The sequence below is a fragment of the Haematobia irritans genome, chromosome 3, assembly GCF_050003625.1.
Source record: "Haematobia irritans isolate KBUSLIRL chromosome 3, ASM5000362v1, whole genome shotgun sequence".
Classification (NCBI taxonomy): domain Eukaryota; kingdom Metazoa; phylum Arthropoda; class Insecta; order Diptera; family Muscidae; genus Haematobia; species Haematobia irritans.
Genome location: NC_134399.1, coordinates 27,308,239 through 27,592,811, shown reverse-complemented (window position 1 = coordinate 27,592,811; position 284,573 = coordinate 27,308,239). Strand labels below are relative to the sequence as shown.

The following is a 284,573-nucleotide window of genomic DNA, read 5'->3' as shown; positions in this document are numbered from 1 at the left end:
GGTGTCCAATTATGAGAGGTTAATTTTAATGTGTTAATATAGAAAACGTCCCCAGACAATTGTCCACATTTGGGAGGTGTCCGGTTTTCAGAGTGTCCAAGTTTGAGAGGTTTCACTGTAATTGTTCCACCGATAGATGGTTGAGAGGAGCCAAAGTTGAGAGGGTTATGAGTTAAACACCAAAAAGCTTTTCAGCGGTGAGTTATCCCCTCTCAATAATGCTGATGACATGTCTTAGAGTTTCAAAGTTTCTCTAAGGGATTCCACCCTAATGTGTCACGCCATTCGGTCTCAGCTATAAAAAGGAGGACCGTTATCATTAAGCCAAACATAGACAGCACTCAATTATAAGTCAGAAGTTCACCACTTGGTATCACAATGGACTCAGTGAGTCTGAAATATCGATCTGCCACTCTTCCTTGCCTAACCATGGTTGGTCTAAAGAAATATATTATGACAAAATTTTCTATAGTAATAAAATGTTGTCAAACAGTTTCTATCGTAATAAAATGTTCTATAGTAATAAAATTTTGACAAAATTTTCTATAGAAATAAAATTTTGACAAACATTTTCTATAGAAATAAAATTTTGACAAACATTTTCTATAGAAATAAAATTTTGAAAAATTTTTCTATAGTTATAAAATGTTGACAAACATTTTCTACAGCAATAAAATTTTTAAACAAATTTTTATAGAAATAAAATTTTGACAAACATTTTCTATAGAAATAAAATTTTGAAAAATTTTTCTATAGAAATAAAATTTTGATGAAAATTTCTATGGAAATAAAATTTTGATAAAAATTTCTATGGAAATAAAATGTTGACAAATTTTTCTATATAAATAAAATTTTGACAAAATTTTCTACCGAAATAAAATTTTGATAAAATTTTCTATAGAAATAATTTTTTTTTTATAGAAATGCAATTTTGACAAAATTTTCTACAGAAATAAAATTTTGAGAAAATTTTCTATAGAAATAAAATTTTGAGAAATTTTCTATAGAAATAAACATTTTTTAATAGAATTAACATTTTGAGAAAATTTTCTATAGAAATAAAATTCTGACAAACATTTTCTATAGAAATAATATTTTGACAAAATTTTCTATAGAAATAAAATTTGGGGGACATTTTCTATAGAATTAAAATGTTGACATAATTTTCTATAGAAATAAAATGTTGGGAAACTTTTCTATAGAAATACAATTTTCACAACATTTTCCATAGCAAAAATATTTTGACAAAATTTTCTATAGAAATAAAATTTTTACAAAATTTTCTATTGCAATAAAATTTGGACAAAGTTTTCTTCAATTTTTATAGAAATAAAATTTTGACAAAATATTCTATAGAAATATGATTCGGATAAAATATCTGTAGAAATATAATTTGGACAAAAGATTCCATAGAAATAAAATTTTGACAAAATTTAATTTCTTTACTGAGTGCATACATGGTGGAACATGCCACGAGCCTATTTACGTTTGCCCAAGTTGGTATAATTCTACCAAAACATGTCGATTTTTACTGCTTGGTAGATTGGTAGAATTCTTGATGCTTTGTTAAATTTTGCAAAACATTTATTTTCAAATAAGAGGTACTCCAATTTTCTATAGAAATAAAATTTTGACCAAATTTTCTATAGAAAGAAAATTTTGAAAAAATTTTCTATAGAAATACCATTTTGAAAAAATTTTCTATAGAAATAAAATTTTGACAAAATTTTCTATAGAAATAAAATTTTGACAAAATTTTCTATAGAAACAAAATTTGAACAAAATGTTCTTCAATTTTTTTATAGAAATAAAATTTTGTCAAAATATTCTATAGAAAAATAATTTTCACAAAATTTTCTAAAGAAATAAAATTTTATTTCTGATTGATTATCGTTGACCTTTTTATTTTATTTTTAAGCAATACATATAATAAATGTAAATAGTAATAGTAGTTAAATAATTTATTGTTTGGTTTTGTTTGTTCGTGATTTTTGTAATTAAATTTGAAAATTTCTGTTTTTTCTTTCACTTCAGCCTTGAAAACGGTTTTGACGAAGTCTACCGAAATATTGGAAATAAAATTTACGTAAAAACATCAATCTTATGTTTTTTAATCGACCTATAGCCGAAACTATTATAAGTATTGCTTAGAAATAAAATTTTGACCAAATTTTCTATTGAAATAAAATTTGGACACAATTTTCTATTGAAATAAAATTTTGAGAAATTTTCTATAAAATAAAATTTTGACAAAATGTTCTATAGAAATGAAATTTTTACAAAATTTGCTATAGAAATAAAATTTTGACAAACTTTTCTATAGAAATAAAATTTGAACAAAATGTTCTTCAATTTTTTATAGAAATAAAATTTTGACAAAATATTCTATAGATATTTTTTTCAACAAAAAATTTTATAGAAATAAAATTTTGACAAATTTTTCTACAAAAATAAAATTTTGACAAAATATTCTATAAAAATATAATTTTCACAAAATTTCTTAAAGAAATAAAATTTTGACAAAATTTTCTATTGAAATAAACTTGGAAAAAATTTTCTATAGAAATAACATTTTGGCAAAATTTTCTATAGGACTATAATTTTGACAAAATTTTCTATAGAAAAAAATTTTGACAATATTTTCTATAGCAATAAAATTGTAACAAAAGTTTCTATAGAAATAAAATTGAACCAAAATTTTCTTCAATTTTTTATAGAAATAAAATTTTGAGAATTTTTTCTATAGAAATTATATTTTGACAAATTTTTCTATAGAAATAAAATTTGGGAAAAATAAAATTTTGATAACATTTTCTATATCAAAAATATTTTGACAAAATTTTCTATAGAAATAAATTTTGACGAAAATTTCTATAGAAATAATTTCTTTTCAATAGAAATAGAAATACAATTTTGAATAAATTTTCTACAGAAATAAAATTTTGACAATTTTTGCTATAGAAATAAAATTTTGACAAAATTTTCTTTAAAATACAAGTTTTACAAAATTGTCTATTGAAATAAAATTTGGACAAAATTTACTTTAATTTTTTATATAAATAAAATTTTGACAAAACTTTCTATAGAAATCTAATTTTGATAAAATTTGCTATAGAAATAAAATGCTGACAGGTATATTTTTACTGTTTGGTAGATTATTCTTGATGCTTTGGTAGATTTTGCAAAACATTCCTTGCTATGGAAGAGGTACTTCAATTTTCTATAGCAATAAAATTTTGAAAATTTTTTCTATAGAAATAAAATGCTGACAAAAATTTTTCTATAAAAATAAAATTTTGACAAAATTTTCTATTGAAATAAAATTAGAACAAATTGTTCTTCACTTTTTTATAGAAATAAAATTTTGACAAAATTTTCTATAAAAATATAATTTGGACCAAGGATTCTATAGAAATAAAATTTTGACAAAATTTGCTATAGAAATGAAATTTTGATAAAATGAATGAAAAAAGAGGAAGCACGCTCAAAATAAACCCAGCCAACTGAACTTAAATCGATGATTTGACAGTGGCATAGGAAAAGAGATATATTTGTTTCGAATTTATTTCGACATAAGCCGGCTATCATGTAAAACTTTTTTTCGGAAGGATCAAGTGTGGTTCATTGTTGGGTTTAATGAACTGCCTGAATTTATTCTGATAATTGGTCGATAGTTTTGCTGCAAATAGAGGATGCTTAGTCAATGCATGGTTTTAAGCTGAAATAAAAAAACAACAACACTAATTAAAGAACAAAACCAACGATAACAAATGAAACGAATGAAAATTTTCTTTAGAATTGAAATTTTGACAAAATTTTCTATAGAAATTACATTTTGACAAAATTCAATTTTTTTTAAAAATTTTAATCTTCGTTATTTCATGCGATCCAGTGTAAATTCTCCCTTTTGGTAGATATAGTCCCGTTGTTGGTGCAAGCTAATATCGTTAGTACAATTAAAATTCGACCAAAGAATATTTATACACACAAAAAGTTGGTGCTAATAGAAGGGATTATTCATTCATTCGCAGAAAAGTATTTTTAACTAGCCACAAAAGTTGATCAAAAACTTCAAAAAAAAAAAGTTTTTTCCAATTTGGTAGATTTATGTTGAAATTTTCTTAAAATTTTGGTAGATTATTTTTGGCACTAGTGACAACCCTATTTCTCGTGTTAATGGCCTTCTCCTGGCTCTAGATATGCCTAATAACGAATCACTTTTTATGCTGGCAATACCACAGGAGGAATCCATTGAATTTTGCGCCATCTACGGAGTGTAGCCAAACCAGTGTTTGACTACAATACCGTAGAGGGCGATAAAGTGCGGGTTGTTAAATTCGGTAAATGTATTTTTAGAGAGACGGAAAACAACAGAACGAAACTGTGAAGTAAAACTGCCTCAATAGGTGGCAGTCATGGATAAAGATAAATTAAATTTATCTAATGCCATGTAGTTTTTGTTGGCGTTTCTCTCAAATATCATATAGTTTGTGTCAGCGTAACTCAGTTCTATCCCTTGCTGGCTTTACGAAACTAAAGGAAAATATGATTTAGAACAGGGACAAAAAAATTCAGTTCATTGGTAACTCTTTCAGCACTTTCTAACATGCCAAAACGGTATTTTTTTTAATACTACAATAAAATCAAAAGCTATTTTATTTTTTTCTAAAAAACAAAAATTTTGACAAAACTTTTTATCGATAAACAATTTTGACAAAATTTTCTATAGAAATAAAATTTTGACAAAATTTTCTATAGAAATAAAATTTTGACACAATTTTCTATAGAAATAAAAATTTGAAAAAAAAAATTTCTATTGAAATAAAATTTTGACAAAATTTTCTATAGAAATAAAATTTTGATAAAATTTCCATAGAGATAAAATGTTGACAAAAATTTTCTATAGAAATAAAATTTTGACAAAATTTTCGATAGAAATAAAATTTTGATAAAATTTTCTATAGAGATAAAATTTTGACAAAATTTTCTATAGAAATACAATTTTGACAAAATATTCTGCAGATATAAAATTTTTACAAAATATTCTATAGAAATAAAATTTTGAAAAAATTTTCTATAGAAATATAATTTTAACAAAATTTACTAAAAAATAAAATTTTGACAAAATTTTCTAAAAAATAAAATTTTGACAAAATTTTCTATAGAAATAAAATTTTGATAAAATTGTGTATAGAAATAAAATTTAGACAAAATTTTCTATGGAAATAAAATTGTGATAAAATTTTCTAAAGAACTTTTAAAACACATTGCTGTAAAATTATTTTTTTTCATGTTGCAATATAACAGGTTGGTTGATAAGTCCCCGGTCTACCAAAGAAAAACACATTTTTTTTGTCAAAATTCATTTTTATTATTCAACAGAGTTCCCTTCAAGAGTGATACAACGATTATAACGACCTTCCAATTTTTTGATACCATTTTGGTAGTACTCCTTCGGTTTTGACTCAAAATAGGTCTCAGTTTCGGCGATCACCTCTTCATTGCAGCCAAATTTTTTCCCTGCGAGAATCCTTTTAAGGTCTGAGAACAAGAAAATGTCGATGGGGGCCAGATCTGGTGAATACGGTGGGTGGGGAAGCAATTCGAAACCCAATTCATGAATTTTTAACATCGTTCTCAATGACTTGTGGCACGGTGCGTTGTCTTGGTGGAACAACACTTTTTTCTTCTTCATATGGGGCCGTTTTGCCGCGATTTCGACCTTCAAACGCTCCAATAACGCCATATAATAGTCACTGTTGATAGTTTTTCCCTTTTCAAGATAATCGATAAAAATTATTCCATGCGAATCCCAAAAAACAGAGGCCATTACTTTGCCAGCGGACTTTTGAGTCTTTCCACGCTTCGGATACGGTTCACCGGTCGCTGTCCACTCAGCCAACTGTCGATTGTACTCAGGAGTGTAGTGATGGAGCCATGTTTCATCCATTGTCACATATCGACGGAAAAACTCGGGTGTATTACGAGTTAACAGCTGCAAAGACCGCTCAGAATCATCTACACGTTGTTGATTTTGGTCAAATGTGAGCTCGCGCGGCACCCAGTTTGCACAGAGCTTCCGCATATGCAAATATTGATGAATGATATGGCCAACACGTTCCTTTGATATCTATAAGGCCTCTTCTGCTTCTCGATCAACTTCATTTTACGGTCATTCAAAATCATTTTGTGGATTTTTTTAAATGTTTTCGTCCGTAACCACCTCTTTCGGGCGTCCACTGTTCAGAGTCCAGAGACTCATTATCAAGCTAAGTTTTTTGCTTCCACCGTATTTTTTCCCTTCAGAAAACAGTATTTTATCAAAACGCGAAATTCCCTTTTTCCATTTTTTTTCACAATAACAAAAGTTGCTTCACAAAAGACGCTATATCTCACAAACTAATTGACTTACAGACCTCAAATTTTGACACGAATCACAGTGTTGCCAGTATTTTTCGGGCTCTTATCCCCAAAATAGGACGATTTCATCCCCAAATCCCCAAGTCCCCAACTCAAAAAATTTGTCCCCACCCACGAAAAAATATCCCCGATTTGGGGAAAAATCCCCAATACTGGCAACACTGACGAATCATTTGAAGGTTGGTACTATATAAAAATAATATGCATTTAATACTAGCGACGCCATCCATGTGTCAGACCGGGGACTTATCAGCCAACCTGTTATGCCCTTCAACTACCCAAAATGCTCTATAAAAAATGTACAATTTGCTAAACCATCCATATTTAACTGCTTTGTTCGCATGAATGCGCTTTGCTTCATAAATATGTGGAATTCTATTTCAATTCCGAAAATCAATCCGTGATGTAAAATTTTTACATTCTCACAAAATTATTACATACACAGGCGGCCCCCCCCCCCCCCCCCCCCCCCATATAACTCTTTACACCATATGCAACGGCAGAAAGCTCCTTTAGGATCTATCACACATTCAGTCCTTTGTCGCATGTTATGGCTCTGCTAATAAAATCACTGGTGGACGAGGTGTGGGTGTTCGGTGGTTATATATACTCCAGGGAACAATTTAAATTTCATCACAATACAAAAATGAAATGAAAAAATGAATAATTTATTCTATTGAACCCCCCCAAGGAGTTGTCATAAATTCCAACAAGTCGAGCGTGAGAATACTTCGTCGGTGGTTTATGGTACAAACATTTGCTCCTTTATTTTGTGGATTGTCCATGGTTAGTATATTGCAGATGCATAGACATAAGGATATCACTGTGACAAGGTCAAAGGATGTGAAATTAAAATGATGATTTTTATTTTTATTTTTATTTATATTTTTTTTTTTTTTTGAAGCATGACGTCTTATCTATTGTGGAACACAATTCCCATGAGAATATATCAGAGATTTTAGATTCATTAAATCTAAATTTTTAAGAAACTGATATCTACGAGAATTGTGCTGTTGTGCAGCCTATGGTCTTCATTTGTCTTGGTAATGAGGTCATTTGTATGGCATATTGACTGGATTCTGATGTCAAAAAGCAAACAATGATACCACAATCAAGGTGTATTGGATAAATTTCAAATGTCGCCATAAGAGATTTTCTATTTTTGCAGAAAGCAGTTATGTGTACACTGAAAAAATATTAACTTTGTTATTCCATTTGTAACACATCGAAATATTGCTCTAAGACCCCATAAAATATATCTATTCTGGGTCGGGTTGAAATACTGAGTCGGTCTAGCCACGTCCGTCCGTCTGTTGAAATCACGCTATTCTCCAAACGAAATAGCTATCGACTTAAAACTTGGCACAAGTAGTTGTTATTGATGTGGTTTGGATGATATTGCAAATGGGCCATATCGGACCACTTTTACGTATAGTCCCCATATAAATCGATCCCCCGATTTGGCTTGCAGAGCCTCTAAGAGAAGCAAATTTCATCCGATCCGGCTGAAATTTGGTACATGGGGTTACTATATGGTCTCTAACAACCGTGCAAAAATCAGTCCATAATTATATATAGCCCCCATATAAACCGATCCCCAGATTGGGCCTGCGGAGTCTCAAAGGGAAATAAATTTCATCCGATTCGGCTGAAATTTGGTACATGGTTTAGTATATGGTCTCAAATAACCAATCAAAATTGGTTCACATCGGTCCATAATTATATATTGTCCCCATATAAACCGATCCCCAGATTCGGAGCCTCTTGGAGGAACAAAATTCATCCGATTCGGTTGAAATTTGGTACGAAGAGTTAGTGTATGGTCTCTAACAACCATGCAAAATTTTGATGTAGGTTGGATGATATTGCAAATGGGCCATATCGGACCACCTTTACGTATAGTCCCCATATAAACCGGTCCCAGATTTGGTTTGCGGATCCTCTTAGAGCAGCAAATTTCATCCGATTCAGTTGAAATTTTCTATTTTATGTAAGTATATACAATCATGAAAAAATTGGTTCATATCGGTCGATATGAATATATATAGCCCCCATATAAACCGATCCCCAGATTTGATCTCCGGATTCTCTTGGAGGAGCAAACTTCATCCGATCCGGTTAAAATTTTGTATATGGTCTCTAACAACCATGCAAAATTTTATCCATATCGGTCCATAATTATATATAGCCCCCATATAAATCGATTCCAAGATTTGACTTCCGTAGCCTCTTGGAGGAACAAAATTCATCCGATTCGGTTGAAATTTGGTACGAGGTGTTAGTATATGGTCTCTAACAACCATGCAAAAATTGGTTCACATCGGTCCATAATTATATGTAGCCCCCATATAAACCGATCCCCAGATTTGGCTTTCGGAGCCGCAAAGAGAACAAATTTCATCCGATCCGGCTGAAATTTGGTACTTGGTGTAAGTATATGGTCTCTAACAACTGTGCAAAAATTGGTCCACATCGGTCCATAACTATATATAGCCCCCCATATAAAGGGATTCCCCGATTTGGCTTGCGGAGTCTCTAAGAGAAGCAAATGCCATCCGACCAGGCTGAAATTTTGTACATGGTGTTAGTATATGGTCTCAAACACCCATGCACAAATTGGTCCACATCGGTCCATAATTATATATAGCCCACATATAAACCGATCCCCAGATTTGACCTCCGGATTCTCTTGGAAGACAAAAATTCATTTGATTCAGTTGAAATTTGGTGCGTGGTGTTAATATATGGCCTCAAACACCCATGCAAAAATTGGTAGAAATCGGTCCATAATTATATATAGCCCACATATAAACCGATCCCCAGATTTGACCTCCGGAGTGTCTTCCAAGAGACTCCGGAGGTCAAAATTCATTTGATTCAGTTGAAATTTGGTGCGTGGTGTTAATATATGGCCTCAAACACCCATGCAAAAATTGGTAGAAATCGGTCCATAATTATATATAGCCCCAATATACACCGATCCCCAGATTTGACCTCCTTGAACTCTTCCAAGGGGCTCCGGAAGAGCAAATTTCATCCGATTCGGTTGAAATTTGGTACATGATGTAAGTGTATGGTATACTAAAGACTGTCATCTACAATTATTTGGGTTGTAGGAACAGTTACCGATTGCAGGGTATCCCAGCCAGGGATCCGGAGCGGTCCATTTTTTTCGCTCCGCTCCGCTCCCACTCCGGAGAAAAGAAAAACGCTCCGCTCCTCTTCGAGAAAATTATAGTATATTATATAATTATATAATCTGAACCAATTTGCATAATATTTTGCGGGTTTAATTATTACCACAAAAGGTTACCTTGTGCAAAATTTGAGAAAGATCAGTTAAGAAATGAGGCCTCTACGGTCAAAAATAAGGTTATTAGGGGCGAATTTTTCACAATCGGGCGATACATACATGGGAGCTATATCTACATCTGAACCGATTTCGATGAAATTTTGCACATACCGTTAGTACTATAGTGGACTTTGAGTAAGATCGGTTAGTAAATAAGGGTTCTATGGCCAAATTTGATAAAATCGGGCTATACATATATATGAGAGTTATATCTAAATCTGAACCGATTTCGATGCTATTTCGCACATATAGTTAGTGCTATAGAAGATTATATTTAGCAAACTTTGAGTAAGATCGGTTGATAAATAAGGGTTTTATGGCCAAATTTAGAAAAATCGGGCGGTACATATATATGGGAGCTATAGCTAAATCTGGGAAAATCGGGCGATACATATATATGAGAGCTATATCTAAATTTGAATCGATTTGGATGAAATTTTGCAAACTTGAAGGGCGATGAAAAAGATTACCTTTTGCCAAATTTGGCGACGATCCGTTTGAAAAAAAGCACAGCGTGACCCCATTTGCCGAAATCAGGCGATACATATATATGGGGGCTATATCTAAATTTGATCCGATTTCTTCCAAATTCAATAGCGTTCGTCCTTGTGCCCAAAAAACTCCCTGTACCAAATTTCATCATAATCGGTTAATAATTGCAACCGGAATCCTGAACAAGAAATACATGGACAGACGGACGGACGGGCGAACGGACACCAAGCGCTAGATCGACTCAGGACGTGATTCTGAGTCGATCGGTATATATTTTATGGGGTTTACATCAATCAATATTTCTGGTAGGCACATTTTTTGGCCGATCAATCTTATTATACCCTAACCACTATGTGGTTTAGGGTATAATGACTTTAAAACAATGTGTTGAAACATTTTATAAATTTTGAAGATTTTTTCAGAAATATTAAATCAATTTTGGGATACACATTTTTATGTCGAATCACTTAGCTATAAGGACAAACAGACTTCATTGAAAAGTTTAGAGACTTTTAGACAAGGAAAAAACTTTATTTCAGAAAAATACGTCTTCTATTCTAAGCAAAATTAGTATTCGTATTTTAAGCATGTAAAATATTTGGCCTCCCGACAATATTCTTTGCGGTGCACCATCTACTATTTAATATGTGATAGAACCCAAATTTATGAAAATGGACCAAAATGGACCAAATTCTGTTTGGTCCGACCATCGGACCAAATTTAAAAATTAGAATACTTTTGGACCAATTTTGGTCCGATCGGACCAAAACGGCAACGCTGATTGGAATTGAAAGTCTATACACAGAGTAGAAGTAACTACTCTCCGAAAGAGGTTTTGTTATATTTGTAATGTGTGTGTGTATGTTTATGTTTGCAACATCCTCCATCGAAATCAGTCCTAATTTCGCTTTTTTACCCTTTATTGTAAAAATACATTTTCGAACAGCGTTTTTAAGAAATGTTCGTTCTCAAAAAAAGTAGATAACATGCAATAATACAAATCAAGTCATTAGTTTTCAATGTGAGAAAAAGTTAAAATAAATGTATATGCGCACATTTTTCATTGAAACTATCCATAATTTTAATTAAATTTTCGAGAACTAATATCAGAAATAAGAGAATGCTAGGATATAGTACAATAGTAACGCAAATATGAATGTCCTTACACTGACAAAAAAAAATGCCCGGTTCCAAAGATTTTGTCTTTCACTCAAAAAAAATTGAACTCACTATTTCACTAAAGCCAATTTTATTATTTGGAGAAAGTTTCATTTACTTAAACGTTAGTTAAATGAACTAAAAGACGGGAAAACTTATACACAAATTAAGCATAGAGATTTACTAAATTCGTATTTCTCATAAAATAGTTCATTATTTCTTCAAATTTGTAAATTTTACTACAAAAGCGTTCATCATGAACTTCGTATGTCACTAAAGACATTCTTGCAATTTTGAACTCCAATTTTTTTCTTCAAACTAAAAAATGTTCTTTAAAAAGTGAAAAAAATTATTTATGTCTAATAAATTTTCTTGTATGTGTCGAAAAATATTTACTTATTTTTATGACATCGGCGTGATGCCAACGTTTGTAATACTGTTTAGTTAAAATTTTCTACAAATACCGGAGCCACCGTGGTGCAATGGTTAGCATGCCCGCCTTGCATACACAAGGTCGTGGGTTCGATTCCTGCTTCGACCGAACACCAAAAAGTTTTTCAGCGGTGGATTATCCCACCTCAGTAATGCTGGTGACATTTCTGAGGGTTTCAAACCTTCTCTAAGTGGTTTCACTGCAATGTGGAACGCCGTTCGGACTCGGCTATAAAAAGGAGGTCCCTTGTCATTGAGCTTAACATGGAATCGGGCAGCACTCAGTGATAAGAGAGAAGTTCACCAATGTGGTATCACAATGGACTAAATAGTCTAAGTGAGCCTGATACATCGGGCTGCCACCTAACCTAACCTAACCTATACACACAAAAAAAAAAAATAACTGCAAATAAATACTAACAACTTTATTTGTATGTAAAATTCTGAATTTTCAACAAATTGTTTTGTTGCGAAAATAGTTGACTGCTATTGATATGAAAACAAAAATACAAGACTGGCGCACATCGCTGAGAATATGTACGAAAGCTAAAAGAAGTATGCGAAGAATACCGTTAGAAAAAAAATGAGTATGAGAACATGCACGAGTATGATAGCAAGCAAAGAGATCGCTCATCAGAGAATACAGAAAAGCATTTATAAATGCTGGGAAAAAAGAGGGATTAGAGTTATTACAATTCTAATTAACTACAATATATAGCACTGGGCAAAAAGTTGTCAAAATGCGTGCTAGACCCAGGACTACTCAAATTTAAAATCGCCATACAATTACAAAACTGAGTATATATTTTCGACACAAAAATGTTACGGAGGTCAAATCTGGGGATCAGTTTATGTGGGGGATATGGACCGATATGGACCAATTTTTGCATGGTTGTTAGAGACCATATGCTAACACCACGTACCAAATTTCAGACGAATCGGATGAAATTTTCTTCTCTTAGAGGATCCGCAAACCAAATCTGGGGATCGGTTTATATGGGGGCTGTATATAATCACGGACAGAGACCATATAGTTACACCATGTACCAAATTTCAGCCAGATCGGATGAAATATGCTACTCTTAGAGGCTCCGCAAGCCAAATCTGGGGGTACGTTTAAATGGCGGCTCTACGTAAAAGTGGACCATTTGCAATACCATCTGACCTACATCAATAACAACTACCCAGCAAAAAAGCGCCGCCAAAAAAGTAATGAAAATGTTCTTTTTGGATCCGGAGGTGGTGCAAAATTTACGAAGAAGCGATGAATTTAACATTGGCTTGTCATAGGATGGAATCCTCCATTTCAACAGCCGTTGCACTGAATTTGCATAACTTCTTTAGGTGTGATCCGAATTCAATGCTTTGGATGTAAATTAAAAAAGTCTGTGATATTTTGTCAAAAAATTATTTTTATAATTTTGAAAATTTTTAATCGATTCTAACGCTTGTGGGAAACGTTTGACCTCAAATATTTTCAAAAATTCACAATTTTTCAGATTGGATTTAGCATTTTTTTTTTGCCAAAATTAAATGATTTGTACCATTTTATGAATTCTTATTCTTAATCTATTTGAAACAAAAAAAAATAAAATTACCCATTAAAAGTATGAAAAACCAAGATATAAAAAAAGATGAATTAAAAGAACTTCCTGGGTAGTTAAAATAAAGAACATCGTTGGGAAGCATCTTCTGGAAGTGCTTTTAACGTTGTGCCTTTGGAAGAACTTCCAAATTTTTTTGTTGGGTACTTGTGCAAAGTTTTAAGTCGATAGCTTGTTTCGTTCGGAAGTTAGCGTAATTTCAACAGATGGACAGACGGACGGATATGCAGATCGACTTAGAATTTCACCACGACCCACAATATATATACTTTATGGGGTCTTAGAGCAATATTTCGATGTGTTACAAACGGAATAACAAAGTTAATATATCCCCCATTCAATGGTGGAGGGTATAATAAAAAACAAGTATATACGGCCGTAAGTTCGGCCAGGCCGAATCTTGTGTACCCTCCACCATCGATTGCGTAGAAACTTCTATGAAAGACTGTCATCTACAATCGAATTACTTGAGTTGTGGTAAGACTTACCGATGGCAAGGTATCTTAAAACTTCTTAACATCGTTTTCTAACTTGTGAGTTAGTCCATACGTGGTATATATTAGACAAAGAGGTATATGGACGATATGGACTTTTGCACGGTACGTAGAGAGCCAGAATTGAAATATGGGGGTCGCTTATATGGGGGCTATATATAATTGTGGACCGATGTGGACCAATTTTTGCATGGTTGTCAGAGGCCATATACTACCACCATGTTCCAAATTTCAGCCGGATCGAATGAAATTTGCTTCTCTTAGAGGCTCCGCAAGCCAAATCTGGGGGTTCGTTTATATGGGGGCTATACGTAAAAGACCGATATGGTCCATTTGCAATACCATTAATAACAACTACTTGTGCCAAGTTTCAAGTCGATAGCTTGTTTCGTTCGGAAGTTAGCGTAATTTCAACAGACGGACAGACGGACGGACTTGCTTAGATCGACTTAGAATTTCACCACGACCCAGAATATATATACTTTGTGGGGTCTTAGAGCAATATTTCGATGTGTTACAAACGGAATGCAAAAGTTAATATACTATGGTGGAGGGTATAATAAAAAACAAGTATATACGGCCGAAAGTTCGGCCAGGCCGAATCTTATGTACCCACCACCATGGATTGCGTAGAAACTTCTACGAAAGACTGTCATCCACAATCGAATTACTTGGGTTGTGGTATCTTAAAACTTCTTAACATCGTTTTCTAAATTGTGATTTAGTCCATACATTGTATATATTAGACAAAAAAGTTATGTATAGTTAAGTCTACAAATAATTACGAATCGATATGGACTTTTTGTACGTAGAGAGCCAGAATTGATATATGGGGGTCGCTTATATGGGGGCTATATACAATTATGAACTTGATATGGACCAATTTTTGTGTGATTGGGGATCGATTTATCTGAGGGCCATATATAACTATAGACCGATATGGACCTAGTTAGACATGATTGTTAACGACCATATACTAGCACAATGTACCAAATTTCAACTCACTCGGATGAAATTTGCTCCTCCAAGAGGTTCCAAAACCTAATCTCGGGATCGGTTTATATGGGGCTATGTACGATTATGGACTGATATGGACCACTTTTGGCATGGTTGTTAAATATCATATACTACCAACACGTACCAAATTTCAAGCAGATCGGATGAATTTTGCTTTTCCATAAGGCACCGGAGGTCAAATCTGGGGATCGGTTTATATGGAAGCTATATATAATTATGGACTGATAGGAACCAATTCCTGCATGGTTGTTGGATACCATATACTAACATCTCGTACCAAATTCCAACCGAATGGGAAGAATTTTGCTCTTCCAAGGGGCTCTGGAGGTCAAATCTGGGGATCGGTTTATATGGGACCTATATATAATTATGGACCGATATCGACCAATTTTTGCATGGGAGTTTGAGGCCATATATTAACACCACGTACCAAATTTCAACTGAATCAGATGAATTTTGGTCTTCCAAGAGGTTCCGGAGGTCAAATCTGGTGATCGGTTTATATGGGGGCTATATATAATTATGAACCGATGTGGACAAATTTTTGCATGGTTGTTAGAGACCATATACTAACATCACGTACCAAATTTCAGCCGGATCGGATGAAATTTGCTTCTCGCAGAGGCCTCGCAAGCCAAATCGGGGGATCGGTTTATATGGGGGCTATATATAATTATGAACCGATGTGGACCAATTTTTGCATGGTTGTTAGAGACCGTATACTAACACCATGTACCAAATTTCAGCCGGATCGGATGAAATTTGCTTCTCTTAGAAGCCTCGCAAGCCAAATCGGGGGATCGGTTTATATGGGGACTATATATAATTATGGACCGATGTCGACCAATTTTTGCATGGTTGTTAGAGACCATATACTAACACCATGTACCAAATTTCAGCCGGATCGGATGAAATTTGTTTCTCTTAGATGCCTCGCAAGCCAAATTTTGGGGTCCGTTTATATGGGGGCTATACGTAAAAGTGGACCGATATGGCCCATTTGCAATACCATCCGACCTACATCAATAACAACTACTTGTGCCAAATTTCAAGTCGATAGCTTGTTTCGTTCGGAAGTTAGCGTGATTTCAACAGACGGACGGACGGACGGACGGACGGACGGACGGACGGACGGACGGACGGACGGACATGCTCAGATCGACTCAGAATTTCACCACGACCCAGAATATATATACTTTATGGGGTCGTAGAGCAATATTTCGATGTGTTACAAACGGAATGACAAAGTTAATATACCCCCCATCCTATGGTGGTGGGTATAAAAAATATTTTTTTCACAAATTGCTCTTTTTATACCCTGCGCCACACTGTGGAACAGTCCAAAGACTCATCATGTCTTTGTCAATATTGCTTAGGACCGGCCTCTGAGTCCCTCCGTCTGTCTGTGTACACATTTTTGTAATCAAAGTCCAGGTCGCAGTTTTAGTCCAATCGACTTCAAATTTGGCACACGTTTCTGTTTTGTGACAGAATAAAGGGTGGTTAAAATTTCAAGGGCCGATGTTGATTTTGAATAAAACACAAACTATTTAGGAAATTATTGTAATTTTATTTTATTATGATATATTGGTATTACTCAATTATGTATGGAACACAATATCGGCCAAATGGGTGGCGCGACCTCGGTGGCACACCTTCATCCGATGGTCCAAATTTTCGATGACGCTGAGGCATAATGGAGGTTCTATGCCGTTAATGTGCCGAATTATCCCATCCTTTAGCTCTTAAATTGTTGCTGGCTTATCGACGTACACCTTTTCTTTCAAATAACCCCAAAGAAAACAGTCCAACGGTGTCAAATCACATGATCTTGGCGGCCAATTGACATCGCCATTACGTGAGATAACACGGCCATTGAATTTGTTGCGCAAAAGAGTCATTGTTTCGTTAGCTGTGTGGCAAGTGGCACCGTCCTGCTAAAACCACATATCGTCGACATCCATATCTTCGAATTCGGGCCATAAAAAGTTCGTTATCATCTCACGATAGCGAACACCATTCACAGTAAATGCCTGACCGGCCTCATTTTGGAAAAAACCGCACCAAACAGTCACTCTTTGTGGGTGCATTGGTTTTTCGACAATCACTCTTGGATTCTCATTCGCCCAAATGTGGCAATTCTGTTTATTGACGAATCCACTGAGGTGAAAATGTGCCTCATCACTGAAGATGATTTTCTTCGAAAATTGATCATCCACTGTTGCCATTTCTTGGAACCATTTAACACGTTGTTGGATTGTGTATCTCTCCATGGTTCAAATTTAGTAAGTCTGAAATAGAGAAATGTTTCCCATATCTTTTTTTACTAACACTGTGCACCACCCCAGGGTATTAGCCGATTAAAGCCAGTCAACTAATTTGTTTTTGTCCGTTGAGAAGCTATTCCAAACTGAACAGATTGTGAACAAAAACAAAATGATCGGCTTTAGAGAATTCATGTTTTTCAGAGTGTACGAATTGATACTTTAATACAAAGATTATTCATCTATCATCTCGTATCCTGTTCGTCGTTTATTGGCTCCTTTGTAGAAGTTTTGGGGCCAATCCTGCCTAATGAGTTAACTTAGCAATCAATCAGTAGTAAACAAAGTTGTGGAAGCACGAAATTGCTGAATCACTTAACATGCGGACTGTGACACTGCCCGTGTGACACTATTCCCAGTAATCTAATTTCATCCATTCATGAAAGAAAAAGAAACACCTGATAAAAATGATACTAACTCATGTCCTGTATACGATTCGCATCAGCTATGGTTTAAGGTGATTTTTTGTTTGTCTAAGCGAAAAAAGCTTTCAAAAGATTTCCATAGAAACTGGTTGTATTTGCTTCAGAACATACTTTATTATTAATCCATATACACAATTCACTAAAAACCAAATGCATAGAAATGTTTATCGAGAACATGTATGTAATATTCCAGAAATAAATAAAAAGGAGATAAAAAATAATTCTTTCTTCCAAAACAAAATTATAGACACAGCAACAGTGTTGCCAGTATTCAGTTGGCTTTTGTCCCCAAAATAGGATGCTTTCATACCAAAAAGTCCTCAATTTAAATTAAAGTTTTTCATATCAAGTGTTGCCAGTATTCATTTGGCTTGTTCCCAAAATAGGACGTTTTGGTTCCAAAAAAATTCCAATTTAAATGAAAATTCCTCCTTAAAATCCCAAATACATTTTTGACCAACAACTAGTGCTGCCAGTCTTCTTTTGGCTCTTGTCCCCAAAATGGGATGCTTTCGTCTCCAAAATACCCAACATTATTTTAAAAAAAATCCTAGTAAATTTTTGTCAAACAATCAGTGTTGCCAGTATTCATTTGGCTCTTGTTCCCAAAATAAGACGTTTTGGTTCTAAAAAATCTCCAATTTAAATAAAAATTCCTCATAAAAGTCCCCAATCATTTTTTGACAAACAACCAGTGCTGCCAGTCTTCTTTTGGCTCTTGTCCCCAAAATAGGATGATTTCGTCTCCAAAATACCCAAATTTATTTTAAAAAATTCCTAGTAAATTTTTGACAAACAACCAGTTTTGCCAGTATTCATTTGGCTCTTGTTTCCAAAATAGGACGTTTTGGTTCTAAAAAACCAGTGCTGCCAGTCTTCTTTTGGCTCTTGTCCCCAAAATTGGATGCTTTCGTCCTAAAAAAATTCCCAATTTATATTAAAATTTCCGATAAAAAATCCTAATAAATTTTTGACAAATTTTAAGTAAAATTCTCATAAAATTTCCTAATAAATTTTAGACAAACAACCAGTGTTACCAGTATACTTTTGGTTCTTGTCCCAAAATAGAATGCTTTTCTTCCAAGAAAAACCCCAATTTAAAATAAAATTTCTCTTAAAAATCGACAATAAATTTTAGACAAACAACAAGTGTTGCCAGTCTTCTTTTGGATTTGGCCAAACTCCATAATTTAAATTAAAATTTGAATTGTTATATCCTAGTAAATATTTGACAAATTTTAGGCAAACAAGCAGTGTTGCCAGTACTCTTTTGGCTCTTGTCCCCAAAATAGGACGCTTTCGTTCCAAAAAAATTACCAATTTAAATTAAAATTTCCGATAAAAACTCCTGATAAATTTTTGACAAATTTTTAGACAAATCCTTATAAAAATTCCTAATAAATTTTAGACAAACAACCAGTGCTGCAAGTCTTCTTTTGGCTCTTGTCCACAAAATATGATGCTTTCGTCTCCAAAATCCACAATTTAAATTAAAATTCGAATTGTTATATCCTAGTAAATTTTTGACAAATTTTAGACAAACAAGCAGTGTTGCCATTATTCTTTTGGCTCTTGTCCCCAAAGTAGCATGCTTTCGTTGCAAAAAATTACCAATTTAAATGAAAATTCCTCATAAAAATCCCCAAAAATTTTTTGACAAACAACCAGTGTTGCTATTATTCTTTTGGCTCTTGCCTCCAAAATAGGATGCTTTCGTCCCAAAAAATTCCCAATATAAATTAAAATTTCCGATAAAAACTCCCGATAAATTTTTGACAAATTTTAAGCGAAATCCTCATAAAAATTCTTAATAAATTTTAGACAAACAGGCAGTGTTGCCAGTACTCTTTTTGCTCTTGTCCCCAAAATAGCACGCTTTCGTTCCAAAAAAATTCCAATTTAAATGAAAATTCTTCATAAAAATCCCCAAAAAAACTTTTGACAAACAACCAGTGTTGCTAATATTATTTTGGCACTTGTCCCCAAAATAGCACGTTTCGTCAAAAAAAAAATCCAATTTAAATTAAAATTTCCGATAAAAATTCCCGATAAATTTTTGAAAAATTTTAACTAACTTCCGAACGAAACAAGCTATCGACTTGAAACTTGGCACAAGTAGTTGTTATTGATGTAGGTCGGATGGTATTGCAAATGGGCCATATCGGTCCACTTTTACGTATAGCCCCCATATAAACGGACCCCCAAATTTGGCTTGCGATTGCTCTAAGAGAAGCAAATTTCATCCGATCCGGCTGAAATTTAAGTTAAATTAAAATTTCCGATAAAAACTCCCGATAAATTTTTGTAAAATTTTGAGCGAAATCCTCATAAAAATTCCTAATAAATTTTAGACAAACAACCAGTGTTGCCAGTATTCTTTTGGTTCTTGTCCCTAAAATAGAATTCCAAGAAAAAAAACCCAATTTAAATAAAAATTTCTCATAAAAATCCACAATAAATTTTAGACAAACAACCAGTGTTGTCAGTCGTCTTTTGGCTTTTGTCCCCAAACAGGCTGCAAAATCCACAATTTAAATTAAAATTCGAATTGTTATATCCTAGTCAATATTTGACTAATTTTAGACAAACAAGCAGTGTTGCCATTATTCTTTTGGCTCTTGTCCCCAAAGTAGCATGCTTTCGTTGCAAAAAATTACCAATTTAAATGAAAATTCCTCATAAAAATCCCCAAAAATTTTTTGACAAACAACCAGTGTTGCTATTATTCTTTTGGCTCTTGCCTCCAAAATAGGATGCTTTCGTCCCAAAAAATTCCCAATATAAATTAAAATTTCCGATAAAAACTCCCGATAAATTTTTGTCAAATTTTGAGCGAAATCCTCATAAAAATTCCTAATAAATTTTAGACAAACAACCAGTGTTGCCAGTATTCTTTTGGTTCTTGTCCCTAAAACAGAATTCCAAGAAAAAAAAACCCAATTTAAATAAAAATTTCTCATAAAAATCCACAATAAATTTTAGACAAACAACCAGTGTTGTCAGTCGTCTTTTGGCTTTTGTCCCCAAATAGGCTGCAAAATCCACAATTTAAATTAAAATTCGAATTGTTATATCCTAGTCAATATTTGACAAATTTTAGACAAACAAGCGGTGTTGCCAGTACTCGTTTTGCTCTTGTCCCCAAAACAGGAAGCTTTCGTCAAAAAAAAAAAAAACAAATACCAATACCAATATAAATGAAATGATATGAATGAGATTTCTCGTAAAAATCGTTTAAAAAGCTTTTGACAAACAACCAGTGTTGCAAGTATTCTTTTAGCTCTTGTTCCCAAAATAGAATGCTTTCCTGCCTAAAATTCCTCATTAAAATCCCCAAAAAACTTTTGACAAGCAATCAGATTTGGCTCTTGTCCCCAAAATCCCCAATTTAAATTAAAATTCCTCATAAAAATACCCAATAAATGTTTGGCAAATTTTAAACAAACTACCAGTATTCCCAGAATTTTTTTTCGCTCTTGTCCACAAAATAGGACGCTTTCGTCCCCAAAAAATACCTTATTTAAATGAAAATTTCCCAAAAAAATCCCCAATAATTTTTTCACAAATTTTAGACAAACAACCAGTGCCTACGGGATCGTATCCCCTAAATACCCAATTGAAATTAAAATTCTTCATAAAAATCTTTAACAAATTTTAGACAAATAAGCAACGTTGCTAGTATTCTTTTGGCTCTTGTCCCCAAAATACCCAATTTAAATAAAAAATTCCCAATTAAAATAATTCTCAACAATATTGTTGGACACACGCAAGTTGATATAAATAAACTTAATTTAGGCAAACATGCCACTTTAGTTAACCCTTTTTCACAAACAACGGACCAAATCCAATTTTTTTGGAAACACAAATAATGTGATTTTACTACGTAAAGTATGGCAGGTACCCTCAAGAACTGCTCATTTCAAGGAGTGATTTCGACGGAAAAAAAACTATTTGTACTGAATTATTATTCACAAATTGAAATGCCAGGCGTCAAAAATCGCCTTTTCAATAAATTTCCAGTTTCTTTGTAAATTTCGAGAAATTGGCATTTCGCTTTTCATTACAATCCCTAGCCTCGGAGACCTATTTTACAGACCTCGAAAAAACGTATATTTCAGACTGCTATTTCTGTATAGCAGGGACAACATTTTTCAAAGACCACTTTGCAAACAAAGTACCCTCTTTTTTACTGAGCACTTCTCTTTTCTTAAGCATTCTTCGCATCACCTCCGTATCATTGAAAGCTTCGTAGTGTTTAATTTCAGTGATATTCTGTTTGCTTTCATATTATGTATCATAGCCTTCAGAAGACTCAGTTTCATAAAATCTTACTCTTAATTTCAAAACAAATGCACTCGTTCTCATTCGATTTGGATATTTGATTTTTTTGTTTTCCATTTTCTATAAACAAAAAAAAAATACAATTTATTCTTTCTTTGGACACAAACGAATTTCCCCTAGATGTATGTATAACAGATACATTAAAATGGTAAACAAAGACTCATTACTATTACCACAAATGATGATGGCGGGATATTAAAAGGAAGAAAAAATAGTCTGGCAACAAGAACGCCCTTGGCGTTTGTTAAATTGACTTCATTCATTTAGCGCAAAAACAGAATACAATCAAATTTTATGTAATTAAGTAATTTCTTTTGATGTGAACTGGCCTCTTCCTAAATGTTCTGTGGAAAGGACATTGAATGTCTAATTCTAGTCCTATAGCAAAATATGTAAGGAGTCTGTTTTAAAGGCTCTAATCTGCTGTATGTTAGGTTTTAGTGGCAGCCTGGTACATTAGTTCTCAGTGGTATAAAGTGATACCATAGAACTCAACAATTTTATAAACATGTTTTTACCACTTGTTAGCTTACGTTAGGTTAAAGTGGCAGCCCCATTTTTTGCAGGCTATCTTAGGTTATTAAGTCCATTGTGATACCACATAAACTAAAAGTACCTAATAGGTACAACCTATTACATATAAGTACTTCGTTTTTACCGATAAATGCAACCGATTATTGTTCCAAAAACATTAGCAAACTGCCTACGTTAGCACACACAAAAAAATATTTTTCTGATTCAATCACGAAATTAATTGATCCAATTAATTATACCCTAAACCACATAGTGGTCAGGGTATAATAAGTTTGATCGGCCAAAAAATGTGCCTACCAGAAATATTGATTTTAGACCCCATAAAATATATACCGATCGACTCAGAATCACCCCCTGAGTCGATCTAGCGCTCGGTGTCCGTCCGTCCGTCTGTCCATGCATTTGTTGTTCACAGGATTCCGGTCGCAATTATTAACCGATTTGGATGAAATTTGGTACAGGGTGTTTTTGGGGCACAAGGACGAACGCTATTGAATTTGGAAGAAATCGGATCAAATTTAGATATAGCTCCCATATATATGTATAGCCCGATTTCGACAAATGGAGTTACGTTGCACTTTTTTACAAACCGATCGTCATCAAATTTTGCACATAGTAAACTTTTACATCACCCTTTAAGTCAGCAAAATTTCATCCAAATCGGTTCAGATTTAGATATAGCTCCCATATATATGTATCGCCCGATTTTCCCAAATTTGGCCATAAAAACCTTATTTATTAAGCGATCTTACTCAAACTTGGCTTACTCTAATATTTTATGGTACTGACAATATGTGCCAAAAATAATTGAAATCGGTTCAGATTTAGATATAGCTCCTATATATATGTATCGCCCGATTTTGCCAAATTTGGCCGTAAAACCCTTATTTATCAACCGATCGCAACCAAGGTTGGCTAAGTGTAATCTTCTATAGCACTAACTGTATGTGCAAAATTTCATCGAAATCGGTTCAAATTTAGATATAGCTCCCATATATATGTATCGCCCGATTTTGAAAAATTTGCCACTAATAACCTTATTTTTGACCATAGGGGCCTCATTTATTAACTGATCGTACTCAAATTTTACACAAAGTGACCTTCTGTGGTATCAATCATACCTGCAAAATATTATGCAAATTGGTTCACATTTAGATATAGTTCCATATATATGCAGCGCTCGATTTTGTCATATTTGGCCATAATACTCTTATTTATTAACCTATGTTATTCAAATTTCAAATTTTGATGTACTAGCTGATCGTATTTAGACTTACATGTAGCTCTTACATAAATCTATTTGAATTTTTACCCACAACTAATTGACCGATTTCCTCTTTTTATACCCACCACCATAGAATGGTGATGGGGGTATAATAAGTTTGTCATTCCGTTTGTAACACATCGAAATATCGATTTCCGACTATATAAAGTATATATATTCTTGATCAGGGAGAAATTCTAAGACGATATAACGATGTCCGTCTGTCTGTCTGTTTGTTGTAATCACGCTACAGTCTTCAATAATGAAGCTGAAATTTAGCACAAACTCGTCTTTTGTCTGCAGGCAGGTCAAGTTCGAAGATGGGCTATATCGGTCCAGGTTTTTATATAGTCCCCATATAAACCGACCTCCCGATTTGGGGTCTTGGGCTTATAGAAATCGTAGTTTTTATCCAATTTGCCTGAAATTTGAAATCTAGAGGTATTTTATGACCATAAAGAGGTGTGCCAAAAATGGTGAGTATCGGTCCATGTTTTGGTATAGCCCCCATATAGACCGATCTCCCGATTTTACTTCTTGGGCTTATAGAAACCGCAGTTTTTATTCAATTTACTTGAAATTGGAAATCTAGAGGTTTGTCCCCAAAATAGGATGCTTTCATACCAAAAAGTCCTCAATTTAAATTAAAGTTTTTCATATCAAGTGTTGCCAGTATTCATTTGGCTTGTTCCCAAAATAGGACGTTTTGGTTCCAAAAAAATTCCAATTTAAATGAAAATTCCTCCTTAAAATCCCAAATACATTTTTGACCAACAACTAGTGCTGCCAGTCTTCTTTTGGCTCTTGTCCCCAAAATGGGATGCTTTCGTCTCCAAAATACCCAACATTATTTTAAAAAAAATCCTAGTAAATTTTTGTCAAACAATCAGTGTTGCCAGTATTCATTTGGCTCTTGTTCCCAAAATAAGACGTTTTGGTTCTAAAAAATCTCCAATTTAAATAAAAATTCCTCATAAAAGTCCCCAATCATTTTTTGACAAACAACCAGTGCTGCCAGTCTTCTTTTGGCTCTTGTCCCCAAAATAGGATGATTTCGTCTCCAAAATACCCAAATTTATTTTAAAAAATTCCTAGTAAATTTTTGACAAACAACCAGTTTTGCCAGTATTCATTTGGCTCTTGTTTCCAAAATAGGACGTTTTGGTTCTAAAAAACCAGTGCTGCCAGTCTTCTTTTGGCTCTTGTCCCCAAAATTGGATGCTTTCGTCCTAAAAAAATTCCCAATTTATATTAAAATTTCCGATAAAAAATCCTAATAAATTTTTGACAAATTTTAAGTAAAATTCTCATAAAATTTCCTAATAAATTTTAGACAAACAACCAGTGTTACCAGTATACTTTTGGTTCTTGTCCCAAAATAGAATGCTTTTCTTCCAAGAAAAACCCCAATTTAAAATAAAATTTCTCTTAAAAATCGACAATAAATTTTAGACAAACAACAAGTGTTGCCAGTCTTCTTTTGGATTTGGCCAAACTCCATAATTTAAATTAAAATTTGAATTGTTATATCCTAGTAAATATTTGACAAATTTTAGGCAAACAAGCAGTGTTGCCAGTACTCTTTTGGCTCTTGTCCCCAAAATAGGACGCTTTCGTTCCAAAAAAATTACCAATTTAAATTAAAATTTCCGATAAAAACTCCTGATAAATTTTTGACAAATTTTTAGACAAATCCTTATAAAAATTCCTAATAAATTTTAGACAAACAACCAGTGCTGCAAGTCTTCTTTTGGCTCTTGTCCACAAAATATGATGCTTTCGTCTCCAAAATCCACAATTTAAATTAAAATTCGAATTGTTATATCCTAGTAAATTTTTGACAAATTTTAGACAAACAAGCAGTGTTGCCATTATTCTTTTGGCTCTTGTCCCCAAAGTAGCATGCTTTCGTTGCAAAAAATTACCAATTTAAATGAAAATTCCTCATAAAAATCCCCAAAAATTTTTTGACAAACAACCAGTGTTGCTATTATTCTTTTGGCTCTTGCCTCCAAAATAGGATGCTTTCGTCCCAAAAAATTCCCAATATAAATTAAAATTTCCGATAAAAACTCCCGATAAATTTTTGACAAATTTTAAGCGAAATCCTCATAAAAATTCTTAATAAATTTTAGACAAACAGGCAGTGTTGCCAGTACTCTTTTTGCTCTTGTCCCCAAAATAGCACGCTTTCGTTCCAAAAAAATTCCAATTTAAATGAAAATTCTTCATAAAAATCCCCAAAAAAACTTTTGACAAACAACCAGTGTTGCTAATATTATTTTGGCACTTGTCCCCAAAATAGCACGTTTCGTCAAAAAAAAAATCCAATTTAAATTAAAATTTCCGATAAAAATTCCCGATAAATTTTTGAAAAATTTTAACTAACTTCCGAACGAAACAAGCTATCGACTTGAAACTTGGCACAAGTAGTTGTTATTGATGTAGGTCGGATGGTATTGCAAATGGGCCATATCGGTCCACTTTTACGTATAGCCCCCATATAAACGGACCCCCAAATTTGGCTTGCGATTGCTCTAAGAGAAGCAAATTTCATCCGATCCGGCTGAAATTTAAGTTAAATTAAAATTTCCGATAAAAACTCCCGATAAATTTTTGTAAAATTTTGAGCGAAATCCTCATAAAAATTCCTAATAAATTTTAGACAAACAACCAGTGTTGCCAGTATTCTTTTGGTTCTTGTCCCTAAAATAGAATTCCAAGAAAAAAAACCCAATTTAAATAAAAATTTCTCATAAAAATCCACAATAAATTTTAGACAAACAACCAGTGTTGTCAGTCGTCTTTTGGCTTTTGTCCCCAAACAGGCTGCAAAATCCACAATTTAAATTAAAATTCGAATTGTTATATCCTAGTCAATATTTGACTAATTTTAGACAAACAAGCAGTGTTGCCATTATTCTTTTGGCTCTTGTCCCCAAAGTAGCATGCTTTCGTTGCAAAAAATTACCAATTTAAATGAAAATTCCTCATAAAAATCCCCAAAAATTTTTTGACAAACAACCAGTGTTGCTATTATTCTTTTGGCTCTTGCCTCCAAAATAGGATGCTTTCGTCCCAAAAAATTCCCAATATAAATTAAAATTTCCGATAAAAACTCCCGATAAATTTTTGTCAAATTTTGAGCGAAATCCTCATAAAAATTCCTAATAAATTTTAGACAAACAACCAGTGTTGCCAGTATTCTTTTGGTTCTTGTCCCTAAAACAGAATTCCAAGAAAAAAAAACCCAATTTAAATAAAAATTTCTCATAAAAATCCACAATAAATTTTAGACAAACAACCAGTGTTGTCAGTCGTCTTTTGGCTTTTGTCCCCAAATAGGCTGCAAAATCCACAATTTAAATTAAAATTCGAATTGTTATATCCTAGTCAATATTTGACAAATTTTAGACAAACAAGCGGTGTTGCCAGTACTCGTTTTGCTCTTGTCCCCAAAACAGGAAGCTTTCGTCAAAAAAAAAAAAAACAAATACCAATACCAATATAAATGAAATGATATGAATGAGATTTCTCGTAAAAATCGTTTAAAAAGCTTTTGACAAACAACCAGTGTTGCAAGTATTCTTTTAGCTCTTGTTCCCAAAATAGAATGCTTTCCTGCCTAAAATTCCTCATTAAAATCCCCAAAAAACTTTTGACAAGCAATCAGATTTGGCTCTTGTCCCCAAAATCCCCAATTTAAATTAAAATTCCTCATAAAAATACCCAATAAATGTTTGGCAAATTTTAAACAAACTACCAGTATTCCCAGAATTTTTTTTCGCTCTTGTCCACAAAATAGGACGCTTTCGTCCCCAAAAAATACCTTATTTAAATGAAAATTTCCCAAAAAAATCCCCAATAATTTTTTCACAAATTTTAGACAAACAACCAGTGCCTACGGGATCGTATCCCCTAAATACCCAATTGAAATTAAAATTCTTCATAAAAATCTTTAACAAATTTTAGACAAATAAGCAACGTTGCTAGTATTCTTTTGGCTCTTGTCCCCAAAATACCCAATTTAAATAAAAAATTCCCAATTAAAATAATTCTCAACAATATTGTTGGACACACGCAAGTTGATATAAATAAACTTAATTTAGGCAAACATGCCACTTTAGTTAACCCTTTTTCACAAACAACGGACCAAATCCAATTTTTTTGGAAACACAAATAATGTGATTTTACTACGTAAAGTATGGCAGGTACCCTCAAGAACTGCTCATTTCAAGGAGTGATTTCGACGGAAAAAAAACTATTTGTACTGAATTATTATTCACAAATTGAAATGCCAGGCGTCAAAAATCGCCTTTTCAATAAATTTCCAGTTTCTTTGTAAATTTCGAGAAATTGGCATTTCGCTTTTCATTACAATCCCTAGCCTCGGAGACCTATTTTACAGACCTCGAAAAAACGTATATTTCAGACTGCTATTTCTGTATAGCAGGGACAACATTTTTCAAAGACCACTTTGCAAACAAAGTACCCTCTTTTTTACTGAGCACTTCTCTTTTCTTAAGCATTCTTCGCATCACCTCCGTATCATTGAAAGCTTCGTAGTGTTTAATTTCAGTGATATTCTGTTTGCTTTCATATTATGTATCATAGCCTTCAGAAGACTCAGTTTCATAAAATCTTACTCTTAATTTCAAAACAAATGCACTCGTTCTCATTCGATTTGGATATTTGATTTTTTTGTTTTCCATTTTCTATAAACAAAAAAAAAATACAATTTATTCTTTCTTTGGACACAAACGAATTTCCCCTAGATGTATGTATAACAGATACATTAAAATGGTAAACAAAGACTCATTACTATTACCACAAATGATGATGGCGGGATATTAAAAGGAAGAAAAAATAGTCTGGCAACAAGAACGCCCTTGGCGTTTGTTAAATTGACTTCATTCATTTAGCGCAAAAACAGAATACAATCAAATTTTATGTAATTAAGTAATTTCTTTTGATGTGAACTGGCCTCTTCCTAAATGTTCTGTGGAAAGGACATTGAATGTCTAATTCTAGTCCTATAGCAAAATATATAAGGAGTCTGTTTTAAAGGATCTAAATTAATCTGCTGTATATTAGGTTTTAGTGGCAGCCTGGTACATTAGTTCTCAGTGGTATAAAGTGATACCATAGAACTCAACAATCTTATAAACATGCTTTTACCACTTGTTAGCTTACGTTAGGTTAAAGTGGCAGCCCCATTTTTTGCAGGCTCTCTTAGGTTATTAAGTCCATTGTGATACCACATAAACTAAAAGTACCTAATAGGTACAACCTATTACATATAAGTACTTCGTTTTTACCGATAAATGCAACCGATTATTGTTCCAAAAACATTAGCAAACTGCCTACGTTAGCACACACAAAAAAATATTTTTCTGATTCAATCACGAAATTAATTGATCCAATTAATTATACCCTAAACCACATAGTGGTCAGGGTATAATAAGTTTGATCGGCCAAAAAATGTGCCTACCAGAAATATTGATTTTAGACCCCATAAAATATATACCGATCGACTCAGAATCACCCCCTGAGTCGATCTAGCGCTCGGTGTCCGTCCGTCCGTCTGTCCATGCATTTGTTGTTCACAGGATTCCGGTCGCAATTATTAACCGATTTGGATGAAATTTGGTACAGGGTGTTTTTGGGGCACAAGGACGAACGCTATTGAATTTGGAAGAAATCGGATCAAATTTAGATATAGCTCCCATATATATGTATAGCCCGATTTCGACAAATGGAGTTACGTTGCACTTTTTTACAAACCGATCGTCATCAAATTTTGCACATAGTAAACTTTTTCATCACCCTTTAAGTCTGCAAAATTTCATCCAAATCGGTTCAGATTTAGATATAGCTCCCATATATATGTATCGCCCGATTTTCCCAAATTTGGCCATAAAAACCTTATTTATTAAGCGATCTTACTCAAACTTGGCTTACTCTAATATTTTATGGTACTGACAATATGTGCCAAAAATAATTGAAATCGGTTCAGATTTAGATATAGCTCCTATATATATGTATCGCCCGATTTGGTCAAATTTGGCCGCAAACCCTTATTTATCAACCGATTGTACTCAAAGTTAGCTAAATGTAATCTTCTATAGCTCTAACCTTATGTGCGAAATTTCATCGAAATCGGTTCAGATTTAGATATAGCTCCCATATATATGTATCGCCCGATTTTGCCAAATTTGGCCGTAAAACCCTTATTTATCAACCGATCGCAACCAAGGTTGGCTAAATGTAATCTTCTATAGCACTAACTGTATGTGCAAAATTTCATCGAAATCGGTTCAAATTTAGATATAGCTCCCATATATATGTATCGCCCGATTTTGAAAAATTTGCCCCTAATAACCTTATTTTTGACCATAGGGGCCTCATTTATTAACTGATCGTACTCAAATTTTACACAAAGTGACCTTCTGTGGTATCAATCATACCTGCAAAATATTATGCAAATTGGTTCAGATTTAGATATAGGTCCCATATATATGCATCGCTCGATTTTGTCATATTTGGCCATAATACTCTTATTTATTAACCTATGTTATTCAAATTTCAAATTTTGATGTACTAGCTGATCGTATTTAGACTTACATGTAGCTCTTACATAAATCTATTTGAATTTTTACCCACAACTAATTGACCGATTTCCTCTTTTTTACCCACCACCATAGAATGGTGATGGGGGTATAATAAGTTTGTCATTCCGTTTGTAACACATCGAAATATCGATTTCCGACTATATAAAGTATATATATTCTTGATCAGGGAGAAATTCTAAGACGATATAACGATGTCCGTCTGTCTGTCTGTCTGTTGTAATCACGCTACAGTCTTCAATAATGAAGCAATCGTGCTGAAATTTTGCACAAACTCGTCTTTTGTCTGCAGGCAGGTCAAGTTCGAAGATGGGCTATATCGGTCCAGGTTTTTATATAGTCCCCATATAAACCGACCTCCCGATTTGGGGTCTTGGGCTTATAGAAATCGTAGTTTTTATCCAATTTGCCTGAAATTTGAAATCTAGAGGTATTTTATGACCATAAAGAGGTGTGCCAAAAATGGTGAGTATCGGTCCATGTTTTGGTATAGCCCCCATATAGACCGATCTCCCGATTTTACTTCTTGGGCTTATAGAAACCGCAGTTTTTATTCAATTTACTTGAAATTGGAAATCTAGAGGTATTGTAGGACCACAAATACGTGTGCCAAAAATTGTGAGTATCGGTCCATGTTTTGGTATAGCCCCCATATAAAACGACCTCCCGATTGAACTCCTTGGGTTTCTAGAAACCGTAGTTTTTTATCTGATTTGCCTGAATTTGTAAATATTCTGATATTTTAGGCTCACAAAAACGTGTATCGGATTAAGTTTTTATCGGTCCATTTGATAATGCCCCCATATAGACCGACTTCACCTCTTGACGGTGTAGAAGGCGCACTGTTCATGAAAATTGCTTGAAACTCAATGTAAAATTTCCAGATTTTACTTCCACAGATTTAAGATTTCAAATTAAGACGTTATTTTATAATTTTCTTGCACACTTACAAGAGATGTTAATGATTCCTCTAAAACTCAAACAAAAATGGTTCTTATAAATCCAGAATCTGATATAGTCCTCATAGGTGAAATCTTTAAATTTATCTTCGGGGAGTGTCCTCAAGTCCTCAAGCCCTCCTCAAATTTCAAAGGAAACCCTAATATTTGGTTCATGGTGGTGGGTATTTAAGATTCGGCCCGGCCGAACTTAGTGCTGTATATACTTGTTTAAATGGACTCAATATTAGTGGCATACTAACTCTTTTGGTGCAAAATAAACTATAGCTCCTAATATTAGACATTTCTGCTCAGATTGTGACAAGACACCCATAAACATGTACCCCACTTTATGTTCTCCAAAACCTATACCAATGATACCCCACAAATGCTTATGTTTACTAATTCAGTAGGGGTGGTTTAGGGTATGATATAGTCGACCCCGCCCGAATTTCTACTTTACTCACTTGTTTTTTAATTGAAATGTCTTCAATCACAGAAACGATAGTATCAATTAAAAAATTAATTGACAGTCAATTATGCCCCTAAAATTCGCTTACGACTTACACAAAATACAGGACACTTACACAAGATGTGTTAAAAATTATTACTTTTCCTACCCATCATGTCAGCTCATTCAGTTCGCGCCAATAGTTTTTGCAAACTCGCCTATCAGGGAGCCACCCTTTATAGCAGATATCAGGAGTGATATCTGACGTCTTGAGAATTCTAGCAATGGGGTTATATTTGTTTGGAGTTGTTCCGCTTGCAGGTAGCTTAAGGCATTTTTGTTCGAAATTTGATGTTTACGCACATTTTGGTCCAAACTCGCCCACAAATTTTCAATGACACTGAGATCCGGCGATTGGGGTGGTGGCGCCATCAGATGAAGACAGTTCCAAATCAACCATGGCTGCACAATACCTGATTTATGTTTGGGGTCGTTGTCTTGGTAAAATCGAAATTCATCTTTTACTCCTCATTTGTAGCAAGTTCGACTTTAAAATATCGACACACTTATACTTGTCCATAGTACTCTCAACAAATTCAAGGCTACCGACACCGTTCGCAGACATACATGACCAAACCATAACACTACCACCACCATGTTTAACCGTAGCCTTTAAGTTTTTATTTTCCAGTTCTATATTAGGCTTACACCAGACATATTCTAGATCCCCTGAAATATGTAAGCTACTTCCTAGCCTTGCTAACTCATCCGCTTTGCAGTTCCGCGGTAAGTTAATATTGTACTACTCAGCTATCTCGTTGAGAGATTTGCCGCCGCCTAAGGCCGTTTTGTGTTTGATGTCTATGCCCAATTCACATGCCTAAGGATGACGAAGCTGCAGCTTTATCGTTGCCTAGCAGGCCGGAATTGCTTGAGCGATGTAGTGGTTGGTTTAGGATAGGTGGCAGCCCGATGTATCAGGCTCACTTAGACTATTCAGTCCATTGTTATACCGCATTGGTGAATTTCTCTCTTATCACTGAGTGCTGCCCGATTCCATGTTAAGCTCAATGACAAGAGACCTCCTTTTTATAGCCGAGTCCGAACGGCGTTCCACATTGCAGTGAAACCACTTAGAGAAGTTTTGAAAACCTCAGAAATTTCACCAGCATTACTGAGGTAGGATAATCCACCGCTGAAAAACTTTTTGGTGTTCGGTCGAAGCAGGAATCCAACCCACGACCTTGTGTATGCAAGGCGGGCATGCTAAGCATTGCACCACGGTGGCTACCAGTGGTGGGTTTAGGTTAGGTTAGGTTAAAGTGGCAGCCCGAATAAGATTCAGGCTCACTTAGACTATTCAGTCCATTGTGATACCACATTAACCAAAAGTACCTATTACATATGGGCACTTCTAGTTTTAACCGCTGAACCTTCTCGATCATTTTCTTCTGTTGAACCAACCAGAGTGTTCCAAAAACATTAGCAGACTGCTTAAGTTAATGTTTTACAGGTCCGCCAGTAGTCTGAAGTTATATGCACCTAAAATTTGCTTACGCCTTATACAAAATGAAGGACACTCACACAAGAGGTGTTTAATGATTCCTTTTCTTCCGCGTCATGATAGCTCATACAATAGTCATTATACTTCGCGTCAATAATTTTTGCAAAATCGCCTATCAGGCAGCGACCCGTTATAGCAGATATCAGGAGTGATATCTGGTGTCTCGAGAACACTAGCATATCTAGTGGGCGGTTTAAGTTTAAATGGGGCCATACTTGCTTGGTGTCGTTACAAGCCTTGAAATTCTCCCATCGAACATTTGCCATCATGGTGGGTTTACTCTGTATAAGTGGACCACTACCTTGCCTTACACGTATTGGAAACTCGATTATTCAGGCTCACTTAGACTATTCAGTCCATTGTGATACCACATTGGTGAACTTCTCTTTTATCACTGAGTGCTGCCGATTCCATGTTAAGCTCAATTACCTTTTTATAGCTGAGTCCGAACGGCGTTCCACATTGCCGTGGAACGCCACCATCATTCCTGAGGTGGGATAATCCACCGCTTAAAAACTTTTTGGTGTTCGGTCGAAGCAAGAATCGAACCCTCCACCTTGTGTGTGCAAGGCGGGCATGCTAACCATTGCACCATGGTGGCTACCAGTGGTGGGTTTACTCTGTATAAATGGACCACTATGTTGCTTTACCGATGGACCTTTCTCTCTAGTACATAGGTCCTATGCTCGCAAGGTCGTCTGCGTTTGTTGGGTCATCTCAGCGATAACTCAGTTATTTGGACCCCATGACATGTGTCCCCATGATGTCTATGTCCAATTTACTTCACTAAAGATGAAGAAGCTGCATCGTTGCCGAGGGGTTGCTTTCAGTATAAATGGACCATTATCTTGGACATTTCACTGTAGTACATAGGTCCTATGCTCGTCCAGGTCGTCTGCGTATATCGAATTATCTCAGCGATAATTCACAATTATTTGGCCTCCACGACATGTGTCCTCACCATGTTTCGGCCATTTGATGTCTATGCTCAATTTACATCACTAAATATAATGAGAAGCTGCAGTTTTATCGTTGCCTAGCAGCACGGAATGCCTTGAGCGATGTAGTGGTGGGTTTGCTTTCCGTACAAATGGACCACTATCTTGTCTTACCTGATGGACCTTTCTCTCTAGAACAGAGGTCATATGGTCGCATAGGACGTCTGAGTATGTAGGGTCATCTCAGCGATAACTCAAAGTTATTTGGACTCAATGACATGTGTCCCCATGATGTCTATGTCCAATTTTATATTACTAAAGATGATGAAGCTGCAGCTGTATCGTTGCCTAGATCATCTCATCTATAACTCACAGTTATTTAGCCTGTGTCCTCACCATGTCTCGGTCCTTTGATCACTAAAAGCAAGAAATCCAAAGCAAGAAATCCTTTAAATTACTTTGGAGACAATTATATGATCTGGCGATTCTAATCTGAAATGACTTGTCCATATAACCTCTGGCAAGTTGCACAACAATCTGATCTTGCAAAAATTAAATGAGCCCACGAAAAATCGAGATGACTGAACTCTGAATACCTTGTGGAAATGTAAAAGAGATCTGAATTCAATAAACCTTATAAAAGAGTATCGCAGAAACTCCTGGATATGAGAAGAAATATGGTAAAATCGACGAACATACTTCTCCGGGAAAAATTATGTTAATTTTTTAGCTTTGTTTAATAACAAAATGGCGAAATTCTGAGTTGATCTAAGTTTTCCAAGAAATGATACCTAAGGGTGATACGGTCAAAATTTGGTCAAGGGAAAACGCGTGTAAATCGGTGAAATCGTTTATTTAGAAAATCAAATGAAATTTCTTTTTATACCCTCCACCATAGGATGGGGGTATATTAACTTTGTCATTCCGTTTGTAACACATCGAAATATTGCTCTAAGACCCCATAAAGTATATATATTCTGGGTCGTGGTGAAATTCTGAGTCGATCTAAGCATGTCCGTCCGTCCGTTCGTCTGTCCGTCCGTCCGTCCGTCTGTCCGTCTGTCCGTCCGTCTGTGGAAATCACGCTAACTTCCGAACGAAACAAGCTATCGACTTGAAACTTGGCACAAGTAGTTGTTATTGATGTAGGTCGGATGGTATTGAAAATGGGCCATATCGGACCACGTTTACGTATAGCCCCCATATAAACCGATCCCCAAATTTTGCTTGGGGAGCCTCCCGGAGCAGCAAAATTCATCCGATCCGGTTGAAATTTGGTACGTGGTCTTAGTATACGGTCTCTTACAACCATGCAAAAATTGGTCCATATCGGTCCATAATTATATATAGCCCCCATATAAACCGATCCCCAGATTTGACCTCCGGAGCCTCTTGGAGGGGCAAAATTCATCCGATCCGATTGAAATTTGGTACCTGATGTTAGTATATGGTCCCTAACAACCATGCAAAAATTGGTCCATATCGGTCCATAATTATATATAGCCCCCATATAAGCCGATCCCCAGATTTGACCTCCGGAGCCTCGTGGAAGAGCAAAATTCATCCGATCCGGTTGAAATTTGGTACCTGATGTTAGTATACGGCCCCCAACAACCATGCAAAAAATGGTCCATATCGGTCCATAATTATATATAGCTCCCATATAAACCGATCCCCAGATTTGACCTCCGGAGCCTCTTGGAGGGGCAAAATTCATCCGATCCGGTTGAAATTTGGTACCTGATGTTAGTTTGCGGCCTCTAATAACCATGCAAAAATTGGTCCATATCGGTCTATAATTATATATAGCCCCCATATAAACCGATCCCCAGATTTGACCTCCGCAGCCTCGTGGAAGAGCAAAATTCATCCGATCCAGTTGAAATTTGGTACATGGTGTTAGTATATGGTCTCTAACAACCATGCAAAAATTGGTCCATATCGGTCCATAATTATATATAGTTCCCATATAAACCGTCCCCAGATTTGACGTCCGGAACCTCTTGGAGGAGCAAAAGTCATCCGATACGGCTGAAATTTGGTACATTTTGTCAATATATGGCCTCTAACAGCCATGTAAAAATTGGTCAATATCGGTCTTTAGTTATATATAGCCGATGACTTATTACACAAAAATTGGTCCATATCGCCAAAAATAATCTACCAAAACTTTATTTCCATAGAAAATTTTGTCAAATTTTATTACTATAGAAAGTTTTGTCAAAATTTCATTTCTATAGAAAGTTTTGTCAAAAGTTTATTTCTATACAAATGTGTGTCAAAATTTTATTTCCATAGAAAATTTTGTCAAAATTTTATTTCTATAGAAAATTGTGTAATCTACCAAAACTTTATTTCCATAGAAAATTTTGTCAAATTTTATTACTATAGAAAGTTTTGTTAAAATTTCATTTCTATAGAAAGTTTTGTCAAAAGTTTATTTCTATACAAATGTTTGTCAAAATTTTATTTCTATAGAAAATTTTGTAAAAAATTTATTTCTGTAGAAAATTTTGTCAACATTTTATTTCTATACAAAATTTTGTCAAAATTTTATTTCTATACAAAATTTCGTCAACATTTTATTTCTATAGACATTTTTGTCAACATTTTACTTCCATAGAAAATTTTGTCAACATTTTATTTCTATAGAAAATTTTGTCAAGTTTTTATTTCTATATAAAATTTTGTCAAATTTTTATTTCTATAGAAAATTTTGTAAAAATTTTATTTCTATAGAAAATTTTGTCAAAGTTTCATTTCTATAGAAAATTTTGTCAAAATTTTATTTCTATAGTAAATTTTGTCAAACTAGATTATATACGTATTTAATCGGCCTTTTTTTGTTTAATATATACCCCGTATGGGCTAACTTACAATTTAGAAGACAGTGTTAAAAAGTTTTACGATACCTTGCCATCGGCAAGTGTTATCGCAACCCAAGTAATTCGATTGTGGATGACAGCCTTTAGTAGAAGTTCCTACGCAATCCATGGTGGAGGGTAAGTTCGGCCTGGCCGAACTTACGGCCGTATATTTTGTCTAATATATACCATGTATGGACTAAATCACAATTTAGAAAACGATGTTAAGAAGTTTTAAGATACCACAACCCAAGTAATTCGATTGTGGATGACAGTCTTTCGTAGAAGTTTCTACGCAATCCATGGTGGTGGGTACATAAGATTCGGCCTGGCCGAACTTGCGGCCGTATATACTTGTTCAAGTTCAATTAGTATAAAATTCAGGAAAAATATTCAGTTAGGCTTTCGCTTTTCCAAATCCGAATTGCCGGGCCTCACGCTTGACACCTGCCATCAGATTTTATACAGCCACCTTGTCCACCTTCTTCGCCGCAGAAAGCCAGTTTGCCTTGGACTGCTGCTCGTCCTTAGCAGTTTTTTGGTCTTCTTTAGGTTCCGCTTGACAATAGCCCAGTATTTCTCAATTGGGCGGAGCTCTGGCGTGTTGGGAGGGTTCTTGTCCTTGGGAACCACCTGCACGTTGTTGGCGGCGTACCACTCCATGGCCTTTTTACCGTAATGGCAAGATGCCAAATCCGGCCAAAACAGTACGGAACAACCGTGTTTCTTCAGGAAATGCTGCAGACGTTTATTCAAACACTCTTCCACGTAAATTTCTTGGTTGACAGTCCCGGAAGCTATGAAAATGCTGCTTTTCAAGCCATAGGTACAGATGGCTTGCCAAACCAGATGTTTCTTTGCGAACTTTGACAGTTTTATGTGCTTGAAAATATCTGCTATCTTTCCCCTTCCTTTTGCTGTCGACAAACGTTCCTCAAACACTTTAATTACATTTGTTACGGTTGATTTGGCAACTTTTAGCGATTTTGCCAGCGTTGCGTGCGAGTATCTCGGATTTTAGCGATGCGCGAGCAAAATTTTGATACGCTGCTCTTCTTGCTTGGACGGCATTTTGACAACTGAAGGGTGAATTCCAAAATCAAAATAGGAGCAACATTCTACACACACACACCTTCAAAATGAGGGGTGTTCAGGTTTTTTAAATGCAAAATTGAAAGAAATACGTCAAGTTTATATTGACCAAATTTTGACCGTATCACCCTTCTATTACGATGGTTGTCAATTTAATTAATTCCTCACAGCAGCTGAATACTGAATATGCTAAAAACATAATTACTAACAAACTATTTTTAAATTTCCTCTTGAGCTTTCAATTTAGTAAGACCATTTAATGTTTTCTCTCATTTCTGGTGCAACTCAATTGCCTCCTAAATTGTATAAGAAATAGGGGATGTTTACCTAAAACTTAGGTTCATACCTCCAATTCAAACCTCCAAAAATATGTTATAAAGGAAATATATTTTTTGCCCACTTAAGATTATTGATAAAACGTAGCTTATTTCAAATACTTTCCTTCTAAGAATTTATAAAATACGTGCTTCGTTTTTGGCTGCTGATAATCTTATATCTTAATACTGTTTGGTTAATGTCTAAACTTCATAGACTTACTTATTTCCTGTTCAATAAACCAATTTCACAGCTTTTGAAAACGCGGTATAATGCCAATAAATAGGATTATTTGAATGGATGTTTGACTTTTTTTATTTTGGGTGGGGAAAAGATTTTTCATATTTGATATTTATGTTTGTCTCCAGCTCCAGTTTTTTTTATATTGAATAGAACTTTTCTGTCACCATCAAATTGAATGTAATGACGAAACTTGTGAAAAGCCTCATTGTTTGGGGTAGAGAGGGAGCAAGAGTATCAATTTCAATTTTTTATGTATGGGAAATCAAAGTTATAATCTTCTTACCGGAAATTGTACTTGAACACAATATGTCACAAAGTATTTACCAAAGTAGCAATTTTGTCACATTTTTCCACATGGACTGATTTTATTTATTCAGTTATGTTTTCATTCTTTTAAATTGTAGCCCCATTGTAATTTATTTGCGATGGAAAAATTGATACTGCGATAATTTATGTGATCCATGACGTATTGATCAATTTTTTTATCTTATCGGCAAACCCTCGAGAAGGAGGTAGGAAAGTGTTAAGTAACGCAAAAATGCTTTGCTTATCCTAATGAAATTGGGATGTTTCGCTCTAAGCAAACGTTGCACATACGTAGATATTGAGTAATTAGGCGGCCAAAAGTCAAAATCTTAAATACGTAGTAGACACAAAATATTGACGTCTACGTCTATATTAAACACTTCCGCGAATTACCCCCACCCAACAACGTCACCGCTTCCGTGCAGTTAACGCAATTTGATCGTTGACTTGATACGTATTTCTATTTGGGTGCCCGAATTATATCAAATTTCGCAATACGCATGTATGTTTACTTTAAGTTGTGTAATGAAGTGAAAGTGATTCCCGTAGCTCAAGTAAGCTTCTATTAAATAAACTTTTATTTTTAACTTTCGTTATATTTAGTAGTTGAACATACCCTCTTTTTCACATAAAAAATTTAATTTTTTTAATTTCAAAAGCAATTTTGTTATGTATCAGGATTCGTCCTGATCATATTTTTGTTTATTGAATACGTTACACATTTAGCTTTTCTATAAAAAAAAAAAAAAAAAAAAAAACAAGAGCCGCAGAATCCCGCAGACAGCAGTTCAAAGTATTTTGTTAAAAAAAAAATTAAAAAAAAACATTTTTTTTGCTATGGAGATACCCAGTTCGTCGGGGGTGAAAATAGTTTATTGAATACGTTACACATGTAGCTTTTCTATAAAAAAAAAAAAAAAAAAAAAAACAAGAGCCGCAGAATCCCGCAGACAGCAGTTCAAAGTATTTTGTTAAAAAAAAAAATTTAAAAACCATTTTTTTTTGCTATGGAGATACCTAGTTCGTCGGGGGGTGAAAATAGTGAACCGTAAATGTCTGTTTGAGCAAATGCAACTTCAAAATTTACCAAGTATGGATGAGAAATTGGAGTTTTTAGAAAACCACTTGCTATTGTCGTGCGTAGACACTGTGGAAAGAGAAAGCATTAGAAAATGAAAGGAAAAAAGAAATCCAAAAAAGATTCCGCTTAGAACCTTAGCCGCTGTTGGTGGACATGCCTAAAGCCAATTTTGGTAATACCAATGATGGCAATACGAGTAGGAGATTTTTTGAAAACACAGAATTAGCGGCGGACATAACAGGCATTAACCACGAATGAATACATAGATTTAAAATCTTATTAGAGGCGATTTCAAGTGGACACAAAATAAATACAACAAAATTCAAAGAATATGCCTTCAACATCGCGCAAATGTATGTGGAATTATACGACTGGCATCCCATGACTCCAACAATGCATAAATTACTATTATATGGGGCGACCATCATAGATAATGCACTGTTGCCAATCGGCCAATTGTCGGAGGAGGCTGCAGAAGCACGAAATAAACATTTTCGGTCATACAAACAAAATTTTTCAAGAAAATTTTCAAGGGAAAAATGCACCCGTGATATTTATCAAAGATTGCTTGTTACTTCAGATCCACTCGTAAGTAGTGAAAGATCGTTGAAGAAAACTTCACAAAAGATTTTTTCCAGTGAAGTTATAGAACTATTAGAACCTGCCGAGCCCCACACACAATCAAGTATTGAGCACGAAGAAGTCGAGATAGAAACATCTTTCAATAAAAAATTTAATGCATTTTTATTTATTTATGATTTATGAGAATATGAAAATGTGTTTTTATTATAAAATATATATTTCTCTTATTTATTTTTTAAAATAAATAGATAGTTTTTTAAAATACAGTCTTTCGAAGCCATTAACGTCCAAAAATATTTTTGGCCGCTAAATATTTCAAATCGACCACTTTGCGTTGTCGGCTAATACGCCGTTCTTATTATAAGTTTATCCACACGATAATGCTTGTGACAAACTATTCGAGACTTATATTGACCAATCTCTGGGTCACACTATAAATTATATTCGAAGACATAATCGATGCGATCGCATTGATAACGCATTTATCGATTCTTTACGAATGCAGACATTTCGTCTAAAAAAATTTAGTATTACCGGAGCTTAAGCAAAAAAAAATCCTTAAAATAGGCACAAAAAATTCTTGTAGCTGGCTGACATCAAAGATCGATTGCCTCAGTTGGCAAAAGGCAGCTTTGTGATGACTTTCGTTAGCAAAGGTTAGGTTTGGGTACAAATCAATGCTTTGGAATCATAAGAACTAATAGAGGAAAGGTTTAGAATGCAATTGGTTGGCGTCTACTCACAGGACCTGAAAAAGTTACCCGGTCCAAGTCCTCGGCAACAGGGGGCTAAATGGTATCAAGCACAATGGGTCATCTCCTGATTCAAAGATGTGAAGATGAGAAGGAAAAATTATGAAACTCTAGTTTGAGTGTCCTGCTTAGTGTAAAGCATTACCCCGATAACCTAAATTTACCAACATATCAACATTCCTTCTCATATTATAACAAGTATATACGGTAAGTTCGGCTAGGCCGAAGCTTATGTACTCTCCACCATGGATTGCGTAGAAACTTCTTCTAAACACTTCTATCCACAATCGAATTACTTAAGATGCGGTAACACTTGCCGATGGCAAGGTATCTTAAAACCTCCTAACACCGTCTTCTAAATTGCATGTAAGTCCATACGTGGTATATATTAAATCAAACAAGTATATACGGCCGTAAGTTCGGCCAGGCCGAATCTTATGTACCCTCCACCATGGATTGCGTAGGAACTTCTACTAAAGGCTGTCATCCACAATCGAATTACTTGGGTTGCGATAACACTTGCCGATGGCAAGGTATCGTAAAACTTTTTAACACTGTCTTCTAAATTGTAAGTTAGCCCATACGGGGTATATATTAAACAAAAAAAGGCCGATTAAGTACGTATATAATCTAGTTTGACAAAATTTACTATAGAAATAAAATTTTGACAAAATTTTCTATAGAAATAAAAATTTGACAAAATTTTATATAGAAATAAAAACTTGACAAAATTTTCTATAGAAATAAAATGTTGACAAAATTTTCTATGGAAGTAAAATGTTGACAAAAATGTCTATAGAAATAAAATGTTGACAAAATTTTGTATAGAAATAAAATTTTGACAAAATTTTGTATAGAAATAAAATGTTGACAAAATTTTCTACAGAAATAAAATTTTGACAAACATTTTCTATAGAAATAAAATTTTGACAAACATTTCTATAGAAATAAACTTTTGACAAAACTTTCTATAGAAATGAAATTTTAACAAAACTTTCTATAGTAATAAAATTTGACAAAATTTTCTATGGAAATAAAGTTTTGGTAGATTATTTTTGGCGATATGGACCAATTTTTGTGTAATAAGTCATCGGCTATATATAACTAAAGACCGATATTGACCAATTTTTACATGGCTGTTAGAGGCCATATATTGACAAAATGTACCAAATTTCAACCGTATCGGATGACTTTTGCTCCTCCAAGAGGTTCCGGACGTCAAATCTGGGGACGGTTTATATGGGAACTATATATAATTATGGACCGATATGGACCAATTTTTGCATGGTTGTTAGAGACCATATACTAACACCATGTACCAAATTTCAACTGGATCGGATGAATTTTGCTCTTCCACGAGGCTCCGGAGGTCAAATCTGGGGATCGGTTTATATGGGGGCTATATATAATTATGGACCGATATGGACCAATTTTTGCATGGTTATTAAAAACCGTATACTAAGACCACGTACTAAATTTCAACCGGATCGTATGAATTTTGCTCCTCCGGTGGTCAAATCTGGGGCTCCGGTGGTCAAATCTGGGGATCGGTTTATATGGGAGCTATATATAATTATGGACCGATATGGACCATTTTTTGCATGGTTGTTGGAGGCCGTATACTAACATCAGGTACCAAATTTCAACCGGATCGGATGAATTTTGCACCCCCAAAAGTCTCCGGAGGTCAAATCTGGGGATCGGTTTATATGGGGGCTATATATAATTATGGACCGATATGGACCAATTTTTGCATGGTTGTTAGAGACCATATACTAACATCAGGTACCAAATTTCAATCGGATCGGATGAATTTTGCCCCTCCAAGAGGCTCCGGAGGTCAAATCTGGGGATCGGTTTATATGGGGGCTATATATAATTATGGACCGATATGGACCAATTTTTGCATGGTTATTAAAAACCGTATACTAAGACCACGTACTAAATTTCAACCGGATCGGATGAATTTTGCTCCTCCGGTGGTCAAATCTGGGGATCGGTTTATATGGGAGCTATATATAATTATGGACCGATATAGACCATTTTTTGCATGGTTGTTGGAGGCCGTATACTAACATCAGGTACCAAATTTCAATCGGATCGGATGAATTTTGCCCCTCCAAGAGGCTCCGGAGGTCAAATCTGGGGATCGGTTTATATGGGAGCTATATATAATTATGGACCGATATAGACCATTTTTTGCATGGTTGTTGGAGGCCGTATACTAACATCAGGTACCAAATTTCAATCGGATCGGATGAATTTTGCTGCTCCGGGAGGCTCCCCAAGCCAAATTTGGGGATCGGTTTATATGGGGGCTATACGTAAACGTGGTCCGATATGGCCCATTTTCAATACCATCCGACCTACATCAATAACAACTACTTGTGCCAAGTTTCAAGTCGATAGCTTGTTTCGTTCGGAAGTTAGCGTGATTTCCACAGACGAACGGACAGCCGGACGGACGGACAGACGGACGGACGGACAGACGGACGGACGGACGGACATGCTTAGATCGACTCAGAATTTCACCACGACCCAGAATATATATACTTTATCGGGTCTTAGAGCAATATTTCGATGTGTTACAAACGGAATGACAAAGTTAATATACCCCCATCCTATGGTGGAGGGTATAAAAATATCGATCAAATACGTATATAATTCAGTTTGACAAAATTTTTTATAGAAATAAAATTTTGACAAAATTTTTTATAGAAATAAAATTTTGACAAAATTTTTTATAGAAATAAAATTTTGACAAAATTTTCTATAGAAATAAAATTTTGACAAAAGTTTCTATAAAAATAAAATTTTCACAAAATTTTCTATAGAAATAAAAATTTTGACAAAATTTTCTATAGAAATAAAATATTCACAAAATGTTCTATAGAAAAAAAAAAAATTGACAAAATTTTCTATAGAAATAAAATTTTGATAAAATTTTCTATAGAAATAAAATTTTGACAAAATTTTCTATAGAAATAAAATTTTGACAAAATTTTCTATAGATATAAAATTTTAACAAAATTTTCTAACGAAATAACATTTTGACAAAATTTTCTATAGATATAAAATTTTAACAAAATTTTCTAACGAAATAACAGTTTGACAAAATTTTCTATAAAATAAAATTTTCACAGAATTTTCTATAAAAATAAAATTTTAACAAAATTTTCTATAGAAATAAAATTTTGACAAAATTTTCTATAGAAATAAAATTTTGACAAATTTTCTATAGAAATAAAATTTTGGTAGATTACTTTTGGCTCGAGTGGCAACAATGATTATGAACCGAATAAAATTTTAACAAATTTTCTATAAAAATAAAATTTTGACAAAATTTTCTTTAGAAATAAAATTTTGGTAGATTATTTTTTGCTCGAGTGGCAACAATGAATATGAACCGATATACTAACACCATGTTCCAAATTTCAACCGGATCGGATGAAATATGCTTCTCTTAGAGGCTCCGCAAGCCAAATACGTATATAATTCAGATTGACAAAATTTTTTATAGAAATAAAATTTTGACAAAATTTTTTATAGAAATAAAATTTTGACAAAAATTTTTATAGAAATAAAATTTTCACAAATTTTTCTATAGAACCAAAATCTTGACAAAATGTTCTATAGAAATATAATTTTAACAAAATTTTCTATAGAAATAAAATTTTAACAAAATTTTCTATAGAAATAAAATTTTAACAAAATTTTCTATAGAAATAAAATTTTGACAAAATTTTCTATAGAAATAAAATTTTGACAAATTTTCTATAGAAATAAAATGTTGGTAGATTATTTTTGGCTCGAGTGGCAACCATGATTATGAACCGAATAAAATTTTAACAAATTTTCTATAAAAATAAAATTTTGACAAAATTTTGTATAGAAATAAAATTTTGGTAGATTATTTTTTGCTCGAGTGGCAACCATGAGTATGAACCGATATGGACCAATTTTTGTGTGATTGGAGAACGGCTATATATAACTATAGACCGATATAGACCAGTTCTGGCACGGTTATTAGATACCATATACTAACACCATGTTCCAAATTTCAACCGGATCGGATGAAGTATGCTTCTCTTAGAGGCTCCGCAAGCCAAATCTGGGTATCGGTTTATATGGGGGCTATATATAATTGTGAACCGATGTGGACCAATTTTTGCATGGTTGTTAGAGACCATATACTAACACCACGTTCCACATTTGATTCGGATCGGATCAATTTTGCTCCTCCAAGAGGCTCCGGAGGTCAAATCTGGAGAACGATTTATATGTGGGCTATATATAATTATGGACCAATTCTGGCACGGTTGTTAAAGATCATATACTAACACCATATTCCAAATTACAACCGGATTTGATGAAATTTGCTTCTCTTAGAGACTCCGCAAGCCAAATCTTGGGATCTGTTTATATGGGGGCTATATATAATTATGGACCGATGTGGACCAATTTTTGAATGGTTGTTAGATACCATATACTAACACCATGTACCAAATTTCCATCGGATCGGATGAAATATGCTTCTGTTAGAGGCTCCGCAAGCCAAATCTGAGGGTCCCTTTATATGGGGACTATACGTAAAAGTGGACCGATATGGCCCATTTGCAATACCATCCGACCTACATCAATAACAACTACTTGTGCCAAGTTTCAAGTCGATAGGAAGTTAGCGTGATTTCAACAGACGAACGGACGGACGGATATGCTTAGATCGACTCAGAATTTCACCACGACCCAGAATATATATATGCTTTATGGGATCTTAGAGCAATATTTCGATGTGTTACAAACGGAATGACAAAGTTAATTTACCCCCCATCGTATGGTGGAGGGTATAAAAAGGAGCTAGATAATGATTAAATGAATTTCTGAATAATTAATCTTAGAACTTGAGATGGTTCTTCACATTATTCATTCTATTTGTTTCATATTCATCGTTTGGCACTTTGCAAATCATTAAAAAACACCCATATTTATTTAATTAAATTAAATGTTTATTAGGTTTGGTAAATATTTTACTCTGCTCTGCTCGAAATATTTCCATCAAGTGTTGTCATGAGTTTTATTAGACATCATTCCCATGCATTGATTAAATGTTTGGTTAAATGTAGAAATTTAAATGAAAGACATTTGGAATCGTAGCAACGCAAAACCAATCTAATATTCTGTCCCAATAGATCTATGTTGAAATGAGTTTTACATTTGACCTCATTCACATTTGCTATTTAATGAGGTCGTTTCGAAAAAGGAAAAAAAAAATGAAATGTTTTCGATGCCTGTGGCAACAGTTTAATTGACTTAACTTTTATTGCAATCATCGTCATTTCCACTTGGTTCATGGTTTATTTTGAATAAGACATTTGGATGAAGATGAAAGATCCTATTTGAGTTGTTTGCTTGGATGCCAATATGTTTGGGCTTCTTAAGAGCTAGTCGTTAAATGTCTATTATGGAATGCAAACGATTTTGTCATTAGATATAGATTTTTTACTGGATTAGGTGAAGGGCTAAATTGCAGTTTAGCTATAGTTCTCAGATAATTTTCGAAAACTTTATATTTAATAGAGCCTTAAGAGTAAATTACAACAACAACATTTTTATTCATGAAAATTAAGGGGCTAAAATGTGTCCCGATGTATCAGGCACACTTAGACTATTCAGTCCATTGTGATACCACATTGGTGAACTTCTCTCTTATCAATGAGTGCTGCCCGATTCCATGTTAAGCTCAATAAAAAGGGATCCTTTTTTATAGCCGAGTCCGAACGGAGCTTAACATAGAATCGGGCAGTACTCAGTGATATGAGAGAAGTTCACCACTGTGGTATCACAATGGACTGAATAGTCTAAGTGAGCCTGAAATATCGGGCTGCCACCTAACCTAGGATGCTGTGCCAATACTTATGTATGACAGTGTATATAATTATAATTATTCTGCATATACCTAGATCATGTACTAAATTTCGGATCGAATCCAAGTTCCTTTTGCTAAATACACTGGAAGTTAAATCTGGATATCGGTATATTTGGGGCTATATATAATGATTGACCGAAATAAATGAATTTTTGCAAGGCAGTTATTTTTTTCTACAAATATTTTTGTCAAAAAATTTGTCTGTTGGTTAAGCTACACTTGTAGTTTAGTCAATGCATGGTTTTAAGCTGAAATCAAAAAACAACAAAATTTTATTTCTATAGAAATTTATGTCAAAATTTTATTTCTATTGAAAATTTTGTCAATATTTTTATTTTTATAAAAAATTTTATCAGAATTTTATTTTATATAGACAGCTAGCGTAACCCGGCCCGCTTCGCTGCGCCTTCCGAAGCGTATTTGGAGGAACATTTTGCGTTAACTTAGTCAACTATATCCTTCGTGCTGAAAACAAATTCGAAAAGATTTGAATTCTTTTAAACAAATCGGACTACTTGAATACGGCGGGAATGCATATGTAAAACGGTTCGTCTTAAAAAATGTCGGGGAGAAGATGTACCCTTTCCTCCAAATTTTTTGAATAATGTTCTGTATTCAGTAAATAGTTGGACAATCTTCTATATTTCTTGTGAATTTTAAGAGTGGTTTGTCAAGGAAAGGTATCCTTCTCCTCAACATATCTGAAAATTAAGCACTATATTATAATAACATACAAAGAATTACTGTTTCCCATGTTTTTTGTTTGTTTTTTCATATTCCTCTTTATTTATTTTATTTATTAATTACAATTCTTTAATGAGATTTTATCACAGCAGATATTACAACAAATAATACTCTTATTGGACATATACATTATATTGGTTATAAACATATATACAAGATTTGAAGGCAAAAATAGGTAAAAACCTTCATATGAATTTAAGAAAAGCAAAATTTCAAATATTGTTGAAAAGTTATATGAATGCAGAAGATTATTTAGCTAAATAACCTAACACATACATAGATTTTCTATTTGATGATTGTGATATATACTAGAAGTAAGTTAGTTTGTTCGTTCCACACAGGACCTTATTAGGTCGTAGGGGGAAGTTTCCATTTTACATAAATAACCTGCGTTGAGCCTTTTTATGAACTCTCCAATTTCTTCGTAGCCAGTTTCATTGTGAAGCAACGAAGTAGGATACCTCCAGTGCTTTTTATTGATTATTTTTAAACATTTGTTCTGGATAATTTGCAGCTTCTTCAAGTAGGTTTTGGCAGCTTTAAACCAAACCGGGCAAGCATACGTTAAGATAGGTCTAATAATGCTTTTGAATAGCAGATTCTTGTTTCTGTGATCAAGAAGAGATTTTTTGCAAAGTAGTGGCCAAAGAGCCTGTTTCCCATTCAATAAATCGGAAAAAGCAAAAGTAGTAAAAAATTTTACCACATTAACATTTGCTAAAATGTTGGAAAATGATGTACCCTCTACGTTGCTACCAATTTCATGTAAATTTAAGTTCTTTACTAAAAAAGAAGTCTGGCAGAAGCCTGTGCAAAAATCATAAAATTGTGTACCGAGTTCCCATTTACGGACAACCCTCTACTTTCAATTTAAGAAAAAAAAAAAAGGGAACCCTCTCCCCACCTTCGCTCCACACCGACATGATATCGGACTATCACGTACCCTATATTCATTTCACAACTACTCAATGGTCCCTATAAATTCTATCGAAGTAAATCGTTTATTTCAATTTTCCCCTTCCCCAACCAGATATCGAAAAATCATATACTAATTTAAAAATTATTTATAAATTTAATCACCTCCTCCCACGTTTTACTGTAAATTTCAAGTAGATCGGAGATGTTTAAATTTTGCTCTATTGTTTTAAAGGGGCGTCACTTTCCCCGATACAATATCAACACCGTAGTGAATAGCACCCCTAACCTTCCCTGAAAATGCTTGAAACTTTCCTTCAAGCGTGGGGCAAGGAAGGTTGCCTCTTCGTTCATAACCTTCCCCCACTGCCTACTATGTAAATTTCAAGAAAACTTAATAATTGTTGTTTTTTTTGCAGTTTTAGAGGAGGACCTCCACCCCGACTAAATATCGAAAAGTGATGTAGCGTATCTTTTGTAAACGTCCCAGAAAATGTCAAGCAAATTATAAGCCTAAAGGGGCGGCCTCTCTTCCGTCCAAATATCACAAAATCAGGTATCAACTATTAATATCGTAACCTCTCCCCAGTCCTCTGTAAATTTCAAGTAACTCGGTAAAGTTTAATTGTTTCTCTGTATGTACTTAAGAGAAGCGGATGTCTCCCTATGCCCTTTTATTTTTATTAAAAACTCAGGAAATTTCATAACCCATTTTTTCCGTAAAATTTCAGTCGGGGGAGTTTAGTTTTGTTTGTACTTTCAAAAAGAAAATCGGGCAAAGGGGTGGTCCCCCCCCCGACCAAATATCGAAAAATAATGTAGCGGATTTTTGTCTAGGTACCAACCCAAACATTCAATGAAAATTTCAAGCCAATCGCATAATTTTGTTCCAAGTTTCAAAAAGTAGGGCATATTAATTCCATAACCTCACCACATATTCTCTGTAAATCTCAGATAATTTAGAGAATATATATATATATATATATATATATATATATATATATATATATATATATAGATTTTTAAAAATTTTATTTCCATTGAAAATTTTGTCAAACTTATATTTCTATAGAAAATTTTGTCACGAATTTATTTCTATAGAAAATTTTGTCAAAATTTTATTTCTATAGAAAATGTTGTCAAAATTGTATTTCTTTAGAAGATTTTATCAAAATTTTATTTCTATATACAATTTTGTCAAAATTTTATTTCTATAGAAAATTTTGTCAACATTTTATTTCCATAGAAAATGTTCTCAAGATTTTATTTCTATAGAAAATTTTGTTAAATTTTTATTTCTATAGAACACTTTGTCAACATTTATTTTCTACAGAAAATTTTGTCCGAATTTTATTTTTATAGAAAAAATTTTTAAATGTTATTTCTATAAAAGATTTGTGAAGTACCCCTTAGTTGGTGAGGAATATTTTGCTAAATCTTCTACCAACGGTGGTAACCGTTCCTCCACTTCCATGTTTTTTTTGTCATTATAATGGCCAAGAGTTTCTTATCATTGATTCCGGTTTGTAAATCATGACAATGACATAAATGGCCAATATGGTTTTAAATGTAAAACATAAATAAAAGTTTATCAGAAAATAAATTTACATATCATCATGCAAATGCAGATTCCAAGAAATTTTTAGTTTTGATATTTTCGGGATGATTTGGGGTTTCTTCTTTGTCATTTCGGTTCTTAATAATTGATGATGATAAGCGATGATGGAGCAGCAATTGATGGTTCAAATTTATTTACCATGAATATGAAGGAAATATCCTAAGTTTCACAAACAAAATGTAAACAAAGTTTTTGCCAGAAGTAAACAAGTAAGATAAGTTGCTTTGTTATTGCAGATACTAATAACGATTTTTGTTATCACTGGAATACATTGAAAATATATTGACTTAAATATTATAAAATATTAGGACACAAAATTTGCACAATACTCCTCCCCACACGCACAGAAAAACCATGTTTGGACATGGTTGCCGCATCCATTTAATGCTTATCTAGAGCATGTAATTGCCGCGAAAACCATGTATTTGGTCTTTGTAAAAATAGTTTTCGAGCGGAGAAAAAAATGTATGGTGGCAATAAGCATTTGAATGGTTCTCAAATACCACAAACATGTTCTATCATTAAAATGATAGAATTTGAGACCATTACATGGTCGGGAAAATCATGTACCTGACCATTCAATTTTTTTTACTTTTTTACAGGGAAAAAACTATTTTTATAGGTTAAGTATAAATATGTCTAGAAGCATTACATGGCCATAAAGACCATTTACATTTTTTTCGTGACCATTTAATTTTTTAACTTTTTTGCAGCGAAAAGAATTTTATAAAAACATTGAGCAGATACACACGATTTTCATTTTACGCGTCAGTCGTGTGTTGATTGTTTCTTGGAATGGACGGAGAATACGGATTTACTGTGTTTTGTGTTAATTTATTTATTCAGAAGTGGCACGTGGTTTTATGTGAACACAAAAAGGAAAGTGTAATTGAAAAAATGTACCTGTTTTTTGTTCTGCATTTTGCTATATGGTATCATTTATTTTTATTTGCAGTTACATGATGTCTGCGTTGGTACATTTGATGGTCACGAAGTAAATATGGAATGATTACTTATTGTTGAAATTGAACCAAAATAGAGTGTGTAAAAATATGTGGTGTTTGCTTGCACGACAGTATAAATACAAATAAACAATGAATTAGTTTATAAATAAATAAAAACAAACAAATAAATTTAATTTTGTGTTTTCTTTTCTCAAGTGGCGTCCTTTTTTCGACGATGAAAAAAGTATTTTCATAAAGATCAAAACATGTTAGGTTGTGACCATGTTCTTTTAACTAGGAGAAAAACATTTTTAATGAATACCATAACATTTTAAATAGTGACCATTGTCTTTTCATGGAAACAAATTTCTTTTTATCAATATAATAACATTTTAGATGAGGACAATTATATTTTTCTTAGAACCATGTTCACTGAGCCAACATGGTTGCAGTTTAAAATGTTACATGGTCTTCGCAAAAATAGCTCCTATCATATTATTTTGCTCTTCGAATATGATTGTGACAATCATGTTTCTTCTCTGCGTGCACCAATCATGCCAGAGTCCATATTTCGCCAAAAAAATTAAAAACGGAGGCACTAAATTTATATGAAGGGTCATGCTCTACACGCAGGGAAGGAATATGATCATATTCTAGAGCAACTTGTTATTTTTTGAATGGTGACTATGGGGCATTTTTGCCAGAAACATGGTGTTTTCTCACCAAACATAAAATGGTTGTCAGTACAAAGTGAGAAATTTACTTGGTTGCGACAAATATGTTACATATTCACCGTCCAAAAAATGAATTAACTAAAGTTGTTATAAAGTCGTGCACGGGGCAATGTTCCGATATAAACAAAATGTGTTTCGGGCACAATTTTTTAAACGCAATATATTTAAGTGCAAACATGTAATATTCCTAAACTATCACTAAATGTTTGGGACACATATGTTATTATAAATAATAACAAGCCGTAAGTTCGGCCAGGCCGAAGCTTATGTACCCTCCACCATGGATTGCGTAGAAACTTCTGCTGAAGACTGTCATCCACAATCGAATTACTTGGGTAAATACGTATATAATTAAGTTTGACAAAATATTCTATAGAAAAAAATTTTGACAACATTTCCTATAGAAGTAAAATTTGGACAAAATTTTCTATAGAAATACGATTTTAACAAAATTTTCTATAGAAATAAAATTTTGACAATTTTTTTTGACAAATTTTTTCAAAAGATTTAAAATTTTGACAACATTCTCTATAGAACTAAACATTTTCTATAGACCCGTGTAAAAATTGGAGGATCCAATCCTATCTAATAATATCAAATTGGGTCTAATTGGATCTGTTCAGATATTGGTTCAGACATAATTAGATATGCACAGATATGCTATATATGGTGCTAGATCTGGTTAGATATAATTGCAGATATCGTCATATATAGTATAATATCTAATTATATCTGGCATATCTAATAATATATGCTTGGATAGGACCATATATAGCACTATATCTAATAAGATATGGTAGATATAACATCATATCTGACTATATATGGGGTTAAATACGGTCCAAAATATAAAAAAAATCATGAACAAGTTAAAAAGATTTTTGAAATACACGTCTAAACCTCAATGCCATTATGTCAAATGTCAACGCCGTCAGGGGCATCACTTCTAAACAAATTTAACGCCAGACTAGCTGAGAAAATTAAGAAATTTAATATAATTGTTTTAAATGTGTTCCTTTGATAAAGGTTATATCGTTTCCTTTATTGCGGAGATTAAGGTAAGTAGATTGTATTTGTTATTTCCTTAGTATTGTTTTACTATTTTCTAGATTTGGAAAAAAAGGAAACCTCAGTGGTGTACTGGTTAACATGCCCGCCTTGCATTCAAAAGGTCACGGGTTCAATCCCAGTTCCGACCAACACCAAAAATTATTTCGGCGGTGGATTATCTCCTCGCAGTAATGTTGGTGACATTTCTGCTTCAAAAATTCTCTAAGTTGTTTCAGCGCAACGTGAAATGCCGATAGGAATCGATTATAGCAAGGAGGTCCCATGTTATTGAGCTAATTATTGAATCGAGCAGCAGTCAGTGATAAGTGAGATGTTGATCACTGTGATGTCATGATGGTCTGAATAGTATGTATGAGCCTATACCTAACCTAATCCCGAATACACTTTAAATGTGAGTATTAAAAGCAACATAAAATTATATGGCAATTTTTATTGCAACTTAAAGAAGAATGATCCAAAACAATACTAATACTTGCTTACATAGTTCAATATATTCCCATATTTGTTTATTCCTATATTTGTTTAATAATTGTTTTTTTACTTAATTTCATTGCAGATTGCTGTAATAACGCTGTAATACTTTAGTCGCGTGTCTAAGTCCAAAGCAGAAGAAACAAACGAAAAAACCCTTGGACAACACTCTAACTCAACTGTCAATACTCTTAAATAGCTTTGATGGATCAATTTAAATTAAACATATTTATTATGCACATACTTTTTGTCTGTATTATTAAATAAAACAATTGATCTCATTTTATATACAAATTATGGGCTTTTATGTGTTGAAAGATCTCGAAAGATACAATTGTATCAAATAATATACAATTATATCAAATTATATCTGATTAGATGTGTCTCATTTTTGAGATCTGATCAGATCCAATTTCATAGTATTTAGATCTGACCAGATATAACCATTTTTCGGATCTGCTCAGATCTGACCATATCTTGGCTCAGATCTAACCATATCAAATCAGATCCCCCAATTTTTACACGGGGAAATACAATTTGACAAAATTTTCTATTGGAATATAATTTTGACAAAATTTTCTGTAGAAATAAAATTTTGATAGATTATTTTTGACTGGATTATGAACCGATATGGTCCAATTTTTGTGTGATTGGGGATCGGCTATATATAACTATAGACCGATATGGACCAATTTTGGCATGGTTATTAGCGACCATATACTAAAACCACGTTGCAAATTTGAACCGGATCGGTTGAATTTTGCTCCTCCAAGAGGCTCCGGAGTTTAAATCTGGGGAAAGGTTTATTTGGGGGCTATATATAATTATGGACCGATATGGACCAATTTGTGCATGGTTGTTAGAGACCATATACTTATACCATGTACCAAATTTCAGTCGTATCGGATTAAATTTGCTTCTCTTTGAGGCTTCGCAAGCCAAATCTGGGGATCTGTTTATATGGGGGCTATATATAATTATGGACCGATGTGGACCAATTTTAGCAAGGATGTTAAGGACCATATACCAACAACATGTGCCAAATTTCAGCCGGATCGGATGAAAATTTCTTCTCTTAGAGGCTCCGCAAGCCAAATCTGGGGATCGGTTTATATGGGTGTTATATATAATTATGGACCGATGTGGACCAATTTTTGCATGGTTGTTAGAGACCATATACTAACACCATGTACCAAATTTCGGCCGGATCGGATGAAATTTGCTTCTCTTAGAGGCTCCGCAAGCCAAATTTGGGGGTCCGTTTATATGGGGGCTATACGTAAAAGTGGACCAATATGGCCCATTTGCAATACTATCCGACCTACATCAATAACAACTACTTGTGCCAACTTTCAAGTCGACGGCTTGTTTCGTTCGGAAGTTAGCGTGATTTCAACAGTCGGACGGACGGACGGACATGCTCAGATCGACTCAGAATTTCACCACGACCCAGAATATATATACTTTATGGGGTCTTAGAGCAATGTTTCGATGTGTTATAAACGGAATGACAAAGTTAATATACCCCCATCCTATGGTGGAGGGTATAAAAATTGGTGTTCGGTCGGAGCAGGGATTAAACCCACTACACTTTGCATGCAAGGCCGACATGCTAAACATTGCTCCATGTGGCAAACAAATGTATGTTTCTGTTAAATAATGTTTTGTTTTCATCGGCTCGTGGGCACCGCAGACTATGCTATATAAATATAACTTATAATGATAATTGTCTATTGATGACCATAACAGCTACGTAGCCCAGTGGATAGCGTGTTGGCTTACAAACTATGTGGCCCACGGTTCGATTCTCCGTCCAGGCGAATGGTAAATTTTTAAATATTGAAAAATTTCTTCAACATTATTTGTATTACAGAAGAAGGTGCCAAGAACTAAAAAATTTCGTGGAAGTGAAAATTATGTGAGGGAATGAGCACAATCTTCTTCCAAGCATATAATATTTTTGGGCTCAAGATGGTTCCAAGCGTATAATATGTTCTAATAAAACAATTATAATAATGTTTCGGCAGTACCCAATAATATATGTGCTTCCTGCAACATATGTTAGAGAAGGGATTTTTTTTTTGAGGGTGTATTTACCAAATATCGTGGAGCCACGGCAAGGGGGAAGTCCCATTCCCGTGTTACGAAGTTTAAAGAATATCGGCATACCTAAGTTAAATTCTTAAAACCTTCGGGCATGGGTTAAATCCACTTCCCGCACCTATAACGAAAAATGTGGAAGCGTGTGGAATGTTTGTCTAGAGACCATTCTCAGCCTACATTTCCTACATGGTATCGTAAATATCAATTAAGTTGTAAAAAAATTAGGACCTGCTATTTTCACAAAATTTTATTTCTATAAAAATTTTTTTTTTGTTTTGTTATTGTTGGTTTTGTTCTTTAAGCATTGTTGTTGTTATTTATTTCAGCTTAAAACCATACATTGACTAAACCACAATTGTAGCTTAACCAACAGAGGAAAAGAATGTTTTTCAAATTTATTTGGGCAAAGCCCTATAGACTGCAAGATGGTTGGATGGACGCACGTTTCGGAATTACCACATTCCTCATCAGCATCCTCTACTTGCAGCAAAACAATCAACCACTTATCAGAATAAATTCAGGCAGTTCATTAAACCCAACAATGAACCACACTTGAACCTTCCGAAAAAAGGTTTTGTATGATAGCCGGCTTATACCGAAATAAATTCGAAACAAACATATCTCGTTTCCTATGCCACTGTCAAATCATCGATTTGAATGCAGTTTGCTGGGTTTATTTTGATTTTATAAGCGAATAAATTAAAAACAAAATTAAAGACAAACAAACAAAATTTCGGTAACTGATGTCCCTGTATATTTTCAACAATAGTTTTTTTGCACAATTATTAAAGCCTATATTTTTGTGTTTTGCTTTAATATTTTTTTAGGGTAAATTTTTGCCCATAACAACAATGTGCTGAATATATAATAAATTCAATGGACGAGCCATCATCAAATATCAGTAAATAATGGCACCAGATAAAATTTGTGTTTGCATACGAGTCAGCATGTCAGCAACAGAGTGAATGTCCACTCCCCTTCTTTGTATCGGACAAGAAGTTTGTTTGCTTTTATCGCTGTCTCTTTGCGGATGTATTTAACATTTTTGGGGGGTATTGTTGTCCATCAATATTTGTATCGACATCATCACCATCGTTGTCATTGTCCTCATCATCAATACAACCATCACCTTATCATTTGCCAACGTTTGATGTGGCCATTTATCAAAATTATTCCAAACACACACATTTTGTATTCCAAGTTGTGAATAGCATGTATTTATAACTTTTGTTTGTCTATTCATGGCGAATGGTCCTTTGCTTAATAGATATTTAATTTCAAAAGTAAATAAAAAAAAATATTCTCAAACAATTAATTATAAATTAATTCCAAAAACTATATAAAATTAAAAATACTTCCTGTCAGTTACCCCTTGGTAAATAAATCAGCACTAACCTCGGCTAAGGTACCCCACACAGAGAAAAAATATCACCAAAATATTTCCAATTAAAAAGTTGATTGAAGTTGAAAAGTTTTTCAAATAATAGATTAATTGATACAATTAACTTTTTAATCAAGATAGAAACATTAAGTTAATAAAGTCAATGAGTGAAAATTAAAAAAAAAATTTTTTTGATACAATTATCTTTTTAATCAAACTCGGAAGACCAAGTCAATTAAAAAAGTGATTGGCAGGTTTTTTTTTAATTTTTAATTAACAATTTATTTCAAACAATTGGTAAATAAACTTAAACCACTAAGTCAATTCAGAAAGTAATTGTAACTAGTTACGTTTTTTGATTAGAAAATTAATTAAGGTTTGCAATCAACATAAATTAAAATTTTAATTGAATCAATTAAAAAAAATTATTAAAATTTGCTCATGAAATCAATTATTTTTTTAAACAAGTATTTTTTATGTCCAATTAAATATGTAATTGATACTATCAATTTCGCTATTGAAGTCATTTCAATTATAAATATTGCTGTAAGACCCGATATTGGTCTAAGACCCCATTAAGTTTATAAGTTATTCTGGGTCGTGGTGAAATTCTGAGTCGATCTAGCGATGTCCGTCTGTCTGCTGATATGAAACTAATTTCCGAACGTACCACCACTTTTACGTATAGCTTCCATATAAACCAACCCCCAGATTTGGGTTGCGCAACCTCTATGAGATGCAAATTTCATCCGATTCGGTTGAAATTTTGTACTTGGTATTTATATATGGCCTTAAACACCTATGCCAAAATTGGTAAATATTGGTCAATAATTATATATAGCCCCCATATAAACCGATCCCCAGATTTTGCTTGGAGAAAAAGAAAACTTCATCCGATTCGGTTGAAATTTGACGGTGGTTTTGGTTTTCTATAGAAATAAAATTAAAAAAAAAAAAAATTCTATAAAAATAAAATTTTGACAAAATTTTCTATAAAAATAAAATTTTGACAAAATTCTCTATAAAAATAAATATTTCACAAAATTTTCTATAAAATCAAAATTTTGACAAAATTTTCTATACAAATAAAATTTTGACAAAATTTTCTATAGTACTACAATTTTGAAAAAAAATCTCTATCGAAATAAAATTTCAACAAAAACTCTGGACAAAATTTTCTATAGAAATGAATTTTTAACAAAATTTTCTATAGAAATAAAATTTGGAAAACAATTTTTATAGAAATAAAATATTGACAAAATTGTCTATGTAAATAAAATGTTGACCCAATTTTTTATAGAAATAAAATTCTAACAATATTTTATTTAGAAATAAAATTCGAACAACAGTTTCTGTACACACAAAAAATTATCACCAAAATTTTTTCAATTAAACAGTTAATTGAATTTGGAAACGGATTCAATTAATATGTTAATTGATTCAATTAATTATTTAATCAAATCCGAATAAAAACCAATTAAAAAAATGATTGATATTTGTTACGTTTCCAATTAAAATATTAATTGATTCAATCAATTTGTTAATCAATTCGGAAATAATTTTCAATTACAAACGTGATTGAAATTTTTTCCGTTTCCAATTACACATGTGATTGATCCAATCACCTTTGTGATTGAAACTGAATAATTTTGAGCAATGGAAAGAGCGAAAAGAGAACAAGAGAATGGGTATTTATTCAACAATGTATGATGGAGAGATCAGTCTGTGGAAGTAACTCGTAACGAACGGTTGGGTTTTTGTTTTTCGCGTAAATTCAAAAACATGATTGGCGACATTCTGTCTGCTGCATTCAAAATGTGTGCATAAATATTTTGAACGCAACAACAAATCATAGCAAAGGGTTGAAATAAATAAAGTGTGCAACAACAAACGGACAGGTGGTAAAGGTTTGAAAAAGATATATGACAGAACGCATTTGAAATTACCTGTGTTTGTGTTTTGTGGTATTGTAAAAATGGAAAACAATCTACGTTTATTGAAGGTAAGAAATTGTGAAATGTGAATACCGTTTTCCATTGAAGCCTGTTTACATTAAACGGACTAAAATAATATATTTTTTATTCATTTCTTTTAGTAACCAATTTTATTTCGTGAAATTGACCAATCAATCCCATCAACTCCATCATTTTATCAAATATGTAAGAATATGTTTGCAACAAAAAAGTGGGTACCGTATTGATCTTTTTTCACTCCTAGTTTTCTTAAAACCAAGAGCGGTATGGGTTTGTTGGAAGATTCACCTTGAAGTTGCGAAGTGGCGTTGGCATTAAATTGTATTTTTGTTTTACCTGCCTTTTTCAGTTTGAACCCAAGTAGAGAGCAGTATATCTGATATATAAACTAATGAGCTGAATTATGTAATGGTAAAAAAGTTCTTTCTTTTGGATTTAAAAATATGAAAAATATCCGAAAATAATAAAAATATGTATTTCCCATTTTTTAGATTTAGATTTCTATTTTTAGAATTTGCAAAGTATCGTCAATATAATACCAAATATTACATTGCTTTCCCATTATTTTTGTCTATGATTGGTTCAAATTTTAATAGACGATTTCAATGTGCGGAAATTTTGGAAAGGAATTGTTACTAAAATTAAATTATCGAGCTCCTTAATACACCTTTTTATGCTAAAAGACTACAACTGCAAAAGAAGATTATAAATCTGCAACCTGGAACTAAGAATTGAACTTGATATTCTATGCAGGTAATGTTTAACAAAATTAACTTTTAATTTAACAAAATTAAATTCGAATTATTCTGTCTACTTTCAGAAAAACTAATTTAGCTTACAGGCTGCTGATTTATTGGAAATCTAGGCGCATCTACATATTAGAAGGACCATGCTAACATGGTTATTATTATAAGGAAGATAATGATTTATATAATTTATGTAATTGTATTTGTAAGTTATATTAGAACAAACCACAAATGACAAGAACCAAATTTATTTGTTTATTGCATAATTCAAAAAATAATAAAATATTAAATATGTTTTATAAGAAACACATATTTTCTTTTATTTCAAATAAAATTAAATACGATTTTGGGGTCGCAATATATAAATTTTTTGATTGAAATTTATAGCCAATTTCAATTAATTATTTAATTGAATGAATCAAATAGTTGATTGATTTTTGTCGCGAAATTAATTAAAATTTTAATTGATTCAATTAAAACTGTGATTGAATTTTATGTTAAAAATCAATCACGCTTTTAATTGATTCAATCACACAATTAATTGATTCCGTGACAAAAGTCAATTAAATTTTTAATTGAAAATCGTGTTGGTTTTCAATCAAAATGGGTGATTGATACTATCATTTTCGTGATTGAAGACATTTCAATTAAAAAAATGATTGAATCCGCGATTTTCGTGATTGAAATCAAAAAAAAAAATTTTGTGTGTAGACATAAACTTTTGGCAATATTTTCTATAAAAATAAAATTTCGACAAAATTTTCTATAGAAATAAAATTTTGACAAAATTTTCTACACGCTTACAAAAAACCGCTTCTGTAACATATACTCCCAAACATATTTTGCTTCAAGCATATACATTTTTGGCTATTGCCCAAACATTTATATGTTTGATCTCTTCCAATATATAATATGTTTGAAAGAATACTGGTCTAAACAATATATGTTTGGGTAGTCAATTTCCAAACATTTTGTATTTTTGCATCCAAATTCAATAATGTTGTCTTCCAAAAAACAATATGTATTATGTGTTTCTGTAGACATAAACTTTTGGCAATATTTTCTATAAAAATAAAATTTCGACAAAATTTTCTATAGAAATAAAATTTTGACAAAATTTTCTACACGCTCACAAAAAATCGCTTCTGTAACATATACTCCCAAACATATTTTGCTTCAAGCATATACATTTTTGGCTATTGCCCAAACATTTATATGTTTGATCTCTTCCAATATATAATATGTTTGAAAGAATACTGGTCTAAACAATATATGTTTGGGTAGTCAATTTCCAAACTTTTTGTATTTTTGCATCCAAATTCAATAATGTTGTCTTCCAAAAAACAATATGTATTATGTGAACATGTAATATGTTTGGAAGCATTCTGCACCCAAAAATATTATATGCTTAAAAAAATTCTCCCCAACAATATTGTGCTCAAAATTTTATTTATTTATTTATATATTTACAATCATAATGAATTATGAAAATAAACAGGTAATATAGGTGCTAACAACATAGGTTTTCGACCTGAATGCTCAAAATTTTGTTTCTGCCTAATTGTATATTCCCTCACATCTTTCTCACTTCCACGAGATTTTTTAGTTCTTAGTACCTTTTTCTGTAATACAAACATTGTAGAAGAAATTATTCAATTTTATGATTTTTTTATTTTAATTTTACGGGGATTCGAACAGCGGACCACACAGTTTGTAAGGATCAAAGAAGTAGCTGATCAATTGCCCAAGGAAAAATAAAATGTTAATTTTATAATAACAAGCAACAACCACCAACTTAATTCAATATCGCTCCCTGTTAAATAGCGCTCCAAGCTACTAAACACATATATGTTTATAGGCTATTTCTAAATTAATATATGTTTGCATTCAAGCATATTATATTTACAAACATTTTATGTCCCAAACATAATATGTTCTAACATATTAACATATATGTCCCAAACATGTTATACTAGTTTATGAACATTATATGCTTGCACTCAAAAATATTGTGTTTAAAAATTTGTGTTCCAAACATATAATGTTTATAGCCAAACATATGAAAAACAGTCTTTTTCAACCGTGTATAGAAATAAAATTTTGAGAACACTTTCTATAGAAATACAATTTTCTATAGAAATAAAATTTTGAACATTTCCTATAGAAATAAAATTTTGACAAAATTTTCTACAGAAATAAAATGTTGACAAAATTTTCTTTGGAAATAAACTTTTTACAAAATATTGTATAGAAATAAAATGTTGACAAAACTTTCTTTAGAAATAAAAAAATTGGCAAAATTTTATACAGAAATAAAGTTTTGACAGAATACAAACTTTTCTTTGGAAATAAACTTTCTACAGAATATTCTACAGAAAACAACATTTTCTGTAGAAATAAACTTTTGGCAATATTTTCTATAAAAATAAAATTTCGAAAAAATTTTCTATAGAAATAAAATTTTGACAAAATTTTCTATAGAAATAAAATTTTGAGAACACTTTCTATAGAAATACAATTTTCTGTAGAAATAAAATTTTGAACATTTCCTATAGAAATAAAATTTTGACAAAATTTTCTATAGAAAAAAATTTAAAAAATTTTCTACAGAAATAAAATGTTGACAAAATTTTCTTTGGAAATAAACTTTTTACAAAATATTGTATAGAAATAAAATGTTGACAAAACTTTCTTTAGAAATAAAAAAATTGGCAAAATTTTATACAGAAATAAAGTTTTGACAGAATACAAACTTTTCTTTGGAAATAAACTTTCTACAAAATATTCTGCAGAAAACAACATTTTCTGTAGAAATAAACTTTTGGCAATATTTTCTATAAAAATAAAATTTCGAAAAAAATTTCTATAGAAATAAAATTTTGACAAAATTTTCTATAGAAATAAAATTTTGAGAACACTTTCTATAGAAATACAATTTTCTGTAGAAATAAAATTTTGAACATTTCCTATAGAAATAAAATTTTGACAAAATTTTCTATAGAAAAAAATTTAAAAAATTTTCTACAGAAATAAAATGTTGACAAAATTTTCTTTGGAAATAAACTTTTTACAAAATATTGTATAGAAATAAAATGTTGACAAAACTTTCTTTAGAAATAAAAAAATTGGCAAAATTTTATACAGAAATAAAGTTTTGACAGAATAAAATCTTTTCTTTGGAAATAAACTTTCTACAAAATATTCAATAGAAATAACATTTTGACAAACCTTTCTCTTGAAATAAAAATTTGGCAACATTTTCTACAGAAATAAAGTTTTGACAGAACCTTCTATAAAATAAAATTTTGACAAAATCCCTCTTAAGAAATAAAATTTTGACAAAATTTTCCTATAGAAATAAAAATTTCTATAGAAATTAATTTTTAAAAAAAATTTTCAATAGAAATTAAATTTTGATAAAATTTTCTATAGAAAACAATTTGACAAAATTTCCAATACGAACAAAATTTTGACAAAAATATCTATAGAAATAAAATGTTAACAAAATTATCTATAGAAATCAAATGTTGACAACATTTTCTATAGAAATAAAATTTTGACAATATTTTCTATATATATAAAATTTTGAAAAAATTTTCTATAGAAATAAAATGTTGACAAAATTTTCTATAGAAATAAAATTTTCGATAGAAATTAATTTTTAACAAAACTATCTACAGAAATAAAATTTTGCCACACTTTTCTTTGGAAATAAACTTTCTACAAAATTTTCTACAGAAATAAAATTTTGCCAAACCTTTCTTTGGAAATATACTTTTTACAAAATATTCTATAGAAACAAAATTTTGGCAAAACTTTCTCTAGAAATAAAAATTTGGCAAAATTTTCTACGGAAATAAAGTTTTGACAGAATCTTCTATAAAAATAAAATTTTGACAAAATTCCTCTTTAGAAATAAAAATTTGACAAAATTTCGATATAGAAATAAAATTTTGACAAAATTGTTTATAGAAATTAAAACTGATAAAGTTTTGTTCAGAAATAAAATTCGAAAATTGTTTAGAAATTAATTTTGGTAAAATTTCCTATGGAAATTAAATGTTGACAAAATTATCTATAGAAATAACATTGTTCGCCGATTGCGATAAATATAGGAATAAAAAAAAAACAAAACAAATATATACGGCCGTAAGTTCAGCCAGGCTGAATCTTATGAACCCTCCAATCCAGCGGTGGATTATCCCACCTCAGTAATGCTGGTGACATTTCTGATGGTTTCAAAGCATCTCTAAGTGGTTTCACTGCAATATGGAACGCCGTTCGGACTCGGCTATAAAAAGGAGGTCCCTTGTCATTGAGCTTAACATGGAATCGGGCAGCACTCAGTGATAAGAGAGAAGTTCACCAATGTGGTATCACAATGGACTGAATAGTCTAAGTGAGCCTGATACATCGGGCTGCCAGCTAACCTAACCTAACCTATGTACCCTCCAAAAAAAAAAAAAGGCCGAGTAAGTACGTGTATAATTTAGTTGGACAAAATTTTTATAGAAATAAAATTTTGACAAAATTTTCTATAGAAATAAAATTTTAACAAAATTTTCTAGAGAAATAAAATTTTTACAAAATTTTCTATAGAAATAAAATTTTCACAAAATTTTCTATAAAAATGGTAAATTATTTTTGGCTCAAGTGGCAACCATGATTATGAACCGATATGTACCAATTTTTGTGGGATTGGAAATCGGCTATATATAACTATAGACCGATATGGACCAATTTTGGTATGGTTGTTAGCGGCCATAACTAACACCACATTCCAAATTTGAATCGGATCGGATGAATTTTTCTCCTCCAAGAGGCTCCGGAGGTCAAATCTGGAGAACGGTTTATATGGGGGCTATATATAATTATGGACCGATAAGGACCAATTCTGGCACGGTTGTTAGAGATTATATACTAACACCATGTTCCAAATTTCAACCGGATTGGATGAAATTTGCTTCTCTTAGAAACGCCGCAAGCCAAATCTGGTGATCGGTTATATATATGTAATTATATATAGCCGATAAATATATATAACCGATCATAGAGACCATTTATAGAGACCACATGCTAACACCACGTTCCAAATTTCAACCGGATCGGATGAATTTTTCTCCTCCAAGAGGCTCCGGAGGACAAATCTGGGAATCGGTTTATATGGGGGCTATATATAATTATGGAACGATGTGAATCAATTTTTGTATAGTTGTTAGATACCATATACTACCACCATGTTCCAAATTTCAGCCGGATCGGATGAAATTTGCTTCTCTTAGAGGCTCCGCAAGCCAAATCCGGGGATCGGTTTATATGGGGGCTATATATAATTATGGACCGATGTGGACCAAGTTTTGCATGGTTGTTAGAGACCATATACCAACACCATGTACCAAATTTCAGCCGGATCGGATGAAATTTGCTTCTCTTTGAAGCTCCGCAAGCCAAATCTGGTGATCGGTTTATATGGGGGCTATATATAATTATGGACCGATGTGGACCAATTTTTGCATGGTTGTTAGAGACCATATACCAACATTTCAGCCTGATCGGGTGAAATATGCTTCTGTTAGAGGCTCCGCAAGCCAAATCTGAGGGACCGTTTATATAGGGGCTCTACGTAAAAGTAGACCGATATGGCCCATTTGCAATACCATCCGACCTACATCAATAACAACTACTTGTGCCAAGTTGCAAGTCGATAGCTTGTTTCGTTCGGAAGTTACCGTGCTTTCATCAGACGGACGGACGGACGGACGGACGAACGGACATGCTTAGATCGACTTAGAATTTCACCACGACCCAGAATATATATACTTTATGGGGTCTTAGAGCAATATTTCGATGTGTTACAAACGGAATGACAAATTTAATATACCCCCATATATGGTGGTGGAGGGTATAATAAAAACACGAAAAATTTAATAGTTTCAATATATAACAAAAGCAGGAGGCTTTATTGAGGGATTTTAATATAAACAATGGTAAACAATATTATGTAAAATTTCCAAGGATATGAATATATTTTGCAACCGCACCAATTGGATTATCGATAATCAGCGACATGAGAGGTGCTCTCAACCAAGATGGCGGAAGGCGGGGCTTTTGACAAGATAAACTAATATTCGAATTATGACATTTCTCCTCTTGCAGAGATGTATCAAAAGGTAGTATATAAATTTTAACGATCTCTATTAAACCAAATTAATTAATTATTTTAACTTAAACAAAAATTTTAACAAAATTTTCTATAGAAATGAATTTTTAACAAAATTTTCTTTAGAAATAAAATTTTGACAAAATTTTCTATAGATTATTTTAATTTCTTAGGTTAGGTTATGTGGCAGTCCGATGTATCAGGCTCACTTAGACTATTCAGTCCATTGTGATACCACATTTTAATTTCTTAGGTCTCGCATTGGAAAAAAAATAATATATATTTTTTTTAATATGTTATTATTTTATCATAAACTTAAGCCAATTTAGTTATGGAAAAAATCCTTATTTTCTTTGCGTGTAGACAAACATTGTAAATAAATTTCCATTCTACTCCTTTGGCAATGAATACAACACCTGATGCTAATAGGTCGTTTATTTTAATTAAGTGCTCTTGTGTAAAATTGGTCAAATACATGGGGAGGATTGCGGCGTATGGACTCCAATATACACAAAATTAGCCTATACATAAATTGGTAAAATATTGCCAGGATAGAGAAATACGAGAAGTTAATAAATGGTCACAGGGGCCAAGTGCATTGATATGGGAAATAAAGGTAGCAAACTAAGAGCGACAATGAATTCTATAGAGGCGAAGTTAGCTCATGAACTCGTTTTAGATGCAAACGAGTTCGTAACCAACACTGAACAAAAAACTATTGACCTAATATGTACGTCAGGTTAGGATAGGCATAGGGAGATATGGCCAAAAGAAGTTTTTCATATAAAAATTTCAATTTCAAACCCTAAGGTTTGGGGGGATTTTTCAATTTTTTGAGGGTGGCCACGAATTAAAGTCCTTTTCGCTCTAGAACGCCTAGTTTAGGGGATATAGCAAAAAGAAGTTTTTTATATAAAAATTTAATTTTTTTTTTAGGATTTGGGTGGATTTTTCAATTTTTTGAGGGTGGTCACGAATTAAAGTCCTTTTCGCTCTAGGACGCATATTTAAGGAGATATGGCCAAAAGAAGTTTTTCATATAAAAATTTCAATTATTTTAGGATTTGGGTGGATTTTTAATTTTTTTGAGGGTGGTCACGAATTATTGTTCTTTTCGCTCTAGGACGCTTAGTTTAGGAGATATGGCCAATAGAAGTTTTTTTATATAAAAATTTCAATTTTTTATACCCTGCTCCACACTGTGGAACAGGGTATTATAAGTTAGTGCATATGTTTGCAACACCCAGAAGGAGACGAGATAGCCACATGGTGTCTTTGGCAAAAATGCTCAGGGTGGGTTCCTGAGTCGATATAGCCATGTCCGTCTGTCCGTCTGTCCGTCTGTCCGTGAACACATTTTTGTAATCAAAGTCTAGGTCGCAGTTTTAGTCCAATCGACTTCAAATTTGGCAAAAGTATGTGTTTTGGCTCAGAATAGATCCCTATTGACTTTGGAAGAAATCGGTTCAGATTTAGATATAGCTCCCATATATATATTTCGCCCGATATGGACTTATATGGCCCCAGAAGCCAGAGTTTTACCCTAATTTGCTTAAAATTTTGCACAAGAAAAACAATTAGTACTATAGTCAAGTGTGCCAAATTTTATTGAAATCGGTTCAGATTTAGATATAGCTCCCATATATATCTTTCGCCCGATATGGACTAATATGGTCCTAAAAGCTAAAGTTTTGACCCAATTTGGTTGAAATTTTGCACAGGGAGTAGATTTAGCATTCTAGCTATGTGTGCCAAATTTCATTGAAATCGGTTCAGATTTATATATAGCTCCCATATATAGCTTTCGCCCGATTTACACTCATATGACCACAGAGGCCAATTTTTTGTTCCGATTTAGTTGAAATTTTGCACAGGGAGTAGAATTAACATTGTAGCTATGTGTGCCAAATTTGGTTGAAATCGATTCAGATTTAGATATAGCTCCCATATATATCTTTCGCCCGATATGCACTTATATGGACCCAGAAGACAGAGTTTTATCCCGATTAGCTTGAAATTTTGCACAAGGAGCACAATTGGTAGTATAGTCATGTGTGCCAAATTTGATTGAAATCGGTTCAGATTTAGATATAGCTTCCATATATATTTTTCGCCCGATATGGACTTATATGGCCCAGAAGCCTGAGTTTTGGCCCAATTTGGTTGAAATTTTGCACAGGGAGTAGATTTAGCATTCTAGCTATGCGTGCCAAATTTGGTTGAAATCGGTTAAGATTTAGATATAGCTCCCATATATATGTTTTTCTGATTTCCCATATATATGTTTTTCTGAAATGGTCAAAATACCAACATTTTCCTTGTAAAATCGCCACTGCTTAGTCGAAAAGTTGTAAAACTCACTCTTATTTTCCTAAACTTGTAATACATATATATCGAGCGATAAATCATAAATAAACTTTTGCGAAGTTTCCTTAAAATTGCTTCAGATTTAAATGTTTCCCATATTTTTATACCCTGCTCCACACTGTGGAACAGGGTATTATAAGTTAGTGCATATGTTTGCAACACCCAGGATGAGACGAGATAGACACATGGTGTCTTTGGGAAAAATGCTCAGGGTGGGCTCTTGAGTCGATATAGCGATGTCCGTCTGTCCGTCTGTCCGTGAACACATTTTTGTAATCAAATTCTAGGTCGCAGTTTTAGTCCAATCGACTTAAAATTTGGCACAAGTATGTGTTTTGGCTCAGAATAGATCCCTATTGATTTTGGAAGAAATCGGTTCAGATTTAGATATAGTTCCCATATATATATATATTTCGCCCGATATGGACTTATATGGCCCCAGAAGCCAGAGTTTTAACCTAATTTGCTTAAAATTTTGCACAAGAAGAACAATTGGTACTATAGTCAAGTGTGTCAAATTTTATTCAAATCGGTTCAGATTTTGATATAGCTCCCATATATATCTATCGCCCGATATGGACTAATACGGTCCCAGAAGCCAGAGTTTTACCCCAATTTGGTTGACATTTTGCACAGGGAGTAGAATTAGCATTGTAGCTATGCGTGCCAAATTTGGTTGAAATCGGTTCAGATGTAGATATAGCTCCCATATATAGCTTTCGCCCGATGTACACTCATACAACCACAGAGGCCAATTTTTTGCTCCGATTTAGTTGAAATTTTGCACAGGGAGTAGAATTAGGATTGTAGCTATGCATGCCAAATTTGGTTGAAATCGGTTCAGATTTAGATATAACTCCAATATATAGCTTTCGGCCGATTTACACTCATATGGCTACAGAGGCCAATTGTTTGCTCCGATTTAGTTGAAATTTTGCACAGGGAATGGAATTAGCGTTGTAGCTATTCGTGCCAAATTTGGTTGAAATCGGTTCAGATTTAGATATAGCTCCCATATATATGTTTTTCTGATTTCGACAAAAATGGTCAAAATACCAACATTTTCCTTGCAAAATCGCCACTGCTTAGTCGAAAAGTTGTAAAAATGACTATAATTTTCCTAAACTTCTAATACATATATATCGAGCGTTATAGTTTTTCGAAGTTTCCTTAAAATTTCTTCAGATTTAAACGTTTCCCATATTTTTTTACTAACATTGTGTTCCACCCTAGTGCATTAGCCGACTTAAATTTTGAGTCTATAGATTTTGTTGAAGTCTATCAAATTCTTCCAGATCGAGTGATATTTAAATGTATGTATTTGGGACAAATCTTTATATATAGCCCCAACACATTTGACGGATGTGATATGGTATCGAAAATTTAGATCTACAAGTGGTGCAGGGTATAATACACACAAAAAAATTTCACGAAAAATTTTCCAATTAAAATTTTAATTGAGTTTTAAAAAATATTCAATTAAAAATTTGATTGATTCAACAAATTTTTTAATTGAAACAAAAATCAATCACAAGAATAATAGTATCAATTAATTTTTTAATTGGATCAATTAACTTTTTAATTGACCGTCAATTAATTTTTTAATTGATACTATCATTTCTGTGATTGAAGACATTTCAATTAAAAATTAATTGGATCAATTAATTTCGTGATTGAATCAGAAAAAAAATTTTTGTGTGTATAGTCGGCACCGCCCGACTTTAGACTTTCCTTACTTGTTTATTATGTATACAACATACAAACAACATAAATGGACTTAGGAGTAAGTATGAGCAATTTTTAATTCAGTTTACGTCGTTTCGATTAACGTCGTCAAATTCCGGAACCAATCACGACGTAAATCGAGGGATTACTGTACCAATTTTGTCACTCCGTTTATAACACATCGAAATGATGGTCTCGTACTACATAAGGAATATAAATTCCAGATCGTGGTGAAATTCTCAGTCGATCTAGCGATGTCCGTCAGTCCGTTCGTCTATAGAGACCACGCTAACTTCCTTTTTTTTGGTGACGGGGGTATAATAAGTTTGTCATTCCGTTTGCAACACATCGAAATATCGATTTCCGACTATATAAAGTATATATATTCTTGATCAGGGAGAAATTCTAAGACGATATAACGACGTCCGTCTGTCTGTCTGTTGTAATCACGCTACAGTCTTCAATAATGAAGCAATCGTGCTGAAATTTTGCAAACTCGTCTTTTGTCTGCAGGCAGGTCAAGTTCGAAGATGGGCTATATCGGTCCAGGTTTTGATATAGTCCCCATATAAACCGACCTCCCTATTTGGGGTCTTGGGCTTATAGAAATCGTAGTTTTTATCCAATTTGAAATTTGAAATCTAGATGTATTTTATGACCATAAAGAGGTGTGCCAAAAATTGTGAGTATAGGTCCATGTTTTGGTATAGCCCCCATATAGATCGATCTCCCGATTTTACTTCTTGGGCTTATAGAAACCGCAGATTTTATTCAATTTACCTGAAATTGGAAATCTAGAGGTATTGTAGGACCACAAATACGTGTGCCAAAAATTGTGAGTATCGGTACATGTTTTGGTATGGTCCCCATATAAAACGACCTCCCGATTTCGGGTCTTGGGCTTATAGAAACCGTAGTTTTTTAGGACGCTTAGTTTAGGAGATATAGCCAAAAGAAGTTTTTCATATAAAAAATTTCAATTTGTTTAGGATTTGACTTATGGAGCCTCTAGGAAGAACAAATTTCATCCGATTGTTGAAATTTGGCTCTCCAAATATACCGTGCGAAAAATTTTCTACAGAAATGAAATTTTGACAAAAAATTTTCTATATAAATAAAATTTTTCAAAAAGTTTTATAGAAATAAAGAAAAAAATGCAAAATTTTTCTATAGAAATAAAATTTTGGAAACATTTTCTATAGAAATGAAATTCTGCAAAAATTTTCTATAGATATGAAATTTTGCAAAACTTTCCTATAGAAATAAAATATTGACCAAATTTTCTGTAGAAATAAAATTTTGACAAAATTTTCTGTAGAAATAAAATTTTGACAAAATTTTCTATAGAAATAACATTTTGCAAAAATTTTTATTGAAATTAAATTTTGGAAAAAATTTCTATAGAAATGAAATTTTACAAAAATTTTTTACTATAGAAATAAAATTTTGGAAAAATTTGCTATAGACATGAAATTTTACAAAAATTTTTTATAGAAATAAAATTTTACAAAAATTTTTTATAGAAATAAAATTTTACAAAAATTTTTTATAGAAATAAAAATAAAATATTGACAAAATTGTCGATAGAAATGAAATTTTGACAAAATTATCTATAAAAATAAAATTTTGCAAACTATTTCTATAGAATTGATAATACATGATAATTTGCAAATATTTTTATACCCTGCGCCACACTGTGGAACAGGGTATTATAAGTTAGTGCATATGTTTGTAACATCCAGAAGGAGACGAGATAGACACATGATGTCTTTGGCAATAATGCTCAGGGTGGGTCCCTGAGTCGATATAACCATGTCCGTCTGTCCGTCCGTCCGTCTGTCTGTGAACACATTTTTGTGATCAAAGTCTAGGTCGCAATTTAGGTCCAATCGCCTTCAAATTTGGCACGTATTCCTAATTTGGGTCAGAATAGAACCCTATTGATTTTGGAAGAAATCGGTTCAGATTTAGATATAGCTCCCATATATATCTTTCGACCGATATGCACTAATATGGACCCAGCAGCCAGAGTTTTATACCGATTTGCTTGAAATGTTTTACAAACATAACATAACGTATAGTCAAGTATAGTGCAAAATTTGATTGAAATCGGTTTAGATTTAGATATAGCTCCCATATATATCTTTCGCCCGATATGGACTTATATGGCCCCAGAAGCCAGATTTTTGGCCGAATTTGGTTAAAATTTTGCACTAGGAGTACAATTAGTAGTATAGCCAAGTGTGCAAAATTTGATTGAAATCAATTCAGATTTAGATATAGCTCCCATATATATCTTTCGCCCGATATGCACTAATATGGTCCTAAAAGCCAGAGTTTTGGTCCAATTTTGTTGAAATTTTGCACAGGGAGTAGATTTAGCATTGTAGCTATGCGTACCAAATTTGGTTGAAATCGGTTCAGATTTAGACATAGCTCCCATATATATCTTTCGCCCGATATGCACTTATATGGACCCAGAAGCCAGAGTTTTATCCCGATTAGCTTGAAATTTTGCACAAGGAGTACAATTGGTAGTATAGTCATGTGTGCCAAATTTGATTGAAATCGGTTCAGATTTAGATATAGCTTATCACAATGGACTGAATAGTCTAAGTGAGCCTGAATCTTAATCGGGCTGCAACTTTAACCTAACCTAGATATAGCTTCCATATATATTTTTCGCCCGATATGGACTTATATGACCCCAGAAGCCAGAGTTTTGGCCCAATTTGGTTGAAATTTTGCATTAGGAGTACAATTAGTAATATAGTCTTGTGTGCCAAATTTGATTGAAATCGGTTCTGATTTAGATATAGCTCCCATATATATGTTTTTCTGATTTCGACAAAAATGGTCAAAATACCAACATTTTCTTTGTTAAATCGCCACTGCTTAGTCGAAAAGTTGTAAAAATTACTCTAATTTTCCTAAACTTCTAATACATAAATATCGAGCGATAAATCATAAATAAACTTTTGCGAAGTTTCCTTAAAATTGCTTCAGATTTAAATGTTTCCCATATTTTTTTACTAAAATTGTGTTCCACCCTAGTGCATTAGCCAACTTAAATTTTGAGTCTATAGATTTTGTAAAGGTTTATCAAATTCTGTCCAAATCGAGTGATATTTAAATGTATGTATTTGGGACAAACCTTTATATATAGCACCCAACACATTTGACGGATGTGATATGGTATCGAAAATTTAGATCCACAAAGTGGTGCAGGGTATAATATAGTCGGCCCCGCCCGACTTTAGACATTCCTTACTTGTTTATAGAAATGAAACTTGCAAAAATTTTTTATAGAAATAAAATTTTGACAAAATCTAATAAATAATATTAATAACAAGTATAGACGGCCGTAAGTTCGGCCAGGCCGAAGCTTATGTACCCTCCATCATGGATTGCGTAGAAACTTCATCTAAACACTGCCATCCACAATCGAATTACTTAAGTTGCGGTAACGCTTGCCGATGGCAAGGTATCTTAAAACCTCCTAACACCATCTTCTAAATTGTATGTAAGTCCATACGTGGTACATATTAATCAAAAAAGATCGATCCAATACGTATATAATTCAGTTTGACAAAGTAGATATAAAATTTTGACAACATTTTCTACAGAAATAAAATTTTAACAAAAGTTTCTATAGAAATAAACTTTTGACAAAATTTTCTATAGAAATAAAATCTTGGTAGATTATTTTTGGCTCGAGTGGCAACCATGATTATGAACCGAATAAAATTTGAACAAAATTTTCTATAGAAATAAAATTTTGACAAAATTTTCTATAGAAATAAAATTTTGACAAAATTTTCTATAGAAATAAAATTTTTACAAAATTTTCTATAGAAATAAAATTTTGGTAGATTATTTTTGGCTCTAGTGGCAACTATGATTATGAACCGATATGGACCAATTTTTGTGTGATTGGACCAATTTTGATATGGTTGTTAGCGACCATGCCTAATTTGAACCGGATCGGATAAATGTTGCTCCTCCAAGAGGCTCCGGAGGTCAAATCTGGAGAATGTTTTATATGGGGGCTATATATAATTATGGACCGATATGGACCAATTCTGGCATGGTTGTTAAAGATCATATACTAACACCATGTTCCAAATTACAACCGGATTGGATGAAATTTGCTTCTCTTGGAGATTTCGCAAGCCAAATCTGGGGATCGGTTTATATGGGGGCTATATATAATTATGGACCGATGTGGACCAATTTTTGCATGGTTGTTAGAGACCACATACCAAATTTCAGCCGGATCGGATGAAATTTGCTTCTCTTTGAGGCTCCGCAAGCCAAATCTGGGGATCGGATTAATGGGGCTATATATAATTATGGACCGATGTGGACCAATTTTTGCATGGTTGTTAGAGACCATATACGAACATCATGTACCAAATTTCAGCCGGATCGGATGAAATTTTCTTCTCTTAGAGGCTCCGCAAGCCAAATCTGGGGATCGGTTTATATGGGGGCTATATATAATTATGGACCGATGTGGACCAATTTTTGCATGGTTGTTAGAGACTATATACCAACACCATATACCAAATTTCAGCCGGATCGGATGAAATATGCTTCTGTTAGAGCCTCCACAAGTCATATCTGAGGGTCCCTTTATATGGGGGCTATACGTAAAAGTGGACCGATATGGCCCATTTTCAATACCATTCGACCTACATCGATAACAACTACTTGTGCCAAGTTTCAAGTCGATAGCTTGTTTCGTTCGGAAGCTAGCGTGATTTCAACAGACGCACGGACGGACGGACATGCTTAGATCGACTCAGAATTTCACCACGACCGAGAATATATATACTTTATGGGGTCTTAGAGCAATATTTCGATGTGTTACAAACGGAATGACAAAGTTAATATACCCCCATCCTATGATGGAGGGTATAAAAATAAGTCGGGTTTTCCTTCCTGACGCAATAACTCCAGAACGCATGAACCGATTTCCACGGTTTTGCATTCGTTTGAAAGGCCTCAAATTTGGGTATTTGGAACCTTCTCCATGCCCCACACTATGAAACTTGAAGGATACTTTACAGATTCTCTTGGAATTTGCAGGGAAAGTGACGTCCCTTTACAAAAAATAGAGCAAAATCTAACCTTCTCCAATTTACTTGAAATTGGGTACATGATTCTTCGATATCGGGTTGGGGAAGGGGAATAGTGAAGTTGGGTTGTTTGTCAAATGAATATAGAGTACGTGAATTTACGATATCTGGTCGGGGAGGAGCGAAGGGGGGTTCCCTTTTGCACGATTCTTTGAATATAGAAAATAGAGGATTGTCGATAATGGGAACTCGGTACATAATTTTATGATTTTTCCAAAGACTTCTGTCAGACTTTTTTAAGTAAAAAACTTAAATTTACATAAAGTTGACAGGCAGCGTAGAGTGTCCGATTTTTTTGTAATGTACGGGACACGTGTGTGGAAACCATGGAGTGATTAATTAGTACTTCAGTTGTTGTGCCAGACTTCCCCTGACCCTACTCTTTAAAAGAGTTCAAATCTTTTCGAATTTGTTTTCAGATCGAAGGATATGGCTGACTAAGTTATGGAAATTTTCTTGGTGAGACGCATCGAAGCGGGCCGGGTTACGCTAGTTTTCTGAAATGAAATGAAATTTTGCAAAAATTTTTTATAGAAATAAAGTTATAGAAATAAAATTTTGACAACATTTTCTATAGAAATAACATTTTGACAAACTTTTCTGTAGAAATAAAATTTTGACAAAATTTTCTATAGAAATAAAATTTTGACAAATTTTTCTATGGAAATAAAATTTTGACAAAATTTTTCTATGGAAATAAAATTTTGACAAAACTTTTCTATAGAAATAAAATTTTCTATAGAAATTAATTTTTGATAAAATGTTCTACATGCATTTTGCAAAATTTTCTATAGAAATAAAATTTTGACAAATTTTTCTATGAGATTAAATGTTTGACAAACTTTTCTATAGAAATAAAATTAATAAGATGGTGTATATCGATCCATGTTTCGGTATAGCGCCCATATAACCTGATCTCCAGATTTGATATTTTGGGCTTCGGGACACCGCAATGTTGATCAGGTATAGCTGAAATTGGAAAGTAAAAGTGTTTTAGGTCCACAAACCAATATGCCGAATAGGGTGTATATGGGTCCAGTTTTTTGATATAGCCCCTATATAAATCGACTCCCGATATGGGGTCTTGAGCATCCAGATATCAGAACTATTATCCGATTTTTAAAACGTGGAGGTATTTTTGGTCCATAAATAAGTTTGCTCAATGTGGTTTTGGTTTATCCCCCATATAGAGCGATCTCCTGATTTGATTTCGTACACCGCAATTTTTTCCCCATTTGCCTGAAATTGGAAATCTAGAGGTATTTTAGGACCACACATAAGTGTGCCGCAGATGATGTATATCGGTCTATGTTTCGTTATAGCCTCCATATAGCCCGATCTGCCGATTTTACTTTATGGTCTTCTATACACCGCTATTTTGGAGATTATTCTATACTTTCTAGAAGTTTAAACTAGAAGATGGGCCTAATCGATACATTCCACAACCATAAAATTCTATTTTCAATATTTCAAAATATCGATTTTAATTTTTGATTTGTGTACTCTTCACCACTATTGTGGTACAGGGTATTACAAGTTTGTGCATTTGTCTGAGACTCATCGTTTAGTAGGCCGATAGTCTTAGAATTAAATTTTCTGTCGATTTACCGATGTCCGCCTGTCTGTCTGTCTATTTATGTATTTTGGTGTGCAAAGTATAGCTCGTGGTTTGAGTCCGATCGTGTTCAAATTTGGCATATTGTCTTTCTTCGGGTCAAAGCTAATCCAATTTTAAACAAGTATATACGGCCGTAAGTTCGGCCAGGCCGAAGCTTATGTGCCCTCCATCATGGATTGCGTAGAAACTTCTTCTAAACACTGCCATCCAGAATCGAATTACTTAAGTTGCGGTAACGCTTGCCGATGGCAAGGTATCTTACATACTCCTAACACCATCTTCTAAATTGTATGTAAGTCCATACGTGGTATATATTAAATCAAAAAAGATCGATCCAATACGTATATAATTCAGTTTGACAAAGTAGACATACAATTTTGACAAAATTTTCTACAGAAATAAAATTTTAAAAAAATTTTCTATAGAAATAAAATTTTCACAAAATTTTCTATAGAAATAAAAATTTTGACAAAATTTTCTATAGAAAGAAAATTTTGACAAAAATTTCTACAGAAATAAAATTTTAACAAAATTTTCTATAGAAATAAACTTTTGACAAAATTTTCTATAGAAATAAAATCTTGGTAAATTATTTTTGGCTCGAGTGGCAACCATGATTATGAACCGAATGAAATTTGAACAAAATTTTCTATAGAAATAAAATTTTGACAATGATGAAAATTTTATTATGAACCGAATAAAATTTTAACAAAATTTTCTCTGGAAATAAAATTTTGACAAAATTTTCTATAGAAATAAAATTTTTACAACATTTTCTATAGAAATAAAATTTTGGTAGATTATTTTTGGCTCTAGTGGCAACCATGATTATGAACAGATATGGACCAATTTTTGTGTGATTGGACCAATTTTGGTATGGTTGTTAGCGACCATATACTAACACCACGTTCCTAATTTGAACCGGATCGGATGAATTTTGCTCCTCCAAGAGGCTCCGGAGGTCAAATCTGGAGAACGTTTGATATGGGGGCTATATATAATTATGGACCGATATGGACCAATTCTGGCACGATTATTAAAAATCATATACTAACATCATGTTCCAAATTACAACCGGATTGAATGAAATTTGCTTCTCTTTGAGGCTCCGCAACCCAAATCTGGGGATCGGTGCTATATATAATTATGGACCGATGTGGACCAATTTTTGCACGGTTGTTAGAAACCATATACCAATACCATGTACAAAATTTCAGCCGGATCGGATGCAATTTGCTTCTCTTTAAGGCTTCGCAAGCCAAATCTGGAGATCGGTTTATATGGGGTCTACATATAATGATGGACCGATGAGGACCAATTTTTGCACGGTTGTTAGAGACCATATACCAATACCATGTTCCAAATTTCATCCGGATCGGATGCAATTAGCTTCTCTTTGAGGCTTCGCAAGCCAAATCTGGAGATCGGTTTATATGGGGTCTATATATAATTATGAACCGATGTGGACCAATTTTTGCATGGTTGTTAGAGACCATATACCAACACCATGTACCAAATTTCAGCCGGATCGGATGAAATTTGCTTCTCTTTTAGGCTCCGCAAGCCAAATCTGGGGATCGGTTTATATGGGGGCTATATATAATTATGGACCGATGTGGACCAATTTTTGCATGGTTGTTAGAGACCATATACCAACACCATATACCGAATTTCAGCCGGATCGGATGAAATATGCTTCTGTTAGAGGCTCCACAAGCCAAATCTGAGGGTCCCTTTATATGGGGGCTATACGTAAAAGTGGACCGATGGGCCATTTTCAATACCATCCGACCTACAACGATAGCAACTACTTGTGCCAAGTTTCAAGTCGATAGCTTGTTTCGTTCGGAAGTTAGCGTGATTTCAACAGACGGACGGACGGACGGACATGCTTAGATCGACTCAGAATTTCACCACGACCCAGAATATATATACTTTATGGGGTCTTAGAGCAATATTTCGATGTGTTACAAACGGAATGACAAAGTTAATATACCCCCATCCTATGATGGAGGGTATAAAAATAATCGGTTTAGATTTAGATATAGCTGCCGTATGTATATTTATCACCGATTTGATCATAATAGACTTGTTTATAAAGCGATCTTTTTCATATTTAGTTCATATGAATGCTATTATAGTCCCGTAAAAATTGCAGACATTCAGTCAAATCGGTTGAAATTTAGATATAGCTCCCATATATATCTTTCTCCCATATATAAACAGAAAAAAAGTCTGTTGTTCGAATGCCTCAAAATTAATAGAAATAACTTATTTAGCTCAATCACGCACTGTATCCCGTGGTTTACATACTGAGCTAATAAACTTGTTAAAATAGAACAATTAGGTGGCACTATTTGCTGGAAATTGACATTTCTTTATTGACTATTGGTATTTACGAAAAAGTGCCGGTTTGCTGTGACTTCAAAAAATAATAAAAAATTGTTGTGCTTGTGTTTTGTGTGTAATCTTGATAAATTAGAGAGGTAAGTGTTTAAGCTTTATTGTAGAATGTTCTTTTTGAACAATTTTTATGTTTTTTTCTTTTTTTTTTTTTGGTGGCAAATAATGTTTGACACCACACCCAATTTGAGTTTCTCTTCAAATAATAAAAATAAATGAACATTAAAAAATACGTGTATTTTATTTTTTTGTTATCATCTCCAATACAAACAAGTAAGTAAAGTCTAAAGTCGGGCGGGGCCGACTATATTATACCCTGCACCACTTTGTAGATCTAAATTTTCGATACCATATCACATCCGTTAAATGTGTTGGGGGCTATATATAAAGGTTTGTCCCAAATACATACATTTAAATTACACTCGATCTGGACAGAATTTGACTTCTAAAAAATCTATAGACTCAAAATTTAAGTCGGCTAATGGACTAGGGTGGAACACAATGTTAGTAAAAAAATATGGGAAACATTTAAATCTGAAGCAATTTTAGGGAAACTTGGCAAAAGTTTATTTATGATTTATCGCTCGATATATATGTATTAGAAGTTTAAGAAAATTAGAATCATTTTTACAACTTTTCGACTAAGCAGTGGTGATTTTAGTTACAAGGAAAATGTTGGTATTTTGACCATTTTTGTCGAAATCAGAAAAACATGTATATATGGGAGCTATATCTAAATCTGAACCGATTTCAACCTAATTTGGCACGCATAACAACAATGCTAATTCTACTCCCTGTGCAAAATTTCAACTAAATCTGAGCAAAAAATTAGCCTCTGTGGTCATATGAGTGCACGCAAAGAAAAAAAACGTTTGGAAAACGTGTACCGAAAACGTTTTTCTTTTGTTAGAGTTTTTTGAATTGCTTCGAAAATTTTAAACTTTTATCACCAAAAAAATTCGTTTGTTACAAAATTTTTATTTTTTCAATAAAAAAAGTTATTTTTGAAACAACAACACAGTCCATTTCGTTTATATCAAACACTGTTCTTTTCTGACTTTAGGTCTTTAATAAGACACATTTTACAGTTTAAAATTTAATATACTACAATGTAATGTTGAACATTTTTTTTCGGAATCTTCCGAACCCACGACCCTTGGCATGTAAGTCGGACGTAGCAACCACTGCTCCACGGTGCCAAACTAAATGTTTGTTTCTGTTAAATAAACTTTGTTTATTCGGTTCGTGGGCGCCGCAAGCTATGCTATATAAATATAACTTATATGGATGATTATCTATTGATTTCCATAACAGGTGCATAGCTCAGTGGTTAGTGTGTTGGCTTACAAAGTGCATGGTCCGCGGTTCGATTCTCCGTCCAGGCGAAAGGTAAAAAAAAATTTAAAAAATTATAAAATCGTATAATTTATATTTTTTTTTTTGAGTTTGTCTCTATGAAATTGTTTTTACATCCTGGAAAAGAATAAACGTTTATCACAAAAAGTATATACTTTTCTTCCAAATACACTTCCTTACAGAGAAAAGCAAATGAGAAACGAACTTTGTTTGTCTAAAATTTCGTTTGGGAGGAAAGAATTATTTTTTTGCGTGTGTAAATCGGGCGAAAGCTATATATGGGAAATATATCTAAATCTGATCCGATTTCAACCAAATTTGGCACGCATAGCTACAATGCTAATTCTACTCCCTGTGCAAAATTTCAATTAAATCGGAGTAAAAGATTGGCCACTGTGGTCATATGAGTGTAAATCGGCCGAAAGCTATATATGGGAGCTATATCGAAATCTGAACCGATTTCAACCAAATTTGGCACGCATAGCTACAATGCTAATTCTACTCCCTACTCAACTTAAAAAAAATATATTCATATAATCTCATGTGTAGAAAATTTTATTTATGCATAGGTATGTATACAATATTTTTATAATATTAAATTGAGCCGACGGGCTTTTTGGGCAGCAAATAAATCAATTACTTCTTCAGTCGGCACATTTATTCGGCGATGAACCGACATTAATGCCAATCCGTTGAGTCTACTCTCGCTAGTCGAATTTCTAAGATACGTCTTTAATCTCTTCATTGTTGAAAATGAAAGTTCGGATGAGTACGTAGTAACTGCAGGGATGGAAAATGCAGTACTATAGTACTTTTTTCAATACTTTTTCACCCCGGTCAGTACCGTAGTACCTCCGCGAATTTAGTACCTTTTGTGTAGACATTTTTGAGTCGATATCAGATTTATGGTACAATAGCTTTGACAAAATATTTTAATTTTTTGAGAAAGTCTTTATCAACCTTATTTGCTAATAGTCTTTTACAAATATTGCAAAACAGACATGTTCATTTGGGAAGAAAATCTCAATTTTGTAAAAGATATAGTCAAAAACAGGATTTTATTGAACTTCAAGAATGTTTTAGTCGAAAAAAGAATGCGATTCTATATTATCGATTTTTTATTTCGGTAGAAAATGTTGTCAAAATTTTATTTCTATATAGAATTTTTGCAAAATTTTATTTTTATAGATAATTTTGTCAAAATTTTATTTCAATTGAAAATTTTGTAAAAATGTTATTTCTATAGGAAATTTTTGCAAAACTTTATTTCTATAGAAAAAATTTTGCAAACTTTTTTTCTATAGAATTTTTTTCCAAAATTTTATTTCCCTTCGTTTTGTTTTGTTATTGTTGGTTTTGTTCTTAAAGCATTGTTGTTGTTTTTTATTGCAGCTTAAAACCTTACATTGACTAAACTACAAGTGTAGCTTAACCAACAGAGGAAAAGAATGTTTGTCAAATTTATTTGGGCAAAGCCCAAAAAAGGTTTTTGTATGATAGCCGGCTATAGAAAATTTTTGCAAAATTTTATTTATATAGAAAATTTTTTCAAAATTTTATTTTCTTTAAAATTCAGTCTCTTGACAATAATCTTCCAGTGACATTTTTGTTGAAATTTAGTAAAAAGTACCTTTCCGCTCAAAAAATACCTTTATTGTACTTTCTTAAAAATTGTATTTTCCATCCCTGAGTTACTGGCAAAGTGACCAAAATTTTTAAAAGAATATGCACGTTTGGAAATATCTCTTTATTGCACTCTCCAAGTGCTTCCATCGCTGAATTAGGCAGGTTTTTTCGCAGGTTTTGCGCCATTTCATTTACACATGTGTGTTTGGCTGTTTCGTTGTGTTTGCTATGGCCAAACAAAGCGAGTCATGTTCACAAAAAGAACAACAAACACAAATAAAAGCAGAAAGACATTTTCCAAAAATGAAATTTGTGGTGCGAGAACAAAAACAATTTGTTTTTTTTTCGACCGTCGTTTGACGGGCCTTTCAACTAGTATTCTAGAGCCCCTGAGGACTGGGACGCTTACAAGAAGAATCTGAGAGGATACAAGCGAGAACTGAGAAAGGCTCAGCATAACTCTTGGAATGCTTACTGCAGCAGTATTGAGAATACGTCCGAGGCTTCCAGACTACGGAAGGTTCTAGCATCCACCAACTCCGCTCCAGGTTTCATTAAAACATGGGAGGGCAATTGGACAACGTCCAGTGAGGAGACGCTGGAGGTACTATTGGACACACATTTTCCTGGAAATCAGACGGTTGAACCATGTACTGGCGGTGCCACAGTTGCTCAGCGGTCGTTTCCTGTCGAGGAAATTGTATCGGAAACTAGAATAAGATGGGCGCTAAATAGCTTTGGACCATTCAAATCCCCTGGACCTGATGGAATTACTCCGGCGGAGTTACAAGCTGTAACTGACAAAATTATCCCCTGGTTGTCGGTGATATATAAAGGATGTATCAACTTATCATATATCCCAGGAAAGTGGAGGGAAACAAAAGTCGTTTTCATACCTAAAGCGGGAAAAGCCTCTCACTCGAGGGCGAAGGATTTCCGACCAATCAGCTTATCCTCATTCCTACTTAAGACTCTGGAGAGGATGATAGATATTTATCTTAGAACTAGCATCGATTCAAGTTTGTTCTCGAAACGACAGCATGCATACTCGAAGGGCAGGTCTACTGAGACCGCACTACATGAACTAGTCAGCTTTATTGAAAGCTCACTATCTGTCAAAGAATACACAATCGTGGCGTTTCTAGACATCGAAGGGGCGTTCAATAATGTCCATCCGAGCTCGATGTTAAATGGACTGACAACTCTGAATGTTGATCCATGTATACTCAGGCTGTTAGACGAACTGCTAATGAAGAGACGTATTTCAGCCACACTAGGACAAGCAAACATACAAAAGTATGTGAACAGAGGCACTCCTCAAGGAGGAGTTCTATCACCTCTTCTTTGGAATGTTGCTATAAACGACCTTCTGGTTTCCCTAGAAAAAGAAAGGATACAAGTGGTGGCATACGCAGATGATGTGGCGATAGCAGTCAGGGGAAAATTCCCATCAACAATTAGAGATATTATACAGAGAGCCCTCCGGATGACTGAGAAATGGGCGAAAGATAATGGTCTTGGGGTAAATCCTGCAAAGACAGAAATAGTCATGTACTGCAAAGATCGCAAAACTCCCACGGTTAGGCCCATTTCCTTAGGGGGTATTGAAAGGGCGAGGAAAGCAACGGTAGCTTTATACTCGTGCAAAAAGGCAATAGGGAAAAAGTGGGGACTAAAACCAAAAATTGTACATTGGCTATACACGGCAGTGGTTAGACCTATAATGCTATATGGTGTTGTAGTCTGGTGGCCGGCACTTCACCAGCCGACAAGTTTAGACAAAGTTCAGCGTATGGCGTGCTTGTGTATCTCAGGTGCATTCAGCAAGACAGGAACAAACTCCCTTAATGTCATACTGCATCTATTGCCTTTAGACATTTTGGCCAAACAGTCAGCTGCAACAACGGCTGTGCGGTTGCGCGAGCTATCGCTGTGGTCGGAAAAAAGTTACGGTCACAGTTCGGTCCTCAAAATAATGCCAGATGTGCCTAACGTAGTGGATTACACTTTGGCGAGCCCACTTTTCGACAAAAAGTTTGAGACTCTAATTCCCAACAGTGAGGCGTGGTGTACACGGACCCCGGGGAATAAAAGATATATAGATTTCTACACTGATGGCTCCAAATTGGATGGCCAAGTGGGTTTCGGAGTATATTCTAAAGATCTGGAACTTCGAATAGCGAAAAGATTACCTGATCACTGTAGTGTTTTTCAGGCTGAAATATTAGCAATAAGAGAGGTGGCGAATTGGCTGAGAAGTAATGTTCCAAAAAATGTGGGCATTAATATATACTCAGACAGTCAACCTGCAATAAAATCCTTGGACTCTGTGTTCCTCAACTCGAAAACGGCCATCGATTGCCGCAAATCTCTCAATGAGATGGCTGAGCAGTACAATATTCACCTAATATGGGTGCCTGGCCATAGGAACATACCGGGGAACTGCGAAGCGGATGAGTTGGCAAGGCTAGGGACTACCTTACATATTCCAGGGGAACTAGAATTTGTTGGTATGCCCCTAGCTACCTGCAAGCTCATGCTGCGTGAGAAGGCTGTCATGATGGCAAATGTTCGATGGGAGAATTGCAAGGGTTGTAACGACACCAAGCAAATATGGCCCCATTTCAACTTAAACCGCACACTAGATATGCTAATGTTCTCGAGACGTCAGATATCACTCCTGATATCTGCTATAACGGGTCGCTGCCTGATAGGAGATTTTGCAAAAACTATTGGCGCGAAGTATAATGACTATTGTATGAGCTGTCATGATGCGGAGGAAAAAGAATCAATTAAACACCTCTTGTGTGAGTGTCCTGCATTTTGTGTAAAGCGCAAGCAACTTTTAGGAGCATATAGCTTCAGATTACTGGCGGATCTGGAAAACGTTAACTTAAGCAGTCTGCTAATATTTTTGGAACAATCTGGTTGGTTCAACAAAGAAAAATAATCAAGGTTAGGTTAGGTTAGGTTAGGTTAAAGTGGCAGCCCGATTAAATTTCAGGCTCACTTAGACTATTCAGTCCATTGTGATACCACATTTAACTAAAAGTACCTATTACATATGGGCACTTCTAGTCTTAACCACTGAACCTTCTCTATTATTTACTTTTGTGGAACCAACCAGATTGCTCCAAAAACATTAACAAACTGCTTAAGTTAACGTTTTCCATGTCAGCCAGTAATCTAAAGCTATATGCTCCTAAAATTCGCTTACGCCTTACACAAAAAGCAGGACACTTACACAAGAGGTGTTTAATTGATTCCTTTTCCTCCACGTCATGACAGCTTATACAATAGTCATTATACTTCGCACCTATAGTTTTTGCAAATTCGCCTATCAGGCAGCGACCCGTTATAGCAGATATTAGGAGTGCTATCTGACGCCTTGAGAACACTAGCATATCTAGTGTGCGGTTTAAGTTTAAATGGGGCCATATTTGCTTGGTGTCGTTACAACCCTTGCAATTTTCCCATCGAATATTGGCCATCATAACAGCCTTCTCACGCAGTAAGAGCTTGCAGGTGGCCAGAGGCATACCAACAGATTCTAGTTCCCCTGGAATATGTAAGGTAGTTCCTAGCCTTGCTAACACATCTGCTTCACAGTTCCCCGGTATGTTCTATGACCAGGCACCCATATTAGGTGAATATTGTACTGCTCAGCCATCTCGTTGAGAGATTTGCGGCAGTCTATGGCCGTTTTTGAGTTAAGGAACACAGAGTCCAAGGATTTTATTGCAGGTTGACTGTCTGAGTATATATTAATGCCAATATTTGTTGGAACATTACTTCTCAGCCAATTCACCACCTCTCTTATTGCCAATATTTCAGCCTGAAAAACACTACAGTGATTAGGTAATCTTTTCGCTATTCGAATTTCCAGATCTTTAGAATATACTCCGAACCCCACTTGTCCATTCAATTTGGAGCCATCAGTATAGAAATCTATATATCTTTTATTCCCCGGGGTCTGTGTACACCACGCCTCACTGTTGGGAATTAGAGTTTCAAACTTTTTGTCGAAAAGTGGTTTTGCCAGGGTGTAATCCACTACGTTAGGCACATCTGGCATTACTTTGAGGACCGAACTATGACCGTACATTTTTTCCGACCATAGCGATAGCTCGCGCAACCGCACAGCCGTTGTTGCAGCTGACTGTTTGGCCAAAATGTCTAAAGGCAATAGATGTAGCATGACATTAAGGGAGTCTGTTCCTGTCTTACTAAATGCGCCTGAGATACATAAGCTCGCCATACGCTGAACTTTATCTAAACAAGTCGGTTTCTGAAGCGCCGGCCACCAGACTACAACACCATATAGCATTATAGGTCTAACCACTGCCGTGTATAGCCAATGCACAATTTTTGGTCTTAGTCCCCACTTTTTCCCTATTGCCTTTTTGCACGAGTACAAAGCTACCGTGGCTTTTCTCGCCCTCTCTTCAATATTAAGCCTAAAATTCAGCTTCCTGTCCAAAATAACGCCAAGGTATTTTGCACACTCACCAAAGGAAATTTCAGTACCCCCTAAGGAAATGGGCCTAACCGTGGGAGTTTTGCGATCTTTGCAGTACATGACTATTTCTGTCTTTGCAGGATGTACACCAAGACCATTATCTTTCGCCCATTTCTCAGTCATCCGGAGAACTCTCTGTATATTATCTCTGATTGTGGATGGGAATTTTCCCCTGACTGCTAGCGCCACATCATCTGCGTATGCCACTACTTTTATCCTTTCTTTTTCTAGAGAAAACAAAAGGTTGTTTATAGCAACATTCCAAAGAAGAGGTGATAGAACTCCTCCTTGGGGTGTGCCTCTGTTCACATACCTTTGTATGTTTGCTTGCCCTAGTGTGGCTGAAATACGTCTCTTCATTAGAAGTTCGTCTAACAGCCTAAGTATACCTGGATCAACATTCAGAGTTTTCAGTCCATTTAATATCGAGCTCGGATGGACATTATTGAACGCCCCTTCGATGTCTAGAAACGCCACGATTGTGTATTCTTTGACAGATAGTGAGCTTTCAATAAAGCTGACCAGTTCATGCAATGCGGTCTCAGTAGACCTGCCCTTCGAGTATGCATGCTGTCGTTTCGAGAGCAAACCTGAATCCACGCTAGTTCTAAGATACATGTCTATCATCCTCTCCAGGGTCTTAAGTAGGAATGAGGATAAGCTGATTGGTCGGAAATCCTTCGCACTCGAGTGAGAGGCTTTTCCTGCTTTAGGTATGAAGACGACTTTTGTTTCCCTCCACTTTTCTGGAATATATGCTAAGTTTACACATTGTTTATAGATCACCGTCAACCAGGGGATAATTCTTTCAGCCACTGCCTGTAACTCCGCCGGAGTAATTCCATCAGGTCCGGGGGATTTGAATGGTCCAAAGCTATTTAAAGCCCATTTTATTCTAGATTCCGACACAATTTCCTCGATAGGAAATGATCGCTGAGCCTCTGTTACACCGCCGGAACATGGTTCAACCGTCTGATTTCCAGGGAAGTGTGTGTCCAAAAGTACCTCCAACGTCTCCTCACTGGACGTTGTCCAATTTCCCTCCGATGTTTTAATGAAACCTGGAGCGGTGTTAGTGGACGCTAGTACCTTCCGTAGTCTGGAAGCCTCTGACGTATTCTCAATACTGCTACAGTAATCATCCCAAGAGTTTTGTTGAGACCTTCTCAGTTCTCGTTTATATTCTCTCAGATTCATCTTGTAAGTGTCCCAATCCTCCGGAGCTCTTGTGGACTTTGCTTTGTTAAAGAGCTTCCTGCAGGATTTCCTCATATTACTTAACTCCGTAGTCCACCATGGCGGCCGATTTTTTCCCCTTGGCTTTCCTCTAGGGCATGCAGCTTTCAGTGAAATGTTGAAGGCCTTAGTAATCCGCTCCACTGCGTGTTCGATATCTTGCACAGTGCTCATATTTGTATCCGGCACTTCCGGTATCATCAAATTGAACGATTCCCTATACCTATTCCAATCAGCTTTCCTAACATTTGGCGGAAATATGGTCTTTGAAGTACGAACAGCCAATCTGAAACTGATGTAGCGATGATCTGAGAAGCTTTGTTCCCTCAAAACTTGCCACTCAGATATCTTATCATTCAGTTCCGGAGAGGTCAACGTTACGTCCAAAACCTCTTGTCTGTTCCTGGTGACGAAGGTTGGTGCATCTCCCTTATTGCAAACTACCAGGTTAGTACGCAAAATAAACTCTATTAGCGACTCTCCCCTTGCATTAGTATCACTACTTCCCCAAATACTATGATGTGCATTTGCATCGCATCCCATAATGAGTTTTGTCTTTGTTTTTAGTGACTCATCAACTAAGGTCTTAACGGCACAGGGTGGCATATCCCTATCATGTCCCATGTAGACCGAAGATACCCAATATTTGCATGTGGATATCTCTAGACTGGCTACGACAGTGTCTGCATTGCTCAATGAAGGAAGCAGAAACAAGTTTAGTTCGTTTTTAGCAATTATACATGCTCGATTTATATCGTTACCGGTATTATGCAAAAGTTTGAAACCCGGAGTGCTTAATTCACAGATCTTGTTCTTATATATGTATGGTTCTTCAATAAGAACTATATCTATGTCTCCTTTCATCAGGAGAACTTTTAAGGCAGCACAAGCGGCCTTACAATGGTGAAGATTTATCTGGAGGAACCGTAGAACCATCCAAATTTTCAACCACCGTCACATCAGCCGCTTCAATTGAGTCATCAAGGGCTTCCTCTTCACAGATCTCGGTGACTCTCGCAACAATCCGCGGTTCAGCTTTGGTGAGGCTTGAGCCTGTAGAAACTTCCCGCATATGATTTTCGCCATAGTCTGCAGGTTTTATGTCTCCTTCGGCTTCGCTAGGAGACTTTTTCACTGCTGACTCTACCGGAGGCTTGTCCGTTTCGGTATCCTTTGGCTGATCGCTTTTGTATACCTTCATATGGATATCATGAAAGCCATAACTTACGCGTCCTTGGGTCTGGGCTAGATGTTGCAGCGACTCTATGTTTAATATAAACACCGCATGTCGTCTTGGTCCATCCACCTCATCCAAACGACCAACCTTCCAATCGGCGGTTGGAAGATCTGGGTTACATTCTTTTAGTCTCTCTAGTATTGACTCAGGATCAGGAGGGTTTGCCGGTATCCATGCATGTGCTCTAGGTTTAGCCGGTATGTCTTTTTTATCGACTAACTCCAAAGCGGCTCCTTCCCAAACTTCACCAATTAGCATCAATGCAGCTTTAAAGCAATCCATAGGCCTCTGGTCTGCAAAAGCTATTAACTTATATCGTCCTTGATACCATCCAGCATCTTGCCGTCGAGGACTTGGTCCGGGAAACTTTTTTCGCACCTCTGAGTAGACACCAGACATCGCGTTCTCAATTTCCCCCCATTTTTGCCTTGGAATCATACCGTCCAATGCTCCTTTATTAATAATAGCCATCACAAGGCTGTCTTTTGCAACTGAGGCAAACGATCTTTGATCCCGTTTAGAGGATGGTAGCTCATCCGGTGATCGTTCCCTTTTTCCAGCTTCAAGAATTCCTTGAGCCCATTTTAAGGAATCACTTTGCTTAGCCGACAACGTGCTTGGGTCGACTGATCCTAATTTCTTTAGGATAAACAAAGCATTTCTTCGTTCCTTGAATCTCTTTCGAGAGGGATTGCCTCCTTTTGATGTCGTCACCTTAGAAAAGGTTCGACTTGCCAAAATGTCACCGCCAGTCGACCCGTCTACAGGTCGACTAATTGGGCCTGACTCTTGGTCGCTGCCCAAATTTATAACTTCAGTCGTTACCCGTCCACTGGGCCCTGAAGTTAGCAACCCAGTGGATGACTTTGAATTTCGCTGCATGGTGGTTTAGTATTTCCACCACACGTGAAATTCGTAATAAGTACTTATTACGATGAAATCCTCCGCTATTAGAAAACACGTCCGTTCAGTTCAACGGTTGAATTTCAAGATCAAAATAATCAAGAAGGTTCAGCGGTTAAAACTAGAAGTGCCCATATGTAATAGGTACTTTTAGTTAATGTGGTATCACAATGGACTGAATAGTCTAAGTGAGCCTGAATCTTAATCGGGCTGCCACTTTAACCTAACCTAACCTAACTAGTATTCTATGATTTGTGCAAGTTTTATAGGTAAGCGTTTTTCAAAATAAAACCTCCAGCTTTTCTTCAACATCTTCGATAAGATTTTTCTATGCAGCTAAAAATATATACAGTATGTCAAGAAAGTCTTTTGACATTGCCAACTATTTCAAATTCTAGAAATAATTGAAATATTAAATATTTTATTAAATTTTTAATTCTGTGTACGTATGTATATGTACGTATGTATTTATTTATATAAAAATATTCATTCATTTCGGGGGGGGGGGGGGTTTGATCCCCCTCATCCCCCCCTGAATACGGCCTTGATGGGAGCTATATCTAAATCTGAACCGATTTCTTTCAAAATCAATAGGGATCTATTCTGAGCCAAAACACATACTTGTGCCAAATTTGAAGTCGATTGGACTAAAACTTCGACCTAGACTTTACAAAAATGTGTTCACGGACAGACGGACATCGCTATATCGACTCAGAAACCCACCCTGAGCATTTTTGCCAAAGACACCCTTTGTCTATCTCGTCTCCTTGTGGGTGTTGCAAACATATGCACTAACTTATAATACCCTGTTCCACAGTGTGGAGCAGGGTATAAAAAGCATACAAATCGGAGTTCATGAGTGATAGAGAGTTAATTAAAAAATTTTTAAGAAATTTTCCCAGCCCAAAGATTATTTCATCCGATCCGGCTGAAATGTTAGTATATGGTCTCCAACAACCATGCAAAAATTGGTCCACATCGGTCCATAATTATATATAGCCCCCATATAAACCGATCACCATATTTGACTTGCAGAGTTTCTAAGAGAAGCAAATTTCATCCAATCCGGTTGAAATTTGGAACATGGTGTTAGTATATGATTACACTTTACACTTTGGCGAGACCACTTTTCGACAATAGGTTTGAGACTCTAATTCCCGTGGTGTACACGGACCCCGGTGAATAAAAGATATATAGATTTCTACACTGACGGCTCCTAATTAGATGGCCAAGTGGGCTTCGGAGTATATTCTAAATATCTGGAACTTCGAATAGCGAAAAGATTACCTGATCACTGTAGTGTTTTCCAGGCTGAAATACTAGCAATAAGAGAGGAGGTGAATTGGCTGAGAAGTAATGCTCCAAGCAATATTGGCATAAATATATACTCAGACAGTCAACCTGCAATAAAATCCTTGGACCCTGTGTTCCTCAACTCGAAAACGGCCATCGACTGCCGCAAATCTCTCAATGAGATGGCTGAGCAGCACAACATTCACCTAATATGGGTGCCTGGCCATAGGAACATACCGGAGAACATTGAAGCAGATGAGCTAGCAAGGCTAGGAACTACCTTACATATTCCAGGGGAACTAGAATCGGTTGGTATGCCTCTGGCTACCTGCAAGCTCATGCTGCGTGAGAAGGCTGTCATGATGGCAAATGTTCGATGGGAGTATTGCAAGGGTTGTAACGACACCAAGCAAATATGGCCCCATTTAAACTTAAACCGCACACTAGATATGCTAGTGTTCTCGAGACGCCAGATATCACTCCTGATATCTGCTATAACGGGTCGCTGCCTGATAGGCGATTTTGCAAAAACTATTGGTGCGAAGTATAATGACTATTGTATGAGCTGTCATGATGCGGGGGAAAAGGAATCAATAAAACACCTCTTGTGTAAGTATCCTGCATTTTGTGTAAGGCGTAAGGAAATTTTAGGGGCATATAGCTTTAGATTACTGGCGGACCTGGAAAACGTTAACTTAAGCAGTCTGCTAATGTTTTTGAAACAATATGGTTGGTTCAACAGAAGAAAAAAAAAATCGAGAAGGTTCAGCGGTTAAAACTAGAAGTGCCCATATGCAATAGGTACTTTTAGTTAATGTGGTATCACAATGGACTGAATAGTCTAAGTGAGCCTAACCTAACCTAAACCCACCACTGGTAGCCACCGTGGTACAATGGTAAGCATGCCCGCCTTGCATACACATGGTCGTGGGTTCCATTCATGCTTCGACCGAACACCAAAGAGTTTTTCAGCGGTGGATTATCCCACCTCAGGTATGCTGGTGACATTCCTGAGAGTTTCAAAGTTTAACCTAACCTAGTATATGATCTCTAACAACCGTGCCAGAATTGGTCCATATCGGTCCATAATTATATATAGCCCCCATATAAACCGTTCCCCAGATTTTATCTCCGGAGCCTCTTGGAGGAGCAAAATTCATCCGATCCGGTTGAAATTTTGCAACGTGGTGTTAGTATATGGCAGCTAACAACCATGCCAAAACTGGTCCATATCGGTCTATAGTTATATATAGCCGATCCCCAATCAAACAAAAATTGGTCAATATCGGTTCATAATCATGGTTGCCACTCGCGCCAAAAATAATCTACCAAAATTTTACTTCTATAGAAAATTTTTTCAAAATTTTATTTCTATGGAAAATTTTGTCAAAATTTTATTCCTATAGAAAATTTTGTCAAACTTTATTTCTATAGAAAATTGTGGCAAAATTTTATTTCTATAGAAAATGTTGTCAAAATTTTAATTCTATAGAGAATATTGTCAAAATTGTAATTCTATTGACATTTTTGTCAAAATTTTATTTCTCTAGAATATTTTGTCAAAATTTTATTTCTATAGAAAATTTTGTCAAAATTTTAATTCTAATTATATATAGCCCTCATATAAATCGATCCCCAGATTTGACCTCCGGAACTTCCGGATCCAAAATTGTATTTTTGTAGAAAATTTTGTCAAAATTTTATTTTTATAGAAAATTTTGTCAAATTTTTATAGAAAATTTTGTCAAAATGTTATTTCTATAGAAAATTTTGTAAAAATTTTATTTCTATAGAAAATTTTGTCAAAATTTTATTTCTATCGAAAATTTTGTCAAAATTTTATTTCTATAGAAAATTTTTTCAAAATTTTATTTCTATAGAAAATTTCTTCAAAATTTTATTTCCAATTATATATAGCCCTCATATAAATCGATCCCCAGATTTGACCTCCGGAACCAAAATTTTATTTTTATAGAAAATTTTGTCAAAATTTTATTTCTATAGAAAATTTTTTCAAACTTTTATTTCTATGGAAAATTTTTCAAAATTTTATTTCTATAGAAAATTTTGTCAAAATTTTATTTCTAATTATATATAGCCCTCATATAAATCGATCCCCGGATTTGACTTCCGGAACCAAAATTTTATTTCTATAGAAAATTTTGTCAAAATTTTATGTCTATAGAAAATTTTATTTCTATAGAAAATTTTGTCAAAATTTTATTTCTATAGAAAATTTTGTCAAAATTTTATTTCTATAGAAAATTTTGTCAAAATTTTATTTCCAATTATATATAGCCCTCATATAAATCGATCCCCAGATTTGACCTCCGGAACCAAAATTTTATTTTTATAGAAAATTTTGTCAAAATTTTATTTCTATAGAAAATTTTTTCAAACTTTTATTTCTATGGAAAATTTTTCAAAATTTTATTTCTATAGAAAATTTTGTCAAAATTTTATTTCTAATTATATATAGCCCTCATATAAATCGATCCCCGGATTTGACCTCCGGAACCAAAATTTTATTTCTATAGAAAATTTTGTCAAAATTTTATGTCTATAGAAAATTTTATTTCTATAGAAAATTTTGTCAAAATTTTATATCTATAGAAAATTTTGTCAAAATTTTATTTCCAATTATATATAGCCCTCATATAAATCGATCCCCAGATTTGACCTCCGGAACCAAAATTTTATTTTTATAGAAAATTTTGTCAAAATTTTATTCCTATAGAAAAAGTTTTCAAACTTTTATTTCTATGGAAAATTTGTCAAAATTTTATTTCTATAGAAAATTTTGTCAAAATTTTATTTCTAATTATATATAGCCCTCATATAAATCGATCCCCAGATTTGACTTCCGGAACCAAAATTTTATTTCTATAGAAAATTTTGTCAAAATTTTATTTCTATAGAAAATTTTGTCAAACTGAATTATATACGTATTTAATCGGCCTTTTTGTTAGTTTAATATATACCCCGTATGGATTTAAGATACCTTGCCATTGGCAAGTGTTACCGCAACCCAAGTAATTCGATTGTGGATGACTGTCTTTACACCCAAAGAAATTTGTTGGTAGGGACAACAGAAAAGTCTGCTAAACAGCAGAAAGTCTGCTGAAAAAGGGACAGCAGTCACAGTTTGCTGAAATAGCAAACATTCCCTGCTATTTTTTAAGCTCGATTACACTAAATCATGTTTTATTTTGGCTAAAACAAATTAAAACAATATTTTATGAACATCTATAGTATTTGGCCAAAAATCTGAATATTTATGGAATTGAGACATAACAGCAAACAAAATGTTTGCTGATCGTATTTAGGAGCATGTAAGTATATTATTAGGAGCTTGTAAGTATATTACAGTGCAAAAATATACCAAAAACTACTTTTGGTTCTTAAATATGCTTTGTGGAAAAATGTATAACCTAAAAATTTTATAAATTGTTGTTCATTAGGCCCTGAAGTACAAAAGTGTAACAGCAGACATCGACTGCTGCTTTTAGCAGACTTTTTTCTATGAGTGTAGTAGAAGTTTCTACGCAATCCATAGTGGAGGGTACATAAGATTCGGCCTTGCCGAACTTACGGCCGTATATACTTGTTTTTAATTAAATTGTTAATTGGAACAATGGGAGCATGCCCGCCTTGCATATACAATGTCGTGGGTTTGATTCCTTCTTCGACCGAACACCAAAAATTGTTCAGCGGTGGATTATCCCACCTCAGTAATGCTGGTGACATTTCTGAGGGTTTCAAAGCTTCTCTAAGTGGTTTCACTGCAATGTGGAACGCCGTTCGGACTCAGCTATAAAAAGGAGGTCCCTTGTCATTGAGCCTAACATGGAATCGGGCAGCACTCAGTGATAAGAGAGAAGTTCACCTAACCTAACCTAATTGGAACAATTATTTTTTTTTAACAAAAACCACTCACTCATTTTCTTTGTGTTTGATTAAAAAACCATTTGCATCAATTATTTTTTTTGTTTGTTTTATTTTCAATCACTTTCTTAGTCGACTTTGTGTTAATTAATATTAAATTAATAAAAAATTTAAATGATTTTAATTGCAAAAATCAATTAATCAATCAGTTCTTTACTTGATTATGTAATTAAATTTTAATCCAATCAACATCGATTAATTTTTTTTAATTATATTGTTAATTGGAACAATTATTTTTGTAACAAAAAACCGCGAAAATTTCCCTCATTTTCTTAGCTGATTATTCTGATTAAAAAATCAATTGTATCAATTAATTTTTTGTATTAAAATTTAAAAAAAAAATCAATAATTTTTTATACCCACCACCATAGGATGGGGGGTATATTAACTTTGTCATTCCGTTTGTAACACATCGAAATATTGCTCTAAGACCCCATAAAGTATATATATTCTGGGTCGTGGTGAAATTCTGAGTCGATCTGAGCATGTCCGTCCGTCCGTCCGTCCGTCCGTCCGTCCGTCCGTCTGTTGAAATCACGCTAACTTCCGAACGAAACAAGCTATCGGCTTGAAACTTGGCACAAGTAGTTGTTATTGATGTAGGTCGGATGGTATTGCAAATGGGCCATATCGGTCCACTTTTACGTATAGCCCCCATATAAACGGACCCCAAAATTTGGCTTGCGAGGCCTCTAAGAGAAGCAAATTTCATCCGATCCGGCTGAAATTTGGTACATGGTGTTAGTATATGGTCTCTAACAACCGTGCAAAAATTGGTCCACATCGGTCCATAATTATATATAGCCCCCATATAAACCGATCCCCCGATTTGGCTTGCGAGGCCCCTAAGAGAAGCAAATTTCATCCGATCCGGCTAAAATTTGGTACATGGTATCAGTATATGGTCTCTAACAACCATGCAAAAATTGGTCCACATCGGTCCATAATTATATATAGTCCCCATATAAACCGATCCCCCGATTTGGCTTGCGAGGCCTCTAAGAGAAGCAAATTTCATCCGATCCGGCTGAAATTTGGTACATGGTGTAAGTATATGGTCTCTAACAACCATGCAAAAATTGGTCAACATCGGTTCATAATTATATATAGCCCCCATATAAACCGATCCCCCGATTTGGCTTGCGAGGCCTCTAAGAGAAGCAAATTTCATCCGATCCGGCTGAAATTTGGTACGTGATGTTAGTATATGGTCTCTAACAACCATGCAAAAATTGGTCCACATCGGTTCATAATTATATATAGCCCCCATATAAACCGATCCCCCGATTTGGCTTGCGAGGCCTCTAAGAGAAGCAAATTTCATCCGATCCGGCTGAAATTTGGTACATGGTGTAAGTATATGGTCTCTAACAACCGTGCAAAAATTGGTCCACATCGGTCCATAATTATATATAGCCCCCATGTAAACCGATCCCCCGATTTGGCTTGCGAGGCCTCTAAGAGAAGCAAATTTCATCCGATCCGGCTGAAATTTGGTACGTGATGTTAGTATATGGTCTCTAACAACCATGCAAAAATTGGTCCACATCGGTTCATAATTATATATAGCCCCCATATAAACCGATCACCAGATTTGACCTCCGGAACCTCTTGGAAGACCAAAATTCATCTGATTCAGTTGAAATTTGGTACGTGGTGTTTATATATGGCCTCAAACTCCCATGCAAAAATTGGTCGATATCGGTCCATAATTATATATAGGCCCCATATAAACCGATCCCCAGATTTGACCTCCAGAGCCCCTTGGAAGAGCAAAATTCTTCCCATTCGGTTGGAATTTGGTACGTGATGTTAGTATATGGTATCCAACAACCATGCAGGAATTGGTTCCTATCAGTCCATAATTATATATAGCTCCCATATAAACCGATCCCCAGATTTGACCTCCGGTGCCTTTTGGAGAAGCAAAATTCATCCGATCTGCTTGAAATTTGGTACGTGGTGGTAGTATATGATATTTAACAACCATGCCAAAAGTGGTCCATATTAGTCCATAATCGTAGATAGCCCCATATAAACCGATCCCGAGATTTGGTTTTGGAACCTCTTGGAGGAGCAAATTTCATCCGAGTGAGTTGAAATTTGGTACATTGTGCTAGTATATGGTCGTTAACAACCATGCTTAACTAGGTCCATATCGGTCTATAGTTATATATGGCCCTCAGATAAATCGATCCCCAATCACACAAAAATTGGTCCATATCAAGTTCATAATTGTATATAGCCCCCATATAAGCCACCCCCATATTTCAATTCTGGCTCTCTACGTACAAAAAGTCCATATCGATTCGTAATTATTTGTAGACTTAACTATACATAACTTTTTTGTCTAATATATACCATGTATGGACTAAATCACAATTTAGAAAACGATGTTAAGAAGTTTTAAGATACCACAACCCAAGTAATTCGATTGTGGATGATAGTCTTTCGTAGAAGTTTCTACGCAATCCATGGTGGTGGGTACATAAGATTCGGCCTGGCCGAACTTGCGGCCGTATATACTTGTTTTTAACTGACTTAGTCTTCTGAGTTTGATTAGAAAGTTAATTGTATCACTTAATTTTTTAGTTAAAAATTTTAAAATGTTCACTCATTGACCTAATTAAGTTAATGTTTCGAGTTTGATTACAATGTCAATTGCATCAATTAATTTTTTAAGCGAAAAAGATTTCAGCTTTAATTGATTTTTTAATAGGAAATATTTAGGTGATATTTTTTTCTGTGAACCTATTTCAATGATACCCCTCAAACGTTTCTCTATACTCACTTGTTTTAATTTAATTATGCCTTTCGTACTACTTACCGGAATGCAGGTTTTAAATTTCTTTATGAAAATTAAACTCCAAAAGTGGTATTTTCAATAATCTCATTTTATTTAATACATTAAATGTGGAAACCACCACTTTCAGTTACAATTGATATCTCATTAATTTTTTTTTTTTGTTTCGGGATACAACATACATACATGCATGCAACACATATACATTGATAAATATTTTACCACAGGTACTTGTGGTAGGTACGAATACTGTGCTCAATATATGTGAGCCTGATTTTGAATTACATTAAATTACAGTTCAACAGATTTTGTTTTTTTTTTTTTGTTTGTATCACAAGATATAGACTTCGAAACGAAGAAATTAAATTGAAACAAAATAAAATAAAAATTTAACAAAATTTAATTAACCTTTTGAGAAGTTAAGGAAATATAATACAATTTAAAAATTTGGTCCTGGAAGAACATGGGTGGAGTTTAGTTATGGCCTTTTTTTTGTAATATCAACTGAAGTCATTTGTTTTTGGCCTTAGGTTTGGTAATGTGTGTATTAAACTCGGCCCTATTTGGAGGGTCGGCAAAGGACGTTATTGGCTTGGTTCATGTGACACAATTTAAACCCCCAACTCACGACTTGGTGTTGTTGTGGCCACCTGGCCTGTACTGCTGGTGGGCGGTGGTGGTGATACCAAACTTGGCAGCAAACGATTCAATAAACTTCGCACCGCAAAGGTCACATCATGGTTGGCAAAACAGAATAGGAATGAAACCACAAATCCTTGCAGACTTACCAGGATAACCGACAGTAGTTGATAGAAACGTTCCAAAGGAGTCCCAGTATCCGGACGATAGGGCAAAAGAAAATGTTGCAATCCAAACAAAGGAACCTGGCCGAGGCAAAGACACAAAACTCATAAGCCATACAAAATAATATTTTCCTATTTATTTAAGCAAAACAAAACGAAATGAAACGCAAAAAAGGATATTTTCCCAATAAATGCTCACCAAAATAATTGTGGCCCGAACAGCTTTGCGTATGGCCAATGGGGCAGGTTGAGCCGATTGTGGATGCAATTTACGAACAATCACACGCAATACATTTACCAGGAAAACTACAAACAGCCCAAATAGAGGATATCATCCAATTGTTATCCAGTCCAATTGGCGAGGCAACCATACAAAAAAGGATAGCAAGTAGACATTCAATAAATAAAATTTTGTATTGTACCATAAATGTTAAGAATTTCATCGCAAGTGTTTGTTTGTGGGGGGTGGGGTTGGGTCAAACTTACAGAAACTGGAAATTAAAGATACGCATACTGGCAATGAGAAGATCCATAGCAAATAGCTGTCCTTCATCCAACAACTGAAAATACAAAAGAGGTGGTAAAAAATTCAATTATTTTAATATTTTCATTATGGGAACAATTATGACATCAAAATAAAGAGATGAATGTTTTAAGCCCATAGCCGCATAGAAACCAAGTGAGTTAAGTAGAAAATGAAGTAGTCTGTAGAAGTAAATATTTTGACAAAATTTTCTATTTAAATAAAATTTTGAGATATTTTTCAATAGAAAAAAAATTTGAAAAAAAATCTATAGGAATAAAATTTTAAAAAATTTTCTACAGGAATAAAAATATGACAAAATTTTCTATAGATGTAAATATTTTTACAAAATTTTCTACAGAAATAATATTTTAAGAAAATTTTCTGTCGAAATAAAACTTTACAAAATTTTCTTTGGAAGTAAAAATTTTTAACAAAATTTTCTATGGAAGAAAATTTTTAAGAGATGGAAGTAAAAATTTTAACAAAATATTCTATATAAGTAAAATTTCTATCGAAGTAAAAATTTTAACAAAATTTTCTATAGAAGACAAAAATTTGAGAACATTTTATATAAACGTAAAAAAATTTTAAGAAAAGTTCTATAGAAGTAAAGATTTTGACAAGAATTTCTATCACAGTAAAAATTTGGACAAAAATTTCTATAGAAATAAAATTTTGAGAAAATTTTCTATAGAGATAAAATTTTGACAAAAATTCTCAATAGCAATACAATTTTGACAAAAATTTTATAGATATAAAATTTTGACAAAATTTTCTATAAACGTAAATTTTTTTTTAAGAAATGTTCTATGGAAGTAAAAATTTTGATAAAAAATTCTATAGAAGTAAAAAATTTTGACAAAAAATTCTATAGAAGTAAAATTTCTATCGAAGTAAAAATTTTAACAAAATTTTCTATATTTAGAAAAAAAAAATGAGAAAATTTTCTATAAACGTAAAAATTTTTTAAGAAAAGTTTTATAGAAGTAAAAATTTTGACAAAAAATTCTATCACAGTAAACATTTTGACAACAATTTCTATAGAAATAAAATTTTGAGAAAATTTTCTATAGAGATAACATTTTGACAAAAATTTTCAATAGCAATAAAATGTTGACAAAATTTTTATAGATATAAAATTTTGACAAAACTTTCTATAGGAACAAAATTTCGAGATATTTTTCTATAGAAATAAAATTTTGAAAAAAATTTCTATAGACTTAAAATTTTGAAAAAAAAATTCTATAGGAATTAAATTTTTACAAAATTTTCTATAGATGTAAATATTTCTACAAAATTTTGACAAAATTTTCTACAGAAATAATATTTCGAGAAAAATTTCTGTAGAAATAAAACACAATTTTCTTTGGTAGTAAAAATTTTTAACAAAATTTTCTATGGAAGAAAATTTTGTAAGAGATGGAAGTAAAAATGTTGACAAAAAATTGTATTCAAGTAAAATTTTTATCGAAGTAAAAATTTTAACAGAATTTTCTATAGAAGAAAAAATTTTGAGGAAATTTTCTATAAACGTAAAATTTTTTTAAGAAATGTTCTATGGAAGTAAAAATTTTGACAAAAAATTCTATAGAAGTAAAAATTTTGACAAAAATGTCTATAGAAATAAAATTTTGAGAAAATTTTCTATAGAGATAAACTTTTGATAAAAATTTTCAATAGCAACAAAATTTTGACAAAATTTTTATAGAGATAAAATTTTGACAAAATTTTTATAGAGATAAAATGTTGACAAAATTTTCTATAGAAATATTTTGACAAAAATTTATGATAGAAATAAAATTTTGACAAAATTTTCTATAGAGATTAAATATAGACAAAATTTTCTATAGAAATAAAATTTTGACGAAATTTTCTGTAGAAATAAAACACTGACAAAATTTCCTTTGGAAATAAAGAATTTTGACAAAACTTTTTATAGAAGAAAAATTTTTGAGAAAATTTGTATAGAAGCAAAAATTTTGAAGAACTTTACTATAGAAGTAAAAATTTTGACAAAAATTTCTAAAGAAGTAAAAATTTTGAGAAAATTTTCTACAAACGTAGATATATTGAGAAATTTTTCTATAAAAAAATTAACAAAATTTTTTGTATATATAAAATTTTGACAAAAATTTTCGATAGAAATAAAATTTAGACAAAATTTTTCATAGAAATGAAATTTTGACAAAAATTTTCGATAGAAATTAAATTTTGGCAAAACTTTTTATAGAAATAAAATTTTGCAAAATTCTATATAGCAATAAAATTTTGACAAAATTTTTTATAGAAATATTTGATAAAAATAAAATTTTGCCAAATGTTATATAGCAATAAAATTTTAACAACATTTTCTATAGCAATAAAATTGTGACAAAATTTTCTATAGCAATAAAAAAATTTTCGATAGCAATAAAATTTTGACAAAATTTTTATAGAGATAAAATTTTGAGAAATTTGTCTATAGAAATGACATTTTGAAAAAATTTTCTATAGAAATAACATTTAGAGAAGTTTGTCTATAGAAATATAATTTGACAAAATTTACTACAGGGCTAAAAATTTTGACAAAATTTTCTAAAGAAATACAATTTTGACTAAATTTTCTATCGAAATAAAATTATGACTAAATTTTGTATCAAAATAAATTTTTGACTAAATTTTCTATCGAAATAAAGTTTTTACTAAATTTTCTATCGAAATAAATTTTTTTTGACAAAATTTTTCTATGGAAATAAAATTTTAATAACATTTTCTATATCAATAAAATTTTAACAAATTTTCTATGACAATAACATTTTTAGAAAATTTTCTATTGAAATAAAATTAAAAAAAAATTCTATAAAAATAAAATTTTGACAAAATTTTCTAAAGAAATACAATTTTGACTACATTTTCTATCGAAATAAAATGTTGACTAAATTTTCTATAGAAATAAAATTTTGATAAAATTTTGAAAAAATAAAACATTGACAAAATTTCCTTTGGAAATAAAGAATTTTGACAAAACTTTTTATAGAAGAAAAATTTTTAAGACAATTTGTATAGAAGCAAAAATTTTGAAGAAGTTTACTATAGAAGTAAAAATTTTGACAAAAATTTCTAAAGAAGTAAAAAAAAAATTTTTTTCTACAGGCGTAGATATATTGAGAAAATTTTCTATAAAAAATTAACAACATTTTTTATAGATATAAAATTTTGACAAAAATTTTCGATACAAATAAAATTTAGACAAAATTTTTTATAGAAATAAAATTTTGACAAAATTTTTTATAGCAACAACATTTTGACAAAATTTTCTATAGCAATAAAATTTTGACACAAATCCTCAATAGCAATGAAATTTTGACAAAATTTTATAGAGATACAATTTTTACAACATTTTCTATAGAAATAAAATTTTACTAAGTTTTCTGTCGAAATAAAATTTTAACAAAATTTTTCTTAGAAATAAAATTTTGATAAAATTTTCTATAGAAATAAAATGTTGATAAAATTTTCTATAGAAGTAAACAATTTTAATAACATTTTCTATATCAAAAAAATTTTAACAAATCTCCTATAGCAATAAAATTTTGAAACAATTTCTATAAAAATAAAATTTTGAAAAAATTTTCTATAAAAATAAAATTGTGAAAAAATTTTCTATTGAAAAAAAAAAATTGACAAAATTTTTTGTAGAAGTAAAAATCTTGGCAAAAATGACTATAGAAATAATATTTTGAGAAAATACTAGTGCCAGGTTTCAATGCGATAGCTTGTTGCATTCGGAAGTTTCCGTGACGGACATCGCCAAATTGACTAAGAATTTCATCATGACCTAAGAATTCATGCACCAGAATATCTATATACAAATGGAACAGAAAGTTAGGATACAGTCTCGCATCACTGATGCGCATCACTGATGCAAAATGGATTTTGAAATCAAATTTTGACAAAATTTTTTATAGACGTAAAAATTTTGGCAAAATTTTCTGTAGACGTAAAAATTTTAACAATTTTTTCTAGATTTTTTTTTTTTACAAAATTATTCATAGATATAAAAAAATATAGATTCAAAAAAGAAGTTTATATAGTAGTTAAAATTTAAAAAAAAAAATCCAAAGAAGTGAAAATTTTGACAGGATTTTCTATAGAAATGAAAATTTTTACAAAATTTTCTACAGGACTACAAATTTTGACAAAATTTTCTATTAAAGTAAAAATTTTCTAAACAAAATAAAATGTTGACAAAATTCTCTATAGCAATAAAATTTTGACAAAAATTCTCAATAGAAATAAAGTTTTGACAAAATTTTCTATAGAAATAAAATTTTGAGAACGTTTTCTGTAGAAATAAAATTTTGAGAAAATTGTGTATAGAAATAAAACTTTGAGAAAATTTTCTATAGAAATAAAATTTAGAGAAGTTTTTCTATAGAAATAAAATTTGACAAAATTTTCTACAGGGCTACAAATTTTGATAACATTTTCTACTAAAGTAAAAATTTTCTATTGAAGTAAAATTTTGACTAAATTTTCTATTGAAATAAAATTTTGACTAAATTTTCTATCGAAATAAAATTTTGACAAAATGTTTCTATAGAAATAAAATTTTTATAAAATTTTCTATGGAAGCAAAAATTTTAATAACATTTTCTATATCAATAAAATTTTAACAAATTTCCTATAGCAGTAAAATTTTGAGAAAATTTTCTGTAGAAATAAAATTTTGAAAAGATTTTTATAAAAAAAATTGACAAAATTTTCTGTAGAAGTAAAAATCTTGACAAAAATGACTATAGAAATAATATTTTGAGAAAATTTTCTATAGATACAAAATTTTGATAAAAAATTTCTAACAATAATGTTTTGACAAAATTTTCAATAGAGATAAATTTTGACAAAATAATCTATAGAAATAAAATTTTATATAGAAGTAAAATTTTTGAGAAAATTTACTATAGAAATAAATTTTTATGAAATTTTCTGTAAAAATAAAACCTTGACAAAATTTTCTTTGGATATAAAGAATTTTGACAAAACTTTTTAGAGAAAAAAATTTTTTTGAGAAAATGTTTTTTGTAAGTAAAAATTTTGAAACAAATTTCTATAGAAGTAAACATTTTTAGAAAATTTTCTGCAGACGTAAATATATTGAGAAAAGAATTAAAATTTTGACACAATTTTTTATTGAAATAAAATTTTGACAAAAATTTTCTATAGCAATAAAATTTTGACAAATTTTTTTATAGAAATAAAATTTTGTAAAATTTTATATAGCAATAAAATTTGGACAAAATTTTCAATAAAATTTTGACAACATTTTCTATAGCAATAAAATTTTGACAAAATTGTCTATAGACGTAAACATTTTGATAAAATTCTCTATAGAAATCAAATTTTGACAAATTTTTTATAGAAATAAAATGTTAACAAAAATTTCTATAGAGATAAAATTTTGATAAAATATTCTAAAGAAATAAAAGTTTGACACAATATAGAAATAGTAATTTAACAAAATTTGCTGTATAAATAAAACTTTGACAAAATTTTCTATAGAAATAAAATTTTGGCGAAATTTTCTAAATAAAAAAAATTGACAAAATGTTTATAGAAATAAATTTTTGACAAAATTTTCTATAGCAAAAAGATTTTGACAAAATTTTCTATAGAAATAAAATTTTTTAGAAAATTTTCTATGTAACTTAAATTATGACAAAATTTTCTATAGAAATAAAATTTTGACAAAAATTGCTTTAGAAGTTAAATTTGTTGAAAATTTTACTTCTATTGAAAATTCTATAGAAATAAAATTTTGAGAAAATTTTCCATACAAATAGAATTGTGACAAATTTTTCTATAAAACTAAAATTTTGAAAAAATATTGTAAAGAAGTAAAATGTGGCAAAATTTTCTATTGAAATAAAGTTTTGACAAAAAAATCGATAGAAATAAACTATTTGAAAATTTTCTATAGAAATAACATTTTAAGAAAATTTTCTATAGCAATAAAATTTTGTCAAAATGTTCTACATTTCAAAATAAATTTTTTTCCAATCAAATGAAACCTGTTGAATTTTAAATATTTTTTCAAAAATTTTGTGATCATTTCAAAAATCTAAAATTGGGACCAAATGGTGAATATATTTCGTACGGTTTAATTCGAATTGAAAATAGTTTCAAATATAAAAAAAAATGTTTTCATTCGAATTGGAAAAAATAACTCTTGAAATGGAAATAGTGATTTGAAGAAAGTCTCATTTGTTTCATAAAGGTTTCATAAAGGTGAAAATTCTCTATAAACTGTGTGCTTTAAACAAACTCTGCAGTACTCACTATAATTTCTATATTTTATTTTATTTTTTTATTTTATTTTTTTATTTTATTTTATTTTTTTTACTCTATACTTACTGTGTGTTATCCTCCGTGTTGAAATATCTAGCCACTGCATATGCCACCACAAATATCATAGGTGAGAGCCAGGAAAATATTTTAAACCAACGCATCACAACAGTGTCCTTGACAAATACCTTGGGTGGAAAAGATAGAGGATGCTGGCAAATTGAAAGTTTATTAAATATTTTTTGGGTGGGGAGGAAACAATGGGTAATAAGGCAAAATCCATGCGGTTATTTCAAACGGAAAATATTTTTCTCAAATGGGTTAGGGTTTTATCGACGTCAGACAATTATAAGCATTATTCAACTAAAATCTAAAATTTTGATTAAAACTGATGGGAATTGCAGTCTACTTACCACAACCAATACCAGATGCAAATGCATTCCTTCACAAAACATCCAGAAATAGTTGACCAACATGAAGTAATGGATAACCAAATGCAAGCAAATGCACCAATACTGTGATTATATTTTAGAAATGAGAATTGAAAAAAAAGTTAGTTAAACATCTCTATCAATACAAAATTACAATGAGACAAAAATGGTTAATAATTTATAATATTTATAGTTTATAATAATAATTTATAATAATAATTTCGTGGCTAGAAATAAGCAAACGGATTTGGATATTATATTGGCCTTGCAGCATCTGAATGAATAACTTAGGGAGCAACCGTGGTGTAATGGCATGGCCGCTTTAAACCCAGATTCGACCAAACCCATGTTAAATTAAATTTTTCCTTCTAGACATTTCGACCAGAACTGAGATACGCTCCAGGGCCAAGTCCAGTACCTATCCTGGGATAAATATATTTCCCGTAAGTAATGTACTGCAACCGACGTGAAATCCCAAAAGTTATACCAACTGTCGGAAATGTTTTTAAAATTCTCTTTACTTGATCTCTTTATCTATGTAGACTTACCGGATTATCTCGTATAGTATCTGGTTTTTCAACAATGAATTTGTACCACAATATCCAGGTAATGCATGTAAATGCCAGCGATGCAAATAAATGTACATGAATTCGAATTCTAGTACAACGTAAGGATCTGCAATAATAACAAAAATATAAAAATTCCAAATTTATATATATTTTTTAAATTCCCATTGAATTTTTCATTAGTTCTTACTTGAATCCCAAAAAAATGACGAGAGAAAGAATTAAAGCAACACATGATACTCCATAGCCTTTAACATACAATTCATTGACAAATGTACGAAACTGTTAAGCAAGAAGGGAAAAAATAAATATAAAAATTACACACAATTGTTTTTTTTTTTTCATTTTAAATTTAACCAAACAAAATTATTGGCACAGCGTCAGTTTTTTAATAAAACTTCAGGTGTTACAAAAAAACCAAAATATTTATTAATTTTTATACCCTCAACCATAGGATGGGGTATAGGTATTCCGGGTCGTGGTATGTTAAAATTCTGAGTCAATCTAGCGACGTCCGTCCGTCTGCTAAAATCACGCCAATTTACGAACGAAACAAGTTACCGACCTCAAACGTGGCACAAGTAGATTTATTGATGTAATTCGGATTGGATTGCAAATGAACCACTTTTAGGTGTCACCTTCATATAAACCGGTTCCCGAGATTTGATTTCTGGGGTTTCCTGGAGATGCAAATTTTAGCCAGATCGGTTGAAATTTGTTGTGAAAATCTTAAAAAGTGTAGTATAATATAGTTAAATTTTTTTACAGATTTCATTGGGAGTGCAAATATTTTTGTCCATGCCAAAAACAACTTTTTTTTACTATTTCTTTAATTCCTTTAAAAACGAGGAATAATTTTTGTTAAATTTTATGGTATCACCCAATAGTAAAGAGGCAGGTAACAATAACATAAGTACGTATTTAAATTGATACCTTATTTATCTTTGTATTTTGTTTTATTCAAAATTTGTGCCAAGAATTTTGTTCTGTACTGTATTTGTTTATAGCTCACCTCCAGATCTTCATAATCGATGCAGTTGGTGTAGTTGGACCATTCTTGTAGACTTTCTGGATGATGATACCAGGTGCCATTTTCTAAACAACTAGAAATATGAAAAAAAAAAATTTAAAATCAAATAAGATAAAATCATCAGCTGCCATTTAATTCTATTTATTGGATGATGTAATTGTTAACAGAAGTTTCTCTAAAAATAAAATTTTGACAAAATTTTCTCTAGAAATAAAATTTTTATAACATTTTGAAAAAAATTTCTATAGAAATTAAATTTTAATAAAATTGTGAAAAAAAAAATTCTATAGAAATTAAATTTAAATTTTTTTTTTGTATTAGTAGTACCAATACATGGTTTTAAGTTGAGATCAAAAACAACAAAAATGATTGAAGAGAAACCAACAATAACAAACAAAACGAATTTTGAAAAAATTTTCTATAGAAATAAAATTTTGGGGAAATTTTCTATAGAAATAAAATTTTTGCAAAAACTTTCTTTAGAAATAAAATTTCGACAAAATTTTCTATACAGATAAAATTCCGACAAAATATTGCTAAGAAATAAAATTTGGGCAACATTTTTCTACAGATATAAAATTTTACAAAGATTTACTATAGAAATAAAATGTTGACAAAATTTTCTATAGAAATAAAATTTTAACAAAATTGTCTATCGAAAAAAAAAATTGATAAAATTTGCTATAGAAATACAATTTTGTCAAAACATTCTACAGAAATAAAATTGTAAGAAAATTTTCTATAGAAATAAAATGTTGACAAAATTTTCTATAGAAATTAAATTTTGCACAAATTTTCCAAAAACATAAAATTTTGACAAACTTTTCTATAGAAATAAAATTTTAACCAAATACAAATAACATTTTGACGAAGTTTTCTATAGAAATAAAGGTTTGAAAAAAAATCCTACAAAAATAAAATTAAAAAAAATGTTTGTAATGAGAAAAACTGGCAAAATTTTCTATAGAAACAACATTTTGCTAAATTTTGCTATAGAAATAAATTTTAACAAAATTTTGAAAGAAATAAAATTTGGGCAAACTTTTTCTACAGAAATAAAATTTTACTAAAATATTCTTTAAAAATAAAATTTTGACAAAATTTTCTATCGAAATAAAATTTTAACAAAATTTATATAAATACAATTTTGACGAACTTTTCTATAGAAATAAAGGTTTGAAAAAAATTCCTATAGAAATAAAATTTGAAAAAAAAACTATAAATACAACATTTTCTACCGAAAAAAGTTTGCCAAAATTTTCTATAGATACAAAATTTTGAGAGAATTAGAACAAAATTTTTTATAGAAATAAAATTTTGACAAATTTTTTTACAGAAATAAAATTTTGACAAAATTATCTATAGAAATAACATTTTGACAAAATTTTCTATAGAAATAAAATTTTGACAAAAATTTTCTAAAGAAATAAAATATGAGATACATTTTTCTACAGAAATAAAATTTTACAAAACTTTTCTATAGCAATAATATACAAATAAAATTTGGACAAAATTTTTTATACAAAATGTTTTAGAGAAATAAAATTTTGACAACATTTTTTATAGAATCAAGATTTTGCAAACAAAAAATTTTAGAAATAAAATTTTACAAAAATTTCTATCGAATTAAAATTTTGACAAAAGTTTGTATGGAAATAAAATCTTGACAAAAATTTTCTGTAGAAATAAAATCTTGCAAACATTTTCTACAGAACTAAAATTTGGACAAATTTTTCTATAGAAATATAATCTTGATAAAAATGTATATAGAAAAAAAATTGTGACAAAATTTTATATAGAAATAACATTTTGACAAAATTTTCTATAGAAATAACATTTTGGGGAAATGTTCTTTAAAAATAAAATTTTGACAAAATTTTGTATATTAATAAAATTTTGAGAAAATTTTATATAGAAATAACATTTTTACAAAATTTTTATAGAAATAAAATTGTAACAAAATTATCTATAAAAATAAAATTTTGTCAAAATTTTCTATAATAAAAAAGTTGTGATAAAATTGTCGATAATAATAAAGTTTTGACAAAACTTTCTATAAAAAAAATTTTGGCAACATTTTTTATAGAAATAAACTATTGTAAACATTTTTTATAGAAATAAAATTTTGACAAAATTATCTATAGAAATAAAATTTTGACAAAATTTTCTCAAAATAAAATGCTGACAAAATTTTCTATATAAACAAAATTTGTACCAAATTTTATAGAAATAAAATTTTGACAAAATTTTCTATAAAATAAAATTTTGACAAAATTTTCTATAAAAAGAAAATTTTGACAAAATTTTCTATAGAAAGAAAATTTTGACAACATTTTCTATAAAATGGAAAAAGAAGAGGAGGCACGCTCAAAATAAACCCAGCCATGTGAATTCAAATCGATGATTTGACAGTGGCATAGGAAAAGAGATATGTTTGTTTCGAATTTATTTCGGCATAAGCCGGCTATCAATGTAAAACCTTTTTTCGGAGGGTTCAAGTGTGGTTTTTGTTGGGTTTAATAAACTGCCCGAATTTATTCTGATAATTGGTTGATAGTTTTGCTGCAAGTAGAGGATGCTGATGAGGAATGTGGTAATTCCGAAACGTGCGTCCATCCAACCATCTTGCAGTCTATAGGGCTTTGCCCAAATAAATTTGACAAACATTCTTTTCCTCTGTTGGTTAAGCTACACTTGTAGTTTAGTCAATGTATGGTTTTAAGCTGCAATAAAAAACAACAACAATGCTTAAAGAACAAAACCAACAGTAACAAAACAAAACAAATGGTAAAAGAAAATTTTGACAAAATTTTCTATAAAAATAAAATTTCTACAAAATTTTTATAGAAATAAAAATGTGACAAAATTTATTATAGAAATAAAATTTTGACATTTTCTGTAGAATTAAAATTTTACAAAAAATTCTATCGAATTAAAATTTTGACAAAAATTTATATAGAAAAAAAAATTATGAATTAATATTTTGACAAAATTTTTTTTTATAGAAATAAAAGTTTGACAAAATTTTCTATAGAAATAAAATTATGACAAAATTTTTTATAGAATCAAGATTTTGCAAAAATTTCTATAGAATTAAAATTTCAGAAATTTTGATTTTATTCGATCTTTCGTTTATTCAATAGAAAATAATTATTTGCTATTGAACTAAAATTTTACAAAAATTTCTATCAAATTAAAATTTTGACAAAAATGTGTATAGAAATACAATTTTGACAAAATTTTCTATAGAAAAAAATGGGAAAAGTTTCTATAGTAATAAAATTTTATGTAGAAATAAAATTGCGCAAATATTTTCTATAAAAGTAAAATTTGGACAAAATTTTTATTCCTAAAATTAGGAACAATGTATATGCTAGATCATTTTTGGTGAGAGTGGCTAGAAGTTGGAATGTTCTGCCTTATGCTTTCAGAATTTCCCATACTAATAATGTGTTCCGCTTGAAATTAGGTTAGGTAAGGTTAGGTTAGGTGGCAGCCCGATGTATCAGGCTCACTTAGACTATTCAGTCCATTGTGATACCACAGTGATGAACTTCTCTCTTATCACTGAGTGCTGCCCGATTCCATGTTAAGCTCAATGACAAGGGACCTCCTTTTTATAGCCGAGTCCGAACGGCGTTCCACATTGCAGTGAAACCACTTAGAGAAGCTTTGAAACCCTCAAAAATGTCACCAGCATTACTGAGGTGGGATAATCCACCGCTGAAAAACTTTTTGCTTGAAATTACTTCAAGCCTTTTCGGCTGAAATCTTGTTTAATCAAGTTTAGTATTATAAGGTTTTTTTTTTTTTTTTTTTTTTTTGTATACCCTCCACCATAGGATGGGGGTATATTAACTTTGTCATTCCGTTTGTAACACATCGAAATATTGCTGTCCGTCCGTCCGTCTGTTGAAATCACGCTAACTTCCGAACGAAACAAGCTATCGACTTGAAACTGGGCACAAGTAGTTGTTATTGATGTAGGTCGGATGGTATTGCAAATGGGCCATATTGGTCTACTTTTACGTATAGCCCCCATATAAACGGACCCCCAAATTTGGCTTGCGGGGCCTCTAAGAGAAGCAACTTTCATCCGATCCGCCTGAAATTTGGTACATGGTGTTAGTATATGGTCTCTAACAACCGTGCAAAAATTGGTTCTCATCGGTCCATAATTATATATAGCCCCCATATAAACCCATTCCCCGATTTGGCATGCGGAGCCTCTAAGAGAAGCAAATTTCATCCGATCCCACTGAAATTTGGTACATGGTGTTAGTATATGGTCTCTAACAACCATGCAAAAATTGGTCCACATCGGTCCATAATTATATATAGCCCCCATATAAACCGATCCCCCGATTTGGCTTGCAGAGCCTCTAAGAGAAACAAATTTCATCCGATCCGGCTGAAATTTGGTACACGGTGTAAGTATATGGTCTCTAACAACCATGCAAAATTGGTCCACATCGGTCCATAATTATATATAGCCCCCATAGGTTAGGTTAAGTTAAAGTGGCAGCCCGATTAAGATTCAGGCTCACTTAGACTATTCAGTCCATTGTGATACCACATTAACTAAAAGTACCTATTACATATGGGCACTTCTAGTTTTAACCGCTGAACCTTCTTGATTATTATACCCTCCACCATAGGATGGGGGTATATTAACTTTGTCATTCCGTTTGTAACACATCGAAATATTGCTCTAAGACCCCATAAAGTATATATATTCTGGGTCGTGGTGAAATTCTGAGTCGATCTAAGCATGTCCGTCCGTCCGTCTGTCCGTCTGTCCGTCCGTCCGTCTGTCCGTCTGTCCGGCTGTCCGTCCGTCTGTGGAAATCACGCTAACTTCCGAACGAAACAAGCTATCGACTTGAAACTTGGCACAAGTAGTTGTTATTGATGTAGGTCGGATGGTATTGAAAATGGGTCATATCGGACCACGTTTACGTATAGCCCCCATATAAACCGATCCCCAAATTTGGCTTGGGGAGCCTCCCGGAGCAGCAAAATTCATCCGATCCGGTTGAAATTTGGTACGTGGTCTTAGTATACGGTCTCTAACAACCATGCAAAAATTGGTCCATATCGGTCCATAATTATATATAGCCCCCATATAAACCGATCCCCAGATTTGACCTCCGGAGCCTCTGGGAGGGGCAAAATTCATCCGATCCGATTGAAATTTGGTACCTGATGTTAGTATATGGTCTCTAACAACCATGCAAAAATTGGTCCATATCGGTCCATAATTATATATAGCCCCCATATAAACCGATCCCCAGATTTGACCTCCGGAGACTTTTGGAGGGGCAAAATTCATCCGATCCGGTTGAAATTTGGTACCTGATGTTAGTATACGGCCTCTAACAACTATGCAAAAATTGGTCCATATCGGTCCATAATTATATATAGCTCCCATATAAACCGATCCCCAGATTTGACCACCGGAGCCTCTTGGAGGAGCAAAATTCATCCGATCCGGTTGAAATTTAGTACGTGGTCTTAGTATACGGTTTTTAACAACCATGCAAAAATTGGTCCATATCGGTCCATAATTATATATAGCCCCCATATAAACCGATCCCCAGATTTGAACGGAGCCTCTTGGAGGGGCAAAATTCATCCGATCCGGTTGAAATTTGGTACCTGATGTTAGTTTACGGCCTCTAATAACCATGCAAAAATTGGTCGATATCGGTCCATAATTATATATAGCCCCCATATAAACCGATCCCCAGATTTGACCTCCGGAGCCTCTTGGAAGAGCAAAATTCATCCGATCCAGTTGAAATTTGGTACATGGTGTTAGTATACAACCATGCAAAAATTGGTCCATATCGGTCCATAATTATATATAGTTCCCATATAAACCGTCCCCAGATTTGACGTCCGGAACCTCTTGGAGGAGCAAAAGTCATTCGATACGGTTGAAATTTGGTACATTTTGTCAATATATGGCCTCTAACAGCCATGTAAAAATTGGTCCATATCGGTCTTTAGTTATATATAGCCGATGACTTATTACACAAAAATTGGTCCATATCGCCAAAAATAATCTACCAAAACTTTATTTCCATAGAAAATTTTGTCAAATTTTATTACTATAGAAAGTCTTGTCAAAATTTCATTTCTATAGAAAGTTTTGTCAAAAGTTTATTTCTATACAAATGTTTGTCAAAATTTTATTTCCATAGAAAATTTTGTCAAAATTTTATTTCTATAGAAAATTTTGTAATCTACCAAAACTTTATTTCCATAGAAAATTTTGTCAAATTTTATTACTATAGAAAGTTTTGTTAAAATTTCATTTCTATAGAAAGTTTTGTCAAAAGTTTATTTCTATAGAAATGTTTGTCAAAATTTTATTTCCATAGAAAATTTTGTCAAAATTTTATTTCTATAGAAAATTTTGTAATCTACCAAAACTTTATTTCCATAGAAAATTTTGTCAAATTTTATTACTATAGAAAGTTTTGTTAAAATTTCATTTCTATAGAAAATTTTGTCAACATTTTATTTCTGTACAAAATTTTGTCAACATTTTATTTCTATAGAAATTTTTGTCAAAATTGTATTGCTATAGAAAATTTTGTCAACATTTTACTTCCATAGAAAATTTTGTCAACATTTTATTTCTATAGAAAATTTTGTCAAGTTTTTATTTCTATAGAAAATTTTGTCAAATTTTTATTTCTATAGAAAATTTTGTCAAAATTTTAATTCTATAGAAAATTTTGTCAAGGTTTCATTTCTATAGAAAATTTTGTCAAAATTTTATTTCTATAGAAAATTTTGTCAAACTAGATTATATACGTATTTAATCGGCCTTTTTTTTGTTTAATATATACCCCGTATGGGCTAACTTACAATTTAGAAGACAGTGTTAAAAAGTTTTACGATACCTTGCCATCGGCAAGTGTTATCGCAACCCAAGTAATTCGATTGTGGATGACAGCCTTTAGTAGAAGTTCCTACGCAATCCATGGTGGAGGGTACATAAGATTCGGCCTGGCCGAACTTACGGCCGTATATACTTGTTTTTCTTTGTTGAACCAACCAGATTGTTCTAAAAATATTAGCAGACTGCTTAAGTTAACGTTTTCCAGATCCGCCAGTAATCTGAAGCTATATGCTCCTAAAAGTTGCTTGCGCTTTACACAAAATGCAGGACACTCACACAAGAGGTGTTTAATTGATTCTTTTTCCTCCGCATCGTGACAGCTCATACAATAGTCATTATACTTCGCGCCAATAGTTTTTGCAAAATCTCCTATCAGGCAGCGACCCGTTATAGCAGATATCAGGAGTGATATCTGACGTCTCGAGAACATTAGCATATCTAGTGTGCGGTTTAAGTTGAAATGGGGCCATATTTGCTTGGTGTCGTTACAACCCTTGCAATTCTCCCATCGAACATTTGCCATCATAACAGCCTTCTCACGCAGCATGAGCTTGCAGGTAGCTAGGGGCATACCAACAAATTCTAGTTCCCCTGGAATATGTTTTTTTGTTTTTTTTTCCGACCACAGCGATATTTCGCGCAACCGCACAGCCGTTGTTGCAGCTGACTGTTTGGCCAAAATGTCTAAAGGCAATAGATGCAGCATGACATTAAGGGAATTTGTTCCTGTCTTGCTGAATGCGCCTGAAATACACAAACACGCCATACGCTGAACTTTATCTAAACCAGTCGGTTTCTGAAGTGCCGGCCACCAGACTACAACACCATATAGCATTATAGGTCTAACCACTGCCGTGTATAGCAATGCACAATTTTTGGTTTTAGTCCCCACTTTTTTCCTATTGCCTTTTTGCACGAGTACAAAGCTACAGTTGCCTTCCTCGCCCTTTCTTCAATATTAAGCTTAAAGTTCAGCTTCCTGTCCAAAATAACGCCAAGGTATTTTGCACAATCACCAAAGGGAATTTCAATACCCCCTAAGGAAATAGGCCTAACCGTGGGAGTTTTGCGATCTTTGCAGTACATGACTAATTCTGTCTTTGCAGGATTTACCCCAAGACCATTGTCTTCCGCCCATTGTTCAGTCATCCGGAGGGCCCTCTGAATAATATCTCTGATTGTGGATGGGATAAACCGTTCCCCAGATTGTGGATGGGATAAACCGTTCTTACAGGCTCCGCAAGCCAAGCTTGCGGAGCCTGTAAGAGAAACAATTTTCATCCGATCCGGCTGAAATTTGGTACATGGTGTTAGTATATGGTCTCTAACAAATATGCAAAAATTGGTCCATATCGGTCCATAATTATATATAGCCCCCATATAAACCGATCGCCAGATTTGACTTCCGGTGCCTTTTGGACAAACAAAATTCATCCGATCTGGTTGAAATTTGGTACGTGGTGGTAGTACATGATATTTAACAACCATGTGAGTTGAAATTTTTGGATGACAGTCTTTCGTAGAAGTTTCTACGCAATCCATGGTGGAGGGCCGTATATACTTTTTGTTTACTTCCTTTAGCTTTATTCTAGCTTTTTAAGATATATCCATTAACTCAGATATTGTTGTTTATTGTAATATAGATTTTTGGCCATGTTGGCTTCATATTACAAATATGTGTAATAAAATGAAATATAATGAAATGAAAATTTTCTATAGAAATAAAATTTTGAAAAGATTTGGTATAGACATGAAATTTGGTCAAATTTTACTATAGAAATAAAAATTTTCAAAATTAAAATAAAATAAAATATTTTGAAAAAATTTTATATAGAAATAACATTTTGACAATTTTTTTTTTTTTATAGAAATAAAATTTTGTAAAAATTCTTTCTTTCAAATGTTTTGGGTGATAGTTAACTTACCAGCTACCCTCTGTTATATTCAAATAATACCAAAGATTCATTTATAACCATGGACATGCCACTTAATCTTCATTGTATAGGTATTTTGCTTACTTAACACCTCTTTGCATTATGCTCTTCTTGGTTAAGCCCTTTAAACCACAAAGTAATCCCATTTTTAGAATCCCTGGTACTTACGTTTTGTGGGCTAAAAATTTACTATTAAATCCCTCCACAAAGTCTGGACAATATTGACTTAGCACTGTGCCAGCCGGTGTACGTGGCCAACAAAGGTAGCCATCAAAACGTAAAGGACAAAATAGCTCCGTAGTGTCTGCTGGTGAGACTGTAGACAAATATCCATCGCTGGTGGAGAAACCATTGCTCATTAAGGAATCGCCATCCGGCCCTGGGTACGGGGAAATTGCATTAGATGGTAAAGTGATGGCACTTATTGTGGCATACAATTCATTGTGCTCCTCTTCGGCAATGTTGACATTTTCCAGATTAATTGATCCTTGATTCAGAACAGCATCTTCCACATAGCGTGGTATGGCCGTAGGATATTCTGCAAAAAGAGACACAAGAAATTGAAACGACAAACTTGGGGAGGTATTCGCATTAATGAGAAATGATGAGATTTCAAATTTTCTAGACTTCTTGTAAATTTTCTCCATTTTATAATGGGTGACATAGTTTTCCCAGTTCCTTCTTACCTGTACTTGCTGATGATTGGTTTCGAAACCATGACTCGTTCTTATATTTCACCATACAATCGACAAAGAGATGTGTAAGAAATTCTTTGAGGTTTGCATCTCTCTTGTTTCGCTTCAGGTGATTTAATAAAATTTCCATGCTTTAACATTTAATTAAACTGTAATGAAAGAAAACAATAGAAGAAATTATTTCCTCATAAACAATTTAGTTGTTACGAAGACTAACATTTATGGGTATAAAGTAAAAAATACAAAAATAAAACTTCTGTAATTAATTTTCCAGAAGGAGTGAAGTTAGTTGATTATGACAAATATTGCAAGAACAAGGAACATCTACGTGAGTAACATAAATGCAATGTCATTGTCAAAAGCTACACTGAGAAAATTTTATGCAACGTAATAAAATTGAAAGGGCAGCCCGATTAAGTCTCAGGCTCACTTAGACTATTCAGTCCATTGTGATAATGGACGTACTAGTCAACTTTGACAAAATTTCTTATAGAAATGCAAATTTTTACAAAATTCCCTATAGAAATGAAATTTTGACAAAATTTCCTATAGAAATGCAATTTTGACGAAATTTCCTATAGAAATAAAATTTTGACAAAATTTCCTATAGAAATAAAATTTTGACAAAATTTCCTATAGAAATAAAATTTTGAAACAATTTCCTATAGAAACAAAATTTTGACAAAAGTTTCTATAGATACAACATACATTTTGAAAAAATTTCCTCTGGATATGCAATTTTGACAAACATTCCTATAGAAATTAAATTTGAATAAAATTTCCTATAGAAATAAAATTTTGACAAAATTTTTTATAGAAATGCAAATTTTGACAAAATTTCCTATAGAAATGAAATCATGACAAAATTTCCTAAAGAAATGAATTTTTTTACAAAATTTCCTATAGAAATAAAATGTTGACAAAATTTCCTCTGGAAATGCAATTTTGACAAAGTTTCCTATAGAAATTAAATTTAAAAACAAATTTCCTATAGAAATGAGATTTTGACGAAATTTCTTATAGAAATGCAAATTTTGACAAAATTTCCTATAGAAATGAAATGATGACAAAATTTCCTATAGAAATAAAATGTTGACAAAAGTTTCTATAGATATAAAGTTCGGGCAAAATGTTTAATAGAATTAAAATTTTGACAAAATTTTCAATAGAAATAAATGAGTTTTGACAAAATTTCCTCTGGAAATGCAATTTTGACAAAGTTTCCTATAGAAATTAAATTGAAAAAAAATTTCCTATAAAAATGAGATTTAGACAAAATTTCTTATAGAAATGCAAATTTTGACAAAATTTCCTATAGAAATTAAATTTTAACAAAATTTCCTATAGAAACGAAATTTTGATAAAATTTCTTATAGAAATGCAAATTTTGACAAAATTTCCTATAGAAATTAAATTTTAACAAAATTTCCTATAGAAATGAAATTTTGATAAAATTTCTTATAGAAATGCAAATTTTGACAAAATTTCCTATTGAAATGCAATTTTGACGAAATTTCCTATAGAAATAAAATTTTGACAAAATTTTCTAAAGAAATGAAATTTTGACACAATTTCCTATAGAAATAAAATGTTGACAAAATTTCCTATAGAAACAAAATTTTGACAAAAGTTTCTATAGATACAAAATTCGGGAAAAATGTTTAATAGAATTAAAATTTTGACAAAATTTCCTCTGGAAATGCAATTTTGACAAACCTTCCTATAGAAATTAAATTTGAATAAAATTTCCTATAGAAATAAAATTTTGACAAAATTTCTTATAGAAATGCAAATTTTGACAAAATTTCCTATAGAAATGAAATGATAACAAAATTTCCTAAAGAAATGATTTTTTTACAAAATTTCCTATAGAAAAAAAATGTTGACAAAAGTTTCTATAGACATAAAGTTCGGGCAAAATGTTTAATAGAATTAAAATTTTGACAAAATTTTCAATAGAAATAAATGAGTTTTGACAAAATTTCCTCTGGAAATGCAATTTTGACAAAGTTTCCTATAGAAATTAAATTGAAAAAAAAATGTCCTATAGAAATGAGATTTAGACAAAATTTCTTATAGAAATGCAAATTTTGACAAAATTTCCTATAGAAATTAAATTTTAACAAAATTTCCTATAGAAACGAAATTTTGACAAAATTTCTTATAGAAATGCAAATTTTGACAAAATTCCCTATATAAATGAAATTTTGGCAAAATTTCCCATAGAAATAAAATGTTGACAAAAGTTTCTATAGATATAAAATTCCGGCAGAATGTTTAATAGAATTAAAATTTTGACAAAATTTCCTCTGGAAATGCCATTTTGAAAAACTTTCCCATAGAAATGAAATTTTAACAAAATTTCCTATTGAAATGAAATTTTGCAAAATTTCCTATAGAAATGAAATTTAAAAAAAAATTCCTAAGGAAATGAAATTTTGGAAAAATTTTCTGTAGAAATAAATTGTTGAAAAAATTTCCTATAGAAATTAAATTTTGACAAAATTTTCTATAGATATGAAATTCCGGCAAAATTTTCTACAGAAATGAAATTTTGACAAAAATTTCTATTGAAATAAATTGTTGACAAAATTTCCTATAGAAATAAAATTTTAACAAAATTTCCTATGGAAATTAAATATTTAAAAAATTTCCCAAAAAAATTAAAATTTGACAAAATTTTCTATAGAAACGAAATTATAGTAAATAGCCCAGTAAAAACTGGGTAAACACTAATGATTCCTCCAACATTACCGGTAATCAATATGAGGAGCAGGACTTCGTGGAGTACACTGTTAGAAAAATATGTTTTTCATATATATAAACAAAATGTGTTTCGGGCACAATTTTTAAACACAATATATTTAAGTGCAAACATGTAATGTTCCCAAACTAACACTAAATGTTTGGAACACATATGTTAATATGTTAGAATATATTATGTTTGGGGCATGCATGTTTCATAAAAATTATATGTGTGAATGTAAACATATATAAATTTACAAATTTCGAGTAAACATATATATGTGATATTTTATTCAGAGAGCGACAGAGCGAGAGTATAGAGAAAGAAATAGAGATAGAAACCGGTAGGGTTGACGAAAGATATCAAATTAACACAGCGAGAGAATCAAAAGAGAGCAATTTCAGTGAAACCGCTTATATGTTGTTTCGGAACCTGTTTTATGATAAGGCCAAAAATCTTATATGCTTAAGTCTAAATATTATTTAATTTGAATATTGGAATGAGTATTCGGAAAAAAGAGAATAGAGATTCGGAACCAAGAGAATAGACATTCGAAAAAAAAAGAAACAGCATGAGTTTTCGTCTTGAGAGCAGCATTTTACGTATGTGTGGACATGTGTTTTGTTTATCATTTTGGCATTATGGGCACAATTTTTTTCTTGGTTCGTTTAAAGAAATCGGAACGTACGAGGAGTAAGACAAACTATTCAGGCAAAGGAAATTAAAACAAGTATATACGGCCGTAAGTTCGGACAGGCCGAAGCGTATGTACCCTCCATCATGGATTGCGTAGAAACTTCTTCTAAACACTGCCATCCACAATCGAATTACTTAAGTTGCGGTAACGCTTGCCGATGGCAAGGTATCTTAAAACCTTCTAACACCATCTTCTAAATTGTATGTAAGTCCATACGTGGTATATATTAAATCAAAAAAGATCGATCCAATACGTATATAATTCAGTTTGACAAAGTAGATATAAAATTTTGACAAAATTTTCTACAGAAATAAAATTTTAACAAAATTTTCTATAGAAATAAAATTTTCAATAGAAATAAAAATTTTGACAAAATTTTCTATAGAAAGAAAATTTTAACAAAAATTTCTACAGAAATAAAATTTTAACAAAATTTTCTATAGAAATAAACTTTTGACAAAATTTTCTATAGAAATAAAATCTTGGTAGATTATTTTTGGCTCGAGTGGCAACCATGATTATGAACCGAATAAAATTTGAACAAAATTTTCTATAGAAATAAAATTTTGACAAAATTTTCTATAGAAATAAAATTTTGGTAGATTATTTTTGGCTCTAGTGGCAACCATGATTATGAACCGATATGGACCAATTTTTGTGTGATTGGACCAATTTTGGTATGGTTGTTAGCGACCATATACTAACACCACGTTCCTAATTTGAACCGGATCGGATGAATTTTGCTCCTCCAAGAGGCTCCGGAGGTCAAATCTGGAGAACGTTTTATATGGAGGCCGATATGGACCAATTCTGGCACGGTTGTTAAAGATCATATACTAACACCATGTTCCAAATTACAACCGGATTGGATGAAATTGGCTTCTCTTGGAGACTTCGCAAGCCAAATCTGGCGATCGGTTTATACGGGGCTATATATAATTATGAACCGATGTGGACCAATTTTTGCATGGTTGTTAGAGACCATATACCAATATCATGTACCAAATTTCAGGCGGATCGGATGAAAATTGCTTCTCTTTTAGGCTCCGCAACCCAAATCTGGGGATCGGTTTATATGGGCGCTATATATAATTATGGACCGATGTGGACCAATTTTTGCACGGTTGTTAGAGACCATATACCAATACCATGTACCAAATTTCAGCCGGATCGGATGCAATTTGCTTTTCTTTGAGGCTCCGGAGGTCAAATCTGGAGATCGGTTTATATGGGGTCTATATATAATTATGGACCGATGTGGACCAATTTGTGCATGATTGTTAGAGACCATATACCAATATTATGTACCAAATTTCAGCCGGATCGGATGAAATTTGCTTCTCTTTGAGGCTCCGCAAGCCAAATCTGGGGATCGGTTTATATGGGGGCTATATATAATTATGGACCGATGTGGACCAATTTTTGCATGATTAGTAGAGACCATATACCAACACCATGTACCAAATTTCAGCCTGATTGGATGAAATTTTCTTCTCTTTGAGGCTCCGCAAGCCAAATCCGGGGATCGGTTTATATGGGGGCTATATATAATTATGGACCGATGTGAACCAGTTTTTACATGGTTGTTAGAGACCATATACCAACACCATATACCAAATTTCAGCCGGATCGGATGAAATTTGCTTCTCTTTTAGGCTCCGCAAGCCAAATCTGGAGATCGGATTATATCGGGGCTATATATAATTATGGACCGATGTGGACCAATTTTTGCATGGTTGTTAGAGACCATATACCAACACCATATACCAAATTTCAGCCGGATCGGATGAAATATGCTTCTGTTAGAGGCTCCACAAGCCAAATCTGAGGGTCCCTTTATATGGGGGCTATACGTAAAAGTGGACCGATATGGCCCATTGTCAATACCATCCGACCTACATCAATAGCAACTACTTGTGCCAAGTTTCAAGTCGATAGCTTGTTTCGTTCGGAAGTTAGCGTGGTTTCAACAGACGGACATGCTTAGATCGACTCAGAATTTCACCACGACCCAGAATATATATACTTTATGGGGTCTTAGAGCAATATTTCGATGTGTTACTAACGGAATGACAAAGTTAATATACCCCCATCCTATGATGGAGGGTATAAAAACGGCGGAAAGTATACAAAAATTACAAAGAGATCTTCATAAAAATAACGAAACGGCATTATACTCTTTTTAGAGTTGAGACACAGTAAAATGTATAAGAACAAAGTTTAGTTCCTCTTTATTAATAAGTAGTCCAAGAGGAGTTGACGGACACCTTCAAATATAAAAGCGGACATTAAGTTCGAGTTTTGCAGCTAAAACATTTGAAAAAGTTTATTTTCTTTAAAATGAATTATTAAAGAAAAGTAAAAGGCAAAACAGCGTCATTTTAGAGCGATAATGCCAACTTAATACCGGCCTTAAAGTTAAAAATTAAAGTAAGTACAAAACATGATAGGTTTCAAATGCATTCAAAATGGTGTTAAATGCTAGTAAAAAAACTGTTCACGCCTAAATAAATGTATGTGTATATTATAAAATTATTTATGTATGTTTATACTCGACTCCACTTTCTTCTTTTGTTAGAGTTTTTGAATTCCTTCCAAAATTTCAAACTTTTATACCAAAAACAGTTTTTTATTACAAAATTGTTATTTTTGCAATAAAAAAATAATATTTTATCCAAAAGCTCAGTCCATTTCGTTTATATCAAGCACTGTTTCTGACTGTAAATCTTTAATAACCCACATTTCGAAGTTTCATTATAAAAATTTAATATTGTAACATATGTTATAAATATAAATGTGTAAATTAAAAAACAAAAAACAATTGGTGTTTGGTCGGAGTAGGGATTGAACCCACGACCTTTTTCATGTACGGCAGACATGCTAACCACTGATCCATGTTGCCAACACATGAATGTTTCTGTTAAATAATGTTATGTTTGCATGGGCTCGTGGGCGCTGCAAACTATGCTATATATAACGATAATTATCTACTGGTGACTATAACAGCTACGTAGCTCAGTGGTAGTGTGTTGGCTTACAAACTGAATAGTCCTCGGTTCGATTCTCCGTCCAGGCGAAAGGTAAAATTTAAAAAATTATAAAATTGTTTGTTTATTTGTATTACAGAAAAAGGTGCCAAGAACTACAATCTTCTTTGGGGATCATTCTTCCAAACTTATAATATTTTTGGGCTCAAAATGCTTCTAAACATATAATATGTTCACATTAAACAAACATATTAATGTTTCGGCAGTATCCAATAATATATGTGCTTCCTGCAAAAATATGTTTGGAACATATGTTAGAGAGGCGATTTTTTTTTGAGGGTGTAATTACTGGAATAATGGACTATAAATACTAACTCGATATTTGAAACAGAAATTTAAACGATAAAACTTGAACTTGGTACACTGAAAAAAATATTGTTGTGAGGTCAAAGATTTCATGTCTTTAAAAGACGAATGCAAATTTTGCTTAGCATAGAAGACGAATTTCTCTAATATAAAGTTTTTTTTTTCCTTGTCCAAAAGTCGATAAGCTTTTCAATGAAGTCGTATTGAACTTATAATTAAGTGATTTGACTTAAAATTGGTATCATAACATGAAAGAAAAAATGTTTGGGCTAAGGTCAACTTGACTTTAATAATTCAGTAAAATTCTTTAAATTTAATGAAATTGTCTTTAAATATGTTGTCTTTTTGCATCTTGAATACAAAGCAAAAAATCGTTTAAATATAGGACATGTTTTTCAACACTTTATTTTAAAGACGTTTTTACTTTGAACAGCCCATAATTTGTACTGGAAGTCGAGTCTTAATTTGGAAAATAAAGTTGCCGTTAACTCGTTTTTAAATGACTTTGATAGCATATTAAGAAAAAAAGCTGAAAAAGCGAAAAATTAAAATTTGCTTCCTAGAAGCAAGTACACAAAATCCAAATTTAAAAGAGAATTGTGTCTTGCAAGTGTCCTTACTTGTATTCTCCGCTTCTTTGGCTCGGAATCAATACAAATTTTTTAAAGTAATGACAAAATCTTTGGAACCGGGCATGCTTTTTTTTCAGTGTAATAATTATCAACTTTATCAAGTGAACTACCCGAAGCATTCTGTTCTAAATACCAAGATGCGTGTATTGTATAACCGCACAAAAGTAATTAGAACTCCTTCCCAAAGTCCAGACTTGGATCCACGGTCGCCAAAAAAAAATCTACCAAATTTTGAAGAAAATTTTCCCAGCAAACTACTAAACAAAAACATCTGGTTTTGCAAAAAATATATTCCCATAGAAAATTTTGCCAAATTGCCTTTCTATAAAAAATTGTGTCCAAATTGTGGTTTTTTGGAAAAAATTTTCAATACTTTATTTCTATAGAAAATTTTTTCAAATTTCTATTTCCATAGAAAATTTTCTCAAAATTGTATTACTGTAGAATGTTTTTGCAAATTTTCCATAGAAAATTTTGCCAAAATCTTGTTTCTATAGAAAAATTTGCCAAAGTTTTATTTCTATAGAAAATTTTGATAAATTTTTATTTCTATAACAAAGTTTTTTTTTTTCTATAACAAATATTTACTAAGTTTTATTTCTATGGAAAATTTTGTCATAATTTTGGTTTTATCGAGAATTTTGTTAAAATTTAATTTTTTTTCTTTTATTTCTATGGAAAATTTTTGCAAAATTTTGTTTTTATCGAGAATTTTGTTAAAATTTTATTTCTTTACAAAATTTTTGCAAAATTTTATTTTTATCGAGAATTTTGTTAAAATTTTATTTCTATAGAAAATTTTTGCAAAGTTTTATTTCTATGGAAAATTGTTGTCAAAATTTTATTTGTATAGAAAACTTTGTCATAGTTTTATTTCTAAAGAAAATTTTGTCAAAATTTCATTTCTATGGAAAATTTTGTCAAAATTTTATATCTATGGAAAATTTTATCAAAATTGTATTCCTATGTAACATTTTTCTCAAAATTTTATTTCTATAACAAATTTTTACTAAGTTTTATTTCTATGGAAAATTTTGTTTTTATCGAGAATTTTGTTAAAATTTTATTTTTGCAAATTTTTATTTCTAAAGAAAATTTTGTCACAATTTCATTTCTATGGAAAATTTTGTCAAAATTTTATATCTATGGACAATTTTATCAAAATTTATTACTATACAAAATTTTGTCAAAATTTTATTTCTATGAAAAATTTTTCTCAAAATTGTATTTCTATAAAAATTTTGTCAAAATTTTGTTTTTATCGAGAATTTTGTTAAAATTTTATTTCTTTAGAAAATTTTTGCAAAATTTTATTGTTATCGAGAATTTTGTTAAAATTTTATTTCTAAAGAAAATATTTGCAAAATTTTATTTCTATAGAAATTTTTTGTCAAAATTTTATTTCTATAGACAATTTTGTCAATATTCTATTTCTATAAAAAATTTTGTCAAAATTCTATTTCCATTAGATATTATTAGATATATGTTAGTTATTTGTTATAAAATACTTGTTTATGAATGATGAATATGTTTGGTTGATTTTCTTTGTTAGGTTGTAAACAGCAATTTTTTATTTAAAAATTATCTAGTGGTGTTCAAATATATCAGAGAGCCTTTTTTGCATTATTAATCCTTTATGCTTTTATTCCATTCACCAAAAATGACTTTATTTTTAACTTCTATTTCTTTTTGACCACTGCAGTTTGTTTGTATTTCTATGCTTTTCATTATTTATCTGTGAATGCATTTAAAATGTCTATTTAAATTGTATTCCTTGACATTCTGTAACATTATTTAATTATATTAATTAAATATACTTATTTTCAATATTGGTTAGGCCAATCATTATCATTGATATTTATAATTTACACCACAATTGATATGGCCTATTTATATGTATGAAGGTCCGAGGCATCTTCGATATCTATTGACATTTCAATTAGGACCACTTACTCTTGGCTAATGCAATAAAGTCTCATAAAGGTAGTCGTCCTCTATGAAGTAACCATATTTTACAGTCTCTGTCATTTGTCAAACCTCAATACAAAGAATATGTTGTGGTTAATGCAAACTAATTGAATTTCCTGATCACCCACAATAACATCACAACAACCTAATATTGTCGTAGAAATGGTATAAAGAGTGTATAGAATTGTCCGCAATATTGGGTAGCCGAAAACGTATTTTGGTATTTTATGATCAAACTTGCAACTCATATTTTTATATTTATAGTGAACTTTATTAACTCTAGTAAATATTTCATTTTTGACACTCTTGCCATTTCAACAATATTTATGCGATTTTTATGAAATTTGGACTCAGTGGCTAATTTTTCGTGCTCTTTCATAATATGTACAAATATTTTTCTTCAAAATCTGCCACTATTTACAAATGTAAATATTGTGGTTTAAGATACTGTTAGTTGATTTGTTTTGAATTATCTATATATAAAATTCAATCTATGTTTGATTATTTGTTTGTTTGTTTGTTTGTATGAATCGAGTTGGCTACGAAACGGCTGAACCAATTTACTTGAAACTTTCAGAGATCATAGGGGACGTTCATGTGGTGAAAATAGGGTACCTCATTTTTTGACACCTGGTCGCGGAGGGGACCTCCCCTTTGTCGGACTTTTTGAAAATTGGACCAAAGTTGACCGATTTGCTTGAAATTTTCATTGAAGGTTGGGGTTGGCAACTAGACAAAGATCCGCTACTTTATATTTCGATATTTGGCGGTCGGGGAGGGGGACCTCCCCCTTGCCATACTTTTTGAAACTTGGAACAAAATTGTGCGATTTGCATGAAATTTTCATTGAATGTTGGGGTTGGCATCTAGACAAAAATCTGCTACATTATTTTTCGATATTTGGTCGGGGAGGGGGGTCACCCCTTTGCCCGACTTTTTTTTAAAGTACAGTGAAAACAAAACTAAACTCCCCCGACTGAAATTTTACGGAAAAATGGGTGAGGTTATGAAATTTATATCAGGTTCCTGATTTTTTAATAAAAATAAAAGGGCATAGGGAGACATCCGCTTCTCTTAAGTACATACGTTTCTCTGTAAACTTTACCGAGTTACTTGAAATTTACAGAGGACTGGGGAGAGATCGTAACCTCTGTCAACCGTAATAGTTGATACCTGATTTTGTGATTTTTGGACGGAAGAGAGGCCGCCCCTTTAGGCTTATAATTTGCTTGACATTTTCTGGTACGTTTACAAAAGATACGCTTTTCGACATTTGGTCGGGGAGGAGGTCCTCCTCTAAAACTGCAAAAAAATGGCTCTATTAACCATGTTCCTTAATCTATTTCTGTCCATAAAGCTCGTAAAATAATTGTATAATTAGATATAATGCATTTGGACGTCAATTGCCTGTTTCGGTATCAGGCTAACAGAAATATAAAAAAATTTAAGTTTTCTTGAAATTTACAAAGGAAGCGGGGGAAAAGGTTATAAATGAAGAGGCAACCTTCATTGCCCCACACTTGAAGGAAAGTTTCAAGAATTTTCAGGGAAGGTTAGGGGTGCTATTCACTACGGTGTTTGTCGATATTGTATCGGGGAAAGTGACGTCCCTTTAAAACAATAGAGTAAAAATTAAACATCTCCGATCTACTTGAAATTTACACGGAACGTGGGAGGAGGTGATGAAATTTATACATGATTTTTAAATTAATATATGATTTTTCGATATCTGGTTGGGGAAGGGGAAAATTGAAATAAACTTTGTCGATTTACTTCGATAGAATTTATAGGGACCATTGAGTAGTTGCGAAATTAATATAGGGTACGTGATAGTCCGATATCAGGTCAGAGTGGAGCGAAGGTGGGGAGAGAGTTCCCTTTTGTCGGTTTTTTCTCTTAAATTGAAAGTGGAGGGTTGTCCGTAAATGGGAACTCGGTATATAATTTTATGATTTTTGCACAGGCTTCTTTCTTCCAGACTTCTTATTAGTAAAGAGAGGGTTCCCTTTTGTCCGTTTTTTTTTTTTTCTTAAGTTGAAAGTAGAGGGTTGTCCGTAAATGGGAACTCGGTACATAATTTTATGATTTTTGCACAGGCTTCTGCCAGACTTCTTTTTAGTAAAGAACTTAAATTTACATGAAATTGGCAGCCAACGTAGAGGGTGCATTATTTTCCAACATTTTAGCAAATGTTAATGTGGTAAAATTTTTTACTACTTTTGCCTTTTCCGATTTATTGGATGGGAAACAGTAATTCTTTGTATGTTATTATAATATAACGCTTAATTTTCAGATATGTTGAGGAGAAGGAACCTTTCCTTGACAAACCACACTTAAAATTCACAAGAAATATAGAAGAAGGTACACCCTCTCCTGCCGTATTTGTACCTATAAAGTAAAAATCAAGTAGTCCGATTTGTTTAAAAGAATTCAAATCTTTTCGAATTTGTTTTCAGCACGAAGGATATAGTAGACTAAGTTAACGCAAAATGTTCCTCCAAATACGCTTCGGAAGGAGCAGCGAAGCGGGCCGGGTTACGTTAGTTTCATATAAAAATAATATAAATAAAAGAAGAAGAAATAACAACTTAAAATATATATATATTTTGGGCAACTGTAGCATTTGGTTTGCACCCAGGTGTGCTCCACACAGACTGGATTTTTACATTGCCCACATTTTTGCCTTGTAGGATGCTTCCTTTTTTTCTCACCATGGTAGCACATATAGCAAACGGTTTTTTACTTTTGAATATCCTCTATCACTTTCATCAGGCATAAAAGAAATAGGCAACGATTGTAAAGGTTCGCTGATAATGTGTCTACAATGCTCAATTTGTTTTTTGTAATTGGTTTAGAGCCGTTAAAACAAGATTCACGAAAAATTTTATGTTTTCGCTCCATTGAGGATTTTTATCCAATTTAAATCCGTTTTTACTAACCAAAAATTGCTACCTGTCTAATTCAGATAGTTCACCGTCGTTTTCCATATAATATTCCACCACTTCATGCTCATGTAAATCGGAGTAAAATTTGGCCTCTGTGGTCATATATGTATAAATCGGACTAAAGATATACGTGGGAGCTATATCTAAATCTGAACCGATTAAAACCAAATTTGGCATGCATAGTAAGAATGTTAAGTCTACACCCTGTGAAAAATTTCACGTACATTGGAGTAAAATGTAAGTCTGTGGCCATATCTGTATAAATCGGGCTAAAGATATATATGTGGGAGCTATATCTAAATCTGAACCGATTTCAACCAAATTTGGCATTCATAGTAAGAATATTAATTCTACACCCTGTGCAAAATTTCACGTAGATCGAAGCAAAACTTTGGCGTCTGTGGTAATATGGGTGTATATCGGGAGAATATGGGTGTGTATGGGAGCTATATCTAACTCTGAACCGATTTCAATAATGTCGAACAGATAATGTTCAAAAACAACAATTTTTTCTGTAGCGAATATCAGAATGCAAAACAAACATATAGAAAAGCGGTTATGAAGTTAAAAATACCAAAGAAAACAAAATATTTACATTTGTAAGTAGTGGCAGATAATGTAGAAAAATATTGGTGCCGAAGCTAGGGTTAAACCAAATATTTACCATTTTGATAAAGTGTCAAACACTTAGCCCTTTTACAGCCAAAATAAACCTAATGTTAAAAACTTTAATTTTTATACCCTCCACCATAGGATGGGGGTATATTAACTTTGTCATTCCGTTTGTAACACATCGAAATATTGCTCTAAGACCCCATAAAGTATATATATATTCTGGGTCGTGGTGAAATTCTGAGTCGATCTAAGCATGTCCGTCCGTCCGTCCGTCTGTCCGTCCGTCCGTCTGTCCGGCTGTCCGTCCGTCTGTGGAAATCACGCTAACTTCCGAACGAAACAAGCTATCGACTTGAAACTTGGCACAAGTAGTTGTTATTGATGTTGGTTAGATGGTATTGAAAATGGGCCATATCGGACCACGTTTACGTATAGCCCCCATATAAACCGATCCCCAAATTTGGCTTGGGGAGCCTCCCGGAGCAGCAAAATTCATCCGATCCGGTTGAAATTTGGTACGTGGTCTTAGTATACGGTCTCTAACAACCATGCAAAAATTGGTCCATATCGGTCCATAAATATATATAGCCCCCATATAAACCGATCCCCAGATTTGACCTCCGGAGACTTTTGGAGGGGCAAAATTCATCCGATCCGGTTGAAATTTGATACCTGATGTTAGTATACGGCCTCTAACAACCATGCAAAAATTGGTCCATATCTGTCCATAATTATATATAGCTCCCATATAAACCGATCCCCAGATTTGACCACCGGAGCCTCTTGGAGGAGCAAAATTCATCCGATCCGGTTGAAATTTAGTACGTGGTCTTAGTATACGGTTTTTAACAACCATGCAAAAATTGATCCATATCGGTCCATAATTATATATAGCCCCCATATAAACCGATCCCCAGATTTGACCTCCGGAGCCTCTTGGAGGGGCAAAATTCATCCGATCCGGTTGAAATTTGGTACCTGATGTTAGTTTACGGCCTCTAACAACCATGCAAAAATTGGTCCATATCGGTCCATAATTATATATAGTTCCCATATAAACCGTCCCCAGATTTGACGTCCGGAACCTCTTGGAGGAGCAAAAGTCATCCGATACGGTTGAAATTTGGTACATTTTTTCAATATATGGCCTCTAACAGCCATGTAAAAATTGGTCCATATCGGTCATTAGTTGTATATAGCCGATGACTTATTACACAAAAATTGGTCCATATCGCCAAAAACAATCTACCAAAACTTTATTTCCATAGAAAATTTTGTCAAATTTTATTACTATAGAAAGTTTTGTCAAAATTGCATTTCTAATGAAAGTTTTGTCAAAAGTTTATTTCTATACAAATGTTTGTCAAAATTTTATTTCCATAGAAAATTTTGTCAAAATTTTATTTCTATAGAAAATTTTGTAATCTACCAAAACTTTATTTCCATAGAAAATTTTGTCAAATTTTATTACTATAGAAAGTTTTGTTAAAATTTCATTTCTATAGAAAGTTTTATCAAAAGTTTATTTCTATAGAAATGTTTGTCAAAATTTTATTTCTATAGAAATTTTTGTAAAAAATTTATTTCTGTAGAAAATTTTGTCAACATTTTATTTCTATACAAAATTTTGTCAAAATTTCATTTCTATACAAAATTTTGTCAACATTTTATTTCTACAGAAATTTTTGTCAAAATTGTATTGCTATTGAAAATTTAGTCAACATTTTACTTCCATAGAAAATTTTGTCAACATTTTATTTCTATAGAAAATTTTGTCAAGTTTTTATTTCTATAGAAAATTTTGTCAAATTTTTATTTCTATAGAAAATTTTGTCAAAATTTTATTTCTATAGAAAATTTTGTCAAGGTTTCATTTCTATAGAAAATTTTGTCAAAATTTTATTTCTATAGAAAATTTTGTCAAACTAGATTATATACGTATTTAATCGGCCTTTTTTTGTTTAATATATACCCCGTATGGGCTAACTTACAATTTAGAAGACAGTGTTAAAAAGTTTTACGATACCTTGCCATCGGCAAGTGTTATCGCAACCCAAGTAATTCGATTGTGGATGACAGCCTTTAGTAGAAGTTCCTACGCAATCCATGGTGGAGGGTACATAAGATTCGGCCTGGCCGAACTTACGGCCGTATATACTTGTTCTTCTTCTATTTTGTACTTTGTTCTGAGAACTTGATTCTGGAATTGTGACCACAGGGCCTTACGAAAATAAGCGATATTTGGCCTATTGTTTCCATCAAAGTTTGTGCAAAAAAAAAAAAAAAAAAAAAAAAACAAGTAAGGAAAGTCTAAAGTCGGGCGGGGCCGACTATATTATACCCTGCACCACTTTGTAGATCTAAATTTTCGATACACACAAAGAAAATTTCATTAAAAGTCAGCCAACGAAAAATGTTCATTAATATAACGAAACATTTTCATTAATACAATGAAAATATTCCTTAATAGTACGAAACGTTACGTTGATTTGCAGAAAATTCGTTATAGTAACGAAAAATTTCGTTGTATTAACGAATTTGTTTCATTGGCTGACTTTTAACGACACATTTCGTTAATATAACGAAGCTTTTTCTATTAGTGTACCAAATCACATCCGTCAAATGTGTTGGGGGCTATATATAAAGGTTTGTCCCAAATACATACATTTAAATATCACTCGATCTGGACAGAATTTGATAGACTTCTACAAAATCTACACACAAAGAAAATTTAATTAAATTTGAGCCAACGAAAATTTTTCATTGATATAACGAAAAATTTTCATTTATACAATGAAATAAATCGTTAATAGTACGAAACGTTACGTTGATTAACATAAAATTCGTTATAATAACGATAAATTTTATTGTATTAACGAATTTATTTCATTGGCTCACTTTTAATGAAGCATTTCGTTAATATAACGAAACTTTTTCTATCAGTGTATAGACTAAAAATTTAAGTCGGCTAATGCACTAGGGTGGAACACAATGTTAGAAAAAAAAAATATGGGAAACGTTTAAATCTGAAGCAATTTTAAGGAAACTTCGCAAAAGTTTATTTATGATTTATCGCTCGATATATATGTATTAGAAGTTTAGGAAAATTAGAGTCATTTTTACAACCTTTCGACTAAGCAGTTGCGATTTTACAAGGAAAATGTTGGTATTTTGACCATTTTTGTCGAAATCAGAAAAACATATATATGGGAGCTATATCTAAATCTGAACCGATTTCAACCAAATTTGGCACGCGTAGCTACAATGCTAATTCTACTCCCTGTGCAAAATTTCAACTAAATCGGAGTTAACAATTGGCCTCTGTGGTCATATGAGTGTAAATCGGGCGAAAGCTATATATGGGCGATATATCTAAATCTGAACCGATTTCAACCAAATTTGGCATGCATAGCTACAATGCTAATTCTACTCCCTGTGCAAAATTTCAACCAAATTGGGCCAAAACTCTGGCTTTTAGGACTATATTAGTCCATATCGGTCGAAAGATATATATGGGAGCTATATCTAAATTTGAACCGATTTCAATCAAATTTTGCACACTTGACTATACTACTAATTGTACTCCTAGTGCAAAATTTCAACCAAATTAAGCCAAAAATCTGGCTTCTGGGGCCATATAAATCCATATCGGGCGAAAGATATACATGGGAGCTATATCTAAATCTGAACCGATTTCAATCAAATTTTGCACACTTGACTATACGACTAAGTGTTATGTTTGTACAAAATTTCAAGCAAATCGATATAAAACTCTGGCTGCTGGGCCCATATTATTGCATATCGGGCGAAAGATATATATGGGAGCTATATCTAAATGTGAACTGATTTCTTCCAAAATCAATAGGGTTCAATTCTGACCCAAATTAGGAACATGTGCCAAATTTGAAGGCGATGTGCCTTAAATTGCGACCTAGACTTTGATCACAAAAATGTGTTCACAGACAGACGGACGGACGGACGGACAGACGGAAATGGTTATATCGACTCAGGGACCCACTTTGAGCATTATTGCCAAAGACACCATGTGTCTATCTCGTCTCCTTCTGGGTGTTACAAACATATGCACTAACTTATAATACCCTCTTCCATAGTGTGGCGCAGGGTATAAAAATCGGGAAAATATCTGCTATATTTTTGACATTCAATCGTCTAACTGAACGAACTTGTGTGTTAATATCGGATCAATTTAATTATCGTCATAAGTACTTATTACGAATTTCAAGTGTGGTGGTACACTTAGCCACTATGCAGCGAAATTCAAAGTCATCCACTGGGTTGCTAACTTCAGGGCCCAGTGGACGGGTATGGAGTGAAGTTATAAATTTGGGCCCAATTAGTCGAACTATAGACGGGTCGACAGGTGAGGACTCTTTGGCAAGTCGAAACTTTTACTAAGGTAACGACATCAAAATGAGGTAATCCCTCGCGAAAGAGATTCAAGGAACGCAGAAAAGCTTTGTTTATTGGGATCAGTCGACCCAAGCGCGCTGTCGGGATCAAAGATCGTTTCCTCAGTTGCAAAGGACAGTCTTGTGATGACTATCATCATTAACTCTGGAAAGTCATCCTTATTCTTTGTACACTAACGTCATCATTCATCATTTTGACTACGGCTTATTTCAAGACGCTATAATTTGCATCGTGAGCAAATATGAGAACCAAAATTGGGTTTATTTACTTATTCAATTTGTTTTTAATTATTATAAGACAAAAATTTATAAAATCGTTGTATTGGTATAACTTAAATTTATCATTTCCCAATCGACCAAGAAGCATTTTAAATCGAAAATGAATTATGCGTCGTTATTTTGACGAAGGATGACTGTCCAGGATTAATAAAGGATCATTGGACGGTATGGTTCCAAAGCAAAAATGGGGTGAAATTGAGAAGGCGATGTGTGTGGTGTCTACTCAGAGTTGCTAAAAACGATTCCCGGACCAAGTCCTCAACGGCAAGATGCTGGATGGTATCAAGTGCGACTAAAGTTAATCACATTTAAGGACCAGCGCTCTATGGATTGCTTTAAAGCTAATTGGGAAGGAGCCGCTTTGGAGTTTGGGACGGAGCCGCTTTGGTGTTAGTCGAGAAAAAAGACATACCGGCTAAACCTAGAACCCATGCATGGATACCTGCAAATCCTCCTGATACTGAGTCAATATTAAACAGACTAAAGGAATCTAACCCAGATCTACCAACCTCCGATTGGAAGTTTGGAAGTTTATAGCAACCAATTCATGCAGTATAGATGCATGATCGGTAGTGGTGTTTTCCTTCACGCCAACAATGCTATACTCAAGATTATATATCACGTCTGAGCAAATTTCTATTAAAATGAGCAATTATATCAGCGCCATGTAGAAGCTGTTCTAAATCGGAACATCGCCCACAAAAATCAGCGCTGATTCGGTTGTTTTTTAAGCAGTTGGTATTGCCTCTCTCCCTTACAATCCTGCTGAAATAGTGCTTCATTATACCCTCCACCATAGGATATTAACTTTGTCATTCCGTTTGTAACACATCGAAATATTGCTCTAAGATCCCATAAAGTATAAATATTCTGGGTCGTGGTGAAATTCTGAGTCGATCTGAGCGTGTCCGTCCGTCCGTCCATCTGTTGAAATCACGCTAACTTCCTAACGAAACAAGCTATCCACTTGAAACTTGGCACAAGTAGTTGTTATTGATGTAGGTCGGATGGTATTGCAAATGGGATATATCGGTCCACTTTTACGTATAGCCCCCATATAAACGGACTCCCAAATTTGGCTTGCGATTGCTCTAAGAGAAGCAAGTTTCATCCGATCCGGCTGAAATTTGGTACATGGTGTTAGTATATGGTCTCTAACAACCATGCAAAAATTGCTCCATATCGGTCCACTTTTACGTATAGCCCCCATATAAACGGACTCCCAAATTTGGCTTGCGATTGCTCTAAGAGAAGCAAGTTTCACCCGATCCGGCTGACATTTGGTACATGGTGTTAGTATATGGTCTCTAACCACCATGCAAAAAGTGGTCCACATCGGTCCATAATTATATATAGCCCCCATATAAACCGATCCCCCGATTTGGCTTGCGGAGCCTCTAAGAGAAGCAAATTTCATCTGATCCGGCTGAAATTTGGTACATGGTGTTGGTGTATGTTCTCTAATGACCATGAAAAACTTGGTCCACATCGACCCATAATTATATAGCCCCCATATAAGCCGATCCCCTGATTTGAACTCCGGAGCCTCTTAGAGGAGCAAAATTCATCCGATCCGGTTGAAATTTGGTACGTAGTGTTAGTATATGGTCTGGGAGCCACCGTGGTGCAATGGTTAGCATGCCCGCCTTGCATACACAAGGTCGTGGGTTCGATTCCTGCTACGACCGAACACCAAAAAGTTTTTCAGCGGTGGATTATCCCACCTCAATAATGCTGGTGACATTTCTGAGGGTTTCGAAGCTTCTCTAAGTGGTTTCACTGCAATGTGGAACGCCGTTCGGACTCGGCTATAAAACGGAGGTCCCTTGTCATTGAGCTTAACATGGAATCGGGCAGCACTCAGTGATAAGAGAGAAGTTCACCAATGTGGTATCACAATGGACTGAATAGTCTAAGTTAGCCTGATACATCGGGCTGCCACCTAACCTAACCTAGTATATGGTCTCTAACAACTATGCAAGAATTGGTCCATATCGGTCCATAATTATATATAGGCCCCATATAAATCGATCCCCAGATTTGTCCTCCGGAGCCTCTTGGAGGATCAAAATTCATCCGATCCGGTTGAAATTTGGAACATGGTGTTAAATGTGGTCTCTAACAAACACGCAGGAATTGATCCATATCGGTCCATAATTATATATAGCCCCCATATAAACCGTTCCCCAGATTTGATCTCCGGAGCCTCTTGGAGGAGCAAAATTCATCCAATCCGGTTGAAATTTGCAACGCGGTGTTAGTATAAGGTCGCTAATAACCATGCCAAAATTGGTCCATATCGGTCTATAGTTATATATAGCCGATCCCCAATCACACAAAAATTGGTCCATATCGGTTCATAATCATGGTTGCCACTCGAGCCAAAAATAATCCACCAAAATTTTATTTCTATAGAAAATTTTGTCAAAATGTTATTTCTATAGAAAATTTTGTCAAAATTTTGTCAAAATTTTATTTCTATAGAAAATTTTGTCAAAATGTTATTTCTATAGAAAATTTTGTCAAAATTTTATTTCTATAGAAAATTTTGTCAAAATTTTATTTCTATAGAAAATATTATCAAAATTTTATTTCTATAGAAATTTTTTCCAAATTTTATTACTATAGAAAATTTTGTCAAAATTTTACTTCTATAGAAAATGTTGTCAAAATTGTATTTTGTCAAAATTTTATTTCTATAGAAACTTTAAACTTAATTATATACGTATTTAATCGGTCTTTTTAGTTTAATATATACCAGGTACTATGTGGTATGTATTACGGTGTTAGGAAGTTTTAAGATACCTTGCCATCGGCTTCAGTAGAAGTTTCTACGCAATCCATGGTGGAGGGTACATAAGCTTCGGCCTGGCCGAACTTACGGCCGTATATAAATACTTGTTTTTTGCTGGGCAATTGGACAACATGCAGTGAAGAGACGCTGGAGTACTATTGGACATACATCGTCCTGGAAATCAGACCAGTTGAACCATGTTCTGGCGGTGCCACCGAGGCTCAGCGGTCATTTTCTAGAATAAAATGTGCTTTATTAGCAGGCCGCATTTTTGGCTCGAATTCAATACCAATATTATAAACGTGATATAATATAACAAATTTTTAAAATATAATCTTTTTGTTTTATTTATTTTACAAAAAATATTTTCAATATTTCATTATCTAAGAATACTGCTCTTAACTCTTTGGACATTTTAAAGGCTCTTCGGAATGTTGGAGGCATTCCACAATCAGACCTTCAGTCAATATTTACTTGTTTTGTCTTCATATTATACGAACAATGGGCGTGTTCACGTTCCAAGCGTAATGACCCATATTATTACACGGTTTCATCTGCTGCTAATGGCTCAACATCTATCGGAACATTGATGGTACTACCAATGTTGGTATACAAATGTCTAACAAGTCCTTGGAGTAACATTCTTAGAAACGTGCTTTGTTCACTTTACATGTTGTTTGCAATGAAAATGTTGATGTCGTCATTGGGAAGAAAAGCTGAGAGGAATATTTGATGGAAATTGAAAACAAAAAAACGAACTATTGACAACTCATGCCATCTTGTGGGCCGAATTTAGAGGTGAGCAAGTGAATGAAATTTTACTGACGCAAGCTCATAAATGAAAGAGTCTAGACACTCTTGAAAATCCAGAATTTTATTGAGATTAAGAAACGAATTTATTTAAATTTTCTCTACAATTGGACCCAGAATTAATAGTCACGTAATCAAGTTACAACAACACATAACAAAATATTTTTTAATATTTTAATTGAATTTTTTTTTCAATCAGAAAAATGATGAGTGCTAATCACAAAATTAATTAGATATAAAACATATATACTTGATTAGAATCTTAATTGATAACTGACATCATTTTCAATTAATTTTATTTTTAATTGGTTCCATTAAAAATTTAATTGATTTTGGACGAATAACCCAATTAGTTTTTAAATTGAGACAATCAATTATTTATTGTGCTAATGTTTATTTATTTTTAATAATTTTTCCTTTACATGAAATAATTTTAAAAGATTTTATGCTTTTTTACCAGTTTTTTATTTTTAAATATTTTGTTTAGTTAAAAAGCTAATAGATATAATAAATATTTTATTTAAAAATTGTTAATCTTATTTTATTAAAAAAATTAAAAATTTCAGTCCTTATTTTATAATTTGATTAAAAGATTATATATTTCTCCATGGTACTAATATTTTCTATTTTTGCCTAAAAGTATGCAATGAAAATTTTTTTATAATTGAAAACCGCCTTAATCCCAGTATTACCTTCCAAGAAGAGCTTTTTTTAGTGTGGATCTAAACTAAACCTCGTTATTTTTTCTGTATAGAGATATAATTATACATTTTTGGAAAATCGACTGTTAACGACAAGGTCGAAAAGTCGACTTTGTATTAAAAGGGGTATATGAGAGTAACTGTAGACAATATCATTCATTGCAAAAATTATTTTAAATGGGATCCAGGGATCAAAGATTTGAAAAAGTTGGGAAGCCGATTTTTCCAAACTTTACGTAAATTGAAATCTCGAAAAGTCGAATTTTTGATTCTGATAACAATATCTACTTTCAGCGTGAATCATCACCACTTTTGTATCGCTTGCTCATATCTATTCGTAAGGCAATCAAAGGCATGTGTATAGCTTATGTGCTCATACTCTAAAAGTAACCCTTAAGGGAGCTCAAAGGAAATCTTCCTCTTACAGCGAAGTTTCAGTGAATAACTATTATCACATTGGAGAGGACGAGCAATGTTGTAAGCAATATAAAAATGTTTAAACAAGATACGGTCAAACCTTAATTGCAAAAATATGCTAACTCGTATGAGGGTGACAAAATTTTCTATAGCAATAAAATTTTGAAAAAATTTCTATAGCAATAATATATTAAAAAAATGTCTATAGAAATAAAATTTTAACAAAATTTTCAATAGAAATAAAATTTTGACAATTTTTTCTATAGAAACAAAATTTTGACAAAATGTTCTATTGAAATAAAACTTTGACAAAATTTTCTATAGAAATAAAATTTTGACAAAATTTTCTATAGAAATAAACTTTTGACAAAATTTTCTATAGAAATAAAATTTTGACAAATTTTTTTATAGAAATTTTGACAAAATTTTCTATAGAAATAGAATTTTGCCAAATTATTCTATAGAAATAAAGTTTTGACAAAATTTTCTATAAAAATAAAGCTTTGACAAAATTTTCTATAGAAATAAAATATTGACAAAATTTTCAATAGAAATAAAATTTTGTCAAAATATTATGTAGAAATAAAATTTTGAGAAAATTTTACATAGAAATAAAATTTTTACAAAATATTATTTATAAATAAAATGTTGACAACATTTTCTTAGCAACAAACTTTTAACAAAATTTTCTATAGAAAGAAAATTTTGACAAAATTTTCTATAGAAATAAAATTTTGAGAAAATGTTCTATAAAAATAAAATGTTGACATAATTTTCTATACAAATAAAATTTTGACAAAATTTTCTATAGAAACAAAATGTTGACAAAATTTTCTATAGAAATAAAATTTTGACAAAATTTTCTATAGAAAAAAAATTTTGACAACATTTTTTATAAAAAAAATTTGACAAAATATGCTATAGAAATAAAATTTTGACAAAATATTATGTAGAAATAAAATTTTGAGAAAATTTTAAATGGAAATAAAATGTCGACAAAATATTATTTATAAATAAAATGTTGACAACATTTTCTTAGCAACAAACTTTTAACAAAATTTTCTATAGAAATAAAATTTTGACAAAATTTTCTAAAGAGATAAAATTTTCAGAAAACTTTTTACAGAAATAAAATTTTGAGAAAATTTTCTATGGAAATAAAATTTTGAGAAAATTTTCTATAGAAATTAAATTTTGACATAATTTTCTATGGAAATAAAATTTTGAAAAAATTTTCTTCAGAAATAAAATGTTGACAAAAGTCTCTATAGAAATAAAAATTTGAAAAATTTTCCATAGATAAAATATCCTACAGAAATACACTTTTGACAAAGTTTTCTATAGAAATAAAATTTTGACACAATTTTCTATAGACATAAAATTTTGACAAAAATTCTTATACAATATAAAATTTGGCAAAATTTTCTATAGAAATAAGATTTTGACAAATTTGTCTACAGAAATAAAATTTTGACAAAATTTTCTATAAAAAAAAAATTTATACAAAATTTTCTATAGAAATAAAATTTTGACAAAATTTTCTATAAAAATAAAATTTTGACAAAATTTTCTATAAAAATAAAATTTTGACAAAATTTTCTATAAAAATAAAATTTTGAGAACATTTTCTATAGAAATAAAATTGACAAAATTTTCTATAAAAAAAAAACTTTGAAAAATTTTTCCATAGAAATAAAATTTTGCCAAAATTTTTTATGGAAATTAAATTTTGCCAAAATTTTTTATAGAAATAAAGTTTTGACAAAATTTTCAATAGAAATAAAATGTTGACAAACTTTACTATAGAAATAAAATTTTGACAAAATTTTCTATAGAAATGAAATTTTGACAAAATTTTCTAAAGAGATAAAATTTTGAGAAAACTTTCTATAGAAATAAAATTTTGAGAAAATTTTCTATAGAAATGAAATTTTAACATAATTTTCTATAGAAATGAAATTTTGACAAAATTTTCTATAGAAATAGAATTTTGACAAATTATTCTATAGAAATAAAGTTTTGACAAATTTTTCTATAAAAATAAAACTTTGACAAAATTTTCTATAGAAATAAAATATTGAAAAAATTTTCTATAGAAATAAAATTTTGACAAAATATTATGTAGAAATAAAATTTTGAGAAAATTTTACATAGAAATAAAATGTTGACAAATTTTTTTTTTATAAAAAAAATATGCTATAGAAATAAAATTATGACAAAATATTATGTAGAAATAAAATTTTAAGATAATTTTACATGGCAATAAAATTTCTACAAAATATTATTTATAAATAAAATGTTGACAACATTTTTTTAGCAACAAACTTTTAACAAAATTTTCTATAGAAATAAAATTTTGACAAAATTTTCTATAGAAATAAAATTTTGGCAAAATTTTCTATAGACATAAAATTTTGACAAAATTTTCTAAAGATATAAAATTTTGAGAAAACTTTCTATAGAAATAAAATTTTGAGAAAATTTTCTATAGAAATAAAATTGACAAAATTTTCTATAAAAAAAAAAAAAAAAAACTTTGAAAAAATTTTCTATAGAAATAAAATTTGAACAAAGGTGTCTATAGAAATAAAATTTTAGACAAAATTTTCTATAGAAATAAAATTTTGGACAAAATTTTCTATAGAAATAAAATTTTGACAAAATTTTCTATAGGAATAAAATTTAAAAAAAAAATTCTATACAAATAAAATTTTGTCAAAATTTTCTATACAAATAAAATTTTGACAACATTTTCTATACAAATAAAATTTTGACAAAATTTTCTATACAAATAAAATTTTGACAAAATTTTCTATAGAAATAAAATTTTGACAAAATTTTCTATAGAAATAAAATTTTGACAAAATCTTCTATAAAAATAAAATTTTGACAAAATGTTCTATAGAAATAAAATGTTGACAAAAATTTCTATACAAATAAAATTTGGACAACATTTTCTATACAAATAAAATTTTGACAAAATTTTCTATACAAATAAAATTTTGACAACATTTTCTATAAAAATAAAATTTTGACAAAATTTTCTATAGAAGTAAAATTTTGATAAAATTTTCTATAGAAATAAAATTTTGACAAAATTTTCTATAGAAATAAAATTTTGACAAAATTGTATATAGAAATAAAATTTTGACAAAGTTTTCTTTGCAACAAATAAAAATCGTGACAAAATTTTCTGTATAAATATATTTTTGACAAATTTTCTATAGAAATAAAATTTTCTAAAGAAACAAAATTTTGACAACATTTTCTATAGAAATAAAATTTTGACAAAATTTTCTATAGAAATAAACTTTTAACACAATTTTACATTGGTATATCCTTGTCAGAGTTTTGTTGAACTGTTTTTTGTTTATTTTTTCGACTTAGCTCATTTAAGGAATTAAGGCACCACCAGGTCCATAACAACAAAATCATTCCCTGCTTGTTAACTACCTGTTTGAATGTCTAACTACATTTGAGAGATTCACGTCCGTCCATCAATGTGTCAGAAAGTCTGCAAACATTTTCAACAGCATCAATAAAAGTAGTTTCAATCGAAAATTCTATGATGGAAGCTAATATTTTGTAATAGTTTCAAATGTTTTTGAGTTTCTTTAATTATCTTGGAAATTTGCATACTGCTGATTAATTCCTGGAAATGTAAGAGAAGTGGGATAACGATGAAAAATATTTCGTTTCATCAAACTATCAATCAAGCCCAGGGATGTAGACAATTACTAATCATGATGAAGTCTATGATTGATTAACGAGAGAGAGCATACGGCTCGTAGTGAAAAACAAAAACTTTGTCGCCAACATCGAATATTGGCAATAAGGTTCCATATTGACGAAAACCCAAACGCCAATTAATAAATTTTCTCATTTTTTTGCGGCTTATCTGGGGTTCTTTCGCAGAATAACATCACGTCGGCAAAGAAACAAAAAACCGCCACGAATCAGTTGGTGGTCGATCCTTGAAATGAAATAGAAAGTATCTCCTCCTCCTCAGCGTCATCATCTCAGTGTAATAGGAAACAGACATAACTTTTGGTGTTTTCTTTTTATTTTAATTAAAAAACGTGAGGAAACCCAACAACTCCTTTACGTTTGGGTTATTTCACATGAAACCCCAACCCGATGCTAATCAACGTTTTCATGTCTGCATAGTTAATGCTTCACTGCAAGGAGAAGAGTGTATGCGAAAGAATTTTTTAATAAAATTTTCTCTAGGATTAATAAACTGAATTTCAGCTTTTGGTTTGGTTTTGTTTCAAATTTTGCCTTGACCTTTGCCGAGTAACATTAATTTTTTTCAATGGTTTTTTGTTTTCCGTTTGTAACACATCATAATATTGGTCTCAGACAGATATAAAATTTTACAACATTTTCTATAGAAATATAATTTTGACTAAATTTTCCAAAAAAATAAAATTTTAACAAAATTTTCTATAGAAATAAAATTTTACCAATTTTTTATAGGAATAAAAATTGGAAAAAAATTTTATAGAAATAAAATTTTGACTAAATTTTCAAAAGTAATAAAATTTGACAAAATTTTCTATAGAAATAAAATTTAAAAAAAAATTTCTATAGGAATAAAGTTTTGACTAAATTTTCTAAAGAAATAAAATTTTAAAAAAATTTTCTATAGAAATAAAATTTTGCCAATTTTTTATAGGAATAAAATTTGGAAAAAAAAAATTATAGAAATAAAATTTTGACTAAATTTTCAAAAGAAAAAAAATGTTGACAAAATTTTCTATAGAAATAAAATTTTGACAAAATTTTCTATAGAAATAAAATTTTGACAAAATTTTTTATAGGAATAAAGTTTTGACTAAATTTTCTAACGAAATAAAATTTTAACAAAATTTTCTATACAAATAAAAATTTGTAATTTTTTTTTTGTCAAAATTTTATTTCTTTAGAAAATTTTGTCAAAATTTTATTATTATAGAAAAATTTTGTCAACATTTTACATTTTTGTGATAATTTTATGGAGGAGTCTATACATATTTATGAACCGATATGAATCAATTCGCACGGTAAATATAGAGCCAAATTGCAACCGGATTGTATGTAATAAAATAAAATTAAATAAAATTTTGTCAAAATTTTCTATAGAAATAAAGTTTTGACTAAATTTTCTAAAGAAATAAAATTTTAACAAAATTTTCTATAGAAATAAAATTTTGCCAATTTTTTTATAGGAATAAAATTTGGAAAAAAAAATTTATAGAAATAAAATTTTGACTAAATTTTCAAAAGAAATAAACTTTTGACTAAATTTTCAAAAGAAATAAAATGTTGACAAAATTTTCTATAGAAATAAAATTTTGACAAAATTTTCTAAAGAAATAAAATTTTAACAAGATTTTCTATAGAAATAAAAATTTGCGATTTTTTTTGTCAAAATTTTATTTCTGTAGAAAATTTTGTCAAAATTTTATTTCTGTAGAAAATTTTGTCAAAATTTTATTTCTGTAGAAAATTTTGTCAAAATTTTATTTCTATAGAAAAATTTTGTCAAAATTTTACATTTTTGTGATAATTTTATGGAGGAGTCTATAAATATTTATGAACCGATATGAATCAATTCGCACGGTAAATATAGAGCCAAATTGCAACCGGATTGCATGAAAATGTTGTCAATTTTGTTTTTATACAAAATTGCGTCCAAATCCCTACGGGAAATTGGTGCAAATTGGCACTGACAGACCTATGACAGAACGGGTACGTGTGTTCCAGTTAGTTGCAATTTTTAAATAGTCGTAATTTATTTATTTCCGTACTCGTTTGATATAAAAATCTTAGATCCTTTAAGGTTTTAATATCAAGCATTTTCACATTTAGTGAAAATACATTATCAGAATAACCTATTGTTCGACATATTTCAAAAGTTTTTTTTTTCATTTCGGGTTCGATTGGGATGCCCAAATTGAAATAGATTTTTAAGAGTTTGTCCGAGACTGGTTCTTGAGGACCTGTATATAGGGTGCTCCTGCGAAATTGTCCCAGGACGTGTCCTTTGGGATGAGTCCAAGATGCGTCCTAAAATGTAAATTTACCCCGTAAATGATAAACCCATGTTAAAGTGAACGGTCCCTTCCATACGCTTTGACCAGATCCATTTCCTGTAGGGATGTTATTTCTATAGAAAATTTGATCAAAATTGTATTTCAATAGAAAATTTTGTCAAAAATTTATTTCTATAGAAAATTTTTCAAAATTTGTATTTCCATAGAAAATTTTGTCAAAATTTTATTTTATTCGTTTTTTGTTTTTTATTGTTGGTATGTACTTCAATCATATTTGTTGTTTTGATATCAGATTTAAAACCTTTGTGTTGATTTCTATAGAAAATTTTGTCAAAATTTAATTTCTATAGAAAAATTTTGTCAAAATTTTATTGCTATAGAAAATTTTGTCAAAATTTTATTTCTATAGAAAATTTCGCCAACATTTTATTTCTATTGAAGTTTTGCAAAATTTTATTTCTATAAAAATTTTGTCAAAATTTTATTTCTATAGAAATTTTGTGAAAATTTTATTTCTATAGAAATTTTGTGAAATTTTTATTTCTATAGAAAGTTTTGTCACAATTTTTTGTTTCTATTGAAAATTTTGTCAAAATTTTATGTCTATATAAAATTTTTCCAAAATTTTATTTCTATAGAAAATTTTGTCAAAATTTTATTTCTATAGAAATTTTTTTCAAAATTTTATTTCTATAGAAAATTTTGTCAAAATTTTATTTCTATAGAAATTTTTGTCAAAATTTTATTTCTATAGAAAATTTTGTCAAAATTTTATTTCTATAGAAAATTTTGTCAAAACTTTATTTCTATAGAAAATTTTGTCAAAATTTTATTTCTATAGAAAATTTTGTCAAAATTTTATTGCTATAGAACATTTTGTCAAAATTTTATTTCTATAGAAAATGTTGTTAAAATTTTATTTCTATAGAAAATTTTGTCAAAATTTTATTGCTATAGAACATTTTGTCAAAATTTCATTTCTATAGAAAATTTTGTTAAAATTTTATTTCTATAGAAAATTTTATCAAAATTTTAGTGCTACAGAAAATTTTGTCAAATTTTATTGCTATAGAAAATTTTGTCAAAATTTTATTTCTATAGAAAATTTTGTCAAAATTTTATTTCTATAGAAATTTTGTGAAAATTTTATTTCTATAGAAAGCTTTGTCAAAATTTTATTTCTATAGAAAATTTTGTCAAAATTTTATTTCTATAGAAAATTTTGTCAAAATTTTTTGCTATAGAACATTTTGTCAAAAATTTTATTTCAATAGAAAATTTTGTCAAAATTTTATTTCTATAGAAAATTTTGTCAAAATTTTATTTTTATAGAAAATTATGTGAAAATTTTATTTCTATAGAAAATTTTGTCAAAATTTTATTTCTATAGAAAAGTTTGTCAACATTTTATTTCTATAGAAAATTTTTTCTAAATTTTATTGCTATAGAAAATTTTGTCAAAATTTTATTTCAATAGAAAATTTTGTCAAAATTTTATTTCTATAGAAAATTTTGTCAAAATTTTATTTCTATAGAAAATTTTGTCAAAATTTTATTTCTATGTTAGTTTTGTCAAAATTTTATTTCTATCGAAATTTTGTGAAAATTTTATTTCTATAGAAAGTTTTGTCAAAATTTTATTTCTATAGAAAATTTTGTCAAATCTTTATTCCTATAGAAAATTTTGTCAAATCTTTATTTCAATAGAAAATTGTGACAATATTCTCTATAGAAATAAAATGTTAACAAAATTCTCAATAGAAATTAAATTTTGACAAAATTTTCTATAGAAATAATTCTTTTTATACTCTCTACCATAGGATGGGACTATATTAACTTTGTCATTCCATTTGTAACACATCGAAATATTGCTCTAAGACCCCATAAAGTATATATATTCTGCGTCGTGGTGAAATTCGATCTAAGCATGTCGTCCTTCCGTCCGTCCGTCCGTTTGTTGAAATCACGCTAACTTCCGAATGAAACAATCTGTCCACTTTTACGTATAACCCCCATATAAACGGAGCCCCAGATTTAGCTTGCGGATCCTCTAAGAGAAGCAGTTTTCATCTGATTCGGCCGAAAGTTGGTACATGGTGTTAGTATATGGTCTCTAGCACTCATGTAAAAATTGGTCCATATCGGTCAATAATTATATATAGCCCCCATATAAACCGATCCTCCGATTTGGCTTTTTGAGCCTCAAAGAGAAGCAAATTTCATCCGATCCGCCTGAAATTTGGTACATGGTGTCAGTATATGGTCTCTGACAACTATTCAAAAATTGGTCGACATCGGTCCATAATTATATATAGCCCCCATATAAACCGATCCCCAGATTTGAACTCCGTGGCCTCTTGGAGGAGCAAAATTCATTCGATCCGGTTCAAATTTGCAACTTGGTGTTAGTATATGGCCGCTAATAACCATGCCAAAATTGGTCCATATCGTCTATAGTTATATATAGCCGATCCCCAATCACACAAAAATTGGTCCATATCGGTTCATAATCATGGTTGCCACTCGAGCCAAAAATAATCTAGCAAAATTTTGTCAAACTGAATTATATACGTATTTTTATACCCTTCACCACTACTGTGGTACAGGGTATAATAAGTTTGTGCATTTGTATGTAACGCCAAGAAGGAGTAATCATAGACCAACCTTTTAGTATACGGATCGGCTTAGAATTAAATTCTGAGTCGATTTAGCGATGTCCGTCTGTCTGTCTGTCCGTCTGTCTGTCCGTCTGTCTGTCCGTCTGTCTGTCTGTCTGTCTGTCTGTCTGTTGATGTATTTTTGTGTGCAAAGTACAGCTCGCAGTTTTAGTCCGATTATCCTAAAATTTGGTATAGGGTCCTGTTTCGGCTCAAAGACGATCCCTATTGATTTTGGAAAAAATCGGTTCAGATTTAGATATAGCTGCCATATATATTTTTCGCCGATCTGGTCATAATTGGCGTGTATATCAACCGATCTTCCTCAAATTCCGTACATCCGAATATTTTATGGGTCTCGAAAAACTTGCAAAATACCAGCCAAATCGGTTCAGATTTAGATATAGCTCTCATATATAGCTTTCGCCCGATTTACACTCATTTGCCCAAAGAGGCCAATTTTTAACTCCGATTTGGTTGAAATTTTGCACAGGGAGTAGAATTAGCATTGAAACTATGCGTGCCAAATTTGGTTGAAATCGGTTCAGATTTGGATATATCTCCCATATATAGCTTTCGCCCGATTTACACTCATATGACCACAGAGGCCAATTTTTTGCTCCGATTTAGTTGAAATTTTGCACAGGGAGTAGAATTAGCATTGTAGCTATGCGTGCCAAATTTGGTTGAAATCGGTTCAGATTTAGATATATCTCCCATATATAGCTTTCGCCCGATTTACACTCATATGACCACAGAGCCCAATTTTTAACTCCGATTTAGTTGAAATTTTGCACAGAGAGTATAATTAGCATTGTTGCTATGCGTGCTAAATTTGGTTGAAATCGGTTCAGATTTAGATATAGCTCCCATATATATGTTTTTCTGATTTCGACAAAAATGGTCAAAATACCAACAATTGCCTTGTAAAATCGCCACTGCTTAGTCGCAAAGTTGTAAAAATGACTCTAATTTTCCTAAACTTCTAATACATATATATCGAGCGATAAATCATAAATAAACTTTTGCAAAGTTTCCTTAAAATTGCTTCAGATTTAAATGTTTCCCATATTTATACCCTTCACCACTACTGTGGTACAGGGTATAATAAGTTTGTGCATTTGTATGTAACGCCAAGAAGGAGTAATCATAGACCAACCTTTTAGTATACGGATCGGCTTAGAATTAAATTCTGAGTCGATTTAGCGATGTCCGTCTGTCTGTCTGTCCGTCTGTCTGTCCGTCTGTCTGTCCGTCTGTCTGTCTGTCTGTCTGTCTGTCTGTTGATGTATTTTTGTGTGCAAAGTACAGCTCGCAGTTTTAGTCCGATTATCCTAAAATTTGGTATAGGGTCCTGTTTCGGCTCAAAGACGATCCCTATTGATTTTGGAAAAAATCGGTTCAGATTTAGATATAGCTGCCATATATATTTTTCGCCGATCTGGTCATAATTGGCGTGTATATCAACCGATCTTCCTCAAATTCCGTACATCCGAATATTTTATGGGTCTCGAAAAACTTGCAAAATACCAGCCAAATCGGTTCAGATTTAGATATAGCTCTCATATATAGCTTTCGCCCGATTTACACTCATTTGCCCAAAGAGGCCAATTTTTAACTCCGATTTGGTTGAAATTTTGCACAGGGAGTAGAATTAGCATTGAAACTATGCGTGCCAAATTTGGTTGAAATCGGTTCAGATTTGGATATATCTCCCATATATAGCTTTCGCCCGATTTACACTCATATGACCACAGAGGCCAATTTTTTGCTCCGATTTAGTTGAAATTTTGCACAGGGAGTAGAATTAGCATTGTAGCTATGCGTGCCAAATTTGGTTGAAATCGGTTCAGATTTAGATATATCTCCCATATATAGCTTTCGCCCGATTTACACTCATATGACCACAGAGCCCAATTTTTAACTCCGATTTAGTTGAAATTTTGCACAGAGAGTATAATTAGCATTGTTGCTATGCGTGCTAAATTTGGTTGAAATCGGTTCAGATTTAGATATAGCTCCCATATATATGTTTTTCTGATTTCGACAAATATGGTCAAAATACCAACAATTGCCTTGTAAAATCGCCACTGCTTAGTCGCAAAGTTGTAAAAATGACTCTAATTTTCCTAAACTTCTAATACATATATATCGAGCGATAAATCATAAATAAACTTTTGCAAAGTTTCCTTAAAATTGCTTCAGATTTAAATGTTTCCCATATTTATACCCTTCACCACTACTGTGGTACAGGGTATAATAAGTTTGTGCATTTGTATGTAACGCCAAGAAGGAGTAATCATAGACCAACCTTTTAGTATACGGATCGGCTTAGAATTAAATTCTGAGTCGATTTAGCGATGTCCGTCTGTCTGTCTGTCCGTCTGTCTGTCCGTCTGTCTGTCCGTCTGTCTGTCTGTCTGTCTGTTGATGTATTTTTGTGTGCAAAGTACAGCTCGCAGTTTTAGTCCGATTATCCTAAAATTTGGTATAGGGTCCTGTTTCGGCTCAAAGACGATCCCTATTGATTTTGGAAAAATCGGTTCAGATTTAGATATAGCTGCCATATATATTTTTCGCCGATCTGGTCATAATTGGCGTGTATATCAACCGATCTTCCTCAAATTCCGTACATCCGAATATTTTATGGGTCTCGAAAAACTTGCAAAATACCAGCCAAATCGGTTCAGATTTAGATATAGCTCTCATATATAGCTTTCGCCCGATTTACACTCATTTGCCCAAAGAGGCCAATTTTTAACTCCGATTTGGTTGAAATTTTGCACAGGGAGTAGAATTAGCATTGAAACTATGCGTGCCAAATTTGGTTGAAATCGGTTCAGATTTGGATATATCTCCCATATATAGCTTTCGCCCGATTTACACTCATATGACCACAGAGGCCAATTTTTTGCTCCGATTTAGTTGAAATTTTGCACAGGGAGTAGAATTAGCATTGTAGCTATGCGTGCCAAATTTGGTTGAAATCGGTTCAGATTTAGATATATCTCCCATATATAGCTTTCGTCCGATTTACACTCATATGACCACAGAGCCCAATTTTTAACTCCGATTTAGTTGAAATTTTGCACAGAGAGTATAATTAGCATTGTTGCTATGCGTGCTAAATTTGGTTGAAATCGGTTCAGATTTAGATATAGCTCCCATATATATGTTTTTCTGATTTCGACAAAAATGGTCAAAATACCAACAATTGCCTTGTAAAATCGCCACTGCTTAGTCGCAAAGTTGTAAAAATGACTCTAATTTTCCTAAACTTCTAATACATATATATCGAGCGATAAATCATAAATAAACTTTTGCAAAGTTTCCTTAAAATTGCTTCAGATTTAAATGTTTCCCATATTTATACCCTTCACCACTACTGTGGTACAGGGTATAATAAGTTTGTGCATTTGTATGTAACGCCAAGAAGGAGTAATCATAGACCAACCTTTTAGTATACGGATCGGCTTAGAATTAAATTCTGAGTCGATTTAGCGATGTCCGTCTGTCTGTCTGTCCGTCTGTCTGTCCGTCTGTCTGTCCGTCTGTCTGTCTGTCTGTCTGTCTGTCTGTCTGTTGATGTATTTTTGTGTGCAAAGTACAGCTCGCAGTTTTAGTCCGATTATCCTAAAATTTGGTATAGGGTCCTGTTTCGGCTCAAAGACGATCCCTATTGATTTTGGAAAAAATCGGTTCAGATTTAGATATAGCTGCCATATATATTTTTCGCCGATCTGGTCATAATTGGCGTGTATATCAACCGATCTTCCTCAAATTCCGTACATCCGAATATTTTATGGGTCTCGAAAAACTTGCAAAATACCAGCCAAATCGGTTCAGATTTAGATATAGCTCTCATATATAGCTTTCGCCCGATTTACACTCATTTGCCCAAAGAGGCCAATTTTTAACTCCGATTTGGTTGAAATTTTGCACAGGGAGTAGAATTAGCATTGAAACTATGCGTGCCAAATTTGGTTGAAATCGGTTCAGATTTGGATATATCTCCCATATATAGCTTTCGCCCGATTTACACTCATATGACCACAGAGGCCAATTTTTTGCTCCGATTTAGTTGAAATTTTGCACAGGGAGTAGAATTAGCATTGTAGCTATGCGTGCCAAATTTGGTTGAAATCGGTTCAGATTTAGATATATCTCCCATATATAGCTTTCGCCCGATTTACACTCATATGACCACAGAGCCCAATTTTTAACTCCGATTTAGTTGAAATTTTGCACAGAGAGTATAATTAGCATTGTTGCTATGCGTGCTAAATTTGGTTGAAATCGGTTCAGATTTAGATATAGCTCCCATATATATGTTTTTCTGATTTCGACAAAAATGGTCAAAATACCAACAATTGCCTTGTAAAATCGCCACTGCTTAGTCGCAAAGTTGTAAAAATGACTCTAATTTTCCTAAACTTCTAATACATATATATCGAGCGATAAATCATAAATAAACTTTTGCAAAGTTTCCTTAAAATTGCTTCAGATTTAAATGTTTCCCATATTTATACCCTTATAATCATAGACCAACCTTTTAGTATACGGATCGGCTTAGAATTAAATTCTGAGTCGATTTAGCGATGTCCGTCTGTCTGTCTGTCCGTCTGTCTGTCCGTCTGTCTGTCCGTCTGTCTGTCTGTCTGTCTGTCTGTCTGTTGATGTATTTTTGTGTGCAAAGTACAGCTCGCAGTTTTAGTCCGATTATCCTAAAATTTGGTATAGGGTCCTGTTTCGGCTCAAAGACGATCCCTATTGATTTTGGAAAAAATCGGTTCAGATTTAGATATAGCTGCCATATATATTTTTCGCCGATCTGGTCATAATTGGCGTGTATATCAACCGATCTTCCTCAAATTCCGTACATCCGAATATTTTATGGGTCTCGAAAAACTTGCAAAATACCAGCCAAATCGGTTCAGATTTAGATATAGCTCTCATATATAGCTTTCGCCCGATTTACACTCATTTGCCCAAAGAGGCCAATTTTTAACTCCGATTTGGTTGAAATTTTGCACAGGGAGTAGAATTAGCATTGAAACTATGCGTGCCAAATTTGGTTGAAATCGGTTCAGATTTGGATATATCTCCCATATATAGCTTTCGCCCGATTTACACTCATATGACCACAGAGGCCAATTTTTTGCTCCGATTTAGTTGAAATTTTGCACAGGGAGTAGAATTAGCATTGTAGCTATGCGTGCCAAATTTGGTTGAAATCGGTTCAGATTTAGATATATCTCCCATATATAGCTTTCGCCCGATTTACACTCATATGACCACAGAGCCCAATTTTTAACTCCGATTTAGTTGAAATTTTGCACAGAGAGTATAATTAGCATTGTTGCTATGCGTGCTAAATTTGGTTGAAATCGGTTCAGATTTAGATATAGCTCCCATATATATGTTTTTCTGATTTCGACAAATATGGTCAAAATACCAACAATTGCCTTGTAAAATCGCCACTGCTTAGTCGCAAAGTTGTAAAAATGACTCTAATTTTCCTAAACTTCTAATACATATATATCGAGCGATAAATCATAAATAAACTTTTGCAAAGTTTCCTTAAAATTGCTTCAGATTTAAATGTTTCCCATATTTATACCCTTCACCACTACTGTGGTACAGGGTATAATAAGTTTGTGCATTTGTATGTAACGCCAAGAAGGAGTAATCATAGACCAACCTTTTAGTATACGGATCGGCTTAGAATTAAATTCTGAGTCGATTTAGCGATGTCCGTCTGTCTGTCTGTCCGTCTGTCTGTCCGTCTGTCTGTCCGTCTGTCTGTCTGTCTGTCTGTCTGTTGATGTATTTTTGTGTGCAAAGTACAGCTCGCAGTTTTAGTCCGATTATCCTAAAATTTGGTATAGGGTCCTGTTTCGGCTCAAAGACGATCCCTATTGATTTTGGAAAAATCAGTTCAGATTTAGATATAGCTGCCATATATATTTTTCGCCGATCTGGTCATAATTGGCGTGTATATCAACCGATCTTCCTCAAATTCCGTACATCCGAATATTTTATGGGTCTCGAAAAACTTGCAAAATACCAGCCAAATCGGTTCAGATTTAGATATAGCTCTCATATATAGCTTTCGCCCGATTTACACTCATTTGCCCAAAGAGGCCAATTTTTAACTCCGATTTGGTTGAAATTTTGCACAGGGAGTAGAATTAGCATTGAAACTATGCGTGCCAAATTTGGTTGAAATCGGTTCAGATTTGGATATATCTCCCATATATAGCTTTCGCCCGATTTACACTCATATGACCACAGAGGCCAATTTTTTGCTCCGATTTAGTTGAAATTTTGCACAGGGAGTAGAATTAGCATTGTAGCTATGCGTGCCAAATTTGGTTGAAATCGGTTCAGATTTAGATATATCTCCCATATATAGCTTTCGTCCGATTTACACTCATATGACCACAGAGCCCAATTTTTAACTCCGATTTAGTTGAAATTTTGCACAGAGAGTATAATTAGCATTGTTGCTATGCGTGCTAAATTTGGTTGAAATCGGTTCAGATTTAGATATAGCTCCCATATATATGTTTTTCTGATTTCGACAAAAATGGTCAAAATACCAACATTTGCCTTGTAAAATCGCCACTGCTTAGTCGCAAAGTTGTAAAAATGACTCTAATTTTCCTAAACTTCTAATACATATATATCGAGCGATAAATCATAAATAAACTTTTGCAAAGTTTCCTTAAAATTGCTTCAGATTTAAATGTTTCCCATATTTATACCCTTCACCACTACTGTGGTACAGGGTATAATAAGTTTGTGCATTTGTATGTAACGCCAAGAAGGAGTAATCATAGACCAACCTTTTAGTATACGGATCGGCTTAGAATTAAATTCTGAGTCGATTTAGCGATGTCCGTCTGTCTGTCTGTCCGTCTGTCTGTCCGTCTGTCTGTCCGTCTGTCTGTCTGTCTGTCTGTCTGTCTGTCTGTTGATGTATTTTTGTGTGCAAAGTACAGCTCGCAGTTTTAGTCCGATTATCCTAAAATTTGGTATAGGGTCCTGTTTCGGCTCAAAGACGATCCCTATTGATTTTGGAAAAAATCGGTTCAGATTTAGATATAGCTGCCATATATATTTTTCGCCGATCTGGTCATAATTGGCGTGTATATCAACCGATCTTCCTCAAATTCCGTACATCCGAATATTTTATGGGTCTCGAAAAACTTGCAAAATACCAGCCAAATCGGTTCAGATTTAGATATAGCTCTCATATATAGCTTTCGCCCGATTTACACTCATTTGCCCAAAGAGGCCAATTTTTAACTCCGATTTGGTTGAAATTTTGCACAGGGAGTAGAATTAGCATTGAAACTATGCGTGCCAAATTTGGTTGAAATCGGTTCAGATTTGGATATATCTCCCATATATAGCTTTCGCCCGATTTACACTCATATGACCACAGAGGCCAATTTTTTGCTCCGATTTAGTTGAAATTTTGCACAGGGAGTAGAATTAGCATTGTAGCTATGCGTGCCAAATTTGGTTGAAATCGGTTCAGATTTAGATATATCTCCCATATATAGCTTTCGCCCGATTTACACTCATATGACCACAGAGCCCAATTTTTAACTCCGATTTAGTTGAAATTTTGCACAGAGAGTATAATTAGCATTGTTGCTATGCGTGCTAAATTTGGTTGAAATCGGTTCAGATTTAGATATAGCTCCCATATATATGTTTTTCTGATTTCGACAAAAATGGTCAAAATACCAACAATTGCCTTGTAAAATCGCCACTGCTTAGTCGCAAAGTTGTAAAAATGACTCTAATTTTCCTAAACTTCTAATACATATATATCGAGCGATAAATCATAAATAAACTTTTGCAAAGTTTCCTTAAAATTGCTTCAGATTTAAATGTTTCCCATATTTTTTTACTAACATTGTGTTCCACCCTAGTGCATTAGCCGACTTAAATTTTGTGTCTATAGATTTTGTAGAAGTCTATCAAATTCTTCCAGATCGAGTGATATTTAAATGTATGTATTTGGGACAAACCTTTATATATAGCCCCAAACACATTTGACGGATGTGATATGGTATCGAAAATTTAGATCTACAAAGTGGTGCAGGGTATAATATAGTCGGCCCCGCCCGACTTTAGACTTTCCTTACTGGTTTTTTACTAACATTGTGTTCCACCCTAGTGCATTAGCCGACTTAAATTTTGTGTCTATAGATTTTGTAGAAGTCTATCAAATTCTTCCAGATCGAGTGATATTTAAATGTATGTATTTGGGACAAACCTTTATATATAGCCCCAAACACATTTGACGGATGTGATATGGTATCGAAAATTTAGATCTACAAAGTGGTGCAGGGTATAATATAGTCGGCCCCGCCCGACTTTAGACTTTCCTTACTGGTTTAATTTAATATATACCACGTTTTTATACCCACCACCATAGAATGGTGATGGGGGTATAATAAGTTTGTCATTCCGTTTGTAACACATCGAAATATCGATTTCCGACTATATAAAGTATATATATTCTTGATCAGGGAGAAATTCTAAGACGATATAACGATGTCCGTCTGTCTGTCTGTCTGTTGTAATCACGCTACAGTCTTCAATAATGAAGCAATCGTGCTGAAATTTTGCACAATCTCGTGTTTTGTCTGCAGGCAGGTCAAGTTCGAAGATGGACTATATCGGTCCAGGTTTTTATATAGTCCCCATATAAACCGACCTCCCGATTTGGGGTCTTGGGCTTATAGAAATCGTAGTTTTTATCCAATTTGCCTGAAATTTGAAATCTAAAGGTATTTTATGACCATAAAGAGGTGTGCCAAAAATGGTGAGTATCGGTCCATGTTTTGGTATAGCCCCCATATAGACCGATCTCCCGATTTTACTTCTTGGGATTATAGAAACAGCAGTTTTTATTCAATTTACTTGAAATTGGAAATCTAGAGGTATAGTAGGACCACAAATACGTGTGCTAAAAATTGTGAGTATTGGTCCATGTTTTGGTATGGTCCCCATATAAAACGACCTCCCGATTTGGGGTCTTGGGCTTATAGAAATCGTAGTTTTTATCCAATTTGCCTGAAATTTGAAATCTAGAGGTATTTTATGACCATAAAGAGGTGTGCCAAAAATGGTTAGTATCGGTGCATGTTTTGGTATAGCCCCCATATAGACCGATCTCCCGATTTTATTTCTTGGGCTTATAGAAACCGCAGTTTTTATTCAATTTACTTGAAATTGGAAATCTAGAGGTATTGTAGGACCACAAATACGTGTGCCAAAAATTGTGAGTATCGGTCCATGTTTTGGTATGGTCCCCATATAAAACGACCTCCCGATTTGGGGTCTTGGGCTTATAGAAATCGTAGTTTTTATCCAATTTGCCTGAAATTTGAAATCTAGAGGTATTTTATGACCATAAAGAGGTGTGCCAAAAATGGTTAGTATCGGTGCATGTTTTGGTATAGCCCCCATATAGACCGATCTCCCGATTTTATTTCTTGGGCTTATAGAAACCGCAGTTTTTATTCAATTTACTTGAAATTGGAAATCTAGAGGTATTGTAGGACCACAAATACGTGTGCCAAAAATTGTGAGTATCGGTCCAGGTTTTGGTATGGTCCCCATATAAAACGACCTCCCGATTTGGGGTCTTGGGCTTATAGAAATCGTAGTTTTTATCCAATTTGCCTGAAATTTGAAATCTAGAGGTATTTTATGACCATAAAGAGGTGTGCCAAAAATTGTGAGTATCGGTGTATATTTTGGTATAGCCCCCATATAGACCTATCTCCCGATTTTACTTCTTTGGCTTATAGGAACCGCAGTTTTTATTCAATTTACCTGAAATTGGAAATCTAGAGGTATTGTAGGACCACAAATACGTGTGCCAAAAATTGTGAGTATCGGTCCATGTTTTGGTATAGCCCCCATATAAAACGACCTCCCGATTTTGGGTCTTGGGCTTATAGAAACCGTAGTTTCTATCCAATTTGTCTGAAATTGGATATCTAGAGGTATTTTAGGACCATAAGAGGTGTGCCGAAAATGGTGAGTATCGGTCCATATTTTGGTATAGCCCCCATATAGACCGATTTCCCGATTTTACTTCTTGGGCTTCTAGAATCCGAAGTTTTTAACCTATTTGCCTGAAATTGGAAATCTAGAGGTATTTTCGGGTCATAAAGAGGTGTGCTGAAAACGGTGAGTATCGGTCCATATTTTAGTATAGCCCCCATAAGAACTATCTCCCGATTTAACTCCTTGGGTTTCTAGAAACCGTGGTTTTTATCTGATTTGCCTGAATTTTTGAAATATTCTGATATTTTAGGCTCACAAAAACGCGTATCGGATTAAGTTTTTATCGGTCCATTTGATAATGCCTCCATATAGACCGACTTCACTTCTTGACGGTGTAGAAGGCGCACTGATCATGAAAATTGCTTGAAACTCAATGTAAAATTTCCAGATTTTACTTCCACAGATTTAAGATTTCAAATCAAAACGTTATTTTATAATTTTCTTGCACACTTACAAGAGATGTTAATGATTCCTCTAAAACTCAAACAAAAATGGTTCTTATAAATCCAGAATCTGATATAGTCCTCATAGGTGAAATCTTCAAATTTATCTTCGGGAAGTGTCCTCAAGTCCTCAAGCCCTCCTGAAATTTCAAAGGAAACCCTAATATTTGGTTCATGGTGGTGGGTATTTAAGATTCGGCCCGGCCGAACTTAGTGCTGTATATACTTGTTTAATTTAATATATACCACGTAAGATTCGGCCCGGCCGAACTTAGTGCTGTATATACTTGTTTAATTTAATATATACCACGTATGGACTTACTTATAATTTAGTAGACGGTATTAGGAAGTTTTAAGATATCTTGCCATCGGCAAGTGTTACCGCAACCCAAGTAATTCGATTGTGGATGGCAGTGTTTAGAATAAGTTTCTACGCAGTCCATGGTGGAGGGTACATAAGCTTCGGCTTGGCCGAACTTACTTTTTTTCAAAAATTTATTTCTATAGAAAATTTTGTCAAAATTTTATTTCTGTAGAAAATTTTTGCACAATTTTATTTCTATAGAAAATTTTTGCAAAATTTTATTTCAATAGAAGAAATAAAATTTTGACAAAATTTTCTATAGAACTAAAATTTTGACGAAATTTTCTATAGAAATTAAATTTGGTAATATTTTCTATATCTATAAAAATGTGACAAAATTTTCTATAGAAACAAAGTTCATATCAGTTCATAATTATTTTTCGACTTTTCCCCTACAGGTATTTTATTCTGGCTGTTTTAATCTAACAAAGACCCCATAAGAAATAAAGTTTTAACAAAATTTTCTATAGAAATAAGATTTTGAAAAAATTTTCTATAGAAAGAAAAGTTTGACAAAACTTTATACAGAAATCTAATTTTAACAAAATTTTCTATAGAAATAAAATGTTGACATTTTGGAAACATTTTCTGTAGAAATTAAATTTTGATACAATTTCCTATAGAAGTGAAATTTTGACAAAATTTTCTATAGAATATAAATTTAAAAAAAAATTTTCTATAGAAATAAAATTTTGACGAAAAACAATATCTTGGAAAAACTAATTCTTCAAATTTCTATTAACTCGATATCTTTAAAAAATTTAAGTGTTTTTAAAGTTGTAAACAAAAGAAAAATTTTTTTCATACTAACCAGAGAAATTTGATCAAAAATTTCAAAATATTTTTTTTTTTTAATTTGGTACATTTTTGGTAACATTTTCTTCAAATTTTGTGTATATTATTTTTCGCAACACCGTCAATTCTTCTTAGACTTGAGAACATTTTAATGGGTCGTGGAATATCATTGGAAAATAGTAAAATAGTAAATATGTCCAAAATTTCGGCCATGCCGAATCTTGTGTACCCTCCACCAAGACTTCCATCCACAATCGAGTTACTTGGGTTGTGGTAACAGTAACCGTTGCAAAGGTACATTTGTCCTTTAAATTGTATGTCAGTATATAACATAGAGGACTTTGTTAGATTAAAACAGCCAGAATAAAATACCTTTATGGATATGTCGAAAAATAATTATGAACTGATATGGACTTTATTTCTATAGAAAATGTTGTCAAAATTTTAGTTCTATAGAATATTATAGCAAAATTTGATTTCTATGGAAAATTTTGTCATAATTAGTTCATATCAGTTCATAATTATTTATTTATGGGAAAATGTTTCTATATAAATAAAATTTCTATAAAAAACAAATTTTTGAAAATTTTCTATAGAAATGGAATTTGGGCAAAATTTTCTATAGAAAAAGAATTTTGACAAAATTTTCTATAGAAATAAAATGTTGGCAAAATTTTCTATAGAAATAGAATTTGGGCTAAATTTTCTATAGAAATAAAATTTTGACAAAATTGTCTATAGAAATAAAATGTTGGCAAAATTTTCTATAGAAATAGAATTTGGGCTAAATTTTCTATAGAAATAAAATTTTGACAAAATTGTCTATAGAAATAAATTCTTGGCAAAATTTTCTATAGAAATAAAATGTTGGCAAAATTTTCTATAGAAATAAAATTTTTACAAAATTTTCTATAGAAAAAAGGTTTTGACAAAAATAAAATTTGACAAAATTTTCTGTAGAAATTCTATAGAAATAAAATTTTGCAAAAATTTCTATAGAAATAAAATATTGACAAATTTTTCTATAAAAATAAAATTTTGAGATATAACTTTAGGTAATATTGGTGACTTTTCCAAATGTTTAGGTAGTTTTTCCCATAATAAAATGAAAGTCCCTTTCCATTCATTGTTTCCATAAAATTGTTTACTTTTTCTGTGATCCTTGGGAAGGGTACATAACTAAGAGCCTGGCCACTCTCTCTGCCTTATAAATATAACTTTTTATATTGTAACTTTATTATTATCATTGTTTTTCTGTATTGCTCCTGGTAGTGGCTCTATAATTCAAACTTTACCAATACTCTACTAAGTATTTACAAAAAGTTTCTCGTTCCTAATGTCCATATTGATATCTGGCATTTTATGAAATCATGTTATTAGCTCCCCAAAAAAAAAACATACAAAAAGTTTCGCCAACATAAATTCATAATAAAAAAGATTTGTCATGCTCCAAAGCCAACAATTATTAATGGGAATTATTTCATATTAGTTAAACAAGAAGCCACATATTATTTGTTGTAGTAACATCATTAATATTGTAAATCTCCTTGTTTTTTTGGCTCGAGTAAAACCAAATGAACGGTAAATTTTATTAACTTAGCCAATGAGTTGTGTTGGCGGATTACAAATTAAAAATTAATTGATGTTAATTACTTACTCGATGGAGTTTCTCTTAATTAATTATTTTTATATTAAATATTCATATGTCAATAAACCATATGCCATTTGTTAAAATATGTTAGCTCACTCCTTACCTAGAATGGAAAACAAAGAGGAAAGCCTTCCCTCGGATACGGAATGATTTCTATTAAGTTCATTTTAACACTCAATTAAGCATTTTTGTCATCGAGAAAATTTAATTTATAGTGGAAACGTTCAATGCGACCAAAATGTAGGCAGGGCAGCCACTTATGTATACCTCCATCATGGATTATTCAACCCATAAAAATGTTTTTCAAACTCATTACTGAGTAAACCGTCCCCGAATCCACTTGAATATTTTTCAGTGTAAAAATTGTAGAAATGCCTCAAATTTATCTATACCTCTTTTGCGAAATTGCAAAAAATTTAACTATTTTCCACTTTGAATATTTTCCAAACACAGAAAAAAATATTACCAACATTTTTCCACTTACAGTTATAATTGATTTCTAAAAAAATAATCAATTAAGAATTTAATTGGTTCAACGAAATGTTTAATTGAAAGACCCAAAATAAATCATTAATTGTAACGAATAATTGTTTGATTAGAACAAATTGTTAATTGGCTTTGGCGATTGATACTATCATTACTGTGATTGAATATATTTCAATAAAAACAAGTATATACGGCCGTAAGTTCGGCCAGGCTGAAGCTTATGTACCCTCCATCATGGATTGCGGAGAAACTTCTACTGAAGAATGTCATCCACAATCGAATTACTTGGGTTGCGGTAACACTTGCCGATGGTAAGGTATCTTAAAACTTCCTAACACCGTAATATATACCACATAGTCCATACGTGGTATATATTAAACTAAAAAAGGCCGACTAAATACGTATATAATTAAGTTTAAAGTTTCTATAGAAATAAAATTTTGACAACATTTTCTATGGAAGTAAAATTTGGAAAAAATTTTCTATAGAAATAAAATTTGGAAAAATTTTTCTATAGAAATAAATTTTTGACAAAATTTTCTGTAAAAATAAAATTTTGACAAAATTTTCTATAGAAATAACATTTTGACAATGTTTTGTATAAAAATAAAATTTTGGTGGATTATTTTTGGCTCGAGTAGCAACCATGATTATGAACCGATATCGAGCAATTTTTGTGTGATTGGGGATCGGCTATATATAACTATAGACCGATATGGACCAATTATGGCATGGTTATAAGCGGCCTTATACTAACACCACATTGCAAATTTCAACCGGATCGGATGAATTTTGCTCCTCCAAGAGGCTCCGGAGATCAAATCTGGGGAAGGTTTATATGGGGGCTATATATAATTATAGACCGATGTGTACCAATTTTTGCATGATTGTTAGAGACAATATACTAACACCATGTACCAAATTTCAGCCGGATCGGATGAAATTCGCTTCTTCTTTTAGAGGCTTCGCAACCCAAATCTGGGGATCGGTTTATATGGGGGCTATATATAATTATGGACCGATGTGGACCAATTTTTGCATGGTTATAGGATACCATACACTAACACCTTGTACCAAATTTCAACAGGATCGGATGAAATTTGCTTCTCATAGAGGATCCGCAAACCGATATAGACCGATCCTATGGTGAGGGTATAAAAAGAACGAAAAGTGGTATTCAAAAGTTATATTCTAAAAAGTGGTGAAGGCTATAAAATAGTTGGTCCCGCCCGACTTTAGACTTCGCTTATTTGTTTTATCTTGTATGAATCACCTACATCTCTGGATATTAAGTCTTTAATTATTGGTAATTACGTTGACAGAAAGAGATTCGTTGTTTTAACGAAATATGTCTTTAAAGTGAAGCCAATAGTTCATTTGACGAAATTTTTCATTATTATAACGAATTTTCTTATAATCAATATTTCGTACTACTAACGAATATTTGCAGTGTCATTATGAAAATATTTCGTTGTATCAATGAAAAACAAGTATAAACGGCCGTAAGTTCGGCCAGGCCGAATCTTATGTACCCTCCACCATGGATTGCGTAGAAACTTCTACGAAAGACTGTCATCGACAATCGAATTACTTGGGTTGTTTTCTAAATTGTGAGTTAGTCCACACGTGGTATATATTAGACACAAAAGGTATATATAGGTAAGTCTACAAATAATTACGAATCGATACGGACTTTTGTACGGTACGTAGAGAGCCAGAATTGAAATATGGGGGTCGCTTATATGGGGGCTATATACAATTATGAACTTGATATGGACCAATTTTTGTGTGATTGGGGATCGATTTATCTGAGGGCTATATATAACTATAGACCGATATGGACCTATTTAGGCATGGTTGTTAACGGCCATATACTAGCACAATGTACCAAATTTCAACTGACTCGGAGGAAATTTACTCCTCCAAGAGGCTCCAAAACCAAATCTCGGGATCGGTTTATATGGGGGCTATATATGATTATGGACTGATATGGACCACTTTTGGCATGGTTGTTAAATATCATATACTACCACCACGTACCAAATTTCTACCGAATCGGATGATTTTTGCACTTCCACGAGGGTCCGCAAGCCATATCTGGGGATCGGTTTATATGGGGGCTATATATAAATATGGACCGATGTGGGCCAATTTTTGCACGGTTGTTAGAGGCAATATACTAACACCATGTACCAAATTTCAGCCGGATCGGATGAAATTCGCTTCTTCTTTTAGAGGCTTCGCAACCCAAATCTGGGGATTTGTTTTTATGGGGGCTATATATAATTATAGACCGATGTGTACCAATTTCTGCATGGTTATAGGATACCATACACTAACACCTTGTACCAAATTTCAGCAGGATCGGATGGAATTTGCTTCCCATAGAGGATCCGCAAACCGATATAGACCGATATGGCCCATTTGTAATACCATCCGACCTACATCAATAACAACTACTTGTGCCAAGTTTCAAGTCGATAGCTTGTTTCGTTCGGAAGTTATCGTGATTTCAACAGACGGACGGACGGGCATGCTTAGATCGACTCAGAATTTCACCACGACCCAGAATATATATACTTTATGGGGTCTTAGAGCAATATTTCGATGTGTTACAAACGGAATGACAAAGTTAATATACCCCCCATCCTATGGTGGATGGTATAAAAAGAATGAAAAGTGGTATTCAAAAATTCTATTCTAAAAAGAGGTGAAAGCTATAAAATAGTTGGTCCCGCCCGACTACAGACTTCCCTTATTTGTTTTATCTTGTATGAATCACCTACAACTCTGGATGTTAAGGCTTTTAAAACTTATTCTCCAGAATTATTGGTAATTACGATCCAAACAAGCTTGAGAAATGTTCATTCTTATGCGTTTTTGATCGACTGTTAACAAATGCGGCACCCATCTTGCAGAAAGCTTTTTCATCTGTAGTTCTTCATGCAAAATTAAATGGACTCGATCATTTGAGATGCCCATGATATTAGCAGTTTCACGCAATTTTATTCGTCGATCATTTAATACCATATCATGCACTTTGGCTACAATATCTGTTGTTGTTGCTGTTTTCGGACGTCCACTACGTGGTTCATCTTCAATGCTTGTATGACCACGTTTAAATTCAGCAACCCAATTTTTTACTGTTGCATATGAAGGAGAACTTTCACCTTACACATTCACCATATCGTTATGATTTTCTTGTCCCGATAAACGTTTTTTATGTAAATATTTAATGACAGCACGCATTTCTAGTTTTTCCATTGTAAAAAAATTGCGGATGCGTCTTTTTTGAACACCTGTTTCTATATGAAGGAGTTGCCAGATAGAAACAGAATTTAACATGTGTTCATAACAGAGATGGAAGTTTCCAAAACACTTAACTTTTCTCTGCACGCAAAAAAATAATTCTTTCCTCCCAAACGAAATTTTAGACAAACAAAGTTCGTTTCTCATTTGCTTTTTGTTGAAAGGAAGTGTATTTGGAAGAAAAGTATATTTTTTGTGATAAACGTTTATTCTTTTCCAGGATGTAAAAACAATTTCATAAAGACTAACTCAAATTTTTTTTCTGGCTAATTGCATTTTCCCTCACATCTTTCTCACTTCCACGAAGTTTTTTAGTTCTTAGCACCTTTTTCTGTAACACAAACAATGTAGAAGAAATTATACGATTTTATAAATTTTAAATTTTTTTTTACCTTTCGCCTGGACGGAGAATCGAACCGCGGACCATGCAATTTGTAAGCCAACACACTATCCACTGAGCCATGTAGCCGTTATTGTCATCAATAGACAATTACCCATATAACTAAGTTATATTTATATCATAGCTTGCGGCGCCCACGAGCCGATTAAACAAAGTTTATTTAAGAGAAAAATACATTTAGTTGGGCACCGTGGAGCAGTGGTTGCTACGTCTGACTTGCATGCCAAGGGTCGTGGGTTCGATCCCTGCTTCGACCAAAGTTTTTTTTTTTTTTTTTACATATATTCCAGATATGATCGGAAGATTCCGAAAAAATTTTCAACATTACATTCTACTATATTAAATTTTTACATTCTACTATATTAAATTATGTAAGACCTAAATTTAGAAAAGAACAGTGTTTGATATAAACGAAATGGACTGTGTTGTTGGTTCAAAAATAAGTTTTTTTATTGAAAAAATAAAAATTTTGTAACAAACGAATTTTTTTGGTGATAAAAGTGTATACTTTTCGAAGCAATTCAAAAAACTCTAACAAAAGAAAAACGTTTTCGGTACACGTTTTCCAAACGTTTTTTTTTCTTTGCGTGTGTTTATACCAGGGCTGTGGAGTCGGAGTCGGAGTCGGAGTCTGAAGATTTGGTTGGAGTCGGAGTCGTAAAAATTTTGCTCGACTCCGACTCCGGCTAAACCAAATTTTTTAAAACACTTCACATTTTTGTAACTAAAAAAGTTTTTACGCAAATTAGTTTCCAATGCGTTATGCATTCGATCAATGTACACCATGATTGGAAATGAAAATCAACTTCCAATTACGGCTATCATTTTATGTTTCCTAGAATGTTAGACTAGCAAATGGGCTGGATCGATCCATTTGAATCCCCATATCAATTTATTTGAAATAATTCGAACAATAATTCGAATTTATTGTTTTTAATTTTATTTTAAGGCTATATACCTACACACATATGACAGAAAAAATTGTCAAAACTGTTATTTATAGAAAATTTTGTCACTATTGTATTTGTATGGAATGTTTTGTCAAAATTTAATTTCTATAAAAAATTATTCGAAATATTATTACTATAGAAATATTTTTTTCTATAGAAAACTATGTCAACATTTATTTCTATAGAAAATAAAAAATAAAACAAGTATATACAGCAATAAGTTCGTCCGGGCCGAATCATAAATATCCACCACCATGAATCAAATATACTAATTTCCTTAGAAAATTTCATGGGGGTTTGATGACAGATCAGTTTAACCAGTTCGCATCCCGAAAATAAATGCAAAGATTTTACCTATCAGATTCCGGATTTATAAGAACTATTTTTGTTTGAGTTTTAAAGGAATCATAAACATATCCTGTAAATGTGCAAGAAAATTAAGAAAAAATACCTTGATTTGAAATCTAAAATCTATAGTACACCAACTGTTTTATGATTACGAGAAGTAATATCTGGCAAATTTAGATTTATGGTAAATGCACCTTCTGTACCCTCAATATCTGAAATCGGTCTATATGGAGGCCTTACCAGCGTTGCAACAACGAATTTTTATTTTGGACCAAATTTTTCCAAAATTCGTACCAGGGGACCAGTTTTCTTATTTAAATTAATATAATTTAAAAGTTACAATTTTTCTAAAATTTTTCTTCGAAAGAAAATTTTTTCAAAATTTTATTTCTATAGAAAATTTGGTCCAAATTTTATTTCAATAGATTTCATTTTAGCCAAAATTTCAATTTAGCCAAAATTTAATTTCTATAGAAAATGTAGCCAAAGTTTAATTCTATTGAAAATTTAGCCAAAATTTAATTTCTGTAAAAAATTTAGCCAAAATTTTATTTCTATTACATATTTAGCAGAAATCTGTTTCTATAGAAAGTTATCGCAAAATTTTATTTTTTCTTAAAATTTGTACAAAATTTTTGCATAATATTGTATCTCAAAATTTTTTAAGTAGCTTATTTCTATACAAAATTTTGTTAAAATTTTATTTCTATGAAATATTTGTAAAAATTTTATTTCTATGAAAATTTTGTTAAAATTTTATTTCTATAGAAATTTTTTCCAAATGTTATTTCTGCAGAAAAATTCCATTTGGTCTGACCATCGGACCAACTTCAATAATTTTTTGGGTCTATTTTGGTCCAATCGGACTAATGGGGCTACGCCAAAAACATGGAAGGATACGTACAGTATTCAGCACATCTATTGTAGGGCCGGTTTATAAGGGGACTATATCAAAAACTGGACCGATACACAATATATTCGGCACACCTCTTAATGGTCCTAGAATACCTCCAGATTTTCAATTTCAGGCAAATTGGATAAAAACTACGGATTGTAGAAGTCCAAGAAGTAAACTCGTAACATCGGTCTAAAAGGGGGCTATATCAAAACTTCGTCCGATAATGACCATCTTCGGCACGCCTTGTAATGGTCCTATAATACCTCTAGATTTCCAATTTCAGACAAATTGGATAAAAACTACGGATTCTAGAAGCTCAAGAAATAAAATCGGGAGTTCTGTCTATATGGGAGCTATATTAAAACATGGTCCGATAATCACCATTTTCAGCACTTCTCCTTATAGCCCTAGAATACGTCTAGGTTTCCAATTTCTGGCAAATTGGATAAAAACTACGGTTTTTATAAGCCCAAGACCCCAAATCGGGCGATCGGTTGATATGGGATCGGTTGATATTTTTATGTAGAAAATTTTTTTCTATAGAAAATTTAGCCAAAATTTTGCTTCTATAGAAAATTGTGCAAAATTTTATTTACACAAAAAATTTTCCAAAATTTCTATTAATAATTTTTTCAAATTTTTTTCTATAGAAAATTGTGCCAAAATTTTGTTACTATAGATTTTTTATACAAAATTTATACAACATTTTACGTCGATAGAAAATTTAGTCAACATTTTATTTTTATAGAAAATTTAGTCTAAATTTCTTTCTATAGAAAATTTTGCAGCATTTTATTTCTTTAGAAAATTTTACAAAATTTTATTTACTACACAAAAAATTTTCCAAAAATTTCTATTGATATTTTTTTTCAAAATTTTATTTCTATAGAAAATTTTGTCAAAATTTGTTTACTATAGTTTTTTTTATAGAAAATTTGGTAAAAATTTATTTATATAGAAAAATTTCTCAAACATTTATTTATATAGAGAATTTAGTTCAAATTTTGTTTCTATAGAAAATTTTGCAAACTTTTATTTACTACACAAAAATTTTTCCAAAATTTCTATTTATATTTTTTTCAAAATTTTATTTCTATAAAACAATTTGTCAAAATTTAATTTATATAGCAAAATATCTCAAATTTTTTTCTTACTGATACTCACTGCTAAGTCGAAAACTGGTAAAAGTGACTCAAATTTTGCTATATAAAAAATTATGAATGTTTCCCAAATATTGCACGAGATTTTGTAGAAGTCTGATTTCAGATTTTATCAAAATGTAGATCTAAATACAAAGTTGTGCAGAGTATGTTACAATCGGCCCGCCCGACTTTAGACTTTCTTACGTTAGATTTAAATTTTAGGTACAGAGATTTTCTAGAAGTATATACAATTTTGTCTAAATCGATTCAGATTCAAATTCATGCATATGGGAATATAACCCTTTATAATAATTTTCGTCCACAAATACATATACTGTCGGTATCTTCTCATATTATGATGGGTATTTATATCATTATTTTATTTATTAAATTTGAAATAAAGAGTTTAATTGGTATAAATGCGAAATTAAGACCTTTCTTGACACAAAAATAAATACGATACTTTATATCGATCCATATATATATCCCATATATACCCCCTCAATAGAACTACAAATTAGTGGTACTAAAATGAGATTTAGTTATATTACCCGGAGTCGACTCCGGAGTCGGAGTCGGAGTCGGAGTCGAGCTGATGAAAAATGCTGGAGTCGGAGTCGGAGTCGAGCAAAATTGGCTCGACTCCACAGCCCTGGTTTATACCGCGCTTTTTGTGATAGGCTAAGAAGTTTCCGAACTGTCCTAGTATGAAAATGTTTCGTTGTATCAATGAAAAAAATCTTTGGCTCAGTTTTAACGAAATTTCTTTTGCGTGTATTTCATTTGAATCTCCAGGTTTTGCTTACTATGACATTACAAAGGACTTAATTGTCTCATAATTTCGGCGTAACACTTAATCACCTTCTTTAATAAAAACTAACACCCAAAATAAAATCTGTTATATTTCACACCAATTATTATGTAGCACTCTGTGTAAACAAAAAATGATTGAAAATAAATATTATCCATATGTGGGATATGATGTCACAAACATTACATATTTTTCCATACCTTTTTAAGCAAATATTGTCCGATTTGTAGTGATTAGAACAGGACAACATGGGACAAATTTGACCCACAGAGAAAAGGGCAGGCGGCACTTCATTGTTTTTGCAACACACACACACTGAGAACCATAAGTGGAACGACAATTGTATTAACAAAATGACCATCTAATCAATTACAATCATAGTAATGGAGAATTGGCGACGTGCCTTAGAAATTATGTGAAAATGTCAAAAGGGATACAACAAAAAGGACCCCACAATAGCGCCCCAGTCCAGTCTGTAGAGTAAAATTTATGACAAAGGAAGGACTTTTAGTAGCTTTAGGGTTTATTATCTACAGATGTTGTAGACTTATAGTGTATGATAACAGTTGGTAGATGTTAGGGATTAAAAGCATGATAGGTGGCAAAACATACGAGTAGTAAGGAAGGAGGATGAAGTCACAAAATATCTAGCTTAAGATGTCTTTCAATGATGCTGTAGGCTTTTAATTGATTAAATAGGAAAATAAATTGATTTTGAAATAAAGAAGAGAAACTACAAAAAAATAATAATTGAACTTATTTAAGTAAATAAAGTTAAAATATTTTTTGTAATTTAGTTAGTTGCCAAATTCGATTGAAATGCCAAGACCGATTCCAATGATCTTTTCTTTGATAGAAGAAAGCTAATGGAAATCGGTTTTGGCATAGAACTTGTATAAACAAGTAAAGAAAGTCTAAAGTCGGGCGGGGCCAACTATATTATACCCTGGACAGAATTTGATAGACATCTACAAAATCTATAGACTCAAAATTTAAGTCGGCTAATGCACTAGGGTGGAACACAATGTTAGTAAAATAATATGGGAAAATATTTAAATCTGAAGCAATTTTAAGGAAACTTCGCATAAGTTTATTTATGATTTATCGCTCGATGTATATGTATTAGAAGCCTAGGAAAATTAGAGTCAGTTTTACAACTTTTCGACTAAGCAGTGGCGATTTTACAAGGAAAATTTTGGTATTTTGACCATTTTTGTCGAAATCAGAAAAACATATATATGGGAGCTATATCTACATCTGAACCGATTTCAACCAAATTTGGCACGCATAGCAACAATGCTAATTCTACTCCCTGTGCAAAATTTCAACTAAATCGGAGTTAACAATTGGCCTCTGTGGTCATATGAGTGTATATCGGACGAAAGCTATATATGGGAGATATATCTAAATCTGAACCGATTTCAACCAAATTTACCACTCATAGCAACAATGCTAATTTTACTCCCTGTGCAACTAAATCGGAGTTTAAAATTGGCCTCTGTGGCCATATGAATGTAAATCGGACGAAAGCTATCTATGGGAGCTATATCTACATTTGAACCGATTTCAACCAAATTTGGCACGCATAGCTACAATGCTAATTTTACTCCCTGTGCAAATTTTCAACCAAATTGGGACAAAACTCTGGATTTTAGAACCATATTAGTCCATATCGGGCGAAAGATATATATGGGAGCTATATCTAAATCTGAACCGATTTCAATCAAATTTTGCACACTTGACTAAATTGATAATTGTACTCCTAGTGCAAAATTTCAACCAAATTGGGCCAAAACTCTGGCTTTTAGGACCATATTAGTCCATATCGGGCGAAAGATATATATGGGAGCTATATCTAAATCTGAACCGATTTCAATCAAATTTTGCACACTTGACTATACTACTAATTGTACTCCTAGTGCAAAATTTCAAACAAATTGGGCGAAAACTCTGGCTTCTAGGACCATATTAGTCCATATCGGACGAAAGATATATGTGGGAGCTATATCTAACTCTGAATCGATTTCAACCAAATTTGGCACGCATAGCAACAATGCAAAATCTACTCCCTGTGCAAAATTTCAACCAAATTGGGCCAAAACTCTGGCTTTTAAGACCATATTAGTCCATATCGGGCGAAAGATATATATGGGAGCTATATCTAAATCTGAACCGATTTCAATCAAATTTTGCACACTTGACTATACTACTAATTGTACTCCTAGTGCAAATTTCAACCAAATTGGACCAAAACTCTGGCTTTTAGGACCATATTAGTCCATATCGGGCGAAAGATATATATGGAAGCTATATCTCAATCTGAACCGATTTCAATCAAATTTTGCACACTTGACTATACGACTAAGTGTTATGTTTGTACAAAATTTCAAGCAAATCGGTATAAAACTCTGGCTTTTAGGACCATATTAGTCCATATCGGGCGAAAGATATATATGGGAGCTATATCTAAATCTGAACCGATTTCTTCCAAAATCAATAGGGTTCTATTCTGACGCAAATTAGGAACATGTGCCAAATTTGAATGCGATTGGATTTAAATTGCGACCTAGACTTTGATCACAAAAATGTGTTCACAGACAGACGGACGGACGGACGCTCAGACGGACACGGTTATATCGACTCAGGGACCCACCCTGAGCATAATTGCCAAAGACATCATGTGTCTATCTCGTCTCCTTCTGGGTGTTAGAAACATATGCACTAACTTATAATACCCTGTTCCACAGTGTGGCGCAGGGTATAAAAATATACCTTTTTAAAATTTGGTAAATATATTTATAAGGAAAAATTATTTAAAATTTAATAAAATTTGCTTTTAGGATATCAACAACACAATCTACGAGTATTTTATCAACTGTTCTCTTCAGGATCTCATATTACCGCGCAAAAATGAACATCGGCTCATAATTATTTCTAGACTTCCCTGTATATACCGGTACTTAATCTGCCTTTTAATACCATAGGATGGTGGGTATATTAACTTTGTCATTTATTTATTTATTTATTCAGGCTATGGAATAAATAATAAATAAATAAAATGGAACTTTGTCATTCCGTTTGTAACACATCGAAGTAGTGGTCTAAGACCCCAAGTATACCGGTATGAAGTGAGCGTGAAGATACAAATGACTCAATAGGGAACATTTGTAGTGAACGAGCCCTTAGGTTAGGTTAGATATAGTGGCTGCCTGATATTTCAGGCTCACTTAGACTATTCAGTCCATTGTGATACCACAGTGGTGAACTTCCCTCTTATCACTGAGTGTTGCGCGATTCTATGTTAAGCTCAATGACAAGGGACCTCCCTTTTAAAACCGAGTCCGAACGGCGTTCCACATTGCCGTGAAACCACTTAGAGACGCTTTAAAACACTCAGAAATGTCACCAGCATTACTGAGGTGGGATAATCCACCGCTGAAAAACTTTTTGGCTAGTATGACAAAATTTTGGAAAATCGGACGAAGCATATACATAACAGGTTGTCTGATAAGTCCCCGGTCTGACACATAGATAGCGTCGCTAGTATTAAATGCATATTATTTTTATATAGTACCAACCTTCAAATGATTCGTGTCAAAGTTTGACGTCTGTAAATCAATAAGTTTGTGAGATAGAGCGTCTTTTGTGAAGCAACTTTTGTTATTGTGACCAAAATTGAAAAAAAGGAATTTCGTGTTTTGATAAAATACTGTTTTCTGAAGGGAAAAATACGGTGGAAGCAAAAACTTGGCTTGATACTGAATTTCCGGACTCTGCTCCAGGGAAATCTACAATAATTGATTGGTATGCAAAATCCAAGCGTGGTGAAATGAGCACGGAGGACGGTGAACGCAGTGGACGACCGAAAGAGGTGGTTACCGACGAAAACATCAAAAAAAATCCACAAAATGATTTTCAATGACCGCAAAATGAAGTTGATCGAGCAGATATCAAAGGAACGTGTTGGTCATATCATTCATCAATATTTGGATATGCGGAAGCTCTGTGCAAAATGGGTGCCGCGCGAGCTCACATTTGATCAAAAACAACAATGTGTTGATGATTCTGAGCGGTGATTGCAGCTGTTAACTCGTAATACACCCGAGTTTTTCCGTCGGTATATGACAATGGATGAAACGTGGCTCCATCACTACACTCCTGAGTCCAATCGACAGTCGGCGAAATCGCGGCAAAACTGCCCCATATGAATAAGAAACAAGTATAAACGGACGTAAGTTTGGCCAGGCCCTCCACCATGGATTGCGTAGAAACTTCTACGAAAGACTGTCAACCACAATCGAATTACTTGGGTTGTGGTATCTTAAATCGTTTTCTAAATTGTGAGTTAGTCCATACATTAGACAAAAAAAGTATATGTAGGTAAGTCTACAAATAATTACGAATCGATATGGTCTTTTGCACGGTACGTAGGGAGCCAGAATTGGACCAATTTTTGTGTGATTGGGGATCGATTTATCTGAGGGCTATATATAACTATAGACCGATATGGACCTAGTTAGGCATGGTTGTTAGCGGCCATATACTAGCACAATGTACCAAATTTCAACTGACTCGGATGAAAATTACTCCTCCAAGAGGCTCCAAAACCAAATCTCGGGATCGGTTTATATGGGGCTATATATGATTATGGAATGATATGGACCACTTTTGGCATGGTTGTTAAATAACATATACTACCACCACGTACAAAATTTCAACCAGATCGGATGAATTTTGATTCTCCAAGAGGCACCGGAAGTCAAATCTGGGGATCGGTTTATATGGGTGCTATTTATAATTATGGACTGATATGAACCAATTCCTGCATGGTTGTTGGATACCATATACTAACATCACGTACCAAATTTCAACCGAATCGGATGAATTTTGCTCTTCCAAGGGGCTCCGGAGGTCAAATCTGGGGATCGGTTTATATGGGGGCTATATATAATTATGGACCGATTTCGACCAATTTTTGCAAGGGAGTTTGAGGCCAAACATTAACACCACGTACCAAATTTCCACTGAATCAGATGAATTTTGGTCTTCCAAGAGGCTCCGGAGGTCAAATCTGGTGATCGGTTTATATGGGGGCTATATATAAGTATGGACCGATGTGGACCAATTTTTTGGCATGGTTGTTAGAGACCATATACTAACACCATGTACCAAATTTCAGCCGGATCGGATGAAATTTGCTTCTCCTAGAGGCCTCGCACGCCAAATCGGGGGATCGATTTATATGGGGGCTATATATAATTATGGACCGATGTGAACCAATTTTTGCATGGTTGTTAGAGACCATATACTAACACCATGTACCAAATTTCAGCCGGATCGGATGAAATTTGCTTCTCTCAGAGGGCTCGCAAGCCAAATTTGGGGGTCCGTTTATATGGGGGCTATACGTAAAAATGGACCGATATGGCCCATTTACAATACCATCCGACCTACATCAATAACAACTACTTGTGCCAAGTTTCAAGTCGATAGCTTGTTTCGTTCGGAAGTTAGCGTGATTTCAACAGACGGATGGACGGACGGACGGACATGCTCAGATCGACTCAGAATTTCACCACGACCCAGAATATATATACTTTATGGGGTCTTAGAGCAATATTTCGATGTGTTACAAACGGAATGACAAAGTTAATATACCCCCCATCCTATGGTGGAGGGTATAAAATGTGTTGTTCCACCAAGACAACGAACCGTGCCACAAGTCATTGAGAACGATGGCAAAAATTCGTGAATTTGGCTCCGAATTGCTTCCCCACCCACCGCATTGTCCAGATCTGGCCCCCAGCGACTTTTTCTTCTTCTCAGACCTCAAAAAGATGCTCGCAGGGAAAAAATTTGGCTGCAATGAAGAGGTGATCGCCGAAACTGAGGCCTATTTTGAGGCAAAACCGAAGGAGTACTACCAAAATGGTATTAAAAAATTGGAAGGTCGTTATAATCGTTGTATCGCTCTTGAAGGGAACTATGTTGAATAATAAAAACGAATTTTGACAAAAAAAAATGTGTTGTTCTTTTTTAGACCGGGGACTTATCAGCCAACTTGTTAAACCGATCCCCAGATTTGGCTAGCGGAGCCTCTAAGAGAAGCATATTTCATCCTATCCGTTTGAAATTTGGAACTTGGTGTTAGTATATTGTCTCTAACAACCGTGTCGGAATTGGTCCATATCGGTGCATAATTATATATAGCCGCCATATAAACCATTCTCCAGATTTGACCTCCGGAGCCTCTTGAAGGAGCAAAATTCATCCGATCCGGTTCAATTCGATTGTGGATGGCAGTGTTTAGAAGAAGTTTCTACAAAATCCATGGTGGAGGGTACATAAGCTTCGGCGTGGCCGAACTTACGGCCGTATATACTTGTTTTGTTTAATATATACCCCGTATGGACTAACTTACAATTGAGAAGACGGTGCTAAGAAGTTCTAAGATACCTTGTCATCGGCAAGTGTTACCGCAACCCAGATAATTCGATTGGGGATGACAGTCTTTAGTACAAGTTTCTATTGAATCCATGGTGGAGGGTAAAGGGTGATACGGTCAAAATTTGGTCAATGTAAACTTGACGTATTTCTTTCAATTTTGCATTTAAAAAACCTGAACACCCCTTATTTTGAAGGTGTGTGTGTGTAGAATGTTGCTCCTATTTTGATTTTGGAATTCACTCTTCAGTTGTCAAAATGCCGTCCAAGCAAGAAGAGCAGCGTATCAAAATTTTGTTCTCGCATCCCGAAAATCCGAGCTACTCGCACGCAAAGCTGGCAAAATCGCTAAAAGTTGCCAAATCAACCGTTACAAGAGTAATTAAAGTGTTTGGGGAACGTTTGTCGACAGCCAGGAAGTCTGGATTGGGGGGAAATCGAAAACCCGAAGCCGCTGAGACGACAAAGAGAGTTGCCGGTAGTTTCAAGCGAAACCCTAACCTCTCCCTCCGAGATGCCGCAAATAAGCTGGGTGTATCGTCTACAACCATGCATCGAGCCAAAAAACGAGTCGGACTATCGACTTACAAGAAGGTAGTGACTCCAAATCGCGATGATAAACAAAGTACGACGGCCAAAGCGCGATCCCGGAGGCTGTACACGACGATGGTGACGAAGTTTGACTGCGTGGTAATGGACGACGAAACCTACGTCAAAGCCGACTACAAGCAGCTTCCGGGACAGGAGTTTTATACGGCAAAAGGAAGGGGAAAGGTAGCAGATATTTTCAAGCACATAAAACTGTCAAAGTTCGCAAAGAAATATCTGGTTTGGCAAGCCATCTGTACCTCTGGCTTGAAAAGCAGCATTTTCATAGCTTCCGGGACTGTCAACCAAGAAATTTACGTGAAAGAGTGTTTGAATAAACGTCTGCTGCATTTCCTGAAGAAACACAGTTGTTCCGTACTGTTTTGGCCGGATTTGGCATCTTGCCTTTACGGTAAAAAGGCCATGGAATGGTACGCCGCCAACAACGTGCAGGTGGTTCCCAAGGACAAGAACCCTCCCAACACGCCAGAGCTACGCCCAATTGAGAAATACCGGGCTATTGTCAAGCGGAACCTAAAGAAGATCAAAAAAACTGCTAAGGACGAGCAGCAGTTCAAGGCAAACTGGCTTTCTGCGGCGAAGAAGGTGGACAAGGTAGCTGTACAAAATCTGATGGCAGGTGTCAAGCGTGAGGCCCGGCAATTCGGATTTGGAAAAGCTAAAGCCTAACTGAATATTTTTTCTGAATTTTATACTAATTGAACTTGAAAAAGAAATTTAATTTGATTTTTTAAATAAACGATTTCACCGATTTACACGCGTTTTCCCTTGACCAAATTTTGACCGTATCACCCTTTACATAAGATTCGGCCTGGCCGAACTTACGGCCGTATATACTTGAACTTACGCCCATACACATATACATGTTTTTGTATAATTTTCCTACAGCTCTTAAAAAAATCACCCTTTATAAATATCAACATTTATTTATAAAGATCTTTTAAAATAAAATCTCATAACATAATTATTGCTGTATAGCAATTGTGTACTTTTTAGCATACGATTTTCACAATCCTCCTTTTTATCTCCCACTCCATCTGCAGTTAGTTATTCAATTCCCATGTAGTTCCTTTATTTCCATTAAAAGCAAATCTTAACTAAATCAACCAGAGAGTATTGAAGGTTTGAATTTGCATAGAGTATAACTATGAATGGAGAAATCCTTATGGAATTTCCTGCATTTGCCAATTGCCCTAAAGAAATTATACTAAAAGAGTGATTAGAGAGAGAGAGAGAAGGGGAAAATTTCAATGTATGCATCACTCTTAATTAAGAGGATAACTATGAATGCAGTTTCTTAAAAGCTTATTAATCGTCATAATTGTATAAAGGACCATAATGCAGTATACAGTATTGGTTTGAAAGCTTTGCACTATAAAATTTATATGCATCTCCTTATTGCAATTGGTCATGGCCATGGGTTTGGAGTTAAACGATGTAATTTATCTAGGAAGATTTTGGGATTAAAATGAAACCATATAATTATACTTTTATATAGACAAATTAACTGGGTTTGATTTAGTAGTTTGATGAGATTATTATTTAGAGATTTTGAAACCTTCGGAAAAGTTTTAAGATACACAGCAAAAAAAAAAGCTCCAATGAAATATTTCATAAATTCTATCTACACAGAAATGTGTTTATACACTTCACCACTACTGTGGTACTGCGTATAGTAAGTTTGTGTATTTGGAGACCCATCGTTTAGTATACCGATCTTCTTAGATTTATATATTCTGAGACATCTTAGGGATATTCGTCTGCCTGTCTGTGTGTTCATGTATTTTTCTGTGCAAAGTACTGCTCGCAGGATAAGTCCGCTCGCCCTCAAATTTGGCATAGGGTCTTCATTAAAACATCGGAGGATAATTGGACAACGTCCAGTGAGGAGACGCTGGAGGTACTATTGGACACATATTTTCTTGGAAATCAGACTATTGAACCATATTCTGGCGATGCCACAGAGGCTCAGCGGTCATTGACAAAATTTTCTATAGAAATAAAATTTTGAGAACATTTTCTATAGAAATAAAATTTTGAGAAAATTTTTTATAAAAATAAAATTTTGACAAAGCTCTATAGAACTTCTATAGAAATAAAATTTTGACAAAATTTTCTAAAGAAATAAAATTTTGACAAAATTTTCTACAGAAATAAAATTTTGACAAAATTTTATACAGAAATAAAATTTTGACAAAATTTTCTACAGAAATGATTTTTTTTCATTCGTCTTGTTTCGTTATTGTTGGTTTTTTCTTTAATCATTGTTGTTGTTTTTTTGATTTCAGCTTAAAACCATGCATTGACTAAACTACAAGTGTAGCTTAACCAACAGAGGAAAATAATGTTTGTCAAATTTATTTGGGCAAAGCCCTATAGACTGCAAGATGGTTGGATGGACGCACGTTTCGGAATTACCACATTCCTCATCAGCATCCACTACTTGCTGCAAAACTATCAACCATGCCAACATCTTGCAGTCTGTAGGGCTTTGTCCAAATAAATTTGACAAACATTCTGAAGTCAAAAAGAACAACAATGATTAAAGAACAAAACCAACAATAACAAAACAAAACGAATAGAAATAAATTTTTGACAAAATTTTATATAGAAATATCATTTTTATTTCTAAAATAAACAAGTATATACGGCCGAAAGTTCGGCCAGGCCGAATCTTATGTACCCACCACCATGGATTGCGTAGAAACTTCTACGAAAGACTGTCATCCACAATCGAATTACTTGGGTTGTGGTATCTTAAAACTTCTTAACATCGTTTTCTAAATTGTGATTTAGTCCATACATTGTATATATTAGACAAAAAAGTTATGTATAGTTAAGTCTACAAATAATTACGAATCGATATGGACTTTTTGTACGTAGAGAGCCAGAATTGATATATGGGGGTCGCTTATATGGGGGCTATATACAATTATGAACTTGATATGGACCAATTTTTGTGTGATTGGGGATCGATTTATCTGAGGGCCATATATAACTATAGACCGATATGGACCTAGTTAGACATGATTGTTAACGACCATATACTAGCACAATGTACCAAATTTCAACTCACTCGGATGAAATTTGCTCCTCCAAGAGGTTCCAAAACCTAATCTCGGGATCGGTTTATATGGGGCTATGTACGATTATGGACTGATATGGACCACTTTTGGCATGGTTGTTAAATATCATATACTACCAACACGTACCAAATTTCAAGCAGATCGGATGAATTTTGCTTTTCCATAAGGCACCGGAGGTCAAATCTGGGGATCGGTTTATATGGAAGCTATATATAATTATGGACTGATAGGAACCAATTCCTGCATGGTTGTTGGATACCATATACTAACATCTCGTACCAAATTCCAACCGAATGGGAAGAATTTTGCTCTTCCAAGGGGCTCTGGAGGTCAAATCTGGGGATCGGTTTATATGGGACCTATATATAATTATGGACCGATATCGACCAATTTTTGCATGGGAGTTTGAGGCCATATATTAACACCACGTACCAAATTTCAACTGAATCAGATGAATTTTGGTCTTCCAAGAGGTTCCGGAGGTCAAATCTGGTGATCGGTTTATATGGGGGCTATATATAATTATGAACCGATGTGGACAAATTTTTGCATGGTTGTTAGAGACCATATACTAACATCACGTACCAAATTTCAGCCGGATCGGATGAAATTTGCTTCTCGCAGAGGCCTCGCAAGCCAAATCGGGGGATCGGTTTATATGGGGGCTATATATAATTATGAACCGATGTGGACCAATTTTTGCATGGTTGTTAGAGACCGTATACTAACACCATGTACCAAATTTCAGCCGGATCGGATGAAATTTGCTTCTCTTAGAAGCCTCGCAAGCCAAATCGGGGGATCGGTTTATATGGGGACTATATATAATTATGGACCGATGTCGACCAATTTTTGCATGGTTGTTAGAGACCATATACTAACACCATGTACCAAATTTCAGCCGGATCGGATGAAATTTGTTTCTCTTAGATGCCTCGCAAGCCAAATTTTGGGGTCCGTTTATATGGGGGCTATACGTAAAAGTGGACCGATATGGCCCATTTGCAATACCATCCGACCTACATCAATAACAACTACTTGTGCCAAATTTCAAGTCGATAGCTTGTTTCGTTCGGAAGTTAGCGTGATTTCAACAGACGGACGGACGGACGGACGGACGGACGGACGGACGGACGGACGGACGGACATGCTCAGATCGACTCAGAATTTCACCACGACCCAGAATATATATACTTTATGGGGTCGTAGAGCAATATTTCGATGTGTTACAAACGGAATGACAAAGTTAATATACCCCCCATCCTATGGTGGTGGGTATAAAAACATTATATATATGGTTTTAATCGACCTATAGCCGAAACTATGAAAAATAATTCTTAAAAATTAATAAAAAGGTCAAAGATAATCAATCAGAGAAATAAAATGTTGATAAAATTTTATATAGAAATAAAATTTGACAAAATTTTATATAAAAATAAAATGTTGACAAAATTTTCGGCAGAAACACAATTTTTACATAATTTTCTATAGAAATAAAATTTTGAGAGAATTTTCGTTAGAAATAAAACTTTGACAAAATTTTCTATTAAAATAAAATTTCCAAAAAAAATAAAAAAAATACATTTTCGAGAAAATTTTTTATAGAAATAAAATTTTGACAAAATTTTCTATAGAAATAAATTTTTGAGACAATTTTCTATAAAAATAAAATGTTGACAAAACTCTATAGAATTTTACATTTTATTTTTATAGAAATAAAATTTTGATAAAATTTTCTATAACAAGTATATACGGCCGTAAGTTCGGCCAGGCCGAAGCTTATGTACCCTCCACCATGGATTGCGTAGAAACTTCTACTGAAGACTGTCATCCACAATCGAATTACTTGGGTTGCGGTAACACTTGACTATGGCAAGGTATCTTAAAACTTCCTAACACCGTAATATATACCACATAGTCCATACGTGGTATATATTAAACTAAACAAGTATATACAGCAGTAAGTTCGGCCGGGCCGAATCTTAAATACCCACCACCATGAACCAAATATTAGGGGTTCCTTTGAAATTTCAGGAGGGCTTGAGGACTTGAGGACACTTCCCGAAGATAAATTTAAAGATTTCACCTATGAGGACTATATCAGATTCTGGATTTATAAGAACCATTTTTGTTTGAGTTTTAGAGAAATCATTAACATCTCTTGTAAGTGTGCAAGAAAATTATAAAATAACGTCTTGATTTGAAATCTTAAATCTGTAGAAGTAAAATCTGGAAATTTTACATTGAGTTTCAAGCAATTTTCATGATAAGTGCGCTTTCTACACCCTCAAGAAGTGAAGTCGGTCTATTGGAGGCATTACCAAATGGACCGATAAAAACTTAATCCGATACACGTTTTTGAGAGCCTAAGATACCAGAATATGTACAATTTAAGGCAAATCAGATAAAAACTACGGTTTCTAGAAACTTAAGGAGTTAAATCGGGAGATCGTTCTTATGGGGGCTATACTAAAATATGGACCGATACTCACCGTTTTCGGCATACCTCTTTATGACCCGAAAATACCTCTAGATTTCCAATTTCAGGCAAATAGGATAAAAACTTCGGATTCTAGAAGCCCAAGAAGTAAAATCGGGAAATCGGTCTATACCAAAATATGGACCGATACTCACCATTTTCGGCACACCTCTTTATGATCCTAAAATACCTCTAGATTTCCAATTTCAGGCAAATTGGATAAAAACTACGATTTCTGTAAGCCCAAGACCCCAAATCGGGAGGTCGGTTTCTACGGGGACTATATCAAAACCTGGACCGATATAGCCCATCTTCGAACTTCACCTGCCTGCAGACAAAAGACGAGTTTGTGCAAAATTTCAGCACGATTGCTTCATTATTGAAGACTGTAGCGTGATTAAAACAGACAGACAGACAGACGGACAGACGGACATCGTTATATCGTCTTAGAATTTCTCCCTGATCAAGAATATATATACTTTATATAGTCGGAAATCGATATTTCGATGTGTTACAAACGGAATGACAAACTTATTATACCCCCGTCACCATTCTATGGTGGTGGGTATAAAAAGGCCGATTAAATACGTATATAATTAAGTTTAAAGTTTCTATAGAAATAAAATTTTGGCATTTTCTATAGAAGTAAAATTTGGAAAAAAAATCTATAGAAATACTCTTTGGATAAAATTTTCTATAGAAATAAAATTCTGACAAAATTTTCTATAAAAATAAAATTTTGACAAAATGTTCTATAGAAATAAAATTTAGACAAAATTTTCTATAGAAATAAAGTTTTGACACAATTTTCTATAGAAATAAAATTTTCTATAGAAATAATATTTTTCCAATGTTTTCTATAAAAATAAAATTTTGGTAGATTATTTTTGGCTCGAGTGGCAACCATGATTATGAACCGATAAGGACCAATTTTGGCATGGTTATTAGCGGCCTTATACTAACATCAAGTTGCAAATTTCAACCGGATCGGATGAAGTTTGCTCCTCTTAGTGGCTCCGGAGGTCAAATCTGGGGATCGGCTTATATGGGGCTATATATAATTACGAACCGATATGGACCAATTCTAGCATGGTTGTTAAAGACCATATACTAACACCACGTTGCAAATTTCAGCCGGATCGGATGAATTTTGCTCCTCTTAGTGGCTCCGGAGGTCAAATCTGAGGATCGGCTTATATGGGGGCTATATATAATTATGGACCGATATGGACCAATTTTTGCATGGTCATTAGAGAACATCAACATCATGTACCAAATTTCAGCCGGATCGGATGAAATTTGCTTCTCTTAGAGGCTCCGCAAGCCAAATCGGGGATCGGTTTATATGGGGGCTATATATAATTATGGACCGATGTGGACCAGTTTTTGCATGGTTGTTAGAGACCATATCTTAACACCATGTACCAAATTTCAGCCGGATCGGATGAAATTTGCTTCTCTTAGAGGCGTCGCAAGCAAAATTTAGGGGTCCGTTTATATGGGGGCTATATATAAAAGTGGACCGATATGGACAAATTGTTGCATGGTTGTTAGAGACCATATACTAACACCATGTTCCAAATTTCAGCCGGATCGGATGCAATTTGCTTCTCTTAGAGGCGTCGCAAGCAAAATTTAGGGGTCCGTTTATATGGGGGCTATACGTAAAAGTGGACCGATATGGCTCATTTGCAATACCATCCGACCTACATCAATAACAACTACTTGTGCCAAGTTTCAAGTTGATAGCTTGTTTCGTTCGGAAGTTAGCGTGATTTCATCAGACGGACGGACGGACATGTTCAGATCGACTCAGAATTTCACCACGACCCAGAATATATATATACTTTATGGGGTCTTAGAGCAATATTTCGATGTGTTACAAACGGAATGACAAAGTTAATATACCCCCATCCTATGGTGGGGGGTATAACAACAACAATGATTAAATAACAAAACTAACAATAACAAAACAAAACGAATAGAAATATAATTTTGACAATATTTTCTATAGAAATAAAATTTCGACAAAATTTTCTGTAGAAATAAAATTTTCACAAAAATAAATTTTTGAGAAAATTTTCTATAAAAATAAAATTTTGAGAAAATTTTCTATAGAAATAAAATTTTGAGAAAATTTTCTATAGAAATAAAATTTTGACAAAATTTTCTACAAAAATAAAATTTTGACAAATTTTCTGTAGAAATAAAATTTTGACAAAATTTTCTACAGAAATAAAATTTTTAAGAATTATTTTTCATAGTTTCGGCTATGGGTCAATTAAAAAACATAGATATGATATTTTTCTTTTATTTTTATTTCCACTATTTCGGTTGACTTCGTCAAAACCGTTTTCAAGGATTTGTTCTGGGGTGCACAGTTTCACACTCTCTTTTAGACTGTAAAAGAGAAAAATAATTCTTAAAAATTAATAAAAAAGTCCAAGATAATCAACCAGAGAAATAAAATTTTGATAAAATTTTATATAGAAATAAAATTTTGACAAAATTTTCGGCAGAAACAAAATTTTTACATAATTTTCTATAGAAATAAAATTTTGAAAGAATTTTCGTTAGAAATAAAAGTTTGACAAAATTGTCTATTAAAATAAAATTTACAAAAAAATACATTTTCGAAAAAATTTTCTATAGAAATAAAATTTTGACAAAATTTTCCATAGAAATAAATTTTTGAGACAATTTTCTATAAAAAATAAAATGTTGACAAAACTCTATAGAATTTTACATTTTATTTTTATAGAAATAAAATTTTGACAAAATTTTCTATAAAAATAAATTTTTGACAAAATTTTCTATAGAAATAAATTTTGAGAAAATTTTCTATAGAAATAAAATTTTGAAAAATTTTTTATAGAAATAAAATTTTGACGAAGCTCTATAGAACTTTACATTTTATTTGTATAGAAATAAAATTTTGACTAAATTTTCTATAGAAATAAAATTTTGACTAAATTTTCTATAGAAATAAAATTTTGACAAAATTTTCTATAGAAATAAATTTTGACAAAATTTGCTATTGAAATAAAATTTTGACAAAATTTTCTATAGAAATAAAATTGAGAAAATGTTTTATAGAAATAAAATTTTGACGAAGCTCTATAGAACTTTACATTTTATTTGTATAGAAATAAAATTTTGACTAAATTTTCTATAGAAATAAAATTTTGACAAAATTTTCTATAGAAATAAAATTTTGACAAAATTTTCTATAGAAATAAATTTTGACAAAATTTGCTATTGAAATAAAATTTAGACAAAATTTTCTATAGAAATAAAATTTTTGACAAAATTTTCTATAGAAATAAAATTTTGACAAAATTTTTTATAGAAATAAAATTTTGACAAAGTTTTCAGAAAGACAATTTTTAAATCGAATAACTTAATTATAAGGAAAAAGAAATTTTATTACGAATTTATGGACTTTTGGACAGAGAAGTAAACTGTATAAAAGTAAACTGACATAAAATCTATGATCCACGACAATAGTTTTTCAGTTTAGTGGGTATAACAAATAATTTTTTTTCGCAGTATAAATAAATTAATCATCAGTTTAGCTATAACCCTATTTTCTGTTTAGGCAGAACGTTTATTACAAGCGTAGAAATCAAACTGTCATTTTAAAAATTTACTGCCACCAAAGTGTTACAATAACTTAAATTTATATTTGTTAAGTGAATCAAATAAGCCCAACAACATAATTTTGTATGATTGTATTCCCAAGCATGATATGGGGTAGCAAAATCTTAATCAAAGCTTCTCATATTTCTTGGAATTAAGCTTACAGATACTTTGTGTTCTAGGATGTCAAAGGAACTGAGCCTGTAATAGCTACTGCCAATGCTTTGAAGGCTTTTACAAAGTTTGCCCAATATTTTCTATTTTTGGTATTGTAAGAGGATTGGTTGGTTGTATTGGGGTGGCACTTGTAATAACTAAATGTTCCATTATTGTCTCTTCCTCTCTCTGTCTCGTTTTTGGTATACGACTGTAGTAAAAGAATTTCCACTTCATTGGAATAGGATATTTAATAATTACAATTTGTCTCTTGTAGTCTATTTGTAGCATTTTGAAAGTAGATTTCTCGACCTACATTTAACCACAATATACCTTGAAAAGGATAATTTTAATTTTGGTAACTTACGTAGATATATTTATAACCGCGCAAAAAAATTAGAAGTTATTCTAAAGGCACAAATTTAAATATATTACAAAATTGTTTAAATCACATTTAAAACACAGAATTCGGATCACACTTTAAGAAGTTATGCAAATTCACTACAACAACTATTGAAATGGTAGACATCTGTCCTATGACAAACCCATGTTAAATTTCGTCGCTTCTGCGCCAATTCTGCACCACTTACGGATAAAAATAGAACATTTTCACTATTTCCCAGCAAAAAATACTTCAGCAGAAAGAGTTTAGTTGCGCTTTTTAGTATATAATAAAGTAGGCTGTGCATCCACACTGCATAAATCGGTGGCACTAACGTAAACGAGTAATCAAACTAGTTTATAATCATTCGTTTACGTTATAGCAACCAATTCATGCTGTATAGATGCATGATCGGTAGTGCTGTTTTCCTTCACGCCAACAATGCTATACTCAAGATTATATATCACTTCTGAACAATATTTCTATTAAAATGAGCAATTATAATATCAGCGCTATGTAGAAGCTGCTCTAAATTGGGACATCGCCCACCAGTTGGTACTGCATCTCTCCCTTACAATCCTGCTGAAATAGTGCTCCATTTGTTGCTGGGTTTATTGGCTATGCTTTTTTGCTGGGAACATAAATATTATTTGCGTAATATTGCCGCTACAACCCTAAATATAATTAGAAATGATTGACATAGACTGTATTCAGATTGAAGACAGAAATAATTTACCATATATATATAGATAAGTATATACGGTCGTGCCGAATTTTAAATAAGCACCACCATGGACCAATCCATTCTTCCGACCATTGCATCAAAATTTTATTTCTATAGATATTTTTGTCAAAATTTTATTTCTATAGATATTTTGTCAAAATTTTATTTATTTAGAATTTTTTTTAAATATTTGTTCCCATAGAAAATTTTGTCAAAATTGTTTTTCTGTAAAAAATTTTGTCAAAATTTTATTTGTATAGAAAATATTGTCAACATTTTATTTCCATTAAAAATTTTGGAAAAATTTAATTTCTTTAGAAAATGATGTCAAAATTTTATTTTTATAGTAAATTTTGTCAAAAGTTTTGTTTTCTATAGAAAATTGTGTCAAAATATTACTTTTATAGATATTTTTGTCAAAATTTTATTTCTATAAAAAATTTTTTCAAAATTTTATTTCTGTAGATATAGTTTTGTCAAAATTTTATTAGTATATAAATTTTTTTCAAAATTATCTATAGAAAATTTTATTTCCACAGAAAATTTTGTCAAAATTTTATTTTCTATAAAAATAAAATTTTCTCAAAAATTTATTGCTATAGAAAATTTTCTCAAAATTTTATTTCTATAGAAAATTTTGTTAAAGATTTATTTTTGTAGAACATTTTGTCAAAAATGTATTTTTTTGAAAATTTTGTGGAAATTTTATTTCTATAGAAAATTTTTGTCAAAATTTTAGTTCTATAGAAAAATATGTAAAAATTGTATTTCTGCCGAAAATTTTGTCAACATTTTATTTTTATATAAAATTTTGTCGAAATTTTATTTCTATATAAAATTTTGTCAAAATTTTATTTCTACAGAAGATTTTGTCAAAATTTTATTCCTATAGAAAATTTTGTCAAAATTTTATTTCTATAGAAAAATTTCTCAACATTTTATTCCTATAGAAAATTTTGTAAACAAATTTATTTCTATAGAAAATGTTAGCAAAATTTTATATCCATAGAAAATGTTGTGAAAATATTAGTTCTATAGATATTTTTATCAAAATTTTATTTCCATAGAAAATTTCGTCAAATTTTTATTTTTATGGAAAATTTTGTCAAAATTTTATTTCCATTACAAATTTTGGAAAAATTTCGTTTCTTTAGAAAATGATGTCAAAATATTATTTAATAGTACATTTTGTCAAAATTTTATTTCTGTAGAAAATCTTGTCAAAATTTTATTTCTATAGAAAATTTTGTCAAAATTTTAATTCTGTTGAAAATGTTCTCAAAATTCTATTTCTATAGAACATTTCTATAGAGATTTGTGTCAAAATTTTATTTCTAAAGAAAATCGTGTCAATATTTTGTTTCTAAAATTATGTCAAAATTTTATTTCTGTAGCAAAAATTTTGTCAAAGTTTTATTTTTAAAGAAAATTTTGTCAACATTTTATTTCTAAATAAAATTTTGTCAAAATTTTATTTCTGTAGAAAATTTTACCATAAGTTTTTTTTCTATAGAAAATTTTGTCCAAATTTTTTTTCCATTAAAAATTTTGTAAAAATTTTATTTTTATAAAAAATTTTGTCAAATTTTATTTCTGTAGAAAATCTTGTAAAAATTTTATTTCTATACAAAATTTTGTCAAAATTTTAATTCTGTAGAAAATTTTGTCAAAATTCTATAGAAAATTTCTATAAAGATTTGTGTCAAAATTTTGTTTCTAACGAAAATCGTATCAATATTTTATTACTAAAGAAAATTGTGTCAAAATTTGATTTCTATAGAAAATTGTGTCAACATTTTATTTTTGTAGAAAATTTTATCAAAGTTTTATTTTTAAAGAAAATTTTGTCACCATTTTATTTGTAAATAAAATTTTTTTGTAGAAAATTTTGTCATAAGTTTTTTTTCTATAGAAAATTTTGTCCAAATTTTATTTCCATTAAAAATTTTGTAAAAATTTTATTTTTATAAAAAATTTTGTCAAAATTTTATTTCTGTAGAAAATCTTGTCAAAATTTTATTTGTATACAAAATTTTGTTAAAATTTTAATTCTGTAGGAAATCTTGTCAAAATTCTATAGAACATTTCTATAGAGATTTGTGTCAAAAATTTGTTTCTAAAGAAAATCGTGTCAATATTTTATTACTAAAGAATATTGTGTCAAAATTTGATTTCTATAGAAAATTGTGTCAACATTTTATTTTTGTAGAAAATTTGGTCACAGTTTTATTTTTAAAGAAAATTTTGACAACATTTTATTTCTAAATAAAATTTTGCCAAAATTTTATTTCTGTAGAAAGAAAGTTTTTTTCTATAGAAAATTTTATTTCCATTAAAAATTTTGTAAAAATTTTATTTTTATAAAAAATGTTGTCAAAATTTTATTCCTGTAGAAAATCTTGTCAAAATTTTATTTCTATAGAAAATTTTATCAAAATGTTCATTTTTTTTTTTTGTCAAAATTTCAGTTCTATAGAAACTTTTATCAAAATCTAATTTTTATAGAAAATTTTGCCAAACTCTTCTTTCTATAGAAAATTTTGTCAAATTTTTAATTTGTAGAAAATTTTGTCAAAATTGTATTTCTATAGAAAAATTTCGACAGAAAATTTTATTAACATTTTATTTCCATTACAAATTTTTTTAAAACATATTTTTCATAGAAAATTTTGTCAAAATTTTATTTTTGTATAAAATTTTGTCAATTTGTTTTCTATAGAATATTTTGTCAAAATTTTATTTCTATGGAAAATTTTGCCAAAAATTTTTTTCTATAGAAGAATTTTTCGAAGAATACCCGTGGGCTATTTGGTATATCTTGTTTTCCGTTATTAACGAAATATCTACCTCTTTATTATGAAATAAACATTCGACCATTTATCACAAAAAATTGAACGTCTTTTAATGGAAAGCCTTTAAAAAATATTCTAAATTAAAACTAACCAAACATTAAAAACTTTGTTTTAATTAAAATCTGTTTAAAACTAACGAACTTGTCTTTAATATTGTGTATATTATGAAAAAATCTATGTCATACACCAACGATACGATAACCACACACCCAGAGAAGGAATATGATCACCTCAAACATGTTTTAGGAGCAAAATGTTATTTTTGGGTGGTGACCATGTAACATGGTATTCGCAACCATGTTATTTCTTTGGAAATCATGTATCTGATTTCGGCAAGCAGGTTATATTTGACGAGAAAATAACATTTTAGTGACAAACATATTACATGGTCACCATACAAAAATAACGTTTTGCTCTTGAAACATGTTTGAGGTGATCATATTCCTTCTCTGCGTGCAGTATTATATTTTATACTGAATGACTTAAGCTTTGGCCTACCCACTGTGTGAGTATCATTTAGACAAGTTAAATATGTGAATGCTCTCTGTAGCAAATACAAAGATTTCTAACGTATTTGACTCAAACCACAAATACTAAAAATAAAAGACTATCAACGTCACCAATGAAATCCAGTAATGTCTAGAGCACAAGAATACCTCATGTCATTCGACCAGAAATCTTCAAACCTAAATATGACCAGCATACATGGGTTGGGAAGATGATAGTGAATTGTGTTTTTTTCATATGAATAAAACAAATGGAAACATATTCTGTCATTTATTTACTTTATGTGTCTCTCATTTTTGTTGCAGATTACAAATGTCCATATGTCTTACGGAGAAAATTATGAAAGGAATTTGCCCTAACAACATTTGAATGTGGGAATGTGGTCAACAACAAAATGATAATCCATTTGTAGACAATGTTGGTAATATCATTTATGTCGTCACAGTAAATGGTTACACAGGATACTGTATTACACGAAATCCGCGCAAAAGCTCACCGATCCACAATAGAATTTTAATAAAATTTTCTTTAGAAATAAAATTTTGACAAAATTTTCTATAGGAATAAAATTTTGACAAAATGTTCTATAGAAATAAAATGTTGACAAAATTTTCTAAAGAAGTAAAATTTTGAAAAAAAAATCTATAGAAATACAATTGTGACAGAATTTTCTTAAAAATCAAATTTTGACAAAATTTTCCAACGAAATAAAATTTTGACAAAATTTTTCCATAGAAATCAAATCTTTAATATTTTTTTAGAATTAAAATTTTGACAAAATTTTTTAAAAATAAAATGTTGACAAAATTTTCTTAGAAATAAAATTTTAACAAAATTTTCTGTAGAAATAAAATTTTGACAAAATTCTCCATAGAAATAACATTTTGACGAAATTTTCTATAGTACTAAAATTTTGACAAATTTTTCTATAGAAATAAAATTTTGACAAAAATTTCTATGGAAATAAAAGTATGACAACGTTTTCTATAGAAATAAAATTTTGACGAAATTTTTTGTAGAAATAAAATTTTTTATTTCTATAGAAATAAAATTTTGACAAAATTTTCTGTAGAAATAAAATTTTGACGAAATTTTCAATAGAAATAAAATTTTGACAAAATTTGCTATGGAGGAAGCGATTCAAAATCGAAATCGCGAAAAAGTGGGAACAATAAATAAAATATTTAAAAACAAGACCTCGAGCTTGAAGAAACATTAATTTATGAAATGAAATTTTTATAAAATTTTCTATGGTAATAAAATTTTTATAAAATTTTCTATGTTAATAAAATTTTGAGAAAATTTTCTCTAAAAATACAATTTGGCAAAATTTTCTACAGAAATGAAATTTTGACAAAATTTTCTATAGAATTAAATTTTTCACAAAATTCTCTATAGAAATGAAATTTTGACAAAATTTTCTATTGAAATGACATTTTTATAAAATTTTCTATGGTAATAACATTTTTATAAAATTTTCTCAAAAAATACAATTTTGACAAAATTTTCCAATAAAATGAAATTTTGACAAAATTTCCTATAGAAATAAAATTTTGACAAAATTTTCTATAGAAATAAAATTTTGACAAATTTTTCTATAGAAATAAAATTTTGACAACATTTTTTATGGAATTAAAAATTTGACAAAATTTTTTATAGAAATAAAATTTTGACAAAATTTTCTATTGAAATGAAATTTTTATAAAATTTTCTATAGAAATAAAATTTTGACAAAATTTTCTATAGAAATAAAATTTTGACAAAATTTTCTATAGAAATAAAGTTTTGATACAATTTCCTATAGAAATAAAATTTTGACAAAATTTTCTACAGAAATGAAATTTTGACAAAATTTTCTACAGAATTAAATTTTTGACAAAATTTTCTATAGAATTAATATTTTGACAAAATTTTCTATAGCCATAAATAAAATAAATATAGAAACAAAATTTTGACAAAATTGTTCATAGAAATAACATTTTGACAAAATTTTCTATTGAAATGAAATTTTTATAAAATTTTCTATGGTAATCAAATTTTAAGAAAATTTTCTATAGAAATACAATTTTAAGAAAATTTTCTATAGAAATACAATTTTGAGAAAATTTTCTATAGAAATAAAATTTAGACAAAATTTTCTATAGAATTAATTTTGACAAAATTTTCTATAGAATTACATTTTTGACAAAATTTTCTATAAAATTAAATTTTTGACAAAATTTTCTATAGAATTAAATTTTTGACAAAATTTTCTATAGAAATGAAATTTTAGCAACATTTTCTATAAAGTAAAATTTTGACAAAATTTTCTATAGAAATAATATTTTGACAAAATATTCTATAGAAATAATATTTTGACAAAATTTTCTACGGAAATGAAATTTTGACAAAATTTTCTATAGAATTAAATTTTTCACAAAATTTTCTATAGAATTTAATTTTTGACAAAATTTTCTAAGAATTAAATTTTTGACAAAATTTTCTATAGAAATAAAATTTTAACAAAATTTTCTATAGAAGTATAATTTTGACGAAATTTTCTATAGAAAAATTATTTGGAAAAAATTTTCTATAGATTAAAAGTTTTGTTAAAATTTTCTATAAGTTAAAAATTTTGATAAATTTTTCTATAGAAATACAATTTTTCCAAAATTTCCAATAGAAATAATATTTTGACAAAATTTTCTACAGAAAGGATTTTTTAGTTGTTTTTGTTTTTTTTTTTTTTGTTCTATAGAAAAGTTTGTCTAAATTATAGAAATAAAAATTTATTTCTTAAGAAAATTTTATTTTTGTAGAAAAAAGATTTGAAAGAAGTTCACAAAGCTTTTGCACTTCAATATTTAAAAATAGAAATTTTGTGAAAATTTTATTTCTATAGAAAATTTTGTCAAAAGTTTATTGCTATAGAAAATTTTGTCAAAATTTTACTTCTATAGAAGATTTTGTCAAAATTTTATTTCGTTTTGTTTGCTATTGTTGGTTTCTCTTCAATGATTTTTGTTGTTTTTGATCTCAGCTTAAAATCATGCATTGACTAAACTACAAGTGTAGCTTAACCAACAGATACACTTGAACCTTCCGATAGTTTTGCTGCAAGTAGAGGATGCTGATGAGGAATGTGGTAATTCCGAAACAGCGGTACATCCAACCATCTTGCAGTCTATAGGGCTTTGCCTAAATAAATTTGACAAGCATACTTTTCCTCTGTTGGTTAAGCTACACTTGTAGTTTGGTCAATGCATGATTTTAAGCTGAGATCAAAAACAACAAAAATGATTGTAGAGAATCCAACAATAACAAACAAAACGAAATAAAATTTTGACAAAATCTTCTATAGAAGTAAAATTTTGTCAAAATTTTACTTCCATAAAAATAAATAAAAAATTGAAATAAAATTTTATTTCTGTTATCTTCACAAAATTTTCTATAGAAATAACATTTTGACAAACTTTTCTATAGAAATAAATTTTGACAAAATTTTCTATAGAAATAAAATTTTGACCAAATTTTCTATAGAAATAATATTTGGATAAAATTTTCTACAGAAATAAAATTGAAAAAATTTTCTATAGAAATAAAATTTTGAAAAAAATTGTTATAGAAGTAAAATGATGACAACATTTTCTTTAGAAATAAAATTTTGCCAAAATTTTCTATAGAAATAAAATTTTCACAGAATTTATATTTTTAAATATTGAAGTGCAAAAGCTTTCTAACTTGAATTGAATTTTCTTTTATATTTATTCCTTTGGTTATAACTTTGGACCTGTTTCAAAATTCAATATCAATTTCATCAAGCAGTTGTTGTTTCCATTTTCCCGTAAATATATTTTTGCTTTATCCTTTCACAGAATATTGAGAGCGTTCATAAATTTGACCAAATGTCATTTAAATGTCCAGCAGTTAAGTTATGTTCGCTGTATTTTGTCGTTTGCTGGTTGTGCTGGAATAACCATTAACATGAGGAACAGGACGAGGGCAAACGAGAATTTTGGGATAAAATATCCTGGGCAATGGTTATGGCTTTTATGGTAGTGACTTGACTTTTGCTTTAACTTAATCGTTTATTTCCTTCGAATGAATTGCCGAAAAATATTTCTACGAAAATATAAAGAAATATTGCAAAATTAATTTTGAATTTTTTATTGGCTTTTAAAATTTTAATATTCATCTACATAGACTTGCAAGGTTTTATTTAATAACTTTTTCCTAACAATGACTTGCTAAACAAATTTACAACGAAATGTTTTCTCTAAAAACTTAGCATAGTTTTAGGAGACCATATATAAGGAAGAGTTAAGGTCGAGTATAGTTGAATATGTGATAACGATAGCAAATAATAATAATGGACTGATATGGACCAAGTTTTGCATGTCTTTTAGAGGGCATATACTAACACGTAATAAATCTAAATGGGATCGAATGAAATTTGCTTTTCGAAGTTAGCGTGATTTCAACAAATGGACGGACGAACGGAATTCTCTAAATCGGCTCAGAAGTTCACCATGACCCAGAATAGGTATACATTAAGGGGCTGATCGGGTACTCGCCAAAAAGGTCAGCTAAAAATCGGCTCAGAAGTTCACCATGACCCAGACTTAAGGTGCTGATCGGGTACTCGCCAAAGAGGTCAGCTAAAAATTGTACACCATAGATTCGTCACTAGAACACAAGCGCTGCCGAATACGAGCTGCCGCTCGTTTTCATTGACCGTGAAGTCATAATAAATATCGAGAATGTTCTAAAGACAGTATTGATGTCCTGGAAAGACAAAAATTTCGACCTCAGATCATAGACATTCCAACAGGACTCAGCTCCATAGCACTCAGCATGCGCCAACCAAGAATGATTTAAAAAAGAGGTTCCTCGCTTTATTTCTACCGAACAATGGTCACCAAAATCCCAATCCGTTGGATTTTTGCCCCTTGAGGCTTTTGGAGACTAAGGTTGGAACTAAAAGATAACAAAATCGACCAAAATCAAGACGGCGCTTAGTCAGGAATGTGCCAAAATGTGATGGATTTTTTTGTGTAATAAAATTAAAAAAGTGAAAAAATATAGAGCATTACTTGTTGCATTACATATCAGCCATCCTGTAAAAAATTTTGCATTACCAAATAATCTTGTAGGTAATCTAGGACAAAATTTGTAAATAATTACCACATCGGGGGATAATCGGGGGTTCATATGGGGGATATATATAAATATGGACCGATGTGGCCCAATTTTTGCATGGTTGTTAGAGATCATATGCTGACACCATGAACCAAATTTCAGCCGGATCGGATGAAATTTGCTTCTCTTAGAGGCTATATATAATTATGGAAAGATGTGGACCAATTTTTGCATGGTTGTTAGAGACTATATACTTACACCATGTACCAAATTGCAGCCTGATCGATGAAATTTGCTTCTCTTAGAGGATTCGCAACCCAAATTTGGGGGTCCGTTTATATGGGGGCTATACGTGAAAGTGGACCGATATGACTCATTTGCAATACCATCCGACCTACATCAATAACAACTACTTGTGCCAAGTTTCAAGTTGATAGCTTGTTTCGTTCGGAAGTTAGCGTGATTTCAACAGACGGACGAACGGACCAATTTTTGTGTGATTGCGGATCGGTTTATCTGAGGGCTATATATAACTATAGACCGATATAGACCTAGTTAGGCATGGTTGTTAACGGCCATATACTAGCACAATGTACCAAATTTCAACTGACTCGGATGAAATTTGTTCCTCCAAGTGGCTCCAAAACCAAATCTCGGGATCGGTTTATATTGGGGCTATATATGATTATGGACTGATATGGACCACTTTTGACATTGTTGTTAAATATCATATGCTACCACCACGTTCCAAATTTCAACCAGATCGGATGAATTTTTCTTCTCCGAAAGGCACCGGGGGTCAAATCTGGGGATCGGTTTATATGGAGGCTATATATAATTATGGACTGATATGAACCAATTCCTGCATGGTTGTTGTATACCATATACTAACATCACGTATTTCAACCGAATCGGATGAATATTGCTCTTCCAAGGGGCTCCGAAGGTCAAATCTGGGGATCGGTTTATATGGGGGCTATATATAATTATGGACCGATTTCGATCAATTTTTGCATTGGAGTTTGAGTCCATATATTAACACCACGTACCAAATTTCAACTGAATCAGATAAATTTTGGTCTTCCAAGAGGTTCCGGAGGTCAAATCTGATGATCGGTTTATATGGGGGCTATATATAATTATGGACCGATGTGGACCAATTTTTGCATGGTAATTAAAGACCATATACATAAGCGTAGGAAGTCCTCTGGGGAGGGGCCTTAGACCCCCCCAGAAAAATTTTAGCCCCCCCCCCAGAATTTGAAACTTTATTTATGATTTTCCATTTTTCAATAAATGTCAATAGTTTTTTTTAATTTTTATAAAAATTAAACAAGTATATACAATCGCACAAAAACTTTCCGCTTAAGACTTTCATGAACAATCGAATTACTTGGGTTGTGGTAGCAGTTGCCGATGGCAATGTCTGAAGTCTGATATTTATGAAATAAATCTGTGGTTGAACTTATGATTGATTTAGTTTAGTCAATTTAATTAAAAAATAGTAATTGACTATTCTTTCATAAATCTTAATAATGCTGCGAAAAAGCGTTGCCAAAAAGGTAGTGAAAATGTTCTTTTTGGGTCCAGAAGTGGTGCAAAATTGGCGGAGAAGCAATGAATGTAATATGAGCTTGTCATAGGACAAATGTCCACCGTTTCAACAGCCGTTGCAATGAATTTGCATCACTTATTAAGGTGAGATCCGAATTCAGTGTTTTGAATGTGAATTAAAAAATTTTGTAATATTTTCCCAAATAAATAATTTTTATATTGTTTTTATGATTTTTAATGCATTCTGACGCTTGTTTGAAACGTTTTCCTCGAATAAATTCCAAAATTATCGATTTTTCTATAATGGATTTAGCAGTTTTGTGGCAAAATTTGAATAATTTGTACCAATTTATTTATTCTTACTCTTTTTTTTTAACTATTTGAAAAAAAAGAAAACAAAAAATTACACATTAAAATATGAAAAAAATGAAGTAAAAAACTTCCTGTGTCGTTGAAATAATTGAGGACATTTTTGGAAGTACTTTTAAAGTTGTGCCTTTAGAACAACTCACAATTTTTTTTTCTGGGAAAAGTGTGGAACTACTTTTAGTTGCTTTTTTATAAATTAATTGTCGAATTATTTTGATGTCTAATTTTTTATTCAATTTTATGAAATACAACATTAATTGAACCTATAAGTTCAGTCTATAAATTTTTAGCTATAGCCCCCCTAGGAAAACTGTCTATCTACGCTAATGACCATATACTAACAACATGTACCAAATTTCAGCCGGCTCGAATGAAATTTGCTTCTCTTAGAGGCTCCGCAAGCCAAATCGGGGCATCGATTTATATGGGGGCTATATATAATTATGGACCGATGTGGACCAATTTTTGCATGGTTGTTAGAGACCATATACTAACACGATGTACAAAATTTCAGCCGGATCGGATAAAATTTGCTTTTCTTAGAGGATCGGCAAGCCAAATTTGGGGGTCCGTTTATATGGGAGCTATACGTAAAAGTGGACCGATATGGCCCATTTGCAATACCATTCGACCTACATCAATAACAACTACTTGTGCCAAGTTTCAAGTCGATAGCTTGTTTCGTTCGGAAATTAGCGTGATTTCAACAGACGCACGGACGGACGGACATGCTCAAATCGACTCAGAATTTCACCACGACCCAGAATAGATATATTTTATGGGGACTTAGAGCAATATTTCGATGTGTTACAAACGGAATGACAAAGTTAATATACCCCCATCCTATGGTGGAGGGTATAAAAATATGTGTGTCGAAAATGGGGTGTATCGGTCCATGTTTCGTTGTAGCCCCCATATAGACCGATCTCCCAAATTTACTTCATGGACTTATAGAATCCGTAGTTTTTATCCAATCTAGAGGTATTTAAGTACCATAAAGAGGTTTGTCGAAAATGCTCCGTATCGGTGCAAGTTTTGGTATAGCCCCCTTATAGACTGATCGCCCGATTTTAGATTTCTTAGTTTTTACCGAATTTGTCTGAAATTGGAATTCTAGAGGTATTTGAGGAACATTAAGAGGTGTGTCGAAAATTTTGAGTATTGGTCCATGTTTTGGTATAGCCCCCAATAAACCTACCTCCCGGATTTATTTCTTAGACTGCTAGAATCTGTAGTGTTTATCCACTTTGCCTGAAAATGTAAATATACTGGCATTTTAGACCCTCAAAAATTTGTATCGCATTTGTTTCTACCGGTCCATTATGTAAGACATTGATCCAACGACCGATTTCATTGCTTGAGAATATAGCAGAAGCACTGATCATAAAAATTGCTTGAAACTAAAAGAACAATTTCCAGATTTTACTCCTCGTTATCATTTAAATAATGGCGGTAAAAACCTACTGGTTTAAGATTTCAAATCAAGACTTTTTTCATCGCTTACACGATATGTTTATGATTTCTCTAAAAATTCAAACAAAATTGGTTCTTATATATCCAGAATCTGATATAGTTTTCAGAGGTAGAATCTTTAAATTTATCTTCGGGAAGTATACTAGTTGAATTGATCTGCTTGGGAAAATATCTGTCATCAAACCCCCTTAAATCCTACATATATAATCAAGATACCCGCACCGACGAAGAGTTTTCAAAGGAAACTATTTGATATTTGTTTCATGGTGGTGGGTATTTAAGATTCGGCTCGGCCGAACTTACTACTGTATATACTTGTTAGTTATATTATCTCTTTATTTTTATACCCTCCACCATAGGATGGGGGTATATTAACTTTGTCATTCCGTTTGTAACACATCGAAATATTGCTCTAAGACCCCATAAAGTATATATATTCTGGGTCGTGGTGAAATTCTGAGTCGATCTGAGCATGTCTGTCCGTCCGTCCGTCTGATGAAATCACGCTAACTTCCGAACGAAACAAGCTATCGACTTAAAATTTGGCACAAGTAGTTGTTATTTATGTAGGTCGGATGGTATTGCAAATGGGCCATATCGGTCCACTTTTACGTATAGCCCCCATATGAACGGACCCCCAAATTTGGCTTGCGATTGCTCTAAAAGAAGCAAATTTCATCCGATCCGGCTGAAATTTGGTACATGGTGTAAGTATATGGTCTCTAACAACCATGCAGAAATTGGTCCATATCCGTCCATAATTACATATAGCCCCCATATAAACCGATCCCCCGATTTGGCTTGCGGAGCCTCTAAAAGAACCCAATTTCATCCGATCCGGCTGAAATTTGGTACATGGTGTTAGTATACGGTCTCTAACAACCATGCAAAAATTGGTCCATATCGGTCCATAATTATAAATATATAGCTCTCATATAAACCGATCCCCATATTTGGCTTGCGGAGCCTCTAAGGAAAGCAAATTTCATCCGATTCTGCTGAAATTTGGTACACGGTGTAAGTATATGGTCTCTAACAACCACGCAAAAACTGGTCCATATCGGTCCACTTTTACGTATAGTCCCCATACAAACGGACCCCCAATTTTGGCTTGCGATTGCTCTAAGAGAAGCAAATTTCATCCGATCCGCCTGAAATTTGGTACATGATGTTAGTATATGGTCTCTAACAACCATGCAGAAATTGGTCCATATCCGTCCATAATTACATATAGCCCCCATATAAACCGATCCCCCGATTTGGCTTGCGGAGCCTCTAAAAGAACCCAATTTCATCCGATTCTGCTGAAATTTGGTACATGGTGTTAGTATATGGTCTCTAACAACCATGCAAAAATTGGTCCATATCGGTCCATAATTATAGATAGCCCTCATATAAACCGATCCCCATATTTGGCTTGCGGAGCCTCTAAGGGAAGCAAATTTCATCTGATCCGGCTGAAATTTGGTACATGGTGTTGGTATATGTTCTCTAATGACCATGCAAAAATTGGTCCACATAGGCCCATAATTATATATAGCCCCCATATAAACCGATCCCCAGATTTGACCTCCGGAGCCTCTTAGAGGAGCAAAAGTCATCCGATCCGATTGAAATGTGGTACATAGTGTTGGTATATGTTCTCTAATGACCATGCAAAAATTGGTCCACATAGGCCCATAATTATATATAGCCCCCATATAAACCGATCCCCAGATTTGACCTCCGGAGCCTCTTAGAGGAGCAAAATTCATCCGATCCGGTTGAAATTTGGTACGTGTTGTTAGTATATGGTCTCTAAGAACCATGCTAAAATTGGTCCATATCGGTCCATAATTATATATAGCCCCCATATAAATCGATCCCCAGATTTGTCCTCCGGAGCCTCTTGGAGGAGCAAAATTCATCCGATCCGGTTGAAATTTGGAACATGGTGTTAGAATGTGATCTCTAAGAAACACGCAAGAATTGGTCCATATCGGTCCATAATTATATATAGCCCCCATATAAACCGTTCCCCAGATTTGATCTCCGGAGCCTCTAGGAGGAGCAAAATTCATCCGATCCGGTTGAAATTTGCAACGTAGTGTTAGTATAAGGCCGCAAATAACCATGCCAAAATTGGTCCGTATCGGTCTATAGTTATATATAGCCGATCCCCAATCACACAAAAATTGGTCCATATCGGTTCATAATCATGGTTGCCACTCGAGCCAAAAATAATCTACCAAAATTTTATTTTTATAGAAAACATTGTCAAAATGTCATTTCTATAGAAAATTTTTTCAAAATTTTATTTCTATAGAAAATTTTGTCAAAATTTTATTTCTATAGAAAATTTTTTCCAAATTTTATTTCTATAGAATTTTTTTTCTCCAAATTTTACTTCTATAGAAAATGTTGTCAACATTTTATTTTGTCAAATTTTATTTCTATAGAAACTTTAATCTTAATTATATACGTATTTAATCGGCCTTTTTAGTTTAATATATACCACGTATGGATATTACGCTGTTAGGAAGTTTTAAGATACCTTGCCATTGGCAAGTTTTACCGCAACCCAAGTAATTCGATTGTGGATGACAGTCTTCAGTAGAAGTTTCTACGCAATCCATGGTGGAGGGTACATAAGCTTCGGCCTGGCCGAACTTACGGCCGTATATACTTGTTAAAACTATTGATCGAAAAATTGTATATTATAAATATACGCTACTTTAATTATAAGTTTTTCACTTATTCTTCGGATAAACGTAAACTTAAATGAATTCATTGAAAAAAGCAAATATTCTTTTTTTAGTACAATACCAAGTTTTTGTTTGTTTCAATTTTATTCAGCAATTTTCGTATTAAATTTGAGAATTAATTATATTTGCAAATAGATAAATCCAATACATTCAAATCAATCTAATAACAATATACAAAAAAAAACTATTGATGAAATTTCACATATCTATTTCTATAGAAACACCATGGGTGGTCAAATGCAAATGTAAACAACAGAGATAATAAGTGAAATGGGTATTCTGCCATTCATTTATTTCTTAAAATCAATACAAATAGGAGATTTTTCCTCCGGTTGATTAATATTGGAAAATTGGAAAAATGGCAAAGATCATGATTGCCAACGATTAATTAGACACTGTAAATGATTCTCATTAAAAACTGATAAAAAACACCCCTTAGATATTTTAATTTTACTAGCTATTGTTTATATTATTGGCCTTGGATTTTGAGAGATTAATTCAGAAAACTTTTAATAGCCAGCTATGAGCAAAAGGTGTTAGTGGATGTAATATGTCAGTAATATAGTATATTTTATAGTTATGTATTGCATGTACAGAAAAAAAATATTTTTCAATCATGAAATAAATTCATCCTTTTAATTTTTAATGTAAATTATTTTTATACCCACCACCATAGGATGGGGGGTATATTAACTTTGTCATTCCGTTTGTAACACATCGAAATATTGCTCTAAGACCCTATAAAGTATATATATTCTGGGTCGTGGTGAAATTCTGAGTCGATCTGAGCATGTCCGTCCGTCCGTCCGTCTGTTGAAATCACGCTAACTTCCGAACGAAACAAGCTATCGACTTGAAACTTGGCACAAGTAGTTGTTATTGATGTAGGTCGGATGGTATTGCAAATGGGCCATATCGGTCCACTTTTACGTATAGCCCCCATATAAACGGACCCCAAAATTTGGCTTGCGAGGCCTCTAAGAGAAGGAAATTTCATGCGATCCGGCTGAAATTTGGTACATGGTGTTAGTATATGGTCTCTAACAACCATGCAAAAATTGGTCCACATCGGTCCATAATTATATATAGCCCCCATATAAACCGATCCCCCGATTTGGCTTGCGAGGCCTCTAAGAGAAGCAAATTTCATCCGATCTGGCTGAAATTTGGTACATGGTGTTAGTATATGGTCTCTAACAACCATGCAAAAATTGGTCCTCATCGGTTCATAATTATATATAGCCCCCATATAAACCGATCACCACATTTGACCTCCGGAACCTCTTGGAAGACCAAAATTCATCTGATTCAGTTGAAATTTGGTACGTGGTGTTAATATATGGCCTCAAACTCCCATGCAAAAATTGGTCGATATCGGTCCATAATTATATATAGGCCCCATATAAACCGATCCCCAGATTTGACCTCCAGAGCCCCTTGGAAGAGCAAAATTCTTCCCATTCGGTTGGAATTTGGTACGTGATGTTAGTATATGGTATCCAACAACCATGCAGGAATTGGATCCTATCAGTCCATTATTATATATAGCTCCCATATAAACCGATCCCCAGATTTGACCTCCGGTGCCTTTTGGAGAAGCAAAATTCATCCGATCTGCTTGAAATTTGGTACATTGTGCTAGTATATGGTCGTTAACAACCATGCCTAACTAGGTCCATATCGGTCTATAGTTATATATGACCCTCAGATAAATCGATCCCCAATCACACAAAAATTGGTCCATATCAAGTTCATAATTGTATATAGCCCCCATATAAGCGACCCCCATATTTCAATTCCGGCTCTCTACGTACAAAAAGTCCATATCGATTCGTAATTATTTATAGACAACTATACATAACTTTTTTGTCTAATATATACCATGTATGGACTAAATCACAATTTAGAAAACGATGTTAAGAAGTTTTAAGATACCACATCCCAAGTAATTCGATTGTGGATGACAGTCTTTCGTAGAAGTTTCTACGCAATCCATGGTGGTGGGTACATAAGATTCGGCCTGGCCGAACTTGCGGCCGTATATACTTGTTATTTTTGTAATAAAAAAAATTTTATTGGATAGTTTTTTGCAACTCAAATAAAATTTTAATTTGGAAAATAATGATTTGAATTGAATTTGTTTTTTTCTATTCATAGTCTTTACAACTAAGATTCTTAGTTTAAAGAGTTTAAGGGTATTTCCTTTTTCTGCAAAAATATAAAAAAAAAAAATATTTTATAAATTTTATAAATAAACAAGTAAGGAAGGTCTAAAGTCGGGCGGGGCCGACTATATTATACCCTGCACCACTTTGTAGATCTAAATTTTTGATACCATATCACATCCGTCAAATGTGTTGGCGGCTATATATAAAGGTTTGTCCCAAATACATACATTTAAATATCACTCGATCTGGACATAATTTGATAGACTTCTATAAAATCTAAAGACTCAAAATTAAAGTCGGCTAATACACTAGGGTGGAACACAATGTCAGTAAAAAAGAATATAGGAAACATTTAAATCTGAAGCAATTTTAAGGAAACTTCGCAAAAGTTTATTTATGATTTATCGCTCGATATATATGTATTAGAAGTTTAGGAAAATTAGAGTCATTTTTATAACTTTTCGACTAAGCAGTGGCGATTTAACAAGGAAAATGTTGGTATTTTGACCATTTTTGTCGAAATCAGAAAAACATATATATGGGAGCTATATCTAAATCTGAACCCATTTCAATCAAATTTGGCACACATGACTATACTACCAACTGTACTCCTTGTGCAAAATTTCAAGCTAATCGGTATAAAACTCTGGCTTCTGGGTCCATATAAGTGCATATCGGGCGAAAGATATATATGGGAGCTATATCTAAATCTGAATCGATTTCAACCAAATTTAGCACGCATAGCTACAATGCTAAATCTTCTCCCTGTGCAAAATTTCAACCAAATTGGGCCAAAACTCTGGCTTATTGGTTCATATTAGTCCATACCGGGCGAAAGATATATATGGGAGCTATATCTAAATCTGAACCGATTTCAATCAAATTTTGCACACTTGACTATACTACTAATTGTACTCCTAGTGCAAAATTTCAAGCAAATTCGGCCAAAACTCTGGCTGCTGGGTCCATATTAGTGCATATCGGGCGAAAGATATATATGGGAGCTATATCTAAATCTGAACCGATTTCTTCCAAAATCAATAGGGTTCTATTCTGACCCAAATTAGGAACATGTGCCAAATTTGAAGGCGATTGGACTCCAATTGCGACCTAGACTTTGATCACAAAAATGTGTTCACAGACAGACGGACGGACGGACAGACGGACATGGTTATATCGACTCAGGGAGCCACCCTGAGCATTATTGCTAGCTAAAAATTTATAGGCTGAACTTATAGGTTCAATTATTGTTTATTTCATAAAAAAGAATAAAAAAATAGACATCAAAATAATATATAATAAAGCAACTAAAAGTAGTTCCACACTTTTCCCAGCAAAAAAATTGGGACTTGTTTTAAAGGCACAACTTTAAAAGCAGTTCCAAAAAAATAAAAAACGAATAAATAAAAATTATTTATTTGGGAAAATATCACACAATTTTTTAATTCACATTCAAAACTCTGAATTCGGATCACAAAGTAAGAAGTGATGCAAATTTATTGCAACGGCTGTTGAAACGGTGGACATTCGTTCTATGACGAGTTCCTATTACATTCATCGCTGCTCCGCCAATTTTGCACCACTTCCGGACCCAAAAAGAACATTTTCACTTCTTTTTTGGCGACGCTTTTTTGCAGCGTTAATTTATTTAGATATTAATTTATGAAAGAATTTAATTAATACCAATTACTATTTTTTAATTAAGATGACTAAACCAGACTAAACAATATAATAAAGGAGCTTTACAGCCTGTTTCTGTATGTCGAATGAGCTCTGTCGATCGACTAAAATGGAAACAAACAGCTGAATTTATAACCAAAAACAGTTGTTTCTATGCATTTCAGTCGATCGATTGAACTCGTTCGACATACAGAAACAGGCTGTTAGTTATTCAACTAAACCATAAGTTCAATCACAGCTCTATTTCATAAATATCAGACATCAAACATTGCCATCGGCAACTGCTACCACAACCCAAGTAATTCGATTGTGCATGAAAATCTTTAGCGGAACTTTGCGCTTGTTTAATTTTTATAAAAATGTAAAATCGTAAATAGGTTTTCAAATTCTGGGGGGGCTACATTTTTTCTGGGGGGGTCTAAGCCCCCTCCCCAGAGGCCTTCCTACGCTTATGGGGCCTACTATATCATACCCTAAACCACGATTACAGAATTAGTAATCATTAGCATTTGTGGGGTAACATATAGGTCTGGGAGATAAACCGCAGTTGCATATTTAAGAAAATTAAGGGGTACATATCTATGGGTGCTTTGTGTCAATCTGACTATAGCCAAAGATAATTGAGTATAACAAGATTAAGCATTGTGCTCTTATAAAGAGAAAACAAATGTAAAGGTGTAGAGGTCTATGAGAAAAAAATTGTTTTATTTGTCAATTTTTTCCAAAGCAGCTCTGCCCAGGAATAAATTTAAAACTGCAATATTCACATAAAACCATTTTGAATATTCGCTATAAAATACAAATACGTTTTATTTTAATTTTCTACAATATTTTTGGTATTACTTTTGTGGGTTTTTATTCAGAAATTTATGAAAAACACAAATGTTATGATATTTTCCGACGCAAACGGCAGTACATTTGAGAGACACGTCGACGCAAACTTCATGATATTTTGTTGGCAGAGTCCTCTGGTGCTTCAGTTTTGATATGACAAGACTGCATCTTCTTCTCAATTATCTTTGCTATAGCTCATAGTCAATGTTGCCAGGTAAAATGTTCGGTTTACCTTACAAGGACAAAAAAAGTTCCCTACTTTCCTATACATTTCCAAACAATTTTCCCTACTATATTTTTCGTTAAATTTAAAAAATTTTACAAAACAAAAATGGTTCCAAGTACTTTATTATCTTAAAACATGAATATGCAACGTACATAACTTAGAAAATAAATTTGTATTACCACCACGGTTGCCACAGTTGGTACAATTCTACCAAAATTAGTAATCTTTTTTGATAAATCTTTATAAAAATAAAATTTTGGAAAAAGTTTCTATAAACAAATTTTTGTGAGAAATTTTTCTATAGCAATAAAATATTGATAATTAATTCTATAGAAATAAAATTTTGAGAAAAAATTCCACAGAAATAAAATTTTAGAAAATTTTTTATAGAAATAATATTTTGAAAAAATGTCTATAGAAATACAATTTTGACAAAATGTTCTATAGAAATAAAATGTTGACAAAATTTTCTACAGGAATAAAGTTTACCTCACATTGTTAAAGATCAAGCCTTGCCGGCTTCTAATTTCGTCCTCTAAAGCCACTAAAATGTAAAAATTATTACAAATTGTGTTGAGTGAAAATGTCCCTACATCAAGGCCCTACGTACCTACAAGACGCTAAATATTAGAAAACAACTACCTATAGGGAATTTCCCCTACTTCTTGCAACACTGGCTGTAGTTGATATTGCACCTACGGGGTTAGTATGCCACTAATATTGAGCCCATTATTAAAAAAGAGAAAATCGTTAAATTAGTGTGGGTAATAAATCCAAATTTGTAAAAAGCGAGCAATATTCTTATGTAAGAGCTACAAGTACGTATAAATACGATCGGCTAGTATATCAAAAATTTAAATTTGAGTAACATTGGTTAATAAATAAGAGTATTATGGCCAAATTTGGGAAAATCGAGCGATGCATATAAAGGGTGATTTGTTAAGAGCTTGATAACTTTTTTTTTAAAAAAAACGCATAAAATTTGCAAAATCTCATCGGTTCTTTATTTGAAACGTTAGATTGGTCCATGACATTTACTTTTTGAAGATAATTTCATTTAAATGTTGACCGCGGCTGCGTCTTAGGTGGTCCATTCGGAAAGTCCAATTTTGGGCAACTTTTTCGAGCATTTCGGCCGGAATAGCCCGAATTTCTTCGGAAATGTTGTCTTCCAAAGCTGGAATAGTTGCTGGCTTATTTCTGTAGACTTTAGACTTGACGTAGCCCCACAAAAAATAGTCTAAAGGCGTCAAATCGCATGATCTTGGTGGCCAACTTACCGGTCCATTTCTTGAGATGAATTGTTCTCCGAAGTTTTCCCTCAAAATGGCCATAGAATCGCGAGCTGTGTGGCATGTAGCGCCATCTTGTTGAAACCACATGTCAACCAAGTTCAGTTCTTCCATTTTTGGCAACAAAAAGTTTGTTAGCATCGAACGATAGCGATCGCCATTCACCGTAACGTTGCGTCCAACAGCATCTTTGAAAAAATACGGTCCAATGATTCCACCAGCGTACAAACCACACCAAACAGTGCATTTTTCGGGATGCATGGGCAGTTCTTGAACGGCTTCTGGTTGCTCTTCACTCCAAATGCGGCAATTTTGCTTATTTACGTAGCCATTCAACCAGAAATGAGCCTCATCGCTGAACAAAATTTGTCGATAAAAAAGCGGATTTTCTGCCACTGATTTTGGTAATAAAATTCAATGATTTGCAAGCGTTGCTCGTTAGTAAGTCTATTCATGATGAAATGTCAAAGCATACTGAGCATCTTTCTCTTTGACACCATGTCTGAAATCCCACGTGATCTGTCAAATACTAATGCATGAAAATCCTAACCTCAAAAGAATCACCCTTTATATGGAAGCTATATCTAAATCTGAACCAATTTGCATAATATTTTGCGGGTTTGATTAATACCACAAAAGGTTACCTTATGCAAGATTTGAGTTAGATCAGTTAAGAAATGAGGCCTGTATGGTCAAACATAAAGTTATTAGGGGCGAATTTTTCAAAATCGGGTGATACATATATGGGAGCTATATCTACATCTGAACCGATTTCGATGAAATTTTGCACATATAGTTAGTACTATAGAGGACTGGATCTAGCCAAATTTTAGTAAGATCGGTTAATAAATAAGGGTTCTATGGCCAACTTTGGGAAATCGGGCTATACATATATATGGGAGCTATAGCTAAATCTGAACTGATTTCGATGAAATTTTTCAGACTTGAAGGGCGATGGAAAAGATTACCTTTTGCCAAATTTGATGACGATCCGTTTGAAAAAAAAGCGCAACGTGACCCCATTTGTCGAAATCGGGCGATACATATATATGGGAGCTATATCTAAATTTGATCCGATTTCTTCCAAATTCAATAGCGTTCGTCCTTGTGTCCAAAAAAACTGCCTGTACCAAATTTCATCAAAATCGGTTAATAATTGCGACCGGAATCCTGTGAACAACAAATACATGGACAGACGGACGGACGGACGGACACCAAGCGCTAGATCGACTCAGGAGGTGATTCTGAGTCGATCGGTATATATTTTATGGGGTCTAAAATCAATATTTCTGGTAGACACATTTTTTGGCCGATCAAACTTATTATACCCTGACCACTATGTGGTTTAGGGTATAAATATGCGATGAAAAAATACTTTGAAAAATATTTGTTAATTTGTTTTTCTTGTAGTTTGCACGCTTCCCAAATGTATTCGACTTTGCAGATTTAACACGGCAATATTGCAATATGTTGGATTTCAAGAAAGACGAAAAAACATAAATTTTTCTTATATCGTATTTTTCCTTCAGGCTATTTATTTAGAAGACAATTTTTCATTTAAGCATACATGTGATGTGAGAATATTCTCTCAAGTGGTTTTGTAAAGAAATCCAAAACAAAATACAATTAAAATTTATAGATTTTATAACAAATGTTTGCAAATAATAATAGAAAACTTCATGCTAATATAAAATAAACAATAATTAATGTAAATTTAATAAATTGAATTTAAAACAAGTAAGGAAAGTCTAAAGTCGGGCGAGGCCGACTATATTATACCCTGCACCACTTTGTAGATCTAAATTTTCGATACCATATCACATCCGTCAAATGTGTTGGGGGCTATATAATATAAAGGTTTGTCCCAAATACATACATTTAAATATCACTCGATCTGGAAGAATTTGATTGACTTCTACAAAATCTATAGACTCAAAATTTAAGTCGGCTAATGCACTAGGGTGGAACACAATGTTAGTAAAAAACAAGTATATTCGGCCGTAAGTTCGGCCAGGCCGAAGCTTATGTACCCTCCATCATGGATTGCGTAGAAACTTCTTCTAAACACTGCCATCCAGAATCGAATTACTTAAGTTGCGGTAACGCTTGCCGATGGCAAGGTATCTTACAACCTCCTAACACCATCTTCTAAATTGTATGTAAGTCCATACGTGGTATATATCAAATCAAAAAAGATCGATCCAATACGTATATAATTCAGTTTGACAAAGTAGACATAAAATTTTGACAAAATTTTCTACAGAAATAAAATTTTCACAAAATTTTCTATAGAAATAAAAATTTTGACAAAATTTTCTATAGAAAGAAAATTTTGACAAAAATTTCTACAGAAATAAAATTTTAACAAAATTTTCTATAGAAATAAACTTTTGACAAAATTTTCTATAGAAATAAAATCTTGGTAGATTTTTTTTTGGCTCGAGTGGCAACCATGATTATGAACCGAATAAAATTTGAACAAAATCTTCTATAGAAATACAATTTTGACAAAATTTTCTATAGAAATAAAATTTTGACAATGATGAAAATTTTATTATGAACCGAATAAAATTTTAACAAAATTTTCTCTAGAAATAAAATTTTGACAAAATTTTCTATAGAAATAAAATTTTGGTAGATTATTTTTGGCTCTAGTGGCAACCATGATTATGAACCGATATGGACCAATTTTTGTGTGATTGGACCAATTTTGGTATGGTTGTTAGCGACCATATACTAACACCACGTTCCTAATTTGAACCGGATCGGATGAATTTTGCTCCTCCAAGAGGCTCCGGAGGTCAAATCTGGAGAACGTTTTATATGGGGGCTATATATAATTATGGACCGATATGGACCAATTCTGCCACGGTTGTTAAAGATCATATACTAACACCATGTTCCAAATTACAACCGGATTGGATGAAATTTGCTTCTCTTGGAGACTTCGCAAGCCAAATCTGGGGATCGGTTTATATGGGGGCTATATATAATTATGAACCGATGTGGACCAATTTTTGCATGGTTGTTAGAGACCATATACCAATATCATGTACCAAATTTCAACCGGATCGGATGAAATTTGCTTCTCTTTGAGGCTCCGCAAGCCAAAATCTGGGGATCGGTTTATATGGGGGCTATATATAATTAAGGACCGATATGGACCAATTTTTGCATGGTTGTTAGAGACCATATACCAACATCATGTACAAAATTTCAGCCGGATCGGATGAAATTTTCTTCTCTTTGAGGCTCCGCAAGCCAAATCTGGGGATCGGTTTATATGGGGGCTATATATAATTATGGACCGATATGAACCAATTTTTGCACGGTTGTTAGAGACCATATACCAACACCATGTACCAAATTTCAACCGGATCGGATGAAATTTGCTTCTCTTTTTGGCTCCGCAAGCAAAATCTGGGGATCGGTTTATATGGGGGCTATATATAATTATGGACCGATGTGGACCAATTTTTGCATGGTTGTTAGAGACTATATACTAACATCATATACCAAATTTCAGCCGGATCGGATGAAATATGCTTCTGTTATAGGCTCCACAAGCCAAATCTGAGGGTCCCTTTATATGGGGGCTATACGTAAATGTGGACCGATATGGCCCATTTTCAATACCGTCCGACCTACATCGATAACAACTACTTGTGCCAAGTTTCAAGTCGATAGCTTGTTTCGTTCGGAAGTTAGCGTGATTTCAACAGTCGGACGGACGGACGGACGGCCGGACGGACATGCTTAGATCGACTCAGAATTTCACCACGACCCAGAATATATATACTTTATGGGGTCTTAGAGCAATATTTCGATGTGTTACAAACGGAATGACAAAGTTAATATACCCCCATCCTATGATGGAGGGTAAAAAATATATGGCAAACATTTCAATCTGAAGCAATTTTAAGGAAACTTCGCAAAAGTTTATTTATAATTTATCGCTCGATATATTTGTATTAGAAGTTTAGGCAAATTAAAGTCATTTTTACAACTTTTCGACTAAGCAGTGGCGATTTTAGAAGGAAAATGTAGGTATTTTGGCCATTTTTGTCGAAAGCAGAAAAACATATATATTGGCACGCATAGCTACAATGCTAATTCTACTCCCTGTGCAAAATTTCAATTAAATCGGAGTTAAAAATTGGCCACTGTGGTCATATGAGTGTAAATCAGAAAAACATATATATGGGAGATATATCTACATCTGAACCGATTTCAACCAAATTTGGCAGGCATAACTACAATGCTAATTCTACTCCCTGTGCAAAATTTCAACTAAAGCGGAGTTAAAAATTGGTCTCTGTGGTCATATGAATGTAAATCGGGCGAAAGCTATATATGGAAGCTATATCTAAATCTGGACCGATTTCAACCAAATTTGGCAGGCATAGCTACAATGCTAATTCTACTCCCTGTGCAAAATTTCAACTAAATCGGAGTCAAAAATTTGCCTCTGTGGTCATATGAGTGTAAATCGGGCGAAAGCTATATATGGGAGATATATCTAAATCTGAACCGATTTCAACCACACTTAGCACGCATAGCTACAATGCTAATTCTACTCCCTGTGCAAAGTTTCAACCAACTCGGAGCAAAATATTGGCCTCTGTGGCCATATGAGTGAAAATCGGGCGAAAGCTATGTATGGGAGATATATCTAACTCTGAACCGATTTCAACCAAATTTGGCACGCATAGCTACAATGCTAATTCTACTCCCTGTGCAAAATTTCAACCAAATTGGTGTAAAACTCTGCCTTCTAGGACCGTATTAGTCCATATCGGGCGAAAGATATATATGGGAACTATATCTAAATCTGAACCGATTTCAACCAAATTTGGCACGCATAGCTACAATGCTAATTCTACTCCCTGTGCAAAATTTCAATTAAATCGGGGTAAAAGATTGGCCACTGTGGTCATATGAGTGTAAATCGGGCGAACGATATATATGGGAGCTATATCTAACTCTGAACCGATTTCAATAAAGTTTGGCACACTGGACTACGCTACTAATTGTACTCCTAGTGCAAAATTTCAACCATATTGGGGTTAAACTCTGGTTTCTGGGACCGTATTAGTCCATATCGGGCGAAAGATATATATGGGAGCTATATTTCAATCTGAACCGATTTCAATAAAATTTGGCACACTTGACTATAGTACTAATTGTTCTTCTTGTGCAAAATTTTAAGCAAATTAGGGGAAAACTCTGGCTTCTGGGGCCATATAAGTCCATATCGGGCGAAATATATATATGGGAGCTATATCTAAATCTGAACCGATTTCTTCTAAAATCAATAGGGATCTATTCTGTGCCAAAACACATACTTGTGCCAAATTCGAAGTCGATTGGACTACAACTGCGACCTAGACTTTCATTAATAAAATGTGTTCCCGGACAGACGGACATGGCTATATCAACTCAGGGGCCCACCCTGAGCATTTTTGCAAAGACACCATGTGTCTATCTCGTCTCCTTCTGGGTGTTGCAAACATATGCACTAACTTATAATACCCTGTTCCACAGTGTGGCGCAGGGTATAAAAATATTAGAGTAAGCCAACTTTGAGTAAGATCGGTTGATAAATAAGGGTTTTATGACCAAATTCGGGAAAATCTGTATCGCCCGATTTTCCCGAATTTTGTCGTAAAACCCTTATTTATCAACCGATCTTAATCAAAGTTGGCTTACTCCAATATTTTTATACCCTGCGCCACACTGTGGAACAGGGTATTATAAGTTAGTGGGAACTATATCTAAATCTGAACCGATTTCGATGAAATTTTGCACATTTAAAGGGGGGTAAATTAGAATATTTTTTGCCAAATTTGACGACTATCGGTTAGTAAACAAGCGCAATATGGCCCCAATTGTCGAAATCGGGGTATACATATATGTTATATGACAGCTATATCTTAGTTTGATCGGATTTCTCCCAAATTCAATAGCGTTCGTCCTTGCCTCAAAAAAACACCATGTACCAAATTTCAATAAAATCGGTTAATAAATGTGACCGGACCGGACGGACGTACGGACCGACACCAATGACTAGATCGACTCAGGAGGTGGTTCCAAGTCGATAGGTATATATTTTATGGGGTCTAAAATCAATATTTCTTGTTGGCACATTCTTTGGGCGAATCAAAGTTATTATACCCTGACCACTATGTGGTTTAGGGTTTAAAAAGTGGAAGTAATTAATTGAATTAATTTTTATTCGGATATTTATATAAATCACTCAGTGATCAGGGTATAATAACTTTTATATATATCAGTCGACCCCGTTCGACTTTTTTTTTGCTCACTTTTTAAATTTATAAACGATACTAATTTCGAATAAAATCCATGTACTTTAATCATAAGACTTTAATCTTCTTGTACAGGGTACAGCTTCAATAAATTAAAAAATAAATAAAAATAATTAAATATTCGATATATTCTATCATTTTCGTGATCAATCAATAAATTCAATTAATAAATTACTGGGTCACTAAATTACGTTGTTGTATCAGTAAAAAAAGATTTCTGTGTAAATATTTGAAAGTTTGATTTTTTTCTTTTTTTGATTTTATTAAATTAAAAATATTGCTCACCTCGATTTCAGTATCATTAATCAATATCATATGCCCCAGATTTACTGCAGAGTTCTCCTTAAAAATTATTTCATCATGTTTATTCGCAAACACTAAGCATTATTTAGATTGCTTTTGAAACTCTTTTCTTAGCACATTTCCTTTTATCCATTAAAATTAATTTGAAACGTAAAACATGTGACACTTTTATAGTTTTATGATATGCTTAGTGGTTAAATAAATTTCATATATACTCGTATTTATATCTTATGGCATTCTTTTCTTATTCACAACCTGTTGGCTGCTGGTACACACATTCAAGGGTAATCAAGCATTTCCGGTATTCTACACACGCACACACAAGCACTATTTTTATGTTAAGGGGAAATCCTTTTGTTAATTATACGCACAAGTGAATTCACTGTAGAAATTTTTCCAAATATTATTTGAAATGGTCTCTCGTATCGCGTTTTCAAAAATTGTTATTTACGTTTCAGTGTAATAATTAAATTTTTATCCGTGTCCAACAACCGCCGTATTGACCTTATGCTTGACGAATGATTTCGCGGGAAAATTTTAGCATCAATTTCCTATGAGAAAATATGTATATAAACATGTCGGTTGCAAACAACTTGTTTATAAAGGACTGAGGTTAAAAGGAAACATGTTGCCAGTCGATAAAGTTGTATCAAGTACAATAACAACAAAAATTTATCAAAAACACGGTTGCCACAATTGGTAGAATTCTACCAAAAAGGTAGATTTTTTATTGTTTGGTAGAATTCTTGATGTTTTCCCAAAATTTTCCAACTATTCCTCTTCCACTAAGAGGTACTTTACAAGTTTTTGTAAAATTTTTCTATAGAACTAAAATTTTGAGAAAATTTTCTACAGAAATAAAATTTTGAGAAAATATTTTATAGAAATTAAATTTTGACAAAATGTTCTATAGAAATAAAATGTTGAAAAAATTTTCTATAGAAATAAAATTTTGAAAAAATTTTCTATAGAAATAAAATTTTGACAAAATTTTCTATACAAAAAAAAATTTGAGAAAATTTTCTATAGAAATAAAATTTTGAAAAAAAATCTATAGAAATAAAATTTAAAAAAAAATCTATAGAAATAAAATTTTGAAAAACAATGTAGAAATAAAATGTTGACAAAATTTTCTATAGAAATAAACATTTTGACAACATTTTCTATAGAAATAAAATTTTCAAGAGAAATAAAATTTTGAAAAAAATTTCTATAGAAATAATTTTTTTGAAAAAAAATGTATAGAAATAAAATTTTGCAAAATTTTCTATAGAAATAAAATTTTCAAGAGAAATAAAATTTTGAAAAAAAATTTCTATAGAAATAAAATTTTGACAAAAAATTTATAGAAATAAAGGGTGATACGGTCAAAATTTGTTCAAGGGAAAACGCGTGTAAATCGGTGAAATCGTTTATTTAAAAAATCAAATTAAATTTCTTTTTCAAGTTCAATTAGTATAAAATTCAGGAAAAATATTCAGTTAGGCTTTCGCTTTTCCAAATCCGAATTGCCGGGCCTCACGCTTGACACCTGCCATCAGATTTTGTACAGCCACCTTGTCCACCTTCTTCGCCGCAGAAAGCCAGTTTGACTTGAACTGCTGCTCGTCCTTAGCAGTTTTTTTGGTCTTCTTTAGGTTCCGCTTGACAATAGCCCAGTATTTCTCAATTGGGCGGAGCTCTGGCGTGTTGGGAGGGTTCTTGGGAGGGGAACCACCTGCACGTTGTTGGCGGCGTACCATTCCATGGCCTTTTTACCGTAATGGCAAGATGCCAAATCCGGCCAAAACAGTACGGAACAACCGTGTTTCTTCAGGAGAGGCAGCAGACGTTTATTCAAACACTCTTTCACGTAAATTTCTTGGTTGACAGTCCCGGAAGCTATGAAAATGCTGCTTTTCAAGCCACAGGTACGATGGCTTGCCAAACCAGATATTTCTTTGCGAACTTTGACAGTTTTATGTGCTTGAAAATATCTGCTACCTTTCCCCTTCCTTTTGCCGTATAAAACTCCTGTCCCGGAAGCTGCTTGTAGTCGGCTTTGACGTAGGTTTCGTCGTCCATTACCACGCAGTCAAACTTCGTCAGCATCGTCGTGTACAGCCTCCGGGATCGCGCATTGGCCGTCGTATTTTGTTTATCATCGCGATTTGGAGTCACTACCTTCTTGTAAGTCGATAGTCCGGCTCGTTTTTGGCTCAATGCATGGTTGTAGACGATACACCCAGCTTATTTGTGGCATCTCGGAGAGAGAGGTTAGGGTTTCGCTTGAAACTATCGGCAACTCTCTTTGTCGTCTCAGCGGCTTCCGGTTTTCGATTTCCCCCCGATCCAGACTTCCTGGCTGTCGACAAACGTTCCCCAAACACTTTAATTACATTTGTAACGGTTGATTTGGCAACTTTTAGCGATTTTGCCAGTTTTGCGTGCGAGTAGCTCGGATTTTCGCGATGCGCGAGCAAAATTTTGATACGCTGCTCTTCTTTCGTGGACGGCATTTTGACAACTGAAGAGTGAATTCCAAAATCAAAATAGGAGCAACATTCTACACACACACACCTTTAAAATGAGGGGTGTTCAGGTTTTTTAAATGCAAAATTCAAAGAAATACGTCAAGTTTATATTGACCAAATTTTGACCGTACCACCCTTTAAAATATTGACAAAATTTTCTACAGAAATAAAATTTTGACAAACTTTCTATAGCAATAAAATAATATTGTATAATTAGCAATAAAATTTTGACAAACTTTTCAAAAGAAATACAATTTTGACAACATTTTCTATAGAAATAAAATTTGACAAAATATTCTATAGAAATAAAATTTTGACAAAAAAAAATTCTGTAGAAGGAAAATTTCAAAAATTTTTCTACAGAAATAAAATTTTGACAACATTTTCTAAAGAAATACAATTTTGGCAAAATTTTCTTTAGAAATAAAATTTTGACAAAATTTTCTATACAAATAAAATTTTGAGAAAATTTTCTATAGAAATAAAATTTTGAAAAAAAATCTATAGAAATAAAATTTTGAAAAAAAAATGTAGAAATAAAATTTTGACAAAATTTTCTATAGAAATAAAAATTTTGACAACATTTTCAATAGAAATAAAATTTTCAAGAGAAATAAAATATTGAAAAAAATTTCTATAGAAATAATTTTTTTGAAAAAAATTTATAGAAATAAAATTTTGGCAAAATTTTCTATAAAAATAAAATTTTCAAGAGAAATAAAATTTTGAAAAAATTTCTATAGAAATAAAATTTTGAAAAAAAAACCAGTAAGGAAAATCTAAAGTCGGGCGGGGCCGACTATATTATACCCTGCACCACTTTGTAGATCTAAATTTTCGATACCATATCACATCCGCCAAATGTGTTTGGGGCTATATATAAAGGTTTGTCCCAAATACATACAATTAAATATCACTTGACCTGGACAGAATTTGATAGACTTCTACAAAATCTATAGACTCAAAATTTAAGTCGGCTAATGCACTAGATTGGAACACAATGTTAGTAAAAAAATATGGGAAACATTTAAATCTGAAGCAATTTTAAGGAAACTTTGCAAAAGTTTATTTATGATTTATCGCTCGATATATATGTATTAGAAGTTTTGGAAAATTAGAGTCATTTTTACAACTTTGCGACTAAGCAGTGGCGATTTTACAAGGAAATTGTTGGTATTTTGACCATTTATGTCGAAATCAGAAAAACATATATATGGGAGCTATATCTAAATCTGAACCGATTTCAACCAAATTTGGCACGCATAGCAACAATGCTAATTCTACTCTCTGTGCAAAATTTCAACTAAATCGGAGTTAAAAATTGGCCTCTGTGGTCATATGAGTGTAAATCGGGCGAAAGCTATATATGGGAGATATATCTAAATCTGAACCGATTTCAACCAAATTTGGCACGCATAGCTACAATGCTAATTCTACTCCCTGTGCAAAATTTCAACTAAATCGGAGCAAAAAATTGGCCTCTGTGGTCATATGAGTGTAAATCGGGCGAAAGCTATATATGGAACATATATCCAAATCTGAACCGATTTCAACCAAATTTGGCACGCATAGTTTCAATGCTAATTCTACTCTCTGTGCAAAATTTCAACTAAATCGGAGTTAAAAATTGGCCTCTGTGGTCATATGAGTGTAAATCGGGCGAAAGCTATATATGGGAGATATATCCAAATCTGAACCGATTTCAACCAAATTTGGCACGCATAGTTACAATGCTAATTCTACTCCCTGTGCAAAATTTCAACCAAATCGGAGTTAAAAATTGGCCTCTTTGGGCAAATGAGTGTAAATCGGGCGAAAGCTATATATGAGAGCTATATCTAAATCTGAACCGATTTGGCTGGTATTTTGCAAGTTTTTCGAGACCCATAAAATATTCGGATGTACGGAATTTGAGGAAGATCGGTTGATATACACGCCAATTATGACCAGATCGGCGAAAAATATATATGGCAGCTATATCTAAATCTGAACCGATTTTTTCCAAAATCAATAGGGATCGTCTTTGAGCCGAAACAGGACCCTATACCAAATTTTAGGACAATCGGACTAAAACTGCGAGCTGTACTTTGCACACAAAAATACATCAACAGACAGACAGACGGACAGACAGACGGACAGACAGACTGACATCGCTAAATCGACTCAGAATTTAATTCTAAGCCGATCCGTATACTAAAAGGTTGGTCTATGATTACTCCTTCTTGGCGTTACATACAAATGCACAAACTTATTATACCCTGTACCACAGTAGTGGTGAAGGGTATAATTATAGAAATAAAATATTGACAAAATTTTCTATAGAAATAAAATTTTCAAGAGAAATAAAATTTTGAAAAAAAATTTTGACAAAAAATTTATAGAAATCAAATATTAACAAAATTTTCTACAGAAATAAAATTTTGACAAACTTTCTATAGCAATAAAATAATATTGTATAATTAGCAATAAAATTTTGACAAACTTTTCAATAGAAATACAATTTTCTATAGAAATAAAATTTGACAAAATATTCTATAGAAATAAAATTTTGACAAAAAAAAACATTCTGTAGAAGAAAAATTTTAAAAATTTTTCTACAGAAATAAAATTTTGACAACATTTTCTAAAGAAATACAATTTTGGCAAAATTTTCTATAGAAATAAAATTTTGACAAAATTTTCTATACAAATACAATTTTGAGAAAATTTTCTATAGAACCAAAATTTTCAAGAGAAATAAAATTTTGAAAAAAAATTCTATAGAAATAAAATTTTGAAAAAAAATTCTATAGAAATAAAATTTTGAAAAAAATTTCTATAGAAATAAAATTTTGAAAAAAAAAATCTATAGAAATAAAATTTTGAAAAAAAATCTATAGAAATAAAATTTTGAAAAAAAATTGTAGAAATAAAATTTTGACAAAATTTTCTATAGAAATAAAAATTTTGACAACATTTTCAATAGAAATAAAATTTTCAAGAGAAATAAAATTTTGAAAAAAATTTCTATAGAAATAATTTTTTTTTAAAAAAATTATAGAAATAAAATTTTGGCAAAATTTTCTATAGAAATAAAATTTTGAAAAAATTTCTATAGAAATAAAATTTTGAAAAAAAAAAATTATAGAAATAAAATATTGACAAAATTTTCTATAGAAATAAAATTATGACAAAATTTTCTAAAGAAATATTATTTGGCAAAATTTTCTATAGAAATAAAATTTTGACAACATTTTCTACAGAAATAAAATTTTGACAAAATTTTCTAAAGAAATACTATTTGGCAAAATTTTCTATAGAAATAAAATTTTGACAAAATTTTCAAGAGAAATAAAATATTGACAAAATTTTCTATAGAAATAAAATTTTGACAAAATTTTCTATAGAAATAACATTTTGACAAAATTTTCTATAGAAATAACATTTTGACAAAATTTTCTATAGATATAAACTTTTGACAAAGTTTTCTACAGAAAATTTTGACAAACTTTTCTATAGAAATAAAATGTTGACAAACTTTTCTATAGAAATAAAATTTTGACAACATTTTCTATAGAAATAAAATTTGACAAAATATTCTATGGAAACGAAATTTTGACAAAAAATTTCTATAGAAGAAAAATTTTAAAAATTTTTCTACAGAAATAAAATATTCACAAAATTTTCTAAAGAAATACAATTTTGACAAAATTTTCTATAGAAATAAAATTTTGACAAAATTTTCAAGAGAAATAAAATTTTGACATAATTTTCAATAGAAATAAAAATTTTGACAAAATTTTCTATTAAAATAAAATTTTGACAAAATATTCTACAGAAATAAATTTTGTTAAAAAATTTCTATAGAAATAAAATTTTGACATAATTTTCTATAAAAATAAAATATTGACGACATTTTCCATAGAAATAAAATTTTGACAAAATTTTCTGTAGAAATAAAATTTTGACAAAATTTTCTATAGAAATAAAATTTTGACAACGTTTTCTATAGAAATAAAATTTTGACAACGTTATGTATAGAAATTACAAATAAAATTTTGAGAACATTTTCAAGGGAAATCAAATTTTGACAAAATTTTCTATAGAAATAAAATTTTGACAACGTTTTCTATAGAAATAAAATTTTGACAACGTTATGTATAGAAATTACAAATAAAATTTTGAGAACATTTTCAAGGGAAATCAAATTTTGACAAAATTTTCTATAGAAACAAAATTTTGACAAAATTTTCTATAGAAACAAAATCTTGACATAATTTTCTATACAAATAAAATTTGACAAAATATTCTATAAAAATAAAATGTTGACAAAAAATTTCTATAGAAAAAAAAATTTGATAAAATTTTCTATAGAAATAAAATTTTGACAACATTTTCTACAGAAATAAAATTTTGACAATACAAATAGAAATAAGAATTTGGAATGGAATTAAATATTTATCAAAATTTTCTATAGAAGTAAAATTTTGGAAAAATTTTAACTTTTAATTGATATTTATTTAATTTAGAAAATTGGTCCGCTGGTACGAGTTTTCGTCCAATTTTTGAAAAAAAATTGTTCCGCTTTTACGAATTTTCGTCCAATTTTGGAAAAATGTTGGTCCAAAAGAAAACTTCATTGTGGCAACGCTGTCCATAGCAAAGACAATAAGAGTGCAGAAGATGGGAAATTGTTCATACATCCCTGTAATTTTTATACCCTCCACCATAGGATGGGGGGTATATTAACTTTGTCATTCCGTTTGTAACACATCGAAATATTGCTCTAAGACCCCATAAAGTATATATATTCTGGGTCGTGGTGAAATTCTGAGTCGATCTGAGCATGTCCGTCCGTCTGTTGAAATCACGCTAACTTCCGAACGAAACAAGCTATCGACTTGAAACTTGGCACAAGTAGTTGTTATTGATGTAGGTCAGATGGTATTGCAAATGGGCCATATCGGTCCACTTTTACGTATAGCCCATATAAACTGACCCCCAAATTTAGTTGCAGACCCTCTAAGAGAAGCAAATTTCATCCGATCCGGCTGAAATTTGGTACATGGTGTTAGTATATGGTCCTTAATAAACATGCAGAAATTGGTCCACATCGGTCAATAATTATATTATAGCCCCCATATAAACCTAGGGGGATCGGTGGCTCACGGAGCCTCTAAGAGAAGCAAATTTCATCCGATCCGGCTGAAATTTGGTACATGGTGTTAGTATATAGTCTCTAATGAACATGCAAAAATTTGTCCACATCGGTCGATAATTATATATAGCCCCCATATAAACCGATCACCAGATTTGGCTTGCGGAGCCTCTAGGAGAAGAAAATTTCATCCGATCCGGCTGAAATTTGGTACATGGTGTTAGCATATGGCTTCCAACTACTATGCAAAAATTGGTCCACAGCGGTGCATAATTATATACAGCCCCCATATAAACCCATCACCAGATTTGACCTCCGGAGCCTCTTGGAAGACCAAAATTCATCTGATTCAGTTGATTGTTAATATATGGCCTCAAACACCCGTGCAAAAATTGGTCGAAATCGGTCCATAATTATATATAGCCCCCATATAAACCGATCCCCAGATTTGACCTCCGGTGCCACTTGGAAGAGCAAAATTCATCCGATTCGGTTGAAATTTGGTACGGGATATTAGTATATGGTATCCAACATACATGCAGGAATTGATTCGTGTCAGTCTATAATTATATAGGCCCCATATAAACCGATCCCCAGAGTTGACCTCCGGTGCCTTTTGGAGAAGCAAAATTCATCCGATCTGGTTGAAATTTGGTACGTGGAGGTAGTATATGATATTTAACAACCATGCGATATATAGCCCCCATCGATCCCGAGATTTGTTTTTGGAGCCTCTTGGAGGAGCAAATTTCATCCGAGTCAGTTGAAATTTGGTACATCGTGCTAGTATATGGCCGTTAACAACCATGCCTAACTAGGTCCATATCGGTCTATAGTTATATATAGCCCTCATATAAATCGATCCCCAATCACACAAAAATTGGTCCATATCAAGTTCATAATTGTATATAGTCCCCGTATAAGCGATCCCCATATTTCAATTCTGGCTCTCTACGTACCGAGCAAAAGTCCATATCGATTCATAATTATTTGTAGACTTACCTATACATAATGATATACATATGATATTTAACAACCATGCCAAAAGTGGTCCATATCAGTCCATAATCATATATAGCCACCATATAAACCGATCCCGAGATTTGGTTTTGCAGCCTCTGGGAGGAGCAAATTACATCCGAGTCAGTTGAAATTTGGTACATTGTGCTAGTATATGGCCGTTAATAACCATGCGTAACTAGGTCCATATCGGTACATAGTTATATATAGCCCTCACATAAATCAATCCCCAATCACACAAAAATTGGTCCATTTAAAGTTCATAATTGTATATAGCCCCCATATAAACCCCATATGGCTCTTTCGTAGAAGTTTCTACGCAATCCATGGAGGAGGGTACATAGGATTCGGCCTGGCCGAACTTACGGCCATATATACTTGTTTTAGTTTAATATATACCACGTATGGACTACCTTGCAATTTAGAAAACGGTGTTATGAAGTTTCAAGATACCTTGCCATCGGCAAGTGTTTCCGTAATTCGATTTTGGGTGACAGTCTTCAGTACAAGTTTCTACGCAATCCATGGTGGTGGGTACATAAGCTTCGGCCTGGCCGAACTTTGCTGTATATACTTGTTTCTAAATAAATTCTTAAATATTTGAAAACACTCCATTTTTAATTTTAACATAATTTTTTTTAACACCAGCAATATTTGAACATCCATTTCTTAAATTTATTTCTAGAGGATTTTTTTTTTTTTGAACCAGCACTATTTAAATTGATATTGTTGGTTGGCTATTCACTATACAATGCACAATCTTATTCCTTGACCATAGATTTCAACTTTAAAAGAATTTTATGAAAATTTATTTCATTATTTATGTTCATCCCCACAACCACTAAGTTTTCTTTAAATCGTTGTAAAAGCTTTTTGTTCGCACATTTTTCCGTATCCATTAAAATGAATTGCAAAGCATAAAACGTGTGACACTTTTATAGCTGTTTGATATCCTTAGTGGTTAAATAAATTTTCTTGCATATTCATTCGTTTGATATTGATGTACAACCTGTTGGTTACTGCATTCACACAAACAAGCACACACACGCTTTTAAACTTAATCAGGCATTTCCGGTACACAAACATACAACACCCACATAATTGGTATCAAGGGATAGATTATGATTTAGGATACGCACAAGTGCCGTTTTTATCTATTTGGGGTTTTTTTTATATCATTTACGTAGAAACCATTTGCAGTGCTTTATTTTTAAATTTTTAATTGTATTCGTTTTAACGTTTTTAAAAGCGTAACTTCCGTTTAACAAATGTTGGTGTCTTGTTTTTCCGTGACCAACTTCCGCTGTAATGGCCAATTTCTTGACGAATGATTTCACACAGAAATGTTTTGCTTAATGCCATAATCTTCGCAATAGCATCATATATACAGCAACATGTTAATTGATGACAATATTTTGTTAAGAAAAGTTGCTATTAGCAACATGTATATAAACATTGTCGTACATCAGCTGTTTCTAAATTGAGCGCCATGACAGTCAATAAGGCCGTGACTTTAATAAAATCAAAAACGATATGGCAGAAACAAGGATACTGAGGAGATCGAACCATTTACCGGGTTAGTTTAATACTCGAACCAAACGCGTATACAAGTATTGACATAACATTAAAATGCAAATAAAAAGAAATTAAGTGCACGAAATAAATTTCCATAAAGGGGAAAATGTAATTTTTTTGTTGTTGCCTAAAATTTAACATTGTTTCATTAAGAAAATTAAGTTTTTCATTTAAAAAAATAAAAACGAAAAACAAATAAAAAATTACAAACATGTATGGAACTAACATGGTAACATAAATGCAACATTTAGTATGACGCAAGCCACATTTCCTATCTTCCCCAAGTTTATTGTCTTGGACGCTGTCTGCTGCTAGACCCAAATTTTCGTCCGTATATCAGTTTGTTGTTCCCAAGAGATCTTTATCTTAATATTGTGTTATCCTGGTCGATTCACTAGGTTAGGTTAGATTAAGTTATGGAGGATGACACGAATCCGAACTAGCGGTTTTGTGTCCACTTAGACTATAGTTGGTCCACTGCGGTTCCTCAAACTTCCTTCCATTTTCCTCTTCGTGTCTGTCTCGCTCCGGCCGGAATGAGTCCATTCTATGATAATGTGTCCTTAGGATGCGCCTAGGTCCTCCACCCCGATGCCTTGATGAAGGCGAGAATACTCCTCAGGCTGCATTTTCGCAAGTCGGTCATAGTCTGAAAGAAATAAGAGCCCAGTATCTTGTTTCTTTAGAAAGATAGTGCTGGTAAACGCTACTGTATTTTCGTCCGTATATTAGTTTGTTGTTCCCAAGAGATCTTTAACACAATATTGTGTTATCCTGGTCGATCCACTAGGTTAGGTTAGATTAGGTTATGGAGGATGACACGAATCCGAACCAGCGGATAGAACATAGCTGGTCCACTGCGGTTCATCAAACTTCTTTCCATTTTCCTCTTCGTGTCTGTCTCGCTCCGGCCGGAATGAGTCCATTCTATGATAATGTGTCCTTAGGATGCGCCTAGGTCCTCCACCCCGATGCCTTGATGAAGGCGAGAATACTCCTCAGGCTGCATTTTCGCAAGTCGGTCATAGTCTGAAAGAAATATGAGCCCAGTATCTTGAAATGAATCTTCCGTAGCCTCGGGGTCCAGACACCAAGTACAAATATCATAATTCGCTAGACTGATCCTTACCATTTGTTTTCTCAGAGCGTTGTGTCCTGTTATTATCGACCTCACATCCTCTCTTTGCAATGACATCAGTTTTTCAGAGTTCCTAATATTATTCTCGTCCCATATCAGTTTCGTTTGTTCACAGTCTATAGAAGAAGCCCATCGTCTCTTCCATAAATCTTCATATTTGCTATTGATCCTGTAAATAAACAAAGAAAGCGGACAAAAAACGTCCGAAATTACGTTATCCGTGCCACCTTCGCCTTCCTTAACCAGTACATTTGCCTCTTCATTCCCATTTATGCCACAATGTCCAGGTACCCAGCACAGAGTTACATTATGCTGTTCAGTAAGAACCGCAAGCTCTCTACGACGGCGGCTTACTACCTTCGACCTTATGTTCGTATTGCCCAGGGCCTTTATAGCTGCCTGACTATCGATGAAAATGCTGATATCGCTTCTAAATAATGGCTTCATCGATAGAAGTTCAGCAGCTTTTGCAATAGCAAATATCTCAGCCTGAAAAATGCTGCATTTATTGTCCAACTTAAAGGACTCCTTAAGTTCCAACTCCTTGCAGCAAATTCCGCTGCCTGTACCCTCGGCCATTTTCGTACCGCAAGTACAGATGTTGAGATTTCCAAAGTGTATCCTATTTTCGTCCCAGTCCTCTATGCTCGGGATAATTGAGTGCAGGTTACTCTCATACATATGCCGTGTAGCCATATAGTCAGTTCTCGTCCGGTATAGACTATCAAGACAGTGTGTCTACAGCCCGTGCTCTCCAATGAGCCCAGGCCCCTCAATCTGATCAGTATGACCTCCACGGTCCTCCTAATATGCAGGTCCAGGGGACATATCCCCATCAATACCTCCAGTGCGGCGGTGGCCGTTGTCCTCATCGCTCCGGTCATGTACTTTCGATCCACTAACGTTCAACCGTTTGGCTGTTTGTTATACCCTATAGGTCATAGATCCACAATTGATTATCCAGATAGACTCACAAGTACACAGAAAAAAATATCACCAAAATATTTCCAATTAAAAAGTTAATTGAAGTTGAAATTTTTTTCAATTAATAAATTAATTGGTACAATTAACTTTTTAATCAAGATAGAAACATTAAGTTAATTTAGTCAATGATTGAAAATTTAAAAATTTTTAATTAAAAATTTAATTGATACAATTAACTTTTATTCAAATTCGGAAGACTAAGTCAGTTAAAAAAGTGATGAACATTTTTTTAAATTTTTAATTAAATTTGTTTTTTTTCAAACAATCAATTGTTAATCCAAATAAAAATTCTGAGCCAATTCAGAATGTAATTGAAAATAGTTACCTTTTTTAATTACAAAATTAATTGAGTTTTGCAATCAACATCAATTAAATTTTTAATTGAATCAATTAAAAAATTAATTGAAATTTGGTAATGAAATCAATTAATTTTTTAATCAAGAATTTTTTCTATGCCCAATTAAAACTGTGATTGATACTATCATTTTCGTGATTGAAGACATTTCAATTAAAAAATTAATTGAATCAATTAATTTCGTGATTGAATCAGAAAAAAATTTTTTTGTGTGTACTCTCTGAATCAAATTAGCCCTGGCTGTCCGCCCGTCGGTTTGTTGTTTTCCTTGGCCCAATACTTTAACCCAACTTAGTTCTGTCTGTCCGTTGGTTTGTTATTCCGAAGAGACTTTTGACCCAATATCGTGTATCCTAATCGATACAGTAGCGCTTATCGGAGTCAAATTAGTACTGCATTTTCAGTCTTCGAGCTGTCTGCCCATCTGTTTTTTTTTGTTTGTTGACCCTATACATTTTAGTTCTGTCTGTCTATCCGTGGTCTGTTTTAAGTGGTTTTTGACCCAATATCGTGTATCCTAATCAATACGGTAACGCCTACCGGAATCAATTTAGCCCAGTCTTTTAGTCCGTCCGTCTCATCGTGGTTCCATAGAGGTGCTACACGCACCATAATGTCCGCTTATCTGTTCGTTATTCCCGATTGCTCATATACCTACCATTCTATTTGCTGATCGACTCAGTAGCTTTCCCTGAATCAAATTAATTACGACTGTCCGTCCGTCCATCTGTTTGCGGTACCCTAGAGACCCACCACCCTGGTACTAACCCAACCATATCGCCCGTTAATCCGTTTGTTATTCCCTACCGGTCATAGACCCATCACTCTGGCTGTCTGTCTGGGAATGTGACCCAATATTTAGTGTCCTTTTCAAAAACGTAAGAAATGACGTTATCCGTGCCACCTTCGCCTTCCTTAACCAGTACATCTGCCTCTTCATTCCCATTTATGCCATAATGTCCAGGTACCCAGCACAGAGTTACATTATGCTGTTCAGTGAGAACCGTAAACTCTATACGATAGCGGCTGACTACCTTCGACCTTATGTTCGTATTACCCAGGGCCTTTATAGCTGCCTGACTATTGATGAAAATGCTGATATCGCATCTAAATAATGGCCTCATCGATAGAAATTCCGCAGACTTTGCAATAGCAAATATCTCAGCCTGAAAAATGTTGCATTTATCGTCCAATTTTAAGGACTCCTTAAGTTCCAACTCCTTGCAGTAAATTCCGCTGCCTGTACCCTCGGCCATTTTCGAGCCGTCAGTATAGATGTTGAGATTTCCAAAGTGTATCCTATTTTCGTCCCAGTTCTCTATGCTCGGGATAATTGACTATTGATGAAAATGCTGATATCGCTTCTAAATAATGGCCTCATCGATAGAAATTCCGCAGCTTTTGCAATAGCAAATATCTCAGGCTGAAAAATGCTGCATTTATCGTCCAACTTAAAGGACTCCTTAAGTTCCAACTCCTTGCAGTAAATTCCGCTGCCTGTACTCTCGGCCATTTTCGAGCCGTAAGTACAGATGTTGAGATTTCCAAAGTGTATCCTATTTTCGTCCCAGTCCTCTATGCTCGGGATAATTGAGTGCAGGTTACTCTCATACACGCAAAAAAATAATTCTTTCCTCCCAAACGAAATTTTAGACAAACAAAGTTCGTTTCTCATTTGCTTTTCGCTGTAAGGAAGTGTATTTGGAAGAAAAGTATATACTTTTTGTGATAAACGTTTATTCTTTTCCAGGATGTAAAAACAATTTCATAAAGACTAGCTCAAAAAAAAACATTATTTTCTTGCTAATTGCATTGTCCCTCACATCTTTCTCACATCCACGAGGATTTTTAGTTCTTAACACCTTTTCCTGTAATACCAACACTGTAGAAGAAATTATACGATTTTATACATTTTTAAAATTTTTTTTACCTTTCGCCTGGACGGAGAATCGAACCGCGGACCATGCACATTGTAAGCCAACACACTAACCACTGAGCTATGTACCTGTTATGGTCATCAATAGATAAATATCCATATAAGTTATATTTATATAGCATAGCTTGCGGCGCCCACGAACCGAATAAACAAAGTTTATTTAACAGAAACAAACATTTAGTTTGGCACCGTGGAGCAGTGGTAGCTACGTCCGACTCTCATGCCAAGGGTCGTGGGTTCGATCCCTGCTTCGGCCAAAGTTTTTTTTTTGCTTTTGTTTTTTTTTACATATATTCCAGATATATTCGGAAGATTCCGAAAAAATGTTCAACATTACATCGTACTATATTAAATTTTGAACTGTAAAATGTGTCTTATTAAAGACCTAAAGTCAGAAAAGAACAGTGTTTGATATAAACGAAATGACCTGTGTTGTTATTTCAAAAATAACTTTTTTTATAGAAAAAATAAAAATTTTGTAACAAACGAATTTTTTTGGTGATAAAAGTTTAAAATTTTCGAAGCAATTCAAAAAACTCTAACAAAAGAAAAACGTTTTCGGTACACGTTTTCCAAACGTTTTTTTTCTTTGCGTGTACATATGCCGAGTAGCCATATAGTCAGTTCTCGTCCGGTATAGACTATCAAGACAGTGTGTCTACAGCCCGTGCTCACCAATGAGTCCAGGCCCCTCAGTCTGATCAGTATGACCTCCGCGGTCCTCCTAATATGCAGGTCCAGGGGACATATTCCTATCAATACCTCCAGTGCGGCGGTGGCCATTGTCCTCATCGCTCCGGTCAGGTACTTTCGATTCACTAACGTTCGACCGTTTGTCTGTTATACTCTATAGGTCATAGATCCACAATGGGATATCCATATAGACTCACAAGTGCTCCCTGAATCAAATTAGCCCTGGTGGTCCGTCCGTCTGTTTGTTGTTTTCCTTGACCCAATACTTTAACCCAATTTAGTTCTGTATGTCTGTTGGTTTATTATTCCGAAGAGACTTTTGACCCAATATCGTGTATGCTAATCGATACAGTAGCGCTTACCGGAGTCAAATTAGTTCGGAATTTTCAGTCGTCGATCTGTCTGTGATTCCCTAGAGCCTCATCCGGAGTAAAATTAGCGCTGGCGTCCGTCTGCCCATCTGTTTGTTGTTTCCACGACGTCTTTGACCCTATACTTTTATCCATTTTAGTTCTGTCTGTCTATCCGTGGTCTGTTTTAACTGGTTTTTGACCCAATATCGTGTATCCTAATCAATACGGTAACGCCTACCGGAATCAATTTAGCTTTGTATTTTATTCCGTCCGTCTTTTCGAGGTTCCATAGAGGTGCTACACGCACCATAATGTCCGTTTATCTGTTTGTTATTCCCGATTGTTCATAGACCCACAATTCTATTTGCTGATCGACTCAGTAGCTATCCATGAATCAAATTAATTACGACTGTCCTTCCGTCCATCTGTTTGCGGTACTATAGAGACCCACCACCCTAGTACTAAACCAATCATAACGCCCGTTATTCCGTTCCCTACCGGTCATAGACCCATCACTCTAGCTGTCTGTCTGGGTATGTGACCCAATATTTAGTGTCCTTTTCAAATCAATAACAGCTAGGGGGAGTTGTTTTTTAGCCCTATCTTTCCGCTCATCCATCTGTTTGTAGTATCCCAGAGCACCAGCATACACACAAAAAAATAATACATTTATTTTATGAATAGTGTTCACAAAAATTTTCCAAACACGGGATTCATAAATTATATGAAAACAATTCATAAAATAAAAAATACAGGTTTTCATTGACTATGAATGTGTACATAATATGAATGGAATTTTTAATATTATAAATGAAGTATAAGTATTTTACTAATTGAAAAATATGTAATTTTACATAATATATACTAAAAACGTCATGAATTATATGTATTTTTTTTACATTTTTCCCCTGATTCTTAATGCCTGCATAATTGGTCAAAATGTATGAGCCCATTTATTAAAACCAGCATTAAAGTTCAGCCAGCAAAGAACATAATTTTATAATATTTTATATTCTTGATAAACATGAGCACCAACGCTTCCAGTTAATATTGTTTTTCGTCAATTTTTGTGACAGCAATAAAAGATCTTCGAATCGCGAAGACGACTCAAACTGTACTGAAAAAACTCATACACATCAAATACACGTGTTACCTTCAAAACGTTATGTTTCGTTTTTTTTTGTCTCGTATTATATGCTTGTATTGTATACATATGAGAGTAACTCTATGTTATGTTGTGGCTTCTCTCACGCTAAGAGAAAACCAGTATTTTTTTGATATATTAAGTAAAATTTCATTAATTTTATGAAACCGTCTCTATGTATTATTAAAAAATTCATAATTTCATAACAAGTATTTATAAAAACAATACCTTATGTAAGTGTACACATTTTTTATGCAACAGTCCATAAATTTATAAAAATGTACAAATTTATGTACAAATTCATATTTTATTTTTTTGTGTGTAACGTCCGTTTTTCTCCGAAAAGTCTTAGGTTAGGCAGCCCGATTTATTAGGCAGCCCGATTTATCAGGCTCACTTAGACTATTCAGTCCATTGTGATACCACATTGGTGAACTTCTCTCTTATTACTGAGTGCTACCCGATTCCATGTTCAGCTCAATGACAAGGGACCTACTTTTTATAGCCGAGTCCAAACGGCGTTCCACATTGCAGTGAAACCACTTACAGAAGCTTTGAAACCCTCAGAAATGTTACCAGCATTAATGATGTGGGATAATCCACCGCTGAAAAACTTTTTGGTGTTCGGTCGAAGCAGGAGTAGAACCCACGACCTTGTGTATGCAAGGTGGGCATGCTAACCATTGCACCACGGTGGCTCACTGTCATAGACTCACCCTTCTATTTCATTCCGTCCGTTCATCGATTTCTGGTACCCTAGAGGTATTAGACGCACCATAATGTCCGTTTATCTGTTTGTTATTGCCGATTGGTCATAGGCCCACAATTCTATATCTTGATCGACTCAGTGGCACCCAATGAATCAAATTAGCAAATTTAGCTATACGTCCGTCTGTCCATCTGTTTTCCACGAGGTCCTTGACCAAATACTTTAACCCAATTTACTTCCGTCTGTCCGTCCGTTGGTTGTTCCCAAGAGGCTTTCGACACAATGTCGTGTATCCCAATCAATACAGTGGCGCCTATCGGAATCAATTCATCCCTGTCTTTCCATCCGTCCACATTTACGTGGTTCCTTAGCGGTGCCCACCATAATGCCCGTTTATCTGTTTGTTATGCGCCGTCCAGACTATAAGTTTATCCGGACGACAGTGTTCGTGTCGCACATATCCCAAATATTGGCTACACTATAAGTTATGCTCGAAGACATAATCGATATTGCTACTTGTTTATGGGATCGATAAGACATTTATCGATATTTTATTTACGTCCGACAATTCTTAGCGTTCGGCCACACTGTAAGATTCTTTACAACCACAGACATTCAGACAATGGAATAAGTTGAAAAAAAAAATTAAAAATATTCAAATCTGTTGGAATGGAACTTATGGTAATGTTCAATATTTTGAGCTTTATTTTCCTCTATGATTTTGTACATCAATGTTCATTGATTGCAATTCTATTAACAAAAAATTTGAGAACAAAAAAAAAAAATACGAAGGAATAATTCCGTTGAAATTGAGCTACATAAATCCAAAAATCTGTTAGAAATCCAATTACACTTTATTGAGGAACTCTCATCAAAATAAAAACGCATCCGTAGTGTCTCCATTCCATTTCCCATCTAATATCCTTTTTTCATTAGGACATAATCATATTGGAAGTCGTCTCGAGGGACAACGCATACATGTGAGCGATATTCTGCTTTTTTTTCTAGGGAAAAATGGTAAAAACGTGACTTTGATGTAGGAAATTTGATTGGCTTTTGACAAAGCAATGTAACCAACGCTAATTGAAGTTCAATATTTGGGGTAGTTTGAAATATCCCCTTATCATTGGTTTCATTGGAAAATGCCATAAAGCAAAAACGGAAATAGATCTGAGTCTATATTTGCAGAATATCTTTCGAATGGAGAATTAGGTTTATAGTATGTGAAATATTCTACTAACTATTAGCAAAAGTTAAATTAAAAATTCCCACATCATTTGGGTATGATGGTTACACTGCAAAAAAATATATTCTATGTACAAATATTTCTTATATTGTGAACAATACGTTTATGAAAGACTGAGACTTTGACTATGAGATGTGATGTGATAAAAAAAAAAACAAATAAACGAATAAATTCAAATTTACGTAGCTTTTAAACCGATCCTCAGGAGGACCAAATTTCATCCAATCCGAAAATTTTATCAAAATTTTATTTTAGTAGAAAAATTTGTCAAAATATTATTTCTGTAGAAAGTTTAGTCAAAATTTTATTTTTATAGAAAATTTTGTCAACATTTTATTTTTATAGAAAATTTTGTCAAAATTTTATTTGTATAGACAATTTTGGGATAATATTTTTTTTTTTGATAATATATTCTATTCCTATAGAAAATATTATCAACATTTTATGTCTACAGCAAAAATTTGTCAGAATATTATTTCTACAGAAAATTTTTATAAAATTTTATTTCATTAGTCCATGACTCAAGCCAAACAAATAATCCCAAAATTGTAAAATTCCAAAGGTCAACTAACAAAACTAAAAAAAAAATTATTTCTATAGAAAATTTTAACAAGCTTTTATTTCTATTAAATATTTTGTCAAAATTTTATTTTTATAGAAAATTTTGTCAAAATTTTATTTCCATAGAAATTATTGCCAAATTTTTTTTTATATAGACAATTTTGTCAAAATTTTTTTATTCTATAGAATTTTTTTTAACATTTTACATCTATAGATAATTTTGTCAAAAATTTATTTCTACAGATAATTTTATCGAAATTTTATTTCTAAAGAACATTTTTGCAAAATTTTATTACTATAGACAATGTTGTCCAAATTTTATTTCTATAGAACATTTTGTTGAAATTTTATTTCTATAGAAAATTTTGTCAAAATTTTATTCCTAAGAACATTTTTGCAAAATTTTATTTCTATAGAAAACTTTGTCCAAATTTTATTTCGTTATTGTTGTTTTTGATCTCAGCTTAAAGCCATGCATTGACTAAACTACAAGTGTAGCTTAACCAACAGAGGAAAAGTATGCTTGTCAAATTTATTTGGGCAAAGCCCTATAGACTGCAAGATGGTTGGATGTACAGCTGTTTCGGAATTACCACATTCCTCATCAGCATCCTCTACTTGCAGCAAAACTATCAACCAATTATCAGAATAAATTCGGGTAATTCACTCAACCCAAAGTGAACTACACTTGAACCTCCCGAAAAAGGGTTTGATAGTCGGCTACTGCCTAAAAAAATTTTCCACTATCAAACCCTTTTTCGGGAGGTTCAAGTGTAGTTCACTTTGGGTTGAGTGAATTACCCGAATTTATTCTGATAATTGGTTGATAGTTTTGCTGCAAGTAGAGGATGCTGATGAGGAATGTGGTAATTCCGAAACAGCTGTACATCCAACCATCTTGCAGTCTATAGGGCTTTGCCCAAATAAATTTGACAAGCATACTTTTCCTCTGTTGGTTAAGCTACACTTGTAGTTTAGTCAATGCATGGCTTTAAGCTGAGATCAAAAAAAAAAACAACAATAACGATTGAAGAGAAGCCAACAATAACAAACAAAACGAAATGAAATTTTGACAAAACTTTCTATAGTAATAAAATTTGACAAAATTTTCTATGGAAATAAAGTTTTGGTAGATTATTTTTGGCGATATGGACCAATTTTTGTGTAATAAGTCATCGGCTATATATAACTAAAGACCGATATTGACCAATTTTTACATGGCTGTTAGAGGCCATATATTGACAAAATGTACCAAATTTCAACCGTATCGGATGACTTTTGCTCCTCCAAGAGGTTCCGGACGTCAAATCTGGGGACGGTTTATATTGGAACTATATATAATTATGGACCGATATGGACCAATTTTTGCATGGTTGTTAGAGACCATATATTAACACCATGTACCAAATTTCAACTGGATCGGATGAATTTTGCTCTTCCACGAGGCTCCGGAGGTCAAATCTGGGGATCGGTTTATATGGGGGCTATATATAATTATAGACCGATATGGACCAATTTTTGCATGGTTATTAGAGGCCGTAAACTAACATCAGGTACCAAATTTCAACCGGATCGGATGAATTTTGCCCCTCCAAGAGGCTCCGGAGGTCAAATCTGGGGATCGGTTTATATGGGGGCTATATATAATTATGGACCGATATGGACCAATTTTTGCATGGTTATTAAAAACCGTATACTAAGACCACGTACTAAATTTCAACCGGATCGGATGAATTTTGCTCCTCCAAGAGGCTCCGGTGGTCAAATCTGGGGATCGGTTTATATGGGGGCTATATATAATTATGGACCGATATGGACCAATTTTTGCATGGTTGTTAGAGACCATATACTAACATCAGGTACCAAATTTCAATCGGATCGGATGAATTTTGCCCCTCCAAGAGGTTCCGGAGGTCAAATCTGGGGATCGGTTTATATGGGGGCTATATATAATTATGGACCGATATGGACCAATTTTTGCATGGTTGTAAGAGACCGTATACTAAGACCACGTACCAAATTTCAACCGGATCGGATGAATTTTGCTGCTCCGGGAGGCTCCCCAAGCCAAATTTGGGGATCGGTTTATATGGGGGTTATACGTAAACGTGGTCCGATATGGCCCATTTTCAATACCATCCGACCTACATCAATAACAACTACTTGTGCCAAGTTTCAAGTCGATAGCTTGTTTCGTGCGGAAGTTAGCGTGATTTCCACAGACGGACGGACAGCCGGACAGACGGACGGACGGACAGACGGACAGACGGACGGACATGCTTAGATCGACTCAGAATTTCACCACGACCCAGAATATATATACTTTATGGGGTCTTAGAGCAATATTTCGATGTGTTACAAACGTAATGACAAAGTTAATATACCCCCATCCTATGGTGGAGGGTATAAAAAAATTAACGTACCTTTTATTTGGAGATGAATATTTCCCAAAATTTTCCAAAACATTTAGAATTCTACCAACCTTTGATATGCAATCGCGGTCAATATTTGAATGAAATAATCTTCAAACATTATACGGATCGTACTATCGATTCATTTCAGGAATTTTTATGAATTTCATGTGTTTTTTCTTTTATTTTCCCATAGCTTTATAGTCGGTCCTGCATTTCTGCTTTATATATTTATTATTAATTTCTTTTAAAGCCGATTGGCTTTCAATGGATTTTACAACCGGTCAACTTTTTCTACTTCGCCTACCTACAAAAAATTACATCTCCCGACTTCAACTACATACCATTACATTTTTCTGATTGTATATTGAAAACTCATTTTAAATGCGATTGAAATTGTTTATTTATTTATGATTTTGTTGATTTTAGTTTTGCATATTTTCCATGATTATTATAGAGCATTGCTAAATATGTTTTTTTCAGCCAATTGAACAGATGCCAGTGAAAAAAAAAATTATAAATATTACTCAATTGCAATTTAATTGACAATAGTTAATTTTACAATGTCATATACAAATGAACCATAATTTCATATTATCATTTCTGGATATCGTATTTCATATATAATTCATTATTTCATTATAATTGTGTTCATAGGCCTGGAATGCTTTGGCCTTTTCAGTGAATTTTGAAAATAATTGAATTGATCTAATTTACACGCATTTAAATTATTCACCAAAGGGAAATCAATTCTTTTTCAATTTTTCATTTTGCATTTGGAATATTTTTTGTGGGATAAATTAGGTTAGGTTAGAAAGAGGAGTTTGAGTGATGCATTAGGTAGACGCACACACAGACAAATACCATAACATTTTAGATCGTGACCATTGTATTTTGATTCAAATAAAATTCTCTTTATCAATATAATAACATTTTAGATGTGCACAATTTTATTTTTCGTAGGACCATGTTCACTGAGACAACATGGTTGCAGGTGAAAATGTTACATGGTCGCTGCAAAAATATTTTTTGCTCTTCGAATATGATTGTGACAATCATGTTTCTTCTCTGCGTGTGGGGAGCTATCATAAATCCTAACTAATGTATAGATCATGTTTCACAATTACTCCTACAAATACTTAAAATCGATTTAAAAATGTGAACGTGATATTAAAGATGACGCCGCCTAAATTTTAGGTTGACCCAAAATTACAAAATATTAAGAACAAACTTCTTTAAAATAATGACATTTTAATTAAAGGAACGTTTGTTATATTTGTTTAAAAAAAATTATTAAATTTATGACACAAATTTTAGAAATGTACATCCCTCCGTTAAAATCGTATGTCTTTGAACTAAGTCAAAATAAATAAAAAAGAAACACATTTTTGATTTAAAGAAATCCGTAAATTAACTGAAATATTAAATCTTTATATTTAAGATAAAACATTTCAAATATAGGCTAAAATTATTTTAAGAATTTTGAATCTTTGGCTTAAAGTTTCTTTTATGAACTTAAGAAACCATTTTGCACTTTGAAGTATCCGTTATAATTTTGATTTTTTGCACGTGTGTAGCTTTATTTATAGAATGAAAATTTGATAAATGAGATCTGTATTCTAATTATAAAATTTTGGCAAAAGTTTCTATAGAAATAAAATTTTGAGAAAAATTTTCTATAGAAATAAAATTTTGAAAATTTTTTCTTTGGAAATGAAATTTTGACAAAATTTTCTATAGAAACGAAACACAAAATTTTCTATACTCGTAGAAATACAATTTTGACAAAATTTTCTATAGAAATAAAATTTTGACAAATTTTTTTATAGAATTAAAAATTTGACAAAAATTTCTATAGAATTAACAATTTGACAAAATTTTCTATAGAAATAAATTTTTGACTAAATTTTCCATAGAACGAACTCTTGGCAAAATTTTTTATGGCAAAAAAGTTTGACAAAATTTTCTATAAAAATAAAAATTTGACAATATTTTCTGTAGACAAAAAATATTTCCATAGAAATGCAAAAAAGTTTTCTATAGAAATAGAAAATTTCTATAAAAATAATTTTTTTAAAAAATTTTCTATAGAAATAAAATGTGGACAAAATTTTCTATAGAAATAAAATTTGGACAAAATTTTCTATAGAAATAAAATTTTGAGAAAATTTTCTATAGAAATTAAATTTTGAGACAATTTTCTATAGAAATGAAATTTTGACATAATTTTCTATAGAAATAAAATTTTGACAAAATATGCTAAAGAAATAAAATTTTGACAAAATTTTGTATAGAAATAAAATTTTGAAAATTTTTTCTTTGGAAATGAAATTTTGAAAAAATTTTCTATAGAAACAAAGCACAAAATTTTCTATACACGTAGAAATACAATTTTGACAAAATTTTCTATAGAAATAAAATTTTGACAAATTTTTTTATAGAATTAAAAATTTGACAAAATTTTCTACAGAATTAAAAATTTGACAAAATTTTCTATAGAAATAAATTTTCCGTAGAAATGAAATTTTGACAAAATTTTCTATGGAAAAAAAAGGTTGACAAAATTTTCTATAAAAATAAAACAGAGTTTTTGTTTTTCTGTAGACAACAAATTTTTCCATAGAAATGCAAAAAAGTTTTCTATGGAAATAGAAAATTTCTATCAAAAAAATTTTTGAAAAAAAAATTCTATAGAAATAAAATTTGGCCAAAATTTTCTATGGAAATAAAATTTTGACAAATTTTCTGAATGAATTAAATTTTGACAAAATTTTCTATAGAAATAAAATTTTGACAAAATTTTCTTAGAAATAAAATTTTGACAAAAATTTCATAGAAATACAAAAAAATGTAAAGAAATAGAAAATTTTTATAAAAATAAAACTTGACAAAATTTACTATAGGAATAAAATTTTGACCAAATTTACTATAGAAATAAATTTTTGCCAAAATTTTCTATAGAAATAAAATTTTGACAAAAATTTTTATAGAAATAAATCACAAAATCAATCAATCACAGAAATTTTAGTATCAATCACCAAAGTCAATTAAAAAATTAATTGATACAATTAATTTTTGTGATTGAATTATGTTTCAACTAAAAAAATTGTTGAACCAATTAAATTTTCAATTGAATATTTTTTTAAAATTGAATTAAAATTTTAATTGAAAAAATTTTGGTGATATTTTTTTCTGTGTATATATGTATCGCCCGATTTTCCCAAATTTTCCCATAAAACCCTTATTTACTAACCGATCTTACTCAAATATATTGCAATTGTTGGTAGTTCACTAAAAAAAACAAGTATATACGGCCGTAAGTTCGGCCAGGCCGAAGCTTATGTACCCTCCATCATGGATTGCGTAGAAACTTCATCTAAACACTGCCATCCACAATCGAATTACTTAAGTTGCGGTAACGCTTGCCGGTGGCAAGGTATCTTAAAACCTCCTAACACCATCTTCTAAATTTTATATAAGTCCATACGTGGTATATATTAAATCAAAAAAAATACAACCAATACATATATAATTCAGTTTGACAAAGTAGATATAAAATTTTGACAAAATTTTCTACAGAAATAAAATTTTAACAAAATTTTCTATAGAAATAAAATTTTCACAAAATTTTCTATAGAAATAAAAATTTTGACAAAATTTTCTATAGAAAGAAAATTTTGACAAAAATTTCTACAGAAATAAAATTTTAACAAAATTTTCTATAGAAATAAACTTTTGACAAAATTTTCTATAGAAATAATATCTTGGTAGATTATTTTTGGCTCGAGTGACAACCATGATTATGAACCGAATAAAATTTGAACAAAATTTTCTATAGAAATAAAATTTTGACAAAATTTTCTATAGAAATAAATGATGAAAATTTTATTATGAACCGAATAAAATTTTAACAAAATTTTCTCCTGAAATAAAATTTTGACAAAATTTTCTATAGAAATAAAATGTTGGTAGATTATTTTTGGCTCTAGTGGCAACCATGATTATGAACCGATATGGACCAATTTTTGTGTGATTGGACCAATTTTGGTATGGTTGTTAGCGACCATATACTAACACCACGTGCCTAATTTGAACCGGATCGGATGAATGTTGCTCCTCCAAGAGGCTCCGGAGGTCAAATCTGGAGAATGTTTTATGGACAGATATGGACCAATTCTGGCACGGTTGTTAAAGATCATATACTAACACCACGTTCCAAATTACAACCGGATTGGATGAAATTTGCTTCTCTTGGAGACTTCGCAAGCCAAATCTGGGGATCGGTTTATATGGGGGCTATATACAATTATGAACCGATATGGACCAATTTTTGCATGGTTGTTAGAGACCATATACCAACATCATGTACCAAATTTCAGCCGGATCGGATGAAATTTTCTTCTCTTTGAGGCTCCGCAAGCCAAATCTGGGGATCGGTTTATATGGGGGCTATATATAATTATGGACCGATGTGAACCAATTTTTGCATGGTTGTTAGACACCATATACCAACACCATGTACCAAATTTCAGTCGGATCGGATGAAATTTGCTTCTCTTTTAGGCTTCGCAAGCCAAATCTAGAGATCGGTTTATATGGGGGCTATATATAATTATGGACCGATGGGGACCAATTTTTGCATGGTTGTTAGAGACCATATACCAACACTATATACCAAATTTCAGCCGGATCGGATGAAATATGCTTCTGTTAGAGGCTCCACAAGCCAAATCTGAGGGTCCGTTTATATGGGGGCTATACGTAAAAGTGGACCGATATGGCCCATTTTCAATACCATCCGACCTACATAGATAACAACTACTTGTGCCAAGTTTCAAGTCGATAGCTTGTTTCGTTCGGAAGTTAGCGTGATTTCAACAGACGGACGGACGGACGGACGGACATGCTTAGATCGACTCAGAATTTCACCACGACCCAGAATATATATACTTTATGGGGTCTTAGAGCAATATTTCGATGTGTTACAAACGGAATGACAAAGTTAATATACCCCCATCCTATGATGGAGGGTATAAAAAATGAATCCTATATTTCACTAAAGCCATTCTTGCAATTTGGTTCTCCAATTTTTTCCTTCAAACTACGAAATTTTCTTTAACAAGTGAAAAAAAGTATATACGGCCGTAAGTTCGGCCAGGCCGAATCTTATGCAACATCCACCATGGATTGCATAGAAACTTCTGCTAAAAGCTGTCATCCACAGTCGAAATACTTGGGTTGCGGCAACACTTGCAAGGCAACTTAACAGTTCTTAACACCGTCTTCTCAATTGTAACTTAGTCCATAGGGGGTATATATTAAACAAAAAAAACCGATTAAGTACGTATATAATTCAATTTGACAAAATATTCTATAAAAATAAAATTTTGACAAAATTTTCTATAGAAATAAAATGTTGACAAAATTTTCTATAGCAATAAAATTTTAACAAAATTTTCTCTAGCAATAGAATTTTGATAAAATTTGCTGCAGAAATAAAATTTTGACAAAATTTTCTATAGAAATAAAATCTTGACAAAATTTGTATTTTCTGTGGAAATAAAATTTTGTCAAAATTTTCTATAAAAATAAAATCTTCACAAAATTTTCTATAGTAATAAAATTTTGACAAAATTTGCTACAGATATAAAATTTTGACAAAATTTTCTATAGAAATAAAATTTTGTCAAAATTTTCTATAAAAATAATATCTTGACAAAATTTTCTATAAAAATAATATCTTGACAAAATTTTGTATAGTAATAAAATTTTGACAAAATTTTCTATAGTAATAAAATGTTGACAAAATTTTCTATAGTAATAAAATTTTTACAAAATTTTCTATAGTAATAAAGTTTTGTCAAAATTTTCTATAAAAATAAAATCTTGACAAAATTTTGTATAGTAATAAAATTTTGACAAAATTTTCTATAGTAATAAAATTTTGACAAAATTTTCTATAGTAATAAAATTTTTACAAAATTTTCTATAGTTATAAAATTATGACAAAATTTTCTATAGAAATAAAAATTTGACAAAATTTTCTATAGAAATAAAAATTTGACAAAATTTTCTATAGAAATGTAGTTTTGACAAAATTTTCTATAGTAATAAAATTATGACAAAATTTTCTATAGAAATAAAAATTTGACAAAATTTTCTATAGAAATGTAGTTTTGACAAAATGTTCTATAGAAATAAAATTTTGGTTGATTATTTTTGGGGATCGGCTATATAGCTATATACCGATATGGACCAATTTTGGCATGGTTGTGAGCGGCCATATACTAGCGCAATGTACCAAATTTCAGCACGTACCAAATTTCAACTGGATCGGATGTGACAAAGTATTCTGTAGAAATAGAATTGTGACAAAATATTCTATAGAAGTGAAATGTTGACAAAATTTTCTATAAATCTTGACAAAATTTTGTATGACAAAATTTTCTATAGAAATAAAATTTTGTCAAAATTTTCTATAAAAATAAAATCTTGACAAAATTTTGTATAGAAATAAAATTTTGACAAAATTTTCTATAGTAATAAAATTTTGACAAAATTTTCTATAGAAATAATATTTTGGTAGATGAATTTTGGGGATCGCCTATATAACTATAGACTAATATAGACCAATTTTGGCATGGTTGTTAGCGGCCATATACAAGCGCAATGTACCAAACTTCACAACTTAATAAATTTCAACCGGATCGGATGAATTTTGCTCCTCCAAGGGGCTCCGGAGTTCAAATCTGGGGATCGGTTTATATGGGGGCTACATATAGTTATGGACCTATATGGACCAATTGTTGCATGGTTGTTAGAGACCATATACTAACACCTTGTACCAAATTTCAACCAGATCGGATCAATTTTGCTTCTCCAAGAGGATCCGGAGGTAAAAACTGGGGATCGGTTTATATAAGGGATATATATATATATATATAATTATGGTTAAGTTAGGTTAGGTGGCAGGCCGATGTATCAGACTCACTTAGACTATTCAGTCCATTGTGATACCACATTGGTGAACTTCTCTCTTATCACTGAGTGCTGCCCGATTCCATGTTAAGCTCAATGACAAGGGACCTCCTTTTTATAGCCGAGTCCGAATGGCGTTCCACATTGCAGTGAAACCACTTAGAGAAGTTTTGAGACCCTCAGAAATGTCACCAGCATTACTGAGGTGGGATAATCCACCGCTGAAAAACTTTTTGGTGTTCGGTCGAAGCAGGAACCGAACCCACGACCTTGTGTATGCAAGGCGGGCATACTAACCATCGCACCACGGTGGCTCCGTGGACCGAAATGGACCAATTCCGGCATGGTTTTTAGAGACCATGCACTAACACCACGTACCAAATTTCAACCGGATCGGATGAAATTTGCTTATCTTAGAGGCTCCGCAAGCCAAATCTGGGGATCGGTTTATATGGGGGCTATATATAAATATGAACTGATGTGGACCAATTTTTGCATGGTTGTTAGAGACCATATACCAATATCATGTACCAAATTTAAACCGGATCGGATGAAATTTGCTTATCTTAGAGGCTCCGCAAGCGAAATCTGGGGATCGGTTTATACGACCTACACCAATAACAACTACTTGTGCCAAGTTTCAAGTCGATAGCTTGTTTCCTTCGGAAGATAGCGTGATTTCAACAGACGGACGGACGGACGGACATGATTAGATCGACTCTGAATTTCACCACGACCCAGAATATATATACTTTATGGGGTCTTAGAGCAATATTTCGATGTGTTACAAACGGAATGACAAAGTTAATATACCCTCCATCCTAAAGTGGAGGATATAAAAATAATTACGTCTGATAAACTTTGACGCAAATTATTTAGTTATTTTTGCGATATCGGCGTGATATCTGCATTTGTAATATAATTTACCATATATTAAAATTTTCTAAAATTAAACAAAACTTTCCTTCCTGGAGGGTTCACAGTTTTTTTAGTGTAGTCTTATTCACACCATTATTTTGACTATTACGAAATTCCAACACTTTTTTCGATTGCCGCGCGAAGCAATCAAATCATCATTAGGATGTCTTTAAATGTGGCATATTTCAGTGTTTTTCTGCTTTTTATGTTTTTTAAGAGCTTTGGGTAACATTTGAAAAGGGTCTACAACCAAAACATTTTTCAAACAAAATAGAGACAATAAAAAATTTGTGGTTTTTACACATTGGAAATAGTGTTGTACCCGACACATATTTAGCTTTGTCCTTACAAAAACATTAATTTAATGTGTATGTGTGATATTATTAAGCTTTGAAAACTCAAATAAAAATCGAAAGTAATAAAAAACTAAAGCGTAGTTTTATGGATTTAAAAAGAGATAATGTCATATATGAGTTTAACATACAATATATAATTAAAACTTTTTTCGATTATAAGAACTTAGGTAGGTGATTTTTGGTGTGATACTTAATTACAATAAATATGTCACTCAAACTTTTTGCTACGTCAGGTTGGTAGAGGATAATCCACACCAAAAAAAGAGTAGAGTAGGTTTATTTTAGAAAAATAAAACATATCAAAAATATTTCATTAATTGCCATATGATAAACAACTAACTTGGACTTTATATTATAGAGAATTTATTAAAAATAATACATTTTTTCTATTAGTTCATAAATTTTTAAACTTCATATTTCGAAGGAAAAAAATTGGAATTAAAAATTGTAGTTAAAATATCTTTAGAGCTACACAAAATTCAAGACAGATGTTCTGCCCCTTCGAAAGAAACGGAATCTCTCGAATTTGAATGAATTTGGAGGTTTCTATAAAAAAAATAAAATTCGTGTAGCTTGCATCGATTCCAGAAAGAGTATTTTCAAATGGTAAAACTGCTTTTAATTTTTTTTTCCTTGCAAGAGGACACGTAAACCAAACTTGGGAATCGATTTATATGGGGGCCATACGTGTACGTGCTCAGAAATGGCTATACGACTGTCCGGCTGGACGTATATTAACTTTGTCATTCCGTTTATAACAAATCGAAATATTGCTCTAAGACCCCATAAAGTATAAACATTCTGGGTCGTGGTGAAATTCTGAGTCGATCTAGCCACGTACGTATGTTACGTCCGTCCGTCTGTTGAAACCACGCTAACTTTCGAACGATACAAGCTAAAGATTCGAAACTTTGCACAAGTAGTTGTTATTGATATAGGTCGGATTGTATTGCAAATAGCCCATATCGGACCTCTTTTACGTATAGCCCTTATATAAGCCGACCCACAGATTTGGCTTGCGGAGCCTCTTAGAGAAGCAAATTTCATCCGACCCGGTTGAAATTTGGTACGTGGTGTTAGTAGGTTAGGTGGCAGCCTGATGTATCAGGCTCACTTAGACTATTCAGTCCATTGTGATACCACATTGGTGAACTTCTCTCTTATCACTGAGTGCTGCCCGATACCATGTTAAGCTCAATGACAAGGGACCTCCTTTGTATAGCCGAGTCCAAACGACGCCCCAAAGAAGCTTTGAAACCCTCAGAAATGTCACCAGCATTACTGAGGTGGGATAATCCACCGCTGAAACACTTTTTGGTGTTCGGTCGAAGCAGGAATCGAACCTACGATCTTGTGTATGCAATGCGGGCATGCTAACCATTGCAGTATATGGCCTCTAACATCCATCCACGAATTGGTCCATAATTATATATAAACCGACCCCTCAGATCTGGCTTCCGGAGCCTCTAGAGAAGCAAATTTCGTCCGATTCGATTGAAATTCGGTACATGGTGTCTAATATAGACTCTAATATCCATGCAAAAATTGTTCCAAATCGGTTCATAATTATATATAGTCCCCATATATACCGTTCCCCTGATTTGACCTCCGGAGCCCACTGGAGGAGCAATTTTTATCCGATCCCGTTGAAATTTGGTATGCGGTGTCGATAAAAGGTGATACGGTCAAAATTTGGTCAAGGGAAAACGCGTGTAAATCGGTGAAATCGTTTATTTAAAAAATCAAATTAAATTTCTTTTTCAAGTTCAATTAGTATAAAATTCAGGAAAAATATTCAGTTAGGCTTTCGCTTTTCAAAATCCGAATTGCCGGGCCTCACATTTGACACCTGTCATCAGATTTTGTACAGCCACCTTGTCCACCTTCTTCGCCGCAGAAAGCCAGTTTGCCTTGAAGTGCTGCTCGTCCTTAGCAGTTTTTTTTTGTCTTCTTTAGGTTCCGCTTGACAATAGCCCAGTATTTCTCAATTGGGCGGAGCTCTGGCGTGTTGGGAGGGTTCTTGTCCTTGGGAACCGCTTGCACGTTGTTGGCGGCGTACCACTCCATGGCCTTTTTACCGTAATGGCAAGATGCCAAATCCGGCCAAAACAGGACGGAACAACCGTGTTTCTTCAGGAAAGGCCGCAGACGTTTATTCAAACACTCTTTCACGTAAATTTCTTGGTTGACAGTCCCGGAAGCTATGAATATGCTGCTTTTCAAGCCACAGGTACAGATGGCTTGCCAAACCAGATATTTCTTTGCGAACTTTGACAGTTTTATGTGCTTGAAAATATCTGCTACCTTTCCCCTTCCTTTTGCCGTATAAAACTCCTGTCCAGGAAGCTGCTTGTAGTCGGCTTTGACGTAGGTTTCGTCGTCCATTACCACGCAGTCAAACTTCGTCAGCATCGTCGTGTACAGCCTCCGGGATCGCGCTTTGGCCGTCATATTTTGTTTATCATCGCGATTTGGAGTCACTACCTTCTTGTAAGTCGATAGTCTGGCTCGTTTTTTGGCTCGATGCACGGTTGTAGGCGATACAACCAGCTTATTTGCGGCATCTCGGAGAGAGAGGTTAGGGGTTCGCTTGAAACTACCGGCAACTCTCTTTGTCGTCTCAGCGGCTTCCGGTTTTCGATTTCCCCCCGATCCAGACTTCCTGGCTGTCGACAAACGTTCCCCAAACACTTTAATTACATTTGTAACGGTTGATTTGGCAACTTTTAGCGATTTTGTCAGCTTTGCGTGCGAGTAGCTCGGATTTTCGCGATGCGCGAGCAAAATTTTGATACGCTGCTCTTCTTGCTTGGACGGTATTTTGACAAGTGAAAGTGAATTCCAAAATCAAAATAGGAGCAACCTTCTACACACACACACACCTTCAAAATGAGGGGTGTTCAGGTTTTTTAAATGCAAAATTGAAAAAAATACGTCAAGTTTATATTGACCAAATTTTGACCGTATCACCCTTTATATGGCCTCGAACACCCATGCACAAATTCGTTCATATCGGTCCATAATTATATATAGCCCCCATATAAACCGATGCCCAGATTTTACCTCTGGAGACTCTTGGAGGAGTAAATTTCATCCGATTCGTTTGAAATTTGGTACGTTGTGCAAGGATATGGCCGCTAACAACCATGCTAAAATTGTATTTCACTTCTGACTCTCTAATTATAACGCAAAATTTCATATCGGTTCATAATTATTTATTTTTTTAGTGTACACTCAAAAAAAGTTTATTTGGATCCAAAGATATTTTCTTAATTCCTAAAAAACCTAAACCAAAGATGCTATATCCTCAAAATAAGTCTTAGCCTATATTTGAAATGTTTTTATCTTAAATCTAAAGATTCAATATTTCAGTTCATTGAAGGACGATTTTTTTAAATCAAAACTGTGTTTCTTTACTTTAAGGAAAATTTACATTAGTTTAAAGACACGCATTTCTAACGAAGGGACGCAAATTTTCAAAATGAAAAAATAATTTGAGGAAAAGATTATAAACTTTATTTTAATTAAAATTTCATGATTTTAAAGAAATTTGTCCTTAATAGTGTTTAAATTGCGCATCCTAAAATTGAGGTTACGTAATCTTTAGTATCACGTAAATATTGTTTTGTGTGATTGGGGATCGGCTATATATAGCTATAGATCCATATGGACCAATTTTGGAATGGTTGTTAGCGGCCATATACTAACACCACGTTCCAAATTTTAACCGGATCGGATGAATTTTGCTCCTCCAAGAGGCTCCGGAGGTCAAATCTGGAGAACGTTCTATATGGAGGCTATATATATTTATGGACCGATATGGCCAATTCTGGCAGGGTTGTTATAGACCATATACTAAAACCATGTTCCAAATTTCAACCGGATCGGATGAAATTTGCTTCTCTTAGAGGCTCCGCAAGCCAAATCTGGGGATCGGTTTATATGGGGGCTATATATAATTATGAATCTATGTGCACCAATTTTTGCATGGATGTTAGAGACCATATACAAACACCACGTTCCACATTTAAACCGGATCGGATGAAATTTGCTTCTCTTGGAGGCTCTGCAATCCAAATCTGGGGATCGGTTTATATGGGGGCTATATATAATTATGAACCGATGTGGACCAATTTTCCCATGGTTGATAGAGACCATATACCAACATCATGCACCAAATTTCAGCCGGATCGGATGAAATTTGTTTCGATTTGAGCCAACGCAAGCCAAATCTGGGGATCGGTTTATATGGGGGCTATATATAATTATGGACCGATGTGGACCACGACCCAGAATGTATATACTTTATGGGGTCTTAGAGCAATATTTCGATGTGTTACAAACGGAATGACAAATTTAATATACCCCCCATCCTATGGTGATAGGTATAAAAAGGGGCTTACAAATATAATTCTCTTTAGTTCTTGATGGGTCCTATATATAATTACGAATCAATATGGATACATTTTTGCATGGTTATTAGAGGTCATAGACATAACGCCATGCATTGATTTTCGGATGAAATTTGCTCCTACTAAAGGCTCCACAAGACAAATCTGGGTATCGGTTTATATGGGGGCTATATATAATTATGCGCCGATATGGACCAAGTTTTGCATGATTGTTAGAGGTCATATACTAAGACCACGTACTAAATTTCAACCAGATCTGATGAAATTTACTCCTACTAGAGCTTCCGCAAGCCAAATCTGGAGGTCGGTTTATATGGGAGCTATACGTAAACGTGATCCGATATGGCCCATTTGCAATACCATCTGACCTACATCAATAACAACTACTTGTACCAAGTTTCAAGTCCATAGCTTGTTTCGTTCAGAAGTTAGCGTGATTTCAACAGACGGACGGACGGGGGTGCATAAACATCAATGCGTTACATTGCTTCTACTCTCTATTGTTGATTTGCAAATCTATTCACTTGATTTCATTAATTAATCGAAATAAACCAAAGCATTTCATGTAAACATATTAAGTTTGGCAAACTGATTGACTTTCTAAGGTGTTGATGATGACCATGCATTCAATCAAATAGCAAAATTACCATGATGATAATGAGAAACACCAGCTGTGTTGAAGTGTTAGTCAATGATGCCTCGTAACATCATCTCATTGTGAAAAATCGATAATTGAAGAATAATAAAATGCGCATATTATACACTGCGCATATTAAACACTGAAAATAAAATATTGACAAAATTTTGGAAGAAATAAAATTTTAACAAAATTTTCTATAGAAATACATTTTGTTAAAATTTTTCTATAGAAATAAAATTTTGACCAAATTTTTTATAGAAATAAAATATTGGCAACAGTTTCCATGGAATAAAATTTTGACAAAATTTTCTATAGGAATAAAATTTTGACAAAGTTTTCTTTAGAAAAAAAAAAATTAACAAAATTTTCTATAGAAATACAATTTTAAAAAATTTTTCTATAGAAATAAAATTTTGTATAGAAAAATAATTTTGACAAAATTTTCTATATTAATAAAATATTGCAAAAGTTGACTAGAGAAATAAAATGTTTACAAAGTTTTCTAGAGAAATAAAATTTATACAAAATTTTCTAAAAAAAAATGTTTACAAAATTTTCCTTAGACATACAATTTTTTGTACGCACGTGATTTTGCTCCAATTGATTTGATATTTTACACAGAGAATAGATTTAACATTCTATTCACGTGTGTCGAATTGAATTTAAATATATATCCCAATAAATTTAATGGATTTGAGATGATGTCAAACATTTGGTCTACAATGTGGTGAAGGGTATAATATATTCGGCTCCGACTGACTTTAGACTTTCCTTATTTGGTTTATTTATTTTTTTTTAGTTGAATAACCTCTACGGCATTAATGATAGCGAAAAGTAATCATTTCAAATCTCATTTTGAAACAAAATTACAACATACATTGCAAGAAAAACAAGTATATACGGCCGTAAGTTCGGCCAGGCCGAAGCTTATGTACCCTCCATCATGGATTGCGTAGAAACTTCTTCTAAACACTGCCATCCACAATCGAATTACTTAAGTTGCGGTAACGCTTAAAACCTCTTAACACCATCTATCTTAAAACCTCTTAACACCATCTTCTAAATTGTATGTAAGTCCATACGTGGTATATATTAAATGAAAAAAGATCGATCTAATACGTATATAATTCAGTTTGACAAAGTAGACATAAAATTTTGACAAAATTTTCTACAGAAATAAAATTTTAACAAAATTTTCTATAGAAATAAAAATTTTGACAAAATATTCTATAGAAAGAAAATTTTGACAAAAATTTCTACAGATATAAAATTTTAACAAAATTTTCTATAGAAATAAACTTTTGACAAAATTTTCTATAGAAATAAAATCTTGGTAGATTATTTGTGGCTCGAGTGGCAACCATGATTATGAACCGAATAAAACTTGAACAAAATTTTCTATAGAAATAAAATTTTGACAAAATTTTCTATAGAAATAAAATTTTGAAAATGATGAAATTTTTATTATAAACCGAATAAAATTTTAACAAAATTTTCTCTAGAAATAAAATTTTGACAAAATTTTCTATAGAAATAAAATTTTGACAAAATTTTCTATTGAAATAAAATTTTGGTAGATTATTTTTGGCTCTAGTGGCAACCATGATTATGAACCGATATGGACCAATTTTTGTGTGATTGGACCAATTTTGGTATGGTTGTTAGCGACCATATACTAACACCACTTTCCTAATTGGAACCGGATTGGATGAATTTTGCTCCTCCAAGAGGCTCCGGAGGTCAAATCTGGAGAACGTTTTATATGGGGGCTATATATAATTATGGACCGATATGGACCAATTCGGGCACGGTTGTTAAAGATCATATACTAACACCATGTTCCAAATTACAACCGGCTTGGATGAAATTTGCTTCTCTTGGAGACTTCGCTAGCCAAATCTGGGGATCGGTTTATATGGGGGCTATATATAATTATGAACCGACGTGGACCAATTTGTGCATGATTGTTAGAGACCATATACCAACACCATGTACCATATTTCAGCCGGATCGGATGAAATATGCTTCTCTTAGAGGCTCCACAAGCCAAATCTGGGATCGGTTTATATGGGGGCTATATACAATTAAGGACCGATATGGACCAATTTTTGCATGGTTGTTAGAGACCATATACCAACATCATGTACCAAATTTCAGCCGGATCGGATGAAATTTTCTTCTCTTTGAGGCTCCGCAAGCCAAATCTGGGGATCGGTTTATATGCGGGCTATATATAATTATGGACCGATGTGGACCAATTTTTGCGTGGTTGTTAGAGACCATATACCAACACCATGTACCAAATTTCAGCCGGATCGGATGAAATTTGCTTCTCTTTTAGGCTCCGCAAGCCAAATCTGGGGATCGGTTTATATGGGGGCTATATATAATTATGGACCGATGTGGACCAATTTTTGCATGGTTGTTAGAGACCATATACCAACACCATGTACCAAATTTCAGCAGGATCGGATGAAATTTGCTTCTCTTTTAGGCTCCGCAAGGCAAATCTGGGGATCGGTTTATATGGGGGCTATATATAATTATGGACCGCTGTGGACCAATCTTTGCATGGTTGTTAGAGACCATATACCAACACCATGTACCAAATTTCAGCCGGATCGGATGAAATATGCTTCTGTTAGAGGCTCCACAAGCCAAATCTGAGGGTCCCTTTATATGGGGGCTATACGTAAAAGTGGACCGATATGGCCCATTTTCAATACCATCCGACCTACATCGATAACAACTTCTTGTGCCAAGTTTCAAGTCGATAGCTTGTTTCGTTCGGAAGTTAGCGTGATTTCAACAGACGGACGGACGGACGGACGGACGGACATGCTTAGATCGACTCAGTATTTCACCACGACCCAGAATATATATACTTTATGGGGTCTTAGAGCAATATTTCGACGTGTTACAAACGGAATGACAAAGTTAATATACCCCCATCCTATGATGGAGGGTATAACAAAGATTGTCTTTACACTAATGATTTTGGCATTGATTCCGTGCCAAAGAAACAGAGAATTGAAGTAATGACACAATTCTCTTTTAAATGTGTGTTTTGCATACTTGATTCTAGGAAAACAATATTTTTGTTTTTCGTCTAAAATCTCGTTCCTCGAAGCAGAAACCTTTTATTTCATACTATATATTTTATTTTTTATTTATTTGATATATATTATATATTTTATATATTTTTTTCTTGGCCAGAAAACCATTTTCACAATGAAAAAATACAAAATGTTTGCTACACACAAAAAAATATTAGTTAATTTTATTGTCCATACAATTAATATTGTGTTTAAATTTGAGCTAACGACGTAATTTGTAAATACAATTACGATTTTAGTCACATTAGCAACCAATTTTGTTATATCAACAAAAAATTTTTAGAACTTAAAAATTTTCTGTAACAACAATTAATTGTTAGCTCAAAAATTATAATATTATTTTGTGTGTACAATTAAATTCTCTGACTAAGCATTAAAAGGCTACGATGAAAACGTGTTTTTTCTGTTGGTATAAACAATTTTAATCCATGTGTTTTTAAAATTAAATTTAAAATTTTATAAAAAAAAAAACTAAAATCAATCAAAACTATGGCTATTGACAGGATATTTCACACAATATCAATAAAACATCCCTTTCCAATTTATAGAGTTTATTTTTGCAATCGTCTAGTTTTTCTCTTCTTTTTTCCGTTTTTCATGTTTTCAATCTTATTTAGAACCACAACTAAACAAGTGTGCAAAACATTATTTGAATGGGGTTTGTGGATACGCACATGGTGTAAAATGGGAAAAAAACTACGGCCGTAAGTTCGACCAGACCGAATCGTATATACCCTCCACCATGGATAGCAGAGAAAGTTCTACTAGAGACTATCATCCACAATCGAATTACTTATTAGATAAATAAGGCAGATTATTTACTTATGGTAAGGTTATGTTAGGTTAGGTGGCAGCCCGATGTATCAGGCTCACTAAGACTATTCAGTCCATTGTGATATCACATTGGTGAACTTCTCTCTTATCACTGAGTGCTGCCCGATTCCATGTTAAGCTCAATGACAAGGGACCTCCTTTTTATAGCCGAGTCCGAAAGGCGTTCCACATTGCAGTGAAACCACTTAAAGAAGCTTTGAAACCCTCAGAAATGTCACCAGCATTATTTTTGTAGAAAATTTTGTCAAATTTTATTTCTATAGAAAATTTTGTCATATTTTTTTCTATAAAAAATTTTATTGAAAAATTTTTTCATTGTTGTTTTTTTTTTTTATTGCAGCTTAAAACCATACTTTGACTAAACTACAAGTGTAGCTTAACCTACAGAGGAAAAGAATGTTTGTCAAATTTATTTGGGCAAAGCCCTATAGACTGCAAGATGGTTGGATGGACGCACGTTTCGGAATTTTTTCCATAGAAAATGTTGACAAAATTTTATTTCTGTAGAAAATTCTGGCCAAATTTGTTATCTAATAGAAAATTTTCCAAAATTTTATTACCCAAAAAAAAAGTTGCAAAATTTTATTTCTATAGAACATTTTTGCAAAATTGTATTTCTATAGAAAATGTTTGCAAAATTTTATTTTTAAAAAATTTTTCCAATATTTTATTTCTATAGAAAATTTTTGTCAAATTTTATTTCTATAAAAAATTTTCGCAAAATTTTACTTCTAAAAAATTTCTGCAACATTTTATTTCTATAGAAAATTTTTTTAAAATTTTATTCCTATTAAAATTTTTCGTAAAATTTTATTTCTATAGAAAATTTTGTTAAAATTTTATTTCTATAGAAAATTTTGTTAAAATTTTATTTCTATAAAAATTTTTGCAAAATTTTATTTCTAAAAAATTTTTGCAACATTTTATTTCTATAGAAAATTTTGTCAACATTTTATTTCTATACAAAACTTTGTCAAAATTTTATTTCCATAGAAAATTTTGTCAACATTTTTTGTCTACAGCAAAAATTTGTCAAAATTTTATTTCTATAGAAAATTTTTGTAAAATTTTATTGCTATAGAAAATTTTCGTAAAATTTTATTTCTAAAAAATTTCTGCAACATTTTATTTCTATAGAAAATTTTCGCAAAATTTTATTTCTATAGAAAATTTTGTTAAAATTTTATTTCTATAAAAATTATTTCTACCGAAAAATTTTTGTAACATTTTAACATATTTCTATTGAAAATTTTCGCAAAATGTTATTTCTATGGAAAACTTCTCAAAATTTTTCCAAAATTTTATTTCCATAGAAAATTTTGTCAAAATTTTATGTCTAGAGCAAAAATTTGTCAAAATTTTATTTCTATAGAAAATTTTTTCAAAATTTTATTTCTATAGAAAATTTTGTCCAAATTTTATTTCTATAGAAAGTTTTGTCAAAGTTTTATTTCTATAGAAAATTTTGTAAAAGTTTTGTTTCTATAGAAAATTTTGTTAAAATTTTGTTTCTATAGAAAATGTTGTTTCTGTGGAAAATTTTGTAAAAATTTTAATTCTATAGAAAATTTTGTGTATATGGATTTTTTTTTCAAGAGTTTAGTAATATAGCAAATTTTGTCAAAATTTTATTTCTATAGAAAATTTTGTCAAAATTTAGTTTTATACAAAATTTTGTCAAATTTTATTTCTATAGAAAATTTTGTCAAAATTTTATTTTTATAGAAAATTTTGTGAAAATGTTATTTCTCTAGAAAATTTTGTCAAAATTTTATTTCTCTAGAAATTTTTGTCAAAAATTGAGTTCTATGAAAAATTTTATCAAAATTATTTTTTATAGAAAATGTGGTAAAAATTTGATTTCTATAGAAAATTTTGTCAAAATTTTATTTCTATAGAAATTTTTGTCTAAATTTTATTTTTATAGAAAATTTCCTCAAAATTTTATTTCTAACATATAGAAAATGTGGTCAAAATTTTATTTCTATAGAATATTTTGTCAAAATTTTATTTCTATAGAATATTTTGTCAAAATTTTATTTCTATAGAAAATTTTGTCAAAATTTTATTTCTACAGAAAATTTTCTCAAATTTTTATTTCTATAGATAATTTTCTCAAAATTTTGTTTCTAAAGAAAGTTTTCTCAAAATTTTATTTCCGTAGAAAATTTTTTCAAAATTTTATTACTGTTGAAAATTTTTGCAAAATTTTATTTTTATAGCAAATTTTGCCAAAATTTTATTTCTATAGAAAAATTTTTCAGAATTTTATTTCTATAGACAATTTTGTGAACATTTGATATTTATACAAAATTTCTTGAAGCGTGATTTCCTCAATCGAACGGAAAAATTAAAAATTTCTATAGAAAATTGTGTCAAAGTGTTATTTCTGTAGAAAATTTTTCAAAATTTTATTTCTATTGAGAATTTTATAAAATTATTACTTCTATAGAAATTTTTTTACCGAATTTTATTTCCATAGACAGTTTACTCAAAATTTTAGTTATATAGAAAATTTTTTTCAAGATTTTATTCCTATAGAAATTTACTCAAAATTTTATTTATATAGAAAATTTTTTCAAAATTTTATTCCTATAGAAAATTTTGTAAAAATTTTATTTCTATATAAAATTTTGTCAAATTTTTATTTGTATAAACAACTTTCTCAACATTTTATTTCTTTAGGAAATTTTGTAAAAAAAATGTATTTCTCTATTTGTCAACGTTTTATTTTGTTAAAATTTTATTCCTCTAGGGAATTTTGTCAAAATTTTATTTCTCTGAGAGATTTTGTCAAAATTTTGTTTCTATAGAAAATTTTCTTTCTATAGAAAATTTTGTCACCTAAATCAACTCAGAATTTACCGCTACTCACAAAATTATATACATCATGGGACGAATATTTCGATGTGTTACAAACGGAATGACAAAGTTAGTATACCCCCATCCTATGTTGGAGGGTATAAAAAAACCAAAAACTAATCTACCACACAATCAGTGCATGGCAATACCATTTCCTTCCTTCTACTCAAGTAAGGAAAGTCTTGCTCAATGCATTCTTAGGTTTGTATAGAAATCGAAAGCAAATATTTGAAAATCTTATTTGTGCTTAACGAAATACTTTCACTTGATATTTGTTAGTAGTATTTCCAATTTACTGGTAGTATTAAATACTCAATTGTCGTAAGTTCGTCAATTCCATACTCCCCTTACCAGATTCAGCATCCTCTATGGGGTATATGAAATGATTATAGATTCTCTCTTAGAATTGCCTAAATAGTAAAGGTTAGAGGACAAGTTATTTCTCACCATGTTGTTATGTTGTCGAATTGTTGCCATTTATAAGAGGCTGGACCAATGTGCATATAAGCCAAAGCGTGTGGAAAAAATTAATAAACAAAGAGCATATCTAAGAGGAAAGTGGTAATTGAATCAGATGTTACAAAACAACCAAATTTAAAAATAGAAACAGGGTTTCAAAATACGGGGAATGATAAAGAACGAAAGAAGCATTCATTTATATGGAAAAGGAATGGAAGAAAAACACCTACATACACGCATCAGCAGTGTTGCCAGAATTTTTAATACCCTCCACCATAGGAGGTTTCAGACCACATAAAATATAAAATATTCTGAGTGGTAATGAAATTCGAGTCGACATAGCCATGTCCGTCTGTCTGTTGGAATCACGCTCACTTCGGAACGAAACGAGGTATCGCCAAATTTCATCCGATCCAGTTGAAATTTGTACATGATGTTAGTATATGGAGTCAAACAACCTTGCAAATTTTGGGCCATATCAGTCCATAATTATATAAAGGCCCCATATAACCGACCTCAAAATTTGGTTTGCGGATCCTCTTAACGTGATGTTAGTATATGGGCTCTAACAACCATGTAGAAATTAGTCCATATCGGTGAATAATTATATATAGCTCCCATATAAACCGATACTCAGATTTGGCCTGCGGAGAAAATTGTATCCGATCCAGTTGAAATTTGGTAGATGATGTTAGTATATGTCCACCAACAACCGTGAATAAATTATTCCATATCGGTCCATTATTATATATAGCTCCCATTCAAACTGAGACCGCAAGATTTAATTTCGAAAGCTCTTTAGACGAACAAATGTCATCTAATCCGGTAGAAATTTGGTCATGTGAAAACTAATCCATATTGGTTCATAATTATTTATATTTAAAACAACTTCAGAACTGACGATTTATTATATTTTTTTTTTATTTACCGGCCTGGCCGAAATTTCGGCCGTGTTTACTTGTTCTATTTAGGCTCTTGTTCCCAAATCAGGTCCCCGAAAACCCACCATTTTAAGGTTTAAAATTACCCAAAATCTAAATTCAATTTTTTTATCACTTTTCTATGGAAAAAAAATAAACACAATATTAAAATATAGCTCTTAATTTCAAATTATAAGCAAATCGATAAAAAGGGGGTATATACGGGAGCTATATCAAAATATGGACCGATATATAGCAAATTTGGCATAATTCTTTATAGATCTACAATACTATGCTCTGCTACTTCCATGTCCTCAAGGTTTCAAAACATATATCAAAACATGGTACGATATATACCAAATTTGTGAACCTAAAATACCACTAAATTTCCAAATTTAAGTAAATCTGAAAAACGATAGCTTTATTATTGAAGGGTGTAGCGTGAGTATAACAGCCAGACACACTTTTTACCATCGCCCTGTGGTGGTAGCTATAAAATTGGTAGCTTTGCCACTAAGGTGCCCAAACGGTAACGCAGCTATACTAAATTTTTTAATAACTTCCAGCAGCGCCATCTATACCTATTATGCGTCTATATCGTGGTGAATTTGGTAGGACGCCATTCATCATAATATCATATTAAATACATTCCACACACACCATCATTGTGCATCTCTAACATTATAAAATCATCCCTGGTTTTCTAATTGCTCAACAGATGGCGTCATTAACTTCTCTCAGAAGTTGTCGATAGATGGCACTATGTAAATCTGTTTCGACATCTGTGGATAGATGGCGGCGTCGAATGCTAAAACATTGCAACCTTGTAGCTATTTTATAAAAAGTCCCTGTTATCGTAATTTATCCATAGATGCCGATGCGAAGTAAGAAAAATTATTCAACCTTGTGAAATAATTTTAATTATTTATTGTTTACGTATTTCGAATTTTTTTGTTAGATGAAGATGTCCACGGTAACCACAGTTTGTACATCCAACCGTCTTGCAGTCTACAGGGCTTTGCCCAAAAAAAAAATTGACAAGCATACTTTTCCTCTGTTGGTTAAGCTACACTTGTAGTTTAGTCAATGCATGGTTTTAAGCTGAAATCAAAAACAACAATATTGAAATAAATTTTTGACAAAATTTTCTATAGAAATTAAATTATGACAAAATTTTCTACAGAAACCAAATTTTGAAAAACTTTTCCATAGAAATAACATTTTGAAAAAATTTTCTATAGAAATAAAATTTTGACAAAATTTTCTATAGAAATAAAATTTTTACCAAATTATCCATAGAAATATAATTTTGACAAAATTTTTCTAGAATTAAAATTTTGACAAAATTTTCATTAGAACTAAAATTTTGATAAAATTTTCTAGTGAAATAACGTGTTGACAAAATTTTCTATAGAAATAAAATTTGTTGTTGTTTTTTATTTCAGCTTAAAACCATACATTGACTAAACTACAAGAGTAGCTTAACCAACAGAGGAAAAGAATGTTTGTCAAATTTATTTGGGCAAAGCCCTATAGACTGCAAGATGGTTGGATGGACGCACGTTTCGGAATTACCACATTCCTCATCAGCATCCTCTACTTGCAGCAAAACTATCAACCAATTATCAGAATAAATTCAGGCAGTTTATTAAACCCAACAAAAACCACACTTGAACCCTCCGAAAAAAGGTTTTACATTGATAGCCGGCTTATGCCGAAATAAATTCGAAACAAACATATCTCTTTTCCTATGCCACTGTCAAATCATCGATTTGAATTCACATGGCTGGGTTTATTTTGAGCGTGCCTCCTCTTCTTTTTCCATTTGTTTTGTTTTGTTATTGTTGGTTTTGTTCTTTAAGCATTGTTGTTGTTTTTTATTTCAGCTTAAAACCATACATTGACTAAACTACAAGAGTAGCTTAACCAACAGAGGAAAAGAATGTTTGTCAAATTTATTTGGGCAAAGCCCTATAGACTGCAAGATGGTTGGATGGACGCACGTTTCGGAATTACCACATTCCTCATCAGCATCCTCTACTTGCAGCAAAAATTTTGACAAAATTTTCTATAGAAATAAAATTTTGACACAATTTTTCTAGAAATAAAATTTTGACAAAATTTTCATTAGAAATAAAATTTTGACAAAATTTTCTACAGAAACATAATTTTGACAAAATTTTCTATGGAAATAAAATTTTTACCAAATTTTCTATAGAAATATAATTTTGACAAAATTTTTCTAGAAATAAAATTTTGACAAAATTTTCATTAGAAATAAAATTTTGACAAACATTCTATAGAAATAAAATTTTGACAAAATTTTCTATTGAAATAAAATTTTGACAAAAATTTCTATAGACATCAAATTTCTACCACATATTCTAAAGAAATATATTTTGACAAAATTTTCTATAAAAATAAAATTTTGCAAAACTATTCTGTAGAAATAAAATTGTGACAAAATGTCTATAGAAATAAAATGTTGACAACATTTTCTATAGAAATAAAATTTTAATAAAATTTTCTATAGCAATACAATTTTGACAACATTTTCTATAGAAATATAATATTGACAAAAGTTTTCATAGAACTCAATCTTTGACAAAATTTTCCATAGAAATAAAATTTTGACAAAATTTTCTATAGAAATAAAATTTTTACCACATTTTCTATAGAAATAAAATGTTGACTAAATATTTTATAGAAATAAAATTTTGAAATTTTCTACAGAAATAAAATGTGGACAAAAATGTCTATGGAAATAAAATGTTACCAAAAATTTCTATAGAAACAAAATGTTGCAAAAATTTTCTATAGAAATAACATTTTGTCAAAATTTTCTGTAGAAATAAAGTTTTGACAAAATTTTCTATTGAAATAAAATTTTAATAAAATTTTCTACAGAAGTAAAATTTTGACAAAATTTTCTATTGAAATAAAATTTTGACAACATTTTCTATAGAAATATAATTTAGCAACATTTTCTATAGAAAAAAAATTTACAAAATTTTCTATAGAAATAAAATTTAAGAAAAAAAAAAATAATTTCTATAGAACTAAAGTTTGACAAAAATTTCCATAGAATTAAAATTTTGACAAAATATTCTATAAAAATAAAATTTAGACAAAAATTTCTATAGATATAAAATTCTGATAAAAATTTTCTATAGAAATCAAATTTTTACCACTTTTTCTATAGAAATATAATTTTGACAAAATTTTTCATAGAACTCAATTTTTGACAAAATTTTCCATAGAAATGAAATTTTGAGAAAATATTCTATAGAAATAAAATATGGATACAAATTTTGACAAAAGTTTCTATAGAAATCAAATTTTACCACATTTTCTATAGAAATATAATTTTGACAAAATTTTTCATAGAACTCTATTTTTGACAAATTTTTAAATAGAAATCAAACTTTTAAAACATTTTCTATAGAAATTAAATGTGGACAAAAATTTCTATAGGAATAAAATTTTAACAAAATCTTATTTAGAAATAATATTTTGACAAAATTTTCTATAGAAATAAAATTTTGACAAAATTTTCTATAGCAAAAAAATTTTGACAAAATTTTCTATAGCAACAAAATTTTGACAACATTTTCTATAGAAGTAAAATTTTTACCACATTTTCTATAGAAATAAAATTTTGACAAAATTTTGTATAAAAATAAAATTTGATAAAATTTTGATAAAATTTTCTTTAGAAATAAAATTTTCACAAAATTTTCGAAAGAAAAAAATTTTTATTAAATTTTCTATAAAAATAAAATTTTGACAAAATATTCTATAAAAATAAAATTTTGATAAAAGTTTGTATGGAAATAAAATTTTGACAAAATTTCCTATCATTTCAAAAGAATTTTGATTTTTTTTTTTGGGTTTATCATGATTATTGCTCCTTTTCGCTCTCGGGCGCATACTTAAGGATATACGAGCAAACTAAGAGGACACATAGATTTGGCAGCTACGAGAAAACTAAGTTTTCCATAGAAAAATTTCATTTTTTTATTGCAATTTTATTTTGCGATTTAAGGACTTACAGTATGAACAACTTACTTCTTCTTTTTTTCAATAATCAATTTTTCCAAAGGATATGATTACTTACTCCCTATCTGTATGAACAACCTGTCAGTTAGATCCTTCAGAATTCATCATTTTAATGAATTATTATCTTAACCATCGATATGTTGACAATGAATGAATGTTTTCCTCGTGTCGCATACGGCAGGCAGGGTGGATGCATAAAGAAAATAAATTTATTGTTTCGCAGGACAACAGGAGTATACAGCAGACATGGGATTTTATACAGAATACGAGTACATAAGCTCACAGTACTGGTAGGTCACATTTTGTTTTTGAATTATGAATACCTCATCCATAAATCTTGTTAAACTTTTTCTATGCTCTTGACTATGGTAAGTCTTTGTTGACCAGAGGCTATTTTGGAATATGGTAGTTATGGCTTCAAAACTAAGGACAAAAATGTTTTGAGATACTGGAGTTCTAAAGGGGATCGTTTGTCAATGGTAAATTGATTAAATAAAATTTAATTTTGTTCTTCTCATAGGTCATAGTCCTAATTCTATTTGAGTTGTTGAGATTATTTGCATGTTAATTTCTAAGAGTCTTTTAAGTGACCTCAAATATCATCAAACTAAGAAAGATCTGCAGAAACGCAGAGAAAAACTGAAACTCTTCTTGAAGTTGGGTGCAAACTAGAATTTATTCTATCTCTATTATTTTCTGTTGACGGTAGTCACCAAGCTGCCACATATATAGGGGGATATCCCCCTTACAACGACTCGGTTAAGGAGCCAAAACTTTTTTCAATGGACGGATAAACGGACAGACCGAAAGGACAGACTGATGCACAGACTTAGGGATTGGCAGACTAAAGAATCAATGACTGTAAAGGTGGAACGGCTGGATAAAGAGCCGGAGGGACAGACTGATGAGCAGGGCGAGGATTGCAGAGACGAACGGACAGATGTATAGATTTATATATCGGAATTACATCCTAATCTGCACCACTTCTCCGAGTAGAGTTGTTATTTGGAAACTGAAAGTGATCAAACTATGCGATTTGTATTGGGAATACAAGAACACTATGCTTATTTTGTACTAGAAGAACAGGCGGACAGATAGACGGATAATCCGGTAATGGATTTGAATATATATTTGAAAGACAGGCCTACGCAAATTCGGGTAGAAAGACCATAACGGCTGTACATCGAAACCGTGAACAGAAGGGCAGATAGAGAAAGCAGTCGGTGTAGAGACTAACAGAATATAATCGAAAAAATAAGCGAACGAAGAGACCATAACGGCTGTACTTCGAAATCGTATCGGAAAGACAGGCATACGCAAATGCGGACGAAGAAAACCGTAACGCCTGTATTTCGAATCCGTGGACAGACGGACAGATAATGAAATGAGGCGGTATAAAGACGAACTGAAATGAGTATAGTGGGAAAGACAGGTGGATGCAAAGACCAAAACGCATGTGCATCGAAATCGTGGACATACGGAAAGATAAACAAGTATATACGGCCGTAAGTTCGGCCAGGCCGAATCTTATGTACCCTCCACAATGGATTGCGTAGAAACTTCTACGAAAGACTGTCATCCACAAATTTCAACACACATGGTTGTTAAATATCATATACTACCAACACGTACCAAATTTCAACCAGATGAATTTTGCTTCTCCAAAAGGCACCGGAGGTCAAATCTGGGGATCGGTTTATATGGGAGCTATATATTATTATGGACTGATAGGAACCAATTCCTGCATGGTTGTTGGATACCCTATACTAACATCACGTACCAAATTTCAACCGAATGGGAAGAATTTTTCCCTTCCAAGGTGCTCCGGAGGTCAAATCTGGGGATCGGTTTATATGGGGCCTTTATATAATTATGGACCGATATCGACCAATTTTTGCATGGGTGTTTGAGGCCATATATTAACATCACGTACCAAATTTCAACTGAATCAAATAAATTTTGGCCATCCAAGAGGCTTCGGAGGTCAAATCTGGTGGTCGGTTTATATGGACCGATATGTACCAATGCATGGTTGTTAGAGACCATATACTAACACCATGTACCAAATTTCAGCCGGATCGGATGAAATTTGCTTCTCTTAGAGGCTCCGCAAGCCAAATCGGGGGATCGGTTTAAATGGGGGCTATATATAATTATGGTCCGATGTGAACCAATTTTTGCATGGTTGTTAGAGACCATATACTAACACCATGTACCAAATTTCAGCCGGATCGGATGAAATTTGCTTCTCTTAGAGGCTCCGCAAGCCAAATCGGGGGATCGGTTTAAATGGGGGCTATATATAATTATGGTCCGATGTGAACCAATTTTTGCATGGTTGTTAGAGACCATATACTAACACCATGTACCACATTTCAGTCGGATCGGATGAAATTTGCTTCTCTTAGAGGCTCCGCAAGCCAAATCGGGGGATCGGTTTATATGGGGGCTATATATAATTATGGACCGATATGGACCAATTTTTGCATGGTTGTTAGAGACCATATACTAACACCATGTACCAAATTTCAGCCGGATCGGATGAAATTTGCTTCTCTTAGAGGCTCCGCAAGCCAAATCGGGGGATCGGTTTATATGGGGGCTATACATAATTATGGACCGATATGGACCAATTTTTGCATGGTTGTTAGAGACCATATACCAACACCATGTACCAAATTTCAGCCGGATCGGATGAAATTTGCTTTTCTTAGAGGCTCCGCAAGCCAAATCGGGGGATCGGTTTATATGGGGGCTATATATAATTATGGACCGATATGGACCAATTTTTGCATGGTTGTTAGAGACCATATACTAACACCATGCACCAAATTTCAGCCGGATCGGATGAAATTTGCTTTTCTTAGAGGCTCCGCAAGCCAAATCGGGGGATCGGTTTATATGGGGGCTATATATAATTATGGACCGATATGGACCAATTTTTGCATGGTTGTTAGAGATCATATACTAACACCATGTACCAAATTTCAGCCGGATCGGATGAAAATTGTTTCCCTTAGAGGCTCTGCATACCAAATCGGGGGATCGGTTTATATGGGGGCTATATATAATTATGGACCGATGTGAACCAATTTTTGCATGGTTGTTAGAGATCATATACTAACACCATGTACCAAATTTCAGCCGGATCGGATGAAATTTGCTTCTCTTAGAGGCCTCGCAAGCCAAATTTAGGGGTACGTTTATATGGGGGCTATACGTAAAAGTGGACCGATATGGCCCATTTGCAATACTATCCGACCAACATCAATAGCAACTAGTTGTACCAAGTTTCAAGCCGATAGCTTGTTTCGTTCGGAAGTTAGCGTGATTTCAACAGACGGACGGACGGACATGCTCAGATCGACTCAGAATTTCACCGCGACCCAGAATATATATACTTTATGGGGTCTTAGAGCAATATTTCGATGTGTTACAAACGGAATGACAAAGTCAATATACCCCCATCCTATGGTGGAGGGTATAAAAATGAGCCGATGAAAAGACGAAAGGACTTGAATATAGCCGGAAAGACAGGCGGGTGCAAATGCAGACTCATAGACCATAAAGCCTGTACTTCAAACCCGCATCGGAAAGAGAGGCGGATGCAAATGCGGACGAAAAGAACGGACAGACGGTTGAGACGGTGTAAAGATGATCGGACTTGAATATCGGATATACAAGTGTACGTAAAATTAGAAGGAACCGAATTGTAATCAAACCATACGAATTGCATTGTGATACTTCCATCCATGTGTCGTACTGTCGAAAGAACTAATGGATAGATAGACCGATGAACCGGTGTCAAAACGAACGGACGTGAATATAGTCGGAAAGACAGGCGGACACAAATGCAGACGGAAAGGCCATAACGCCTGTACTTCGAAATCGTAGATAGACGGCAGATAAAGGATGGTCTCGTGTAAAGAAAAACGGAGTCAAATATAGTCGGAAGGAAAGGTGGACAGAAGGACCATAACAACTGTACTTCGAAATCGTGGATATACGGATAGACAGACGGATGTAAAGATGAACGGACATGAATATAGGCGCAAATACCATACCGCCCGTATTTCGTAATCGTGGATAGAAAAATGGAGGGATTGACGGACTTATGTTCTATCGGAAAGAGTGATCAATGGGATAGAGGGACGGACAACTAAACAGACGGATGTAGAGGTTATCGGAACCATAAAAATGGACTAACACAGGGACCACAGTTGAAAATATATATGGACGCATATACAGACGAAAGAGTAATGGATCATGCAACCTGTACTGTGATTGCAAGAATACATAGATCGGTTAACGTACAGACTGGTGGGTAGGCTGACGGACGGAGACGAAAGTATATTTTTGCTTCCGAAGAAGTCGGAAAGACGTATAGGAAAAAAGTCCAGTTGGAAGTAGTGAGTAACGGGGCACGAATGCATACAAACGAAAAGACTAATGGATCATGAAGCCTGTACTGCGGTTACAAAAATACGTCGATAGAAGGATGGACAGGCCGATGAACAGGAGAACAGATGGTGGAAGAAGCATATTTATCCTTCCGATTGACGGACTTATGTTCTATCGGAAAGAGTGATCAATGGGATAGAGGGACGGACAGCCGAACAGACGGATGTAGGTTATCGGAACCATAAAAATGGACTAACACAGGGACCACAGTTGGAAATATATATGGACGATTGGCGCACATACAGACGAAAAGAGTAATGGATCATGCAACCTGTACTGCGATTGCAAGAATATGTGGATAGGTGAACGTACAGACTGATGGGTAGGCGGACGGAGGGCGAAAGTATATTTATGCTTCCGAAGAAGTCGGAAAGACGTACAGGAAAGAAGCCCAGTTGGAAGTAGTGAGTAACGGGGAACGAATGCGAACGAACAAAAAGACCGCAATCGAAAGAATATACGGACATACAAACGAAAAGACTAATGGATCATGAAGCCTGTACTGCGATTACATGAATACGTCGATAGAAGGATGGACAGGCCGATTAACAGGAGAACATATGGTGGGAGAAGCATATTTATCCTTCCGAAGAAGTCGGAAAATCGGACTGACACCAGATAAACGGACGCTTAGGGGGGATGAAAGGAAGACAGTAAGATGTATACTTTGATTACAACAATACGTGGATAGAAGGACGGACGAATAAATGGACGATGGGAAGGAGTGACTAATGAACCTACGAACTAATGCGATTACAAGAATACGTGAATAGAAGGACGGGTAGATTGATGGACTGCCGGATGGTGGGGATAAGTATAGTTGCCATATCCCAATCTGTAGAACTTTGGTTATTCAAAAAGATTGGTTTAGAGATAACCAAAATGAACAACAGAAATACATGCGGACGGACGGTCAGGTGTTCGGACGATGGGACGCATATACAGCAGAAAAGTCTAATGTATTGTGAAACTTGTACTGCGATTATAAGGATACCTAGATGGAAGGACGGACAGGCTGAGGAGAAGGCTTACAGATGGAGGGGCGAAAAATATTTATCCTTCCGAAGAAGTTGGCAAAAGATAGACGGACGTACCGGAAATACGGAAGCATAAACGGACGAATCTTTACTTCGATTAAAACAATACATGTACAGAAGGACGTACGTATAGATGGACTGATGGAAAATGGGAAGGAGTTACTAATGGGCAGACGAATGAATGAGATATCAGAGAACCAAATCTTTACCATTTTTTTCAAATTCAATAGGGTTGGTGTTGGGGACCGGATAACTATTGAACCATGCATCCTGTACAAAGATACTTGAAAAAAAGAAGGACCAATAGACTGACGGAAATATGGACTTAGAGGATTTTGGAACGATAAATGAACGAATAGTTTGATGCACATGTGCAAAAACAAATGGACGAATTGAGCACAGTAAGTGTTGAACCTATTTACATTTTAAATGAAATGAATTGAAAGAAAACTTGAATATTGTAAAAAAAAAAAACAAAATGAATTACTAAAACGTAGCTTAATACACCTCTGAATTATAAACCCCTATTTTTTAAGGAAAAGAGTGGCAACTCGATCTCTTAATTTTATCCAGATTTTGTTTCATGGGTTATCTGTCATTAAAGATCAATAACTTCTTTCTTCTTCCTCTTCGACCGTCATAGAAGTCACATCGAGCAGCCACTCTTCTCCCGTTGCTATATTATACACTCAATAAATGTAAGTGTGAAAGAAACAACAACAGTGTTCGTCATTTATTTGAGATTGGCAGCTTAATTATTAAAGAAAGAAGCAGGGTTGGAAAAGGTGTCCAATCCATCCTCTCGATTTGGAACCTAAGTTCCTTTATACCATATGTTTATACGTTCCAACGTGTATGAACCTAAGTTCACATTTGTTCCTAAGAACATCTCTATACAAACAAATTACTAAATTAAACAGTAAGTAAGGACATACGGACGATTGGATCGTGCAACTTGTAATACGATTACAATAATACGTGAATAGAAGGACGAACGGTCTGATGGGTAGGCGGATGGAAGTCCATCCGACGATTGGATCGTGCTACTTGTACTACGACTTCAGCTCTTTTCCGATCAACGAACCAGTTCGGTCAGTTGTTCATTTACGGTCAGTGACCGGTTCATTTCAACTTATGTTGTTGCTTTCTTCCAGTTCATCATAAATTAAACATATTAGCCTTGCGTTGATTTATTCATCCCAAAGCCCACATGCGAAAAAAATCCCGACGAGCTTATGTGCAAAAAAGATCGATATGAGCGTAAAGGCAGAAAATTGTCCAATTATTACGAAAGCGAAAACAACTGAGCGAACAAACTGATAAAATGTGCTTAGTTGGCTAAACTGACATGGTGAACGGAAAAGAGCGATATATCTGAACTAGTTCCGCTTGCTCATTTCAGTGAACCGTTCAATAGAACTAGTTCGTTCGCGAAGTACCCAACTCCAAATAATACGTGTATAGAAGAACGAACGGACTGATGGGTAGGCGGATGGACGGACGAAGGGGAGAAGTATATGGGAACTATATTAAAATCCGTAAAATTTATCGTAAATTCAATAGGCATGGTTTAGTGATAACCGAAAGGATAGACGGAAGTATAGATGGACGGACGGATGGGTGGTTGAATGTACTGCCAGATGCCGTATCAATTCAATGGACTCCCTGTTTTTTGAGTCCGCCACGAAGTGCATTCTTGCTCCTATTGTCGTGTCATTTGCGTACACTATTTTTTTCAGTCATCTAAATAGACGGACGTATCGACAGATGAACAGAGGTAATCATACAGAATGATAGACGTACGGGACAGACGAAAAGGGCATGCGTTTAATTGAATTCATATAAAGATGCCTTCTATTGGAATGAAGGGCTGCTCAGGGGAGTAGTAGAAGCACTGAAGAATTGGTTGTTTATTCTGCATGGGCAACTCTTTTTATACCCTCTACCATAGGATGGGGAATATTAACTTTGTCATTCCGTTTGTAACACATCGAAATATTGCTCTAAGACCCCATAAAGTATATATATTCTGGGTCGTGGTGAAATTCTGAGTCGATCTGAGCATGTCCGTCCGTCCGTCTGTTGAAATCACGCTAACTTCCGAACGAAACAAGTTATCGACTTGAAGCTTGGCACAAGTAGTTGTTATTGATGTAGGTCGGATGGTATTGCAAATGGGCCATATCGATCCACTTTTACGTATAGCCCCCATATAAACGGACCCTCTTAGAGAAGCAAATTTCATCCGATCCGACATGGTGTTAGTATATGGTCCCTAACTACCATGCAAAAATTGGTAATCATCGGTCATGAAATTTGGTACATAGTGTTAGTACATGGTATCTAATAACCACGCCAAAATTGATCCACATCGGTGCACAATTATATATAGCCCCCATATAAACGGATTACCAGATTTGACCTCCGGAGCCTTTTGGAAGACCAAAATTCATCTGAATCAGTTGAAATATGGTACGTGGTGTTAATATATGGCATCAAACACCCCTGCAAAAATTGGTCGAAATCGGTCAATAATTATATATAGCGCCCATATAAACCGATACCCAGATTTGAACTCCGGAGCCCCTTGGAAGAGCAAAATTCATCCGATTCGGATGAAATTTGGTACGTGATGTTAGTATATTGTATCCAACAACCATGCAGGAATTGGTTCATATCAGTCCATAATTATATATAGCTCCCATATAAACCGATGGAAGAGCAAAATTCATCCGATCTGGTTGAAATTTGGTACGTGTTGGTAGTATATGATATTTAACAACCATGCCAATAGTGGTCCATATTAGTCCATAATCATATATAGCCCCCATAGAAACCGATCCCGAGATTTGGTTTTGGAGCCTCTTGGAGGAGCAAATTTCATCCGATTCAGTTGAAATTTGGTACATTGTGCTAGTATATGGCCGTTAACAACCATGCCTAACTAGGTCCATATCGGTCTATAGTTATATATAGCCCTCAGATAAATCGATCCCCAATCACACAAAAATTGGTCCATATCAAGTTCATAATTGTATATATTTCCATATTTCAATTCTGGCTCTCTACTTACCGTGCAAAAGTCCATGTCGTAAAAGTCCATTCGTAATTAACATTGTGTTTAGAAATAACAAGTATATACGGCCGTAAGTTCGGCCAGGCCGAATCTTATGTACCCTCCACCATGGATTGCGTAGGAACTTCTACTAAAGGCTGTCATCCACAATCGAATTACTTGGGCTGCGATAACACTTGCCGATGGCAAGGTATCGTAAAACTTTTTAACACTGTCTTCTAAATTGTAAATTAGTCCATAAGGGGTATATATTAAACAAAAAAAAAAAAGGTCGATTAAATACGTATATAATTCAGTTTGACAAAATTTTCTATAGAAATAAAAACTTGACAAAATTTTCTATAGAAATAAAATGTTGACAAAATTTTCTATGGAAGTAAAATGTTGACAAAATTTTCTAAAGCAATAAAATTTTGACAAAATTTTCTATTGAAATAAAATGTTGACAAAATTTTCTATAGAAATAAAATGTTGACAAAATGTTCTATAGAAATAAAATGTTGACAAAATTGTCTATAGAAATAAAATGTTGACAAAATTTTCTACAGAAATAAATTTTTTACAAAATTTTCTATAGAAATAAAATTTTGACAAAATTTTCTATGGAAATAAAATGTTGACAAACATTGCTATAGAAATAAACTTTTTACAAAACTTTCTATAGAAAAGAAATTTTGACAAAACTTTCTATAGTAATAAAATTTGACAATTTTTACATGGCTGTTAGAGGCCATATACTAACGAAATATACCAAATTTCAACCGCATCGGATGACTTTTGCTCCTCCAAGAGGCTCCGGAGGTCAAATCAGGGCATCGGTTTATATGGGAGCTATATATAATTATGGACCGATATGGACCAATTTTTGCATGGTTGTTAGAGACCGTATACTAACATCAGGTACCCAATTTCAAACGGATCGGATGAATTTTGCCCCTCCAAGAGGCTCCGGAGGTCAAATCTGGGGATCGGTTTATATGGGAGCTATATATAATTATGGACCGATATGGACCATTTTTTGCATGGTTGTTAGAGACCACATACTAATACCACGTACCAAATTTCAATCGGGTAGGATGAAGTTTGCTCCTCCAAGAGGCTCCGGAGGTCAAATCTGGGGATTGGTTTATATGGGAGCTATATATATATTTATGGGCCGATATGGACCAATTTTTGCATGGTTGTTAGAGACCGTATAATAACATCAGGTACCAAATTTCAACCGGATCGGATGAATTTTGCCCCTCCAAGAGGCTCCGGAGGTCAAATCTGGGGATCGGTTTATATGGGGGCTATATATAATTATGGACCGATATGGACCAATTTTTGCATGGTTGTTAGAGACCATATACTTAGACCTCGTACCAAATTTCAACCGGATCGGATGAATTTTGCTGCTCCGGAAGGCTCCGCAAGCCAAATTTGGGGATCGGTTTATATGGGGGCTATACGTAAACGTGGGCCGATATGGCCCATTTTCAATACCATCCGACCTACATCAATAACAACTACTTGTGCCAAGTTTCAAGTCGATAGCTAGTTTCTTTCGGAAGTTAGCGTGATTTCCACAGACGGACGGACAGCCGGACAGCCGGACAGACGGACAGACGGACGGACGGACGGACATGCTTAGATCGACTCAGAATTTCACCACGACCCAGAATATATATACTTTATGGGGTCTTAGAGCTATATTTCGATGTGTTACAAACGGAATGACAAAGTTAATATACCCCCATCCTATGGTGGAGGGTATAAAAAGCTAGTCCTTACCTCCCAATTTCACCCTATGCTAAATAGAAAGGAATATTGAATGTATTCAGAAGGCCACCAGCATGGCTAAGAAGCCTGAAATTAGGCATTGCATTATAAATTACCTGCTGGGTAATTTACAGTTTTTTCTTTTTTTTTTTTCTTTTTAATTTTTTTATCCAACTACTATTTCCTGTCCTCTATAAATGTTCTATGTATATGGTTTTGATATATTTACTACCTTTCTATGGTCAAAAACAAAGAACAATATATAAAAAATACACAGACAAACAGGAGAAGAGTTTATTAACCATAAGTCAATCGAGACAATGGCAAACTTCAGGAACAAGCCACTGCTGGACAATAGAAAAAAATTACCTCTATCTACCGTAGCAAGTGAATCTGGTCACTGCTATGAACATTATGGTTTTCTATGGAATATTATCAGAGGAGAGACCCTTGATCTAAAGGACATCCCTAACAAAAGTTGGACAAAATCAAAAGTTGAGTGCAAATCTTTTGAATTCTTTATGAAAAATTGACTGCAACAAGTATTTGTCCAAGTAATTCTTCTTATGAAGGATACTTGGAGAATGGAAAAATAAACTTTGGATATATACTTGCTTCCTGGCAGCAATAAATTAACACAGCGCAACAAGATTCCTACTATCTGCGATTAGAATTCAACACTCAACATTGATAGTGATAGAGTGTGAGACTTGTTGGGAAAGTATCCTGTGGCTGGAGATTGGTAAATTATACCCCAATTAATTAATTAAAATCTGGAAGATGAAGTACAAGAGTAGAGGGTATCGGAAGAGCACTCATATTCCGAATACTCCTACTCTTGCCATTCCAAATATTGTGGCCGTTTATCACGCAATTCTCGGCTCAAACACATCAATTGAGTTCAATATCTTACCTGTTGAGTTCGATGTCTCATGTCTACTGATATACACCTGAGCCAAAATTAGGCTTAATGAACGCTCCAACTTCTTTCTTATACATAGTACCCATCTTTTATTCCAGGAACTCTGTGTCCTGGAATCCGCACCCAGAGATGGAATATGATTACCTCAAACATGTTTTAAGAGCAAAATGTTATTTTTGGGTGGTGATCATGTAACATGGTTTTCGCAACCATGTTATTTTCTCGGAAATCATGTATCTGATTTCGGCAAGCAGATTATATTTGACGAGAAAATTACATTTTAGTGACAAACATGTTACATGGTCACCATACAAAAATAACATTTTGCTCTTGAGACATGTTTGAGATGATCATATTCCTTCTCTGCGTGCGGTTGACATTTGGTACGTGGTGTTAGTATATGGTATTTAAGAACCATGTAAAAATTGGTCCATATCGGTCCATAATTATATATAGCCCCCATATAAACCGACCTCCAGATTTGGCTTGCGGAACCTTTTAAAAAAGCAAATGTCATGCGATCCGGTTGAAATTTCGTACGTGGTGTTGGTATATGGTCTCCAATAACCATGCCAAAATTGGTCCATATCAGTCCATAATTATATATAGCCCCCATATAAACCGATCCCCAGATTTTCCCTCCAGAGCCTCTTGGGGGAGCAAAATTCATCCGATCCGGTTGAAATTTGGAACGTGGTGTAGTATATGGCCGCTAATAACCATGTCAAAATTGGTCAATATCGGTCTATAGTTATATAAAGCCGATCCCCAATCACACCAAGATTGGTCCATATCGGTTCATAATCATGGTTGCCACTCGAGCCAAAAACAATCTACCATTTTTATAGAAAATTTTGTCGAAATTTTATTTCTATAGAAAATTTTGTCGAAATTTTATTTCTATAGAAAATTTTGTCCAAATTATATTTCTATAGAAAATTTTGTCCAAAATTTATTTCTATAGAAAATGTTGTCAAAATATTATTTCTATAGAAAATTTTGTCAAAATTTTATTTCTATAAAAAATTTTGTCAAAATTTTATTTCTATAGAAAATTTTGTCAAAATTTTATTTCTATAGAATATTTTGTCAACATTTTATTTCTATAGAAAATTTTGTCGAAATTTTATTTCTATAGAAAATTTTGTCAAAATTTTATTTCTATAGAAAATTTTGTCAAAATTTTATTTCTATAGAAAATTTTGTCAAAATTTTATTTCTATAGAAAATTTTGTCAAAATTTTATTTCTATAGAAAATTTTGTCAAACTGAGTTATATACGTATTTAATCGGCCTTTTTATACCCTCCACCATAGGATGGGGGTATATTAACTTTGTCATTCCTTTTGTAACACATCGAAATATTGCTCTAAGACCCCATAAAGTATATATATTCTGGGTCGTGGTGAAATTCTAAGTCGATCTGGGCATGTCCGTCCGTCCGTCCGTCTGTTGAAATCACGCTAACTTCCGAACAAAACAAGCTATCGACTTGAAACTTGGCACAAGTAGTTTTTATTGATGTAGGTCGGATTGTATTGCAAATGGGCTATATCGGTCCACTTTTACGTATAGCCCCCATATAAACGGACCTCTAAATTTAGCTTGCAGATCCTCTAACATGGTCCTTAACAACCATGCTAAAATTGGTCCACATCGGTTCATAATTATATATAGCCTCCATATAAACCGATCCCCAGACTGGGCTTGCGGAGCCTCTAAGAGAAGAAAATTTCATCCGATCCGGCTGAAATTTGGTACATGGTGTTAGTATATGGTCTCTAATGACCATGCTAAATTGGTTCACATCGGTCAATAATTATATATAGCCCCCATATAAACCGATCACCAGATTTGGCTTGCGGAGCCTCTAAGAGAAGAAAATTTCATCCGAGCCGGCTGAAATTTGGTACATGGTGTTAGTATATGTTCTCTAATGACCATGCAAAAATGTGTCCACATTGGTCCATAATTATATATAGCCTCCATATAAACCTATCCCCCGATGTGGCTTGCGGAGCCTCTAAGACATGTAAATTTCATCAGATCCGGCTGAAATTTGGTACATGGTGTAAGTATATAGTCTCTAATGACCATGCAACAATTGGTCCACATCGGTACATAATTATATATAGCCCCCATATAAACCGATCCCCAGATTTGGCTTGCGGAGCCTAGTCCGAACAGGCTGAAATTTGGTACATGGTGTTAGTATATGGTCTCTAACAACCATGCAAAAATTGGCCCACATCGGTCCATAATTATATATAGCCCCCATATAAACCGATCCCCCGATTTGGCTTGCGGAGCCTCTAAGAGAAGCAAATTTCATCCGATCCGGCTGAAATTTGGTACATGGTGTAAGTATATGGTCTCTAATGACCATGCAAAAATTGGTCAACATCGGTCCATAATTATGTATAGGCCCCATATAAACCGATCCCCAGATTTGAACTCCGGAGCCCCTTGGAAGAGCAAAATTCATCCGATTCGGTTGAAATTTGGTACGTGATGTTAGTATATTGTATCCAACAACCATGCAGGAATTGGTTCATATCAGATTTGACCTCCGGTGCGTTTTGGAGAAGCAAAATTCATCCGATCTGGTTGAAATTTGGTACGTGGTGGTAGTATGTGATATTTAACAATCATGCCAAAAGTGGTCCATATCAGTCCATAATCATATATAGCCCCCTAAAAACCGATTTAGTTTTGGAGCCTCTGGAAGGAGCAAATTTCATCCGAGTCAGTTGAAATTTGGTACATTGTGCTAGTATATGGCCGTTAACAACCATGCCTGACTAGATCCATATCGGTCTATAGTTATATATAGCCCTCAGATAAATCGATCCAAAATCAGACAAACATTGGTCCATATCAAGTTCATAATTCTATATAGCCCCCATATAAGCGACCCCCATAATTCAATTCTGGCTCCCTACATACCGTGCAAAAGTCCATATCGATTCGTAATTATTTGTAGGCTTACCTGCACATACCTTTTTTGTCTAATATATACCTCGTATGGACCAACTCACAATTTAGAAAATGATTTAAGATACCACAACCCAAGTAATTCGATTGTGGATGACAGTCTTTCGTATAAGTTTCTACGCAATCCATGGTGGAGGGTACATAAGATTCGGCCTGGCCGAACTTACGGCCGTATATACTTGTTTTTCCGTATATACTTGTTTTTCCTGACTTAAATTTAATGTCTATAAATATTGTAGAACAAATTTGACGGATTTGATATGGTATCGAAAAGGTGGATCTACAAAGTGGTGGAGGGTATAATATAGTCGGCCCCGCCCAACTTTAGACTTTCCTTACTTGTTTTGTCTAATATATACCACGTAGAAGACGATGTTAAGAAATATTAAGATACCTTGCCATTGGTGAGTATTACCAAAATCCAAGTAATTCGATTGTGAATGGCAGTCTTTAGTAGACGTTTCTACACAATCGATGGTGGAGGATACATAAGATTCGGCCTGGTCCAACTTACGGCCGTATATACTTGACAAACTTATTATACCCCCACCACCATAGAATGGTGACGGGGGTATAATAAGTTTGTCATTCCGTTTGTAACACATCGAAATATCGATTTCCGACTATATAAAGTATATATATTCTTGATCAGGGAGAAATTCTAAGACGATATAACGATGTCCATCTGTCTGTCTGTTGTAATCACGCTACAGTCTTCAATAATGAAGCAATCGTGCTGAAATTTTGCACAAACTCGTCTTTTGTCTGCAGGCAGGTCAAGTTCGAAGATGGGCTATATCGGTCCAGGTTTTGATATAGTCCCCATATAAACCGACCTCCCGATTTGGGGTCTTGGGCTTATAGAAATCGTAGTTTTTATCCAATTTGCCTGAAATTTTAAATCTAGAGGTATTTTATGACCATAAAGAGGTGTACCAAAAATGGTGAGTATCGATCCATGTTTTGGTATAGCCCCCATATAGACCGATCTCTCGATTTTACTTCTTGGGCTTATAGAAACCGCAGTTTTTATTCAATTTACCTGAAATTAGAAATCTAGAGGTATTGTAGGACCATAAATACGTGTGCCAAAAATTGTGAGTATCGGTCCATGTTTTGGTATGGTCCCCACATAAAACGACCTCCAGATTTGGGGTCTTGGGCTTATAGAAACCATAGTTTTTATCCAATTTGCCTGAAATTGGAAATCTAGAGATATTTTAGGACCATAAAGAGGTGTGCCGAAAATGGTGAGTATCGGTCCATATTTTGGTATAGCCCCCATATAGACCGATTTCCCGATTTTACTTCTTGGGCTTCTAGAATCCGAAGTTTTTATCCTATTTGCCTGAAATTGGAATTCTAGAGGTATTTTCGGGTCATAAAGAGGTTTGCCGAAAACGGTGAGTATCGGTCCATATTTTAGTATAGCACCCATAAGAACGATATCCCGATTTAACTCCTTGGGTTTCTAGAAACCGTAGTTTTTATCTGATTTGCCTGAAATTGTAAATATTCTGGTATTTTCACAAAAACGTGTATCGGATTAAGTTTTTATCGGTCCATTTGGTAATGCCTCCATACAGACCGACTTCACTTCTTGAGGGTGTAGAAGGCGTACTGATCATGAAAATTGCTTGAAACTCAATGTAAAATTTCCAGATTTTACTTCTACAGATTTAAGATTTCAAATCAAGACGTTATTTTATAATTTTCTTGCACACTTACAAGAGATGTTAATGATTCCTCTAAAACTCAAACAAAAATGGTTCTTATAAATTCAGAATCTGCTATAGTCATCATAGGTGAAATCTTTAAATTTATCTTCGGGAAGTGTCCTCAAGTCCTCAAGCCCTCCCGAAATTTCAAAGGAAACCCTAATATTTGGTTCATGGTGGTGGGTATTTAAGATTCGGCCCGGCCGAAGTTAGTTCTGTATATACTTGTTTTTAATTCATTTGGGTTTGTTTTGTGTAAGTATTGATCCGCGGCAGACTCTAGTCAGCCTCCTGATGGATGCCCTAAAGCGTCCATTTTTTCCCGCTATCTGCCACCTGGTAACGCAGAACCCGGTAGGAGACAGAAAACTTCTCTTTCAGAGTTAGTAGAGCAAATAATTAAACATTTCCCCAAAATCAATTTCACTATCATTATTCCATTGTTGATGCAAACATGTATCCTACCATAATATTGTCGCATACAACAATAAAGCCTACTAAAATCACTTTCCATATACACTAGTGTTCTCCCCACATAAGCCTCATTAGGCCTCAAAGTGTCCTGGGTACTCGTACACAAGGCTGAATAGAGCCAATATAATTTCTTCTAATGAAATCACAACACGTTGGGCATAAAAGTATCTGCATTTGTTGCCAAATAGAAAATAACACTAGCAAACACTTTGAGGTTTTTATGACGAACATTCAATTACCCTTTGTCCCGGGTAACCCATCATCATCATCGTCACCATCGACATCACCATAATCAACAGAAGGCTTGATTAATGCAGTATTCTACTCTGTGATTTCAATTTCATTTGAGTTGGTATTGTGTGTGCGTGTGTGTGTTTTTTTTTATGTTTCAGGTTTCTTCTGTAGGCAAACTCACGCACATGTTTCCATACTGCCTCTTTGATAAAAATTCTTAAAGAAAAGATCTGACACGTTTTAGGATTATGGCATCTTTGCTTAGATTTCTCAAATATGTGACCACTTTAGAAACTCCTTTTGTTGTTTTGACTATATTCTAGTTAGGTTTTCGTTTTCTTGACCTAAAAGGAGGACTTCATTACAATTACTCAACACCAATCTTCATCAGAAACAATGAAGCTACCATCACAATAAAGCAAACCAACAAAAAAAACAAGGAGACATTCTTTTCACAAGGCATGAAAAAAACAGCAGAACGTAAAAGAACCCCCCACCCCTAGAATATGATACACATGTCCTGAATATATGAGCCATGGATGACTTAGAACAACAAGAAAAAAATGCTCCATAGATGCTATTGTCCATTGTTTTAAGTATTTTGTCAACGAATGGGTGTCTTTCAAACGAATTCCTTTGGAAAATGCTGGGAATAATAAAAAGGCCAGAAGATAACCCAGTTTCGATTTAGATAAAAGGTTTGAGATGAAATATTTTTAATGGTTGCAGCAATTCTTTAAGGCTATGAAATAGAGTTTCTGGGGTAATGTATAGAAAAACCAATTTATTTAAATTAGTGCGAGTGCAAATCACAGGGTTGTCAATAGATGGCGCAGTTCGGAATATACGCACTAGATAATAGCTCCGTTCGAGTACCCAATAATTTGTGAAAATTATCACAAATGTTTTCTGGAAACCGTTCATTTACTCCAAAAAGTCTAAAGAGATTCAGAGAGAGATAACATTTGACATTTGAGAAATAGAGAAGTTGCAAGAGACTTTTTTCGCAGTAAAAACTTGCATGAGTTAGTACATAATTAAGTGTGTAAAATCCAGTTTAACTCTCTTGCAAGTTTTTACTGGAAAAGTATGCAAAAATACCTAATGGTGATCCCACGGCGGCGTGCTCTGTGTACCGGATCGACCCGATGGACCCCATCCATTGGCCAGCGGCTGCCACATCAGTGTACGTGTTGTTTCGTCCGTCTTTTTGTGTTGGAGAAGGTGCATCCCGGGGAGCCTTCTCCGTTTGCTGTTGGTCCGAGCCGGGATAGAGGAGAACCCCGGACCATGATATTGTTCAGTCTGCCGAAACCTTATCCACCACCGTTCGGTTTCGGTCAGGTGTAACCGGTGCTTGGAGTGGGTGCACTACCGGAACTGCTCCGGCTTAACATCGCTGCGGGAGTATAGTCATTTCATTTCATTTATTTATTTATTGATAACTTGCACAACAAGAAGAAATTCTTATAATTATAGTGCAAGATTTATAAGCCTAGAGATATTATCCACAATTTATAAAATATATATATATATATATGTATAATAAGTTTGAAGTATTTTATTATAAAGTAAAGTATGTAATGCTTATTTCCTTAGATACATATGACTAAATAAAATTATAATATTTTGAGTAAAAGTAAAGAAAGAAAGAAAAGTAAAACATTCATAATGAAACAAAAGTAGTAAATAATAAAACAGAAGAGTAATATTAGAACGAAATTGAGAGCAATTAACATTTCATTTGAAATGTAACATGAAGTAAGACAAACAAAAAAACAAGAAAATAAATAAATAAAAATGTAAATAAATAAATATGATAATAGTAAATAAGATAAAGGGGATGATCCAAATAGTTAAATATTCAAAGAATTTTTATTATGATTAAGCATTAAAGCATATTTATATGGGTTTAGTTAGTACTAAGGAAAAGATAAAGTTGTTTTTTGAAATCCTTTGCGTTACTGTTAAGTTGTAAGCTGCGTGGAAGGGAGTTCCAGAGACGCGCTGAATTGACGAAGAAGTGCCATTCTGACACCAAAGTACGATGTCTAGTTGGGACGAGTAATCTACCTCTGACCGACCTAGCGAATCTCAACTTCTCATATAGTGATGATGGCCCCTGAGTGTAAATAATCTTATGAAGGAACAAAAGCGTTCTGCAAACCAATAGTCTCTCGAACGAAAAACCATACAAAAGATTTTGGTAACGAGAAATGTTCACGAAACGATTGAGACCATATACATATCTCACTATATTATTATAGAGCACATTCATCTTCCGTTGGCTCGCCGAGTCACATTTGGAAAAAAGCTCACACCCGTACAAAACACCGGGGACCAAAACACATTTCGCCAGAAGTATACGAATATTACGTGGAGTTAAATGTCTAGTTGACCAGAGCGACCTTAACTTCGAATATGTCCGCCCCACAGTAGCATTGATATGATCACTCCATGTGAGCGTGCTATTCAATGTCAAACCAAGATTATTAGCGGCACGTACTATTTCTATTCTCTGACCGTTCAATAAAATGTCAATAAAATAAAGGGGACGAACACCGCGTCCATGCACTATCAAACATTTCGATTTCCTTGGATTAAGCAGCAAGCCGTTGGCAGTAGCCCTGTTATGTACACTCGACAAATCACTATTAAGATGGGCTACACGCTCCCTGAGTGAATTCTTCGCGCTACTCAAGTAAATCTGCACATCGTCAGCATACATCCGTATATTACAATGGGACAGGAATCGAGGCAGGTCATTTATATACGCGGAAAAAAGCAGAGGCCCCAATGTAGATCCCTGTGGTACCCCTTTAAAGCATGGAAGCGACTCTGAAATATTCGAATTCATATGAACGGACTGTGACCGATTCGAAAGATAAGATTGCAACAAACGGATGGCACTGGGGGAGAAATTGAAGAAGCGCATAAGTTTCAGACATAAAAGAGAGTGATCAACGGTGTCAAAAGCCTTTGAGTGGTCAAGCAATACCAAGAAACTCAATTTCCCATCATCCGTTTCATGTCTCAAATACTCGCAGACCTCCGTCAGAGCAGTAAGACAACTGTGACCAGAACGGAAACCAGATTGTCTTGATGATATGAGGGATGAGCCTTCGACTACGTGGCAGGATGCTGTGCCAGCGATAGCAGCAGCGGGTCGTCTGACTATGCGACTCCCCCGACATCTCCCGTAGTACAACAATATACTCCGCCGCAGCATCTCACACCCACTATTGTTGTTCCAGTTCCGGATAGTGCATCGTTTTTGCAATTTAATTGCAACGGGCTCCGGGGTAAGATTAGCGAGATCGTGGACTTTATGAATCGGAAAAGGATAAGGGTCGCGGCGATCCAGGAAACTAAGCTGAATTCCACCTGCAGCCTACGCCATTGTGATGGATACAATGTGCTTCGAAAGGATCGCACGAGAAGTGGAGGTGATGGCCTGGCTTTCATATTACACCGTATAGACCTATCCCGCTTGTGCCAGACACTAGTGACTCGTATATGGAATGTATGGTGGTAGCAGTCAAGTCTGGGACTGCCGAGATAGAGCTATACAATATGTATATACCGCCGGTTGGTAGCTGTGCTCCAGGTTATAGCCCAAACATTGAGTGGCTGTTGTGCGGGCATAACCGATTGGTTCTAGGAGACTTTAATACCCACCATGAACTTTGGCATTCTCTCCTAGGTAATGACCAGAGAGGCATAGCTTTGGCAGAGCAGATAGATGACTCCACATTTTGCACGGTGAACGAAGAGGCCCCCACGAGGATTATGGGTGACTGCAGCAGTTCGCCAGATTTATCTTTAGCGTCGCCTGGTCTGATAAATGACGTCTCCTGGCATAATTCTCACCATCAACCGACCCTCCGATTTCATAACCTCTGAACGCCGGAGTTTATTAATCAAAAGAAAGCCAACTGGGAAGGCTTCAGAGGATACACCGATCGCCGCTTCAGTGAGCTCCCGTCCCCCTCTCATGTTTATGTTGCCCAGAGGGCGTTCCGGGACATCATCAACGCGGCAGCCGCTCGTTTCATACCCGCTGATCGAATTGCCCAAGTGAGGCCCAACTTCCCAGCCGAAGCGGCGGGACTCGCAGACGAGCGTGATGAACGCCGTCGTGCTAACCCTGCTGATCCTAGAATCAGAGAACTAAATCTAGAGATTAGTAAGATAGTCGACGAGCACAAGCGGAACACTTGGTTAGAGCACCTGAAGCAATGTAACTTAGGCACAGGGACTGGTAAATTGTGGTAAACAGTTAGAGCCCTCTCGAACCCCGCTACAAGGGATGATGGGATTTCAGTCACCTTTGGCGACGTGACTGTGACTGATCCGAAGAGATGCGCCAAATACTTCAACCGACAGTTTGTCGAGCATTCTGAGAGTGATAGAGCGAAAAGGAGAGCCACTCGTCGCATATGTGGTCTCCGAGCCGACGACACACCACAATTTACCGCAGCCGAAGTTACCAGTGTCACCAACAGCGCGAAACCATCTAAAGCGCTGGGCCCCGACGGAATTTCAATGCTAATGTTTAAGCATCTGGGAATACTGGGAGTTGAGTACCTGACCAGACTCCTCAATTTTTCCTTAGAATTACTCATTATACCCTATGTCTGGAAGATGGAAGGGTGATTCCACTGCTGAAACCAGGCAAAGATTCGAGTAAAGGTGAATCGTACAGACCGATATCCCTTCTCACGCCAGTAGCCAAGACACTTGAGGCACTACTCCTCCCTAGTCTTGTGGAGAATTTTCCAGCTGCCCACCATCAACATGAAGTCCGTAAGGTACACAGTACGACGACAGCCTTACATGCCATTTCGACACATATCAATAAGGGACTTAATCAGCCCAGGCCGTGTCATAGGACGCACCTCGTGGCGCTTGACCTATCGAAAGCATTCGATACGGTCAACCATGCCACATTATTTCAGGACATCGAGAATACGTCCCTACCGGCAGGAGTGAAACGTTGGGTGCTGAATTATATGTGTGGACGCCAGTCGTACGTG

General features: G+C 32.9%; 2 protein-coding genes and 2 long non-coding RNA genes across 5 annotated transcripts; 2 read left to right on the top strand and 2 right to left on the bottom strand.

Moving 5' to 3' along the window:
* The first annotated feature begins 53,116 nt into the window (after positions 1–53,116).
* On the top strand, positions 53,117–54,329 carry LOC142230235 (uncharacterized). The gene is made up of 2 exons (XR_012720614.1): positions 53,117–53,551; positions 53,603–54,329. It is a non-coding gene; the product is annotated as an uncharacterized LOC142230235 (long non-coding RNA).
* Positions 54,330–59,222: 4,893 nt separating this feature from the next.
* Positions 59,223–59,897, top strand: LOC142227913 (uncharacterized). The gene is made up of 3 exons (XR_012720007.1): positions 59,223–59,521; positions 59,615–59,678; positions 59,737–59,897. It is a non-coding gene; the product is annotated as an uncharacterized LOC142227913 (long non-coding RNA).
* Positions 59,898–98,640: 38,743 nt separating this feature from the next.
* Positions 98,641–225,498, bottom strand: hec (calcitonin receptor hector). 2 transcript variants are annotated; one of them, XM_075301092.1, is made up of 12 exons: positions 225,211–225,498; positions 215,514–216,082; positions 117,781–117,938; positions 117,263–117,632; positions 108,230–108,320; positions 107,408–107,499; positions 107,200–107,326; positions 106,634–106,735; positions 106,290–106,432; positions 99,860–99,933; positions 99,573–99,679; positions 98,641–99,454 (listed from the first exon to the last, which is right to left on the bottom strand). In XM_075301092.1, the coding sequence occupies exons 3-12, from the start codon at positions 117,917–117,919 to the stop codon at positions 99,182–99,184; spliced, it is 1,518 nt and encodes a 505-aa protein (XP_075157207.1). In that variant the 5' UTR covers positions 117,920–117,938; positions 215,514–216,082; positions 225,211–225,498; the 3' UTR covers positions 98,641–99,181. The 2 variants fall into 2 exon arrangements, with proteins under 2 accessions (XP_075157207.1, XP_075157208.1); XM_075301093.1 differs by having other exon boundaries at positions 106,290–106,408.
* Positions 225,499–226,719: 1,221 nt separating this feature from the next.
* LOC142230809 (uncharacterized) lies at positions 226,720–227,610 on the bottom strand. Its single transcript, XM_075301434.1, has one exon. It carries the CDS (start codon positions 227,608–227,610, stop codon positions 226,720–226,722), a length of 891 nt encoding a protein of 296 aa, XP_075157549.1.
* Positions 227,611–284,573: the final 56,963 nt, after the last annotated feature.

Bases quoted from the DNA above. Each gene is read 5' to 3' on its own strand.
- LOC142230809 (XM_075301434.1), bottom strand. From the start codon at position 227,610: ATGGCTACACGGCATATGTATGAGAGTAACCTGCACTCAATTATCCCG.
- hec (XM_075301092.1), bottom strand. From the start codon at position 117,919: ATGGAAATTTTATTAAATCACCTGAAGCGAAACAAGAGAGATGCAAAC. The intron at 106,736-107,199 runs GTAAGTCTACAT...ATATAATCACAG, and splicing joins ATACTATACGAGATAATCCG to TATTGGTGCATTTGCTTGCA. The intron at 99,680-99,859 runs GTAAGTTTGACC...GGCTGTTTGTAG, and splicing joins ATCTTTAATTTCCAGTTTCT to TTTTCCTGGTAAATGTATTG.